Source organism: Periplaneta americana, chromosome 6 (genome assembly GCF_040183065.1).
Source record: "Periplaneta americana isolate PAMFEO1 chromosome 6, P.americana_PAMFEO1_priV1, whole genome shotgun sequence".
NCBI lineage: Eukaryota > Metazoa > Arthropoda > Insecta > Blattodea > Blattidae > Periplaneta > Periplaneta americana.
In genome coordinates this window covers 58,071,141-58,359,498 of record NC_091122.1, presented here as the reverse complement: position 1 = coordinate 58,359,498, position 288,358 = coordinate 58,071,141, and the positions used below count along the sequence as shown (strand labels likewise).

The 288,358-nt window shown below is 34.7% G+C and overlaps 4 protein-coding genes and 1 non-coding gene across 12 annotated transcripts in view; 4 read left to right on the top strand and 1 right to left on the bottom strand.

The window, feature by feature from the left end:
- The first annotated feature begins 68,507 nt into the window (after positions 1-68,507).
- Positions 68,508-95,500, top strand: LOC138701346 (protein regulator of cytokinesis 1-like). 2 transcript variants are annotated; one of them, XM_069828132.1, is made up of 8 exons: positions 68,508-68,704; positions 69,229-69,361; positions 77,749-77,969; positions 81,188-81,332; positions 82,651-82,809; positions 87,877-88,065; positions 94,703-94,787; positions 94,897-95,500. In XM_069828132.1, exons 1-8 carry the CDS (start codon positions 68,691-68,693, stop codon positions 94,899-94,901), a joined length of 951 nt encoding a protein of 316 aa, XP_069684233.1. In that variant the 5' UTR covers positions 68,508-68,690; the 3' UTR covers positions 94,902-95,500. The 2 variants fall into 2 exon arrangements, with proteins under 2 accessions (XP_069684233.1, XP_069684235.1); XM_069828134.1 differs by having other exon boundaries at positions 68,509-68,704; positions 94,699-94,787.
- TRNAC-GCA (transfer RNA cysteine (anticodon GCA)) lies at positions 84,045-84,120 on the top strand. Its single transcript has one exon. It is a non-coding gene; the product is annotated as a tRNA-Cys (tRNA).
- Positions 95,501-97,538: 2,038 nt separating the features above from the next.
- LOC138701351 (transmembrane protein 242) lies at positions 97,539-102,960 on the bottom strand. The gene is made up of 3 exons (XM_069828139.1): positions 102,792-102,960; positions 100,068-100,306; positions 97,539-97,797 (listed from the first exon to the last, which is right to left on the bottom strand). Exons 1-3 carry the CDS (start codon positions 102,877-102,879, stop codon positions 97,651-97,653), a joined length of 474 nt encoding a protein of 157 aa, XP_069684240.1. The 5' UTR covers positions 102,880-102,960; the 3' UTR covers positions 97,539-97,650.
- Positions 102,961-102,987: 27 nt separating this feature from the next.
- On the top strand, positions 102,988-208,796 carry app (Palmitoyltransferase app). 3 transcript variants are annotated; one of them, XM_069828131.1, is made up of 9 exons: positions 102,995-103,519; positions 103,608-103,768; positions 126,491-126,649; positions 135,036-135,173; positions 144,922-145,076; positions 149,244-149,361; positions 153,638-153,756; positions 160,953-161,151; positions 203,239-208,796. In XM_069828131.1, exons 1-9 carry the CDS (start codon positions 103,281-103,283, stop codon positions 203,586-203,588), a joined length of 1,638 nt encoding a protein of 545 aa, XP_069684232.1. In that variant the 5' UTR covers positions 102,995-103,280; the 3' UTR covers positions 203,589-208,796. The 3 variants fall into 3 exon arrangements, with proteins under 3 accessions (XP_069684231.1, XP_069684230.1, XP_069684232.1); XM_069828130.1 differs by lacking the exon at positions 203,239-208,796 and having other exon boundaries at positions 102,988-103,519; positions 126,494-126,649; positions 160,953-161,867; XM_069828129.1 differs by lacking the exon at positions 203,239-208,796 and having other exon boundaries at positions 102,988-103,519; positions 160,953-161,866.
- A 54,957-nt stretch (positions 208,797-263,753) lies between these two features.
- The window catches only part of LOC138701339 (protein qui-1), a 1,858,863-nt gene continuing 1,834,258 nt past the window's right edge, over positions 263,754-288,358 (top strand). For 3 of the 5 annotated variants that reach the window (XM_069828122.1, XM_069828123.1, XM_069828119.1), the window contains exon 1: positions 263,754-263,884. The gene's annotated coding sequence lies outside the window, so the exon portion shown is untranslated. The remainder of the gene's footprint in view (positions 263,885-288,358) is intronic. The other 2 variants (XM_069828124.1, XM_069828121.1) reach the window with 1 other exon arrangement.

Genomic DNA, 288,358 nt, shown 5'->3' with positions numbered 1-288,358 from the left:
ATTTGGGATCTCTCTGTGAAGGAAATACGTCAGAAGTACGTATGTTGCTGATCAGTTTACTCCCTTGCAGAATTATTGACGTCCAAAAAGGTTTGGGGCAGTACTTACCTGTCTCAATGGCGTGCACAGTGATATGTACTATAACATCGGTTATGTGTACTTTGAATACACTCTTCACCACTGGATTTCTCCGTTAAATTGTTATTCATGACCTGTAATATTCAATCAATGTTTTGGACAATCGCATGCTGTGCTATGCGATTACGTGCAGCAATGTCCAACCGCAACGCGCGGTCATTCTATAAGCGGGGATATCGAGACTGTTCATCGACTAGATGTCTTTTTCTGTAACGAAATCTTTCAGGCATCGACCAAACAGCGAAGAAGAATTATTATTGTTGTTTTTTCTCGTATTGATTTATTACTCAAGGTTGATTTATTCTAAGCCCCCTGAGGATCCTCAGATCATTTAATGTAAAGCACTAAGTACATATAAAGTGTTCCAATTTAATGGGGATCGTCAACAAAATCGTAATAATAATCTATACTAATAATAAATCTGTAGCCGAAATTTTTCTGGTAATTTTCGATTTTCCAAAAATAATTGGTCCTAACATATATAATTAACCACCCTGAAACCGAAAATCACTTTTTTGAAATCTTTGTTTGTATGTCTGTCTGTCTGTCTGTATGTTTGTTACCTTTTCACGCGATAATGGCTGAACGGATTTCGATGAAAATTGGAATATAAATTAAGTTCGTTGTAACTTAGATTTTAGGCTGTATGGCATTCAAAATACATTATTTAAAAGGGGGGTTATAAGGGGGCCTGAATTAAATAAATCGAAATATCTTGCTTATTATTGATTTTTGTGAAAAATATTACATAACAAACGTTTCTTTAAAAATAATTTCCGATAAGTTTTATTCCTTGAAAAATTTTGATAGGACTGATATTTAATGAGATAAATGATTTTTAAAATTAAAATAACTGCCATCTAAGGCCGTGTAATGAAATTAAAAAAAAATGACTTCGTCTATAAGGGGCCTTGGACATCAACAATCGAAAGCTATGAAAGATAGCCTACAGAGAATGTTTCTGTGTTTGTATGAAGTAATATCGGAAGCTAAATTAACCGATTTGTATAATTAATTATTATTTCACCATTGGAAAGTGTAGTTTCTCTAAATGGACATAATGCTATATTGTTATTACAGTAACTTCTGATATAATATAATATAATATAATATAATATAATATAATATAATATAATATAATATAATATCATATAATATGTAATATTATATAATATAATTTAAGTTATTTGAAGGGTTCACAACCATAGTGGCCAAACGCCATTTACTGAATACGTAGAAAACAAGGGTTAAAATTAAGTTATTATCATAATTCAATGGAAACCTATAACAAGTAAAATAAAATATAGTACACGTTAAATCTAAATGATGTCAATCTTCTTTAAACTATGGTTGCATGTAATAAAAATTAAGAAACAGTTTAAAGGAATTGTCATTGCACCAAATGAGTGTCTCTGGACCAAAATGATCGCATTTTAATTATTTGGATGCAATTTAAATTAAGTAACATATTAAACGATTTATCCTTCTATCAAACACGAATGTTCCCTGGATCAAACGTCCTATTTTAATAATGTAATTACTTTATATTTATTTCTAACGGGTGCAGCGGAGCGCATGGGTACGGCTAGTAATAATAATAATAATAATAATAATAATAATAATAATAATAATATAATAACAATAACAATAATACACTGCAATAATAACAATAATACACTGCAATAATGATAAGAATAATAATAATGATAATAATAATAATAATAATAATAATAATAATAATAATAATAATAATACTTCTTAAAAGCAGTTCTATGAAAATTAAGGGCCATATTCATAGACATTCTTAGCGCGGCTTCCGGTGGATGATCAGCGAACTAACGTTTTTCGTATTCATAAACCAGTGTTAGCGATATGATATGATATGAATCCTGTACAAGTAATCAGTCGAAAGCCGGGGCTAGTTTAGCACGCTCGTAGCCCGGGCTAGCGAAATGTCTATGCATAGCACCCTTAGTGATCAGGGGAAAATCAATGCTCAATATCATTATAGGGAGCCTTAGCTTCATTTTTAACGTTCAGCAAACTGATTATATCAGTGGTCGTCAGCACTCGCTGAAATGTGCAAAGGGTACGCGGTGCTGTCCCGTGTGCACTGTCGTGCAACAGGGAGAGATAGAGAGCATACCCTCTAGCAGCTACGGAGTGCACGCTAGTGCACTGCGTTTTCCGCGGGTAAGGGAGACTAGCCCCAGCGTGCTCTGTGCTGACGACCCCTGGATTATATGAAGCCCAAGTAAATATTTTTTTCTTGTTAGGAGGGAGGGAGGAAACATCCCACGCACTACGACCTGAGGTCTGTTGTACACCCCCCCCCCATTATATGGGATGAGTTGCGTGCCCACCGATCCTCTACGCTCACCGACCTAACCACTTGACCCCCCTTAACGACCGGGCCCTAGAGCCAACAGAGTCCATGTATCACTCCTGCTTCGGCAACCCCCCCCCCAAGGCTCCCTTAACGGTCCGAGGCGGAAGTCCTCCCTCGAGAAGGTCTGCCCCGGGTTCTGTTGAAGAAGCTATCCATCATCACTTGAATACAATCCACGAAGGCCGGTCGAGAGAGCCAGCAGCTTCGGAGGGCCGCCTGTAGAGCGATCTGAAAACCAGAAGAAGCAACGGAATGATGAATGAAAGGATGATAGGGAAGGAAAAGAAGTGGCGAACATGAGTGCGGTTCCAATCGCCTGATAAAGTTACCTGATATTCATCCATAGAAGCGAGGGAAAATCCCGAAAAAACCTCACCCAGGCATATTTAGTAAAAAAATAGAAATTATTTTAACAAACAATATAAAAAATGTCTGAGCATATTTTTTTTCAAAATTAAAATTTGAATACAATGTAAATGCTAGATATTACAAAAACTGGATAGCACTTCGCTTTAACACTATCCTAATGACCTACTGTAATCCTAATCCATTTAGACGGTTGTAATATTTTTGAAATCAAATTTTACAATACTATGTTCTACGGCTTTACGTTCTACACCTAAGGCAAAGGGACCACACTAAAGTAATGTGAGAGAAAAGGAGTCTCATCCAAAAGACTGAAAAACACTGGAGTAGAATGTATAATAGAGTAATACGAAATTCTGTGCCAATTTAAAAATAAAACAATAATTAAATTATGTCTTTATTTAATGCAAAATAGTTGTATGGTTAAAGGCCTACTTCATTAGTAAAAAGGAGTTACTCCGAACACTTTTGTTGGCTTTTTAACTTCACTGCCGGACATAAATATCACAGTTTTCTTAATGAATGCAGAATTTTATACACAGATCTGTTCTGAATAGTGATGAGCAGAAAATCACTGACCTGTGATTTTATCACGGTGATCGAAAAATTACGATCACACTTGTGATTAAAAGCTCTTTAAACAGTGATCAGAGTTCGAAGGCTAAACTGCTCACCAGCTGAACAGTTTTCACGTTCTTTACTCACTGCGTGAGCTGCGCTGCTGTGCTTATGCTACCTAGTGACAACATTGGGAACAACTACGCCCGCGAACAGGGTTGCCAGATTGGGCTACAAGTAGCCAATTGGGCTACTTAAAATTTTAATTGGCTATTGATTTTTACCATTGGGCTACTTGCGACTTTTTGGGCTACTCAAAAATTTTCGGGGCTATTTTTGGGCTATTTTTTTTTTCTGATTTGAATTTGTGGGAAATTAATAATAATAGGTGTAGTAACAGTCTTCATCTCTGTGAAAAAACCTGTTACAGTGTACGTCTCGCTTTATTCCACCACCACCTTAACCACGAGAAACGACGTACCTATGCGAAATATATATTTATTGTAAATGTCACATGACCAAGCCAGTGTAAGGGGATTTTCTCGTTTTACCATGACCAGTGCCAGCAGAAATGCAGTGGAGAAGTGCAGCCTGCAGGCACATAATAATCAGTTGTTTTTCCTCCAATTCAAGCGTCACTATTTTTGTGAATGCCGATGTAGTTTATTACAATAATCTTAAATTAGAAACTAGGATCTTTTGTAAAAGTCATATGCAGTTTTCAAGTTATATTAGAGAATTAATTTTTTTACCTTTTTGTATCCTAATTATAATGTAGGCTAATTATTGAGTTCTGAGTCCTATAGTGAAATAATTTTAAGAGAATTGTGTTTGTTATAGAAGTGATATACAGTAACATTTTTAAATTGTGATAGTGAATAACTTTTTTATATATATTTTGATATGTGATTATACTGAAAATTGAAATTATTATTATTTCGTTCTGTAATTGCTGAAAATGGGAAAGTGGGAGAAGTATACCAAAACGTTTAGAAGGCAGTGGTTAAACGCTACTTCATTCTCAAACTGGCTTCAGGATGTGAAAGACGACAGCAATAAAGAAGATTGTAAAGTTTATAAAGTTCAAATTAATGCTCATAAAGGAGACTTGAAAAAAAAAACATTCCGATTCAGTTAAACATACATAATCCGCGAAATATAAATTTGCCATTTATATTGGGCTACTTTTTCTGAATTTTGGCTACTTTTCCAGGGAGCTTTCGCTACTTTTAGTTATACCAATCTGGCAACCCTGCGCGAACTGTGAGCGCTCGATTTTAACAATACATTCAATGTAGCCAGTATGTAGATTTAAGGCTGATCCTGGCACATTTCAATTTTTTAAAGCCGGAAAATATACTATTGTCAGCCGACAGCCGAAAATCTGGCAGGATTTTACATTGCTTAATTGATTCCATTATTTAAGCAGCAACATTATTAATTGGCTACACTAATCAATTAGTAAAATTACAATAATAACAAAATTTTACCAAATATGACAATGATTTAAAAATAACAATGTTTCATTCATCTTCTGAGTGATGTGTGAATTCACACACACACGCACACACACACACACACACACACACAATGTCAAAATTACTAATTTTCCATTTTTTCCCTTATAATATTTCACTTCAGGAATAGTGGACAACAACAAATGGAAATCATTATATTGGGTAGCCAGACGACAAATGTTCAGTTTGTCCATAGCATTAGATTAAATATAAATAATTAGATAAATAAATGAATAAATTAAATGAATAAATAAATAAATAAATAAATTCTGACTTTTAAATCTTTAATCTGGTTTTAAAATTATGAAACGCCTGTGTTTACATCTCAGTATTGCGCTTACACTTGACTTCTGTGAAGTACAAACACATAACCTCAACATTTTCTCGCCCTCATCTACCACGTGCGAAATATCGAGAGCACTGAAACACCGTAGTGAGACGCTCTGATGAGCGGGGAAGAATGAACTGTTCAGTGTTCATATTGAATAAGTTCGAAGTTCAGTTAGAGATGGCCGATATTTCACAAACTGATATTTTGTCACAGGTATTTTTTTGTCACAGATAAACCTGTGACTGATGACGCGAAATATCTGTGACAAAATATCGCTATCGAAATCTTCTCCGTATTCAGTACTCTGTGACTGATATTTTCTCCTCTACGTCGTAGGTTTGCGCGTGCGCATGATACAATAACAGCAATCTGGCGGTAGTTTATCCATCTTATTATAAATGATGTAGTTATTATACGATTTAAATAATAACACCATTGGTTACCAGTAAGTTACTTAATCTTGTCTAAAATCCTGTCTGAACAACTGTTTTGTTTTGTAATTATTTTCTAATGTTTTTCCGAATACTTATGTTTTATTAATTTTTATTCTATGACTCAATATTATAATGTTAATGCATAACTTAAACTATTTTATCCATTATATTATATACAATAAAAAGGATCAAGTTTTAAAACGATTAGGATAATCATATAACCTCAATTTCTCCATACCCAACTACATATAAAATTATCAATTGGTTCAATATCTATAATATAACCTCTTGGTACATGAGGTTAACTTTTGACATGTTACTGTTCAGTTAGGTAAGTATTTATTTGTTAATGGTACATGTATGTAATTTCTTTGTTGCATTTTCCCATATAAATCACTGATGAGTGGTGTGTATAGAGAAATCGTATTCATATTTCACTCCTCTTCAATATTTCCTCCTAATTTTTATCGGTGTGACAAAATATCGGTGTAATTCATGCTACGTATCGATATAAAATATCGGTGTGACAAAATCACCGATAAAAGTCATAGATATTTAATTGTCACAGTCACAGTTGTCACAGATACTTGAAAATATCGTTTAAGCTCATCTCTAAGTTCAGTCACTGTTTATCACTGTTTCACTGTCTAAGAACACCGTGATCATAAATGAGAAATCACAGGTCGAACAGTGAACACAAAACAGCAGTTTATCTCATCACTAGTTCTGAATGTTTGCAAAGTTTCAAAACTATAGGCATTACCATCCAGGGTACATGTTTCGAAAGTAAAAATGTAACTGTGTGAACAGCACTTTAATGTTTCTTATATAGAATATAGCAACCACTTGTAGGTGGCAAACTGAATTTCTAACTTAGAAAAATGTATCGCGATGAATCATCACTACAGTGTTCCTCAAGAAACTGTAGATTTTTGACACCATTAAAAAATTAAGGAAATGACAAATATTGAGCAAAACTCATAATGGCACTTTGGTGATCGTTCCTTATACAGGGACATCATTTTATTTTTACTTCAATTTTTATTGTACCTAAGTTTTTGAATGTACTTCACTCCCACCCCTTCTACTAATGAAGTCCAACCGTCCTCCACACAGATCCAAGACCGCATATACAGTCATAGTAGCCTTACGGTCATAGTAAACAGTACGTTCCAAAAATATGTTCGCGTTTTCCAGTGACGAAAGAGCTTTCAATATTGAATCATTTTCGCACAAGTACTGTCGTCCATTTGCCTACGTCGTATCCCGGTTTCCCCCACCAGCTTTTATTCGCCAGCTAGTGGCTGGGCTGTCTTAGCCCTTTTCTGAGAACATTAATTTCTGTTAGGAATTTGACGTCTGCGTAATATTATACAACTGTTTAGAATTACTTAAATAAAAGGGCTTCGTTAAGTAATTAATTGTCACGTGATTTCCTCCCTTTCTATGACCCTACGACATAACCACTTGGACGGACATTAGATAGTATGTCTGAGTAATTTTATGTTTTCGGATCGGACAGAAGTGAAGATTGAATTTACAGTACGTAAGGTATTCTTTTATAGAGTAGATACAGAATTATTTCGACATGAGTTACTAGTACGAAGGACGAAACTGGTAATTGGGATTAGTTACAGTAGTCTATAGTGCGATAATGTGCACATTAGAACTGAAGCCTGTATCGAAATGAACGGCCACCATTTAAAAAAAATGTGTTTAAATATCCATATTATGATTATTTTTCAATTTAACTTCATTCTCTATATCGTATGCTAATGTGCTGTAGACAGTATAATACACACTGCATAATGAATACGTCCTCAAGGACAGCTCAGTTCGTGAGTAAAAACACTCATTGTTAATACTGTACTGTATTTTGATTAAACAAAAACCTAATGAAAATGATCAAACTCAAAAGCGCGACATTTCCTAGTTTACGTAAATGGATGAACTACTTTTTTTCCCTCCTATACCTAGTAAAGTGATTTGTTTGTATATTACGCCAGTATCATCGAACTCCAGTCGTGGAAGGGGGTAACAAACGGCGTTGTTCCAACGGTATAGCCAGGTTAATATTAAAAAAGTTAATAAAAATAAAATGATGTCTGTGTATATAATCTCGTAAGCAACGATGGTGATATAATACTGAAAAATTAAGAAAACCCACTCTTTTTGTTTTTATGATCATAATTATATTTAAGACTGTTTTGAATTATGTAACCATATAATCAAATGTGGTCAAACGTTCTGTGCATGAGTGAATTGACAGAACGTTTTTTAATAATGTTTTCTCGACTTTAAAATTTTAAACAGTTTATTGAATAGAGAAAGGTCCTTGTATAACAGTTATCTTTAGACAGATCTGAAAGGTCAATTAAATGTTGATAAATAAAATATAATTAGCATCTGTATGGAATATTAAGTTCCTTCGTGGCATATTCATATTGCACTTGGATTAAATATGTTGAATTGGTACATTCATGAAATTTAAAAATTTATTGTGACTATTTCGTTTATATGACGTCATTACATTCTCGGCTAATGAAGTGTAATGAAATTTTGAATTCCAATCAATTACAGTCCTACATCGCGATAATTTCTGCAGCTCGTTTTATCACTATCAATTTATCGCATGGTCGTTCTTTTGTTTAGTCAGTGCCGTCAACTGTTTCCACGTAAATCGATGAATCCTTTGCAGTGTTGCTATATTTAGCGATAAGTCACTAAATCTAGGGAATTTTGAATCAGTCTCGACTACAAATTTTGTAATATACGATTAGCGACTTTTCTGCTGATTTTTATATTCTTCCACTTTTTCCTTTCTTTTAAGTTAAAACAGTCAACTGAAATCATGCACTTCTTAGTTTTAGAGTCGTCTAATGATTCATACGTGAAAAAGTGATCTCATATATTTGTGATCAGTGATCAGGATTGAAAGATGCCGATTGAATGATTCTCACGGGTTAGGTCTCTCTCTCAATGCTACTGCTCCAACACCGATAAACTGTGGCAACTTTGATTGACACGTGACGGGTCGCAAGCTTCAACTATTTCTTGGTTCTTTCCCCGAACCGACCCGAGGGAATCGAGTTTTGGAATTCTGTGCCGATAGTTCGTGTGAAGCAAATAAGACTGTAGTTTTTACTGGTTTTAATATATTTTAATATATAAGATTTAAAAAGTGTTAGATTTCACAAAAAAAATTGTGGTCAAATGCTTGAATGAAAATTGCCACACTTACAACTTGCCAGAAAGTGTAGTGTCAATGATTGGATCAAGTGCAGTGTATTCACAATCAGCTGTTCCCACACCTTCCACCTCAACATCACAGCTGTCAACAATAGAAGCAGACTCCGCAGAAGAGGGTGACGACGAGGAAATCATAATTTTTCTTCACATATGAATGTTTTTCTTATTTTTATTTAGTGGTATTTATTATTAATTTTTAGCGACATTTCTGGGGATTTTTTAAACAAAATTTGGAGAGATTTAGCTACTTTTTGTTGAAAAGTTAGCGAGATTGTAGGGTGATATGTTGGCAACAATGATCCATTGTACTAAATGAAGTGCGAAATCTTACTTCCATATCTACATCTTCATCTTTTAATTCCATGTCCATTATATCTAAAGAAAATGACACTCCTTCACAACAATTGTCCATTTAAATTAATGTATTAATCAGGTTATTTTTAATTATACTATGAAATGTTTAAATTAAATTATATCAGCAGATAATGAAAATGTATTTCTGTTATAATAACAAGAGAAAAGCGAAGTACATGCAATTAATATTTTAAAACCTGTATTTCGCTTTTTCAATTGGCATTACTGAATAACATTCTATTTCTTTATTGCAGTAATCGTTATTTATCTATTTCGACTTCACAATGTCTGAATAGGTTAAGTATTCATTAATATACAATTATTAACATTTTGTGAGGAATTTTAGTGATATATTATTTACATTTTTATTTTAATCACGAAATAGTCCTAATAAATGTCACTCGAGGTCTGAGATTGCTATAGACTATTTATACCGAGCTAAAAGAGCTAATTAATTTTATTTTCATTGCCATGAACATGGGGAATATAAGAAGAACAAGGGAATACAAGGAGAAGATTGTAGATACAAGGAGAAGGGGAGTAAAAGGAGAACAAGGGGAATTACAAGGCGAACAAGATAAATCAAGGAGTACGAAGGGAAAATAAGCAGAGAAAGGGGAATACAATAAGAACAAAGGAATGCAGAAACAAGGGGAATACAAGGAGGACGAGGGAATGACAAAGACGAGGGAATGCAAGGAGAACAGGGGGAATACAAGAACAAAGGAAATAAAAAATAACATGAGGGATTGCATTTTTATGGACGGTTTATTCCCAAGGAAGCCCCCAGTACCTGGTGAGGAGAAAGACGTGGCTCTACATAAAAAACCCAACCAGGTAATCAGCCAAAGAGTAAAATAGATCCTACTTCCTGGCGCATCTCCTGACCGGCAGGCAAACGCGCCTGGCTCATGAGCTACACTGTGGTCTTGCTTGACTTTGATTTATAAATTGTATGTCTTTTGTTTCATATTGAGTTGTCATACATATAAATTGTACAGGGACATAATTTTATTTTTACTTCAATTTTTATTGTACCTGAGTTTTTGAATGTACTTCACTCCCACCCCTTCTACTAATGAAGTTCAACCGTCTTCCACACAGATCCAAAATCGCATATACAGTCATAGTAGCCTTACGGCCATAGTAAACAGTACGTCCCAAAAATATGTTCGCGTTTTTCGTGACGAACGAGCTTTCAATATTGAATCATTTTCGCACAGGTACTGTCGTCCATTTGCCTACGTCGCATCCCGGTTTCCCCCACCCGCTTCTATTCGCCAGCTAGTGGCTGGGCTGTCTTAGCTCTTTTCTGAGAACATTAATTTCTGTTAGGAATTGGATGTCTGCGTTATATTATACAACTGTTTAAAATGACTTAAATAAAAGGGCCTCGTTAAGTAATTAACTATCACGTGATTTCCCCACTTTCTACTACCCTGCGACATAATCACTTGGACGGACAGTAGATAGCATGTCTGAGTAATTTTATATTTTCGGATCGGGAAGAAGTGGAGATTGAATTTACAGTACGTAAGGTACTCTTTTATAGAGTAGGTAGGCCTACAGAATTATTTCAACATGAGTTACTAGTACGAAGGACGAAACTGGTAATTGGAATTAGGTACAATAGTCTATAGTGCGATAATATGCACATTAGAACTGAAGCCTGTATCAAAATGAACGGCCACCATTTTCAAAAATGTGTTTAAATATCCATATTATGATTATTTTTCAATTTAACTTTATTCTCTATATTGTACGCTAATGTGCTGTAGACAGTATAATATACACTACATAATGAATGCGTCCACATTGACAGCTCAGTTCGTGAGTAAAAGCACTCATTGTTAATACTGTACTGTATTTTGATTAAACAAAAACCTAATGAAAATTATCAAACTCAAAAGCGTGACATTTCCTAGTTTACGTAAATGGATGAACTACTTTTTTTCCCTCCTGCACCTAGTAAAGTGATTTGTTTGTATATTACGCCAGTATAATCGAACTCCAGTGGTGGAAGGTGGTAGCAAACGGTGTTTCCGGTTCTCCTGTTGATCCAAAGATATAGCCAGGTTAATATTAGAAATGTTAGTAAAAATAAAATGATGTTCCTGTACAATATAACACAAGGACTATTTTTTTTAACTCTGCTATTGTTTCTTGTTTATTTTGAGGTCTGTCTAAGAATAATGTATCTTTCTGTCCTCGTATTTCTGGTGCTGGTATCTGCTGCTGTTATTGCTGATGCATTTCATGCTGCGATAGTCCAGTTTTCGATGTTGTACAAGAGTTGGGACAACACCTGATATCTCATTTCAGCAACAATAAGATGCTAGTATTCAGACACTTGTAGATTTCCATTTCGTTCGGTGAAATTTTACGTACGAGTGCAAACTTTCTCTGACCACGCTTGCCTACGGCAGAGGACGGGGAATTGAAACAGTCTAGGTCAGGGCTGTCCAACCTTCCCCTACTCAATGAGATTGTACTGTATCAGAAGATATTCGTGATCCATTAAGTAATAACGAGCTAACGGATTTCCGTGTAAATACATATATACTGTATTTATGAAGCTAAAATTAATTGAGGCGTTCCGTAAGAGAAGGGCAAACCCGCCAAATGTACCTGTAGAGATAATCGATGTTCAAAGTATTTTACCTGTAAACGAGATAAGGGCGAATCCGCCAAGGAGACGTCTGTAAATAATGATAATTACTTTGTACACTGAAAAACGAATACCTTTATTGAAAATTATAATTAAATGTCCAATTTAATATCCCAACTTAATAGTGATCATAGATGACATTATGAATTTATCAATTTATGGGAATAATTTGAAAACAGCATATTAGAAAAAGCAAAGGACGTACTATGCTCCAACCACGAGAAAGTCTCTGCGGGATGAGGCGAAGCGGGGTAATGCCGTGAATGAATGTTGATGTCATAAGATGTCATAAGGTCACACACGTGGGTACTCCTATCTCTATTGGCTCGCTCTCACAGCACAAACAATAACATTGATACACACATGTTTATACTACCCTAGTTACAAAATTAGATCACTGTTAATCTCCTGGTCTTTTAATCTCTCCATACAGGAAATAACATATGCAGGAGAGCGCATGGTTTTTAAACAGACGTTATAACGATAATAGTATCTATCTACTTCGCTCCAATAGATGACGCAATAGTAAGCACATACCTTTCACGGTTGATCTCCTGGTTGGAGAACAGTAGAATGAACTTAGTAGTGTCAGACATTAATAACTAGACTTCGTGGAATTGCCACGAGAATCGTAAGGTTTACTGCGCACGCGGTATAGACTGTATGAGAAGGGGACGTGAAAAGGATGGAGTATGCCTCTGATGTAAACACTGAGCAGTATACTGCGGTTACAATAAACCCTGTATCCTGCATTCAAGAAATATAATGAATGATTATTGAAGTAGGAAATGTCTAAACATGTAAATACACAATTATTTTGTAGTGAGATATATTACCTCTTAAAATTTAATGTAAGATACTCACATCATCCTTGAATATGTGCAATGCAGTGAAGAGTTACGTACATTTTAAGCGACTGCAAAGTAACCACCTCCGATGGCCACTTAAACGGTTTTTATATTGGGAAAATGTACGTTCAACATCACACGATGTAATAGGTGCATATTTGAAGAACGGGAAGTCACTACTTTTTAGTACACCAACTTCAGACGTCTTATTGTGACCTGATAGTACATAATTTATAATACGAAGCTGTGAATAGGCAGAATTTTTAGCAATAATGTTTCTCAACTTACATTTCACTTTTTCTGAAATTAATGAATTGTTCCGTATTTTGGATAACGATTTGTGATATTTTATCCACTATATTAAGGGCTTGTGAGAGTGCACAGTAGTTTAGACGATTCTAACAGAACGATGTTTTTGGACACGATTTTAAAATTAGAATCAATGAACAGAATATCTTCCAATAGCTGTTCAGAAGGCAATGATTTTACAGCTGCAATAGCGAAACTGTCTATGCTATCCAATGCATCAATTACCTCCATTATTTTGCTGTAATGTTCTGCATAATAATTAACAGAATCCAATCACGTTCCCCAACGGGTCAAGACTGGCTGCGGAGGTAAGGGAATTCCAGGGGCAATTGTTTGGAACAGCAAAACTCTCATTGTAGTATGTTTGATTGAATTCTTGTCTGCACTGAACAAATGTTAAACTTTGATTATTACAACCACAGTAATGCAAAAATAAGTGCTTACATAGGTATACATTAGCTGTAGCTGTTCTATCTATTTCGACCGGTCACAATTCTTAACATGAACAGCTTATACTACGGGGCCGGGAGGTCGCTCACCTCTTCTATACTACCGTACATCGGCAACCTGATTGCATGCTGCGTGTGGCAATTCAACGAAGTCTATTAATAATAATAATAATAATAATAATAATAATAATAATAATAATAATAAATAAAAACGCTTAATCGCACTGTGATGTGACATTTACAAAGTGTCTGAAATTATTAATAAACAAAAAATAAGTAGATGCCTGTCATGCTATCAAAAGTGGTCTCACTTGTTCTGGGAACAGAGGCTCTAATAAATAATCCATTACATCATCTTCATGAAGATGTTCCTCCGAGTCGGTCACTGCTAGTTTTCGTACTAATGTACGATTCACTTTTGTTCCTTTTAATCTTAGATTGTTCGTTTTTCCATTTTTCAGCATGCCTCTAACGTTTCCTACAATAACCAGATATGCCTGGTTGATTATCACTGTCACCATTACTCATAATAAGCTATTACAGTGTCCAAAAATACACAGTACAGTTAAGCTGTTCAACGCTATACCGCATGCGTGACATCCGATCGCTCTGACTGCAGGCGACAGACTAACCTGAACATCCCTTGGCGTAACTTAATGGACTCGCCTGACCAGCCGCACATTGCCGGCGACTGTCAGGACTAAATAATCGTACTGTACCCTGTGGATTGTTAAAAGGTACACCGCTGACAGTAAGCCACTGTTGTATGTCACTTTTCGATGAGTTTCGTGTTGGAGATCTGTTGTCTGGTTTATTGTGATAAGGGGCATTATCTATAACTGCAGTATCTCCTCTGACAATCCTGGTCAACCATTTTACATAATTTTCTTTTGACCTATTCATTTCGTTATGATAATCATCACATTTTGATTTGCCCTGGAATATAAATATGCCCAACGAATGAAACTCATACCTGTATGGAGGACATTCACTCTTTGCCTTCCACTGTCATTCATTAGTAAACACACCAGATTCATTCGCATCTTGCCAACATTTGTGGACGCGGACTGTACAATGCGTTTCATCGATGTAGACGACAGGCTTTTGTTCGCCTGTAACATTCTTCCTCATGAAAAGAAGATATGAGGATCGTTTTTGCAAAACTTGCTAACTGAGAAAACTAAATTTTACAGGAGAGACAAAAACTGAATGGAGACAAGTAGGTTATAAGTGCAACCATCACACTTTGACACACTATAATGAAGAGAAATAATTCAGTTTTACTAAGATAACTTTAACATCGCGTAAGGAGGCGTGCTTTATGTTAACGAATCCACCAAAATCTCAATTTTGCAAATTTTGCAGTTAGCAAGTTTTGCAAAAACGATCCTCATATGCAGCACTTTTAGCTGTAATATCTGTGCTCGACTTTAGCAAGTATAATTTCTTTTTATATATATTTTTAATTTGAATCCCGCAGCTTTAGTGGGTCACTCCATTAAAAATGAAATTTTTTTTTTCTAATCATTTTTTTCAACCAAATTTTGAGAGCATGTTCACTGTGTAAAGCACTTATTAGTCCTTATTAATCAAAATTTTGAACTCCAATTGTTTTTGGCTTTTGATTTTTTACATTTTTTATAAATATTCTCAAACCCAAGTTTTTAGTAAATCTCAATTTTTAAGCCTCCTTTTTTTTATTACATTCACAAGACATAGAAACACATTTCTATGTATTCATTTTATGGAAAATCTCATTTATTCACTTTCAATTTTTTTTATTTTGAAATTGTTATTGTTTCTATAATTTATGAAAAAAATGTTAATAAATGACCTAGCAGCATTTCTTACAAAATAAATGCACAAAAATGCAGTTACCTCATAAATACTTGCAGCAAAATATTATCCAGATTGATTAATATTTGCCATAAGAAAGTTGGTGTTGAATCAAGAAAAATAAACTTACTGAAAAATGGATTTGAAAGTAAAATGAATATTTATGTAACACATACAGTATCTATTAAAATTTTTCTCCGCTACATTGTTCTAGTAACTTCAGGGAAGCAATTTTAGAACAAAAAGGAACTAGATTTGTAATCAGATTTTTGTAAAAAACAATTCTTTGAAGAAAAAATAATTTGACAGCTCTTTAAATACCACGCCCCCTTAGAGCCTTAATTAAAAATAAACATATTTGTAATCAGAATTGAAGGGCTCAGAACCATAGTGGGCCAAGCGCCATTTATTAAAAATGGAGAAAACAAGAGTTAAAATTAAGTGATTGCCATAATTTAACTAAACATATAGCAAGTACTACTGGGTGTTCATTTCAAAGTGTGTCATGACGTCACTGTTGATGAGTCAGCGATTTGAAGCGAATTTCAGCTTTTGTGTCAGAGGAGTTGCCTTTCAATCAAGGTTTTCAATCTGAACTTGAGAACGTGTACGGTATAACTTAAACGTCGTAGCAACAGATGGCGGTCTGTAAAGTCTGTGTGCTACCATAACCTTTTTCGAACTGTGTTTTGCGCGGGCAAGTCGTACGCAGAGTATTTGTTATCATCGGTTGCGTACGGCAATATTTCACAACATAAATCAAATGCTCCGTGTCCATGTTGACCGTCGAAGTTAATGTCAACAAATGCGTAAGTAATCGTCTTAACCTTCTCCCCATATCCCGACAGTAAGAAAAAACTCATTTCAGTACATCTTTCGAAACAGTTCACATTCCTGCCACTACCGGCGTTACCGTACGTATCAGTAAGTACTCTTCTGAATGAACGCCGTACTTGCTAGGCAACTTCTCTGGCACATAAGTAATACACCTCTGCGGAAGTATAGGAAGATTGGATTCTCTAGGCTCATCGTCTAGCCACATGACGGCATACAGCGAGCCATGACACACTTTGAACTGAACACCCAGTACCGGTATAAAGTATGCACATTGAAACTAAATGATATGTCAATCTTCACTAAGCTATAGTATTTACTTAACTTTAACCCTTGCTTCTCCGGTTTTAATAAATGGCGCTTGGCCCACTATGGCTCTGAACCCTTCAATTGAACTAAATCCGTTTTGGGTATGAAAATATACATTGTAAAGGAGTGAAATAGCTAATAATTTTTTTTTAATGTGTTCGTGATTTTCAGTGGAGTCTCCCCTTAAGAATTCTTCTTAGGCGTTTCCCCGCCACCTTTGAACCCTATCCCGTTCAGACACCATATATGCAACTTTCGTAATGTTGGGGTACTTCTTTATGATCACAGTGATATTTGCGAATCTGACAACTAATAACGCATTTATCCATATCGTCTACGTCAATTTTATTTACAGGAGCTGGTCGACATTTCTTCGGAGTTGTAACATTAGACCTTTGATTTTCAGCTAACTTACCTTCTTTACATATCTTATAAACAGTGGATTTATTTATACCCAGCCATGCAGCAGCACGTTTCGTTGCATTGGATGTAGATATGAATATAACCAGCTTCCTTCACTGAGTTACAAAATGCATGGCTATAAAACAGATTTGTCCCGCTTCACTACGCGTTACATTTCCTGACTTCGACATGTTGAGCTGCTCGAGTATTAACTGGAACTTAGGATACCAGAGAATAGGGATTAATCCTTATACACTGAGGATACTTGAGGTGTCTGGAAGCAAATTCAGCAATCTCCATTTTGGAAAACTTGACAGTAGGCCTATAAACAAAAAACTACTGTATTAGAAGTGTTCACGGGACGAAAATTTAACAATTACTATTTATATGGAGACTGTAAACGATATGAACTGCCAAAATGATACAGGTGATAGAGTATAAAGTACTGAACAAAAAAGTCTAATAAAATTTATATGTAACTTTTGTAGTTTCCCTAGAAAAAGAAATGTTATCTGTGAGTCTAATGTTTTTGGAAATGATAGTAGACCGCCATTATTTACTTCGGTCCGCCACGTACATTGCAACTGTGATGATTGCTTGTTTATAAATCAGGGTATTCTGTTGTCTTTCTGTTGTGGTGATGTTAGCGTGTGTTGGACGGAATGTCATTGACAATGACAATGACGTTTACATTTACTCGAACAGTAAATATTAGATTACTATCAATTCCAAGAACATGATATTTTTAGGAATTAAAAACAAATAAAAGGAAAAGAAACAAAATTTCACTATATAGTAGAGCGTCTCGTTTAGGCACAGTGAAAACGTAAGGAAAGTGCAGGTAATGTATGGGGGGAGGACGAGCCGTACGATAAACACGAAGGTTACAGAAGGTTTTAGTTACAACATTTATAGCGAATTTTTATGGTCATGAATTTCATTCTCTGTATGACTAACATAATATTACCGTCTTCTGTGGCCGAATTAACAAAACTACAGTAAGTTATATTGATCTGAAGTGACAACACTATTTCCTAAACATAATTACAGTACTGTGGTTTTGTTAATTCGGCCACAGAAGACGGTAATATTATGTTAGTCATACAGAGAATGAAATTCATGACCGTAAAAAATGCTCTTGAAAGCAACATAATATAAGTAGCAAAGTTTGATTTGTTATATTGAATTACGAGTATTTCAACGTTACAATTGCTTGTTTGTTAAAATGTGTATATGATAACATTATGCAATTTGTGTTCTTTTGTTTTGTGTGTTTTTGGAATATATAATTTCAATTAATGCTCCGCCATAAATGTTGTAACTAAAACCTTGTGCATCCCTCGTGTTTATCGTACGGCTCATCCTCCTCCCACACGTTACCTGCACTTTGTTTATGTTTTCATTGTGCCTAAACGAGACGCTCTACTGTACAGCTGTCAAAAAAAAAGTGGCCGCACTCGTGAACAGCGAATATTTTCAAAGTCCACTTCGGGTCGCGGCGATGTTACACGATGCATGTGCTTGTACAAGCAGTTCCCGAACTGTGAAAGTGTTCCATGTCTGCGCCTCGTAGGCCAGCGGTAGAGTGCGTGTTTAATGATTCAAAGGTTGTGGGTTCGGGCCTTCTTCAAGTTTTCATTTTATTTTTTAATCGTTCTTTAGCGATGTAAATGCTATTCAAATTATCATTTATATTCAGTTATCGTTCTTTGTGGACATCACGTTATTTATATTTTGTTATCGTTCTTTAGAGATATGAATAAAATTCAAGTCATCATTTGTATTCTGTTATCGATTTATAACGATATGAATAACAATTATTATTATTATTGCATCTCCAATGGTGGTAGCCCTATTTTACATATGTATGTTAGGGCTATAGTTTCATACACAAAAAAGATAAGCATAAAGGGAAATAGAAAAGAAAATTAAATTAGCTTACGCGATGTAAACAAAACATAAACAAACCGTAAATTAGGCATTGCGATTGCAAAATAAATATCAGGTATCAATTTGAAACATACAAAAACATTAACAACACACATACGTAACACTTCTATAACACAAATACGCAGCTTTCCGTACCATACATCATAAATTAATACACAATAGTCATACAAACACAATCAAACTATAATTACAAAATTGCGACGACATCAAGCATCACATAACTGACTCACATACATAACAAATCAAGCATCCGTTACAACACATACACTTCAACATAGTAACTACATTTTTAAAAGTTACAAATTTGGCTCCAAGAAGAATAAATAGGACACTGTTACTAATTACTATTCTTCTACAATTTCTTAAATACATCTGTAATAAATCTGTGAAATTCCGATATGAATAATATTCACGTTTTTTATATTGTTATCGTTCTTTAGCGATATAGATAATATTCAAGTTATCATTTATATTCTGTTTTCTTTCATTAGCATTATAAAATAATATTCAAGTTATTTATATTGTTATTGTTCTTTCGCAATATAAATAATCTGTATTTTATGTAAGTAATTATTATAACACAAATAACCATCTTTCTTTGCAAATAGGTTATTTTATTTAGATAATTAAATAAGTATTATATAATATCTTATATTAATTAAACAAACCGATATCTATCATTTATATTCTGTTATCGTAATTTAGTGATACTGTATAAATAATATTCAAGTTATTTATATTGTAATCGTTCTTTAGCGATATAAATAACATAAATTTAATATTAGGTTTGGAAAAATCCAGTTGAATAATACTGCTATTAGTTTTTCTTTTTGTATTATTACATTATACTATCTTGAACCACAATAAAATGAAAAGGAGTAACGAGGAATTGAACCTGAGACGTTGACATCTAAATTCCGACGTTCGTCCGCTGAGCTACGAGGGCAAAAGTGTGGAAACATTTTCGGAAAAATTGGCCCAATCACACTCTAAGATTTTCTGATGATTAGTAGAAGCTAGTCCAGGATGCGGGGGGCAAAGGCTAATTGAGATTTCCCGGATTCTGATCGGGTCAAACATCCTGATAGAATTAATATTTAACCCTTGCCGTGACTTTCGGTGAAGTCCGGAGGGCCCAATTAGTCAAATCCACTCTCCTCATATCCACGCTTGGGTCCCCTGGAATTTAATAAGATGCGAAAGAGATAGTGGTGTGCGGAAAGCAACGGGATGTTACCGCATTTAGGCCTATCCTTCCCAAGAAAAACTGCAAACATGAACAAAGGAAGCTTTTAATAGAAGAAGAAGGATCTTCTGCGGACCTCTGGTAAAAGAACTAAGAAAGAGACTAGTGAAGTGCTTTGTGTGGAGTGTGGCATTGTATGGGGAAGGAACATGGACATTACGACGAAATGAAGAGAAACGAATTGAAGCATTTGAAATGTGGATGTGGTGAAGAACGGTGCGTGTGAAGTGGACAGACAGAATAAGAAATAAAATTGTGTTTGAAAAAGTGAGTGAAGAAAGAATGATGCTGAAACTGATTAGAAAGAGAAAAAGGAATTTGTTGGGTCTCTGGTTGAAAAGAATAATAGACGACAATAGGATATGTGGATCATATGCGGAGACTAAGAGGAAGGCAGAAAATAGGAAAGATTGGAGATTGCTGGGTTTGCAATGAAAGACCTGCCCATGGACAGAACACTTATGTATGTGGGTATGTTCAGAATGCCTGGAATATCGTTTCTAAGAACAGTCGCTATTTGCAAAGACTAGTCGATTCCATGCCCACTCGACTGCAAGATGATCGAGATAAGAGGAAGATAGACTAAATATTGAATTGTGGCTTTTTGTTTTGTTTTTTTGAACGCTTAATTGTTTGAATGTTTTAAGGCCAACGCCAGTAAATTTGTTTTGTTTATGCCACGAAAGATATTTTTATTGAAAATAAAATCTTTTTTCTTTCCATTTGCAGCCACAATATAATAATGATAAAGTCATGGCATAATATATTAATGAACCTGATGTTAGTTACTAAAATAATCGTAAAAGAGAAAGGAGCCATTATATATAGTTTGTCTCTCTCAAAAACGGAACAAAAAAGAACATAAGAAGCACGAGGTTGTAGTCGAACGCAGGATCTCTCAAATAAGAGGCCTGAACGCTACCAGAATAACACACAAAATACTTCAATTATAACTGTAGATATCAGGCAACGTGGTCCAACAACATGTAACATCGCTGTCTCCGAATTGTAGCGAAGATACCCGAAGGGAACTTTGTTTCAGGAAAGCGGCCACTTTTTCTTTTGACAGCTGTACATCATGTTTAGTAGACTGAGTTGTAAGCTACAGTCTGTTTAATTTTGGCAATTTATATCATTTACACCCTGTTTATGTAAATTGACATCAGAAAAGCAATTTTAAATAACAATTTTACTTTGAAGGTACTGTGGAACAAGATTATAAAGTTTAAAATGTCATATTAAGACTGTGGAACAAGATTATAAAGTTTAAAATGTCATATTAAGAATTCAGATAAGTTCGTAAAGTATAATATCAATTTGTAATTGATGTAACAGAATTCATTTCTGCTTCCATACCTTGATAAGTGATAGACTGAAAATTAAACAAACTATTTGATATTATAAAGGTTATAAAGGTTTTCCTTTGAAGACTGCTGTTTTTGTATCTCAGGTGTGGATTATGCTATCTTTGCATATGAGATGAGGAAGATTGCCAAATTTGTACCAGAGTTATAAATTTATTTCTCGGCTTGCTATTTAAATTTGTATTACAAAAATAATAATATTGTCGAAACAATATATACTCAAGTTTTTTTCCATATATTCAACACTTTTAAAGTTGTTCTGTTCATCTTGCTGTAACAACGTAGAGATGAGAATGTAAGTTATTTTCTACACACACATTTCTGACTATTCTTCATTAATTCACACACACACAGTCGTCATTGTCTGCCTCACTAAGTAAATCGTATGCACGAATATTGTCAATCAGACACTTGTAAAATCCAATTTTGTGTTCTGACGCCAGTTCTCGCTAAAGTGGATTTCAAGCACTCATTTCACATCAGCTTCTTTCTTACGACGGACAAGGTTTGGTTGTGTTGGTTGAATGAGTTTAGGAAGCACTTGAGTAACATGTTTTTGTTTGTTATATATTAAAGCGAACCTATATCATGCGTGTTGAAGTTCTCACCTCTCACCAGGATATTGTGCCTCTTGTTGTTAGGTCCCTTGAGTAAGTATCTCTTGCAGGGAGCAAACTTGAAATGCCAACCATCTAATGGCTTCAGTATCTTTTCTGCTTCAGATTTCAATCAAATGTTTCGCACACTTCCGTTGCATTCTTCATTACTTTCGACTTTGGATTTTTGTTTTTTCATTTATATTTTGCCGAGCTTTATCAACAGTAATCTCAGTAGAGGTTTTGATTTATCTAGAGAAAATGAAAACTCGAGTGGGGTTTAATTGACTATTACACGATTAGAAGAAAGTATATGAAGATTAGAAGAAATAAAGTACTCTAATACAATAAAATATTAATTGACCTACTAAAATTCTATTTCACTAATGTTAGCTTCACCAAAATGTTTGAACGGGGCCGCCATTTCATTTGACTATTTATACCAGGCATGCCAGAAATGAGACACTAAGGGCCGTTATTCATAGACATTCTTAGCGCTGGCTTCCGGTGGATGATCATCGAACTAACGTTTTTCGTATTCATAAACCACTGTTAGCGATATGATATGATATGAATTCTGTACAAGTAACCAGTCGATAGCCGGGGCTAGTTTAGCACGCTCGTAGCGCGGGCTAGCGAAATGTCTATGAATAGCATCCTTAATGTGCAGTATATGTGCTTGGGATCGCCGCACCGGTCTGTGCAGGTTGCGTCATTCACGCGCTGCTTTTACCAGTTCTTAGCTGGTGGGTTGTACAAGAATCTATTCTGCGCTTCTAGTGTTGGATTAAATTGGCATTTGAACATTATAAAAACACTTAGCAGAAGGGAAAAAAACATTATTTTGTCAGTGTCTATATTTGAGAATTGTAACACGAGCAACATTGGGCTTAGTTATAATTCACAAAGGAGTGGTTTGTAAAGCATCATTTGAGCCGTTCAGAGGAAAAGTGGTGTAAGTCAAGAATGGTTAATGAAAGGTGAAGTAAACATTCTGTAAAATACAACGCAAAGTAGCAATTAATATTCAATTTATTTAAACTATTAGTAATCAGTGGATAGCAAGAACGACATATTAATTGCTACTTTGCCCTGTATTTTACAGAATTTTTACTTTAAACCTCATTATAAAATTTTCACTTACACCACTTTTGCTCTGAACGGCTCATTTATTAACATGATTTGTATACAGTATTTGAAGAAAATATAAATATTTCAGTAATTTCGAAACAACAAAAAACGAACACAGTATTTCATTTTACGTAGTAGATACTAATTATTTCAAAGTAATACCGCAGTCTAGTATATACAGTCACGAAGCTCAATATGTAGTAAATATGCATCCATAGATAGTTGCTAACCACTAGGATCGCTAATATCGCCTCATTACAGACAATGCGAAGTAGTACCTGCACAGTTTATTGTTCCTAGTACCCTCAAAACTCAAGCTTCGTGACTGTATATACTAGACTGTGATAATACTCTTTCATTGTTCGTCAAGCATTATTGGGACCATTGGTACACAAAATGTTAAAGAAAATATATTAGGTACTTCCAATTACATACAGTAGGACATTGTGAGGTTTTTACACTGAAATCATTTCCTTGCTGTATGTTAATATAAATTCAGATTAATATTAATAAATTGATAAGTTAAGTTTGAATTTAAATTTACATATAGTGTATTTGGAAAACGTTGAAAGCAAGTATCAGTCCGATTTTGAACTGGACGTCAGGTATTTGGAGCAACTACCCTGTGTCCGATACATGCTAAAACCTGGCATTTACATTAAATGTCAGGTATTTTTATTGAAGGTTTTTCAAGCTGACTCAAGAAAATATAAGCTGGCCACCTGTTACTATCTAAAAGAATTTGGCAACACTTACATCGCTTCGATTCTTGTTTGTTATTACGTTTGTGCTCACTCAGTTACTTACTGCCAGTCTCGCTTACATGGCCTGTTGCGTCGTGAATATCCATACCAGTCAGCAATGCCTTCCCAGGTGACTTTTCAGTTCAATGAATGCTTTATGGACAACATCAAGGAATCGTTTGGACTAAGTTTATTTAGAGCTGAACTCTATGTTAAGGTCAATTATGCAGTCTTCTGAATTCGTGACACGGGTGAAAACAAAACCTGAACTGCTGATGCTGCTCGTGGGAACCAGACATATGATTTTAAATTTAAATCTGGCCTAAGAAGGGAAGTACTCGAGTTGTCATAAAGAAATATTGGATATTTCTACATCATTAGAAAGAACTAGTGACGAATCTGAAAAGAAACATCTGATTTTATACTGCCGTTGTGCTGAAATCGTACTTACACTTCGGTACGTTTTGTATACAATTATGCTATGTAATTGTTGCAATAGTAAGACGTTAGGCCAATCCAAGGATCATCGTTCAGAAAATGCTCCAAACAGCCAGGAACATCGAATCGTGGCATGATAGTTATTGACCCTACACAGGGTGTAAGGGGTATACTGTAAATGCCGTCCTTTTAACAGTCGTCGGGGTTATAGGATCAAAAAATGTTCATACAACATAAGGTCAAAACTTGATTAGTTTTCCCAGAAAAAAATATATATATTTCTTTCCTTATTTCATTTCCGTTATACTGCTTATATCGTTACTAAAATTACGAAAACAATTACCTCAGTAGATATATCTAGCAAAGAGTTAATATTAGTTTAAATAAATATTTGTGCGTTCTATTACGTCAGTGATGTCAAAGCAAGCGCATTTTTCTGACCTTGACGTCGTGCGCGGGCATTAAGCGCTAAGTATGGAAAGAAGAAGGGTTGTGTGTATGAATAAGCAGCCTGTTGGATTAAGAAAACAGTGGTGCACAAACTTCAACCGGAACTTGAAATTTTATGTCCTTATTTTTATATGGCTTCTTTCTGTTTGATATTATCTATATTGTCTGTAAAACAAAAGTACTAACACCAATTTCTTAATATTGCAGTTGTGTTTCAAATGTTAATAACATAATAAAGATTAAGAAGGAATATTCACATAAATTCCATAGCAGTACAACTATACTGTACTAAATGGATGAAACACATCATTCATAAAGAGAGTGATATCCCCCCCTCCAAAAAAAAAGAGAATCAGTATGACATGATAAGTTGGAATTGATATTGATATAAGCCTTATAAAAGTAATCAATAAACTAATCAAAACAATATTACAGTACAAAGCAAAGTTACCTAGGTGTTGTATCTGTTTTAAGTGTAACTAATATTCCATAACAAAACTCTTATCGCGTTGTGCTTTTAAGGTGATATTGGTGAGCAACTTTCTATCATCAGAATATTAAATTATTTTCTCGAAATGTGCTGAAGCTATAGACTTGACATTTTTACAACACATGGGCACGTATCTTTTGCTTATGATGTAACAGTAGTTGCTTTGTTAATTCATTTCCTTACAAATAATTTCTATGTGAATATTTTCAAAATTTTCTAAACACCATCTTCAGTAATACGTAGGATTTACGGTATATTAGATTTATGAAAACATTCTGTAAGGCTACTAAATAAATAGGCCTATATCTGAAAATTTCACTTTTCTATAAAAATAAGTTGAGAAAATATTTCTTTTGAATTAAAAATCAAACTTGTGAAAAATGAGCATTAAAATGAAAACTTACATCCTTATAATGCACTTACACTTCTCAGACAAATCTAAAAATTAACATGGATACAGTTTTAATAAGTTTTCTTCCCTTTATCTATTAAATCAGTTCTGGCCATCCCTGTATATAGCTCGACCAAGCGGCATAGAATACCTCTTTCGTCTGTCTCTTTCCTTTCCGCTGTCAAGCCCTCAGGCTCTCCTGAGCTCTAAAGCGCGCGCTTGCTCCTATGGGCATCAATTGATATCACTGTATTACGTTTTCGTGAAACTAAATAAAAATGCATGCTTAAATTTGTTAATATTCTGCGGTAAGAGACGTGGCAACGTGTTAAGCAGGCAGTTCTCTGCACAGACGTACAGACCGATTATTTAGTCCTGATAGCTCAGCGACGCGAAAGAGGGGAAGTAATCGGAGGAATGGGGAGAGTTCCGGAGTAGAGATAAGGGTGAGCAGTCGGTAAAGGCAAGCGAGTGAATAAACCAAACACCCCTCGGCGTAACTAAATGGACTCGTCTGCCCCACGCGCACATCTCCGGCGACTGTGAGGACTAAGTAACCGTACTGTACAAGCTCCCTATCCATAGCTCTACTGCCGAGCGGATGGTAGTTTAGTACAAGTATTCGAGAAACAACTTATAATGTCATCCACAGTTTAGGAAAATCATATGTTATTAATTTATGGAGAAAGTCGTCGTAATTCAAGTGCGGCAAGAAGGATGTACCGTCAACGTTTTCCGCAAAGAAGGTTACCTAATCGGCGAACTTTTGTAACAGTTTCTCAACGATTATTAGAAACTGTGAGCCTTGAACGAGTCCGCAACAACTGGACTAGAAGACGTGATGCCTGCCTTCAGAACGATGGTGGACACGTGGAAAATCTGATATAAATCGGTATGTACAATTTCAAAATGTAATTTAACGAGTTCGTATTGATACGAAAATAAACTGAACTTAGACAACCAATTATGAATGATTTATCTGTAAGAAGTGATTTTTCATCAAGTGTCACGTTCTCAAATATGACAAACTGCAAACTTTAAGTTTCTTTAAACTGTTACTACTTTACGGAAGCGGGAGAGATTAATATTTTGCATTAGAAAAAAAAACGTTCGTATGATTTTGTGCAGTAAATGATTATTGTTTATTTTTTAGATGATAATGGTGATGATGATGATGGAGGAGAAAATTTTTGGGATGTTACAAAGGAAAATCCTATTTGCCTGGACCACGGGTTGCCTAATACAAGTTATAAATTCAGGATAGATCGAGATTTGAACTCGGTTCTACTAGCTTATAACTCCAGTCTACCAGCACTGGGCCATCGTAGCGGTATAATGACAGAGCTATTAAACATAAACAAAATTTATCGAGTTTCAATACTTCAGTAATAATAAACTGCGTTGCAACAAGGAGTACCGTAAGTTGACTATAGATGTACAGAGCGTTCAAAGTTTAGAAAATACCATTGGATATTAGGCATCTTCTTAGCGAACATTCCCCCTCATTGCTACATAACTAAGTTATTTACGTACTTTGTAACGTATATACAATAACATAAGTGAATATAGATACCGTAAATATTAATTGCTTCAAATATAAATGTTTTATATTGCTTATAGTAGTGATAGTGGTAGTGGTGGTAGTAGTAGTAGTATTGAGTGGCTAGGGGCGGGTTAGGAACGACCCTTCAACACGTCAGCTCGAAGTGGCCTATTGTGCACCCCCGAATTATAGGATGAAAGAGAATGAGGTGTACCAGCTCATCGGCCGCATGAGATTCCTCATCAATGTATACCCAATGGGCCCCCTACACCCCTCGCCTTAAGTTCATATCGCAAAGGTGACCAAGCAGCACAGGATCCATTCCGACAGCCCTTCTAAGGTGTCGAAGCGCCCTCGGAAGTGCTCTTAAGGAATGATTTCTGGCAGAGATATTGCGAAAGCCTCGGAACCCAAAGACGGTTTCGGAGAGGGCGCCCCTCCTGCAAGCGGAAGAAGACATACGTCATGATCTGAATATGCTTATGGAATGGAATGATGAAGATGAATGATATTAAATCTAAATTCTTTTTCTAAAGGGAAGAGGAAGGGAAATGGACCGTGGCAATGAAAATTCCAAATCGGTATTTGCCTAAGTAACTGTGGAAAACCACGGAAAAACCACACTTAGGTTCGTCGGTTCGGGGATTTGAACCGCGGACTTCCCGAATACGAGTCCTGTGTGGAATGCATGAACCACCTCGCTTGGTATATTGCTTATAGATACTTACTTACTCAATTACTTACTTACTTTCAAGGAACCCGGAGGTTCATTGCCGCCCTCACATAAGCCTGCCATTGGTCCCTATCCTGAGCAAGATTAATCCAGTCTCTATCATCATATCCCACCTCCTTCAAATCCATTTTAATATTATTTTCCCATCTACGTCTCGGCCTCCCCAAAGGTCTTTTTCCCTCCGGCCTCCCAACTAACACTCTATATGCATTTCTGGATTCGCCCATACGTGCTACATACCCTCCCCATCTCAAACGTCTGGATTTATTGTTCCTAATTATGTCAGGTGAAGAATACAATGCGTGTAGTTTTGTGTTGTGTAACTTTCTCCATTCTCCTGTAACTTCATTCCTCTTAGCCCCAAATATTTTCCTAAGCACCTTATTCCCAAACCCCAAGCCCCCTTAACCTATGTTCCTCTCTCAAGGTGAGAACCCAAGTTTCACAACCATAAAGGACAACCGGTAATATAACTGTTTTATAAATTCTAACTTTCAGATTTTTTGACAACAGACTGGATGATAAAAGCTTCTCAACCGAATAATAACAGGCATTTCCCATATTTATTCTTGTTTAATTTCCTCCCGAGTATCATTTATATTTGTTACTGTTGCTCCCAGGTATTTGAATTTTTCCACCTCTTCAAAGGATAAATTTCCAATTTTTATATTTCCATTTCGTACAATATTCTCGTCACGAGACATAATCATGTATTTTTTTTCTTTTCGGGTTTACTTCCAAACCTATTTCTTTACTTGCTTCAAGTAAAATTCCCATATTTTCCCTAATCGTTTGTGGATTTTCTCCTAACATATTCACGTCATCCGCAAATATTAGTTTATTTGTATTTACAGTAACATAATAAATGGAATAGTTTTATTCTGTTATTTCAATTAATATGTTAGATAATACGTAAATAACTTTTTGGAATATTCTAAGCTCCGAGCGCACTAGGCCTATAATAGAACTTAGCCTGAGAATTAGGCAGTCCAAACAGCGCAAATTCTGACAAGTGTTACGAGACTGGTAATGCAGCGCTGTTGAAATTGATGAACCGGAATTAGGCAGTCTACATCACATCCAGCTTGACTGCGTTGTGCAAGCACTCCAGGCGATGGAGTTTTCTTCCTAAATGTATGAAACGGGTCGTCTCGTCGTTGTGGCTATATGTGGATAGCGCGTGTTGTCCAGCTAAGCGGTCCGTGTTTCGATTCTCGGCGTGGGCAATGGAAGAGATTTATCTTTCACATGTTGTCCCAGTAATACACCAACATTTACCCCAGAAGCCAGAAGGAAGTAAGTCCAAAATCTTCATTTTGTGATACTACGATATGAATGTTCAACTTTGCGTACAGCTTTATGACTAGACTTCGAAGTTCAGGAACATGAACTTTGAAGTTACGTGCACACAAGATAAAGCAGTGTTTACATAACAGGTGACAAGGTAGTCCTTCCCCATAATACACATACCGTATCAGTTGTGGGTTTTTGTAATATAGGCCGAGCAAATTAAATAAAATAGATAGATAGATAGATAGATAGATAGATAGATAGATAGATAGATAGATAGATAGATAGATAGATAGATAGATAGATAGATAGATAGATAGATAGATAGATAGATAGATAGATAGATAGATAGATAGATAGATAGATAGATAGATAGATAGATAGATAGATAGATAGATAGATAGCTAGATAGCTAGCTAGATAGATAGATAGATAGATAGATAGATAGATAGATAGACAGACAGACAGACAGACAGACAGACAGACAGACAGACAGACAGACAGATAGACAGATAGACAGATAGATAGATAGATAGATAGATAGATAGATAGATAGATAGATAGATAGATAGATAGATAGATAGATAGATAGATAGATAGATAGATAGATAGATAGATAGATAGATAGATAGATAGATAGATAGATAGATAGATAGATAGATCTTGTCATAGGCCTAAATTATTATCAAACTTAAATATTCGATGTCCACCGTTGTGGCTGAAGGGTTAGCGAGTCTAACTCCAAACCCAGCGGGCCCGGGTTCGATTTCCGGTCGGCACGAGTTGCCTGAGTGAGGTTTTTTCGGGGTTTTTCCCTCACTCCTATGGATGAATATTAGGTAACTTTATTAGGAGATTGGAACCCCACTCATCTTCGCCACTTCCTTTCCTCCCCTATCATCCTTTCATTCATCATTCCGTTACTTCTTCTGGTTTTCAGATCGCTCTACAGGCGGCCCTCCGAAGCTGCTGGCTCTCTCGACCGGTCTGCGTGGATTGTATTCATGTGATGATGGATAGCTTCTGCAACGGCAGACCTTCTCGGAGGAGGACTTCCGCCTCGGACCGTTAAGGGAGCCTTGGGGGTGGGGGTTTGCCGAAGCAGGAGTGGTACATGGACTCTGTTGGGTGTAGGGACCGGTCGTTAAGTTGTCAAGTGATTAGGTCGGTGCGCGTAGAGGATCGGTGGGCATGCAACTCATTCCATATAGGGGGGAGTACAATATACCTCAGGTCGTAGTGCGTGGGATGTTCCTTCCCTCCCTCCTCACGAGAAAAAAATATCCGATAGCCCTGTAGACAATATAGATCTATTAGCGTGGATGCCTGTATGGCCTCCAAGGAAATTTGACAACTTGACATTTTCGTGGCATACTATTAATCTTTCAATCCTTCTTTAGCTTGTTCCTGGAGTTTACTATGTAACAGATCCTAAAAGTGATCAGTTAGGTTCAGGTCAGTGCTGACCGTAGGCCAGTCCATAACCACAATTTCATTCTCTTTTCGGAAATTTTTCGTCATTGCCGCAGAACGGCTTTAGCATTATCCTGAACAAACAAACTTTCGAGGACTACTTCAGTATCGCATTCCCCATTTTAAGGCAAGCTGTTTTATTGGCTGTCCGGATTAAGCGAAGTCCAGATTATCCGTTCCGATAAACGAGATTTTATTGTACCCACTGTCGTCCCATGGTCACTTCGATTAATTTTATCATCGCGTCATCAATAGAAAACTATTTTATGGATTATATTAAAGGAGAGCATTGAAGAAAGGGAACATTTAATTTTAAAAACATAGATTTAATTTCAAGCTGACTAGATATCATTGTTGATCGTTGAAAATAATCATGCTGTTGCTAGCAGTAGGCTAATTTAACATTGGGAGCTCATAAAATATTTGTAAAATTCTCAGTTTTCATATTATGAAAATAAAAAAGTATATATTATACAAAATTATGTCATTGTACCAAAATCAACTGTACGTGCCAGAGCACCGAATTCGTACAGTTGTGCCAAAGGTACAACACTTTATCTCCATGAAAGCGACGTGTAGACAGCGTATTGCGTTTGGTCGCGGTGTCTCTGTGTATTAAAGCAGATAAGATTAGTGAAAAAAAAGCCATTACGTGATCTTAATTGCAACTAATTATACACCTCATCAATTTCACGTAACGTTACGCAAGTTGTATATATATATATATATATATATATATATATATATATATATATATATAGTTATGTTTTTTTTATTTAACGACGCTCGCAACTGCAGAGGTTATATCAGCGTCGCCGGATGTGCCGGAATTTTGTCCCGCAGGAGTTCTTCTACATGCCAGTAAATCTACTGACATGAGCCTGTCGCATTTAAGCACACTTAAATGCCATCGACCTGGCCCGGAATCGAACCCGCAACCTTGGGCATAGAAGGCCAGCGCTTTACCAACTCGCCAACCAGGTCGACATATATATATATATATATGGTGTTTCAAAAATACGGGGCATAATTTCAGGTATGTTTTTCCCACATGTAGATAATCAAAATAGTTCATTACAACATGTGTCCGGAAATGCTTTATTTCCGAGTTATGGCCTTCACAACATTGAGATTCACAGGAACGTTTTTCTTTCCGCAGGTCGTTGCCGTCAAAGGAGACATTAAGAGGGCACTCTGACAGTTCATTCAGAGGCGAAGGTTACATTCAGTGTTGTGTAGGCGTTAGACTGTGCGACATGTATTCAAATCAAGAGCTGGCAGAGATACACTTCATGTACGGTAAGGCGGACGGCAATGCTGCGCTGGCTCGTCGTTTGTACCAGGAGAGGTACCCACAGCGACAATGTCCAGATCGGAAGACATTAAATTTGTACGTCTCCATTACCGTCTGTGCGAGTATGGAAAATTTAGCTCTCCTGGTTTGGGAAGGGGACGACCAAGATCTGCAACTCCAGAAGTACAGGAGGAGATTCTGGAGGCTGTGAACATGACTCCTTCTATCAGCACACGAAGGGTAGCGTTGCAAGTCAATGTTCCTCATACGACTGTCTGAAGACTGTCGAAAGAGTATCAATTGTATCCTTATCATTTGCAACGTGTACAGGCCCTGTCACCAGCAGATTACCCTGCACGAGTTAGGTTCTGTCAGTGGTTCTTGCAGCAGTGTGGCGTAAATCCGAACTTTCCTGCTTTAGTATTATTTACATATGAAGCACAGTTCACACGAGATGGCATAACAAATTTCCACAATCAGCATGTATGGGCGTATGAAAACCCACGTGCAACTGTTCCATCTCATCACCAGGTGCGGTTCTCACTCAACATGTGGGCCGGTATCATTGATGATCGATTAGTTGGACCCCATGTACTTGTAAACAGACTTACGGGGCAGGCGTACACAAACTTCCTGGAAAATACCATACCTCATGTTTTAGAAGACACTCCACTGATCAATCGTCAACACATTCACTTCTTGCATGATGGCGCTCCTGCACACTTCAGTCGTACGGTACTTGGATCGAAGGTTTCCTGATCGATGGATAGGTAGAGGTGGCCCAATTGCTTGGCCTCCACGCTCACCTGATCTGAACCCTCTCGATTTCTACTTGTGGGGTCATTTAAAATCATTCGTTTATTCGTCTCCGGTGCCTGATTTGGAATCTCTTCGGAATCGAATTGTGGCATGTTCTGAGGACATACGCAATACTCCTGGAGTTTGGGATCGTGTTCGTAGGTCAATGAGACATCGATGTGAGGTCTGTATTCAAGCAGGAGGTGGACATTTTGAACATCTTCTGTAATGACAACGACCTGCGGAAAGAAAAACGTTCCGGTGAATTTCAATGTTGTGAAGGCCATAACTCAGAAATGAAGCATTTCCGGACACATATTGTAATGAACTATTTTGATTGTCTACATGTGGGAAATACATACCTGAAATTATGTCCCGTATTTTTTAAACAGCCTGTATATATATATATATATATATATATATATATATATATATATATATATATATATATCATAGCTAGTGTTACACAATACAGTAACTTGAAGTATTGTAACGACATAGGTACCTATTAGCAAACTGAGATCACGGATTTGATTATGTCTTTATGTATGGACAGGGACAAATCAAGAACGGTATTGGCCCCTGGCAAAAGTAATAATAATAATAATAATAATAATAATATTAATAATAATAATAATAATAATAATAATAATAATAATAATAATAATAATAGCTAGGGTTGTCTTAATAATTCTGGATAAAAATATGGACTTCTTGTTTTGTTTTTTCCCCCCCAATTATTGGAAATATTATATGCATTAAGGAAGACTATTCACTATATTGTACCAGTAGTCTACCCTACATAAAAAATTAACAGCGAAACTGAATGTAATGTTATAATCTTACTATCGTAATATTAATATCCTGATAGTTAAAACCCTGGATAATATAGCCTATAGCCTACCCAGATTGCTCGGCGTTATAGGCTTTGACGGTAATAACTTTTGTCAGGTTTACTATGCTGCCATCTAGTTATTACATAAGGAGTCACGTCATAACTCCCATTTGAATTGCATTAGTGACTGTATTGCCATCTCGTGTTCCTTTACTGCGGACGGGTGGCGATCCTGGCGGTTGTTCTCTTCAACGTGCAACCGATTTTAACATAGGAATGAGCAATCTATATGTGACCTGGGTTTCAAACAGATGCTCTTTTCTGATTGATTTATAAACATACATAATATCTATTATTGTCATTCATTAGTCATTCTGATACCGTGGTTTTGGGAGGAATGTACTTACCTTAGAAAAGCAGTGTTTTCTTGATGAAGTCATAGAAATCCACGAATAGAGACCCTGAATTGACTTCAATTTGAAGCATTGCTTTTACGTATTTATTTGCAGTCTATTGCTTTCAGATGTCCAGATGGTTTTCATCAAAGAAAACTCTTTCTCCATACGTGCAGAAGTTTCTGGAGACAGTAAACAAATTCTAAAACTTTTTCAAATTATGATTATTATTATTAGTATCATTATTATTATTATCATTATTATTATTATTATTATTATTATTATTATTAGAATCATTATTATTATTATCATTATTATTATTATTATTATTATTATTATTATTATTATTATTATTACTATTCTTGTTGTTGTTTAGTCAACTGTCCAAACCCAAGTTTGAATCTCATAAGTAACACCAATAAGGCATCACTCATGAGGCAATTAGGCCAGGAGATAATGGGGGTAGGATGGCCAGTTCTTTTTCCCCTTCAATGCATACATCGCCGATTAGCAGCATATTTCATTAATCAGACTTAAGATACATAAAAACAATTAACAATTGTTTTTCCTCTGACATATATCGTCAAGTGAGATGTACTGCCTGATAATAGATAGGCCTATACATACCAGCAGAACCTCAATCAGAGGTAAAATTATTATTATTATTATTATTATTATTATTATTATTATTATTATTATTATTATTATTATTATTATTATTATTAAATTTCAATAAATAAATAATAAATAACTATTGTTACTATTATCATTGTTATTTTTATTATTATTACTATTATTAGTAGTACTATTATTATTATTATTGTTATTATTATTATTATTCTTATTATTATTATTAACAATAACAACTCAACTTTTTGATATTAAACAGAACTTTACTCACACTCTTACCACAGTCTAGTATATACAGCCGCGAAGCTCAATACGTAGTAATATGCAAACATTAGATAGTTGCTCACCACTAGGATCGCCAATATCGCCTCATTACAGGCAATGCAAAAATAGTATCGTCACAGTCTATTGTTTCTAGCACCCTCAAAACTCAAGCTTCGTGGCTGTATATAGTATACTGTGCTCTTATCTTAAATACTAGTCTTTAAAGAGGATCTTTCCGGCTCTTTGAAGAGGAAACATAGTGAATTGTGTCTTCAAAATTAATTTCCACCAAAATTTCACATTCAGTATTCAACAAACTTAAATTATTTAAGCGTAGTTGTGTCATGCAATTTCTTAATTCATCTTCTATTAATTTTAGTTTGGGAAATAAACGTTCTCCAGATACAAACGCATTCCATAAACAAATGGTCACAAACAAATTCCCATAGCAATTTCCATGGAAGAGAGATCTAGGATCTCGACAAGAACAGAGTCAGATGGAGGAGTTTTCTGAGAGCTCTATGTTCCACACTGGAATGATGGGAACATTGATTGATTGATTGAATTTCCATATTAAGGAATGCTGACAAAGTTATGAATATTAAGATCTTTTTAATTCTGATTATCTCCAGTATATTTTTGCATAGATTTCATATTCACGTTCCAGCAGAGTGATGATATTCCGATGCCAGCTCTGCAGAAAGGAGTTTCCATTATAAAAACTTGCAAGGTTTCCAAAATAATTCGAAATTTTTTAATATCCAATCCGTGCAGATTAAAAAAAACTCTAAAAATGTCTACACAAGCTTTCTTCTGAGTTATAACCTAGAAATCAGAGTATCTATTGTTGGAAGGAATAGCTCTATATTCTGAGCTTTTTCTTCTCCCACGCTCATGATTACCGGTACTACTTTCACCATCTGGAAAAGTGAGTATATCTCGTTCTCGAGAATGGCAGTGTTTAAAATACAATTCTCGAAACTATATTATTACAAGTGGCTTGTGCAGCAAATTCTGCCAACTAAGTTCATTAGACTTTCAAATAAAAAATTTTTCAGATTTCTTTTCAATGAAGAATACCAGACATTTTGAAAGTTATTTTCTTCCATAATAATGAAATATACTCCCAATGAATGTTTTTTATGTTAATACATTTTCTTGAATCTATCCACCTTCAGTTTTTGAGTTTCAACGCAAAAACGCAAGTAACAATGTCAGGACGATTAATGGGTTTTTCATGTGTGAGCAAAGCAATAGCTATTTCAGGTCATTGTGGATTGTAGGTGAAAGTTAAAAAAGTCAGCTTTGCTATGTTTTGTAACAATAGACATAGCATCCTGGTATAGCTGCTGTATGGAGAACTTGAAATGTAGAGGGTAAAATCATTTTATCCTGTTAAAAGATCTTACTGAAATGATCGGGAGACTATAAAATTTTGTATGCTTCTTATTTTATCAGTAAGTAATACATTTCGGTCTTTTCTTAGCAACTGTAATTTTTGCGCTCTCTCGAGCCAATACTGAAGAGAATGATGCATATAAATATCTACACCACACCGCCATTAAGTATATGAAAAAGACCCAACCCCACTTGATTAATAACTATAAAAATATTTGATTTTTAATAACAATATTATTATCTTACGTAAGTTTTGTAGTTTTATGTGTAAATAATAGTAGCCACTGAATAAATTATAGAAATGAAGATCTAATTTAAGATATTCTCTACATATACGTACATAACCCCAAAACATTTCACTTTCATATCATCAATATAGCATTAATATGTATAATTAATGAAAAATAGTCACATCATGGCATTAACTATAATAAAATTTAATTTCTAATGGTAATAATGTCAACAAATCACCTCAAGTTTGTAGATTTTAATATCCAATACACAGCTGTACTCAGAAAATTACACACCGCAGAATCAGACGTGTAGATTATTTTTAGTTAGTAAGTCTTGAAGTTTTTAATAACCAATTGAATTTGAACTCTAAATATGTCAGCAATCCTGCAGGTAATGGCCTTCGTGTAATAGCCTATTGTTTATTATAGTGTGTGCTTTGTTTTATTTTGAAATGCAATTAGTTCTCAAAACTGACGAAAGATGGATTTTGGAAAATAGGAAAATTATGTAGGAAAACTGACATTTCACTGAAAACTACTATTTTTCTGAAAAACTTTGGGTTCCAAGCTTCAAAATGACGGGTCATTTATTAAAATCCGTTCAGCCGTTGTCCCGTAATTTCCATTACCAGTTAAAATTATACACATAGATTATTATTATTATTATTATTATTATTATTATTATTATTATCATCATCATCATCATCATCATCATTATGTATGTATTTATTAACACTACAATTGATACACTTGGTGGCAGTGATATATAATATACAATAATAACATCACAATAATTATATTAATAAAATTTGCAATAATTACAGCAATAAAAATAAAATAAACGTAAATTTAATTCTAACTATAAATAAATGCAATAAACCTAGGACTTTAAATAAAAACTATGCTATAATAACGCTGCTATAATCAAAAGTAAAGCTAACTTATAAGTACTTCCATTAAACCCAACTATTATCAGCTTAATTAATTACATATCAACTTAATTACATATCACTTTAATTAATTACATATCAACTTAATTAATTACATGATACAACTTAGATAATTACACTGCACCTACAATTATATTTCAGTCTAATCTTAACATTTACTTAAAATCAATATCATACATGAAAACAGTTTCATTAATGTAGATTTGTTATATTTATTTGGCAGCATATTAAATATAGACAAAGCTGTTGTTCTCTAAAGGCTTATTTTGTAAATAATGACGTAATCCTGCTCAAATGGTTTTGGAACGAAGATATTTTAGTATTAAAATATTTATTTCATATTTTGGCGAAAGTTTTCTCATATTGTGTGGGTCTTTAACAATAAGTTTTACTAAAATATTGAGTATATATATATATATATATATATATTTATTTATTTATTTATTTATATATATATGTGTGTGTGTGTGTGTGTGTTGTGGGATTTAATCGATTAACCTAATCGATTAATCGATCAATTTCTTTTGTAAGATTAATCGATCAAAAATATTTAATCGAATAATCGAGTCGATTAAAATTAATTGGTTGTAGTTGATATTAATTATTATTTTGTTAATACAAACTCATACTAAAAATTCCGGCAATATTTCTCTTTCGGAAATTGCTTACTTAAAAGCATAATAGCACTATTTTCTAACGTAAACCAGGTAGCGTAGAGAAAATCTTTGCACAAACACTTCAGAGAGAGATAGAGGTATAAGGACAGTGACTAGTCTACCTCTATTGAAAGTTCAAACACAATGCGAAACCCTTATTAACATGATCCATGAGCTAGTGGGGGACATAACTGTTGAGCGAAAGAAAATGTTTCAAGATCTGTAGTGCGGTTCATAAGAGGCTATAGCTTTAATTCCTCCTCAGCATAGATATGGGCTATTCCATATGAAATCGATCAGTAAAAAACCTCGCATTTTTTTATACTCTAATTTTTCCCTATTTATACAAGGTGCTGAGGAGAGTTCATTTGCAAAAATATACTATCGAAAGTCAAACGGTTTTCGTATTGTTGAGCGACAAATTTAGCGTATTTTAGAAAAAACAAGCCTCTTTCAGCGCTCAGAACTCTAGAACCATTTGCTGCAGAACATTGAACGAGAGCTCATTTTGAAGCTGACATTTGGTAGGTTATGATAAGACGTAATCCTTATTTTTATTGTATACAGAGAGACAGATAATCTGATTTTACTTACTTTTAAGCTTTTTGCCCATTTGTAAAAATGTAAAAAAAAAAAAATTGAGAAAAAACCTTGCATTATTAAGAGGGATTCGGCATTGTTTGCTTAGTGTCACGGCAACAAGTTTCGTGGGTATTAAATAAATTATATTCACACGCCTAGACTTGAAAGGCGCAACACAGCAAGCACTGGCCGAGAGATGAAGATAAGCGAGCTTTTGGGCGTCATTTTACTCTTGTGTTTATGAAAACCTGTGATAAAGCTAGCCCAGCTATGCGCTACTAGACGAAACATCACGTGTTTGTCCCCTGGCCTTGCTTGCCTAGGCTAGCTCCCGCCTCACAGTCAACTGGTTAGCTCACGCGCGTACTATTTATTTTCTTTATTTGATTTTTCAATACTTTCTTATTAACGTTGCACCAGTAAAAAATACGTGTTTATTTGTGCTTTCAATGCGGAATCTAACCATATATTTTAAAAATATTTTTTCGTGGGCAAAGGTGTCTTAATTAAGAAAAATCTAAATTCCTCCATTTCCATAAAAAGTAAGAAAAACTGTTTACATGTCAATATAAACTTTAACTTTTCAGCATCAAAATAAACCATGATTTTGAGCATTGGGTGAAAGGGTTTCGGAGCCACAACAGTTTAAAGTTGCTAATTTTATGAAAATACGATAAATTAAAGTATTTTAAATTTAAACACTATGAAGTTCTGATGCCTCAAACTTTGCACAAAACATTGTATCATAGTTATCTACGGACAGAAAAAGTTTCATTGTATTTAAAAATTGCAAGGTCAATTTTCTCTATATTTCGGTCGATTTGAGATGGAATAGCCCATATGTAGGCTTCCAGGTCATAAGGTCCATAACAAAATGTCCACAAGTACAAAAGGTCCACATAAAAATGTCCAGAAACTAAATAATGCAACATTTAAAGTCCTACATATAATTTGTCCAAGAACTGAAATTGCCCAACATCTATGTGGTCCACCATATTATAAAGCCCATCATACGAAAAGGTCCATCACACGAAAGGTCCATACCAGAGCGCTGCATTGGAGTTCAATCGCTTGCTTGAACTCGGTCGAATGTCGCACGCTCGAGTGAGATAAGATCGGTCGTGATACGCTCGTAATAAATAGAAGCACAATACAAGGTCATCTCACCGACATGTTTTATCTTGTATGGAAGGCGACAGATAAGATACACATGTTTAGCTCACACGGTAAAAATAAGGCTTTATTTTCTGCGTTTATGACAAACGTCTAATGGAACGGACCAAAACAGTAACATGAAGTTATAAATAAAATAGTATGAGAAACTTCGATACACAATTATTATTCCTAATTAATAATTATTCAATATTCGATTTACCACATATATAATATGATAGGTCCATACATACTGTTCCGCCTATATATATATATATTTCTATAATGAGAATATTAATGTAATTGCCATTAGAGGTTTTGTAAATCTATTTAGAGAAATTAATGATGATGATGATGATGATAATAATAATAATAATAGTAATAATAATAGTAGTAATAATAATAATAATAATAATAATAATAGTAATAATAATAATAATAATAATAATAATAATAATAATAATAATAATAATGGACAGATGTTAGTTTCATTATAAGTAACAAATATTAATCAGCAATTAATCTGTTAAGTAAGAATTTATGTAATTTTGACCTAAATAAAGTATTTAGGCAACAAGTTTCGCAAGTCCGCAATTACAAAGACGCTCTTGTTTACTGCATATGTGCAATGCGTTGTAACCGGAGCTTTGTAAAATTAGGCGAGACCTTTTTTTCTGGAACTGTACATGCAGCAACAATTTGAGAATAGGAAACCAATTCAGAAGCTACTTCTTTGCAAGTTACAATCTGCAGTATAGACCGTGCAGCTCGTTTTCCCGGCCGGAAACACGCGCATCAGACATGCTTGAATGGCCGGCGTAGAATGCAACTTCCCGCGTTTTTTTTTTTATTCATAGACTATAACTGATTAATGATAGCCTGCACACAAATATATTTTTATTTCATAATGAGTACTAGTCTAACCTCTGTTACAGTAAGTTATTCAAAGTGGTGTCCGTCTGCATTCCTGGCATCTTTTGATGGAATTGTTATTCACATCTTAAGAAAATTGTATACTGGTATAACCCCTTACTACAGACGAAATTAGAGGCAATGTAAGCAGAGAAATTGCTAGAATTACAGAAATATGCAGAACTGTTGCTTGTGATTAACAATAATTTCACCAGGATGTCGGGAACGTGTGAATACAGACACCAGATGATAGACGAGATTAAGATATATGGATCATATGCGGAGACAAAGAGGAAAGCAGAAAATAGGAAAGATTGGAGAATGCTGGGTTTACAGTGAAAGGCCTGCCCTTATGCAGAAAACTATGAATGAAGTGATGATCACTTTGAACAACTATTCATAATTCTGGTTTTTCAATTAATGATGATTGCAAATATCCTGTTCTGAAGGAATCTACGCAAGTGAAGTACTTAGGAATTATTATTGACCAGCATTTAAGGTGCCATAAACATGTTTCTTCTTTATGTAACAGACTTCGTAAAACAATTTATAAATTTGCAATTCTCAGCTCTTACATCTCTACAAATATTCTGCGATTAGTTTCATCATCTATTTTTTCTTATATTGTTTTGTATGCTTTGTCTAATGGCAGTCTCTAATTTGAGGACGCTCAATAAAATAAAAAATAAAGAAATAGGTTTGGTTCAAATCTGTCATCCAATATGGTACTGAATAATCGAATGGGAGGAGCAACAAAATTTACTATTTCTTCGCTCATGTTGCTTCAAAAGTGGATAATTAAAATTTGCTTAAACAAATCAATTGATTATCCAACAAATTTGATTTATTCTGAGTTTAATGTTTTTCAAATTGAACAAATATATAAATATGTATTATTAAAATATTATAATAAAAATCGCCTGAAATACAGGGCTCCTACAAAAGACCTTTTCGGTTTCGAACACATGTAATTTAAGTTCTATGAATCTGAGGTGTATGAAAATAGCACAAATGGAAAGAGAAACTCAAAACGTTTAGTTGTGGCAACATTGTTTTCCTAGTTGGTAACACTGGTAAGGTATTGATAGCAAGAGGACTTTATATTACAGCAAATACCTTACTATAATAATACCGGACAGCTGTATACTAGCAGCATTGGCGTGAGTGCGAAAAATCGCGGACCTGACATCTAGCGCAGAGGGATGGAATTACATCCACATATACAAATATTAACATAGCGAGATTCGGACTATTGTTTAAAACGTGAGTTGGAATTATATATGAAACACTTAAGAAATGTTGAATAATATTTAATGTAAAATTATTATCTTATATCAAAGCTGCACAATATGAGAAATATTGCATACTTCATATTACTTTCCGTAATTAATTGTTACATATTTTTTCTTTGGTTTACCGAGACAAAATCAATCTGATATTAGGAATGAATTTACAGTAATGTTTTATATACGCATTGCTGACAACTGCAAAGATAAAATTGATAGTAATCTGATGCTTGTAATAATTAGTAAAGGCATGTGGACAACAATAAAACTTAATTTGATAAAACCTTAAAATCCAATACATTTTAACTTCTATTTATTTATTAGGTCTAAACAAAAAAACTAATTTGTATTTTTCTATCAACACAAAGACGAAGGAATTAGGCCTACTAAAGAATGTTGTTGACTTACGTTTTATAAACTGTCAGAAATCGAATGTACGATTTTGAGCAATTTGTAATGCTGCAATTGTCACAATTATAAACAGCACACATACACCCTGACATTTTAACACTAGTACTAATTCATAAAACTATTAACAAATTAACTAGCCCAGCAACAATATACATTGCAGTTGACGACGACGACGACCTTCTTCATTTGTAGTATTATTATTGTTCCGGCTTCATGTAAGCCTTGACAATTCTTCTTTTTCCAGAATATATAGTCAATTCACCATGAACAGCAACTCAAATATAAGTTACTGCTGTACTATTTTACATTAAAATATGTTTTGGAGTCCTGTGTTTGTGATACATTGCAGCATTACAATTTCCAAGATTTGAAATATGTTTGTTTTCATTTTCCTTAGCAGTATGGTAAAAAATTTTTGAAACTATTTTGATATATTCAGGTATAGTTGATATTTCAAGGTCATCATGCATTTGAACTTGAGTTATATAAAAATCATATCCACCGATAATTCGTAATGCCTTATTTTGAACAACCTGCAAGTGATGCATAATAGTTCGGGGAGCAAATTTCAGTTGATTACAGCTTGTTTCGCGAGTATCTCCATCCCGGCAGGCAGATAGCAGCACCATCGTCGTTCGCACGTAAAACTGCTAGCTGTCCGGTATTATTATAGTAAGGTATTTGATTACAATCCTCTTGTTTGATAGCGCACATAAACAAACTTGTTCATTGTTGAGGATAAATCGCTGTTATAGAGGACAGAAGAACTTTCTGTGTGATTGATTTTCATGTGAACAAATCGGTTATTAATGTGCAACGGCATTACCGAACAAAGTATGGTGCAGATCGACCCAGTGGGCTTACAATCCGTAAATGGTACACTGATTTTAAGGCAAGATTCTTCGCAAGCGGTTGCGATTTCATCCGTACCGACTACAGTTGCTGCAAGCCCTAAAACCAGAGGACAAAGTGCTACGAAGAAATTTCATGCATAAGTATGCAGATTTTAATTGAAAAGATGATGAATTTATTCGTTCCGTGATGTTTTCTGACGAAGCCACTTTTCATCTTTCTGGTAAGTTGAACAGACATAACCTCAGAATCTGGGGTCGGAAAATACGCGCACCTACGTGGAACTTGACTATAGGCTTGATGTGTGCCGTGTTACCAAGGGGGACACATTGAACATCTTTAAGATAAGGAACTAAACTTTTTGAGATTCTCTTTCCATTGGTACTATTTTCATGCACCTTACATTTGCACATTTAACCTTCATACTTACTTATAAATGGCTTTTAAGGAACCCGAAGGTTCATTGCCGCCCTCACATAAGCCTGCTATCGGTCCCTATCCTGTGAAAAATTAATCCACTCTATCATCATATCCCACCTCCCTGAAATCCATTTTAATATTATCCTCCCACCAACGTCTCGGCCTCCCGAAAGATCTTTTTCCCTTCGGTCTTCCAACTAACACTCTATATGCATTTCTGGATTCGCCCATATGTGCTACATGCCCTGCCCATCTCAAACGTCTGGATTTAATATTCCTAATTATGTCAGGTGAAGAATACAATGCGTGCAGTTCTGCGTTGTGTAACTTTCTCCATTCTCCTGTAACTTCATCCCTCTTAGACACAGATATTTTCCTAAGCACCTTATTCTCAAACACCCTTAACATATGTTCCTCTCTCAGAGTGAGAGTCCAAGTTTCACAACCATACAGAAGAACCGGTAATATAACTGTTTTATAAATTCTAACTTTCAGATTTTTGGACAGCAGACTGGATGATAAGAGCTTCTCAACCGAATAATACATAATCTATACTACTCCGAATAATAATAAAATTGTAACTAAATTTTTTTTTTTGTGATAATTTTCGCTTTTTAAAAAATAATTGGTGTAAACCTGTATAATTAACTGTCCCGAGACAGAAAATCGTATTTTTGAACATTTTTGTTTGTCTGTTTCACTTGATAATGGCTGAACAGATTTCTATGAAAATTGATATGTAAAATAAGTTAGTTCCAACTTAGATTTTAGGCTATATGGCATTCAAAATATTTTCTTTAAAATGTGGGTTATAAGGGGGCTGAAGTCATTAAATCGAAATATCACGCTTATTATTGATTTTTTTTAGAAAAATGTTACATTACAAAAGTTTTATTATGTCCAAAATTTTCATAGGACTGATATTTAACGAGATATGAGTTTTAAAATAGCAAGTTACCTGGTTAGATCAGCAAACACCCTTAATCACTGTGCCTCTCTCAAAGTGAGAGTCCAAGTTTCACAACCACACAGAACCGGTAATATAACTGTTTTATAAATTCTAACTTTCATATTTTTAACAGCAGACTGAATGACAGAAGCTTCTCAACCGAATAATAACACGCATTTTCCATATTTATTCTGCATTTAATTTCCTCCCGAGTGTCATTTATATTTGTTACTGTTGCTTCATAACCAGGAGAAAAACATAGGCTACACGGAATTGATCAAATGGACATTAGATTAATTAGTGAAATAAAAATAAATACGACCAAACGTACATGTATAATTTATTAAAATGCAATCTTATATAGTCAATTCTTATTATGATTGTTGTCTTTGTATTCAACATCGACTTTCACGATCCTACTGGCTAGTTACTAGCAACTTCAACTGTCAATGAATGCATATTCCCTATGTATTGTGCTTCGTGACTGTGTATACTAGACAATGGCATTAGGACAGTCTAGTATATACAGTCGCGAAGCTCAATACGTAGTAAATAAGCAAACATTTGATAGTTGCTCACCACTAGGATCGCTAATATCGCCTCATTACAGGCAATGCAAAATAGTACCGTCGCAGTCTATTGTTTCTAGCACCCTCAAAACTCAAGCTTCGTGACTGTATATAGTAGACTGTTGCATTAGTCTGATTGAGGCGGCAATGATATAAAACGCATTGTTATTTTAAAACTCATATATCTCGTTAAATATTGATCCTATCAAAATTTTGTATAGAATAACTTGGCGGAAACATTCTTACAACTTTTATAGTATATTTTTCAAAAAAATCAATAATAAGCGAGATATTTCGATTTTGATTCAGGCCCCCATATAACCTCCCTTTTAAAGAAAATATTTTAAATGCCATATAGCCTAAATTCTAAATGGGACCCAACATAAATTATGTACCAATTTTCATAGAAATCGGTTCAGCCATTATCGCGTGAAAAGGTAACAAACATCCAGACATGCAAACAACAATTTCAAAAATGGGATTTTTGGCCTCTGAATAGTTAATTATACATGCCAACACCAATTATTTTTGAAAAAGCGAAAGTTACTAGAGAAAGTTTAGTTACATTTTTATTATTACTATAGATAATCCGCCAAATTCGCAGTCGTAAATACACAGTTTACACGCTGTTCCTTGAAGAGAGTCTTGTCGCGGTTTATTGTAAAGTAATAATAATAATGATAATAATAATAATAATAATAATAATAATAATAATAATAATAATGTAGTCCACACCTGAGGAATAGCGGTTAGCGCGTCTGATCGCGAAACCAGGTGGCCCGGGTTCGAATCCCGGTCGAGGCAAGTTACCTGGTTAGATCAGAAACTAGATAAATAACGAGTACCGGGTACTAGGAAAATATCGAGGCTTTTCCGGGATTTTCCCTCAACCAATGCGAGCAAATGCTGGGTAACTTTCGGTGCTGGAATCCGGACTCATTTCACCGGCATTATCACCATTTCATTCAGACGCTAAATAACCTGAGTTGTTGATACACTGTCGTAAAATAACCCAAAAAATATTTTTTTTTTCACGATGCACCCTCCGGCAATATTTTATTTACGACTGCACCCCTGCTTTTACCTCTTCGTTGATATATTAATTCATGTTGTGCCGCTAAGCTATCCAGAAATGCTTCACTTACTTGATGATGTGTTCCATTTTCCTCAAGAAGATTCTTCTCAAAACCAGTAGTCTGCTTTGATCTATTTAACACATTAGCTGGTGGTGGAAAAGGCAAACCCTTTTCTATGCACTTTCTGTAAAAGTATGGTGCCTGATCATAGGTCGATATTTCCGAAAAAATGTTCCAACCGCATATTTAATAACCAGGCTTCGGTCCTGGGCACAAAAACGCATGAAGTTCAGAACACACGGACGATAGTGTTGTGTTCGTCGAGTGGAGTGGGAGATGGAGCGCGCCGTTACTTCGTGTCTCAACATGTAAACAGACCGTCACAGTACGGCACAAAATATATTTAATTCTGTACAGATGCAGTACATATAATACATTCCTAGAGTAGACAATAAATGTCTACCATTAAAGTATTAACGTGAGTTGTAACCTTCAATCAGGTGTCCCTACGCCGAAGCCTGTTACACGTACCGCAACCAAGCAGCAATAGGCCTACACACAATGGCAATGCACATTACGGACCCACCTGTGTTGTTGCAGTCGGGTAACTGCATACGGGTTATGACGTCATTTATACTCCATGTACTCTAAACCTCATACTGGTTACTCTGTGTCCCTAGGCCGATGTCTACAAATCTATGCTAATAATAAATCTGTAGCCGAAATTTTTCTGGTAATTTTCGATTTTCCAAAAATAATTGGTCCTAACATATATAATTAACCACCCTTAAACCGAAAATCGCTTTTTTGAAATTTTTGTATGTATGTCTGTCTGTCTGTCTGTATGTTTGTTACCTTTTCACGCGATAATGGCTGAACGGATTTCGATGAAAATTGGAATATAAATTAAGTTCGTTGTAACTTAGATTTTAGGCTATATGACATTCAAAATACATTATTTAAAAGGGGGGTTATAAGGGGGCCCGAATTAAATAAATCGAAATATCTCGCTTATTATTGATTTTTCTGAAAAATGTTACGTAACAAAAGTTTCTTTAAAATAGTTTGCGATAAGTTTTATTCCTTGAAAAATTTTGATAGGACTGATATTTGATGAGATAAATGAGTTTTAAAATAAAATAACTGCCATCTAAGGCCGTGTAATGAATTAAAAAACAAATAACTTCGTCTATAAGGGGCCTTGGACAGCAATAATCGAAAGCTATGAAAGATAGCCTACGGAGAATGTTTCTGTGTTTGTATGAGGTAATATCGGAAGCTAAATTAACCGATTTGTATAATTAATTATTATTTCACCATTGGAAAGTGTAGTTTCTCTAGATGGACATAATGCTATAATGTTATTACAGTAACTTCTGATATAATATAATATAATATAATATAATATAATATAATATAATATAATATAATATGTAATATTATATAATATAATTTAAGTTATTTGAAGGGTTCACAACCATAGTGAGCCAAGCGCCATTTACTGAATACGTAGAAAACAAGGGTTAAAATTAACTTATTACCATAATTCAATGAAAACCTTGGGCCCAACAAATAAAATAAAATATACACATTAAATCGAAATGATTTCAATCTTCATTAAACTATGGTTGCATGTAATAAAAATTAAGAAACAGGTTAAAGGAATTGTCATTGCACCAAATGAGTGTCTCTGAACCAAAATGATCGCATTTTAATTATTTGGATGCAATTTAAATTAGGGGAGAGTCGGGTAGTATCGGACATCGGGTAGTATCGGACAGTGCGTTTCTTTGATCTAGCACCATATGGTAGTACCTGAATGACATGGTTATGTTTCTCTATGCGACATCACAGAAACGTAACCATGTCAATCAGGTACTATCATCGTGTAGTAGATGAAAGAAACTCACTGTCCGATATTACCCGATGTCCGATACTACCCGACTCTCCCCTAAGTAACATATTAAACGATTTATCCTTCTATCAAACACGAATGTTCCCTGGATCAAATGTCCTATTTTAATTATGTAATTACTTTATATTTATTTCTAACGGGTGCAGCGGAGCGCACGGGTACGGCTAGTAACTAATAAGTCTGAAGTTAAAAAAAAAACTGCTACTAATAAAGCATGGAATAAAAACACTAAGCAGTGACAAACACTGTCAAAATTAATAATTGATTATGCGAGAAATTACATTCTTGTTCAAAGTTCACGGTTGCTATGCAACAAAATAATTATAAATTCGCTAGCGTCAGGTAGTGCTTTCTGGTTCAGCTCATAGGTGGCGTTACTAGCGTTACTTGTCAAAAATGTGACGAATGAAACATGTTCAGATTTCTGTCGAGCCACAGTTCTAATATTATGTTATATTTTAGTTATTATAACTGGCTAATTTTATTAATAATCCGGCACAGTAGCAATCACACTCACATTTATACAAATAATATTTTCAACACTCATAATGGCATTCCAAACAACGAATGCACGTTTCTCTGTTTGCAGCTTATATAGCGCAATCTTGCAATATCCTATTACCAGGGTGGGTCGGTGGACAAAGGCTGGACTACTGTCAGGACGTGATTTTCTCCGAATGATTTCGGTGGAATGGATTACCACTAGACGGGACACCCATGCTGTTTGACTACGCCACGGTGTAAGCTTGTTTGCGCTGTGGTCAAAGGCTGGACCACTGACAGGACGTGATTTCCCCTGATTTCGTCCGGAAGATTTCAGGGGAATGGATTCCCACTAGTCAGGGCACCCATGCTGTTTGACGTCACGGTGTAAACTTGCTTGCGCCAGCTCTGGATAAATTTTTCTTTTCAATTAAACCGAAATTGTCTTTCTATGACATAATTGGTCAGTGTTTGTGTTCGAATTTTTGTAAAATGCATGTATTTTTTTAAAATATAATATACAGTATTTTACATATATTTCAAAGAAGCAAGACGTGATAATCAAAGGAATTTGAAAATAAAGATTTCAAGATGCATATTAACCGCAAAATAATGGAATAATTGGTTTGAAAAACAACTTTCACATACGAACTCAAGCAATCAAATTCACATCGAAACGTCTCTGTACCGAAGTTTATTTTAAAGTTCTAATAAATAATGAAATTACTTCGAAATCCGTTTATCTATTGTATTGTGGCTTGCATTCATAATCTATACTTACTTACTTACAAATGGCTTTTAAGGAACCCGAAGGTTCATTGCCGCCCTCACATAAGCCCGCCAGCGGTCCCTATCCTGTGCAAGATTAATCCAGTCTCTATCATCATATCCCACCTCCCTCAAATCCATTTTAATGTTATCCTCCCATCTACGTCTCGGCCTCCCTAAAGGTCTTTTTCCCTCCGGTCTCCCAACTAACACTCTATATGCATTTCTGGATTCGCCCATACGTGCTACATGCCTTGCCCATCTCAAACGTCTGGATTTAATATTCCTAATTATGTCAGGTGAAGAATACAATGCGTGCAGTTCTGCGTTGTGTAACTTTCTCCATTCTCCTGTAACTTCATCCCTCTTAGACCCAGATATTTTCCTAAGAACCTTATTCTCAAACACCCTTAACATATGTTCCTCTCTCAGAGTGAGAGTCCAAGTTTCACAACCATACAGAAGAACCGGTAATATAACTGTTTTATAAATTCTAACTTTCAGATTTTTGGACAGCAGACTGGATGATAAGAGCTTCTCAACCGAATAATACATAATCTATACTACTCCGAATAATAATAAAATTGTAACTAAATTTTTTTTCTGATAATTTTCGCTTTTTAAAAAATAATTGGTGTAAACATGTATAATTAACTATCCCGAGACAGAAAATCGTATTTTTGAACATTTTTGTTTGTCTGTTTCACTTGATAATGGCTGAACCGATTTCTATGAAAATTGATATGTAAAATAAGTTAGTTCCAACTTAGATTTTAGGCTAAATGGCATACAAAATATTTTCTTTAAAATATGGGTTATAAGGGGACTGAAGTCATTAAATCGAAATATCACGCTTATTATTGAGTTTTTTTTAGAAAAAATGTTACATTACAAAAGTTTTATTGTGTCCAAAATTTTCATAGGACTGATATTTAACGAGATATGAGTTTTAAAATAGCAACGTGTTTTATGTCAGCTCAGGGCCCGCTTTCACTTGGCGGAATCGAACCGAATAGAAAAGTCTGCTGCCGCTCACATCTAGTGGAATCGAATCGAACAGTAGGCCTACTTTTGTGTTTTGTCATACAAAAGAGGATAATTCTGCACAAGATTTATTAATTTTTCTTCGTTCGTATTAAATTGTGATATTTTGTATATACTGTATACTATTTCAACAATAAATTTCTATAGTAAACAAATTAAGCCGCCGAGAATGAATATGGTTTATTTGCTTTTCGCGAAGGCTTCACGAGAACTTACGATCATACCTGAAACAAGAAATTCTGTTCCGGCAGTGGAATAAATTCTAGCTCCCAAATTATGTTCGTATTTGCTCCTATTGGGTTGAGGGAAAACCTCGGAAAAAACCTCAACCAGGTAACTTGCCCCGACCTGGATTCAAACCCGGGCCACCTAGTTTCGCGGCCGTTACTCCACAGGTGTGGACCGTTCTACCAAGTTTATCGCACAAGATAGGTACGTTGAGTCAGTTGAAATGATGAAACCTATTAATGCCATAATGATGCCTGCATAAACATACATTATATTTTATATACATTATAACTAGACTTCGGATATTTAGGCCATTAACCAACTTTTAGACACCTCAACTAGGCTCAATAATTATCGAAAGTACGCATTAAAATACAGGTTAAGGGCCTTAAAAAGCTACTGCAATTACAACTAATAGTACTAATAATAATAATAATAATAATAATAATAATAATAATAATAATAATAATAATAATAATAATTCATTCGTAGTGTTCTGCCCAAGGGCAAGTATTTCACTACAAATCCAGCGTTCTTCAGTCTTTCCTATTTTCTGCCTTCCTCTTAATCTCCTCATATGATCCACATATCTTAATGTCGTCTATCATCTGATATATTCTTCTGCCCCGAACTCTTCTCCCGTTCACCATTCCTTCCAGTGCATCCTTCAGTAGGCAGTTTCTTCTCAACCAGTGACCCAGCAAATTCCTTTTCCTCTTTCTAATCAGTTTTAGCATCATTCTTTCTTCATCCACTTTTTCCAACACAGCTTTGTTTCTTACTCTGTCCATTTCCCACGCTCCATCCTTCTCCGTATCCACATTCCAGATACTTCTATTAGCTTCTCTTCACTTCGTCATAATGTCCATATTTCTGCCCATAAAATGCTACATTCCACACAAAGTACTTCACTAGTCACTTCCTTAGTTCTTTCTCCAGAGGTCCTTTTTCTATTAAAAGCTTCGTTTGCCATTGCTTTTCTCCTTTTGACTTCTTGACAGCAGCTCATGTAACTGCTTATAGTACACCCCAAGTATTTGGATAATAATAATAATAATAATAATAATAATAATAATAATAATAATAATAATAATAATAATAGTAGTAGTAGTAGTAGTAGTAGTAGTAGTAGTAGTAGTAGTAGTAGTAGTAGTTTTGTTGTAGTGTTATTTCACTCATGTTGCCTTTAAAAACATAATTTAAAATAATTTTAGAGAAAAAGTGGCAAGGAATTTTGAAATTTCATTGTTTGCGTGACTACGTCGAAATGCTGGCTGTTATTTCTTACGTTTTTAAACACGCCCTTCGTACATGACATCTTGCTTCCTGTTACACATGCAATGTGACATATTTTTCCATTTGTATCTTCAATAAACTCTATTTAAGATAACGTCAAATGAAAACAACAGCTATTACTAATTTATAAAAAGCCAAGGTGAATCATGTTTAAAATAATCCAAAGTAAACCAAGAAGCGTTAGGTCCGGAAAAAAAAATAATAAACGTTATAATAAGAGGAAGGCCTAAGCCCATCAGATGTAAAACGTCTGGCGTAGCACCTAATAAGAGTATTGAAATATCTAGGTAAAGAGTATGAATAATAAGCAGATATCTATTTATTAAATACATTCATACATGCATGCATACATACATACATACACACATACATACATACATACATACATACATACATACATACATACATACATACATACATACATACCATACATACATTACATTACATAACATACATACATACATAAATACATACATACATACATACATACATACATACATACATACATACATACATACATACATACATACATACATACATACATACATACATACATACATACATACATACATACATAGTTCTACACTAGTGTCCAAAAGTTAAGCATAATTCGTAAAACAGAGAAATGAAAGGGAAAATTGTGAGCATTCGCTATAAAACTTTATCACAGTGTATGCCGCATCGTACTTGTGCATAGGGAGGAGGTACCTCAACCTCCGCCTCCCCTCCGAATAAACACGTGTTTAGAAGGTAAGCAAACAGACCCAGAGAGGCACATTCGTTCTTGTTCTCTCATTGTGAACAGAGAGTAGTTTCTTATCACACTGTATACAGGACAGCAGCAACATGCCACAGAGACGCCAACTGGACCCTGTTTTGAAGGGTAGAATAATCGGACGTCTGGAAAAAGGTCAGACACAGACCGAAGTCTCTCACATACAGATCTATACATCTTCGCAGCTGGTACTGTGAATGCCCCGAGATACAGAGACGAGGTATTGGAACGACATGTGTGACTTTTCTGAGGTGCAGTTGGTCCACACTTCATCTTTATGGACGACAATGCACGTCCGCATAGAGCCAACCTGATGGACGAGTATCTTGAGGGGGAAGATATCCAGCGCATGGACTGGCTAGCGATGTCCCAGGATTTGAACCCTATAGAGCAGCGGTTCCCAAAGCGTGCTCCGCGGAGCCCTTAGGGCTCCGCAAATGATTCTCAGGGGCTCCGTCCACGGAAGTTATGAAGATGACAAAAATTGCTGCTTCCATCTAGTCTCTAGCGGGAAACCGGAAACTACTTCAATCAAGCGAAAAATACTTTCTGAGAAAGTAGTTTGCGTTCTTCTTGCTACATGGAAGCATTAATATTAGATCTACTCGTCACTGGAACTATCTCGATCTTTCTTGCTTCCCAAGTACTCAGTGATTCTCGAAATGTATTTTATTTTTATATACTGGGCAACAGCGTTTGTTATTCGTGGTACGTGGAATCTACAATCTATTGACTTACGTTACCTCAAAAAATATATTATACTGCGTGTTAATTTGATGGCAGATGTGTTAGCTAAACTTTCGTTGAACCGGAACTGTGGCTTAAGACGGGCTCCCTAAGATCTAAGAGTAATTAGCCATCAACCAGTGCTCAGTCAAAGGGAGATAACAGCTATAACCTTACTTTCAAAGAAGATAGTGCGAATTCCTGGGAATTGAGTTCGGAATATGTTGAACATAATCCTGTCTCAGAGTCTACGATGCCTAGTGTAGAGGTATTGAAAGTAACAAACGAAAATATTGTGATTTATACTTGGACATGAGATTCACTGAGCTTGCTGATGAACGTCCACAGTGTGTAATATGTAACAAAGTTTTTCCCAATAGTTCTATGTTCCCTGCCAAGCTTAGACGGCATTTCTCAATTTAAAAATTCACAAATAAAACTGCAGACTACTTCGAAAGAGAAAGTGACGAACTCCATGAAGTTCAGACAAAATTTTACCTGGCAGACTTTTTTTCAAAAATGAATTCAGCACATACAGTACATACAAGGTAAACGGAAGACAGTATTCGATGCTGATGACGAAATTGTCGCACTGAAGAAAAAGATAGCGTTCTACATAGAAAGCGTCGACAATTAGGATCTTACGTTTCTCATTGACTTCAAACTTTATAGAAGAAAATAACATAACAATCAATGTCTCATTCATAGCAATAATGAAAGAACACCTTGACAATTTGCTTCAAAATATCAATTTATACTTTCCAAGGGACACTCAGGAATCGATTCTAAAGAAATATGAGTGGATTGTAGATCCATTTCCAGTGATGTCAAAACCAGCAGCCTTCACTGCTTCAGATTACGAGGTCCTTATAGACATGATTTCGAACAGCCACCGTCAGGCATAATTTAAAAGCAAACCATTTCCCGAATTTTGGGCTAAATTAGGGGAGGATCTTTTGATATTAAGTTCAAAAGTTAAATTTTTCTCACTGCCTTTTGGTAGCCTACTGTGTACCTCAGTGAAACGACCTTTTCGAGGTACACGGCTACAAAAACAAAATATCGAACTTTTTTGGACACAGAAGACGATATACGTCTTCAACTGACTTCTATGACACCGGACATTGACAAACTCTGTCGCAAGGAACATGCACATTCTTCACATTAACTTCGGGTGTACATGTAATATTGTAACTACTGTGTACCTCAGTGAAACGACCTTTTCGAGGTACACGGCTACAAAAACAAAATATGGAACTTGTTTGGACACAAAAGGCGATATACGTCTTCAACTGACTTCTATGACACCGACATTGACAAACTCTGTTGCAAGAAACAGGCACATTCTTCACATTAACTTCGGGTGTATATGTAATATTGTAACATTTTTTAAATATCTTAACTACATGTTAATATCATTTTGTAGATTTAAATAAATTATATCCAGTACTTGTTTACTATTGTTTCCTTTATTAATATATATATATATATATATATATATATATATATATATATACATATACATATTCATACTTCCGTCTATGTATCGTGTAAAATATGCTTCATAGAACGTAGACAGATAAAACTAAAAAGTAAACATTTCTTGGGGCTCCACGAGGAACTTTTGCTTCAAAAAGGGCTCCGTGGCTGAAAAAGTTTGGGAACCGCTGCTATAGAGCATGCCTGGTATGCATTAGGAAGACGAGTTGCAGCCCGCCAGCCTCCACCGAGGACACTTCCAGCCCTCCGTAATGCTCTTCGTCTGGAATGGGAACAGCTCCTGCAGAGCTCTTGAACCACCTGATAGAGGGCATGCCACGGCGCTGCGACGCCTGTGTAGCCATGAGGGGTAACCACACCCCATATTAACCGCTCAGTACCATCATTATTGTGGAAGTGACAGTCAGATTTGTACCGTAATTGTGTAAAATGTGTCCCTAGGCCACAATAAGATAAAATTTGCTGATATGTGTTACTCTGTTACATACCAGATCCTGTGTGATTCATTTGTACAAGTTTGGTGCCATTCTGATAGGTTGGGAACAAAATATTGAATTATGCTTAACTTTTGGACACTAGTGTAGAAAAAATGGCCCGAGTCTTGATGGGAGTTCACCTGTATTTAGGCAACAAGTTTCGCAAGTCCGCAAGTACAGTGAAAGCTCTTAAGTTCGACAGAAAACAAGTTCGACGTCCTATAGTTCGACTCGTAGGAGAATTAGACACGCACCTATACGGACACTAAGAAATGGGTTTGCCATTTGAATGGGAATTGGTTCTGTGTCTTGTAGTGATAATTTTGTTAAAGGGAAACAGGATATTTTATTGATTATGACATCCATATTTAATCACTGATTTTAAATTAATGAACTCTCCTTTTTCTACTTGAGAATTGTGCCGTTTGTAAGACGGAACTGTCGAAACCCACTGTGGTACTAGAAGACTATGCACAAGTCTCGGGGAGAGCAGGAAATGCAAGTACAGTACTGTATTCGTTGATGGATAACCAATAAGAATTTGTATTCATTGCACCTGCCACACCCACTACCCTTAGTGGACTGAAATTTCAATTCTGTTCAGTCGAACTTAGGAGAGTCCTCTGTATGAAGGCGCCCTTGTTTACTGCATATATGTCCACACCTGTAGAGTAACGGTCAGTGCGTCTGGCCGCGAAACCACGTGGCCCGGGTTCGAATCCCGGTCGGGACAAGTTACCTGGTTGAGGTTTTTTCATGGTTTTCCCTCAACCCAATACGAGCAAATGCTGGGTAACTTTCGGTGCTGGACCCTGGACTCATTTCACCGGCATTATCACCTTCATTTCAATCAAACACTAAATAGCCTTAGATGTTGATACAGCATCGTAAAATAACCCAGTAAAATAAAAAAAATTACCTACTGCATATGTGCAAAGCGTCGTAACCGGAACTTTGTAAAATTAGGCGGGACTTTTTTTTCTGGAACCGTACTTACAGCAACAATTTGAGATTAGGAAACCAATCCAGAAATTACTTCTTTGCAAGTTACAACCTGCAGTAGACCTCTATACTGTCGAAACTAATAATTAGCTATATGTACAGCAGGTAAATTTAATGCTATTTGGAGGTACCGTACTGAAATTTCATGTCTGATTTGCGTTGCGTTTTTTATGAAAGAATAAAAGCCAGAGATGGAATAATTTTACAAATATATACACGCGGCACATATTAAGTATTAATTATTCAGTAACATAACTACATGTAAAGGATGTAAATGATATTTTGTTATTGATGTGTTGTACCAGTGAAGAATTATGTCGTGTCAGTGAAGTGTGTTGTGTCAGTGAAATGTGTTGTGTCAGTGAAGTGTGTTGTGTCAGTGAAACGTGTTCCTGTCAGGGAAGCTTTATAGTTTATAGTGGCAGTGCAAAGTATTTGAACAGTGAAATGTTTTTGAAGTGTTAATGAAATCAGGATAGAATCAGTGAAATGTGTCGTAGTTCCAGTGCAGTGAGTGAGTTGACAGCGAAATGAGTGTAATGTGGAAAGGTACTTGTGCAGATATGAACATATCATACTCGTGGGTTTTACACTGGTGGCCATAATTCTGGAAACTTTTTGTTATTGTACTGAATTATTATAACATCTGCATTGATTCACAAATTTGTACAATTGAAAATGTTATTCGTGACTGATTCGTTAATTATGGGGTTGTGCTTTCCCCTCGCCGCCGTCCATTGACAGTTGTAAGGCCGTGATCGGCAGCCAGATATATAAGGCAGGCAACCGAGTCTGGAGCAAGGTCTCTCGCCATGGACTTGCAGCGGTGCGCGGTCGTGTTCTTTGCGTACGATAATAAAGGTATTATATTAAATCCTGAATATTTTAACAATAAATAATCATTACTATGTGGGAAATTATGTTCTTGTCGTTTAAGATCTAAATATTAATTTCAGATTTCATTATAGTTTCCCATTATTTAGTGTATTAAAAACTGGTCTATTGTTAAGTTTAGGATTATTGTTGATCAGTAGAAGCATTCTTGAGCACTGTTAGCATAACATATGGACATTATTAATTTGTTTCTATCATTAGTCTGACTTAAGATTTCGTTAGGTGAACACCTGATTGCTTTACAACAAACTTTATTGATCATTTTATCACAATGGCTCCTTGCAGAAATACTAAGTAAATTGCTGTGTAGAACTTCCTGTATCTCTTTAGAAGATTTCCTTCGATCTTTCAATGCTAATCGACAAATCTGCCTCATATCTCTTGGACTTACTTTAGGTTTTCTACCAGTCCTAAGTGTTGCTTTAAAAGATTTTTTGGATTTGTACTTCTGCCATACTTTCTGGACGCCAGATACTGTAGCACCATTACCAAGTTTTCTTGCAATTTTCTTGATTGTGTAGCCTTCTTCTCGAAGTGTGACTGCCCTAGAAGGTGTTCAGTCCTTTCGTGGATCCATTGTGATAAAATGATCAATGAAGTTTGTTGTAAAGCAATCAGGTGTTCACCTAACGAAATCTTAAGTCAGACTAATGATAGAAACACACTAATAATGTCCACATTTTATGCTAACAGTGCTCAAGAATGTTTCTACCGATCAAAAATGATCTTAAAATCAACAATGGACTAGTTTTTATTACAGTAAATACTGGAAAACTATAATGAAATCTGAAATTAATATTTAGATCTTAAACGACAAGAACATAATTTCCCACATAGTAATGATTATTTATTGTTAAAATATTCAGGATTTAATATAATACCTTTATTATAACCCCATAATTAAGGAATCAGTCACGAATAACATTTTCAATTGTACAAATTTGTGAATCAATGCAGATGTTATAATAATTCACTACAAAAATAAAAAGTTTCCAGAATTATGGCCACCAGTGTAGTTCGAACTTAGAATTAAGATACAAATTAGATTTATTTTAAATGTTATTTTAAGTGATCGTGCTTCATTTAATTTAGGATATTCCCTATTATTATTATTATTATTATTATTATTATTATTATTATTATTATTATTATTATTATTGTTAGTATTAATTATTTGTATTAATTATTGGTATTATTAACTGTATTTTTAATTAATAAGTTTAGTATTGTCATTATTGAGTGTAATTAGTTACCACTGCCACCGGGTATACACCCATTGCAGTGTGAATAAATACATACATACATACATACATACATACATACATACATACATACATACATACATACATACATACATACATACATACATACATACATACATACATACATACATACATACATATTTTTATTGCTTAATTACGTATTTGGATGAACTACGGTAATGTATAATTAATAGGTAACAGTTCTATATAGTGAACAATACTCCATATTGAATAATTAAAAAACCAACATCTTTAGCATGACTTGTGGCCTGAACTCTACCCCTTTGAGCGCAAGGTCTTATAATTATACTCGGTTTGTTGTGGCCGAATGTTACAATAAAAACAATTAAAAACATAGGTATCTCAATCATCACGTCATATAATACCAGATTAAACTATGAAGTAATTACATAATTAAAATACGACTATTTTGTCTAGGGGGCATCCGTTTTCGTTGCAAGAATAATTCGTTTAACATGTAAATTAATTAAAATGTGAAATGGTATTTCTTTCGATTACCCAAGTACATCTATCACACCAAGTATGTTATATTTTTTTGCACTTACCTGACTGTAATCTTGAACTGGGTGGCGCAGTCGGTATAGCGCTGCCCTTCTGTGCCCGAGGTTGCGGGTTTGATCCCGTCGCAGGCCGATGGCATTTAAGTGTGCTTAAATGCGACAGATTCATGTCAGCAGATTTACTGGCATGTAAAAGAACTCCTGCGGGACAAAATTCCGACACACCGGCGAACGCTGATATAACCTCGGCAGTTGCGAGCGTCGTTAAAAAAACATAATTTACAGTTTTCTTGAACTGAAACCACAACGCAACGCAACACATCAAATAACTATTAAGGCTGGTTCACAATAAACCGGGAACGGAAACGAGAACGAGAACAGAAATAATGTTAAAATAAATGTATTTAAATATGAGCATTCACAATAGTTATTTGTGAATGCTCACATTTAAGTTACATTTATTTTAACAATATTTCCGTTCACGTTCTCGTTGTCGTTTTCGTTCCCGGTTTATTGTGGACCAGCCTTTATGCATTAATATTAATACTGATTCTAATTAATTACTAGTATGTTCAAATTTCATTAGCTTGCAGTAATCGACTCAGAAATCTAGAACAATTTGAATTTTCATAATTTGCTGTATCGACAACTGCTGTCACTGCTGCCAACATAACAGTTAGGTCTAAAATTTTAAACGAAGTTGGCAAAAGAAAATTCAACCAGCAAACTAGAAAATCACCATAATCCACTGGCATATATGGGGAGAATGGTGATGTTTCACCGAAGCGGTATTAAGTAAGCTGATCCGGACTATATTAAGCGAAGAAAGTGAAAATTGCAGTGATGTAAATTAGTAACTTAGTCTTTATAAATGTTCTGGACTATTATACCGTGTGATAACTGATTTTTTAGTGTTCTAACAATATATAACAAACAATCAAAACTATTTAACACCTTAAAGACAAGAGAACAACACTATTTATATTATTTTGGTGCTTCGTCTAGAAACAAAGTCGAATGAATTTCTCTTATGATGGCCTTCGGAATCTCCTCGTATGTATTTAGTATTTAATATTTATTTATTTAACCTGGTAGAGATAAGGCCGTCAGGCCTTCTCTGCCCCTCTACCAGGGGATTACAACTATAATATGAACAATAAAATTACAATTAATATTAAATTTACAATTACAATTACAACAAAAATTAAAGTACGACAAGATTACCTGATTAATGAAAGCTAGACATTTTATCATAGAAGTTAAGAACAAAGAATATTTTTGTATTTACTGAATTACAAATTAAACCTACAATAACAAAATTCTATAGTGATGAAATTACCGGATATTGAAATATTTTGTGATAGATTAAGAGAACTATTTACAAGAAACCATGTCTGAACGAGTCTCAATTACTGACCAACTGCCTAGTAAGTTTGCGTTTGAATTCAATTTTATTTCGACAGTCCCTGATGCTAGCAGTTAACGAATTCCAGAGTCTTGGCAGGGCTATTGTGAAAGAGGATGAGTATGAGGAGGTGCGATGGGATGATATTGTTAGTGTTGTTTCATGGCGAGAGCGTGTGTTCAGATTGTGGTGGGAAGAAAGGTAAGTGAAGCGAGACGACAGGTACGAAGGAATGGAAGAGTTCAAGATTTCGAAGAGAAGAAGAAGTGAATGTAAATTTCTTTTCTTATCTAGTTTAAGCCAACCTATTGTTTCCAGGATGGGGTAATATGATCATATTTACGAACATTGCTTACAAAACGTACATACAAATTATGAGCACGTTGAAATTTCGTTTTGTTGTCGCTGGAAAGGTCAGTCAGTAAAATGTCAGCATAGTCAAAATAGGGAAATACAAGCGTCTGCACTGTGCATGTAAAGATTACAAGTGACATACAGGAGCCTATTTCATAATACTTGACATATTTGTAAATATGTCATTCTGACAAATAACAAATGACGACTTTACAAATTATCAAATTTGTGTTTCACAAAACATTCCTCCTGTCAGGAAAAATAGTGACAGACAACTTGTCAGATTCCTACTTCGTAAAAGTTTTACCATGACAGCCAAATTTTCCAATTTGTTATGACTCTTCTGCACGCCCATAGTTAGAGGGGGGGGCTTGATCCTCCCCCAAAGCACCTTGTGTGTCGCCCCCCCCCCAGATATGTTGAAGACTGCAATTAGGTTTATTTTTATTGTCCAAGAATTTGCAAGATTATAGTTTTTGTCGTAATCAAAGACGTTATAAAGTATTCTAACTCGTTGCTTGGTCGTAATGTAAATTCTTTATTCTAGGCATTTAGTATCCAGTGGGCAGTGAAATTTTCACGGCTTCCTAAACTGTACTTTTAAAAATTGCGATTAAGTCCTGACCCCGGTCCACTGCTGTGGAGTAACGGTCAGTGCGTCTGACAGTGAAATGAGTGGGCCCGGGTTCAAATCCTGGTTCGACAAGTTACCTGCTTGGAGTTTTTCCGGGGTTTTCCCACAACCAACTAAAGCAGGTTTGCTGCGTAACTTTTGACGTTTGACCTCAGACTTATTTCGCTATCATTAATTCACTTATCATCATCATCATTATCATCCATACCATAGCCCGGTTAAGTTCACATATATAGTCCTCTTGGTACGTATTGAGCTTCGTGACTGTATACTGTATACTAGACTGTGATGAATACTGTCTCTTCACGAAGTTCGCATTGCCATGTGTAGGTGCTTGTTTCAAAACCAGTATCGTGATTTTTAAGTAATATGTATTCAGATTTAAATGTTAATATGAATAAAACACGAGGGACTTTGCTTAATTTTGGTATTAAGAAGAAATTTCGTACTGAAAGTGTTTGTGACGCAACAACTAGTGATGCATTCACCTCAGAGTCCATAGAACGATCTCCAGGATAAACAAAAGGAGGGGAAAACTATCAGCACACAGAAGAAAAACTCTGCGTTCACATGTAAATATGGACAACTACTTAAAATTTGGTTTCATACAGTACTCTGACACTGACCAAATTGCCACGACCTCAATGTGTAATTTGTGCTACTCTTCTGGAAAATGAAGTTATGAAGCCATCGCAACTTTTTCGTCATCTCAACACAAAACATCCCGATATAGTCACCTGGACAACAAACCCATTCAATTCTTCATGCGTAAAAGAGATGCATATAAAATAGAAAAGAAAACTTATTTCAGTCGTACTCAGTTTCTATTATACAGGGACATCATTTTATTTTAACTTCAATTTTTATTGTACCTCAGTTTTTGAATGTACTTCACTCCCACTCCCTCTACTAGTAAACTTCCAACAGTTCTCCACACAGAACTAAGCGCATACAGCCAAAGTCGCTTTACGGTCATAGTCATGGGTGGGCAACTCGTGCTCTCAAAGTGTCAACACAATCTCAGTGCAGGTAGAACGGACTCTATACTAACTGTACTGTCTGTGTGCGGTTCTTTCAAGACACAAGTTCGATCGCGTCTGTAGTAAGTGGCGGCTAGTTTTAAGTGAAAAAAACAATATAATTCCCAGATCATTTCCCTTGTCGTGCGCCGGCCTCCTGCTGACGGTGGTCCCTCTGCTGAGGACTGCTGTCCCAGGTGTTGAGAGGGGAAACAGCAGTGACGTGACAAGGGGAGCTGAGGTGTGCGGGGAGGTTGATGTTATGATATAGGTGTTGTGCTTCGATCTGCGTTGACGTTCTTCTGCTGATGATGGGGTGAACCCAGGTGGAGAGAGGGGAAATGGGAGTGAATGATAGGTGAGGACGAAATTTGTGGTGGGGGTTTATACGATGATGTAGGAAGAAAATACGTTGATACATATATAGTAGTTTATTTGAAATAAGCAGTGTCCTTCTCCTATTCGTGGGCAGGGGAAACGGGAATGTCTTTGAGAAACTCTAGAATATTGCCGTTTTTGTCCCTGTGACTCTGGCTGAAGCTAACTTGAAGGCGTGCTGTTGTAATGACTGAGAATATTGGAGAGGGGTAACGGGAGTGCCTGGGGAGGAACGAAGAGAAGACGAGGGAGAGAGAGTAGCGAGGGGCTGATATGAAGGGAACGGGCTAGCAACGTAGAAAGGAGTAGAGAGGGGAAACGGGAGTACCTGGGGAAAACTGAAGAGAGAGTTTGCTCGAAAAAAGGGGTGCGAATACGGTGGGTAGGAGAACTGAGAGACGGGAAGCAGGGGTGGTGGAGGTTCTCGCCTATCGAAGCTCTGCCCCCAAAGGGTCCGCGATTCGACGACCGACGAGAAATGGAGGGGTTACTCTCTGCTAACGAGCTCCGCGGACAAATGGCCGGCGATGGGCGTCCACAGAGAGTTAATTCAAGGATAGAAAACACAATGTTTTCTAAAAGGGTTCGAGCACGGTGAAGTAAAGACCTCTCTGCTAACGAGCTCCGCTGACAAATGGCCGGCGATGGGCGTCCACAGAGAGGGAAGTGGAAGATAGAAAAGACAATGTTTTCTAAAAGGGTTAGAGCACAGTAAGGTAAAGCCCTCTCTGCTAACGAGCTCCGCTGACAAATGGCCGGCGATGGGCGTCCACAGAGAGGGAAGTCGAAGATAGAAAAGACAATGTTTTCTGAAAGGGTTAGAGCACGTGGAATCCAGACAAGGTGATAAACGGGGGGAAGGTAATCGAGAAGAGCGATACTAGGATAGCGTGGTTAGGGAGATTGGAGCGGGGCAGCGGAGACAGAGCCGGCGATGCGATTCTGTTCCGTGGGTAAGTGTCGGCCGTGAGAACCCGGTCCGACGAAGTACAGCACGCTGGATCAGAGAAATGTTGTCGGTGGCAGAGGGAGCATAGTGGCTGCCTCCCCTAGCCGGCGACGAATGTCCCTATGCCATTTTGGGCCCGCCTTATATACACCTCGGGCTTCGCGCCATTTCTCTCCTTGGCGTGGCTTGGAACGTTATGACGCTATGTGACGTCACAAATTACCGCCACAACATTGTGGCCTTTAGTGGGACTCTTCTCTCTCTTGGCTTGGTCACGTGGTCGGGGGGGGGGGCCTCGGCGCCGTGAGCAAGTTGCTAGAGGCAGGGGTGTGGGTGGACATCTGGCTCCTAATACGAGGGGAGAAAAAAAAATAGCGAGTCCCGTATTCTGAAAGAATGTGTCTTCCAGCGAGACCATCTCTCTCCGGGCCGTGCCGGGCCATGTGGTGAGGAGACCTGTCGGCACCGGGAGGGAGTTACTAGGGGCGGGGTGTGAGTGGACATCCGGCCCGTAATACGAGGGGACAATCGCACCAGCTCTCGTCTTCTGAAGGAACACGCAGGCAGTTATGTGAACTTTACAACACCCTTTAGTTACGAGTAAAAAGAGAATTTTTTTTAATAAGAAGAGCGGTAAAGCTTGTATTTTATTACACTTTCTTACGCATGACATTTTATGTTACAAATAAACAGTGGAGGTTTTAGTAAAGAAATACTGTCTGCACCTGCTTTAGAACAGCTAAAGGTAAAAATGAGATATCAACAAGGTGAGACTGATATCAAATATCATTAGCACGTTGTGCGTGCGAGTTATAGAATTGCACGACATATGATCGATTAGCTAAGAGCATTTATGGATAAATTTGAAATGTGGTAGTATCACGTAGAACATACAGTACACAGCTTCACTTTCTTTGACTATAAACTATCTTGAAGAGTGATAAGAAAATCTTCTTATCAAATATAAGACCCTATCTCAAGACCTACAGCAGAATTCACTGCTAAGTTTGGAGAAACAGTGACAATTGACAAGGAATCGAAATTTTTCTGAAATCTGTTTGGCTTACGCCGATAGAAAATCCTGAAAATTTATAGCTTGAGTTAATAAATCTACAGAACAGCACGCCACTCAGATTCCAGCAAAATCAGGAATCGAACTGTTCGTAATGTTGCCTAAGTCAGAATTTCCAAATATACTCTTTGCTTCCATATATACTGTATGTGCTTGAGGTAGAGTTTAATACAAGAAAGAAGTGTAAAAGCTCTCAAAGTAAAGAAAGAGCTCAGAAGTAAGCTCATCTGCCGTGACATGTAAAAATACTTCCTTGAATTTGTTATTGTTTGCGAATACAGACTATTACCTTTCTGAGAACAGAGGAATACTCTTTAATGTATAAAGACTTGTAAATTCTAGCGTTCTACGTTTCAAATAAGACATATAATAAGAAATATTAACAAATAGTGTAATAATAAATAAGTGTTGCAGCTATATTTGTTGTAGCTATCTTGAAAAGGTTGTATTCAGTTTGTATTTCCAGTTCTGAACTAATTTACAAAGCTAGAAAATAATATAATTTTGTTATGTGTTCAGGTACAGTCTGTCTAAAATTACTATAAATACTATACCATGCGTCATTCTGAAATTCAAATCATGGAGTAGATATCACGATCACCTGCATGAGCCGCTAGAGCGCATCGTGACTTTTGCAGCGAAACTACAAACAACTTGTAACTGCTGCGGCTGGCTCCGTCTGCCTTTCTCTCTTTCAAGGTTTTTTCGCACTTTTGGGAGCACGAGTTGCCCATCCATGGTCATAGTAAACACAAACAGTACTAAGTTAGTGAGTATAGTACGTTCCATAAATATGTTCCCTTTCAATATTGAATCATATTCTCGCACAGGTACTGTCGTCCATTTGCCTATGTCGCATCCCAGTTTCCCCCACCCGCTTCTGCCCGTCCCTCTGTAAAGTCTAGTGGCTGGGTTGTATTAGCTCTTTTCTGAAAACATTAATTTCTGTTAGGAATAGGGCGTCTACGTAATATTATATAACGGTTTGAAATAACTAAAAAAAGGGCATCGTTAATTAATTAACTGTCACGTGATTTCCCTCCTTTCTACAATCATGCTACAAAACCACTTGGACGCCCAGTAGATAGCATGTGTGAGTAATTTTATCTTTTCGGATCTGGCAGAAGTGAAGATTGAACTTACAGCACATAAGGTACTCTTTTATAAATAGGTATAGAATTGTTTCAACATGAATTACTAGTACGAAGTCCACACCAGTGGAGTAGCGGTTAGCGCGTCTGGCCACGAAACCAGGTGGCCCGGGTTCGATTCCCGGTCGGAACAAGTTACCTGGTTGAGGTTTTTTCCAGGGTTTTCCCTCAACCCAATATGAGCAAATGCTGGGTAACTTTCGGTGCTGGATCCGGGACTCATTTCACTAGCATTATCACGTTCATCTCATTCAGACGCTAAATAACCTAATATGTTGATAAACCGTCGTAAAATAACCTACTTAAAAAAACTAGTACGAAGGACGAAACTGGTATCGGTAATTGGAATTAGATACAATAGTCTATAGTGCGATAATATGCAAAAAAGAACTGAAGCCTGTATAGAAATGAAAGGCCACCATTTTCAAATATGTGTTTAAATATCCATATTATGATTATTTTTCAATGTAACTTCATATTCTATATTGCACGCTAATGTGCTGTAGACAGTACAATATACACTGCATAATGAGTACGTCCGAATGGACAGCTCAGTTCGAGAGTAAAAACACTTATTGTTAATATAGAACTGTATTTTGATTAACGAAAAACCTAATGAAAATTATCAAACTCAAAATCGCGATATTTCCTACTTTACGTAAATGGATGAACTACTTTTCTTCCCTCCTATACTAGTAAAGTGATCTGTTTGTATTTTACGCATCATTGAACTCCAATCGTGGTAGGGGGTAGCAATCGATGTTTCCAGTTGTCAACCTTAATCCAAAGGTATAGGCAGGTTAATATTAGAAATGTTAGTAAAAATAAAATGATGTCCCTGTAGAAACAGACGATTTCAATTAGAGGATTCAGTCTGAGACATTAATGCAGTTCACTTCAAGATGTTGTTATAGTTTGAAAAATTACTTCCCGGAAATGAGTATCCTGGAGGCAAAACATGTGGATTGTGTACCCTTTTGTTGAACACAGATAGTTCTTTGCCATATAGAAACCCTTCAATTCAATTAGATATCTTCTTTATTTTTCCACCACATTTCTTTGTGAAACTGCATTTTCTGCTATGACTGTGCCTAAAACGAAACAAAATAACCGCTTGCAACTTTCTGACTGTCTCTGTTTGGCTATCACTTCAATTCATCCCAGAATTAACAAGCTAACGAACACAGAAAAAAAAACAGAAGTCACACTAGCCTCGTTAAAACAAAAAAAAAATTATAAGGTGTACCGGTACCTAATAAAAAATTAAATAAATTAAGCACTGAAGTTAACTTTTTCAATAATTTATAATTATTACTGTAATGTCTTAATGTGCTGCGTTAGAATGCATAATAATCATTCCTCCATTACCATTTCTTTTTTTAAATCAACACCATTAAAATCAATTTAATAATAAAATAATCAATGTTATAAATTCTACAAATTTTTTTATGCTATGTCAATGAAAATTAGCATAAATTAATTAATGATGTTGACTTGAGGAAACTACAACATCCTAGAAAATTTCGTCAATCCAGTGATTGATAGAACTAACTAAATTATTTCTCAACATATTATTCCGGTTTAATAGTGTATTAATACTCTTTAAATCTTAGTATTATGGCATAATTATTAGTACTTATGTTAGTTAAAAATGTATGAACTTCAAAAATTGGAAAAGTATTTACGAGTAAATTTGTTGGGACCGGGCCCTCGTCTTTTATGGAAAAAGAATTTACAGGGCCACAGTCTCACAAAGGTTAAGAACAAGAGAAGGTTAAGAACAACGAGTTGGAAATCTATCTCGTTGGTTAAGAACCACTGTTCTATATCATCGAGTTGTATCGATGTTCTACACACATTCATTCTTTGTAGCTTTGCGAAAGTTGTCTTGGTAGTTAAGGTATTTGACACGAGGATGCGCTGTATGTTGAAGTGTTCACGAGCATTTGTTTAAGGTAATACCAATTGTTTGGGATAATACTATTTATAATTTAAACATGTAAAGAAAAAAATTAAAATAACGCAACATTGAGCTTGCATTTAAATTGAATTATTATGTTATAATAATTATATTTTACTGACTGACAATGTGATAATTATAATTCACATTCATCAATATGATGATTTGTATTCTTTGAAAGAGACTGTTGGTATCCTTTGATACACTTAGCCAATGAACATCTTGCCCGTTATTTTGTTTATGCTCAAGCTACTTGTGATGGATAAATTTGAATTTTAATGTCTTCGTTTATTACTAATTTATTGGTATTTTAAATTATATATTGAAGTAGATGCATATAAGTTACCTAGTCCATTCAACGCTTTCCGGATAAAATACAACAATACAATGTCACGACCGTGGTAAGCTTCGATGTTTGTAATTGAGTAAACATAATTATTAGTATGTAATCCAATTGTATATAGTAGATTTAGGTGGTGTAGTCTATATTCAGTAGTTTCAGATAAAAAATATTGGTTGGAATTTAATTGGTTTCCTTAGTGTTGGTAGACTGTAGCAAAAGTGGCAACTTGTTGAAGAGGTTCATGTTATACCGTATAAATTTTTGTTTCCAACTGCAATGATGGTAAATATTCATGCATTTTAATTTTCATTTGATTTATGGGTCTACTGTTATTGCTTTTGATGCCATCTACTTTGTGTGTGTACCTTCCAACAGGATCCTATATTAAACATTACAGGTGTTCACAAGTCTCTTTTGTTGACAGAGTCCTGTTATTAATCTCCTACAATTTCATACAATTTACCGTATTTTATTACCTTGCCATTTATTTATGTCTTCAATATATATATATATATATATATATATATATACATACATACATAGCGTTGTTTAAAGAGGATTACAACATTTTTCATTTTTCAGGATTCGGACAATTGAAGATATTTCAACAGTTGCAGAGAGGGCATTGAAGGAACTGTATTCCTACTGGAATGAAGAAGAGCTAACCCAAGAGGAAAGAACTAAGGAGATTGATGCGATTAATGACGAGCTGGTGGTAGGCAATTGATGGTTCTTCACCAAGTTAGTCTCTTGGGGATAACTTTGAAATTTCGATATCCTTCCACATCACACACGAGATTAATGTTTTATTTGCGTTGCATTATTTCATAATCAAATGAAAGTGAGAAATGGAATAACGGTGTACCGGAATAACTTTACAGATAGGTTAAACACGCAGCACATATTAAGTATTGGGAATATTTCAGTATACGAATACCTCACTGATAACAATTATCTTAAAATACTAAAAATAGCAGATTTGTCTGTATTTGTCGAATGCTCATCATTATGCTTACTAAAAGACACTTTTCAGCGCCAATAATTTATTTTGTGTGCACAAGGTTGAAATTTTGGAGTAAGAGGGAAAGGAAGGTATCCGTGATCTGAAATTTATCTATTTGATAAAAAAAAAATGTAACATTTTAAAATTCCTTTGCAGAACGAAAAGTTACATTTATTCGGATGAAATTTCTCCACAATTGATGGACAAAACTAAAATTCTTTCAATCATTAATTATCATAATACACTGCACTCTTAAATTTACTGAGCATAGGCCTATTTGGAATTAAATCAGTGACTTCCCCGAAACTTCCTATGAAATGTTTCATATAAAACAATTTTTTTCATGAAAAGAAAAAAAAAATCGAGCAAAATTGCATTTAACTTTTTTGTTTGAAATATCTCAAAGAATAACCTGGGAGCTTGGTTATTGCCAGCGATAGCAACTGTTGATAACTGAGCTCCCAGCACTGCGGCCGACAGCAACAGCGAAAGGCACTGTGCAAGGCTACATTCGGGCATGAGTCATAATCCCTCTTGGGCTGATTACCTGGTTGGGGTTTTTTCCGAGGTTTTCCTCAACTATAAGGCAAATGTCAGGTAATCCTATATCCTACCCTCGAACTCGTGTCACTAAATAATATCTTGCTAACAGTTCATCTATGTGGAACAACTGTTAGCATGTCTGACCATGAAACGAGTGGGCTGGCTTAATTTCGGCTGGGACACATTACGTCCTGGTTGTCGTTAGTTCCGAAGTTTTCTCCTACAATTGAAGTAGAATTGCTGGATAAGTTTCGGTGTTGGCCCTCGGACTCATTTTGTCTTAATTAATTTCATCTTCATCTGTATTTCAATAGTTTCAGATTGACCAAGGATGTAGTACCACAATCTAGTATATACAGTCACGAAGCTCAATTCTTGCTAAATATGCATCCATAGATAGTTGCTAACCACCAGGATCGCTACTATCGCCTCATCACAGACCCTTTCCCTAGCAGACGATAAAATATATTGTATTTTCGATATTGTGTTCTTTCGAAAAAGTAAACACCTTCCTTCCACTATTGAAATATGAAATACATAAGGTTTATATATTATTTTCATAAAGTATATATTATATTTTATAAACTCACCTTCCTGGATCTATCGGGAGAAGGATAACTCTGACCTCTTCTTCTTACAATTTATCATCATCATCATCATCATCTGTGGTCATACAGCCCTTTTAGTTTAGCCTTGACCTCCTTAAGAATTGCCGCCCAATCTTCCCTCTCTAGGGCTCTCCGTCTCCATCTCTTAATTCCTGCTTTAACTAGATCATCCTGAACATCATCCAACCATCGTAGTTTAGGTCTTCCTACTCCTCTTTTACCACTTTGCGTGGCATCTAGTAATCTTTTAGGAATATTATTATTGTCCATTCTGATAATGTGGACCAGCCACTCCAGCCGTCTAATTTTTATATCAGTGACAATACTTGGATCTTTATATAGTTTTTGTAGTTCTCGTACAATTTATAGTGCTACAAACGTCTCCTTGTCCCATATTATTATTCAAATTATTGTATTTTAGCCATTTACAGTTTTTACATTTCACAGTTTACACAACTTTTCACAACAATGCGAAATTTGGCACAGTTAATGCCTTTTTGATCTAGATCAGGCCGTAATGTAGGCTATGTTCGGGTATTCTATTTCAATGAAATATTATATAACTTTATTGCGTATCTTTGCTAAGTTTTATTTAGTGTAATGTGTCCATAAGTTCCATTTACTTCTTGTTGCATATGTTGCAGAAATAATTACAAAACTGTGTTAACTTATTTTAATGTGAAGAGAATTTTACACGTTAACATAATCTGTTCGCATCAACATTTTACATTTAGAATTGAAGCTATTTTGAAGTTTAATAAAAAAGAATTTGTATTGTGATTTTAATTTAGCACATCTACCTTCCTTAATTGTAGACAGAAAATTTACCATACCACTCCTACGAAATTAGTGTACGTACGATTGTGTTAGGCCCTACTTCGTCTCTTAGGTAGTAGATAAATACAATAATTCAGTACTCAATTGTAGTATTAAAATACAGACAAATTGAATGTGCGGGGTATCATACATGACATTATGTTTAATTATAATGTATAATTGCGAATATAGGAATATAAGTTAAATATAGTAAACATAACCTATAATTTCCTTGTGTAATGGCAAGGCATTGGAGACCACTAAAATTAGACAGAAAGGGTAAGTGGTACAGTAAACATCCGTGCGGTGCAACTGAAAATTATTGAATCGTGCATAAATGAATGTACAAGAATTTCGCAATATTTAATCGAAATAAAGGCAGGTATTACACATACGAACAACGTAATTTTCACACCAAATATAATATTACACTCTAACTCGCAAGTGAATTATGTCTGAAGTGTCTCATAATTTTTTTTTAAATTTTATTAGTGCAATTACACTGTATTTTAGAGAAATAAATGTTACTGTTTATGCATTCCAACTAATTTATACGGTTGAAACACTGCCCTTTGTGATCGGGTTAAGCGAGTCACATGGTCTGCCTTACGGCCTGTATTAGATTACGATGGCAGTGGCACAGTCTATTGTTCCTAGTACTCACAGCGCTCCAAGCAGTTAGCAACTATCGCGAGAAATGCAAAAATTCATTCCAAGCTTCGTGACTGTATATATTATACTGTGGTAGTACCATGATTTGCATACAGATACAATATCTGAGGAAGCTGCAGAAATCCCAGGGGGTCAGAGGGGCTCTTGTAGTGAACTCCTTCGGTCCTGGTGATATGTAGCTGAATCAATGACACCAAATAGGAAATCACGATATATACAAGGACGCAACCTTCAGGTCAATATAGGATATAGCAAGTTGTAGTACCATGAATTAAATATTGTTCACATCAATCTAAAGGTACAGTCACACGTCGCTACTTTTACAGTGCTACTTTTATACTGCAGCTGCAAAAGTTGCGTGTCGTGTTCACATGTAAGCCAAAAGTAGCGTGCTGCACGCTACTTTTCGTGCTGTGCAACCCGAGTGCTGCAAAAGTTGCAACTGGAGGTTGCGAGTCTGTTCACACAAGGCGCTACTTTTGCAGCCGCAGTCATGCTGCAGGTTTCCATCTCCGTATTGACTTCTCAATATACATTTTGTGGTTATGTTCGCATTATTAAGAAACTCATGCGAAAGCTTCCTTATCTATTATTTGCTTTTCTGTCGTATCTAGTATTCAGAAATTGACATTATTTTTACTATAAAGCTTTTAAAAACGCCTATATACTTAAATGATAACCAACAGTATATTCACGTAATCAATGTTGGCAACCCTCCTGTTTGGAACTACGCTACGGAAAATTTAAAAAATGAATTATATCGTCAGCAATTATGCTCAGACTGTGTTGTGTATTTAATAACTGTTACAAATAATTTATTTTCATCACATTTAACATTAAAATATATCCAAGCAATAAAAGTATCATTGGCACATTTGGGTGGTAACACTGGTTGCAACCGCAGCAAAAGTTTCAACAAAACCAATATCAAAAATGCTGCGGCTGCAACCCTGAGAACCCTGTTCACACGTCACTACTTTTAAGTTGCGCGCAGTATGGAAAAATAGTGGGCAGCAGGTTCGGCAGCCGCTACTTTTTGGGTTGCACCGTTGTTCACACGTCGCAGTACGAGAGTTGCGCAGTTTTTTGTACTGCAGCGCTGCAAAAGTAGCGACGTGTGATTGTACCTTAAGGAGGCTGCAGGATTCTCAGGGGGACAGAGAGGCATTCTTGTTTGTCCAAGCGGATTCTGTCGGGCCTGTATGTTGTGTAACAGAATCGATAGTAGGCACCAAACAGTGAATCATGATATTCACAGGAATGCAGTCCTGCGGACTTCAACAATCGTTCCTTTCTAAGGAAATCAGCTTAGCACAATAAGCCTCAGGTTATGATCCAAGCTTTTGGACCCTTCTCCATTAGAGGGGGCGGGGGGAATCTCGCTACAACAAATTCCACTGGTGCTATATAATTTGTCAGTTGTTACAGTGTTCTTAAATAATTTATTAAAATAAAAGGATAATTTCTGTCGTCAAAGAAGCACTTAAAATTGATAAAAGGGTAGGTATCTTCAACCATCCATAGCGTACACCAGTGGTTGCCAAACACTATGAAATGATGACGTATTAGAAGTGCAACCCGCACACCACTGTCGCAGAGAGTTGAGTGGAATGGGTATCGCTTCAGGTAATGCAGTGCAAAGACGGACTGTGATCGAAAAACAAAAACAAATAATTTTCTACTTATTAGTTACATAGGCCTACATGTAATCCATGTTAACTTTTTTTCCTCCTGTTCATCATTATTGTATAATTATCAAAACAAAATATATTTTCTTATTCGCCATGACAGAAAACACGTACTCTACACCAGCAGACGTTTGAAATCAGAAGTTTCATCGTAAGCAACCACCGTAATTTGTGCATGAAGACTCCCATCTGTTAAGCGAGATTTTTTACACGACTTTATAGTGTTCATTTTAGAAAATAATTGTCCACATATGTATGTGGAACCAAACATAGCTTCAGTTCTCACAGCGACTTTTCTGAGACATGAGAAGTTTGCCAGATCGATATTTTTATAAGTATCAAAACCAACTAAATCCAAATACTCTACAATGATAATACCGGAAAGTTCACGGTAAAAGTGGCGAATGACTCGCCAGTGCTATCTAGCGGCAGGGATTGTAGGCAGCGAGGATGATGTGACGATTAGCGTGTTGAACTGTGATATGAGCTTTATTCTTCAAAAAACGCATGATGTCCTAAGGATTATTCTCATAGTTGTAGCCTACACAATGTCAGTTAAATGTAGAAATGTTTGTACTATGTTTTGTAAAAACTATGCCTAGCAAAATATGCTAGAACTTTCTTCAGATTTCCAAAAGATAGAGATTGGGAGTAGTCATGTAAACATCAGTAGAATATTACTTTTCTGTTACAAGATGATGGTGATGATGACGATGATGATGATGATGATTATTATCATTATTATTATTATTATTATTATTATTATTATTATTATTATTATTATTATTACTGCTTCTACTACCGGCACTAGTTATTTGCTTTTGTCTTCTAGGTGTGCCATGCCCATATAGGTAAACAAACGCAGACAGACTTTAGTTAATGAGGTTTAATAGGGTGCGTCAGCTATCGCTATTTGCATCCTTATCTAAACTTCTTTAAAAAAACAAAACACAAACGATATCATAAGCAAAATGTGAGCACTAACTAAAAACGCTGTCAACAGTTCTAGACAAACGTTTAAAATTAGAGTGATAGAATATATTAATGTACAAAAATCACAAAATATATTCGGATTACTTTTGATTATCGGACGTCAATAACCATCATTCGAAAGAATAGGGGAAAGTAAAAATAGAGTGTAATAAATTGGAAAAGTATACTGAAGTTTTAAATCAGTCGTAGGACTTAATTTTTAATACTCTGGTTTTAATAACAGACTGAATATAATAGTTATTCCTTCACTGAATTTAACAGCTCCTTTTTTCCGAAAATATGAGTCAAAATAAAAGCACAATGAAAGAATCGCGAAGGTCCCAAATAAACATATTAGATTTTGCATCGAGGAAGCTGCGGGATTTCTGATATTAGACAGAAACGACAGACCATACTCCTCCATCGTGTAATTAGATAGCAATGACATATTCTCTATGTTAACTGAAACAGTTACTAAATTGCATAAATCTACTTTACATTGTTCATATAAAACACACTTTCTTTATAGCCTAGTTTCTCCGTATAAAAATTGAAAGTCTTTCCTTTTTTATCCAAATAGTGTGTCTTGGGATGCATAACATAAAAATGTGAATTGTTGTTTTTGTGAAGAAGGTGGACTCATGTTTTTCATAATATGTGATTCAGGTAGTTATTCGGACAAATAATTTGCCTACTCCTATATTTTAAAGGCATTATTAATATTTCACTAAATTAAGATCATTTTTTACGATGCAAGAAATCCTAAAAGATAAAAACTGGCTCAACCGGAGATGACAGCTCTAAACACAGCAAGTCCAAATGCCAATTAATTAAAATTGTTCAAGATGATGTATTTATTAGTCACAAGTGTGCTTAAAAGGAAGGAAATGGGGAAACGATATTCCAGTTACAATAAACTTTTGCTGCAACATTCCATTAATGTTCACCTCAAGACGGAAGATATCTAAGAAGAAAATTATGTTTACCAACAGTTAGATCTCTCAAAAATTGACTTCATGAATTTGATATAGTCCCGGTATAAATCGCACCATTCTACAATTAGTTATTAAAAATAAAATCTGATATTGCACCATTGAATGAAAAGGTTGTAACTATTATTGTTTAAGATGAAATGTCTTTGAAGAAAAACATAAATTATAATGCTAAAGCAGACACTTTGAGGGATTCATTGAATTAGGTATAGATAGCCATAATCAACAGACTTCAACTGACGTAAAAATTTCAGAAATACCATTTGCAAACCAAGCACTGGTTTTCATTATTCGAGGCATGTGCAAAATTTTAAAGCAAACTACGTATAACTTATTTTCTACCAAAAGATACAATGCCTGCAGAAATCTTAAAATCACATCTGCTAGATGTAAAAGATAAAATACAAGATACAGGCTTTATCCCTAAAGCAGCGACTGTGCCAGTATCTTCACTGATAAATATTTCAATGTGCTAGTAAATTGTTACATAAAAAATAAAATGGATAATCATTAGCCAAGGAACAAAAGTTTCTAAAGTCATGCACAACTTAATCATTATTACATTTGAAAATACGAGAGTTGTTCCATTTCATTTCTACTCCAATAACTTTGTAACTTCTTATTAATTTAAAATGTTGTGAACCTTGTGACTCTAAATAAAACTATTGATTTGCATCTCTTATTGACATCAAATGAACACTTCTCCTCACGTAACCTAGCATACCGCAAGAAGTGTGTAAACAATCCAAGCCGCTAGATAGCAGCACAGTCACTTTTCGCCGCTGCTTGCAATGCTAAACAGACAAGCTTTCCAGTATTATTGTTATAGAGTATTTGCTAAATCCTTACACTTACTCTTTATAAAAGTATCATTTTGAAGACCGGCAACTTCAAGTTGAAAATCGGGTCTTACATTCAGTAAGTCCATTGTGAAAGGGTTTGCAAAGAGGGAAAAATCAGTTTCTATGTGTTTGAAATCCCCAATTCGTCTATCTTTAAACTCTGTAATTACTATGTCTAGGATATCAGTGTATTTTTTCATCTTTTGTACCGAAATGTTTGAAAAAAAGACATTTCGAAACACAGTATCGACACACTTACAGTAGGCCTATTACAAGTGCACTGTACGTCCGCTGCTGATACCTGTCTGCTTACTTCTGAAGAAATGAAGGGAGTAGGAAGAGGGTGGGGGGTTGATGTCATCATTACGCTTGAGTAGAGGCAGGGGCAGCTTTTGGCAATCACTGGCGTACACAATGATTAGAGCACAATTTGGACATGGCATGGATGTCATGATCTTGAGTTTAAATTCCACAGCTGAAGTTGAAATGTTAGTCTGTTGCCAATGTGTTATGCTGTATATTTCTAAATAGCCTGTGATCTGTTATGACGTGACTCATGACAGGAGTCCCACTGTGTGTCCTATTGGTAGGTTAAAAATCCTAGAATGAGCATTAGAATAAACTTCTGAAAGAAATATTGGGCGTGCTTCCGAGCAGGGACAGCAGCATTTCCTCTAAGGTTAGAGCCCAGTTTAGGCGTGTGTGTATTAATTGGAAAAAAATCATATAAACATGCGCCCTATTTTCAATATTTTCTAGCCCCTAATTTTCGATTAATACACACACACACACCTAAACTGGACTCTAACCTTGGAGGAAATGCCACTACCCCTGTTCGGAAGTGCGCCTGAAATATTAAATGTATGCTGGAAAAACGGGAATTATATGCATTTTTTATTACTATGATTTCCTTTCTTTTATGTATGTCCTTTTGTTGAGAAATTTTAATGCAGTTGTTTGTTGCAGTGTTTCTGGGAAAAGAAAATAGCAGATAGAAAATATAGCGTATTGAAGCATAAGATACAAAAGCTACGAGCCGAAATTGAAATTTGGTGGGAGAAATGTTTTCTCTGTGAAGAGGAGAAAAAACAATTTGAAGATTACAGATCAGCAGAATATTCAGAACTCTTGTACGAATGCCATATAAATGAATTGGAGAGACTGAAGAGGAGATATGCCAGAGATGAGTAAGAGTGAAGAAATATATTATATTGACTGTTACACTTTTACTACGTCATATTACTTTTGACCAATAAAACTGTACAAAAGGAGTCTTTCAACCTATCATGGCTGTTTATCGCACAATTTTATCACTTCTCTAGCATTTGTTTCTTTGTTTACCAACATTTCAAACTGCAAATTCTTTACGGTATTATAAAACATGCGTCTACACCTGTGGAGTAACAGTCACCACGTCTGACTGCGAAACCAGGTGGCCCGGGTTCGATTCCCGGTCGGGTCAAGTTACCTGGTTGAGGTTTTTTTCTGGAGTTTTCCCTCAACCCAATATGAGCAAATGCTGGTAACTTTCGGTATTGGAACCCGGACTCATTTCACTGGCATTATCACCTTCATCTCATTCAGACGCTAAATAACCTTAGATGTTGATAAAGTGTCGTAAAATAACCTACTAAAAAAAATATAAAACATGCTTTCATCGATCGTCATTTGTTTCCTGCATAGATAGTCAACTGAAAATGGTGGCTCCGTTCAAACATTTTGGTGAAGGCAACATTAGTAAAATAGAATTTTAGTAAGTCAATTAATATTTTATTGTATTATATCTTTGTATACTTTCTTCTAATCCAGACCTGCAGAACTGTAGCTCCTCAAAGTGACTGCCTTCATACCCTTCTACTCACCACCCACCTTTTCTACCAAGTGTGGTCATAGGATTCTAGTTGTGCTCAGCTATATCAACATTCATCCTTGCAGCAACAGGTACACAATATGTGTACTGTAGTTTGAAGAGAACTGGAAATCTAAACCTGTGAAGAAATACTACTTTCAAAGGAAATCGGAATATGATTATTTTGTTGTTAAAGAAGACGAAAGAATTGTTTGTTTACTATGTCTCATCCAATTTATTTCTAACTCGTCATTTCAATATTAAACGACATTTTAATAAAGCCCATATTAAGAATTATGGAATAGACAAACTTTCGGGTAAGTTCACTATTACGAACTGTATATTGAGTACTTACTTACAAATGGCTTTTAAGAAACTCGGAGATTCATTGCCACCCTCACATAAGCTCGCCATTGGTCCCTATCCTGAGCAAGAGTAATCCAGTCTCTATCATCATATCCCACCTCTCTCAAATCCATTTTAATGTTATCCTCCCATCTACGTCTCGGCTCCCCAAAGGTATTTTTCTCTCCGGTCTCCCAACTAACACTCTATATGCATTTCTGGATTCGCCCATACGTGCTACATGCCCTGCCCATCTCAAACGTCTGGATTTAGAGTTCCTAATTATGTCAGGTGAAGAATACAATGCATGCAATTTTGCACTGTGTAACTTTCTCCACTCTCCTGTAACTTCATCCCTTTCAGATACAAATATTTTCCTAAGCACCTTATTCTCAAATGCCCATAAACTCTGTTCCTCTCTCAAAGTGAGAGTTTAAGTTTCACAACCATACAGAACAACCGATAATATAACTGTTTTATAAATTCTAACTTTCAGATTTTTTGAGAGCAGATTGTATGACAGAAGCTTTTCAACCGAATAGTAACACACATTTCCCATATTTATTCTTCATTTAATTTTCTCCCAAGTATCATTTGTACAAATTTTGTTACTATTCCTCCAAGATATTTGAATTTTCCCACCTCTTCAAAGAAAAAATTTGCAATTTCTATATTTCTGTTTCGTACAATATTGTGGTCGCAAGACGTCATATACTTTGTCTTTTCAGGATTTACTAAGAAACTTATCTCTTGTATATTGAATATTTATTTATATACTGTTAAATTAAGGACATCACTCGTTCATCTTTTACTGAAATGAATAGTGACATTTATATTAACTTTCAAGCTTCATTACTTAAATGCTACAAATTTATGTTTTTCGTAGGTAATAAGAGGAGAAGAGTTTTGAAAATTCTAAAGCAGTCTAGGTGCAAAGAAATCTCCAAGAAACTACCGACAGAAAATCTAGCATAATCATAAACCTTGAAACTATATAACGCATTGTAAATACAATAACTTTATTACATTCCTTTTTGAAAATTACAGTGCTGCCACTGATAGACCTTCCACATGCAAAGAATGTCAACAACTCTATGTAGAAGTCGATCATCCCAATAGAAGAGGAGTGAGGCTGACATCGCATTTTCCCTTCTTACAGGTTCTGCAGGCCTGTTCTAATTGTTTAATAGTCAATTAAATCCCACTCGAGTTTTGATTTTCTCAACAGTAATCTCACTAGAGATTTTGATTTATCTAGAAAAAATCAAAACTCCAGTGGGATTTAATTGACTATTACACGATTAGAAGAAATAAAATACTCTAATACAATAAAATATTAATTGGCTTACTAAAATTCTATTTCACTAATGTTAGCTTCATCAAAACATTTGAACGGAGCCGTCATTTTCAGTTGACTGTCTATGCGGTGAACAAATGACGATCACAAGGCATGTTTTATAGTATCATAAAGAATTTGCAGTTTGAAATGTTGGCAAACAAAGAAACAAATGGTAGAGGGGTAATAAAATAGATACTGATTGACTTAACTAAAATTCTATTTCACTAATGTTACCTTCAAACATTTGAACAGAGCTGCCATTTTCAGTCGACTATATCTATGCGGGAAACAAATGACGATCGCAAAGCATGTTTTATAATACCATAAAGAATTTGGAATGTTGGCAAACAAAGAAACAAATGCTAGGGAATTTTCATATTGAAAAGGTGGTGAATATAGGTTAAATGGGCCCGTCTTCTTGCTTATCAAGTAATGTATAGTCTTAATTATTAACTTTGTCACATTTATTGAATTAGATTAACGTTTTCGGCAATTATTTGCCATCGTCAGAAGAAATAAAAATAAACAAATGCTAGGGAAGTGATAAAATTGTGCTATAAGCAGCCATGATTGGTTGAAAGACGTCCTTTCATACCGTTCTATTGGTCAAACGTAGTATGACATAGTAAAAGTATAATAGCCTAGCTAAATCAAAACCTCTAGTGAGATTATTGTTGATAAAACTTAGTTGATGTTATGTTGTAATAATTATATGATAATATCTTTGAAAAATATTGGAGTGCAAGAGATCAAATGACTTTATTGTCAAACGCCTGGCATTAGAAAGCAACAACAACATTTTACTTTTGTGTTATAAATATTATCAATAGTGTAAAATTATAAATAATTATATTCTGTATGTTTCATTATAGGTCCTTATATCTTCTTATTAAAAAACATCAGGATATGTGGAAACGCATAGTAAATGCAGATAAACAAGTGTCGAATCCCGATAGATTCCAAAATAGAGGTGCACAGTTACTACAAGAAGAGCGAGACAGAAAGGCAGCTCAGAAGGTAAACTTTTTTGGTAATCAAATAGAACGCAATTTGTGTCTTCAAAGCTAGCTGTATTAAAACTGGAGCAAATTAATACACATTCCTGTGATATTGTTACAAACTTCTCAGTGTGTTTCCTATTTATTATACCAGGTCTTTCACGAGTACTTAATCACTCTGAAAATTGGCTGATTGGGATGATTTTTAATATATTATACATTCCGCGCCTGTGACGTCGTGGTCTAAGGCATCCTGCCTAGGACCCACATTATGGAATTCGTGCTGGTTCGAGTCCTCATAGGGGAAGAAATTTTCTCATGAAATTACAGCCACCCAACATCATGATGCACTTGAACTACGATAGGTAGCAAAATCCGGTTGCGAAAACTAACTATAATGGCTGGGGGGATCATTGTGCTAACCACACGTTAATCTTCATTTTGGTTGGATGATCATGCACCTCTGCATCGCCCTCGGTAGCGTAGTTGGTATAGCGCTGGCCTTCTATGCTTGAAGTTGTGGGTTTGATCCCGGCCGAGGTTGATGACATTTAAGTGTGTTTAAATGCGACAGGCTCATGTCAGTAGATTTACTGGCATGTAAAAGAACTCCTGCGGGGAAAAGTTCCGGCACACCAGCAACACTGATATAACCTCTCCAGTTGTGAGCGTCATTAAATAAACCATAGTTTTTTTTCTACCTCTGCTTCAGCGTGTAAACGTGAGGCCAGCAGCCGGCTGGTCAGTCTGGGCCCTTCAAAGGATTATTATTATTATTATCATCATCATCATAATCATCATTATGATCATTATTATTATTATTATAATCATCAACATTATGATCATTATTATTATTATTATTATTATTATTATTATTATTATTATTATTATTATTATTATTATTGAACTGGTTGTTGCTGGAAATTCTACACATCCAACAAAAAAGCCAGAAACTAAACACACTAGAACAATACGAAATATACAGACACACAGAAACACATCCAAATGAAATTCTCAACACACAACTCAATTTCAGAACACACACAGTCTTTGACTTCACATTACACTACACAAACACACCCGGACAGGAAGTAAAACAAAAAGCGCCAAGACCAGCAGCAATCAGTTCTGAAGATGGCCAATAGCAGGCTGAAACATGTTAACAAGATAATATAAAATTTAACACGTGAAAGACAAATAATACGTTTTTCGAAGTTATTATTATTATTATTATTATTATTATTATTATTATTATTATTGCCGTATTATATCAGTTGATGGAGGTTTTCGTTAGCCACTATAGATTTTAAATAGCTTCTAATTATTTATTGTTCTAGGAGTTGCCGCAGCTTGAAGAACAGGTAATCAAGCAGACACGAATGTTTGAAAACGAGAATGGAAGACCATTTTTAATATACGGTGAACGGTTTTCTGATATGGTCGCACATCAAAAAGAACAACATAAAGAAAATCAAAAGTCACTTAAAAGTTGTAAGGTATGTTTACACAAATTTTTATGAAATGTCTAGAAGATTTAATTATTTTTTATATATACATATAAATTTATTGTGTGCGCTCAGTTGGTACAGCAACTGGGTATGGACTGGAAGGTCTTGGGTTAATCCTGAGTGATGACAGGATTTTTCTCAGGCAGGGTCTACTCAGTTTCCTATAAAGCTAACTATCAGGTCTTTCCTGAGGGTAAAAGGTAGTTGGTGGTGCCAGTCATACTATTTCATTGTAGCACTGAGGTCTTGAAAGCATAGAGCTCCACCTTCATGCTTCCCATGTGCCATTATGGTGTGTAAAGAAGATACATTTACCTATTGTATTGAGGAAGGTTACAGTACAACAGTTTTGAAAGACCAATCATATCCATATTAAGGCATACGTTCTTCATATTATAATGAAAATTCTTGTTACACTCCATTACAAGATGTCTCTTTTTCCTGTTTCTTTCTCTTTCTTCTTGAAACATACTTGGATTTTGCGTACCTAACTTAGTGTCATATGGATTATTGTATATGGATTACAAAATGTCGTAAACTTTCTTGCGTCAAAATGCATATACTCTCATATCCTCCAGCAAATAGTGACACAAAGTTTCTGACTGTGTATGTTTGCTGATATGGTTGGATGGTAGCCAATGCTTTGGTATCATGGCAAATGAAGCCATCAGCTGTCTTGCGGTCCAGTATTTTTCTGTAATGTTGAGATGAGCAGGCAAAGCTTCGCAATTTTCCAGGTGGAGTTACTATTTAATACGAGAAAAATTCGTACCGGCACCAGGAATCGAACTCAGGACCTCTCAGCTCTGCGTGCTGAGCGCTCTTTCCAACTGAGCTATGCCGGGACACGATCCACGGTGCCGGCTGAACCCCTCTCGTAATGCTTTTTACGGCCTTACTACCTGTATTTGAGACGATTCACGTCATATATGCAGGAGCGCATATTTAAATGACTTTGTGGCCATATTCAACATCAGTTTATGAAAACTGCTAACAGTTAATACATCACATATTCATTTGTATGAGGTCTCGCCCACCTCATTGAATATTACACGACTACTCTGAAGTAGCCAATATGTATTATTACTATTTAATACGAGAAAAATTCGTACCGGCACCGTCACTTAAATATGCGCTCCTGCATATATGACGTGAATTGTCTCAAATGCAGGTAGTAAGGCTATGCATTACGAGAGGGGTTCGGCCGGCGCCATTGATCATGTCCCGGCATAGCTCAGTTGGAAAGAGCGCTCAGCGTGCAGAGCTGAGAGGTCCTGGGTTCGATTCCCGGTGCCGGTACGAATTTTTCTCGTATTAAATAGTAATAATACATATTAGCTACTTCAGAGTAGTCGTGTAATATTCAATGAGTTGGGCGAGACTTCATACAAATGAATATGTGATGTATTTCCAGGTGGAGCTTATACAGTAGCGTGCAAATTAATCCAAACACGACATATTTTTACATTTTCTGTCATTGTTGGCCTCACAGCTGCTCATACCGCTTTAATTGACATCTGTAGTACGTGTAATTCCATTGTTGAAGGTCTGTCAGTATTTTTTTTATAATATGTGACATTTTGCCTGTCGTTTTGTACTTATAAGCATTTCAGTTGTGTTGAAGACTTAATACTGCAATCCTGTGTACATTCTGTCGTCTTCACAAATGGATACAACTCCAAGAAAACGGTCTAAAATTATAACATTAGCAGAGCATTCTTCTATGACACAGAGGCAAATTGCTCCAGAATGTCACATCGGTTTGGCTACTGTTAATTCGATCATAAAATGATACAGGGAGACTGGATCCATCACACCCCAGAAAAAAGGAAACTGTGGCCGGAAAAGGAAGACTTCACCTGCAGATGATCGTTTAATTGTCAGGAAAAGTAAATTAAATCCTAGACTAACTGCTGTCGACTTAACCTGCGAGTTAATGGCTACCACTGAGGCGAATATTCACGTCACAACAGTGCGGCATAGGCTTTTGGAAGCTGGACGAAGGGCTCGTAAGCCTATTAAGAAGGAACTGCTAACCCCTGTTATGTGCAAAAAACGCTTAATGTGGGCAAAATTACATCAACACTGGACAGTGAATGACTGGAAGAATGTACTTTTTTCCGATGAGTCTCATTTCGAGGTCCACGGCCACTGTGTTTCTTACGTACGGAAAGGATCCGAAAAAGTAACAACAGCTCATCTCCAACAAGCACCCAAATACCCCCCTAAAGTAATGTTTTGGGGTTGTTTTACACATGAAGGGCCTGTAGCATTAATACCTATCAAGGGAATGATGAATTCTGACAAATATATTCACTTATTGGAAACCAGAATCGTACCCCAGCTGCAAAAATCATTTCCGGATGGCAGAGGTGTGTTCCAACAAGACCTGGGACCATGCCATACGCCTCGAAAAACTACAGAATTCTTCAACAAGAAGAATATTCAGGTACTCCCCTGGCCAGGCAACTCACCCGACATCAACCCCATTGAGAACTTATGGTCAATTTGCAAAAGAAGAATGCAAAAAATTGGATTGTTCTACAAAGGAGAAGATGATTTCTGCCCTCATTGGTGTATGGTTTCGCAATGAAGAAATGAAGAATATTTGTGGGAAATTAGTGGAATCCATGCCAAATCGTCTCAGAGCTGTTATTAGGAACAAGGGAGGGCACATAGATTACTGAGGTATGTCTTACATCCTTTTTTTATCCCGTTTGAGTGTTTTTGCATAAGTAATTACGTTGTTTGGATTAATTTGCACGCTACTGTACAGTAAAACCTCTATTATCCGTGGTAATGAAGGGGGTAGGCTAAACGGTTAATCAAAAAAATCGGATAATCCATACCATAAACTATTTTCTTAAATTTAGTGAATAAAGTTTACACTTTCGGACTATTGACAAATCATGACTGTCTAGCAACTCATCTCTACAGAATAGGTATCTCAGCTTCACCCATATGTGTCCTGTGTAACGATCCAGCAGAAATGAATGAAGACCACTTGAAGACCTGTGAAGCATTAAGATCAGAAGAAACTACAGTTCAAAAGTATTGGAAAGCACGACTGCTAATGGCTTCATTGCCAGATACAAGGCACTAGACAACAACAACAACAGTTTACACTTTCGCAATTTCCTCAATGATCTTGTATTAAACACGCTAAGTGGTGGATCAGAAGTTCACTAATGTAAGTCTCGTAGTTAACAACTGGTTCTGGTGGCAAGGGAACTCCTTATATTGGCTGTCTGTGGAAAGATAGGGATAGTGGCGGTCTCATGTTGCAGATTTACATAGTTTGTACAATTTATTCTTGAATTTTATTAAATTGCACACAGTTGTGACTCCAATCTCGTATTCTGAGATGAACCACAGTTTAATGTTCCCCCAACCACTCAGTTATTTGCACTCTTTTATATTTAGAATAACATGATTTCTTTTGATACCCTGAAGACATTTTATATAGAACTTATATAGTACAACACAAACAGTAGGCCATACTATGTAAGGACAAAGTTTTGTAAGATCTCTCTTTAGAAAAAAATAACGTGCTAATATAATGTGCAGTACTTTATATATTTCTGTAGCAAAAAAAAAAAAAAAAAAAAAAAAAAAAAAAAAAAAAAAAGAAAGAAAAGAAAAAAAAAAGAAGTGAGAGAAAGACAGTTGGATAATCTGCCATTCGGTTAATAAGGAGACAGATAATCGGAGTTCTACTGTATAGAATGCCGGGTAGCTCAGTTGGTAGAGCAGCTGGCTACGGACTGGAAGGTCCGGGGTTCGATCCCAGGTGATGACAGGATTTTTTCTCGTTGCCATCTTTGCCAAACTTTCAGAACGGCCCCGAGGTTCACTCAGCCTCCTATAAAATTGAGTACCGGGTCTTTCCCGTGGGTAAAAGGCGGTCAGAGCGTGGTGCTGACCACACCACCTCATTCTTGTGCCGAGGTCATGGAAAGCATGGAGCTCTACCTCCATGCCCCCCAAATGCCTTCATGGCATGTTACGGGGATACCTTTACCTTACCTTACTGTATAGAATATATAATATATAATAATAGAATAGAATTAGAGAAATATGTTCAAAGCATAAGTTTGCATTTATGATGTATGGCTGCAAAAGGGTCTTCCAACAAATAGGGATTATAAAGAATGGACACTTCGTGTCGGTACCTTTATTGTAGCCGGACCGATTTCAATGACCTTCAAGCCAGCTAGAGCGTCAGATTCTGCTTTCTCCCTAGAGTTGGCGCTGACATCACACCAGCTAGCAGTCGATACAGTGGAAATATAACACATATAATTAATACATCTAGGTACATTATGTACTCAAATAAAATAAATTGGATCCATAAAATAATAAATCCTTCATTAACTGTAATGTCTAGACTCTAGAGTTCCTTTATAATGAGAGTTCAGACGTTGACCCCAACAACAATTAAAATGTAATGATTTGATAGCGCTGAAAATGGAAAAACAAAACTCTTACGAGAAGTAAAACCATATACCTATATTATATTATTATACAAATATTAAACGAATTCGATACTTAATTTTATAATGTATTATATTATTTTATAATATAATTTATGATATCTGAAATATAAAATATTATTATTACAACTAGTTTGTCACTGAGAAATAAGGAAAAGCTGTTAACTTGAATTTATTTGAAGCAAAGCGTTACTGGATTATGCAATAAGGTAGGCGGTTTGGATCCTGTGCCTTAATTCTATTCTCAATTGTTATCTTAGCATATGCTCGATTACACTACCTCTAGCGCTTGAAAGTGGAACTAGCCGCTGGCGCACGGAGAAACAAAACACAGGAAAATTCGCTCAGTGTCCATTCTTTATAATCCCTATTCGCTGGGTCTTCCTTCCTACTAGTTAACCGGTCAGGCTACCAACTACCAACCAGGCTCTGTCTTGCACGCACCTAAATTCTGTAAGCATTACAATTAAATACTTCTGTGTAGACAGTATTATATGTTATGGAGTACTGTTTTGTTTCCAATGTAAACCATTATAAAATTTTTATATGATATTTCTTGCAGAAAAAATGTGATAATTGTCCTTCACTTTCGAATGGCTCTACTGTGCACAAATCTTCCTCAGTCTACAAGTTGAAAAGGAAGCTCGATACCATCAGTCCAGCAGCTTCGAAGTCTAAACTGGCACGAGTAACTTCATGTGAAAAACTTTCTCACCCCTCTTCTCGACCCTTAAATCGGAAAATTGGATTGGTAATGTTTGATTTTTCGTGCTGGTATTTTGCTTCACAAGAATTTCAGAGTTTCATTTTCGACAAGTACAGCTGCAAATAAACTTAGATATTTGCATGAATATATTGCATGGCTTGATTATGGTTTTATTTATTTTGAAACTTAATGCAATGTTTTTGGAGATTTATCCTTCGAAGAGGTGGAAAAATTCAGATATCTCGGAGTAACAGTAACAAATATAAATGACACTCGGGAGGAAATTAAATGCAGTATAAATGTGGGAAATGCCTGTTATTATTCAGTTGAGAAGCTTTTGTCATCTAGTCTGCTGTCAAAAAATCTTAAAGAATTTATAAAGCAGTTATATTACCAGTAGTTCTTTATGGTTGTGAAACTTGGACTCTCACTTTGAGAGAGGAACAGAGGTTAAGGGTGTTTGAGAATAAGGTTCTTAGGAAAATATTTGGGGCTAAGTCTGGTGGTAATGTTAAGAAAATATTAATGTTTCTAATATGTGAGTACTATAGCATGGATGAATATACAATAGGATGTGAAACTGTGGTCAGCACCATCTGACGGAAGGGGGCTCAAATAAGATGATCAGCATCCGACGTCGTGGGTGGTGAACGTTAGAATTACGTGTTGGGTAAATTACCCAGAATTCTCTATTTGTTCGTTCGAAACGAACAGACAATGCTTGAGAAGACAAGATGGCAGCCAGAAACTTGCTAATGAGTGGACATAAAGTGATATGTGGTGTGTGTATAAGCAGTGTATGTTAAACAGTGATGTTTATGGATGTTGTAAAAATAGTGTTGTTGAATATATTGTAAAGTAATAGTAATATAATAAATTGAATTATCTAAGTAGTTTTTGCAAACTTTTCCATTGCGCTGTGTACTAAATACCCAAAGAATACAATCCCAATTATCTAACCTTTTGCTTTATTTTCTGTCTCTGTCTGGTTATATTTTAATTGAGTAGTGTAAAATAGATCGTCTCTTTTATCTTCCTGTTGGCTCCAGTAAGAATTTTCAGTGGAAAATTGTGTGAGAAATAAACATGTAAATGTTTTATTTTAAATTGGGTTAGTTGAGAATATGGTTGAGGGTGGGAGGGAAGGAATATTTTCTGCATGGTTTAACATTTTCGTCACCAGGTGTGCTGCTAAATGCATGGAGTAATTAGTTTTTGTTTTCGCTACTTGGTGCGCTGCTATATGTAATAAGTCCCTTATTTACACTTGCTATTTGTCGCGCAACATCAAGTGCTTTCTGTTGGCTATATGTAGCATCACCATTTACACTTGGCAGATTTCTTGTCCACAAGTCGACGCAAGTTGTCGAGCAACATCCTATATCAAGCGCTTTCTGTCAGATAAATGTGGTATCACCGTTCCCTCTTGGCAGATTTCTCGTCTGCTACTCGAAGCTAGTTGTTGAGCTCGAGCAACATATGAGTGATATAGTGAGCCTTTTAAATGAACAGAATGGATTAGAACAATATAAAAGCAGCTGTTTAAGCTTCTGCAGCTTCAAGTGTTTTGTTAGCTTGCACTAATGAGAAGCAAAAAAAAACCACAAAGAGAGACTGGGAAAGGAAATGGATATCCAGAAGGCAGGAGAAAGGGTTATTCCATGTTCTCAGTAAAGATTTCAAACTGCAACAAATTGTCCAATATATATTTATTGTATTAAAATGAATTGAAAGTTTAATTTTTTTCTTGCATATTGACTGCTGATGTTCTTTATTTTTGTTTTGATGTCGGAGGGAATAGTATTGGGACGAACAGACTCCAAATTTTTACAAATAAACTTCAGTGCATTTTCCCTCAGAGTCCTATTGTGATAGTCCTTACTTCTGATGTCATATAAGCATGGACATTGCTCGTAAAGCTCGATTAATTTCATTACTTGGTTTTTGTTCCACTCTGACATGATGCTACGAAGCGCGAGGAAACAGAGAAACAGCTGATTAAAAGTTGTCTGCTACTGCTTTTCCGAACCATGTTCGGGTCCTGTCGCGTGAATTCGGCTGGCCCACCTACGGAAATGTCGCACAGAAATAGAAACAGCTTCTACCCAGCAGATGTCGAAAGGGAAGGAACGAAATCCGTACTGTGCATGCGCCCGCGCTATAAGTCGAACGACATTAAGCTAGTGTAAATAGAGACTAAGTTCTCACCATCCAACAGATGGCAGCAAGATGAGTTTCTACATTAGCGCCTCTAGCAAGTGTTATGGGAAACTCAGTAAGTTTTGCATCCTGTTATATATTCATCCATGGCTATATTTTCAAAATGTGTCTTATACATTTTTGATATTTTTAACAAATCAAGAAAGTAATTTTTCCCAGTTCTTTTTTCTTAAAGTAAGAATTGTTTCACCCTTTAAAATAAATATTTTATAGTATAGAGATCAGGAATAGAAGTTCATTAGGTTACTTTGTTCGGTGAGTTTTTATTTAAATGTTCAAATTGGTGAAGGCAAGTTTTGCAAACAACATAGTTGAATAAGGCAGGATTTGGAAAAACACAAAAATCTTCAATGTAATTTAATTTTGTATTACAAGACTTCAAGTCAAAAGTTATACATTTTTAATGAAGTAGTTTAAAAGTCAATGATTAGTAAAAAAAACTGACAGCTTACTAAAAATATTCAAAATACTCTGATAATGAAAAAGTTTTCCAATGTTCTTAAGCACAATAAACTGATTCAGAGTCTGGTTCACTACAACAGGCAACATCTGATTCAACATTCTGGGCTTCATCAGCACGATTTGTATTCAGGATGTTCATGTAGAAAGATAATCCGCCTGATTTTTCCATCCATCACCGAAATGTTTTGTTAGAAGGTTGTTAACATCATTTAATTTTGCTTCTTTAATGATGTTCCCTTTGTGAATAACTTGAGGCTCAATATGAAAAATACGCCCTATGAAGTATGGAGTAGGCAAGTTATGGAACACATTTTCAGAGAATAAGAACATTTTGGAACATCAACCATATTTCTCCTATTAAATTGATTGGGAGGAAATTTTTTTTTTTTTTGGAACATTTTGTGATCACAGAGTGCAGTGTTCTGCAACTTTTTTCTAATCACGGCAGACCCTAGAAGGGGCTCGACTCAACATGGCATACCAAAATGTTAATCCCCTCAAAAACCTATGATGTGACTCTCTTAATATAATTAAGTAATGTAATCAAATTTATTATTATTGTCATTATCATTATTCAATCAATCTTTATGTATCCAGCTGTTTGCTGACAACTTAAAGTCCACTGTAGTCTATTCAGTTGTTGTTTTCACGAGAAAAGAGGCTATTTTGATCGGTGTTCATTATAAATGCTGTTGCTAATAGCCAGAGGTGGGGTGTAGTCAATATATACTGCAGGGCTGTGTCTTCTGCAACTGATACTGATGATTTTAATTTACTTCTTTTGTGGTTTATGGATTGACAGTATAGAAGAATGTGTTCCAGATCTTCATCATGTTTATTACACCACAGACAAGTAGGATTATCAGAAAGGTGAAATCAGTGTAGATACAATTGTGTGACAATGTGACTTGTTCTGACTCTTGATAAAAATGTTTGAATATGTCTGGGCAATTGTACATTTCCAGGTCATTTGGTTTCTTTTGTACAGACTGTAACATTTTTCTTTTGTCAGAAGAGAGCCAATTGTTGATCCATAGGTTTAAAAAAATGAGACTTTACTGAAGCAAAAGCACTGGATAGAGATATTACTTGAACAGTTCATGGTTGCAAATATGTTGCCTGTTTTGCAATATTATCGAGTTTCTCGTTTCCAGGTATACCACAATGACTAGGTATTCATTATCATTATTATAAAATAGAAATCAACTCTTGCATTTATTGACTATTTATGAACTTTAGTTCACTGTAGAAAATACACATTTCTATTATTAGCAAAGTAAATAACTTTACTCATACTTGGGCTGATACATATCAGAATCATTGACATTTCTTCATCGATGGATTTGAGTCTCTCCCTCTTTGATGTTTTAATTTCAGTTAACATGGAGAAGCCCAGTTCACACATACAATAACATATTAACTGCCATCTCGGAGAAATAGCCAGGTATTCACTCCTTATTGGCAACCGAAATTTTTCCAAAGGCACTTCGAGAAGTTTTAATTTCAATGTTCTGTCTGCTTTTAAATCTGCCAGTTCCTCTTGTACGAGTATATTATTTGGAAGATGTTTTGAATCCACAATGAATGGATCACGAATTCAGTCGAAATCTTGAACTTCTGCTGCAAGATTACTAAATGTTCTTTAATTAAGTCCAACAATTTATTACCATCAGCAAGGAGCCATACAATTAGGAACATCTCAAACGACCCATTTTCAATAATACATATCCACAAATTCAGCTTATTCACAAATTCTTGAATCTTGTCCATATCAGTCAGAATATTTTCGTTCCTATCTTGCATTTTTCTGTTAAGCTCATTAAAATGTACGAAAATATTGAAAATATACACCAACTTAGATATCCATTCATCATCTGTAAATACATAAATCCGTGTACTCATGCCCTTGAATAGTAAAAAATGCAGAACCTCCTCTTTAAGTTCAAACATTCGCGCTAACACTTCACCTCATAGTAACCATCGTACTTCTGTATGTAGCAGGAGTGTAGTAGATGCTCTGATCCCATTTCCCGACACAAAACGTAAAAGCCACGTATTTTGGGGCTGGGATTTGACGAAGTTCACGACTTTTATTACTTCGTCCATCACAATTTTCAGAGGAAATGGCAAGACTGGGCAACAATGGCTTTGCAATGAATGAGACAATGGTCGCTTCGTATGTTAGGATTTACTTCACGTACTTTAGCCACGAATTCTTCACTCGGCCTGTCATAGAAGCAGCTCCGTCTGTACAAACACTAATGCAATCCTCCCATGTTAATTCATTACGGACCACATATTCATTAGATCTACGAACTATTTCTTCACTGGTTGCTTGCTTGAGCATTCTTTGCAAAAAAAAAATTGCAGTTACATCCCCATCAATATACCGAATGTAGGAAAGAAGTTGTGTGTGACTGCTAATATCGATGGACTCATTGATCTGAAATAAGAACTTCTTACTGCTCTTTATTTTCTCTTCATAATGTCTTGGATGTCACTAACTAGGCGGCTGATTGTGTCAGCAGAGAGGAATTTAAATTTAATTTTCAATAATTTTACTAATTTCTTACAATAATAGGTAAAAGTTCATGTCACACCTTTCATCTTGTGGAGGCACACCGGTTGCGGAACACTGTAGTATTGTACTTATCTGAATTTTCGATTTTTCGGGATAAAGCCTCGTTCACACTTTTCAAGTAACTTGAATTCAAGTCACTTGAAAGACGAACTTGAAAAGTGTGAACTGTATTTCAAGTTGACTTGAAATCAATTAACGGCTTGAATTCACGTTTCAAGCGAAGTTGGATCCCTTTCTACTTTTTACTTGACGTGAAAGGGTACTTGAAAAGTGTGAACGTCACTTGATAACTTGAATTCAAGGAGAAAAGCGGGGGAATTCAAATTAACAACTGTTTTAAGAGCATTAAATTAACAGCTGATTGTTTTTCTGTTCTACTGGGAATTTAACAATTATAGGGAACAGTAGTAAGTGAAATAATGACCAAGTATTTGAGTTTCTGAAGTTGTATAAAATTCACGAAGGCCTGCGGATTATAGAAACAGAAAAGTTTCGTAATAAAAATGCAAAGGAAGCTGCCAAGGAAGGAAGAGTTCATTGTAGAACTGAACAGCAGAGATTTTAACGTGAACACACGAGATAGCCTATGAAAGGCAATAATAAAAACCATTAAACTGTAGATAGAGAAGAAGTGAGGAAGAAAAGAGATTAAGAAAAAAAGAGCGTTGCTTGAAGGGATGACATTTATCGCCGAAACTGGCACGGTTCAGTGTGGTTGATAGATTTTTTTTTTGGGAACTCTAACAGCTTCAAGATGATCATTTTCAATTATGGTAAATCAGACTTGCTAATGTTTTATTACATTTGCGATAAGAATTATCAAATCTGCTTGAAGATTTCACTTATTCTATTTGTAATGGTCAATGGTTGTGTATTTCTCTTACTAAGCTAATTCCTAACCCATACTGAACAACCCATACTTCAATATATTTATCATTTCCCTGGCATGGAGGTTTGCTACTACAGAACTTCCTAACTGCACAACATCCATCGATGCCATTTTATCCTACTTGAAAACAAAATAACTTGAATATGTCTGAACTGAGACTTGAATTCAGGTTACTTGAAATCACGTGACTTGAATTGAAGTTACTTGAAAAGTGTGAACTAGGCTTAAGACACGTTTTGGAACTGTAGGACTCGTGTATAAACACAGTGTGTTGCTTCTTTTATTTCAAGCTGTGAATTAAAAAAAAAACAGGACAATACTTCATTACCTAATGTTTCTTCCATTTAGACACTTTCTTGAATTAGTGTCTTAATATGTGAAATGAGTTTGAGCTTGAAATTGACTATTATGCATAACCAGTAAAATCGATAAAAATGAATGTGATGCAGTTTTTTTAATATTACTGTATGTATAAATGCATCTACAAATTGACTTAATTGTAATTACACTACTTTTATTATTTCAGCCAGTCCGCAGGCAGCTTATTGAAGGGACAAAAGTTCCTGCTGTGCATTCATGATATCCTGTTTTCCTTTGTCGGTGTAGTACATACAGGTATGTTGGTAAAGTTCAGTATAATTGAAGTAAACAGTGCATGCAAATAGGTTAATTTTTATAACACATTTCTGGAGTGGTTACTATATTTTAATATTTTGCCCTGCAGGGTGAAGAGCGATAACACCTGCTGAATATGACTGAAGAGGAATGAATTCATGTTTCAAGTTCCGTCTTATCACTTGAATTTTATATTTTGATGTAGAGTTTTATATTATTTTAAATACATGTCTAAAAAAGTGAATTTGAAATGAAGTGTTGTATATGAATCACTATTTTATGAAGATTCAATTTTAATACAATATCTAGGAATCTCCAGACTTTCAAGTTACATTTTATATGATAGAACTTCGAGAAACTATCTTATGTGACAATATGGCAGTTACCAATAAAATATAAATAATTTGGTTAAGATAACATCTATTTTCATATATCATTACCATGAGAAGAATTTTAAGTCCATCTTCCTCCAATTAAAAAGCCAAAAAGTTAAAAAAATTAGACTTTGTGTGTTCATAATAAAATACACGTAGTACGTGAATTACAAAGAATAAAATACACATATATCAACAAGCCACCAGAATGACGTAGGAATTTAACCATAAAAACTTTAAACTGGTTATGTTTTCCACGGACTTATTATATATACTAAAGTGACTGTAGCATAATTTTTGAGTGTTTTAAGAGAAATTATTAAAATTATTTCATATGTGCATTACATTTTTGTTTTCCTTACATGAATAAGCACATAATTGGAACTAGACCAAAATTTTTAAATCATTGTTAAATGCACTGAATATCTACATTGATTTCTTATACAAATTCATGAAATTTTACATTCTTGACCACGTAATGATTAAGATGTTGGATAAAATGTTAGTATTTACTGGTACAGTAGAGCATCGATTATCTGAATACCAATCAACCGAAAGCGTTCCAGTCGGAAAATTTGAATTTGCACACTGTTTGCGAGATTTAGCAGCAAAAAAAAAAAAAAAAAAAGTCTCAGATCTGAAGCAAACAAAAAAAAGTTTGGACTTCTTTTCCTAAACTGTAGGCCTACTTTAATGGCCGTTTTGAACTTGTCAAACTAGGCTATGCATTTTTCTGTATTATTTTATAAGACATGTGATACAAAATATATACTGTATGTACAGTTTTGTGTTTAATATCAGTGTTTCTTTGTTTCATACTGCTCCTATATCACCGGCACAATTTGTTTTCGTAAATGATCAATTATCTGAACACACACGTCCCCAATTGTTTCGGATAATCGATGCTCTATTATATTACCAATTGAGATGTTTGGTGAAAGTGGGTCCATATGCCAATATGGTGTTTTGAGAAAAATACGAAATAAATATTTGATTTCATGTCACCTAAAAACAAGTACTTACAGTAAAACCCCTATTTAACATTTTTTCAGGTAACGATTTTTTTTTTTTTACCTTAAATGGGAGTTTGCACTAAATTGAGATTTCATTTACAGCAAAGTCCAGGGAGTAGAAATGTATGTCTGTTTATCTATATCTGTGTTTGGTCATGGGATTTGATTCCTATTTAAACATCCCAGTTTTTCTGAGGTCTTCTCCAACTGTAAGGTGAATGTCAGGTAATTACATACAAAATCTCAATCTTTCTCGCTACCACTAATTCAACCAATGCTAGATAACTTATGGTCTGTCCAAAACTACTTCCGACCTGACAAATGGTGCCTTTAGCATGTTACCATGGCAACCATTCAAATTAACCAATCATGAGAGAAGTGTAACCATGGTAACGGGATGGTGTTGCACGTGAATACCACAGCCTAGTGGTGAATACAGTGCCCGGAATGACTTTGAGTTGCTGGTTAACGGGTGCTTTGTGTGAATTAAAAATATTATTTAGTCGTATTATTGTTTTAGTGTATTGATAATTATTGTGTTTAAATTATATTAGATGTATTATCTTCGTTGTCATTGGTGAAGTGTGTGACTAGTATGTGTTTTCTAGTTTCTGCGAGAGTTTCTAAACAGGTGACTTGTGCAATTTCGGAAGGAAAGGCAGGCGGAGAATAAAGAATATTGTACGAGTGCAAGGTGCCCTGTTAAAGAGTCAAGCGTGAGAGATGGTGTGTAGTGTAAGAGAGTATTTTGAGAGGGAAAAAGATAATGGCGGGCCTCTTTTACCTTTGGCGCAAGTTGTAATGAGAACTGCTGCTTGTGTTAAAATTAATAAGAGGACTGTTATCGATATTGGAAAAGAAAAAGGCTGTGTAGATTTTTAGTCATAAATATTTTTACAATTTTTTCAATGCCTTACTAACAATATTACATTGAAGAATATCGGCACTCATAAAAGTAAAGGCTTCATAATAAATTTAAACTTGTTTTTACAATCTACAATTCTTTTGGCACTTTTCTAACAGTATTACATTGAAGAATACTACTACTACTACTACTACTACTAATTATAATAGACTAATAAAAAATAATGTACACAAATTTTAATGCCTAGTGTTCAACAAATTTGTTAGAAATGTATGTGTTCATGTCAGCCATTCATTACTGCACTCTATCGGCAGTGCGCTCGCTTACATGAAAGATGGGCAACATGACAACACTGCTCCCCCTTCTCTGTAAGCTGTCAAGTCAGAAGTAGTTTTGGTCAAGGTATAGTTATAAAATTGTTACAGTATCATTAAATAACTGACTAAAAAATTCTTGTACAGTCATACTGAAAGATAGGTTTAAAAAGTTATATTCTACATGTGTTTCATTTTATTTATTTGAATTGGTTTGTACATTAAAAAAAATTATATACAAAATAAGCCTAGCTTCTAATACACTATCACACACATACACACACACACAAAAAAGAATCACTTTTCTGAAGTCTTTGTTCTGTCATCAGAAGAAATATAAGTCAAAAGATCAGTAAGTCCTGCAAATTCTGTTCTTCCCTGAGCTGGATCATTCTTTGGTATCCTAGGCAATGCTGACCCAACCTTCAGTCTGAATTCTTTCATCTGAAATTAAATGAACAACTCAATGATTTTGTAACATTTGCAACATAATAAAATACGAATCTGCTTATCATTATTAAGTGAAATATGATAAAAGTCGTGCTGTATTTTTCAACTATTTCTTGCTATGGAGTCTATAAAGTGAACAAATGACATAATTTTGCATTAATTGCAAGCAGTAAAAATGAATTTAATTTTCCATACAACACTAGAGCTGAGAAAAATACGGTTAAATTTAAAAGTTCTTGCCCTTGACAGCCAGTTCCCCACATTGTTCATAGCAAATGCCTTTACAAAAGTCATTCAATTCTGCACAAAAAGTGAGGTCCTAGAAAATTAATAATAAACAAATTGAGATATGGTGGCTGTTTTTTTTTTAATGTAAAGGGTTGGTTCCTCCTCTTAAAATTGTGAGCATTTAACATAAAGAACTATATTTGACACATCTTCCAGCTTTTTCTTAATGAGAAAAAGAAAACTGCCTTCTATATTAATTTCATTATGGACCAATATGAACAGCTATAAATTCCAAACCTGAGCACTTGAAACCATCATTACAGTTATTGCTGGTACTCTGTAGCCATTTTAAGGAACCTTAAAATAATATAATAAAATCATAAAAAAGAAAATAAAAGAGTGCCTATTTTATAACCTTACCACTTCATTTCAACTGTACAGTATGATTATTTAGTCCTGACAGTTGCCGGCAATGTGCACCTGGATAAGGCGAGTCCATTAAGTTATGCCAAGGGATGTTCAGGTTAGTCTGTCGCCTGCAGTCAGAGCGATCGGATGTCACGCATGCGGTATAGTGTTGTGTTTCAAGTACAGTTAAGCTGTACTGCATTCCTTTACCAGCCCTCACCCTTATAGGTGAATGAGGACCCAGGTGAAAGTCTTTCACCAAACCTAGACAATAGCAGTTACCAACCTTCATGTAGATTTGCTCAATGTTTCTCCTGACTAGGTCTGAATGACCTGCTAACCAATGGCAGGTGTGGCCCTCATTTCACATTGAGGGTTGTCTGTGGCTGATGTAGCCACCCACTTTAAATGGCTATAGGCTAATCATGCTCAATATGATCGATTTCCTCAGTAAAATATTCTGGAGGAGAAAATAGTCCCTCAATCGCATCTCTGGGTGGAGACTACTTTGGGTACCCAACACAAGAAGAGAAATTCCAGATATGGCTTTCTGTCATTCCTTCATTACTGTGTGTAGGTGCAGGAGGGAGCTAGTTTGAATAACAATACTCAAGAATGTTTATATATGGAATCTGGAATTATTCCCCCCCCCCCCCTGCTTTAATCGTTTTTCAGTTCCCACACTGTGTAGTGTATACCAAGGTAATTGTAAACACTTTTCACTGATTTCAAATATATTTCAACATTACACAACCCTCAGAAACGATAAGCATGATAAAGAAACATTGTGTTATTTTTAGATCTTTCTTTTCCCTGAAAATGCATTTAAAATAATAAAGTTGACTTTTTTCATCTTTTAATTGCTAGTTTACATTTATCCCTTTGAGAGGGGGGTAATTGTAAACACCAATTTTCGCACGGGCTATCAGATGCTGAACATTTTTTGTTTTGTTTCAGAAAAAAAAAACTGTATTCCTTCCAACTCCAATTTTGGTCACTGGTACATTTCATCCCTTTAACCTATGATATATGACGGATATAGGAACTCAGTACCTCTCCCGAGCTTCACAATAACTGTAGTTACTATTTTTCACATATGTGACAACCCTTTCTAAATCCTCTACAGTGTAGTTGGGCGGGAGTCTCTAATATAATTTCTTGGCATTTTAATTCCTGAAAAGTACGAAATGTAACCATAGTAAAACATGTTTACAATTACCCTCAAGCAATTAAAACTATGGGGCAAATGTAAACACGTCATAATTTAATGAACTGAGGTTATGGGAGATCTCAAAACCATTGTAATAAATGTTAACTACTATACATTACTCATAAAAACAACATATTCTTAAATATTAGTGCTGTACATTTACTTACGATGCCAAAAATGAAGGTGAATAAAAATTCTTTCTCAACTTTTTTTTGAAGACTCTTACAAAATATTCGTTCACAACTAAGCAGTTACTCCTATTTGGCGCAAACTGCTTTGTAGGTTAGCCAACATGTTAATTTAAGTATTCCCTGAATTAAAATTTTTATGACAGTTTTGTATTTCTCACAGCATTCGTTACCCCCTGTTTACAATTGCCCTGGTCTACCCTATAGGTTGTTTAATGCGTTGTACTTACGTCTTTCACTCCTGAAATTTTCCATATGGAATAGAAGAGAACACTGCATCCTACAACAGCATAAAGAGTGCCCCAGCCTAAAGCTCTCATTGCAAGAGAAGCTCCTGTCTCAGTCATTTCTCTAGTTCCAGCCATGCCTTTGTTAAAGAATGCTGGATCTTTCTTCTTTACTGAAGCCAGAGTGGAGCCAAAACCGACTAATGCTGATATCCCCGTGACAGAAGCAAGGAAGATACCAGCTGAAAGAATTGTCATCAATTAATATTGTGTATTCATACAATTTTCTTTCACTTCCAGATTCTTTTAGTCATTTCAGTCCAATTTCGACAAGATTGTGTATAAACATTATACACTTAGGCCTATCGAGGTTTTACGAGATTGTGTACAAACATTATACACTTATCGAGTTTTTACGAGATTGTGTACAAACATTATACACTTATCGAGGTTTTGTTTACCTATATGGATAAAGAAAATGTACAAATCCTCTCTGAGACAACAAGGAACGACATAAATGCAATCTCAACAGCACGTAGAATTAAATATTCCTCGTCCATCTCTGGGACTGGAATATGGAGCTACAGCACTATATGGATATTAATTCTGTCGTTTATACTACAGATGATATACTGTGGGTCTTACTGCCACTGAAAAAAATCCCTTTGTAAGTGCATTCTTTTCTCTGCAGGCATGATAAAAAAAAATTAACGCATAGGATGAGAGAACAAAGTGGTAGGCCTAAATACTGCAAATATGATTTTATTTCACTTGCATAGACTATATTTTGGGGTCCAGAATTCCGTGGTATAATGTATATCTCCAATAGTACTACTGTGTAATGTTGACGTAAGTATAGTTTGTGGTCTAGACACCTAACACCATATATAAATTCTTGTTTCAGTGAATTTCAGGTCATTTTCAAGAAATAGTTGCTATCCCTTCCTCTGCACTAAACGTATCCTCAAAGAAAGAGACTGGGATAGATGGATAAAAGTACAGTATAGGAGAAAGGGGGTCCCACGCTGTGGCGTTGCAGTCTAAGGCATCCTGCCTAGGACTCGCATTATGGAATGCGTGCTGGTTCGAGTCCTCATGGGGGAAGAAATTTTCTCATGAAATTTCGGCCAGTGTATGGGAACGGTGCCCTCCCAGCATCGTGATGCACTTGGGGAGCTACGATAGGTAGCGAAATCCAGTTGCAAATGCCAGCTATAACTGCTCGGGGGATCATCGTGCTAACCACACGATACCTCCATTCTGGTTGGATGATCATCCACTTCTGCTTCGACATGTGAGCGTGAGGCCAGCAGCCGGCTGGTCAGTCTAGGCCCTTCACGGGCTGTAGCGCCATGGATTATTATTATTATTATTATTATTATTATTATTATTATAGGAGAAAGGGGACAACAAATTTTAATCAAAAGAAGAGTTCATTATTTCATTTATCTTAGATGAAATTTGAATCGGCACTGTAAAAAAAAAAAAAAAAAAAAAACACGATTTAAATTTAATTAACTTATCAGGAGTTAAAATGGGTTGCACATTGCAGGTCTTTACAGAAATATTTCGGTTTAGTGATAAATTCTGAGAGTGACATCTAGGATTTCCAAACAACTCTGTCATCGCCAAGGTAAGCTTGGGGCCCTCTCCCAGGAGGATTTATATAAAATTTGGCTCCTATAGATTGACAAATTGAACTGAAACCCTGACCGAGTTACTACGTGAGCGCTGCCTGTCTTGGGGAGGAGCAAATGGGAAAGCACGGGGGGGAAGGGACAGAGCACTATGCAATGTATTTGCAGGTCCAGTCACAGTTTGTCAAACCTGCTAACAAAAGCATTAAAATGTTGACTAGTTGCCTGCAATGCTAGCTTAATGGAACCTTCCTAGCCGACAGTCGAGGCAAAAATGAAGAATCCGTTATTGTGGTAATACTGGAGAGTGGTTCTCCTATTGGTCGCGATGTCCACACACACCCTCTCAGATATTTATTTGGTGATTGGTGACTGAATGACGAGGAGCGAGGGAGAAAAAAGAAAGAAAGAGAGAGATTCCAGAAGTTGGCATGTTTTACGGGGTTTCACTTGAAGTTGTCAAACTATAGACTAGCTCTGCCATTATTCATTATTAACAAACAGCCCCTTACCACCTCACTTTTGTGTTGCTCCTAGGCTATAGTCTAGGATAGCCAAGTAATAAATCGCTCAGGATAAATATTAACAAAAGGAAATCCAAGTTACACATTATTACAAGTATTCATCTTGGCTTTTCTGCCATAACTTTTTGGACTGAACCTCAACATGAATCTGCCATTTATTGAATGTACGGAAGAATTACACAGTTTTGTTATTAACAAAGATAGGCCTAGGTATCTAAAAATTGAATTGAAAATATACTAGGAAAAATATTTCACAATCCCATCTCAGAAACAATGCATAGCTGGTGTTTCTGAATTCCATTATCTAGGTAGCAGGCCTGTACAGGTTAGGTTATGTTTGTTTATAGAACGGTTATAGATTTCAGGAAATTAAGGGTACGTTGTAGTTCTATTTCATTATGCACCGCTATAATATAGCATGTCATTTATTGCCCCTTTTTAATATTTTCTGAGAATGTATAGCATTAAATTACTTATACCAGGTTCTTATGAAATCCTGATTTCATTTGCTTGCTGGTATATCGCATAAATTAGCAAATACACATCAGATGACATTAACATAATACCTTTTATCTTAAAACTCTTGTCATTATCTTCATCTTTTATCTGATAATCTATTTTATCGATATTTAATAAATTTCCATCAGACCCCATTCCACGTAAGTTTACATAACCTGCTATCGATAAAATCGACACTTCCCGCGATTTCCGCTTCGGTTTATCCGCACGGCGTTTTCATACTTTTTCTAGTTCAGCGAATCACCATTCGGCCTTCGCTGTTGGTGGCGCTGCTAGATTTGTTACGTGATGAGCTTACTGCTTTATGAGTTTAATGGGAAGTATACGTTTAGAAATTTGTTAATGTTAGTTGATTGTCATTATGTTAGGAATTAAAATGGCTTTCGGGTGTACAGATTTTGTGAAAATGAAAAAAGAATTGACATGAGACAATAGCAATATTTATATGTAGAAATACTATTTAAAAAAGTGTGCCAAACTAACTTCATGTGCAGTGTCACTGAAAGAACTTTGTTCAAGATCCTAATGCAAAACTAATGGTCAAAGACCCTGATTACCTCTATCACCCTGTCCATACGGAATCCCCCCCAGGAAGGTCTGCTCAGGGCTTAGAAGATTTTGAAAAAATGCCGCATGTCACACGGAAATGGGAATTATTTCCTGGAAGAAATCGCTTTTGTTGTGATGGGCGTATAATGATGGCCCCACAAACTGGTGTGTTTTACGTGACTCTTGGCCTCATAGTGGGAACGAGTGGTCTTTTCTTTGCATTTGAGTAAGTAAGAATTGTGTAGTTTTATTAGAATGAGTTACATTGTGATCTTGTTGGTTCTTCAAGATCTAATGTAAATTTTCTTTTACAGCTGCCCATTCCTAGCTGTACGTATAACACCAGCCATTCCAGTAATTGGGGGATTACTGTTTCTGTTCGTAATGTCAGCATTATTAAGAACCAGCTTCAGTGATCCTGGTGTCATTCCTAGGGCTACACCAGACGAAGCTGCATATACAGAAAAACAAATAGGTAGGAGCTTTGTGTTATGTTGACAGCTCAGTGTTGCAATTCAGATATGGCAGACACTACAAGATGTACTGTAAAATATTGTGGTATTATGATTAATGATATTATATATTTTCATTAGAAAACTTTTCTTCATATGTGTTTAAGGAACAAAGTCAATATTGACAGCCTAACAAAATTGTGTTGCCAAAATGTTTTAAAATAGTCTGGTTTGAACTTAACTAAATTTGTGTTGATAAAATACCACTATGATGTACAAAACGCACGGGTTTAATCGAAAATTACCCCACTGATATAACATAATGCAGTGGGAGTGAGTATACATATACATAGTAGCCTACAAATAGGTAGTTCTAATGACATAACGAATGTTGTTGTTGTTTTCTAATGCCAGGCGTTTGACAATTAGTCATTTGACCTCTTGCACTCCAATATTTTTCAAAGATATTATCATGACCAGCCATTGAAGCACAGATTTTGAGGTGTTCCGAATCCATTTCTTGGTTTGAGTTGCACAATGGGCAGTTAGGGGACTGATATATTCCAATTCTACGCAGGTGTTTGGCCAAACAATCATGGCCTGTTGCCAATCTAAATGCAGCTACAGACGATTTTCGTGGTAAATCGGGAATTAACTGTGGATTATGATGCAGAGAGTTCCATTTGTTCCCTTGGGATTGAGTTATCAAATTTTGTTTGTTGAAGTCTAAGTATGTAGATTTAATAAATCTCTTCACAGAGTAATACGTAGATTTAGTAACAGGTCTGTAAGTAGCAGTGCTGCCCTTCTTTGCTAAAGCATCCGCATTCTCGTTTCCCAGGATTCCACAATACATAACGAATGTATCCAGTAGCCACGAATAAGTAACTTAATTAAATCTATATAGATTGAAGATAAGATATTTGTTTCATTCTATGGGCCATATGAAGGTAGTAATCAAAGTTAGCCTAGTTAGGTCTAACAAAGTTAGTGTTGACAACCTAATTCTAGTGCGAAATATTGTAAATTTGTTTAGTTTCAACCATAACTATTACTTGTGTTGATGAAATACCACTATGCACATAATTCACTCATTTAATTGAAAATTATATTAGGTCTACTTATAATGTATAGTGTTAGTTAGGAGGCCGGAGGGAAAAAGACCTTTGGGGAGGCCGAGACGTAGATGGGAAGATAATATTAAAATGGATTTGAGAGAGGTGGGATATGATGATAGAGACTGGATTAATCTTGCTCAGGATAGGGACCAATGGTGGGCTTATGTGAGGGTGGCAATGAACCGCCGGGTTCCTTAAAAGCCAGTAAGTAAGAAGAATGTGTAGTGAAGATGTGGATAGCCATACAAGTATGTAAACCTAGACCTAATCCTGCAACCATGGATTAAGTAATTAAAGCTGTATAGATTGAATATAAAATAGAGGATTGTTTTTCCAAGATGTAGAATTCGTTCAATTGAAAATCGTCCGAATTAGTTTCAGTAGTTATAGAAATCTCCTATTTTGATGCTTTTTCTTTAGGCCTACACAGTCTGTTTTTAAGTTTAGAATGACTACTCCAAATGCTGAAAAAATACACTAGCAGAGGAAACCTTAGCTGTTAATAACTGTTTGATTGCAATAAACACTTTGTCATCAAATTTAACCAACTACGGTACTTTTTAAGGCTCTTGACGACTCATATGCTTTCACTCCTGTTGGTTCTGGTGCAAAAGAGAACTTCTTGGAATGGTGTTGATTTAGCATCAGGTTTTACAGTTAGTGTCAAGAGAAGTTTGTGGATATGCCGTAGTGTTGTCTTAAAAAATTCAGAGCAATACATTTTTCTTCTGCAATAAGATCCATTTCTGTATTTTTTTTCCTGGGTAATAACATAGGCTATTATCTGAAAGAAGATTTGACTACTGGAGCTATGGCAATTTCGTATCTTTTTTTTTTTTATTTTTATTTTTCCTAGATGCCTGATCAATAATTAAAGGTGATAGACTCCATAACTCTTTCCTTGAAGTAATTGATTCTGAGATGGTGCAATATTGTTCTGTTGCACTTACAAGGGAACATTCAACACTGCAAGGTTAGATTAGGGCCTCCAAATTTTGTACACTGAAAGGTCGCATGTATAACAAATTTTCTACGAAATTTTTTTTTTTCGAAATCGACCTTTAAGACGGTTAAATGGTACTTGGAATATTAGTAGTAGTTTGGTAGTTCGGAAGTCTTGATTCTGTCGCTTGGAAGAAGGCAAGCTGTGTGTAGTACCTGTGTTTCTAGGCAGTGACTGGCAAGTCTGCAATCTGATATCGAATATAACAGTGTACTATAGCTATAGAGTTATAGGTTTAATTTGAGAGAAACTGAATAGTGTAGCTACCATACTAGTCTAATTGTTGCGTGATGGAATCTTTCAACATGTTCTCATATAGCCTACACGAGCAAGTAGTAACTTGAATTAAATTATGTTAATCAATTAAAGAAAATCTCAAGTTACTATTGGAAATACTACTTACTTGTTAGTTACTTATTTTTGTGTTTCAAAGAGAGAGGGTTACATTGATCCATAATTTCTAAAATAAAGGCAAGTTATCAATTTACGTAGTTAGTAATGCAGTAGAAAATTCACTTTTTACAATACTTAAAATAATTTTGAGGTTTGAAGGTAACTTCACATATGTAGCTAAATATATTGAAAATTATGTTAGTTTTTTTTTAAAGAAAGTGTTTATTTTATTTTTATGATGATTAAATGTATTTTACGTTGAGCACAAGAGACATGATATGAAAAATATGAATGAATGAATAACCGATTTGTCCCTGAAGGGCTAAGACCTCCTCTTGCGAGGGGTAGTTCAGCAAGACACCGCCGGGAGCTAGTCCACATAAGTGGTTTGCTTCGTTGGGATTTTCTCAATTCTTGGCGCTTACTGGATCATTTCTGCACTTCACTTCTTTATTCCTCTCTCACTTCTTTGCAATTGGGCACTGTGTGATCGTGATCATCACTCTGCACTTCGCGCACTTCCTCTCTTTTTTCCTGTCGGGCACTAGACTATCGTGTTTAGCACTTCCTGCGTCCTTGTTCTGATGTCTCTCCAGCCGCTGCAGTCTTGCAGTCCTAGTCCAGTGTGCTCCTGCTTCCTTCTTGAAGGCGTTGTTCCATCTTGTTCCTGGTTTGCCTCATGCGGGGGTCCACATTGTAGAAATATACTTCCATCTGGCAGTGTTGCCATACCTACTGATTTAGCAGGAGATTTCCTGTTTTTCCATTGAATCTACTGCTCTACTGATTTTTTTGTCACAAGTCCGAATTTCTCCTGCCTTTTTGGCAAGCTGCAGTCATCTAGTTCTATGCCCGGATTTTCAGTTCATTAGTTTAATACACATATAATTATTATGTCACCATGTCTTATTTTTGTATCTTATACACAAGTCAAACAATGTTTTCATTTGTCTCCGTGCTCCTAACTCGTTAGTGTCACCACAATGATACTTACAAGAAGCAAGGTGTCGCTTCTCGGTTGGAGTCAAGCGGCAGATTATATCACCACACAGCACACTGCAGATAAAGACCATGTTTTATACACTTAGCTCAGAGTTATGTCCCTCTCCAATCCACTCGATAGTCTAAACATAATTACAAAATTATATTAGAGAACGAATGTTTGAAACCTTACCACAAAAGGATGCACACCCTCCTCCAAACATACACACTCAGGTATATAATCTTCATGTAACATAAGCATGTGATATAAGTTATTTCATTATTGTTTTGGGGACCTGGGGAACAGAGGAAAACCGAAACTTATTCAGTAGTGAAGTTTGTTTCTGATTGTGTGCACGTGAAACAGTGAGAGAGTGAAGTGTAGCTAATTGTGTTACATATCTTGCACAGTGATCTTTTAAAATGAGTGAAAGTGTCCCAGCAAGAAAGAAAAGTAAATACTCCCAGAATATTATGCATCAGAGTGGGAAAATGATGAACAGTTTAAAGGGTAGTTATGCAAAAGCAAGAAAAAGGATAATTTTTTGTCTGTTACAGTTGCAGCTAATGCAGTACTGTATTTAATATCACTTTTAAAATAAATCTTGTTCTATCGAAAATTGTTTCTGAATATACGAAAAACTCCTGATTAATACATTTTAATGTGAAACACTGTCAATAAGATATTGCTATGTAAAAACAAAATTGCACACACTGAGTAGAGATGACAGTAACTAGGCCTATATTTAGCAAAATTGTTCCATTTCATTGGTTAGGGATGTGCTATATAGTAATACAACATATCATCTTTATTATAGTACACTGTTTTGTAATAAATAATATAATACAAAGAGGAAATTCATGTTTATTAATCTACTGTAATCTCCTGTTTTTTTTCTATGATTTTCTCCTGATTTTCGTGAGTAGGTCGTGGCAACACTGCCATTTGGTGTTCTGGAGCCTCGCCACATGGCCTCCCCATTTCCATTTCAAGTTGGCGGCTCACTGGGATACATCTTCCAGTTTGGTTGTTTCCCTTATCCTGGTGTTTGGTACTTTGTCTTTAAGGAATAATCCTAACATCCTAACACTTTCCTTGGCAGACTTGAATGAGTTTCTTTTGTGTTTCCGTCAAGTTCCATTTTTAGCATCCTTAAAGTAGTGATGGAAAAATACAGGTGTCTAGTATTTTGATCTTGATTTTTCGGCTTTTTTGTCTTAACAGAACGAATTTTAGGGCTCAGAAAGCTTTCCATGCTATCGCTACTCTGCATTTTAGTTCTTTGTCCATGTTGTTCTGTATTCCTATCAGTTGTCCGAGGTATATGTATTCTGTACATACTGTAGTACTTTGGAGTCAATTATGATTAGTAAGCCTTGGCTATTTGTCATTACCTGTGATTTATTCGTGTTCATCGATAGGCCGGCTTTTTTGCTGCTGTTGTTTAGTCCTTGGATCATATCTTGTAGCTCATTTGCATTACTGGCGAATAGTACCATGTCATCAGCAAACCTTAACTTTCTGAGCCTGTATCCATTAATTGTGATTCTGTACTTCTTTCCTCAGTTCAGTTCTCGGAATATCTCTTCCAACAAGCTTGTAAATAACTTTGAGGAGATTGGGTCTCCTTGCCACAGTCCCCTCACGATTTTAAATTTTTGTCCCTCTCGTTCTGTGATTACTTTGACATGCGAAGCGCTGTAGAGTTTAGCGAGTATCCTGGTATATTTTGGTTCGACTCCTTGTCTTTCTGTTGCCTGAATTACACTTGTGAGTTCTACCGCATCAAAGGCCTTTGTGTAGTTTATGAATACTAGCTAAGGGATTGATTAAATTCCTCTGATTTTTCAATGATTTGTTTCACCATCTGTAGATGGTTTACCGTACTGTAGTCTGTGCAGAAGCCTGCTTGATCGGGCGGTTGACTCTCGTCTGAAATCCTTGTTATTCTTCTCGTGAAAAATATAACACATGGTAATTGTTGAGTCATAGCATAATTATTTACTACAAGTTTATCATCTAACATTATTTCTCCTGAACTTCGTACCACCCTAAGTATGTTCTTATTATTATTAAATATCCGCAGAAATGAACCCTGATTCACCAAGCGGTATGCTAGGGTTTTAATTTTAATTTTGTTATATGGTATACTACTTATTTTTACACAGATAATGGTGAACTATGTATCTACAGTCTTTTAAAGATAAAGTTTAGCAAGTCTATAAATTGTCTGTAGCAACAAGGTTTTTTGATTACTTCACATAGTGGAGTCCAGTATTCGATGTCGCAGTCCAGAAGATGTGTCTTTATTTGAAATCTCTTTGCTTCAATAATAGGACAGTCAAATAGAAGGTGTTTCACACTGTGAAGGTCTTCGTGGCAGGAGCATGTAGAGTCGATGTCTGCTGGAATGTTGAATCTGTCGAAGTAAGTACCAAATTTCCCATGTCCAAAGAGAAACTGCATTGTTACGAAAGTAGGTTTGAAGTGATGGCTTTTGAGTTGGTCGTGGATTGTTGGGAAGTAGGTGTCTCTTGTTAGTGATCCGGTTGTGCATATCGTCCATCTAGTATTCCAGTTTTGATGAGTCTGTTGTCGTATTTCTTTCTTGATATATGATATCGGTTGTAAACTGTATGTCGGAGTTTCGTTGCTGGATGCTGCAGCTTTCGCTAGCTCCTCAGCTCTTTCATTTCCTCTTACACCATTGTGTCCATGACCCAAGTGAGGCATATGTGCTGTGCATACTTTTCAAGTAATTCCCTTGCCTCTATCGCTAATGGGTGACAGTTGTACTTGTCAGCGATGTAGTGAACAACAGTTGCATTTGCTGTCTGTGGTACTGTAAGATTATGTGCTTTCATCACTTCATTAACAATTCACAATTTTGTTCTGCTTATGTTTAGTGAGACTAGTGGAAGGGTTGAAAGGACAGAATAAGAGAAATGAAGAAGAGATAGGGACAGATTCTAAGAAAGACAAATCTGTGTCAGTGGACTATATATTGTATTTGTGTAGGCCTACTTATTGTAAAATATACTATTATAGGTTTAATTTGTGACATAAATAAACATACCTTACCAATTTAATATACTATGAGTCTGTTTAATTTCATGATATCAGTTCAAAATTTGTTCGTAATGATGGACTCTATTTAACTCTGCGTTTACAAAGGTTGAGTTGGAGCCTTGTTTCTCCCACATCTCTCCCACAAGTAGGCCTAAATAATATTTTACGAAACTTGAAACGATTAGTTAATCACTCATTTAAGAATGAGTTTCTCTCAGGTCTTCAAATAAAGACTGATGACAAGAAATGGGCTGGTCTTGTTGACAAGTCAGAGATACTTCCTGATTACCCCATCAAGAGACTGTAGCTGCCATAAGGATTGCCACAGGACACAACTGCCTGGCGGAATATTTATATAAATTGGGTATTTTACCATCACCTCAGTATGTCATTTGTAATGAAGAAAATTCTATTATGAATTGGGAACATTTAAATTTTTGTAAAAAACTTTTAAATTTTAAATCCTCTATGGGGACTTTGTACTGGTCTGTCAGAAACCAAATGATGTTGAATGAATCTGGTTGAGCATTAAATACATACATACATACATACACACACACACATATATATATATATATATATTTTTTACGAAAATATTCATTAAATTGTGTAAAATTTGGTAGTAAAAAAGTAATGAACTTGTGATATAGATTAGTTTGCAATAGTTACAAGTATTGTATTTAGATTTTTTATTCATTATTAGTTAGGTATTGTTTACGAAAGAGTGAAAGGATATTTAACTCTTCTGACTTACGTAGGTCTATGCTACTGTTGACATCTGACCATGTAAACATTTCTTAACTGTTGATCATATTAAGATCTGAAAGGAAAAGGTTAAGTCTAAAGCTTTATTCATTTTTTTTTTTTTTTAAGTTTTCGATTTCATACGTGTTTTGTAGATAATATTTGTTGCCCTGAACGAAGAATTGTTATCACTATACGAAATAACAATACAAATTAAAACTATAAAAATTAATGAAAGAAAAATGTATCATACATTTTATATTGTTTTATTCTTCGTTATATTTCATAAAAACTAAAAATTACTGATCCTTTTGGGGGGGGGGGTAAATCGATATTTTGTGGTATTTTGCTTTAATGGTTGAACTTTGAACTACAATTATTCGTGGAATAAGAATTAAAAATTTTATTGATGATATCCTCAGATGAATTAATGTAATATAATTCAATATAAGCTATATTAAATTCGTTCAGTAGTATATGAGCTAAATAAAATGGGTGTGTAGGTTGTTAAAAATGATATGCCAGAAATAATTTTTGTTCATTATGCAGTAATACCAAAATATTTTACAGTTGCTTTTTTAAATTTTTAAGACTGTGTGATGAATAAGGACTAGATTGCAATTGGCATGTGAGACAGCTCCACACATGTTCAATTGGACTCAAGTCTGAGATTCATTATAAGGATGTCAACTGGATATGGATAGTTGTTTGTGGTGGTCATTGTTTTGATAAAATATAGTAAATTGTATACTGAATTGGAGTATCATATTTATGTCTAAAATTTCAGTCATAATTATTAGCAGGAAAGACTCAAAGGTGATGGTTCCTGATATCATGACATTGCTTGTTCTGATACTGTATTGCTCAGTGACTCTGTCTGAATTGTACAGTTACGAACTTTTGTTTGAATTGTACAGTTACGTGCTTTGTTTCTGTAGGTTATTACGATAGTTATATGTTCTGTGATAAACATAGGATTCATCACTGAAGACCATAGGACTGCAATATGTGGCTGTCTACTGCCAACAGAGCACAGTAATGATCTGCAATTAAGGCAGACGTCATAGTAGACGAAGTGAGTCATATAATGTTTCTGTTAAATGTCCGATGTTACAGAGTGATTTATAGAGGGTGTCCCATATCTGTGGATGGGGAAAAACATTGATGTTGGAGTTAGTCAGACTTTTCGAATGATCTAGTGATCTTTTCATGCGCTGTTTTCTGTCTGTATTTTTCCACATACTTCCCATCGTGTTTGTGTGCTATTACCCAACCATAAAACAAAACTAAAACTACTAATTAATTATTTCACCATTAGACCTAAGTATATTATATTATGGGTATATTCAAAAAGATGCGTGTGAAAGACCAAATTTTGAAATTAAAATTGAGAAAAAATAATATATAAAAATGTAAGGTGAGTTGGGGTAAGTGCAACTTCAGTCCATATCTCTGTAGTTCATTTGAGATTCATGCTGCCATCTCAGGGAGTGTTAATCTTTCTCCCTGAACACTGTTTATTGCAGAAATACATAACATCAGAAAAAATTACAAAATAAAATTTGAAACGTGTATATGTAGTTCAAAGAACAGAGAATATGCACTTGCCCCTTGATTATGTTCTATCCATTACCATGGACAGTTACAGCCTGGAGATGCTCTTACCCCATATCATGGGGCAACTGCATGCCTTCAACATTATAATTGTAGGCCTATTTATTTGTTTCATAAAACATGCTTCGACCATTTGAATCACCCCATGTAGAAAGGGCTTCAGTCCATTAGACCTAGTTTCGAGAAAACTAAAATAGCAATATGCGTTACAAGAGTGGTATGTTGAAGTTTTCATGTTCGAGGAAAAGGTTGAAAAAGCGAAAAGTAGTTGAGCTTTTTTAATTTCCGAGAAAACATACCGCTCGTGTATCGTACATTATTTTGTGCGAAGATCATTTATTACATACCTGAAAGAGGAATTTCTAATTAGTTGCAATGAAATCTCCATCTTGGTTTTTGTTCAATGACGGCAAATTTGCAAAACAAAAATGTCTATCTTCAACATTGTTGCTTTAAAATGTTTTCTGTGTTTACTATACTCCAGCAGGCCGTGATATACGTCTGTCTTTTTTTTTCCCCCCAGTCTATGATGAGTCTGGAATCTTGATGATTTTTTCACGGCTTCCTTAATGTTACTTGCATCACGAATGCAGTAACTTTAGTGGAGTTGTAGAATTTACTTAATTTTTGCAAATATTTAAAAACAATAATTAACAGTGCAATTTAGGTGAAATTGCAGTGGTAAGTTTCCAATTTATAATTATTACTATAAAAATAATATGTTAAAAGCCTAAAGCAGTAAAATCAATATGTCACTTAAGCGGTAAGAAGAGGGAAATTATGTGTGTTAGGTTGGGAATACTGAATGTGGAATTTTAGATTTTCCGCGGATTGGTTTTGTGCGGAAACCAAGCAAATATGCACGATCTCGCACAAAAAACATTCTCTACACTATATTCCTTTCTGCATAGAGCTCTGAGCCTGACGCTTCAGTTTCTATCTTCCCAAGCACTGGACTGAATATCTTTCTGCACAGACCGATGGAGCCACCCATAAAGATATGATTTCCGTCGATATCTCGTTTTTTCAAAATTTGTGACTGAAGCTCTTTCTGCATGGAGCGATTCATTTACGCAATTGACGAGATGGAAATACACAGAATTAACCACTTAAAATACCAATAAAATCTTATTTTAAAATTACAAAGGGCTCTGGTATTACTATGCACCTAAGTTGAACTTTCATATTTAGGGGATGCACTTACCCCAACTTACTTTACAAAGTGTTTCAGAATAAGTATTCCTCATTTTCAAACGAAATATAGGTATGTAATTAAACATTTTTTCATAATAAAGTAGTGTTCTAAATGATCTATTGAGGTAATATGATAGAAGTCAAAACTCTTCATTGACTTTAATATTGTCCATGGCTGCCTTCAGCTGTGTTTCAGCTATTCTCATTATCATGAAAACAATAAAACTGTAGTTGATTTATTTTCGTTGTATTTCACAAAATAACTTCTCCTGGACCCACATTCGGGAGACCCCAAGTGTCGATCAATCTGGTCGACGTTTTTCTGTAGTTTTCCTCGACTGACTAACTTTCAATTAGGTCTAAATAATAATAATAATAATAATAATAATAATAATAATAATAATAATAATACTTTATTGCCAGAACAAAGATACATTGAATTTTTTTTATACAAGAATTCTCTAGCACCCCCAGAAAGAGTAAGTTACATACTCGTGCTCAGGGGGCATTCCACATAAGTTAATGTTAAGACATTTTATTGAATAACAGAGTAAAAAGTAATAAAAGGAAAAAAGAAGAAGAAAAAACACATATCAAAATAAGTGAACTTTAAATTTTCTCTGTTAACAGCAATTTTTTAATAGATTTTTTCAAATAAAGAGCTTAGTAAATTATATGTTTGGGAATTTATCTATTATCATGTTATAAAGCCTTGGACCGAAGTTGCTACTGTGATTATATGCTATAGTTGTAGTACATTTAGGAACTGTCAAGCATATGTTGTCTGATCTTTTGGTTTTATATTAATGTGAATATAAATTATATATATATATATATATATATATATATATATATATATATATATATATATATATATATATATATATATAAAGGCGAATGATGTATTGGACCCCAATTACCACGGAATAATAGGCAGTACAACAGCCACAAGCATTCCCTATAGTAAACTACAGACATTATGACGTACAAATTAAAGTGACTATAAATAAATACAAAAAAAATTAATTCTGTCAGATCTATTTATGAATTTCTAATCATTATATATATATATATATATATATGTTGAATTAGCAGACGTACATATGTAGAGTTTAGAGCAGTGCCAATGAGGTGTGGTGAATTTATGTTGAACAACATCCTCAGCGTAATATTCCCTGCCATACAACGTTTTCATGGCTGAATAAACGTCTTGGAGATAGTGGTCAGTAACTTTTCACGTTGAGATTCTTTGGAATCCTCTTTTATTTATTTAAACAAATGACAGACATTGTGTCACCAGTCATTAGCCCAAAAGTCGACTTCTAGCTTCCTAGTATCTGTGTGTTACATTGGTCTTATGCGGTGCTGGACATTACATCAAGTGTTCTTGGCCATTTCCTCATTCTGTCACACAGAGGGCAGGATGGTTGAGGGTATACTCCTATCCTGTGCAGGCAGTTGTGCTACAGTCTAGTATATAGTCACGAAGCTCAATATGTAGGAAATATGCATCCATAGATAGTTGCTAACCACTAGGATCGCTACTGTCGCCCCATTACAGACAATGCGAAATAGTACTGGCACAGTCTATTATTCATAGTACCCTCAACAACTCACTCTTTCGTGACTGTATACACTAGACTGTGGTTGTGCCCAGTACACCACTTAAACTCCACAACAGCTCTGCTCCTCTGCCAATCGGAAATATTAATGATGGTCGCAGTCCACTGGTTCCCCATTGTTCGTATTTGAAATTCTAATTTATTTCTTATCATTTTATCTCGATATGGAAGCATTTATGGACACTATTTTATTACAAAAAAAAATGTTTCATTATGTGCCTCTATCACATCTGAAAATTAGGAATAGTTATTCTGAAACACACTGTATAATATTTCAACTAAAATTGGTTAGTAGTTAACAGCTAGGGTTGGAAAAAGGTGACATTGCTATGTAGGGCTATTGCAATGCTTATCCCATAATCTACTAGCTCTGCACAGCTTGACAGTAATAATAATAATAATAATAATAATAATAATAATAATAATAATAATAATAATATTTATTTGTCAGAAACCAGTGTACAAGACCTGGATATGACATCATCAGGTTTGATAATATACACACGCACACATACACTCACACATGCACAAATAAGTATATAATTATTGCTATCCATTCGAAAAATTAACCTCACATCGAAACAATATGAAAATGAACATACAAAGGCGCGAAAATAGTTAATGACGAGAGATGCAAGTGTATATTGTTCATGCACATAGTAGCGCAATATTCAAAATTTATCCAAAGCCTTAAAAAGTTGTCACCAATATATTTAAAGTATGGGTATTAAGGAAGGTTTGGGTAGGTATATTTTAACTGTAATAGTGATAAAGGTTTAATGATAGAAAACTGGTGACTAAATACATAAAACGTCACGCAACTCATGTATGGCAGGATATATGTCTGGAAGTTCATGTTACCAATTTATTACGAAACATTTTGCACGAGGAACTCCAGTGAACTGTTCTCCCTCTATGTGTCAGTGCTGTATTGCTTACCCCCCTCTAGCCTGTGCTCTACTCTCACCAAATACTCGTATTTGCTCTCACCCACAAAAAATTATTCCTCTTTTCCTTAAATTCAAAATATGGAAAAGAGTATAGACAAGGATGTAACAAATACCTTACTATAAGTATGTATTTGGATGTAAGTTATCACAAATACATTTTAAATATTTGTTTAGGATAGACAATCAAAACACAGAGAAGCGATTTAGTTTGGGTATTAAATTAAAACAAAGGTGTAATATCATTAATATAATCAGTACGTATTATATGCCATTTAATTTTTAACACTATTCTGATACTGTATTTTTAAATCGAGAGCGTTACTTTCTTTTCCATCTTGAAGTACTTCCCTTCTCAGAGGGTAGTTTATGATATCCTTAAACCCAGTAGACATCTTAGAATGTTTTGTGCAATAAAAGTTATCCTTCAAGCAATAATGTTTATGGCTTGCTGATGATTTCGTTCTTAACCCTAGCCATATCCATCATAATTTTGGTCAGTTTGAAACTGAATTTTGTCGCATAACTTGCTTTCAAGTCCAGACAAAACTGCAGGGGAAATTTCTGTTGTGAAGTTTGGATGAATGGTGAAGTAGACATTATGTTGGTTGGATGCGTGGTTTCAATGTTTTTACTAGAGATGAACAAAACCAACTGCCACTCTCATTGCATTTGTCTTTCGAGTCTCGTCTCGTTATTCTCGTGCCTTCGAGTCTCGCTCATCATTCTCGAAATAGCATTTGGTCGGCATGGAAAGATTTAGTAACTTTGAATAACATACATAATTGAAATGAATAACATTATAAATGTTTAAATGAGACAAAAAGACAAACAGAACAGTATCTTAGTTATCAAAATGTTCTCGTTCTATTATATGATATTACCTATGGTTATATAAATAGAAAAAAAAACAATTCTCGAATAAATTTGCATTTCTAAGAAACATAAAACATAACGTTAATATCTTTTTACTTGAGATTGCACACTTGATCTCAAACATATTAGCCTTCAAATAAGGGCCTAGTAATTAAATAAAGATTGGGGAATGAATTATTATACACTGAAAGGTAGAGATGATGTTTCAAATAGGCTACTTGATTGTTTAAACATATATAACAGTGCCAAAGTAGATAAAAGTTCAGTCAGATATAAACAACTGTGGCGATTCAAGGCTGCTTGACATTCAGGACTTCGGGAGTGATCAATCTCGGCATCTCGAAACACTAACAAGCAGGCTTTACATCAACGACGTGACATATACAACATTGTCGTGCGGGTTTTCTGTTTTGCGGTTGCTGTTATACTGTATTTTATTTCATGGAGTGCAGTTTCATAGAAAGGACTTTGCCGACAGACCTTCTACTGCCCCCCTACTAATTGGTTGTCATAAATAAATGTCTTCATTACTGTGACGGAAATCTTGTCTCCTCCTGTCAATAATCAATCACAACCCTCGTTCAGAAGAATTGACAGGCTCCCGTCAAATCCACATGGAGGCAGAGTTGTCGCATCTTTTCCGAATTCCAAGAATCCCGTCAGTCTCACTGTCTCATTTCGAGGGTCACCAGGATTGTGGCAACTGTGCAATGTTCAGACGAGGGTACAGGATGGAATTGTCAGAGGTGTTTGTTTAGGAAGTCGTAAATCTGTAAGTGGGCGTTCAAAGGAGCCACCGAACTGCACTCCTTGAAATAAAATGGAGTATACTGTAATCTTGCTTTCTCAATCATTGTTCATCTCCAGTTTTTACTGTCCACGAGAATATTCCCAAAATGTAGAGAACTTAACACTTCCTGTAGAAGCCTGTAACAAACAACAGAAGAGAAATTATCTGACAGGACGATCAGTATCTGTGACTGAAAATTTGATAAAATCATCTCTAAAAGGCAATGGAGGGTCTGTAATCAGCGAGAGAACATTAAGAAGAAGACTGGCAGAGGCAAGTCTGATCTCTGTAAGATGAGACAAGTTGATACTTTTGATAGCCAAGTCCTATTTAATGATTTAGAGCATAGGCATATGCAGATGATTTGTGGGTGCCTCAAGACAGTTTATAAAGTGCTGTTAATCGTGAGTTCCATACTAGCATGTTATGAATTCTCATATTTCAAAGTACCTACTCTTCTGGGTGACAAATATTTTGAAATATTTATGTAGGTATGTGCGTGTGTGTGTGTTTTTTTTTTAATTTCATGTATTTCGAGACTATATTCTCAGTCACCTGTAACATACTTACTGTCCCAGTTCGAATTCCGATCTCCTCTTGACCACTGTTTAACCGGGGCAGTCGGTACTAATCCATGCCAATGATTTTCCACCTTTTCATTATTTTCTAGCCTAAAAAAATAAATAAAAGGTTACAAGCCATACTGATGTATTGTTCACCATACTCTTGTCTCTGAAGCACCAATACATGCAGAAATTCTTCATGTGCTTGTTCTAACGACTGAAGAATGCCTTCTACTTCACAGTTTGTTCATTTGCACGTTCAGAAGAAATACAACTGCTGAGAACTGTACCAATCTCACACAGTTTGTTTTAATAGTAAACACTCCTGAATTGGATACTCTGTGATTAATAAACTGCCGACGGTATTCTGTATGAGCATCTACAACATTTCCATCACAAAACCCATAAACAAATACCATATCAGCATATTTAGCATGCATATAGATGCTTGGCATTATTAGAGACACAACTGTAGTGTCTGACTTGAGAGACTTTGATGATTCACATTTGTGTTCTTTCATACTGTTAGTTGTTTGCTCTGACATGTTACTTGGACATGTTATATTTTCACGCTCTGTTTATTTTCGTTTACTTATTATCTTAATCACAAACTGATCCATAATTCATTGGTCATTAGCCATTGAAAGAATAAAAGGAATTACCAAAGTTACTGAACTTTCCTGTGCAAGTCACTGAAGAAAATAAAAGAAACATATCACACAAAGTGGAAAACTATAATTAGTTGAGAGTGTACCATACCACAGTCTACTATATACAGTCACGAAGCTTGAGTTTTGAGGGTGCTAGAAAATATAGACTGTGACGGTACTATTTTGCATTGCCTGTAATGAGGCGATATTAGCGATCCTAGTGGTGAGCAACTACCTAATGTTTGCATATTTACTATGTATTGAGCTTCGCGACTGTATATACTAGACTGTGACCATACCATGCCAAAACTAATTCTCTGCCTGTCGTGTAAAGCAACAACTGTTTGTTCAGTGTTGCTGTTTGTTATAAAAAAATATGACAATGTGTGTATGTGTGTGGCAATAATCCCAATCCAATTGAAATTAAATCTGTTTTAATATATAGCGTATTTCGAAAGTCAGTTCAAACATTAAACCGCTATAAAAATTATAATAATTGAGATAGGAAAAGAACAAAAACATCACAGTGTTGGGCAAACAACGGGGTTTACAAAACATTGGGAAGATGTCCGCCGTTCTCTTGTTGAACATACAGCATTCTGTCTGCGACACCATGCACAGCATTTTGCAGAGAATGCCTTGGAATATTGGCAATTTCTTGCGAGATGGCATCTTTCAGTTGCAGTAGGGTTGTTCGTTAAGGTAAACTCGTTCTTTAAGGTAACCCCACAACCAAAAGTCTGCGGGATTGAAATTTTTAGATCGCGGAGGCCACATTGTTGGAAAGTGCCTACTGATGATACGATCGCCAAACATCTGCGTAATTGATTGTTTTGTAGGGATAAAGATGTGAGGTGGAGTGCCATCTTGCATAAAGATTCTGTTTTCTAATAATGACGAAGTTCTGTAACATGTTGTAGTAACCCTCCCTGTTTAATGTAACAGTCTGTCTTATTCCATTATTGTCCACACCTTTGGAGTAATGGTTAGTGCGCCTGGCCGGGAAACCAGGTGGCCCAGGTTCGATTCCCGGTTGAGGCAAGCTACCTGGTTGAGGTTTTTTCGTGGTTTTCCTTCAACCCAATATGAGCAAATGGTGGGTAACTTTCGGTGCTGGACCCCGGACTCATTTCACCGGCATTATCACCTTCACCTAATTCAGACGCTAAATAACCTAAGATGTTGATAAAGCGTCGTAAAATAACCTATTAAAAAAGTTAATAGTGGAGTTAACACGTGTGATTGAGGTTCGTTTTGCGACCAAAGTCATCAGTAGGCACTTTCCAACAATATGGCCTCCGCGATCACCAGATTTCAATCCAGCCGACTTTTGGTTGTGGGGTTACTTAAAGAACGAGTTTTCCTGACATATCTAACAACCTTACTGCAACTGAAAGATGATATCTCGCACGAAATTGCCAATATTCCAAGACATTATGTGCAAAATGCTGTGGATGGTGTCGCAGACATTGCTGTACGCTGAACAAGAGAATGGCATACATTTTCCCAATGTTTTGTAAACCCCGGTGTTTGCCCAACACTGTGATATCTTTGTTTTTTCCCTATCTCAAATATATATTTATAGCGGTTAAATGTTTGAACTGACTTTTGAAATACCCTATAGATTATATGTTTATTATATTTTCATTTTTATAATGGACTAAGATTCATTAGGAGGTCCCACTGTACACATGCCTATGCCTTAGAAGAGAATCTTTCAGTCATTCCGTTAATGTGTATCAGCATCCAAGCATTGCTGCCAATCCTATTGTATATCTGCATGATGAAGACATATGTTAGTTCATCTTCATTACTAGCTTGTTCCTTGTAGCCCACTTTGGAAGCTTACTTAGATTATTGAGTTGTTGGTATGACCTTTGAAACTGACGCAACATTCTCGCTTGGTTTGAAGACATCACAACTGCCAAAACAGCTCCATTGTTTACCATTGACCAGCATTACAGTGATGGGCAGAATCGAATAACTTTAAGAATCAAATAATCTGTTCTCGAATAATATTAAGAATCGAAACATTTATTCGAATAAAAGTTCTCGAATACTTTTATCATTTGAATAATGATTTGATTACTCACTGGCAGGTTCTCGCTTCTCGGTTCTCTTATCCAACATCCAGTATGAGAGCGATAATGACAAGCAATGTGTTGTGCAAGCACTGGAGTTTATATTTTTTTATTTTTCTTATCACATGCTGTAGCTATCTGAAACTTTATTCCTGCATTCTGTTATTAGATGAGAGGAAGAAATAGGAGAGAGGTGAGACAGAGAGAGACAATCTAGAGCAAGTCTTTATTGCATGCAACTGCCTCATGTTTGAAGGCGAGGTTAGCCGAATGTATACGATTGACAAGCAATCAGTGTTCTCGAGAACTTCCTTCTCTATACTGTTTCTTTCTGTTCCCATTCTTCTTCACTTATCGCAGCATCTACCATCTCAGCAAAGTATTCGAATACTTTACAAATGTGGCTTTTTCAGACATAACTCACTGTAAAGCTGACTTGAATAATTCCAAGGAAAAAATTGTTCCAGGGTCGGGTATCGAACCCGGGAACTTTGGCTGAGCACGCCAATGCTCTAGCGACCGAGCTATCCAGAAACTATACCAGACCCTAACAGAAAACCACAAATTTTAGTCACACGGTAAAAGTAAGTGTTCACTACATTATATCGCACTCCTCGTACGAATTGCACACAACGGATATTTTAAGTGCAGTGCGTTCACTATAACAGCTCTACCTCATCACCTCACTGGATTCCCTATCAGCTGTTTAAAACATGATGTCATACAATATTGACATTGCTGAAAACAGAGAAGTTTGAGGTTAGGTCTATTAATCATGAGTGTTAGCGAATAAGAATTTGTAATTGCTTCATGCGTCTTGATTGAAGAGGAAGAAACGAAAGAGATATGGGTTACATAATATACTCGTATATGTAAGAAACAACTTGGTTACTGTAATGAGAACGCCTCAAATTATATAAATCTTTGCAATTTTCTACAAGTGAAATAAGTTTTCCATCTGCCATTTTGGCGCGACACTCAACATGACACAGCATAATAGTAACAGTTGAGCAATTGAAATTGATTTATTAAAGAAGGCCATGATCACACACATCGGAAAAGTTGCTCATCTGAGAAATGTGGACGGATTTGCCGAGAGCTGATGTGTACGATACGATGTAGTGAATGCAGTTACATAACAATGACAGCAAAGAATGTCTTTTTCCGATCTGTGCTGTTTGTCCGATGAGTGCGATATGATGTAGTGAATGCTTACCTTAAATGTGCACTCAGTGCTGGGCTCTGGCATTTTGTCAACCCACTTGAGGTATGTGGATATAAGGGAAAAATTGAGCCAGGGTCTGGTTTAGTTCCTGGATAGCTCAGTCGGTGGAGTGTTGGCTCGTTCAGCCAAAGTTCCTGAGTTCGATACCTGGCCGTGGAACAATTTTTTCCTTGAAATTATTTGAAATGTTAAATGTTATGTTTTATTTAACGACGCTCGCAACTGCAGAGGTTATATCAGCGTCGCCGGATGTGCCGGAATTTTGTCCCACAGGAGTTCTTTTACATACCAGTAAATCTACTGACATGAGCCTGTTGCATTTAAGCACACTTACATGCCATCGAACCCGCAACCTTGGGCATAGAAGGCCAGCGCTATACCAACTCGCTAACCAGGTCGACAATTATTTGAATACTTGTTCACGATTCGAAATATATCTCGAGAACTTACAAGAATCGAATAATTCGTATTTTTTCATTCGAATACTCCCATCACTAATCACAGTAGTGTGCAGGATGCATTGGTTGTAGTGTCCCCTTTTGAGAAAAATATATATTTTTTCTGTGTGGATTGTATCAGTTTTTGTGGCTAATATGTTTATTCCTTGTGGGTACAAAACTGTTTCTATGTTAATATGTTTGTTAATGTTGTGAGGTAGGTTTTGAGTTTTATAACCATGTAAGATGTAGTTACTTGACGTTTGGAACTAACTTACAAGTCTATTTTCAGGTTCGTATTGCTCGAGACCTAGAAGGGTTGACTGATCTGTTGGGTCCATTATGCTTGGCTACTTCAAGGCCAGTTCTTTGGGCTAGCTGCACATAATGGATCTCGCAGATTAGATTATCTTTTTGGTTCTAGGTTGGTACAGCTCTGAGAATTAAAGTTATAAATAGTTTAGAAACGTCACAGAAATGAAATCTTACATGATATCGTAACCCAAAACATACTGTACAACCCAATCACCATGGAAACCTCAACTCTCATAATTGTAATTAAATATTTAAAATCAGAGTTTTATGTGTTATTGACATTTATAAATCACATTCGAATTATTTGTATGATGAATTATTGTCAAGAAATTTAGCAGTGGAAGGTACCATGTATTGTGGATAGTTTCCATGTATGAAGTGAGCGAAAAGTTCAACTACACCTGTTTATTTTCCTGTAAAACAAATCAGTGCATGAAAAATATATTGGAAATACTCGTTTGACATCTGGCTGATGTATTTTGAGATCTGATCCTGGCGAGAGACATCTGACGAACTTGAGGGAAACCATAACACATGGAAATTCCCAGCCATTCTAGGAGTGCAAGATGGCAAAGTGAATACGAGAGTTTTCAATGTGGAGGGGAGACTTGTGGCTTCTCTGTAGGTCTATGAGCGTCTACATACCGCAAAAACTATGAGTAACATCATGCAGGATTTCAGGGCTAGTTTTAGAAAGGCACCATTGAGCAGAGATAACTTGTTGAGGGAAGTGGAAGAGAAAAGCTTTCAGCACGTTAAAGACCCTCCACTTGGCGAGAAATTTGGTTACTATAGCCATGCCAGTGGATTGATCACTGATAAATCTACAAGAAAGCATGCTGTTGAGTTATGTGATCACATGAAGAAAGACTTTGAAATATGACTGTCAAAGAATTAAGGAGTTAGGTACAGCTTACAGCAGTAAAATTTTAGAAATATTCAACATTTTTTTCCTCCAGTACTGTATTTTGTACAATAATGAAAATTAGTATGTAAAAAACGCTGTCCTGCTATATGAAAAAAATATATATATATTTTTAAGATTTAAAAAAAATATTTACATTTTTTTTTTTTTTCAAAATTCAGTTCACTGTGCAGTGATGATGCCTTTTCCACTTAACTCAAAATATCCAACATTCTGTGATGAAATTTTTTGTGTGTATTTATGCATGTCATATCTACAATATGATGCAAGATCACTTCTCCATCTTTGATAGATTGTCTGATAAAAAAATAAATTCATTTAAAAAATGGTTAAAAATATTATTTATTATGGAATGTAGTTAAAAGAGCATGATACTGTAAATATGAGTTTCAGCAATAAAATAAAAGAGAGAGAACATGAAAAAGTTAACAAGTTTTTTAGTTATGGGGGAAACGCTTCATCACTGTACAGTGAACTGCCAACATTTTGAATTTTGAAAAAAATATTTATATAAATATTTTTTTTAAATCGTAAAAATATTTTTTTTCATATAGCAGAAGGGCAGTGTTGTATACATACCAATTTTCATTATTGTACAAGACACAGTAGTGGAGGAAAAAAATGTTGAATGTTTCCAAACATTTTACTGCTCTAAGCTGTACCTAATCCCTTAACAGACAGGGATTTGGACAGGCCCATGACATATGACTGCATGATTTGTTTTATATGGAGGAGGGGTCTGAAGACTTGCACTGCAGCCTGAGCCCTATTGTGCTTACCACTCCTGTTGTGTGAATGATATTGTCATCAAATGACTATGCTCTTGTACGAATACAGTGTACTACACCGTTAACTTAATCTGGTCTGTGATAAAGATGACAATGGCATTTGAATAAATGATGGCGAAATGAGCCTGAGGTCCAACACTGAAAGCTATTCAGCAATTCTGCTTCAGTTAATTGAGGGAAAACCTCGGAAAAAACCCCAACCAGGTAACTTGTCCTGAGCAGGATTTGAACCTGAGCCCGCTCATTTCATAGTCAGACATGCTAACTGTTATTCCACAGCAGTGGACCACTGCATGATGACACTCATGGTTTTTCCAGTATGTGGCCGCTTGTGAAATCACACAGAAACCACAAGTCTCTCCTTCACACTGAAAACTCTCGTATTCCCCCTGCCATCTTGCACTTTCGGAAAATGAATGGAATTTTCATATGTTTTGTTTTCCCGCAGATGCCTCCCACCGTGATTACATCTCGAAATATATTCACCAATGTCATACAAGTATTACTGACATTTTTCATGTACAGATACGTTTTGCAGGAATAATAAACAGCCATAGTGGGACTTATCATCCACTCTGTATTTAGATATGGTCATTTAAGACCTTTTGAACTCAGCTAGTCAGACATTGTGCAAAACTGTTTCTGAAGTAAGGACATCTGGAAAGTGGAATTCTTTACCTCTATGATGTACCAGTTGTGATGATTACGGTTCAGATAGAGTAGCTATGTCAGGATAGGCATCCTTGGTTCGTGCGTTTTGTTTACAAACATTAACTAGGGCTATACTGTCCATTCACTGATATTATAGGTAGGGGGTGGGGAGCACTCTTCCCAGCAGTTCATGTTTGTAAATAAAACACATGGACCAGGGATGCCTGTCCTGATATATCTACTTTATCTGAATCATAATGGTAGTGATTATGATGATTAATTGTAGTGACTAGCAGAGTTGAATTTTGATGTTGATTTGAAACAGCTAGTAGATTTTGTTTGTAATTCTCCAATAAAGGAATTTAATTTCTTTGTATATTTGCAAATGTGCGATCTCCAAAGCAGTGATAAAATTTTTTTATTGATCTTGAAAATACTCAACTCAAGAACCTCAATTGCAATTATGACTAACCTTTATTTCATTGGGAATGATTTGTTTCTTTAAGCATCATCTGTCAGATTTATATGAAATCTTGATTGTAGATAACTAATGTATGGAGAACGAAAAAGAATAATCAAGTGGAATTTTGGGGGAGAGAGGGTAAGACTGAGAAGTTTGAGTGAAATGAGGAATATTATGTAATAAAGTGAACAATAATAACAAAGAATATTTCGAAATTAATATAGATGCACTGTCTGTAATATTTTATTTTATATTACATATATCTCAGTACTAACATTGGGTTTCTCCCTGTCAGAAGTTCCGAACAGTGCCAATTCGCCTACATATCGCCCACCGCCACGGACAAAGGAGATCTTGGTTCGTGGTCAACCAGTCAAGCTCAAGTATTGCTTCACATGTAAGATATTCCGACCGCCAAGAGCATCGCACTGTAGTCTATGTGATAACTGTGTAGGTAAGTTTGAATGCAAGTATTTTCTCATTATGTTTTAAAATGCATGAAATGGTAGAATGGCAGTATTAATCTAAAGGCAGATTGAGTTATTCCTGAGCAGTTCAGCTTCAATTGGGATGATGGGTGAAATTCTGGTGATTTTCATTAAAAAATTTCGTTTTCGTTTTCTTGTAAAAAATGAATCAGTAATCTCTTATTTATATGTTGAGCAAGTTTAAATGCTCTGCTGCGCTCAAAAGCATAAAAATTACGCGATATATAAATGACTGCACCCTTCAACTTTAATTTCATGCAAATTTTGCAAGCTGTTTTCTCACACTTTTTTTCAGCATATTTCGTCAGATTCGAAGTGTAAAGGCTGTTACAATTTTGATGCTAGGAATATGAAACTTTTACTACATGTTCTGTACACTGTGATTAACAAAACAGTGCATGAGTTTTATGATTTAATTAATACTTTTTGAAATAAAAATGAAATATTTCTAGTGGAAATGGAAAATTTCTATTTTTAAGTATGCAGTGGTTATAAAAACTTTTCTCCCCTTTTGTAGTAGAGATATAAGAAAACTAATGCGTGATGTTTTTCTAAATATGCCACTGGTTTTGCAAAAAAAAAAAAAAAAAAAAAAAAAAATTCTAAATATTTTACTGAAAAATTGAGCGACACATTTCATTTTGGAATATGCGAATTTTTCAAAATATCTTTTTTTTTATTGGGTTATTTTACGACGCTGTATCAACATCTAGATTATTTAGCATCTGAATGATATGAAGGTGATAATGCCAGTGAAATGAGTCCAGGGTCCAGCACCGAAAGTTACCCAGCATTTGCTCGTATTGGGTTGAGGGAAAACCCCGGAAAAAGCCTCAACCAAGTAACTTGCCCTGACTGGGATTCGAACCCGGGCCACCTGGTTTTGCAGCCAGACGCTCTGACCATTACTCCACAGGTGTGGACCAATATTTCTGTTAATATCTCAGAAACTAATTGACTCACAGAAATAAAACTTCGCCACATTATTATCTATCACACCATGATTATGTGTACAAAAAATCTAGAAAATAGAAATTTTATCCATTACCCCCCTTAATATTGAATACCTGAATCTTTAACAGAGTTCCATTCTTTTCCACAAGTTTCAACGACTTTGTGAAAGGCTTCAGAAAATGTTTTTTTTTTGGCATGCTAGCTGTGTAAAGTGACTTTTTATTTATTGTGTTTCCTCAAATTAAAGGCTGCCAACTTTTTTTTTATTGTGCTTCCTCAAATTAGAGGCTGCCATTAGACAAAGCATACAAAACAATATACATGATGAAAGATAACAGAGTAAGGAAAAAAGTAAACAAGTACACAAACAATGGCAATTTACAGAATAAAAAAAGTTATAAGTAAAGAAGCAATGAAAGCTAATAAGAGAAAGAAAAAAGATAATGTTGCGTTAGTTTTTTCAGTACACTGAATCAGAGTCCATATAGGTGGTTTCGTAAAATTTTGACTGACTCTCTAATTATGAGGAGGGCCAGTTCATTCAGAAACGATAAACTATTGGACAGACCTTGTCCATGTTCACTATCTGGGAGCTAGTTTACCTGGAAATGTACATGAAATATAGGCTAATTTAATAAAATATTACTACGTCTTTATTTTAAACAATGCAGTGCAATTCACTCCAATTTAAATCAGATTGTTTCCTTCATGAACTTTTCGTATTACAGAGAATAAACTAACAGTGTTTGTTAAATTTGAATTCATAAAATTTTAGTTAACATTTCTCAAAGCTTTGTTTGAATATCAACATACTGCATTTTAAACAAATAAAGCATCACATTGATAAGTTATAAATTAATTCTGAATACTTTTTACGTTTCGTATGATGATGATGATGATGATGACGACGACGACGACAATGATGATAATAAGTAGAAGTCATTTTAATGTATTACTAAAGACGGGAAACAAACTCATAATTTAAAAAGAATATCTGTTTTATGATGTAACCTGGAAGGCAGCTGTTTATGTTGCTTGCATGTCATAATGAATAATAGCTGACTGTTCAGCTTTATGAGTCTTGAAGCAACTACTCACAATATTTGATGTGTGAGGTCATTCTAGAACCATTTTATCTGCAAATAATTATATGCAATACTTGTGTATGTGTTGACTACTCTTTGCAGACTTGTGATAAAAATATAACATTCCATTGTAATCTTTTCCTGATATACAGGGTGTCCCAGAACTAGGAAATCTATTTTAATTAAGAACAAATATCGGAATTATCTATTTACGTGCTTATGTAAGTTGTTGCTGTGGTTTTGGAGTTTCTAATACATATAGGTGAAATAAACAAGAACATGCTTCCATTATTGCATTGAACTTGACCAACAGAGACATCGTTGTGTGAGCCTATAGGGCATAGACAAGAAATTTTAATTTTCGCAATGTTCCCTCATTGTATAAGATGTGTTCATAAATTTAATTTCTTTACAAGCAAAACAGAACACATTAAGGGGTCCGGAAAGGTCCTGTCTCACTAATGTTAAAAATGCATACTTATAATTTTCTTTTTCTCAGAGACTGTTAGGATTATAATCTTTAAAAAAATATGAATTATACAATTCATTCATTTAGTGTTCTGCCCAAGGGCAAGTCTTTCACTGCAAACCCAGCTTTCTGCAATCTTTTCTATTTTCTGTCTTCCTCTTTGTCTCCGCATATGATTCATATATCTTAATGTCTTCTATCATCTGATATCTTCCTCTGCCCCGAACTCTTCTCCCATTCACCATTGCTTTCAGTGCATCGTTTAGTAGGCAGTTTCTTCTCAGCCAGTGACCCAGTCAATTCCTTTTCCTCTTCCTAATAAGTTTCAGCATCATTCTTTCCAACACAGCTTCGTTTCTTATTCCGTCTGTCCATTTGACACACTCCATTCTTATCCATACCCACATTTCAAATGCTTCCTAGTCGCTTCTCTTCACTTCATTGTAATTCCATGATTGATTTCTTCCCAAGTGTCATTTATATTTGTTACTGTTACTCCAAGATATTTGAATTTTTTCACCTCTTCGAAGGATAAATCTCCAATTTTTATATTCCCATTTCGTACAATATTCTGGCCATGAGACATAATCATATACTTTGTCTTTTCGGGATTTACTTCCAAACCTATCGCTTTACTTGCTTCAAGCAGAATTTCCGTGTTTCCCCTAATCATTTGTGGATTTTCTCCTAACATATTCACGTCATCCGCATAGATAAGAAGCTGATGTAACCCTCTTAAGTTTATAGAAGTAAAACGTGAAATTATTTTAATTACATTAGTCCCGTGAATGCTTCTAAATAATCACCGAAACTTAAAAAAAATGAAAATACACGTTTAAAATGAAAAAAATATACGTGTATATTAAAATTATATAATTATAATTTGTTATTTATCCAACGCCTTAGATACCATTCTTCACTATTCATAGCCTCCTACATCATGACCTACCTAGTACACGTATCGACTCTAAAATCCATGCCATGATATCTGAATATGAGGACTTATGTTCAACATATTTTCTTTTATAAAACAAAATTTTTTGTTATGGTCATGGATAAAATTACATATGGTACTTGTGAGCTTGATCTTCATTGCGCTTGTGTAATTTAAGCACTTGGCTGATGCCTCATGCTTAAATTTTTCCACATGCGCAATAAAGATACACTTACCTCACAAGTACTATAAATAGGCCTAACTATTTTACATCTACATCATATATTTCAAGAATCTGATGTCACATTCTTTTTCTGGGGAGGTCTTCAATTGTTAATCTTTTTTTATTGTGTAATAATGATTATGCGAATTGTGGATAACAAAAAAAAAAAAGTTCATGTACAGATTGCACACTGATTTGTTTAGTGTTTCAGTTGACACTTCTTTCAGTAATAGGTATATACTGGTGATCAGCGAGCAGATTAAAGAACTTTAACTGTTTAATGCCTATATGTAAAAGGTAAAAGGTAAAGGTATCCCCGTAACATGCCATGAAGGCACTTGGGGGGCATGGGGGTAGAGCCCCATGCTTTCCATGACCTCGGCACTAGAATGAGATGGTGTGGTCGGCACCACGCTCTGACCGCCTTTTACCCCCGGGAAAGACCCGGTACTCAATTTTATAGGAGGCTGAGTGAACCTCGGGGCCGTTCTGAAAGTTTGGCAACGAGAAAAAATCCTGTCACCACCTGGGATCGAACCCCGGACCTTCCAGTCCGTAGTCAGCTGCTCTACCAACTGAGCTAGCAAAAAAAATCTCTTAATTGTTTAGTCTCCATCCTTACTGAGACAAGTCAATGACAGTGATTGAAAAACTCGTAAATTCTTAATGTATATGCCTTTTGTTGGAGAATAGATCTACCTCTGAACATTAACAGAGTACATTAGTCATCTGTTTACTTTGTTCAGTTTACTTGCAGCTTTGTTCATTGTATTGCAGAGCCTGTATGTAGGTTTGCACAGATGTACAATAATTAAATATAGTCTGTTTCAGGATCTAATACTTGAATTGTTAAGACCTGTTTATCCTTTTAATCAGAAGTAACTGAGATGTTCGTAAAAAAAGCAATATAATTTGAATTACACGTTCTCCCACATATTTTATATAGTAAACCATAAGACTGTTACCTATTTTATGTAACTTTACGTAACCTTGTGTCAAATGAATTGTGCACAAGTCTTAATACATCACTCTGTTTTCAAATGATTGAACTAAAAGAAATAAAATTGTACGTTTTATGCATTTTGAAATAATTTAGTTTCAATCAAATCGCAAATTCAGTGTAACATTTTACATCTTGATTACACAACTTTTAACACTATATCACTTCGGAAAATGTATTATGTGTCTTTCACGTGTTAAATTTTATATTACCTTGTTAACATGTTTCGGCCTGCTATTGGCCATCTTCAGAACTGGTTGTTGCTGGTCTTGGCGCCTTTTGTTTTATTTCCTGTGGGGGTGTGTTTGTGTAGTTTAGTGTAGTGTAGTGTAATTCTACACGTCCAACCAAAAAGCCAGAAATTAAACACACTAGAACAATACGAAATATACAGACATACAAAAACACATCCAAATGAAATTCTCAATACACAACTCAATTTCAGAACACACACACTCTTTGACTCCACATTACACTACACAGACCCACTGGAAACAAAACAAAAGGCGCCAAGACCAGCAACAACCAGTTCTGGAGATGGCCTATAGCAGGACGAAACATGGTAACAAGGTAATATAAAATTTAACACGTGAAAGACACATAATACGTTTTCCGAAGTAACATTTTAGCTCGAAGACCTGAAGTTTGTAGGTTTTGAAATAATTTATATCTTCAAACAGATTGAAAAGCAGCTGTCCTTACAATTACATGATGTAACTGCAAAGAATCTCAATATGGTACCTATTCTAGAGTGTTACACAATTTTAAGACAGCTGTCAAATGAAATAAGTGATTAGTACTTCAGCAGATTGCTGCACATTGTGGAATTGGAGGTAATGAGACAGCTGATTTCTTGACCAAGAAAGGTAGCAAAATCATTCCAAAGATGTCTATAACTCTGTCTTACCACTTTGTTAAAGGAATAATAAGATCAGAATATAAGAATTTAATAAAAAATTGCAATGGTTCTAAAGCAAATGGAAAGGAAAAGGAATATGTTATCCAGTATATTAAATTTAATAACAGAACTTCTACGAAAATTTGTGGTGGCGATATCCGGATTACTTACAGGTCATGATGATTGGATCAGTGAAAATTTACACAGAATTGATATTACATAATCTTCTACATAGCTGTACTATGTTACGGAAGTGAAGTATAGACAATGAGAAGCACAGATATTAGCAGAATAATGGCTTGTGAAATGAAATTTATGAGAGCAACACTAGGATATAGTTGCTTGGACCGCACAAAAAAATGAGGATATCATGCAAGATCTTCAATTACAACCAGTCTCACAGTTCATAAACAATTACCAGCTGCAGTGGAAAAACCATGTCCAATGAATGAACCAGAATAGACTTCCAAAAGCCATGCTACAATACCGTCCACAAGGGAAGAGATCTTTAGGCTGTCCAAAAAAAGGTGGGCCGAGAATGACTCACTGAGACTGTAATGGTCCTTGAGCCTTGTACTTGTTTGGATGATGATGATGATGATTATTATTATTATGATGATGATGATTATGATGATGATGATTATGATGATGATCATCTTCTACATGCCTTTTCTGTAATCTTAATGAAAATGTGGATCAAGAATGTTCACGTCCAGCTTTTACTCGGTTTTTCAGTATTCCTGCTAAATACTGTAGTGCAAGAGAGAATGACATCATCAACTCTGAACATTAGATACAAACCAGCCATACTTACTAATATATAAACTATCAGAAAATTAAAATATTTAACTTAAAATTAATTCATTTTTCTATTCTTTTCTTCATTGATGTCCTGTTGTTAGTAGCTTTTTCTTAATGAAATTGTTTTTGATCTCGTCTGCCTAAATAAATTAATATTTAATTACTTGAAGTGTTCTGTTTCATGTAATTTAAAAAAAAAAAAATGTGGTAAAACTGTATCTGAAACACTTGAGCTCCATGTGCCAAGGTTGTCTATAGCCTACTGAATGAATTAGTTGAATGATCATTGTAAGGTGGATAAATGAAATAAACATATATTATTTAGGAAGTTTGCAAAATTATCAGACCTCTTTACACAGCTAAAATAGCTTGGGGCGTATACTAGGCTGACCAGCGGGGACAGTCCCTGGTTTTGAGTTGCTGTCCCTGGGGAGCAAATGTCCCTGTTTTTGTCCCTGGAAATCAATTTCGTCCCCAGAAGTTTCGATTTTGTTTCAATAACATTTTACACATAAATATTTAAGTATCGTGATGAAACTGCTGCAATTCATGCACAATTCTGAACAGTTCTCAGTATGAGACAGAAGAACCAGCGAGCACAGTATGAGATATTCTACACACTTTGAGAACAACATAGCATCTTTGTCTTTATTTGCGTTGTATGGAAGTGTTAGAACTGCCGCAGTGCCTATTTTTAAGTAGTTAAAAAAATTAGGAGTTTTGTGACAAACCAACAGGTGAAAAGTGGTCTAATGTTTTTCAACATTAAAAAAAAATCCATTCCATTTGAAAATCTTCTGAAAATAGTGTCATTAATCATGTGTCTTTCAGTCAGTAATTCATCATATCCCTAGTACTTTACACTCGAAAAAATATCGACAATTACTCATTAGTGACCAATATACATGATCATGAAATTAGAAATAGTGAACAAATTAATATTCCATATTGTAGATTACACAAGAACAACACAAACTTTTTAATTATGGGGATGAAATTATGTAATAAGCTCCCCAGTCAATATTATAAATTACCAATCAATAGCTTCAAAACTAGATTTTAGAATTGGTTATTAAATAATCCTTTTTATTCTGTTGCTGAGTTTTTCAACACAAATTGTATGAAATTGCATTTTAATAAATAAGTTTAATTCCAATTTAGTTAGTTTTCTTTAATCTAAAAGTTTCAAATTACTTAAGGTTTTCATTGTATTATTTAAATTTTACTGTGTCTTTTATTAGTGTTTTTTAAAATGTATTTATATGTTTTTCAATTTATTCTGACAAAGCCTAAAACTGTATGTCTAATGGCCAAATAAATTGAATTTGAAAGATTTTTTTTTCTGCACAATGAACTCAATCTGGACTGATGAAAAGTCAAGAATAAAAATTGAAACAATTAAAGTTTTGTTACAAGTGAAAACAAACTTTCATTTCTCATGTGAAGAACTTAGTGTGAAGCTGTATGGGAATGAACAGATCGTTAATAAGATATATTCTTCAGACAAGTACTTGTAAAATGTGTGTTAGAGTTCAGTGTGTACAATATTATGCGAAAGATTTCCATGCATGCATCAGTACTGAAACTGAATTCTTAGTGGCTATAATTATGTATAGGAGTTACGTGTGTTTATGCTTTTAATTCAAAAAGTTAAGATACTCTACAAATTTAGTGCATGAAGTTCTATTATTGTGTCTACTGTTACTTGTATTTTGTGCAATATTTCAATGGAGAATGACTAGATAAGCGTTTGTGGTTTTTCTTGAAATTGCCGATGTCCCCTGCTGGACCATAAAAAATCTGGTCAGCCTAGAGTATACAGTATGTTAAACTGGGAATATTGTGTATTAGATTGGCGAGTAGTCGTAAATTTAAACATGCTTACAGAAGTTATTTAATTTATGTCGTCTTCATTCTCCATATTACATATTTGTTTGTGTGTACTGAAGTACAACAGTGAGCTGATTTTGGTATTTGTATTTTTGCAGAACGATTTGACCATCACTGCCCCTGGGTAGGCAATTGTGTTGGCAAGAGAAATTACCGATATTTCTACATGTTCATTGTATCTTTAGCATTCTTGTGTGTGTTCATTTTCGCCTGCGCAGTCACACATCTTATTCTTCGTAAGTATTTACTCATATATTGATATTAGTTTGTTAATTTTTACTCATGGATTTCTTCTTTCTCATAGAAGTAAATATATAGAATTGTAATTTAAATTATTACCACAGTCTAGTATATAGTCACGAAGCTTGAGTTGTGAGAGTGCTAGGAACAATAGACTGTGCCGGTACTATTTCGCATTGTCTGTAATGAGGCGATATTAGCAATCCTAATGGTTAGCAACTATCTACAGATGCATATTTACTACGTATTGAGCTTCGTGACTGTATATACTAGACTGTGTTATTACCTACTTAGCAAAGAGAAACATTTTTTAAATCTATCATTGCTTAAAATTTCAGTTATTTTTCAGTAATGTATTTCTTTCTTCACCCTCCTCTTTATAAGTTGGATTATTGCATTGCAGTGTTTAAAAAATATATATATATATATATATATATATATGAAATTTAATTCTATGTCAATTGTTTGTGTTCCACGCATTGATTAGTATTACTCATCACCTTGCCTATAATGAGCTATTTGGAGTAATGTTTCTAAACCATTTATTTTAGTAAACATAGCCCCTTAGGCTTTCAATATTTTTTTGGTACCCTCATAGTAATTATCGTAATTATAAGAAAATAATTTTAATCGTAACAACCATTATGAAACTTACTATTATATAGTCATCAACATACTCGTGTAGTAATGCTGGGATTTATGCAATGAATACTAACATATGAAATTTAAAATTCACAGAGAGATTTTACTTATTTCAAAATATAGTAAAAGTGCTTCAGTAATAATTTTATTTTTTATTTAAAAACTACAAACTAGGGAAAACACGGGAAATTTATTTGAAGTAAGTAAAGAGATAGGTTTGGAAGTAAATCCCGAAAAGACAAAGTATGTGATTGTGTCTCGTGACCAGAACATAATACGAAATGGAAATATAAAAATTGGAAATTTATCCTTTGAAGAGATGGGAATATGCAAATATCTTGGAACAACAGTAACAGTTGTTAATGACACTTGGGAGAAAATTAAACACAGAATAAATATGGGAAATGCCTACTATTATTTGGTTGAGAAGCTTTTGTCATGTAGTATGCTTTCAAAAAACCTGAAAGCTACAATTTATAAAACAGTTATATTACCGGTTGTTCTATATTGTTGTGAAACTTGAAATCTCACTTTGTGAGAGGAACAGAGGTTAAAGATGTTCAAGAATGAGGGTTTAGGAAAGTATTTGGGACTAAGAAGGATGAAGTTATGGGAGAATGGAGAAAGTTACATAATGAAGAACTGCACACTTTGTATTCTTCACCTAACATAATTAGGAACATTAAATCCAGATGTTTGAGATGGGCAGGTCATGTAGCATATCTGGCCGAATCCAGAAATGAGACCTGAGGGTAAAAGACCTTTTGGGAGACCGAGACGTAGATGGGAGGATGGATTTGAGGGATTTTGGATATGATGCTAGGGATTGGATTACTCTTGCTCAGGATAGAGAGTAATGGCAGCAATGAACCTCCAGTTTTCTGAAAGCCATTTATAAGTATGTATTTAAAAACTACAACATAAAACTGTTCAGAGCTTTGCTGAAACACTGTACAGTGTTAAAAATTGAGGCATGAAGAAAATGTAAGGATGCCTATGAATGGCTTAACTGTACTTAAAGCTGCAAGTAAATTATTTTTTTGGGTTTAAACGGTTTCGTACCTTACTTTTAATTTCACCTAGTTATGCTAACTGGACTCATACATATATTGTATGCAGAAACAAAGGGAATAAGTTCCATCAACGCAATGCACTGGCAGTACATTTTTAAATCTTAAAGAATGTACTACATAAGCAATATTTGGACAAAAAAAGTTGTACTCTTTCAATACTACTACTGGTTGAGAAACACTGATTTATAATCTTCAGGAAGTTATCTGTTTTATATTATATTTATGTGTTCATTTAGTATTGTGTATTTAATGTTGATAAGAAATGAAAGGATGATTGTTAAGAATTTGAAAGGCTGAGATTATGGTCTGTACTAATAATATACTACACTTCAAATATCTAGAAGATCTAAGACATATCTTGAACACTAGAATAATTCATAGATTTCCCTAATACAGTGAGACTTTTGTCTTACTTGAGAAGCAGACATTTTTTCGGAAAAAATACTGTTAATAAAGGTGGCCACTAAATTGTGATTAAATTTTGGAAATTGCGACCTGATCTTATTTTTATCAGATGGTTAACCTATTACATTAATTCACTGTGGTAGTAGATGAAAATGCAAAAAAGTTTTGTGAAATAAGTTTTTTGATACATCCAGTAGTTTTGAGAATAGGAAATTTAACATGTTGCAACACTTCTTGAGGTCATTGCTCCGCAGTGGGGGTGAGTGTAACTGCAATCATCCACTCCGCAAGACTTGCGAGAGGAGAATGTAAACAAAAACGTCTTATCAAATACATTTAGATCAAATTTATGTACTCTCTTTCCAGCTAAAGATTGAAGTAAATGTAAATAAATGCACGTGGCTTAATGGTTCCTGATTGGCTATTGGACGCACAACGCCTCCAAACTCATGCTAGTCATCTTCTTCCTCATATTAAAATAGTTCCTTCTAAAATAATAAATGTAAAATATACATGGAATACGAGTGAATTAAACATGCTTATAAGAACACTTTCTTACGATTGAAACAACATGTTTATATTAGTGGTTTCAGACATTGCGCGTTAAATCATTGTAACGTGTATTATGGCAACACGCATGCGTAATAGGCATTAAATCCCTCCCAAGGTGACCTGCAGCTTCACAGAGCACATCAGCGCGGCTGGTATAACACAGTGCGAGATTCAGTGTTGTCAACCTCAAATAAATTTCTGTAGAATTAAAGAAATTTCCACTCTTCAAAGAATAACATTTAATCACGAATCTACAGGAAATTAAAATCCACTGTTCCCAGTAGAGAAATAATAAATATTAACCCTCCGTGAGCATTTTACGGGTTAGTTCAATGAATGTGTTGAAATGTCTGCAATATATCAGACGGTGGCTGCCCTGTGCTCATTTGCTGAAAATAATGCGCCCTGGTGGCTGCTTTGGTAGCTAGCTTGCGATTGCGGAGTAATACATTTCGGTTTTGTTTATGTCTACTTCAATCTTTAGTTGGAAATAGTTTAGATGAAAACATAAAATATTGAATCAGTTAATTACGCAAATTGTTAAGTTCTTAACATTCTTTATTACACTGTAACCGCATTAACTCTAGATTTAATACCATGAAACTTTTTTAACATTCACAGTATCTTTTGGTTTCTTTGCTTTCTGTGTAATTACAAAATAGTAAAGAATGTACATTCTTATAAAACAAAACTATTTCCATTAAAGATTCCTTTACATTTCATCTAAGCTCAAACTAACATTATTACGACTACACATTCTGTGATTCAATCTCCATTTATTATCTTTGAAGAAATGAAAAATAATTTAATTTTAAAAGAAATTAAGTTTACAGTAATGTTAAGTAATGTGCCCTAATTTTTATACTTTTTACTAAGTTTTCATGGCTGCAGATGGCATTAAAGAGAAAAAATTTTGCTGAAGTTTCACTAGCTTCAAAAATAATAGACTCATCTTCTGAAATATTTAAGAAAATTAATGAAGTTTTGGAGAAAAAACAAAACTATATGAAAATCCAGTATCAGCTGGATTTTATATCATTGCTAATAATTCTTGTTTATTTTTGCCATAGATGTCCATTATATGCATTTTAAGTTGTTATATTTTTCTTGTAATTTGTGAGATTGTTTTAGTTCTTGAAATTGTAAAAATATTAAGGTAAATATTTAAGGATTAACATTTTTTATAATTAAACTGAACATTACTGACAGAATTAACTTCAATATTGTTACTTGCATAGCAAGGGCACCCACAGGATCCAGTCTCAGTGGTAGCAAGATGGTTAGAAAATTAGAGGAAATGGATGGATGAGAAGAGAGAAAATCGAACATAAAAAATAGCCAGTTCTGAAATATAAATTACCCTTCCCACACATTCATAGTTTGAAGGACTCACTTTTGTTGAATTGTTTACTGAGGGTTTGAGAAAACATGTATCGAACTCATAAAGAAAAATAAAATTAAGAGAAAAAATCTCGTAAAACATAAAAGTCTCAGTGGTAGCAATTGTTACCACTGGCTACCCCTGCAGGCGCCCTTGTTGCATACTAATAAATGAATGACGTAGGCTTCTGTGGCTGCTATTCATAGGTTGTGAGTTTTCGGGCTTGTGCCATGTTGTCTCAGTTGCTAGAGCTAGTGTTTCGACTATCCTGCTGTGATCGTCCTCAGAGCTGTGGATAGCAATGGATGCAGCCATGATCTCTCCCTACTCAACAAGATGTTTTGCTGGAACTCCACAGAGACACCGACGCAGAACATCATAGCTGGATTGAAGCCACCATCCTCGACAATTACCCAGGAGTTTTTGCCGGAACTCCACAGAGGCGCCAACACAGAAAATCATAGCTGGATTGAAGGTACCATCCTCGATAATTACCCAAGGGACTGGCTGAGACTTCAGACGTGAGACGAGCTTATAAGGGACAACTTCCCAAGTCATATGGCCTTTATGAAGAAAATCAGCCATCACATAACATTCACAGACGTCAAAATAATGACAGAGAAGAATACTACAGACTAATAAAGAAGCGAACGAGATTCAGCGGACATCAGAGGGAAGACTCAAGCAACTGCTACTGCCAACCAACCCACTTGCGTTTGTCATATTGACTATGCACTAGATCTTATTGCAATAGAAAATAAACAGGAAGAATGCAGTGAAGTACCCGTCTTTCTGCCTTAGAAACATTACAAATCCACTACCCACAAGACAAATGGCTGCATGTGTACAGCTGTCAAAAGAAAAAGTGGCCGCTCTCCTCAAACAAAGTTCCCTTCGGGTATCTTCGCTACAATTCGGAGCCAGGCGATGTTACATGTTGTTGGACCACGTTGCCTGATATCTACAGTTATAATTGAAGTATACTGTGTGTTATTCGATAGCATAATGGTAGCGTTCAGGCCTCTTATTCATGAGGTCCTGCGTTCGACTACAACCTCGTGCTTTTTATGTCCTTTTTTGTTCTGTTTTTGAGAGAGACAAACTAGACATAATGGCTCCTTTCTCTTTTATGATTATTTTAGTAATTAACATCAGGTTCATTAATATATTACGCCATGACTTTATCATTATCATTATGATATTGTGGCTGCAAATGGAAAGAAAAAAGATTTTATTCTCAATAAAATATCTTTCGTGGCATAAACATAACAAATTTACTGGCGTCGGCCTTAAAACATTCAAACAATTAAGCGTTCAAAAAACAAAACAAAAAGCCACAATTCAATATTTAGTCTATCTTCCTCTTATCTCGATCATCTTGCAGTCTAGTGGGCATAGAATTGACTAGTCTTTGCAAATAGCGACTGTTCTTAGACACGATATTCCAGGCATTCTGAACATACACACATAAATGTTCTGTCCATGGGCAGGTCTTTCATTGCAAACCCAGCAATCTCCAATCTTTCCTATTTTCTGCCTTCCTCTTAGTCTCCGCATATGATCCATGTATCCTAATGTCGTCTATTATTCTTTTCAACCAGAGACCCAACCAATTTCTTTTTCTCTTTCTAATCAGTTTCAGCATCATTCTTTCTTCACTCACTTTTTCAAACACAATTTTATTTCTTATTCTGTCTGTCCACTTTACACGCACCGTTCTTCTCCACATCCACATTTCAAATGCTTCAATTCGTTTCTCTTCATTTCGTCGTAATGTCCATGTTCCTTCCCCATACAATGCCACACTCCACACAAAGCACTTCACTAGTCTCTTCCTTAGTTCTTTTTCCAGAGGTCCGCAGAAGATCCTTCTTCTTCTATTAAAAGCTTCCTTTGTTCATGTTTGCAGTTTTCTTGGGAAGGATAGGCCTAAATGCAGTAACATCCCGTTGCTTTCCGCACACCACTATCTCTTTCGCATCTTATTAAATTCCAGGGGGCCCAAGCGTGGAGATGAGGAGAGTGGATTTGACTAATTGGGCCCTCCGGACTTCACCGAAAGTCATGGCAAGGGTTAAATATTAATTCTATCAGGATGTTTGACCCGGTCAGAGACCGGGAAATCTCAATTAGCCTTTGTCCCCCGCATCCTGGACTAGCTTCTAGGAATCATCAGAAAATCTTAGAGTGTGATTGGGCCAATTTTTCCGAAAATGTTTCCACACTTTTGCTCTCGTAGCTCAGCGGACGAACGTCGGAATTTAGACGTCAACATCTCAGGTTCAATTCCTCGTTACTCCTTTTCATTTTATTGTGGTTCAAGATAGTATAATGTAATAATACAAAAAGAAAAACTAATACCAGTATTATGCAACTGGATTTTTCAAAACCTAATATTAAATTTATGTTATTTATATCGCTAAAGAACGATTACAATATAAATAAGTTGAATATTATTTATACAGTATCACTAAAGAATGATAACAGAATATAAATGATAAATATCGGTTTGTTTAATTAATATATTGCGAATGAACAATAACAATATAAATAACTTGAATATTGTTTTATAATGCTAATGAAGGAAAACAATATAAATGATAACTTGAATATTATTTAAATCGCTAAAGAACGATAACAATATAAAAAACGTGAATATTATTCATATCGGAATTTCACAGATTTATTACAGATGTATTTAAGAAATTGTAGAAGAATAGTAATTAGTAACAGTGTCCTATTTATTCTTCTTGGAGCCAAATTTGTAACTTTTAAAAGTGTGGTTACTATGTTGAAGTGTATGAGTTGTAACGGATGCTTGATTTGTTATGTATGTGAGTCAGTTATGGGATGCTTGATGTCGTCGCAATGTCGTAATTATGGTTTGATTGTGTTTGTGTGACTATTGTGTATTAATTTATGAAGTATGGTACGGAAAGCTGCATATTTGTGTTATAGAAGTGTTACGTATGTGTGTTGTTAATGTTTTTGTATGTTTCAAATTGATACCTGATATTTGTTTTGCAATCGCAATGCCTAATTTACGGATTGCTTATGTTTTGTTTACATCGCGTAAGCTAATTTAATTTTCTTTTCCATTTCTCTTTATGCTTATCTTTTTTGTGTATAAAACTATAGCCCTAACATACATATGTAAAATAGGGCTAACCCCCATTGGAGATACAATAATAATTATTATTCATATCGTTATAATACGATAACAGAATACAAATGATGGCCTGAATTTTATTCATATCTCTAAAGAACGATAACAAAATATAAATAACGTGATATCCATAAAGAACGATAACTGGATATAAATGATAATTTGAATATCATTTACATCGCTAAAAAACGATTAAAAAATAAAATGAAAACTTGAAGAAGGCCCGAACCCACGACCTTTGAATCATTAAACAAGCACTCTACCGCTGGTCTACGAGGCGCAGATATGGAACACTTTCATAGTTCCGGAACTCCTTGTACAAGCACATGCATCGTGTAACATCACCGCGACCCAAAGTGGACTTTGAAAATATTCGCTGTTCATGAGTGCGGCCACTTTTTTTTTTGACAGCTGTACACTGATGGCTCCCAAATACAAAAACACGGGCCCATTGGAGCCGGAATTCATTGCCAACTGTTCTCTACCTATCTCACTCTAGGCAACAACCATACACCTTTTGATGGAGAAGTAAGAGCCATATGTACTGCTGTGAAACAACTGTTGTGCAGGTCCTTCCCATTTCCAAACATTGTCCTCCTCAGTGACTCCAAAGCAGCGATATCTGCAATTGGAAACTACTTATTACAACCAACTAATGATGACATTCAACAATGCAGAGAAGACATCAAGAAATTATACATCTGCAATGGATACCTTCTCACTGCGGTATTGCCGGGAATGAAGCAGCAGACTTTCTGGCAAAGAAAGGAACAACTATCCCCCTTTCATATCCTAACAAGCTGCCATTCCATAGAGCATCTACAAATATAAGAAGTCGAGTGAGACATTGTTTCCATAAGAGTTTGGAGGAACAAATTAAGGATAAACACTGGAAGGATGCACTAAACTCCACTCTCCCCAAATGGCCCAGAAGAGAAGCTGTTGCGACGTTTCACACCGCAGTAGGTCATGACTGTCTGGCTAATCACCTCTACCGCCTGGGTATACTATCCAGCCCCAATTGCATGCTCTGTGGATGTTCAGACAACATGGACTTAAGTCACATTAAGACTTGTCCAGCGCTTTTATCTGTCAGCTTTGTGGATAGATACTGGGAGGCCAGAGAAAGAGTGCAACAGTGCTGACATCCCTCCTTCGTAGTTTCACTTCGAACATTGTTCGCTTTATTTTGTTTTCTATCTTTCATTTTGGTTTTAATCGCCATTGTATGGCCAATGACTCCAGTCAAATGCTACTGCATTGAATAAAAGAAAAAAAAAACATCAGAGGGAAGACGAACTTATGAGGGTCATACTCCTTTTTTCAAGATCATCACTCTTTGCACATCTGTCAGCAAACAAGATCAACATCTACAAGGATGATGCTTCAAAACTCGATGTCACACATAGAAGCCAGCCCCAATCCCATACATATGTGATGAACCATAAACAGAGATCGGGCGACCTAAGGGCTAATCACAAGAGAGATAATAAACTATCCAATGACGGACAGGAACCCAAGAGCCACTACATAAATACCTCTGCCAACTGACAATTCTTATCAACAGCTCTGAGGGTGACTACAGCAGGATGGTCAAAACATTAGCTCTAGCAACTGAGACAATGCGTCAAAAGCCCAGAAACTCACAACCCAATAACTTTTTTACTTTTGTATTAAACAAAGAGCGGGAATACACATGCAATTGATACCCATTAATGTCTAAACAACTAAATAAACTTAAATCATTACGTATAGTCGCTTCGCTCTTATTTCCGGCAGCCAATCATGTTGCAGGTCGGCTGCATTTAAACTTGTGCATCTTGTCATTCGCTGCTGATGATGTTATGCACTCCCTAAGGCTCGATAAATAATGAATATAATCGCCCGCCATTTTGGTTTTTTCGTTGGTGTTAAAAGAAAGCACATGAGGACACTATTTGCTGTACCATTATACATTATCATATCATAGCTCCTGTGAGAGTCGATTTATTATCAAAGGAGCTACGACATGATAATGTTTAAAGGTGTGGCAAATAGATTCCTCGTCTGGTAGCTCGGCAACGAAAGAACAAAAATGGCAAACGATAATACCTACCTATATTTCATAGAGCCTTCACTTTCTAAAGTGTAAGCAAAGAAGAGGAGTCACACTGGAAATAACAGCAAAACGACTGTAGTATTTCTTCTAATGGCATTAGACTCATTTTGCAGTTGCTTCTTATAGTGCTGATTGAATCGCCTGTTGGGGGAAGGGGGTCCTGTGAGGCTTTAAATAAATATATTATAATGAAATATTGCCCATATTGTTTTGTTAAAAGTCCTACTTTTCTCTTCAAAATTGTCCTACTTTTTCTTCTTGAGTCGTTGGGAGCCATGTAAATACTGTTCCTCTCTAGATACTATAGAAAGATGTATGCACCCTAATTTGTAAATAAATCTGTTATTTATATATTTTTGAAATACCAGTATTGTTTTATATTCCATGAAATACTTTGTATATATGTTACATGTTGCATTCGTCACAGTTACGAAAGAAGATCACCCATTTCTGGAAGCTGTGAAAGATTCTCCGCCAAGTGTGATTGTTGGAGTTGTATGTTTCTTCAGTGTATGGAGTGTGTTGGGGCTTGCTGGTTTCCACACATACCTTACCACTTCTAACCAAACTACTAATGAAGATGTGAGTATTGTAAATATTATTTGCAAACGAAATGGATTGACACTTCTTTCCATTTCCTGCTTGAGACAGGAAGTGGAGTTAATTAATGATGACTTGCAAATTAATATTAACAAGTATTAAATTCGCATGCTGCAAAAATAACATAACTTAACATAATGGGATTGGTAGCTGTACATGTACAATCTAACTGCATTCACCAGGCAGTTGGAGATTTTGCATAAATGATGTCAGAATTAGAAAAATTGCAGAAGAACTATTTGCGGTATTGTTATGAATTCTTCACTTGTTGGAAGCTGATGCATGCATCTTCTAGAATACTCTTACAGTACATAATGACTTCTTGGTACATGTGTTCATTTATTTCTTAGGATTTAATACTTCATTGTGTTCATCACAGAAGATAATTTTTGTGTTTTTTTACCGTATCACAATTGTATGAATATCCACTGTTTCAGAGCTATGCAATGACTGAAGAAAGGCAACGAAAGGGAAACATATCTGAATCCTGGAGAATAACTCTTCTAATAGATTGAACAGATAGATTTATCTTTTCTTGCATTCTGTGATGATGGAACTAGTACTATATGACAAATGAATCTGAAACCCTTACCCAAATAGCTTAGTGGTAGTGTTGCTCCCTGTCTTTGCAAACCTACCCCACACCACTCACAATCCACCCTATCTCAGCTCATTAAAGAGATCTAAAGCTCTTGCCAAGGGAAAAGACAAGAACACCAAAGAACTAGATGTTGCCACATTTCATAACTTCAAATATTCAAAGTTATTCTGAGCAATTCTTAAATAAAATTAATTTTTTAATCTGTAATTATTATGTATTTTATTAATATTATATCCAGATGCTCACACCATGGATTCATAAGTGACAAGAAAAGCGAAAGATTTAGCAAATCAACAACTATGGACTTTCACTAGGTAGTATCTCAATTTGTGAGCGAAGCAGATGGTCAGGCTCAGGGAGAAGGGGGAGGTGGTTCGGAATGAGGACAGAATCAGGAGAGGAAATGGTTGCAGACAAGGAAGCGGAATCAAGCAGTTTCATTCACATATTTCCCAGAGTTTCAGACATGCTTGTCATATAGTACTAGAACTCCATGAAAGTGGTTTTATTTTTAAGTAAAATTCGTTTTAAAATTTCAAGATTTCTGTGTAATTACTAATTTAGCAGTATTATTTTAAAATTATCAATATACAAGTTTTATAAACCTGGCTTAAGATATTAAACACAATAAGAGTGGTACATGCGGTATTTTTAGCATCAGTTTTCAGTTTTTACCATTTATATGGTGGCCGGATAGCTCAATTGGTAGAGTAACCTGACTACAGATTGAAAAGTCCTGGGTTCAATCCCATGTGGTGACAGGATTTTCTCGTTGCCGAAACTTCCAGAACTGCCCTGAGGTGTGAAATTGAGTACCGGGTTGTTTTTGGGGGTAAAAAAAAAACATTTGGAACATGGTGCTGGCACAGCACCTCATTTAGTGCTAAGTTCAAGAAAAAGCCTGGAACTTTACCTCCATGCTTCCCCCCCCTCCCCACTCCCATGTGTGTGTGTGTGTTTTTTTATTATTAACTGCATGCCCCATTACATAGTAATACTACATGCTTTGTAATTTCAGTACACCAGTTTACAGTACCTAACATATTTACAATATAGCAGAACTTTAAAAAATATGAATTTCTGAATATTCTACTGAATATACAAACGTTTTTCTGACATTTTGGCAATTTTAAAATTCGTCGTTTTATAATAATAATGGCTAATGTTTCAACTTATTTACTACCTACCTATGATTATAATAAATCCACCTACTAAAGTTACAATACTCTCTACTGTGAGTACCTCGATGTTAACTTAAGTTAATTTTAAATTTATACAAATATTATTTAAATTGAAATCTGTCTTAATGTTGAAATGTTATTTATCTTAATCCTAGCCTACCTATTACAATATATGTTGCATAAATTAGAGTCTATCTTAATGTTGATACATTATAATATAAGTAGCCACCAAAACGTTAAAATATGGTGTTCACTTAAATCGGCTACAACTTGCCATTTTTCACTCCAATATGGTGCTGGTGCAGGTGTCACGTGCTGTCTCTTCTCACTTTATAGATCTCTTGGGTATGGAACAACAAGTTTTGATGGAGAAATCGTTGCAATAAGTGAAAGTCTCAGGTATCTTCTATGCCACATCAGTAAATTTAAAAATGCAGTTATATTGTCCGACTCCAAAGCAGCTATTCTATCAATAGGGTCTAAACACACACCATCTCAAACAGCAGAAATAACTAAAATGCTCTGTCAATTAATATCACTCAATAAAAGAATTGTATTCCAATGGATACCATCCCACTGTGGAATCCTGGGAAACGAGAATGCGGATGCTTTAGCAAAGAAGGGCAGCACTGCTACTTACAGACCTGTTACTAAATCTACATATTACCCTGTGAAAAGATTTATTAAATCTACATACTTAGACTTCAACAAACAAAATTTGATAACACAATCCCATGGGAAAAAATGGAACTCTCTGCATCAAAATCCACAGTTAATTCCCGATTTACCACGAAAATCGTCTGTAGCTGCATTTAGATTGGCAACAGGCCATGATTGTTTGACCAAACACCTGCATAGAATTGGAATATATCAGTTCCCTAACTGTCCATTGTGTAACTCAAACCAAGAAATGGATTCGGAACACCTCAAAATCTGTGCTTCAGTGGCTGGTCATGATAATATCTTTGAAAAATATTGGAGTGCAAGAGGTCAAATGACTTTATTGTCAAACGCCTGGCATTAGAAAACAACAACAACATACATTATAATATACACATGTTTAGCTGTAATCTTCATACATATGGTATATGAACATTGCAGCGAAACACGTGTATATTATAATGTATTGGGGGGGGGGGGGTGCGTGTGTGCATGCACGCGCACGGTTTTTTTCGTCAGTAAGAATAATGTCTTGTAGACTAGAGTATTGAGTAGGTCAGAAATTATCGATAATTTGTACCTGAATCCCTCTCACTCAGAATCAAAGTTCTTTTATTTGCAATAAATAAATTTGCAACATTCTAGCATTTGTCTTCAAGTTTCTCATGAAGGAAACTATGTTAAGAAGGTTTTATTGTCGTTAAAATGTATCACCTTTGGCTGGATTTTAAACTCAGGGCAAGTATGGTAATTAACTTGAACACTAAGGACACACTCCCAAGGGAACTATTAGTGAGCTTAATGTCGAAACCTCCCCTCAAACTGTGTATAGTTAGATATCTCCACAGCAAATAGACAAATATTAAAATAGACTACCCATACTAACTTTAAGGTTGCTAAATTGAAGCTTGGAGTGAAAAGATTATCATAAATTCAGTAGCCATAGCTGTGAATAGATAGTGCTCATATATCTCTGTGTTTGACCATGCTTTACATATCACGTGACAGAGTGGAAATTTATAGAAGATGATGACCCAGGTACTCATTGTGCGCGCCATTGTTTCCTAATGCAAAATTCCAAGTTAGTTTTCATACTCCAATAGTTGGTATGGGCAGCTGATTTCGTATATTTTTCTATCTTCCGTGGGGACTTGTATGCACAATTTTGAGTGCCCTTGTGAGCAGGCATTCCCACAAAGCTACTTTGGTTTGAATTATAGCTTTGTATTTTGTTCTCATAACGTTAATATTCAGACAAACCGTGGTAACACTGACGAGAGTTGAACCAAATAGTGACTTTTGTGCTCATGGAACAAGAATTTACAGGTCTCGTGTGTAAAGCTAAACATTTCTGGTCATATCCGCCATGTATGATTCTGTTCCATCAGGGGAATAGATTAATAGTCTTTTAATGTGTGTTTAGTTGTTATTTATTTATATACTTACTTACTTCTTGGTACTACAGTTCTTGGAGAACTCGAAGTTTTAAAAAATAATCATAATTATTGTGATTTTATAATGTCGTTGACGTATTCCAGTTCCCAACAATCAAGCTGAGTAGTCCATTCTTTGACCCATGCCAAGTTCTCTTTCTTGAATTGCTTTGTTTATTCTTTTCATCTTTGATTTTCTTGCATTATTATTATTATTATTATTAGTAGTAGTAGTATTATTATTGTTATTAATTTATGCTTCTTTTTTTTTCAGATCAAAGGTTCATTCAGCAGTAAACGGGGTCAAGAAAGTTTTAATCCATATAGTCAAGGAAATGTGTGCGCCAATTGTTTTTATGTATTATGTGGACCTACACCTCCAAGTCTTATTGGTGAGTAAATACTTATTTGTGTTAGTATTGATCTTTTAAAACCAAAACTTGTACAGGAAATTTGTTGGTGAACAACTTTATTAATATACATCTTGATTACACAACTTTTAACACTGTATCACTTCGGAATATGTATGATAAGAACTTTCTTGTGTTAAATTTTAACGTACCTTGTTAACATGTTTCGACCTATTTTGGGTCATCTTCAGAATTGGTCATTGTTGGTCTTGGCGCCTCTTGTTTCCTGTGTCGGTGCATTCGTAGTGTAGAGTCAAAGAGTGTATGTGTTTTGAAATTGAGTTGTGTGTTGAGAATATCGTTGGGGTGTGTTTTCGTGTATCTGTATATTTCATATTGTTCTAGTGTATTGAGTTTCTGGCTTTTTGGTTGAATGTGCAGTATTTCCATGTCTGTGTTGATGTCTCTGTAGGTGTGGTTGGCATTTGTGATGTGTTCTGCATATGTGGAGGTTTTTTGTAATTTTGTTATGGCTGTGATGTGTTCTTTGTAACGTGTTTGAAATGATCTGCCTTTCTGTCCTATGTAGAAGTTGTTGCAGGTGTTACATTTGAGTTTGTATACGCCTGTGTGGTTGTATTTGTTTGTTTGTGTTGTTTGTGTGTTGAGATGTTTTTGTAGAGTGTTATTTGTTCTGTATGCGATGTTGTAATTTAATTTCTTGAATGAGGTTGCAATTTTATGTGTGTTTTTGTTTTCGTATGTTAGTGTGATGTATTTTTTGTTTTCTTGTGTTTGTGTTGTATTCTTCTGTTTTTTGTGGTTTTTTTTTGTCTTACGTGTTATGTTGTCTATTATGTTGGGGTTGTATCTGTTTTCTTGTGCTATGTATTTGATTGTGTTTAGTTCTTCGTTGTAATCCTGTTGGTTCATTGGTATGTTGAGTAGTCTGTGTACCATTGTTTGGAATGAAGCTTGTTTGTGTTGTGTGGGATGGTTGGATGTATTGTGTGTGTTGTTGTGGGTTTTCTGTATACTTTGAATGTGTGTTTGTTTATTAATATCCTAAATCGTGAGTATGAATTTCTTAAAGCATGAATGGATTTTTGCCATCTTTCACATTATTTCCAACAAATGAAAGCCAGGAACAAACGATGTGAAGCATTTAAAATATAAAACTAAACAGAAATATTAAACTACATTGTTGTGATTTGCGAAACAAAATCGAAACTATTAAAATGTATTGACCGAATACTTTGTATTTATTTAACAATTGGCAAAGAAATGTCAGTAATATAGGGTTGGACACTGAGTACAGTTAGTTTTGAAAGTATTTTTATAATGACATAGTAATGCATGCAAAGTAAACTATATGGGTAAAGCAAACTTTAAACTGTGTGATTTAGTTACGATGTTAATTGCATGCTTTTGAGGAGGAAAGAGTGGAATTTTGATGTAATTACATGTATTGCTTAAGAGGGTTCCATTGGGAGGTTGATATACTGTACTCATATATTTAAGTAATGCACAAGAAGGAATATTTTATATCCAACTGTAAGATTTGAACAGGGACACTATCAAGCCATAGACATACACTCGAAGAAGAAATCAATATGAGCTTACCTTACCATTCCTGAGAGAAAAATATGAATTACAGAGTAAAGCTATTGGTAATATAGGTCTTCTAAATAGTTCAAAGGAAATAATACCCAATTTTTTAAATGTAATTTAAAATTATAAGCTGCAAATCATACTGATGGAAGATATTACAAAATTTATTTTGAAAAGATCCTTTCAAATTTTTAATAACCATCTACACAATAGAATTTACGAAAATCTCGTCTGCTTTTTTGTTTTTTTTTTTTTTGTTTTTTAATTTGAGCATTTGTATACTCAATCCTTTGGGCTATCTTCAGTGGAAGGCACTTTTGATAATAAATATGTTTGCTTTTAGAAAATAATATGTGTCAAATGGCCCCCATCACATAAGTTGACCAAATGGATATGGGTAGATTTTCGTAGACTGTTGAATGAAAATGCAGCAATTGATGAATTTCATCTCGGTAAGAATTTATTTCCTTTGTTATACAATTTGATGAACCATCGCATATTTTTTGATAAATCAATGGACATTTTCAATGGAAATGTTTTTCAAAACTGGAAGCACTGTTCTGACTCAAAAAGAATTCAGAACTGAGTTTCAAATTCCAAGACATGGAATGGTATCTGAAAGGTACACGTTTTTAAAATGGCATTATTGTGTTCAGTGCTCCAACCAGGCATGCACAGGGATTTATCGCTCACAGGTGGATTCTAGATTGTGATTGGCAGTGGATAAGACGAGCCTGTCACCTATATCATACTTGAAAACATTACCCTTGTACTGTTGCATTAAGATTTAGTACCTACCTGTTCGTTGCTTTCTTAGTGAGTAGTAGCATAGTATGATGTCACATCTTGCTCTTATGTCTTGTTCAGACATGTTTTCGTGGTTGGAGCACAGTAATCCCGACCGACTGGTGGGACTAGCAGTAGTTGTCAGTGTGATAAAATGGCATTGAAGCAAGTATCCGACACATGGAAATTCTTTCATTCAGTTTAAAGTACCAGGATTTTGTGAAGTGGGGGGTTTTTATTAAAATTGTTTACAGTTTACATGATCAGTATTTTATTATTATTATTATTATTATTATTATTATTATTATTATTATTATTATTATTATTATTATTGTTACACAATGCAGAACTTCACGCATTGTATTCTTCACCTGACATAATTAGGAACTTTAAATCCAGACATTTGAGATGGGCAGGGCATGTAGCATGGATACGAGGGAGTTTATTTATTTATTTATTTATTTATTTATTTATTTATTTATTTATTTATTTATTTATTTATTTATTCTGGTGTAGTTAAGGCCATCAGGCCTTCTCTTCCACAACACCAGGAATACAAATACAATAATTGAAATAAACAGAAAAAAAATACACTATATATAAAATAAAGCTACACAAAAAATAAAGAGAGAGAGAAAAAAACACTATAAACAAAGTAAAGCCACACAAAAATATACACAGGTTGCAGTCACACAAACTTTAAATGAGTGATTAAGTATCATAATTTATTGTATCCTAACTAATTAACTAACATAAACAAGAAACTTGAAATTTTAATGTAGATTAAAAAAAGAAAAAGAAAAAAAACACAAATCAATACTTCTAGCAATACCTAAAAACATTAACTAAGAGAAAATTTCCAATTTAATTTTGAATTGTGATAAGGTCCTGATGTCATTAGGTAATGAATTCCAGAGGCGAGGTATTTCTACAGTATAGGAAGATGAGTATAAAGATGTTCTATGATGAGGGATAGAAAGAAGTGCTTGATGTCGGTTTTGAAGAGTTGTAAGAATTTTACGGTATAATATTAGTATAACAATGGAAACATTTGTTTTAGCACAGAATAACTACGGTATATCCATTTTTCAATCATTCCATAGTCACTTAGTTCATCTTGATTATCCAATTTATTTAGATATTATATGAATAAGCAATAACATGATCTGCCCAGAAAGTGAAAAGGAGGATAGCAATGGCCAAGGAATATTTTAATAGAAAAAGGTGCATTTTTTTGCGGGCCTCTGTAAAAAGAACTAAGGAAGAGACTAGTGAAATACTTTGTATAGAGTGTGGCATTACATGGGGCAGAAATATGATCATTACGACGAAGTGAACAGAAGTGACTAGAAGCATTTGAAAGGTGGATCTGGAGAAGAATGAAATGTGTGAAGTGGACAGACAGAAGCTGTGTTGGAAAGAGTGGGTGAAGAAAGAATGATGCTGAAACTGATCAGGAAAAGGAATTGGTTGGGTCACTGGGTGAGATGAAACTGCCTACTGAAGAATGCATTGGAAGGAATGGTGAATGGGAGAAGAGCTTGGGCAGAAAAAGATATCAGATGATAGACGACATTAAGATATATGGATCATATGAGGAGACAAAGAGGAAGGCATAAAATAGAAAAGATTGTAGAAAGCTGGGTTTGCAGTGAAAGACCTGTTCTTGGGCAGAACACTGAGTGAATGAATGAATGAATGAATGAATGAATGAATGACTGTGAATTTCAACAATGTTAGTGACTTTATAATAACCCTGTATATTGATTGATTATGTTTTCCTGTTGTAGAATAATAGTATCGAATTAATTTTAACATCCACTCTTTTCCATTATACTAACATAGGCTTATATGGACAGCTGATGGTTAAGAATATAATGTAATGTACATAGCTTATAATGCTCTTTCTTTTGTTTTCCAGACCGACGAGGTATTGTGACTCCTGAATTTGCTGCTGAGCAAGCCAGAGCTGCCGAAGACAGGGATGCAGTTATAACAAATAATAAGACATACGGCACTGTCAAAACAGTGCAGCCAGTGGTAAGTTCATTTTTCCTCGATGGTATAGCTTATAGATGAAGGAATAAGCGTCAAACTAGAGATGGTACATTTTAGCAACTCAAAATTAAAAATTCTAGCATTTTAAAAATCAGATTTAGTATTTTATTGCACTTTCAGTGTCACAATTTAGCATTTTGTAGCGTTTTCGAATGAAACATTTTTTGGAAAGTTTGGCAATAGAAATTCAGTGCTATCAATGTGTTAATGGGTGCATTTTCTAGATTTTTCCAATTAAAACTCTAAAAATAATAAATAAGTAACGAAACATATAAAATTACAGTGAAATTGTGTGCATAAAGAAATATGCCAAAAGATGTGGTGTGATTTTATTTCGATCCATCTTATTATACAGTCAGAATCACCTGTTACCACAAACAACTTTGTTGTGAGTGGACACTAAATTGACGAGATCGCACAGGCAGCCTATATTCTATCACCAGAGAGATTACTTGAAATCTCGAAATAATGGTACAGATAACAACAAAGAGGGTATCAGGTATTCATACTGTAAAATCTGTCATGGAGGGGTGACTAAAGTATTTGAAAAAAAAATGTAAGAATCTGTATGTGGCAAGGTCTTTAGATAGATTCTGATTTTTTTTTTTTTTACAAAACATAAAAGTATCTCATAACATGTAATTTCGCTCATATTGTGCAGAAACATGTACATTTTGTGCTCAATTTCACAGTTTATCGCAGATGAAAGAAGATGGTAAAGAAGTGTGAGGTGAAAGGAAATGCAAGTATTGTGTTAAATCACATAATTATCTCCCTTTTTTCTTAAAAAATTACAGGCCAAAATCGAGGGGGGGGGGGGATTACGTGATGACTACTACAAAAAAAAAAGTGGGAATAAACTAGTGTTAAAGAACGTTGAACATTTCTTTTAATTAATAAAAATTAATATTAGGTACCCTCCATAAAACTGGCTTCATTTATACACCGACGGATCCTTGATCTCCAGAGAACAAGGTACCGGTGCAGGTGTTACGTGCTGTCTCTTCTCACTTTATAGATCACTTGGATATGGAACAACAAGTTTTGATAGTGAAATCATTGCAATAAGTGAATGTCTCAGGAATCTTCTATGCCACATCAATAAATTTAGGAATGCAGTTATATTGTCAGACTCCAAAGCAGCTATTCTATCAATCGTCTCTAAACACACACCTTCATCTCAAACAGTAGAAATAACTAAAATGCCCTCTCAATTAATATCACTCAATAAAAGAATTGTATTCCAATGGATACCATCCCACTGTGGAATCCTGGGAAACGAGAATGCAGATGCTTTAGCAAAGAAGGGCAGCACTGCTACTTACAGACCTGTTACTAAATCTATGTATTACTCTGTGAAGAGATTTATTAAATCTACATACTTAGACTTCAACAAACAAAATTTGATAACACAATCCCAAGGGAAAAAATGGAACTCTCTTCATCAAAATCCACAGTTAATTCCCGATTTACCACGAAAATCGTCTGTAGCTGCATTTAGATTGTCAACAGGCCATGATTGTTTGGCTAAACACCTGCATAGAATTGGAATATATCAGTCCCCTAACTGTCCATTGTGCAACTCAAACCAAGAAATGGATTCGGAACACCTCAAAATCTGTGCTTCATTGGCTGGTCATGATAATATCTTTGAAAAATATTGGAGTGCAAGAGGTCAAATGACTTTATTGTCAAACGCCTGGCATTAGAAAACAACAACAACAACATTTCTTTTAATACCTCTGATTGAAGTTCTGGCTGATATGTACAACTATTATCAGGCAGTAATCTCAATTGACGTTATATGTCAAAAGAAGAAGAATTGTTTGTATACATCTGAAGTTTGACTAGTGTAATATGTAGCTAATCGGCAATGTATGCAATAGAGGGGGAAAAACTGGCCACCCTACCCCATTATCTCCTGGATTAGTTGCTTCAAGAGTGATGCCTTATGAGGTTCCAACCTGTCTTCGGACAGTTGACTAAACAACTTTCCTTACTAATAAAGTTAATATTCAATACCAAATAACTAAAATAATGCACAATTTGATCAGTTTTGAGTCTTTTCTTCATATTTCGTGCTGTGTTCAAGTTCTAAAGCAGCAGCAATACTGATTAATCAATTGTTATTTTCTTACCTCTGGTCCTGCCCAGAGCGAGGGAGGGGGTAGCAGGTAATGGGAAGGGATGGTTAATGACCTTGGTTTTGCTATGCATAATGGTATTTGTACAGTTCTTGCAGTTCACGAAAAATGGTCTTGAAGTGCAAGGGTTGGCCATTTTCTTCATGTAAGATGCAGGGGCGTATTTTGCGGACTACCGGGGCTACCGGCGGTAGCCCAAGCAAATTACAAAAGAAAAAGTTTATAATATAACATAATGTAATAATTTTGTATTATTAGTTTTACCACAGTAATTAAAATTAAAGTAATTGTTAGATTTATATGTGCTCTCTGCTCTCGAAAAGAAACAAGTTGTGAAGGCGGCATCGCTGGAGAAACTGCTGCTACGAGGGGTAGCCTGTGACCGTACCACGCATGCTGTCCTGTCCTGTCGCACAACTGCCCGTCCCCCGTTCCCTTCTGTTTCTATCGTCCAGTGTAGGCCGGGTGAGTTGCCGCTCTCGTGATCGGTTTCTTCGAAGGCGCAAAGCAACAATACGCTTAGTACGCTAGCTCTGAATGTGATTGTGTTCTTGCAGTTCAGTATTTTAAATTTGTGATTTGTTCGAGTGTCTAAGAGTTATATTAATTGTGAATTATTAAGTTTTTAATTTCCCAATTAAGTGATATTGTGAAAAATATGGCAGAACAAGTTTCTGGAGAGGTTTGTGTTGAAAATGACTGTGTAATAGAAGGTTTATTAAAAGTGTCTTTTAACTGTCATACATACAACGAGAAAGTTGAAATTGTGAAAATGAAAAGACCAACTCCTGAGTTAAATTTGTCCATGAACGTAAAAGAAAAACACTTCAACATCATATGGTAAGTGGAATTGGTTGTGTGGTAGTTCTAAACTGTCTAAACTATTTTGCTGGCCATGTTTGTTATTTAGCCGCGAAACTAATGTGTGGTCAAAAGAGAGGTTTTCTAATATGAACTCCCTTCGAACGGCAGTCCTAAAACACGACAAATCAAAAGCTCATATTTATAGTAGCATGAACTTTGCAAACTTTGGGAAGACAAGAATTGATTTACAGCTAGATAAGCAAAAAGCTCTACACATCAACCAACACAATGCTCTTGTGAAAAAAAATTGGGAGATTTTACTGCGTCTTATTAACGCAGTCTGCTTTCTAGGAAAACAAGAATTGGCTTTTCGGGGTCATAATGAGAGTGTGGAATCAGACAATAGAGGAAATTGTATTGAATATTTAAGTTCCTTAAGTGAATTTGATCATTTACTGGCCAATCATCTTGAGAGTTCAAGAGTATTCCGTGGTACTTCTCCCGCAATTCAGAATGACTTAATATTTGCTATAAGTGGGGTTATGATAAAGAACATAAAATCTGAAATAGAAGAAGCACCTTTTGTGGCCATTGTTGTTGATGAAACAAGTGACTGCTCTAATCAGAGTCAATTGTCCACTGTTTTAAGATACGTCGACAGTACTGCCAATGTTCAAGAACGGTTTATAGGATTCACAAATGTCAGTTCGGCCAAAACTGCTGCTGCTTTGTTTCAGCATGTGGAAGGTGTTATAGCAGAATACAATGTCGGCAATAAGTTAATTGCACAGACATACGATGGTGCTTCAGTTATGGCGGGAAATATTAATGGCTTAAAAACAAAAGTTCAAGAAAAGTATCCTCAAGCACTATTTGTCCATTGTTACAGCCATGTTCTCAATTTAGTTTTGCAACAAACTACTTCATCCATTCCAGAATGCCGCATTTTTTTTCAAAACACTGTCGGGTTTAGCTGCATTTTTCTCATAATCTCCTAAAAGATCAGAAAAACTCAAGGAATTTATGAAAAAGAAACTCCCAAAAATAGCACCAACTAGGTGGAATTTTACATCTCGGCTTGTAAATACAGTAAAGGAATACAGAGAATAACTGACTGCTTTCTTTGAAAATATCATTTGTAATGACTCTGAAGAAAACTGGGATGATGATGTAATTGTGCAGGCTCAAGGATATTTGTATTTTTTCACACAGTTTCAGAATATATTTCTTCTTGAAGTCTATGCTAGAGTGTTCGCACATACAGATGTGCTCTACAATATTCTTCAGACAAAAAGTCTAGACATTGCATACTGCTTGCGAGAGGTATCAAAGTTAAAAAATACTATATCCGAGTTCAGACGTAGTGGGTTTCCGTCCATATGGAGTAATATGGAAAATGAAAATTCTTCAGCCAATACAATGGAACCACCATTAAAGCGAAGAAAAAGAGATGATGAATTGAAATACAGGCAGCTGTACTACAGCATACTAGATCGTATGCACATGGAAATTACTGACAGATTTTCTGATTATGGAAAGCTTCAGTTCACACATCTTGTAGATTCTCAAAAATTTTTTGCTTATAGAGAAAACTTCCCGAATGAGGCACTAAAACAAATTATTTCAGTCCTATAACAGTCACTTTGATCAAGTACGTTTGAAAAATAAATTAAGCGTAATATATTCAGCAGAGGCCTTTGATTTTTCGAACAAACCTATCCATGAAATATTATCTGCCATATATGAAAACCAGCTGAACCAAGTTATTCCTGAAGTCCTTAAATTGGCAACATTAATTGTGACAATACCAGCTACGTCAGCATCGGTAGAAAGAACATTTTGTGCGTTGAAGCGAATAAAATCCTACTGCAGATCAACTCATACACAAGAACGTTTATCCGGCTTGGCACTGATGTCCATTGAAAAGTCATTTCTACAGAAACTTCGCAAGCGGCCCAACTGTAATTTCAATGACGAAGTTATCAAAGTATTTTCGTCCCAATCAAGACGTCTGGGATTCACATATAAATAGGTAAGGAATTTTATTATAGGGATTTTAAAATATATTTTGTGTAATAATAGGGTCAGTGGTAGCCCAGACCTTTAAACCAGTATACGCCACTGGTAAGATGCGAGAAAAATAAAATTCAGAAAGTATGTCCTAAAAATCTTGTGGTGTGTAATTACGCAAAAGAGGAACTTACGCATTTTTTTTTTACCGAAAGTACGGAAAAACAATCTGGTGCGTGTTATATGCAAAGATTTTCGTGTGTGAAAGATTTTGTTGAAAAACAAATAATTTAAGACACATTATGCTTATTTATTCTTACATCCGCATACAGCTAACAAATCTAATATGGAGACTGGCGTCCTCATCTTATTCATCGTCACTGTTGTCACTGCTGCCAAACTGCAAACTACTCTTGCCCTCTCATGCATCATGTTCATTGTCGTCAGTCCGTACAGCATCATCTCAACTCCCATCTAGCACTTTTGCTATCTCTGTTTTCTCAGAAACTTTTGACAATGACTCTGTCGATAGTATAGCCACGCCTGTGTAATCCAATCGCACATGAATTCAACTGACAGTCTCTTTATTTTGCCCACAAACATCAACTCATGTCCACCATTCGCCATCTAATTAGTGTACAATTTTTGTATGTTGTCCTTAAAGAGCTTGTTCACAGAAACATCTAGACAATGTGTGAGTCCACCAGGAATCGTAACTAAGTCCGTTTTTATTCCTTCAAGGCACTTCTTCGTGTCTTCTGCTAAGTGCCTGTGGAAACTATCTCAAACTAGCATTGCCAAGAAATTAATGCAAGATGTATGAGGGGATTGTTTTCCCTTAATTTCACACTTAGAAAATAGGATGCGAGATATACGCAAGGGCGAGTTAAACGCGAGTAAATACAGTCTATAAATATCTCGTCCAGGTATCGCTGTGTACTCTGCATGGGCAAAGGCACACTGTCCACCAAAACCGATCAGAAAATGAGGCCAATTCAGATTATGTAGAGGATACTTTACAGTTATACAGTCAGCTCTGGATGTATTGAACTCGGTTATAGGGAACATTCGGCTATAGTGAACCTAAATTGTTCGTCCCGACCCGCATGCATTAAAAAGTACATTAATATTTCCATTTATAGTGAACCCTCACTTCGGTTATAGTGAACCTAAAACTAGAACGTCCCCAAGAACATGTGATTTCAAAAATGGCCAAAATGGTAATTTAGGAAACCCTTTCTCCTATAAACTTACAAGAATATGTTCCGAACAAAATCTCAAACCTTCTACTCCTTAAGTCCATTGAAATACAAAGGATTTGTTCATCTTCCTGGACAGCTTGAAACATGTTAAAGGGAATAGTGTACGCAGTGAGGGATAAAGGAAGGATTAGTCCTGACTCCTTTAAAAGAGGTTATTAGAAGAATAGGAAGAAAAAGTGTTTTGTTTTGTAAAATGGAGTAGAGTGATGACCAATGGGTAAATACAAGAAGGATTAGAGTATAATGGTCTTCAACTCTTCCTCCCGCATCTTTGTAAAGGTGAACCCTGGGAACTTCCAAGGCCGAGTACACAGTAGCATACCTCTAGTGGGAAGAAGTGCGAAATCCGTAGTGCCTCCTACCTACATGGCTAGATTAGATCCAAGTTTCGATAGTGAACCTAAAACTAGACTGTCCCCAAGAAAATGTAATTTTAAAATGGCCAAAATGGTAATTTAGGAAACCCTTCCTCCTATAAACTTTCAAGAATATGTTCAGAACAAAATCTCAAACCTTCTACTCCTTAAGTCCATTGAAAGACAAAGGATTTGTTCAGCTTCCTGGACAGCTTGAAACATGTTAAAGAGAATAGTGTACGCAGTGAGGGGTAAAGGAAGGATTAGTTCTAACTCTTTTAAAAGAGGTTATTAGAAGAATAGGAAGAAAAAGTGTTTTGTTTTGTAAAATGGAGTAGAGTGATGACCAATGGGTAAATACAAGAAGGATTAGAGTATATTAATTACTACCATTATAGGCTCGTTGCATAATGTACTATTGTATAGCAACGTCAGTAGTATAAAAACAGACACTTCAGTTTAGTGAACCTCGGATATAGTGAATGAAATATGCTGGTCCGCAGAGGTTCACTATAACCGGAGTTGACTGTATTTAGCTTTCTCATCTAGTCAGTATGAGTTAAGGTGTGAAAGTTTAGCCATTGCCTGTTTTTATTCTTCAGAATGGTATAAGTCAGACAGGGAGTCTGGTGAGCGAAGCATCAGGCTCCACACACAACTTAGTCCCTGTGCACCTTCAGCAGCAACAGCAGCAGCAGGCGCAGCAGCAGGTGACACAACCGCAGTCACAGCCACCTCGCAGCAGCCACAGCAACAGCAACCTGCTGCTAGGCCAGGCAGCAGCCTCCCCATCGCTTGACGGTGCGTATAGAGAGCCTCAGCGAGGTATTGGTGCTTACCGAGACATTGTATCTGCTTTGCCTCTAGCCGGAAGTGGAATTGTTAGCATGGGGGGTGACGGACTGGGGAGGCACATAGTTAACAGAGCATGTGGGTATGGTAACGAGAGCCGGCAGTGCTCCAGACACGTTAACGAGTCTGCGGGCCAGGGCTGGGTCAAGCCAGAGCAGTATAGAAATTACGGTGTAGGGACCAGAGGCCCTAGTGCTGTGGATGGTGGTGGTGCACGAGGGGACAATGACAAAGCTAAAAGAATGAGTCGTTCCTTTAGTGGGAATGATCTGGGAGTGGTGCTTCAGTGTCAGTCGCATGGATATCGTCACAGTGCTAGAGGTGGCTTTAAGGGATTGAGTAGTCTGGTTGGTGGTTTCGGTGATGGTCGGTCGTACCAGAATTCCAGTGGTAGAGGTGATGATGGAGAGCATTTACACAGGCACCTCGTTATAAGTAATCCTAACAGTGAAGACGATGATATCTGATGATTGTGCAGTTATTGATGGGAAATTTAGAAGACTGTATTAGTATTAAATGCTTATTTCATTACATTGGGTAGGTCTATGTTAAAACAGAAGATGAAATGTTATTTTGTCTGGTGCTTAGACTCTGCATTTAGATAGATTTCATATTATATTTTATTCATAACTCTCATTCATATTTTTTAAACCATATGTACTCAATTGTAAAGATAAATTATTTTGAAGAATACTTCAGGAACACACATAACTCTTTTTTTTTTCGTAAGTTTCACTGAGACTAAACCAAAGAGATTTTAACTGTTAACATAGAGATATCAGCATCCATAATAATTTCAAGACACAAGAGCAAATGAAAATTACCTTTGGAATGGGTGACCTAGAAATTATCAGTCTATATTCATGGTACAGTTATCAAAATCAGTATTTCTCAACCTTTGCAATTTCACAGGCCTGAAAATTCTTCATTATTAATCATTACATAAGGGAATGTTTTAATCTTTTGCCAATGGCAGGCATTTAAATTTGGCGGTAAGTGCAGGAACAGTGAGAACTTAAATGCGTGAGTGAGAAAGATGCGATAGTTTATTAAAATGGCTCTAACTCGAAAAAAAATTACGAAGTTTTGAAAATTTCACGAAATACTATTTTTCCTACATTATTGTACAGCTTCCAAATATGGACTCTTGACAGCTCAACAAAAGAAATTAGTAGGAACGGTAGAATTCAAATTACAAAACAAATGAAGAAATAAAAACTGAAAGTGGAAAATGTAATTACCGGTATTTTAAAAAATAAGTAATAATTAGTAAACCTATCATCGTATCACAATCTCTACACATGCACGCAAGACAGCCTCATACCAGCCATACCAACACATCTGACATCATCGTATTCATCACCATTCACTGTCTCGCTATTACGCTTGTGGAATACCCTGCCCAATGACATAGAGACTATCGGAATTTAACAGTATTCAAAAACAAACTTATTAAGCATCTTACTGCGTAGAGTGCAATGCGATAAACTGAGTGTTGTAAATGTTTCGAAATTGTTACTGTTTTAGTTTCCAAATTAGTACCATTTTCATGTTAATTAGAGTCGACAGCAATTCGGAAGGCGGTAGTCTGCTAGCGTTTGCGTCGAGAGAGACAGATAGAGAGAGCAAGGCAGCGTACAACATTGCCACATTGTACTTCACGTGCGCGTGCAATACAATTAGCGAAGGAGAGAATTTAAATTATCAAAAGACAGTAATGACCTTAGCCGTTGATTACTGTAAGCATGACACCAAACAAACCCTGTTTCCTTCACTAACAATATTCTTTGCACGTTTCTCAATCCCACACCGCATGCTTCTGCAATCGTTTCTTGCTCGTTGGCAACATTGCAGCCAGCATCAAGATGGCCGGCAGCGTTGTGCTCATCAACGTTTTTAAAATAATTATACGCCTTAAACACTATTTTCTGCGCCTGCCTGTGCAATGCTTGTCTTTTTACAGTCTCTTCTTCCATTTATTTATCATATACACACAGTAAATGTTAGTTTTACTTATTCAATGTATTGAAACACTCACACATGAACAAACGACCTCGGGAAGTATGTTACAGACTGATTCTGGTTGGTTCTACTGTACAAGCTTATGATGTCACATACAGAAATGCTACAGCACATATAGCAGCTGACCGCCTTCCGAAATGCCGTCTAGTGTAGTTACATTAAATTCTTGTGTTGTACTGTAATATGGATCTGAATGGTCACCTGGTTTGTCAGGCAGATGTCGCCCTTTCTTTGTGAGAAGTTATTAGTATCAGGAAAACTTGGCTAAGTCATGTAATGAGAATGAGTCCCAACACAATACCTAAAGAAATACAGAATTTATAGTTATAATGGTAGAATTATTGGACGACCATTGAAATGCTGGAAAGACTAATTTCTCTCATAAAAATCTTAGAGAAAGTGGCACCTTGCGATGGAATACATTAATTGTCTCTTTCTTTTGTTTACCTTCACATTTTAGTAAGAACGGCAGAAGAGTAGTAGTAGTAGTTGATAACCTAAGAGTTGATACAGTGTACCCGCTGTAGGCGCTGTCTCTGCGAGATTGAAACTCTTTCCCATATCCTTGGCTTCTGCCCCTATAGTGAGGCCCTTCGCAACATCCATCACCATGCTATCTGTCCTATGCTGGCCGGGGCGCTGAAGGAAGTAGGGTTTACAGTCCATCAAGAGGTGCAGGGACTAACCACACAAGGAAGTGTTCGGTGAATTGATATCATTGCCATTAAGAACAACTCGGCATACATTCTCGATCCCACCATCAGATTTGAGACACACGCAGATCAACCGCATGATGTGGACAGTGAAAAGAAACGGATCTATGAACCAACAATCCCATTCTATAAAGATAAATATAGCCTGTCCCACATTGATGTGATAGGTCTGATGGTGGGAGCACGAGGTACCATACCCTCCTTCTTTGCCAACAAATGTAAAAACCTGGGCCTAACACACAGCATTGTGAAGGAAATAGCCATTAGTGCCCTCAAAGGATCGGTTCAGATATTGAGAAATCATTTGTATGGGCGTGATAATGGAAATTTCAAGTTATCTTAACCGATGACTGTTGATTGGTTTAGATATCAATGCCAGTCAATCCGTACTATTATTTTTCTCGCGGTATATGACATTCAAATCATTCTAACCTATCTGATATTTCCCCCCCCCCCTTTCTTAACTGTAAATGAGCACAAACGCTACTTAGGTGTAAATTTTTCTGACATTTTGCATATTCGATTCCCTAACTGTTTCAAATGTATATCATTTTACCTTTTAGGTGTGTTTCCAAATTATATGTAATACGCTGTGTCAAATCTGGCAACCTTTTCATAAGGGAAGCTAAATTTATTATTATTATAAATAACTGATTAAAAGAATGAACAGCCTTTCTTGGCTTGGTAGGAGTGAACATAGTGTTCAGTGGTTGAGAAATATTGGTCTAGATGACTAATGATAACTACTATATTTGTAATTTGAAATATGGCTGAGAAAAATAAATTTTGAAACACAAATTTTTAATTTTTAAAAGCATAAAAATTCTGTTACTTGCTACACAAAAGACTTACTTTTAACGATCCCTAACCTTTAAAGTGGTGGAAACAGACTTGTGCTCATATATGACAAACTCTTAACTGAGATAGCTACTCATGTAGATTTCACTCAATAAATTGTTTAAACCGGCTTGAGATGAGACTCAACTAAGTAAATAGGTCTAATATTGAAAGTAATAGTAATGATGGTGATAATGTTCGTAATACTAGGTGCAGAAATCTGAAAACAATTTTAAATTAATATTTTGCCTCTGTTGAAGTAATTTATTTATTCGTGTTCAGAATGATCTTGTAGTAGTGTAATAACTGAGATTTATAATTTAAAGAGAATAATATGAAACTGAGATTCAAGTTCCTCCAATGTAGTTAGAGTTTTACTTCAGAGTAGAAAATGTTAGCCATTATTGAAGTGCCAAAATGGAACATAATTACTTTATTAATATTTTTGCTCAAGTCATAATGATAAGGTGATATTTCACATATTCATTTGTTATATTGATACAGGGTCCTAGAAATTAACGTCATATCATATATATTACATAAATAAAGTAGTGGACAAGTCATTCTTTAAAATCATGTGTATATTATGTACATAAAATTCATAAACGATAGAAAATAATTTAAAAAAGGAAGCTTATCCATTAGTATTCACATATTTTATCTTTTAAAGTGTATGCAATGCCGTCCAATCAGTTCACTACAGTTTTCATATTTCCTTGAATTATTTGTCTTGCATAACATGTATGAAATGCATTTTAAGTTTTTAAAAATGAGATCAGAAATTATCAAATAATAATTTACTCGGAAGTTAGATTGTGTTAAGCTTCCCTTAAACTACGCACATTGTTAGATCTCCATAGCAGATAGACAAATACAAGATTAGGATGCGTATTTTCCGGGCTAAGGGGCCGTGGTCTTTCGTTGTTACAACCAAATGTTTCGTCCATTACTCCAGTGGACATCTTCAGAGTAGTGGATGAAACATTTGGTTGTAACACCGACAGACCATGGCCCTCTAGCCTGGAAAATACGAATCCTATCAACGCCGGCCGTGAAAGCCTACATTCTAAAATACATAATTAGCTGTTCATACTAATTGTATGTCCCGTGCCATAGTGTCGCGGTCTAAGACATCTTGCCTAGGACCCGCGTTACAGAATGCGTGCTGGTTCGAGTCCTCGTGAGGGAAGAAATTTTGTCATGAAATTTCGGCCAGTGTATGGGACCGGTGCCCACCCAGCATCATGATGCTGATGCGCAGTTTTTTGTACTGCAGCGCTGCAAAAGTAGCGACGTGTGACCGTACCTTAAGACAAAACAGTTCGTCATTGTATGCTATGTAACGAAGTTGGCAGTCATCACTTTGAACATTTATTATAAATGTGAAAGTCAGTGAAGTTGTTCAAACTACTCTGATGTTCTATTTAGTCTACTGAATGCGTAGAAAGTTCGCCATCTCAAGAACAGGAAAAGCAACATCTCACAGTGCTGTAGATACTCCAGTTCTCATTTCTGGTAATGGGTTCCTTGGTGAAAAATCTTCACCGTATCACCCTCCATATCCCCCCAAATTTTGAAAAAATCATTCAGTTACACTTTGTACAACTTATCTTAAAAAAAAAACACTATTTTTTAAATTCTTAATTTAATTGATTTAATAAATTAGAGTGCATTAAAATTGAGTATATATGGTTTATTTCACATACTAATTGAGATTAGAAGTGTAGCTTTAATGTATTCACTGTGCTTGCTTGAATATTTAATTGCTTATATGAATGACATCATTGAGTTTCATTGAAATTTTGTGAAGTATGGTATGTATGTGCTGTCGGACTGCTTCGTTTGCTCTCCATTATTGCCTTCTGATATAAAAGAGGTAATAGTTCATTCTGTAAAATATACCTCAGCTCGAGATTATTAAAAACACTGAGAAGTAATGTGTTATTGTTTGTTGTTCTTGCATTATCAGAATATATAAAATTTACGTCTACTTTTTAATCTGAAAGGTTCTGTTTTATTTAAAATTCATGATTTCAGCTGTGTTTTGTCAAAAGCTTTTCTTGATAAATGCTGTTTCATATACCAAACAAATATAGTAATGGTATACATTTAAATTTGAACTTGAATTTTAAAAAATTGTGTTGGTAAAATCGTATACTGTATGAAATTTGTGTTTATCTCCTTTAGTTGCTTGTTCCTGGTTTTTGTGACTTTCTCTGGGACATTTATTTGAAATATAGGTTATGATTATTCCCCCTGAAATACGTTATTATAGACCTCGGATTTTAGGATGAATGCCTATTTTTTTTAAATGAGTAAGCAAAAACCATTAATGTATTTTCACGTTTCAAGTAAAATCAGTACTGCTGTAAACAGTTTTATTGTGACTTTCTCTGGGACATTTATTTGAAATATAGGTTATGATTATTCCCCCTAAAATACGTTATTATAGATCTCGGATTTTAAGATGAATGCTTTTTTTTTTTCTAAATGAGAAGCAAAATCCATTAATTTATTTTCACGTTTCAAGTAAAATCAGAACTGTGTAAACAGTTTTATTGTGACTTTCTCTGAGACATTTATTTGAAATACCGGTACAGGTTATGATTATTCCCCCTGAAATACGTTATTATAGACCTCGGATTTTAGGATGATTGCCTATTTTTTTTTCTAAATGAGTAAGCAAAAACCATTAATGTATTTTCACGTTTCAAGTAAAATCAGTACTGCTGTAAACAGTTTTATTGTGACTTTCTCTGGGTCATTTATTTGAAATACAGGTTATGATTATTCCCCCTGAAATACGTTTATACATCTTGGATTTTAGGATGAATGCCTATTTTTTTTTCTAAATGAGTAAGGAAAAACCATTAATGTATTTTCACGTTTAAAGTAAAATCAATACTGCTGTAAACAGTTTTATTGTGCCTAAAAATGCCTATCTTATTCATTACAATGTATTTTGATTTTGGAACATAAAATCGCGTATTTTATGAAAATAATTGCAAGTAAAAAATAATTTACGGAACTTTAGCTGATTAAATATGTAAAGAAGCTTGAACATTAATAATGTTACATTCTTCAAGAGTATTTGAGTGTTTGACATGAGGAGCAAGTTATTTATTGCCTTGAACCACGAATAGAAGTTGCTGCCCTTGTTATTCAGTTGATGCAAGTTTGTCCATATGAGTAAGTGGTAGGTGAAGAGAGTATTTTGTAAATCTCCATTTAGGATAGCAATGTTCTAACAAGCCCTTCCTTCAATTGGTCTTCCCCCACAACCAATAGGCACTTGCTTGAGTACCTAGATTCTTGCATATTATGCCGAATGATTAGAAGAGGTAGCTAGTGTAGTTCTAATTTTTCCTTTCTGTGTCAGTACATAACCAGACTTGAAGCAAATGGAAAACACTTTCCAAAACAAATTTCTCTAATTAAGAAAACAGAAGTTAGAAATAGTTTGTGAAAAAAGGTAAGGACAAGTGGAATAATGTGCTATAAAAGATAGATCCATCCACATCTGTGGAGTAAGCTTAATGGTCAGCGCTTCTGGCCGCGAAACCGGGTGGCCCGGGTTCGAATCCCAGTTGGGGCAAGTTACCTGGTTGAGGTTTTTTCCGGGGGTTTCCCTCAATCCAATACGAGCAAATGCTGGGTAACTTTCGGTGCTGGACCCCAGATTCATTTCATCGGCATTATCACCTTCATTTCATTCAGACGCTAAATAACCTAGATGTTGATACAGCTTCGTAAAATAACCCAATAAAAAAAAAAAGATAGATCGTGACTGCAATTCAATGCAGAGTCTCAGATGTTATGAATGGAGAGGATAATATTGTACATAAGTTTAAATTTGCACATAAGTGTCTGTTGAGAGACCTATTTCAGCATACGAGATTATTTATTCTTTCAAATAAACGACAAACATTAAATCCCGAAAATTAAAAAAAAATTAATAATAATAATAATAATAATAATAATAATAATAGTAATAATAATAATGTACTGCAATCCGAGCTATTAAAAGAGAAGAAAAGAGTTGGAAAATTTAAACAGTTGCTTTCAAGGAAAAAATTAAAATACATATGTAGTGTCGGTTAATAGTTCATTTTAGAGGAAATAAATAATGATTTGGAAGTAATTTAATATTACTTTCCAGAATTTATGCTCTTCATATTATTCACCACCAAACTGTGGAAAAATTATCATAGGCATCATTAAGGTTGCCAGCTTTTTTTGAAGGAAATATGGGAGACTAAGAAATCGACAAAATTTTATATAGAAAATCAGCAAATTATTCCGTTCAGTTACTAAAAACGACTTTATTCTACATTTCGGCAGCTAGGCTTAAATTAAATATATTTTGAGACAGATTTTGTCTTGTGTAATAGTTGAAGTCGACTGCAGTTTGCAGCTCTGATTTTAATAGATGTGTTGTGTTCCTGTTTTGAATATATGTCCAATTGTTGTTCATCAGATAAAACATCCTCCATGTATGAGCATTACTACTTGATAAGATTACAACAAACTAGCCAGTTTTTCCAAATTTATAATATTAATATTGTTTGATTTTAAAACAGGTGAGCACTAAAATCCATTTCTGGCAAGCATTACCTTCTACAAAGACTGCACATTTTAAAGCATATCTTAAACAACAAAGTTCATCAAATAAACAATCATCATTCACGGCAAAATCAAATGTTTAGAATAATGATTTTTACCTTATGCAAAAATAAGGGAGAAAAGTACTCAAAGAGAAGAAAAATATGGGAGCAGGAGAATGTTAAAAATTAGGGGAAAATACGGCCTAAAAGTCCGAGGTCTACTTAATACACAACTTTTATAGTAAGCTGAAACCTGCAAAACACTTTAATTTTCTAATAATATTTGTAAATGTTCTAAAGAAGAAATTGCTGGAATAATAGTTGTTCATGTTCACTCATAATATAAAACTGACATACGATGTAAATATTACAAAACTCTTTAAAAGTCCATGACTGTTCATATTGGCAACAACTTTACTTTGTAAAATAGCCGTGTTTAAGTTTCTTTGACTTAACTTTACAATTGATGTGCCTATTTTTTGCGTAACTGTATAGAAGTTTAAAATACATACACTATACATGCATATTAAAAAGAGATTACATAATTTCAGTAAACTCTTTGATGTCATATACATTGAATATTTGATATGACATTGATAGCTCAAGGGGCACCAGTAAAGGCAGCAGCAAATATGCCCTCTTTTACATGATTATTACAACTTTTTTATGCCACTTTAGTGAAAAAATGCCACTAATACTGTGTAGCAAGTACTCATATGCTATTTGCACCAGGTATGGAAATAAAATGTTTAAATACCTGTATAAAATGTTTTAATAATACATATTTTACGTTATTTTATGATTAGGTATGATGTTTTTATCTGTGCTTGGGATTTGAGATAATAGCTCTTTTGTAATGTGTGTGCAGCAATTTTTTTTTCGAAGTTGCTTTTATAGAGCTGAGAATTATTTTTCCTTTTATCTTCGTCAATGAACTGTGTATTTAAAATGGTCGATTATTCATAAGAAGATATTAAGATAAACCAGTTTTGCTTTTATGGTCTGATCCTTCTTTCTGCTAAGTTTAACTGATATAGCTTTCGCAATTAATTTTCCATAAATTTGATATTGTATGTTTTATGAGTAGGACCTTCAGATCTATTTTCTTGCAGTATTACCAATACCATTATTAAAAACATACAAGTGAAAACCTCAGGAGTAATAAAAGAAGAGTTACTTGATTAATTTACAAAAGTAACTTATTTTATTTTTTATATAGATCAGAGTATAAATTTTATCTGCAATCTAGGAAAAATATGCGTAACAGTTTATAGTGATAGAATGACTCTGAATTTTAACTTGAATTTTGAAAACAGTATTTATGGCTGTGTTAAACATTTAATGAAAGCCTGGTAAGGTAATTTGAATGGACAATAGTTTTAATGATATTTGACTTGCACACATTCATAAAATAAATACTCACATGTTCTTACTCAATCAAAGGAATATGACTTAGAAAAAGAAATTGTTTCATGTATGCATGACAAATGAAAAGACTATCTTATTTAGATGTATTCTGTTAAAATGTGTTCGTTTCTTCATTCTGATGATGCAGAGTAAAACATACAGTTGCAAGCTTTTGTGCTCATCTGTATTATCATGTTGTTTTGCTATGTAAATCAAACCACAGTGAATGACCAGCTTCACGATGTTGCTGTGTTTAATTTTTTTAATCTCCTCAGGAGACGTGTTTTTCGAGATATCAAAGCCTGATATGGCTTAAACCTGGACAAACCAACAGAATATTAAGTTATGACTTATCATTCATCCCACATTTCCTACAAGTTGGGTCCTCGTTGAGGCTCAATATACAGGGTGGGCCAAAAGTCACTACTCATTTTTCCATCTGCAGTTCACTTAAAGGCTGGTTCACAATAAACCGGAAACGAGAATCGGAACGAAAACGAAAACGGTAAAATTGTTAAAATGTGTACATTTAAATGTGAGCATTCACAATTAACGAAAAGTTTGCCGGAGCCCGGGATCAGGAACGGAGAGTTGGCCAAGTTTCAACTTTGGCGTTCACGTTTCTGATCACAGCCCACTAGATTCATTCTATTGCCATCTAAAAGCTATTTTGTCATCGTATATTTTGTAGCAAGAAGACCGTGACATAACCTATGCATTATTTTGTTCTGTGCTGTGCATCATGGAGCAAGTTTTATTTGATGAGATTCCAATTTTGAGGGTTGAGGAAAACCCTCATGTTTATGATAAGCAGCGCGCCTCGTATAAAAATGAAAAAATGAAGGAGAATACGTGGCTTTCAATAGCTGCGTCTTTGAACACCGATCGTAAGTGAATCATATTTTATTACTGTATTGGTTGTATTACACACTACATATTCATGCTTCAATTCAATAACTACTATTGTGTTCATTTTTGTTCTATTACAAATGTTTCTTCTCTAATTATTTTATGTTATGGTAGACTTAAAATAGGTTGTGCTAATAAAGATGCAGGGACATATTTATAGTACCGTACCTAATGAAATGTTTCAGTTGAAATTTCGAAGTTGGTTAACCTGTGTTTATGTTGGCTGCCTTGTACTCATGAGAGAACGCCATTGGTCAATTATACACAAATAACACCAGAATGCGTAATATCGACTTTACAAATATCATTATTGACATGCATATCGATATGCATAGTCGTCTGCATTCTCAGTTTATTGTGAATCAAAAATTTTCACATTCACGTCCTCTGCTTCTCGTTTTCATTCTGGTTCTCATTCCTGGTTTATTGTGAACCAGCCTTAATTAATGATTATTTACTATAGAAAGTTTTTTCAAATTGTTTTCCCTCTGCGTCAACACATCTCTGAAGACGATCTTGGACACTTAAGCACACTTTTTCGCACAGTTGTGGCATGGAATCAATGTTGTGAAAAGCAGTATCAATGGCTGATGTTGAGTCCTCTAATGTGGTAGACCATATCTTTAACCAATCCCCAAAATGAAAAATCCATTGGAGTGAGGTCTGATGATCTAGGTGGCATTCTATTGCCCCTTGTCGTCCAATATTCTTCCACCAAATACAATAGCTTGTAACACGTTAAGTTTTGTCTCCTCACTTACTGACGATGTACCTGACCTAGGGCAGTTCATCACTGATCTATTTTCTTCAAAATGTTTCCGTAAAAATTGAAGACCACCTTCTGTGTTGGTGAAACAGTGTCGAAATATTCATTCCATTCTTGAATTACTAACTGATAACCACCTTTCACCTCTGATTGAGGTTCTGACTGATATGTACATCTATTATCAGGCAGTACATCTCACTTGACGATATGTGTCAGAGGAAGAACAGTTGTTTGTGTGCACCTGAAATCTGACTAGTGTAATATGTAGCTAATCGGTGATGTATGCAATAGAGGGGGGGAAAGGAACTGGCCACCCTATTCCATTATCTCCTGGCCTGGTTGCCTCATGAGTGATGTCTTGTTGGTGTTACTTGTGGGGTCCAGACCTTTCTTCGGACAGTTGACTAAACAACAACAACAATCACATTTGTACCGTGTTTTAACTAGAGATGGGATAAACTGTTTTTCTTTTTAAGAAACGCTTTCGACTATAACTGTTTCATGAACGAAGCTATTCCAAAATAACAATTTCAAAGAAACAGTTTCATAAAAATATGTTTACAACATCAGTGCCGACTGTTCCAAGTGTTCCAACTGTTTCAACTTCTCATCTGCTTGAGGAACATGTTTCAAAGCACTTGAATCGCCTTTAAATAAGCTATTCAGTGTATTATGACGACGAAAGTCATTTTTCATAGGTTACTGTTTACTACAATTCAAAATGAATTGATTTTAAGGATCATGCCCTTGATTTCCAAGGTTTTGGTCAGTTTTCCGGGATACTAAAGATATTGTGATGACTTTCTGACTAACAAGCAAACTGTTAATGCAGATCAGTATTGGAAAAGTTTCAAAACGCTTCATTGAGCACTGCATCCACCACCAGTATGGAACCATTTTCAAAGTAACCTGCAAGGATTCCAGAGAACCAATAATTCCATAGAAGGATTCCATTCCAAATTTCAGCATATTGTTTCAGCCCACCATGTTAGCATTTGGCGATTTTTGGGTAATATAAAATCAGAACAGTATGACAATGAAAATTTAATCATTCAAGTGATGGCTGGTCATCAAAACATCAGGGTGCAACAAATCAGAGGAATATTGAAAAAAATACAGTGAAACCTGTTCAAATCAGAACCTGAATAATCCGGAATCCTGTCTATTTCGGAACAATTTATTGGTCCCGGCGAAATTTGTATGTATTATGTGTAATTTTTCCTGAATAAAACAGAACTGTCCAACACGGAAATGGAAACTGTCTGCTACTGTTCAAAACGGAAACAATATTTTGGACACACTATATTTTGTAACTATATTTTGAAACAACGTGTAATTTCAAGGAATATACGAAATATGTAGGTCACTGAGATAAAAACTAGTTTTCTTTGCAAAATTTTAGGTACAAGGGTGTGTTGGCCTGTCGGTCATAAATTTTATTACCCTGTTGACTAGGCAGACGAGTCCCTTCAAAGATTTTCAATGCTTCACACCCGTATACTGTCATAGCTAAATAGAGCACAAGTGTAGTGATTTCCATGTAAAAAAAAAAAAGTTGAATAAAATGTGGCATTAACATTAAGTGATGAAGTAAAAGTTATCGAGATAAAGGAAAATTAGGAACAAAGTCTATGTGAATTAATGTTGAAGTTCAGTTGTGGAAAACTCAGGTGTGACACTTAAATTAAAGATCATAATGAGTGAGTGGCTTGCGGCTGATTTTGCTGACACAAAAGGAACCATAAAGGCACTGTTTATGTGAAAATAAATGAACTGTTGTGAGAGTGAGTTCTTCATGACCTTTCAAAGAACAAGCCAATTTCTGGATCTATTCTGCAAAGCAAGCTATTGGAATGGGAAAGAAATTAAATAAACCAGAATTCAAGGCTTCTAATAGATGGCTCTTAGTCCAATTAATTAATAATGTGCAGTGATATGCAGTACAGTATTAGAGTATAGTGTTAGATATTAAATTGAATGAGATTAGTAAACTTTAGTAATGTTTAATGACTAATGAGTGAGTTACGATAATATTTATACAGAAAATGAAATTTTAATCAAGATGATTCACCAACATAATAAGCGACAGAAAGCTGATTTAATGTGATTAGTGTTAAATGGAATATTTTGTACTTCTTGCAATTTGCGGCTTGCCATTTTGTTTTTCATATATATGAATGACAAAATATTCCATTTTAATGTCACACCTGACTAATACGGAAACCTGTCCACAACGGAAAAAAAATTAGGACCATGTCACTTCTGTCTTGAACAGGTTTCACTGTAGTTAGAAGATATGGTCAGTGCAAAGAAAACAACAATATTCAACAATATATAAGAGCCATATCTTACCATCTGAAAATGCACAGGAAATTTGTTGAACCACAAAATTGACAAATTTTAATAAAATGTAATTTTGTATATTTTCTGGACATTTATGTATTTTGGGCATATAATTGCTGGATATTAAATCCTGGTGGACATTTTCTTGTGGACTTTTATTTCATATGGACGTCATGACAAAGTGGACATTATAGTTTATGGACATTTGTGCTGTGGACATTTTACAATGGACATATTAACTGTTAACCCATAACCAGATTTTGGATTACCTAATGGCAAAGAATTTGTAAGAAGGTTGTCATAGATTACCCAATACAGCTTTAGATGGTCTGATTCAAAACATTCGGTAAAAGCCTTGGGAAGTGTGCATTGTTTTGAATAGGAATTTATGTCACTTGGTATTAAATGCAAGTCTGTGGACCTGTAAACAATGCCATATTGTTATTTGAAGTTACTTTTGTGTTGGTTGACTTAGTTGTTCATTCAGTAGTAATGTACAGTACTGAATTTTCTTGCTTTGTTATCGTTTTCATATTTTTATTCTTTGAACAAATCGGAGATTGCATTCAGAATACAAGAATGTTTCAAGTATTCAAGTAAAGATGCATCTGCAGAATGTTTGATAGTAATAATCATTTCAAGTTACCTTACATGGCTTCTTTTCAGTTTAAAAATGTATTAAGTAACGGTATCTCTATTTTTATGAAACAAACTCTCCAGTTTTTTTTAAAGAAAATGACAGTCCAGTGATTATGGTTACAGTAGCCACATTTTTTTTTTTTTTTTTTCCCCCCCCCCCCGTGTGTGTGGATTTTGCCCTAAAAGATCTAGTTTCCTTCCTGAAGTATTTTGTATTATGTTACAATACATATATATATATATATATATATATATATATATATATATATATATATATATATATACATACATATATAAAATGCATATTTGATTTGTAAGTATCCTTGTTGCAAAATTTTCGGCTAGTATACTGAATTACTATGATGTACCGAAGTACACAGATTTCCGTGCAGGAATTCTGCATTACCATGTGGTGAAGAATGAGTATAACGGGGAAAAATTCTCTCTGGCACCCAGGTTTTCAGCTTTATGTGCTGATGCTTTACCGATGTGGCTTAGTGGATAAAGCATCAGCACATAGAGCTGAAAACTCGATTTCCGGTGCCCGAGAGAATTTTTCTTCACCTTATAGTATACTGATGTTCTAATGTATCCACTTTCAGGCATTGACATTACTTAAGACTTGTGTTTATTTTTAGTTTCTTTTTAATCGATATTTTTAACTTCCAGAGTGAACTATTTTCTTTATTGCTTTTGTGTGTTGATATATTTTGTCTATGAATTTTAAGTATTTTGTATTATAAAGTGCATACATAATATATTATAAGATATATAATAACATCCATCTTTTGGAGTTTATATTCATAATATTTATTTTTAGTATTGATATTACCTCCAGTTCCTTACCATAGAATATACACTGACAGGCATAAAAAACGCAATACCGTAAAACAGGGTGACTTGACATGCTGGGGGAACTTCATACGTTTTGTAGGTTGATGTTTCAGAATGAAACAAAACATATTAAGTCCCTCCAGTGTATCAAGTCACCCTGTTTTACGGTACTTAAATTTTTTTTAAAAATTAAGATTTATTTTATTTTTCTGAATATTATCTTACTCTTTTATGGTGCAGTATTAAGTTATTGTCGGATTTAAAATTCTGTTTATGGGAAAAAGTTTATTTTTATAACACTTTAATTGAATTTTTGCTAGAAGGACTTAAGTAATACAAAATGTTTACACTGTTTTGTTTCGAAAACTCATTCATTACTCGCTCTAACTCTTCACTTTTTGTTTACTGCACTTCACTGAAACTTTCTTCTTACCTTTAGAAGTGTGTATTGCCACCTCTCGCATTAATGACGTCATGCAACCTCTCAGGAATGCTTCTGATATAAGTTGCAATATCCTCCTGAGGAGTGAGTTCTGACTCTTCTTCAAGAGCCTCCCACAAGGTGTTGTAATGTGTCTGGGTAATGTTGGCGGATCCTTCTTCCCAGACTACCCCACAGCTGCTCGATAGGATTCAAATCCGAACTTCGAGCAGGCCATTCCATGACATGAATCCCCATGTTGCATACATTGGGCTACTTGCCGGTGTGCAGTGTCATGGATCAGCAGAAAACCATCACCGGTAAATGGTGCAAATGGCACAACATGATCCTGAAGGATTTTCTGCATGTATCAATGTGCTATAAGGCAGGACTGATGAAAGATATTATATTAAATTGTTATAAAAAAAAATTTTTTTTCATAAACAGCATTTTAAATTTGACTATAACCTAATTCTGCATCATAAAAGAATAGGATAATATTCAGAAATATGTAATAAATCATAATTAAAAAAAATTGAAGTGTTGCGCTTTTTGTGCCTGTCAGTGTACTAGCACTCCTTGTTTTTTATAAAATATGCGTCATTGATTATACTAGTAAAGTTAATAGCTCAAGAATTCTACATTTGGTTATCAGTAACGAGGAAACACAAGGTAAATCAACTGTAGAAGAAATGCATGTTATGATTAACAACAAATACATTATTATTAATATTATTATTTTTTTACTTATAATTATAGGATATTTATGAACATTACGTAATTGTTTATTATTAAGAACACCTTTTTTCCCTTCAAAAATACACTCATTAATAACGATATTTGATTTGCAAATTACTAAGTAATCTTGTAAATTATTTGCTGGCATATACTTTAAACACTTCATTCTTAATTGCATTCAATAATATTGCTGCGAATTTGTGCTCATAAATTTATACTCATAGTGATTGTTGTATGAAATAAACCTTTATATCAGAGCATGTGTTCCTTGTCGTTTTGTAATGAATGATACAGTTAATTTTTTTCTAAGAATTACAATCTGCCCACTTTCATTTGAAGTGAAATTATTTCACATTCTACACTGTACTATATGTTGATAAGAATTGCATGATTTTATATTTATTTAATTTTCTTCATAACAACGGCCAAACCAATTGCCTTAAACTATAAGTTAATAGTAACAGTTCCATTCAGTGAAAACTTTATCAAATTTGATTTACTGGTACCTTTTTCTTTACACAAACCTTTAAAGGCAGTCGTATAACATCTGTAGGCACTGTCCAGGTAGATGGTAACATGTTGGAAAAAACATAATTTACCCATTGCTATGGAATTGTAAAATAAACAGTTTTTTGGATTATGAAATAAACTGTTTTATATGGCATTCATGATTAGGGGAGGGTCGGGTAATATCGGACAGTGCGTTTCTTTCATTTACCACCATATGGCAGTACCTGAATGACATGGTTACGTTTCTCTATGCGACATCACAGAAACGTAACCATGTCAATCAGGTACTATCATTGTGTGGTAGATGAAAGAAACTCACTGTTCGATATTACCCGATGTCCGATACTACCCGACTCTTCCCTATGTCTTTCCAACCCTAAGAGAACAGCATGTGCTAAATGTAATATCTCTTCATACAGGGTGAACTGTAAGTAATGGTGGATGATTCCTTTCGTAAAGAGCAACAAGAAAGTTAAATACCATTTTGCTGTGTTCTGAATAGTTTTTCAAAAAAATGTGCATTTTGAAATACATGAATTATAGGATCTTGCAATGCTGTGTAATCAGTAAGGAGTGTAGATAAGACTGTGTTGCTCTGAACAACACCTTTGCCTGGCTTGTTTTGAACAGGGAAGTTGAAGGTCAATGCTACGTTTATTGTTTTTAAACTCATAAGAAAAATACAAATGATATACCATTTAATTTTTGTGTCTAAACTGTATTAGAGAGCAGAGAATAAACACTGCTCATTTCACGTTAAATAAAATCTTGGAAAAATTAAAATAAACTCTACAATCTGATTTTAATTAAATGTTCAGAAAACACAGACAATAAGATATACTTATTTCAAACTAAATTGAAAAGATTAAGACATATTTCTACTCTCCCATTTCAATTTATTGAATATTCTATAGAACATAAACAATAATGTTGCTTATGTCACATTATAAAAACAAAATTTTAAGGGTATATGTACGTGAACGACCACAAATATTATTGCAGGCTCTAAATTTCTAAAATTTTATAAGAAAATGAACCACAATTGGACAAAAATTACAAGGCACCACAACAAGACTTATTAGAACTTAAATATCTGATAAAAGTATAAAAAGGGTTACTAATATTTTTCAAACCAGTTTTATCAGAGTATGAAAAAAAGAACAACAAAATTTTCTGCAGTTACATCATTTGGTAACCATAACATTGTTATGGTCTTTCTGACATCTTTAATATTTTTCCTGCATGTAATAAATACTTATTTCTGAAAAGTAGACTACTCTCAGACATGTAGAGTTGTTTATTTTAATACAATTAATTTTTTATTTGTCCTATATAAAATATATTAAAATTTACATAATGTTTTGTGACCTAATTTTTCTATTTTCAAAGAAATGGGCATTATTGTAGTCTAGTTTTTGCATAAATTCGTGTTAAATCAAGGTACAAAATTTCAGAATTCTATCTCTAATGGTTGTGGAATTATGAAATAATATGTGTGAAAATTTTTAAATTTTGGAAAATTTAATTTAAAGTAAAAAGTGAATTCTTAAAAATGTTATTAGTATTAGTCCAATTGTGAATTCATTTCCTTATAAAATTTTAGAAATTTAGAGTCTGCATTTTCTGATAATAATTGTGGTCATTCACGTACATATACCCTTAAAACATTAAAACTCCAAAGAAAAAAAATTAAAATGCAATATGCTTATTTTACGTTAAATGAACTAAATTAAAAATAAATTTAATTTTAGTTAAGTATTCGGTGACCACAGACAAAGCTTCCAAAAGGAAAAGGTCATCAAAAAATGTCTCCACTAACATAATGTCCAACCAAGAAGGACCCAAACCAAATAGTCCCACATTTAATGTCCCACACATAATAGGGTCAACATAATGAAAAGGACTACAACAAAAATTCTCTACATAAAATTGGTCAAACCATTAAGAAGTCTTTCAACTAAATGCCCCACACAATTACATCGCATGTAATATTGTTTTCAATAATAATCGTTTATTGTTAACATAGCATTGAAATATGGACTGTCAAATTCAAATATAGACTTTCAGAATGGCTCAATTTATCTCTAGTCAAAGTTACAAACCAATGTTATTACACCACGATAATCTGTACCATTACCATCAAGACAACCAAAAAGGTGACAGAAAATATTGGAGATGTTTTGATCGGAAAAACTGTAATGCAAGATGTACGACTAATTATTAGATTTGGGAAATCTTAGAGTCATAAATATGGCACAGAAAACCATTTGCATCCTCCAAAAGTCAGAGAGGGAGGTTCTGAATAACATACGAAGGACAGCAAGAGGTAACTGTAGGACATTTAAAACCTGACATAATTGAATACTGACTTCTCCGAAAAAGAACATTTTATGAAAGTGGTCCTTATAAAATGCAGGTCATTTTAGTATGTTGGACCTTGTAGGCCGGGAACATATAACTGTAGGACCTTTTGAACAATGGACATTTTTTTAACGTGGACATTACCAAAAGTGGGACCTTTTTGCACATTGACCCTTGTAGGAATGGACCATATCTCTGATAATCCAGACAACAAGATACAGATTTACTTAATGATTAAAAAAATCTCTGTTTGTCGTACTACAAGCATTTTCTTCAGCCAGTTAGAAATAGTTACTTCCCACTTTAATTTTTTTAAGTAGTAACCGGTAAATCTACATACTAGAAATCAAATTTCCGTTAAAAGTAATTGTGTGTGTTATGTTTACATTTCTCGTTGTTTCATCCATCTCTCGCATTACACGAGCAACATCTCTCCAGCAAGCAGTAACCTTATAGGGTTGTCAGAGTGCATCAAGTTTTAAAATTCCTTTGCAGAACGAAAACTTACATTTGTTGAGGTAAAATTTCTGCACATTTAAAGGACAAAACTACAATTTTTTTTCAATCATTTATCATCATAATACACTGCTCTCTTAAATTGACTGAACATATCGGGAATTAATTCAATAGTTTTTCCAAAATGCACTATGAAATGTTTCATATAAAATAATTTTTTTCTCGAAAAGGAAGTAAAAACGAGCAAAATGGTATTGAATTTTTTGGTTTGAGATATCTCATAGAATAACCCCTTGAAATTAATAACATTACTTATGGTTCATCATGTATACTAAAATAGCTAGTTTGGAAATTTGGAATAACACTGTTTTTATTTACTACTAGAGACTGATTAAGATAAACATTTATGAAAAATTTATAATTCATAGTTTCAATTGAGATTTATTATTATCATCTTTCTTAAACTGTAGTATTTTATACGATTATCAAAATCTCTTCTGGTTATATGTCTGCCTGGTCTTTAAAAGAAGTAAAAGAGATTCACACATATGCCTTATATTGAAAGTTCCCTTAAGCAATGTTTGTTTAACATTATAATATTCTAATATTTGTAAATTTCTATCTCTGCACTGCTGTACTAGTACTTTCTGAGATAACAGAGTTTCAATATATGGTAGTGCAAAAGGAATTTTATACATTCAGTAAACAAGTACTGCTGGTACTTAACTGATAAACAATTAAGCAAATCTTCAGTTATAAGAAATTAAAGTCTGAAATGTAATGTCACAGTCTGTAGGTTGAACTGTTGTTAGCCGAATAATTTAATTGATTCCTTAAGTTTGGGTTAAAAAACAAAAGAAAAAGAGAGAAAGAATTTGTAATATTTGTGTAAAACCCTTTCCTGAGTATCACATATTATTTTATTAACACAATTACGAATTTTTCCTTAAATAAAACATATATGTTATTAAATTTAGAAAAGTATTAGTAATAACAAGAAAATTACAGTTGGACATTTTGGGAGCAGTATTCAAAAGAGATTCTTATGTTTGCGTGAGGGAATGTATAATAATAAATGTTACTGTTTATTTTAATATTAGTAACGGATAATATTATTAATGAATAGATAATTTTTCTGAACTTTCTGATAATTGGAGTGTTTGTCCTACCAGACTGTGACTTATAAATTTATAACAGATGACCTGCTGAGTTGCAGCATCATTTTTTACTGTAGATTTTAATACGTAATTTTTGTGCACATGAAGGTAAGAATATCGCATTTCTAGTAATTGAGGTTGCCCGAAGGAAAACAAGGTATCAGTTTATTCTTCTTTTCTGTATACAGTCATTTCATTGAATTAACAATATATCCCTATGATGATCATACGTGTTCAGTGATTTATTCTTAAATTCTTATTTCTGCTGTTTAATATTGCTTATTGATTAAAATTCTCGATAACACTTTGTTAAAACCATAAAATTTACTTAGTCTTACGTTAAAAAAGTGTAAAATTGTTAAAAAAAAAAAGGCATATACCTTCGACAATGACAACTACACTGAAGAATTAAACACAATAAAATATATAGCACAAGACAATGGATACAACCCTAACATAATAGACACACTAATAAAAAAGACAAAACAAAAATAGAACAAACCAACACAAACACCACACGAGAATAAATACATAACATTAACATATCACGATACCAATACTCACAAAATTGCAACTTCTTTCAGAAAACTAAAGTACAAGATAGCATACAAAACAAATAATACAACACAGAAATACCTAAATAATCACATTAAATATTCAAATAAATATAATTCAACTGGAGTTTACAAATTAAAATGCAATAGTTGCCCACATTTTTACATAGGACAGACAGGAAGATCCTTTCACACAAGATATAATGAGCATATTAAAGCTATAACCAAACCCTACATCACATCAAATTATGCAGACAACATTATCAACAATAATCATGACTACAATAATATAGAAACAGATATGGAAATTTTACACATCACACCAAAAAGTTCACAATTAAACATCCTAGAACAGTACGAAATATATAAGAATACAATAGCATACCCACAATATATACTTAACACACAATTGCAGTTCAATACACACACATTATTCGACGTCATAATACATCATAACACACAAACAGAGCAGCCCCCACCATAGGAAAAACACACCCCCACCCCTACCATCGACAACTGCACATAGCACAGAGTCAAGATCACCAGTGGTTCAAGAGACACTGAGGATGACGTGACATAGCGTTGAAACAGGCCGTCTGTCAAAGGTATATGCCTTTTTTTTTAACAATTTTACACTTTTTTAACGTAAGACTAAATAAATTTTATGGTTTAATATTGCGAAGTTGTAAATTTGGTGCAGTGTCGATATTTTAAGAATATCCTATGACTGCATGTCTGGTTTTCGCACACTATTAAATCATCAAGCTATAAGCAGTTTATGTTAATATGTTATACAAATGAAGCTTTAGGGCTATAAATAGATTGAGTGACCAACAAACATTTTGTACTAACATTTATGAAGTTGTTTTCTGAATCACTAATATCCCCTTTGTTCGGTTACATCACTTTTAAATTTGTAAAAATTAATGTACATAATAGTAGAAGAGATTAAAGAGGAAGGTCTTCTTTTGGTGAAAGGTGCGCGTGGGCTAAAAAAAAATTCTACATTCCCTGTTCCTCCCTGTCTAGTCATCATGTTAACAGAAATTTAATCTACAGGATCTTTCATAAGTAACGAGTCTATCGAAAAATCAACTATTTTGGATAATTTTTTTAAATGATGTTCATCCTCACAAGAAAGAACCCTTCCCTGTGCCATACAGTCGATTTGGAAACAAACACCCCCTCCCCTCACCGCCAGAGCTATTCAACGGAAGAATGGTTAGTGTTTTAAACATTTATTAAAACACATAAATGTAAAAACAGTTTCAGTTATTGACAAATTATGTTGTACAGTTTTCAAAATGTCTTCCGTTTCTGTTGAATGCACAAATGTAAGTGATGAACGTATCAACTCTTCATCAACTCTGGTGAGCATGTCAGGTGTAACCATGTGTGTTCAGTTTGTTCCACTAATTCAGGAATGGTGCATGGCTTAGTCGCATAGACAAGATCCTTGATGAATCCCCAGAAAAAGGAAGTCCAGGGGAATCAAATCAGGTGATCGTGGAGGCCTACAAATTGGGCCTGTGCGACCTATCCACCTGCCTGGAAACACTTCGTCTACGAAATAAATGCTTAATTTGAGCGACACTGTTTCCAAATTCAAACCAGGCAGCAATTTTTTTCTTCTGCAATAACGTTAAGCAGCTGCATGGCATTTCATCATTCCTGTCTATCACAACAATGTGTATAGGCATGGCCGTGTGCCATTATCCTTGGCGTACAGAAGGCCATGCTCCAGGTCATTTTAACTTGGCATCAAATGCACATTACACATGGATAAGTAGCTTCCTCTGGCGGCAGGGGGAGGGGGTGTTTGTTTCCAAATCGACTGTACGGCACCGGGAAGGGTTCTTTCTCGTGGGGATGAACATCATTTTAAAAAATTATCCAAAATAGTTGATTTTTCGATAGACTCGTTACTTATGAAAGACTCTGTATTGACTAATTTTGTCCTCTAGAATATATTTCAATTCAAGTACATTACAAGAAAATAACAGTTCACTGTAATATTATCCATAATAAAAATTACAATTTTATATTGTTTTCAGAAAATTAAACTTAGTACCATCATAACTATGTAATAGCAACTACAACTTTTAAAATCATGTCATGTTTGTTACAGTGGCATTTTGTTAATGATAGTGATGGAATAGATACATTATAGAACCCACCAGTCTATGTGATAGTATCTCAATGTAATCGATAATCATATAATTCTGTTAGGATTGTTTGAATATATTGATATATTTCCCTGGACCACTAAACTCATTACCGGATATGCTTGAACTAAAATACAGAATAATGCAGCAGTTAAGTCAGTAAAATGTACTCCACCATTTAATAACAGCAATATACATAGATGATTTCATTAATCAAGTCACTACTTATGTTGACCTGTTTTTGCGGTATTGTGTATATATATACATGAGATGAGTCCTAAAATGTATCTGTTCCATGATGACTTATGTATGCAAAAATTATTATAACTTTGTTTTTATGTTTTATGTTCTGCCTGAGTATCCTTGGATTAGTTTCGAATTGAAAGATGGCCCTGCTTTTGATATTAAATTTTAATATATTTGGGAACTGCTATATGTGGCTCATCAATTAATTTTTCAACTTACGTAATTTTAATTCTCAAAATAATGTATAAATTTTATCTTCAGCATATTTGCAGTACAAGGCAACTCAGTGGGTCAGCTAGTTTTTATAAACATGAATTTAACCATTAACTTAAAAAAAACTGCAACTGAGATTGGCCTTGTAGAATAGGTATAATGATCCCTCCCTGAATGTTTGACTATTATCCCTATTGATTAAAAAACAGTTGTCACATTTTAACTAGTGTATGTAATGCATTAAATGTTACCACTATAACTGCAATTTAGCAGAGTTTATCCTTTTCTCTTATTGAGCAGTATTGTGTATGTGCAAGGTTGGTGTCTGCCTGCCTACATGTTTGATATGCATTGCCATGACCCTGCTATATCTGTAGACATGTGGAACTGTTCTGGATCTGTTACTGGGTGATTGGTGACAAACATTTTTATACTCTTAAATGCTGTAGAGTGGGACAGGTGGTACATAATTTGAGACTTTCTATTTAAGAAATCTGATTTCAGACAAAGAAATGAATACAATGTCAGTTCACTGAAAAATTGCATTTTTTAAGCATATACAGGTAATTTGTGTACTTTATTATGTAAGTTATTTAATATTATTCTTTCCTTCGAGTAATACTTCGGTATTATATGTGCCAGAAGAATTTCATACAGTTGATTAATAATAACTAGACATACGTACCAACAAGAAAGAAATATCACTGTTTGAAACTACATAATTCCAGAAAATCCTTTAAGGGGTTAGGTACAGCTTATAGCAGTAAAATTTTGGAAAGATTCAACATTCTTTTCCTCCATTACTGTATTTTGTACAATAATGAAAATTAGTATGTGTAAAACACTGTCCTTCTGCTATATGAAAAAAATATCTTTACGATTAAAAAAAAAAAAATTATTTACAGTTTTGTTTTCAGTCCGCCAAGTTAACTCTGTGGTAGCGTGTCTGCCTCCAGAATAGCCGGCCTGGGTTCGATTCCCGGTGGGATCAGAAATTTTAATATATAAAATTTCTACCTCGGGACTAGGAGAGATGGAGGTGCAGAACTTCTAATCACTAGATTGTGCACCAATATGCCTGGGTTATATCCCAAATCTCTCTGCAGTGCATATGAAGGGAAGGCATATGTCACTGTTGATAGTGATTCGTTCATCGGATGGGAACGTTAAGACTGGAGGCCCCCTTGGTGCTATTCGACAGGAGTAGGCTATGTGCTGGCACCGGGTTTCCTCTTCTCCCTTCCTCACCTTCATCATCCTCACTCATTCCCTACACTACACTTACACGAACACTTAACATACACTCATCCTAGTACAATACCTATCACAGATACACATCATGCATAATGTGGCCCGCCGAAGTGGTGTGCAATTTGAAAATGGGTCACAGTCCTGCCATCTATCCGCAGTATGCAGAACCAGAATCATGTAAAGTGAAGTGGGTAGACATTAGACACACACACATTTTTGTTTTCAAAATTCAGTTCACTGTGCAGTGATGAAGCATTTCCTACGTAACTCAAAAACTGTCCAACATTCTGTGATGAAATATTTTGTGTGCATAACACAAAATAAAAAAAATATATTATTTATTGAGGAATGTAGTTGAAAGAGCATGATACTGTAAACATGAGTTTCAGAAATAAAATAAAAGAGAGAGAACATGAAAAAGTTAACAAGTTTATGAGTTATGAGGGAAATGCTTCATCACTACACAGTAAACTGCCACCATTATGAATTTTGAAAAAAAAAAAAAAATATATATATATATATATATATATATATATATATATATAATTTTTTTAAATCGTAAAAATATTTTTTTTTCATATAGTAGAAGGATAGTGTTTTACCCATACCAATTTTCATTATTGTACAATATACAGTAATGGAAGAAAAAATTGTTGAATACTTCCAGAAGTTTTACTGTTGCAAACTATATCTAACCGCTTAATCATCTTCCCTCTTTTTTAAATGTTTATTTATACTAAATTAATTATACAAAACATAAAAAATCGGAAACAATCTGATCTTCATGTTTACTTTATAGCTGTAAAATTTATGATTTCGTTTTCTATAGCTATATGAGTGGGTTACAACATTTATAGGAATACCAGGTTCATATAGAATAAGAGAGATTAAAACAGTGATTCTCATCCGGGACCACTTGGCTCCCTTAAGAGTATGATTTTCAAGTTGAAGAAGAAAAATTTGACCAAGGGAGAAGTTAGAGAGTATTTCTGATAATAAATTCTTTGGTGTGAATAATTTCATAGGGCATTAGTGCTTTAATGATACTGAGCCTATCCATTTAAATTGATGATACTATGCATCACTGAATTCATAAAATGTTTTATTTTCCTTCCAAAACTCAAATATTGCATAATTATTTTTAACCATGTAGGAATTGTGGTATTACTAAGGGAGGAATTCTGCATTGCTGGTTGAGAAATATTGGCTTATGTAGATTACTTATATTTTTAAGTAATTCTTTCTTTAAACTACATTTTTAGGAAATAAAAAGTCCTGAAATTGAATTCTTGTAATAAATCTGAACCCTTTAAAATTTGTAAATTACTAAAGTATTATGATGACGTTTTATGAAAATGTTCGTTGTTGAATGTATTTAGGTACCTACTTCTTACCCCTCTCCTTTGTTTCACATATTCCTTTCCTGTCTGTTTATGGAATTATACAGTGTGCCAGATTTAGAGTGTTACTGATAAGCAGCACTTTTACTGCCCACAGCTGTGCTACCAGCTTCTGTCATGAGGTCTGCAAATTAGTTACAAAAGCATTTCTTCGACAGTCACTCATCACTACTACTAATTGTTAAGTTAAAAATAAATGTATAGCTTTTTTTGAAAACATAATATATGAAATCTTGTATAATTTAGTATATCATATGTGGAAACATTAAGTTTCCCAAATGCTTCTTGTATTGTACAGATCCAGAAACAAAATTTGGGTCACCTGAATTTTCCAAGTGCTTACTGAGCATGCACAGTATGTTATAACTGAAACTTCGAAAATTCAGGTGGCCCAAATTTTGTTTCTGGGTCTGTACAATTCAACAAAAGCAAGACCATGCACTGTAGATTGTCTAGGAACTTTGACACGTGGAAAATTCTTTGGAAACCTTCTTTGCATTTGTTGGGCAGTTAGTGAGTAAATAAGAATAATAAATAAATACTTACATTTGCGTAATAAACTGCGAAATTTTCATGCCAGTCACAAGACCAACACAAAATAAATTCTCTCCCATAGGTCTACTGCCAGTAATAAACTTAACTCTCTTCCATATCTTAGAAGAATCCAGTTGTCATATGTTTGTCCTGTATCGTAAACTGGGGTTACTTTGAACACAGAGGAAACTTTGAACATTTTTTCAGAAAATCATATTTAGGTTTCTACATAGGTACTGCATTTGTTATAGATGAAGGCAAATTATTATAAAATCATTTTCATACCAAATTTACCTCCATTTGTAACGAGAGCAGTATGTAGAAACCTAAATATGATTTTCTGAAAAAATGATCAAAGTTCCCTCTTTGTTCAAAGTAACCTCAGTTTACGGTATTATCTTATTGTCATCTCAAACTCTGACCTAACTAGCATATAAAGTGCTGGGTACAAACCAGAAACTCATAGAACACAGTTGCAGGCAGTAAAATAATGCTTAGAGGTAAAGTTATGAAACAGACACACTGTAGTAGGACCAGTATTGTTTAATTGTTGTTAATAGTAAAATCTGTTCCAATTAGTGTCTCAGTTGTAGTCCAGTCAACTGACAGCTTTTTATGAACGCTACCAATTTGATCTTCAATACATATTCTAAATCTTGTGACTTGTCCTAGTACTTTGCTTTGATTTTTCTCTTTTACTATGAATGTACTATTATTTCATTATCTCCAAACCATTTCACCATCTCTGAACCGTGTCTCTAAGAGTGACATTAAATTGACGTAGTTGCAGACATATTTGTTAATGACAGTGATGTTACAATACCAGAGGCACAATTGTAACATTTTCTTGATAATTGATTGGTATTATGCCAATAAAATAACAATTTTATGTAAATATCATTCAGAAGCTGATTAGGATTAATAAATATTTGTACACAGATAATACGTTGTGTATTTAATTTGTTGATTTATTTCGTCAATTCTCTAAAGATACCTACTTATAATTGATAATTTTATAAGTTAATTTCCATACAGTCAAACCAACTATTCTTTCCTATTATATAATTTGTTATGGCAACAAAATGTATTTAAAACAGTTTAATATAACAACTTAAAGGAAGGAAGGAAGAAAGAAAGAAAGAAAGAAAGAAAGAGTAACGTATTTCATAGTCTTATATACTGTAGGGTGTGGCAGTGGGATATGATGGGTTTTATAGTCTTGCTGTGAGACACTCAGGACGAATTAAAAAAAAACACACATATACTGGAAGTAACCCAGTACAATGCAATTTATTAATGTCTGATTACTTTTTAAAAACTACATTTCGTAAGTAGCCTCCACAGCAACGAATACATTCCTACAATCTGCTACGAAAGTTTTGCATAACTTGCCCCAACAAAACAGGTTCGATGGCAGTAATTTCGTTCCATACGTTTTGTTTGAGCTGGATGATGGTGCGAGGCTTTGTTGTGATACACCCTACTTTTGAGATAAACCCATAGGAAGTAATCAGCGCACACTGCTCATGGTTCAACGAACTGTCTGCGAAAAATGTTTCCAGGATGAATAATTTCACGATTTGGAGACATTGCCTGGCCACCAAGATCTCCTGACCTGACTGCAGCTGATTACTTCTTATAGGGTTATCTCAAAAGTAGGGTGTATCGCAACAAGCCTTGCTCCATCATCCAGCTGGAATGAAATTAGTGCCATCGAACCTGTTTTGTTGGGTCAAGTTATGCAGAACTTTCGTAGCAGATGTATTTGTTGCCAGGAGGCTACTTACAAAATGTAGTTTTTAAAAAGTAATCAGACATTAATAAATTGCATTGCACTAGATTACTTCCAGTATACGTGTTTTCTTTTAATTCATCCTGAGTGAATCACAACAGGGCTATAAAACCCGTCATATCCCACTGCCACACCCTATGCAATAGGATAGCTCATCTGAAAGGAAATGGCACTATTATATTTACATCATATATCGAGTTCTTTGTTAGAGAGTTGGTGAATAAAATCATTTTATTATATAAAATTATATTTTATGACAAGAGATTTCAGAACAGTCCCATTCCATACATTAATCATGTAAGAATTTGTTTAAACCATTCTTGTAATTGAGAATTGCAGTTCCTTAATGTATTTTTGAGTGAATTGTCGCATATCTTGCAACAATAAAATACTCGTATACCTTTTTGGAGAATGTAATTATCACCTACATTTTCTAAGTGTTTGTAATATACTTTTTATTTGTAGAACTTTTTACCAACAGATTTGCCATCTTCATTCAAATTATTTCATTTCTTGTTCCATAACTTTCAAAAGGGCAGTCAAAAGCTAGGTAAGTCTCTGGGGTGTGCTGCAATAGTTCTAGTTGCACTCTATTGCCTTATTTGTTTTCACCAACAGTATGATTTAGCTTGTTATGTTAAGTGTGTGTGTGTATAGCATGCTTTGTGTAACATTTTACCAAATTTTTCTGGAAATGAAATACAAATCATATGAATCATGAACTGCAGTGCATGAAATTTTCGTGTAGGCCTATTGTTAAGTGATATTTATTTTGTAGTATACACTAACAGAATTTTATTTCTCAAAATATTAAAATTCTCATGGAGAATCATATTTACATAATGATGTGCCTATGCAGAATTAGTGGTGTTCTATGTAACATCTACTATTGATTTACTCATTTCCAGGAGTTTTTTGAAATGTTAAAAATTACTAATCTTCATCATTTTTGTAATGGGAAATGTAACAGACATTTCTCTATATTATTGAAACATATTGTGCCAGTTTTTTTCGCAGCTATTTTCATATTGGTATACCTGTGTCACTGTAATAATGGCGATTTCTCTCATGTGGTTTGATTATTTATACTGTGATACAGTCCAGAGTTTGAATTATTTGAAAATATTTTTCATGTTGGCATTAATAAATAATTTCGTAGTTTTAGTTTTCCTATTTAAAGCGAATATTCGAAATATCAAAAAGACAGTACCGTACTCATTCTAAAATTTGGTTCTAGTTTGAGTTTCTTAAGTTTGTTTATGTTAGGAAGCAAAAAGGCAAAGTGAGCATTTGGTATAATTGATGTATTTTGTCTTCAGGATTTTTTCATGTGAACTAAAATTCATAAATATTTCTCATATTTTTTCACTGTTCCAATATTATACTGTACTACAAAGATTAAGGAATTTAGGTTAGGTTACCGTGGCTACGGGCGGGTTAGGACAACCCTTTGCATGTCGGCCATACTGAGGCCTATTGTGCACTCTGAAGTGTATGGATGAATGAGGATGAGAGTGTACCAGCCCACTGGCCGCATGTGACGCCTCATCTGCTCACCCAATGGGGGCCTTCTACCGTCCCCCGCCTTAAGTTTACACCGCCAAGATGACCAAGCAGCACGGATCCATTCCAACGGCTCTTTCAAAGTGTTGAAGTCCCCTTGGAAGTGCTCTTAAGGAATTAATCCTGGGAGAAATATTTTGGAAGGCTGGGAACTCAGGAATGGTTGTAGAGAGGACGCCCCTTCCTGTAAACGGGTGAAGAAATGCGTCTTGACCTGAATATGGCTATTGAATGAGATGAGAAAGATGAATTATATGATACGAAAATATAAATTCTTTTTCTACATGGGAGGGGAAGGGAAAATGGACCATGGCAATGAAAATTACAACCTGGCATTTGCCTAAGTAACTGTGGAAAACCACGGAAAAACCATAGTCGGGTTAGTCGGTCTGGGAATCGTACCATGGACCTCCCAAATGTGAGTCGCATGCAATACGCATGAGCCAACTCACTTGGTTTAAGAAATTTAAGTATACCTAATGTGTTTATGACCAAGCTTCAAAGTCTGCGATAATGTGTAGAAAATTATATTTCAGAAGTTTTTCACTTTGAAGGAAATAACCGTTTTTATAAAATAAGCCGTGGAAAAAAAAAAAAAGAATGTTTGAAGCAGTTTTATATAATTAAGTTCCCATAATTACATGAAATGGTAAAGAAGTGCTAATTATAGCAAATACTTCGATAATTGTATACTGAAATATTTCATACAGCTATTGTGATATTTTGAAACAAATTGTTTAGACTATTTTATTGTGTGTTTGCACTTCAGTTAATATATGTTTTTATTTTGCAGTACATTCTTGTTTTTTAATTTGTTCTATTTTCATTTCCAGAAGTTCGCTAAGTATATGTGTGCATTAAATCGTGAATGTATTAAAAGTAATATTACGAACTGAATTATTAATGAAAACTTTCTAAACATGAAAGCTGCTAGTTGTTATTGTTGGTTTATGTTCAATCATTTTTTTTTACCAGCATGAGCTCAGTTGTGTTCACATTTATTTTAATACATTTATGCTCAACAAATAACCAACCATGCAGCGAAAGCATTGATTAAGATAAAACTTTGACGTTGCATAGAAGGTAAAATCTTGGGTTCGAATCCCGTCTGCAACATGGGTGTTTTCCTCTTGGAATTGTGATTGTCTGTCTGTTAGAATTGTGATTGGTCTATGTTGTCTCAAGTAAAGGGATGTCGTCATGTCACCTACATTTTGGAGAGTTTTCATTATGTGTGTGTCATTTGTTAAAGTAAGAAAGCTCTGAATTGGAGAATATAATAGAAGTTAAAAAAAAAATCTTTTTATAAATAAATATTTAAATATCATACACTGAGAGCTAATCACCTAGAAATGTTATATTTAAATGGTACCCCTATCAGGTTATAAAATTTGTAGAGTGTACATCAACATACTTAGGTTATCGATGTATATGACCAGCCATTTTTACAAAAAAAATTGTCATGAAAATGACACATACTTTCTCATATGTTTTACGCGTTTTTTAACATTGAAGTTCTTTTATCTTATTGGAGTTTATATTACTATTTGTTGTTTATTTTCTTGAATTATAGTTTCAAAGATATACATAAATGACATCAATCAATATGCATCGAAATAAGGAAATAGACTTTCGTTTTCTAGGTTATACACGAAAGGTAGCCTATTCTTTTATACTCCCAATGGTAAGACACATAACTTTTTAATATTTCGTACAGTTTAAATAGGTATATCTAAATTAATTTTGCACAAATTTACGTAACCATCAATACACAATGCAATCATTTAGGATTTGTATTTTTATTCACTATTGGAGGCTCAACAGAAATAGTATTAGCAAATTCATTAGTTGATAGATACTTATTATTGGTATCTCCACACAAATCTGGAGGCGAAACCTCATGTTGTTTAAAACACGGATCATATAGACACGTAATATGGTGCAACACTCATCCTCGATCCTTTGGTGTAGGTCTTCCGTATCTCCACTCTTGTCCACTCTTGAAGCTGTAGACCCATGACTTAACTTCTCCAGAAAGCAAAATCCAGGGGATTCAAGCCAGCGAGCATAGAGTCCAATTGACGAGACTTCTGCGATCAATTCAATGGAGAAAGTTATCATTCAAGCATAAATAAAATTTGTACTGTGTTTTGTTCTATGGTGCGAAACTTTATGCACACTTTGTACTTCAACGGCGTATTTAATCTAATTCAGTAGTTAGCACCAAACAATATCTGACATGAAAGTTTAAACATTGTCATAAATAAACTATTCTTCTGTTATGAGAATATGGCTGATATGTGTAATTGCAGTTTATTAATATAAATTTGTGATTTTCTGCACTTTGTTCAATTCTTTTCCATGCCGGGTAGCTCAGTTGGTAGAGCAGCTGGGTATGGACTGGAAGGTCCGGGGTTCGATCCCAGGTGATGATAGGATTTTTTTTCGTTGCCAAACTTTCAGAACGGCCCCGAGGTTCACTCAGCCTCCTATAAAATTGAGTACCGGGTCTTTCCCGGGGGTAAAAGGCGGTCAGAGTGTGGTGCCGACCACACACCACCTCATTCTAGTGCCGAGGTCATGGAAAGCATGGGGCTCTACCTCCATGCCCCACAAGTGCCTTCATGGCGTGTTACGGGGATACCTTTACCTTTTTTTACCTTTACTATCTTAGTTTGGTAAAGCAAGACTTCCTCCACACTTGATCAATTTGAAGATTTCTTTTAAAAGAAACATAATTTCTGACAATGCTCATGTTCCATAATTTAATTTTTTATGTTATTTTCAGTGAGCTTGGTTATGAATGACAGATATGATTCTTTTGTGTTTCATTTTCTCTGACTTGTGAACTTTTAAATTATATTAAAATCGAAGGTAATTTGATAGTCTGATATCCATGATCATATTTATGATTTATTTCAGAATATTTTAATATTTTTAGAAACAAAGCACAAAATTCTGGTTTATTTGAGCTTAAATATTGTAAATAGTATGAGAAAATTGTCATATTTCATGTCTTTTTATATCTGCTCTAAAACTGTCTTACAAAATCTCTGCTGCTTCTTTTCTGTGCTAAGAGATAAAGTGGTTAGATGTAAATATTCTCCTTTCTCTTAAATTTTCTAATGACATTAACAGAATTTATCTAATGGTATTGAGAGATTTATTATCCATATTTCACAATCACTTGTATAGCACTATATAATATTATTTACTTCATTTTAATTATTCTTCATTGCAATTTCATCTCATTTTTCTCCGAAATCAAATTGTACATTATTTTTAAGTTAACCTCTGCTTTGTATTCTGGATCCTAGAGGTCAGCCGTAGATGTTGGCCAGATGTTCCAATTGTGAAATTAGAAGTTATCGAAGTTTGGTGAAATAGGATTACTGCTATTTGTTGTGCAGCCAGTACAATGTTTGAGAGAAAACATCAAAGGATGTTACCATGTTTAAGACAAAGTCATCTCAATATTGGATTCAAAATTTACTTGCTGTTGTATATGTTTGTGATAAATAATGATGTTGACTTAGGAGGAATATAAGTTGTTCATTTTGTTGCTTTTTTATCTCCCAAATTCAGTGCTTTAGTCCCTTTTCCTTTGTTCTATGAATATAAAGGGATCCAAAATTCTATGAACAAAGTTATTATAATATGTACACTTTTATCTGTAAAATGCATATACAGAAAAGAAAAAATATTGTAAGAAATTCGATAAATTAACACATTGTTATAGATGCAGTTACTTACTTATGGCTTTTAAGGAACCTAGAAGTTCATTGCCTCCCTCACATAAGTCTGCCATCGGTCCCTATCCTGTGCAAGATTAATCCAGTCTCTATCATCATATCCCACCTCCCGCAAATCCATTTTAATGTTATCCTCCCATCTATTTCTCGGCCTCCCCACAGGTTTTTTTCTCTCCAGCCTTCCAATTAACACTCTATATGCATTTCTGGATTCGCCCATACGTGCTACATGCCCTGCCCATCTCAAACGTCTGGATTTAATGTTCCTAATTGCATCAGGTGAAGAATACAATGTGTGCAGTTCTGCGTTGTGAAACTTTCTGCATTCTCCTGTATCTTCATCCCTGTTAGCCCCAAATATTTTCCTAAGAACCTCATTCTCAAACACCCTTAATCTCTGTTCCTCTCTCAAAGTGAAAGTCTAAGTTTCACAACCATACAGAACAACTGGTAATGTAACTGTTTTATAAATTCTAACTTTCAGATTTTTTGAGAGCAGACTTGATGACAAAAGCTTCTCAACTGAATAATAACAGGCATTCCCCATATTTATTCTGTGTTTAATTTCTTACCGAGTGTCATTTATATTTATTACTGTTGCTCGAAGATATTAGAATTTTTCCACTTCAAAGATCACAAGACGTAATCGTATACTTTATCTTTTTGGGATTTATTTTCCAACCTATTGCTTTACTTGCTTCAAGTAAAATTTCCGTGTTTTCCCTAATCGTTTGTGCATTTTCTCCTAATATATTCATGTCATCTATATAGACAAGAAGCTGATGTAACCCATTCAATTCCAAACCCTCTAAAAAGGGAATAAAGCACTGAATTTGGGGGGGGGGGGGAGAAGCAACATAAAGAACAACTTCTATACCTCCTCAGGAAGATGCAATTACTAAATCAAATTTTGTTGCTTATATTCTGTTGAGCAATTTACCCATTTGACATGGAAAAACTGAAGAATCAAGAGGAAAGAAGAAAATTTCAAGCAAATTTTCAAGAGAAAGCTGCTACAATAGAATCCACACCTGAGAATAGTGATGAGTACTGAACTCGTCTAAAAAGCTGTATAAAGACAACAGCAGAAGAAACAATAGGATATAGAGAAGGTGTGAGAATTAAAAGATCTTGGGTCACAGGAAAAATGTTGGAGAAGATGGAGGAAAGGAGAAAATGGAAAAACATCAACACAGGAGGTATAAGAAATTACAGGAAACTTGACGAACTAAGAAGAGAAACTGATAAGGCGAAGGCAGACTGAATGAAAGAGAAATGTAAAGAAATAGAGGATCTAGAGAGAAAAATTTCACAAATATAAAAAAAAAAGCAAATCCATGTGGTTGTTAGAGGACGAAATCGAAAATGAAATAACAGACATACCAGAAATACTGAACAGATGGACGAAATATGTAGAAGAGTTACATGAGACAGGAAATTTAAAAAAATTTCATTTTACAAACGCTGATATTTTCCCTTTTAGCACTATACTTTTAGAGTACAGGTTAAAAAATTGAGATATATTAAATAAAATAACAATTGCAGCAGTCATCAGAGGATACTGGAGCATCAAATAATGCAATAAGGAACTTTAGAGTGTTAATTGAGTTCATTCGTGTTGCATGGAGTTTGTGTGTAGACATTAGATGTGTTTTGCATTTGGTATTTTATGCACAATGGATGGTTGAAATGTGTTTCGTAACAGTATCATAGTAACTAGTAAAATAAGACAGGTGTATAGTTAATACATTTTAAAAGTGTTTTAATAATTACTGTTGATGATGCGTAGTAGTTATATAGTGATTTAGTTTTTAATTAAATATGTATATTAAGTAGGTAGATAAAGCATGATACCAAGTATTCCTAGAAAGAAGTACTGTACCTTTTGTAAAATATTTAGAATAGAAAGTTTTGCATTTGTGTTTCATTTACGTTTAAGTTTTCTACCTATTGGTTTTTTTAACCTAAAGCAGAATTTGTCCTGTATACTTTTTGAAAGCTGTGTTGTAACCAAATCAGACATAAAGGATGGATACTGTATCTGTCGTTAAAGCATAACATTTTTAAACATTTTAAACATATATTGCAAATTTTTAAAAGAATCATTATAAACACATTTTGACACTCTAGTATTTAAAAAAACGATAAAACCCCTGATATTAAAGAAATTAACAAGATATTATAATAACTAATAACAGTTACTAATATGGTACACAGACATGCTTACAAACAGCATTCCAAAAATCTGTTTTTCAAATTTTTTTACGATAGGAATAACTTGAATTAAATTAGACATAACCTGTTTTTTATACAGTTCAAGAATGGGCTAACTAGCATGTTATGGTACTACTCTTAATTTTTTATATTGTTTCTTTATCTCGTATTATGGTTTCCTTGACATTTCAGGACTTCATCAGTTGCCTGCTGCCTTGCTATTTCTGTCAAATATATTGTCCACCACCAGAACTTATTTTCTTGTTATTTATCTTTCATAATCTTCATTACTTATGTGAACGAATTATACATATCCTTCATGTTCGTTAAAACTCTCTCTCTCTCTCTCTCTCTCTCTCTATATATATATATATATATATATATATATATATATATATATATATATATATTGTAATTTCGATATACAGTAACTTGGGACTGCAGTAGTTTTTTTAAATTATTCCAGGTGGAATTTACGATGGTCAAAGATAATATTTGGAATAGGTTTTCGTTTGGCAGCACCATCCTTGGTACATTGTGACTCATTTAATAATAATAATAATAATAATAATAATAATCAATAAATATGAAATATTACTAATAATTTCTCAAATTTTAATTTTACAAAAAAAAAAAAAAAAAAAGTAATTTATACAAAAGCTGTTGGAGATAAACCATGCAATATGATACCAGGGTTCGAAAAAAAATAGTTATTCAGGTATATAGGATGTGACAGTAAACTTTATTTTTTTTTAAATGACACTCTATGTTAAAATTTACATTATTTCGAATCTCCATTAAATTTTACGTATGAATGTGTAGAAGTTTTTACCCATTTCATGTCTTTTAACTATTTAGTAAACTTGTTTCCTGTACTTCAAACTTGAGACATATAAGTTGAGTAGGCCATAAAACTAAGCAAAACACTATCACTAACCAAATTTGACAACAGATTCTCAAAATAAGAACCATTCATAGCTAAACAATGTCCCAGTCCATTACGAAAACAGTCCATTGTGGATATGAGATGTAACAGATCAGTCATGTAACTGTGAGAAAGACAGTGGACTGTTTCCGTGATAGACTAGGACATTATTTGGTTGTGAATGGTTCTCATTTTGAGCATCTATTGTGAAGTTTGGTGAGTGATAGTGTTTTAATTAGTTTTATGGCGTACTCATCATAATCTTACATACTTATTTTTCTCAAGTTTGAAGTCCACGAAACAAGTTTAAAAAATAGTTGAAAGACATGAAACAGGTGAAAGGATAACGCATTCATATGTAAAATTTAATGGAGATTCGGATTATGCAAATTTTAATATAGGCTGCCATTTAAAAACCGTCACACTGTAAGCCTGAATAACTAACTTTTTTCGAACCCTGGTATCATATTGTATGGTTTATCTCCAACAGCTTTTGTATAAAACTTTTTTTTGGTAAAATTAAAATTTAAGACGTTATTAGCAATATTCCATACCGTGTATAAACATTATTGCAGAAAATAATAAATGTTGAATATTGCCATATACGATTATATTAGTTGGATACATCTTACACAAAAGGGTTATAATACACTATCTACCAAAAAGTAATTGGGCACTGTTTTTGCCCCTTTAGAATCTCGTGGTACCACCTCTTGTTGCTATAACAGCAGCCACCCTGTCAGGCATGCTCTCCACTAGTTTGTGTAGGATATCCCCTGGAATGCATCGCCATTCTTCTTGCAATGTGGCACTCAGTTGGACAATGGAAGTTGATTACATCTCCCGAGACCTCAATCACCAGTCCATTTCGTCCCAAAGATGCTCATTGGGATTGATATCAGGACTCTGTGCAGGCCAGTCCAACCAGTGAACATTACTGTCTGCACACCACTGCACAGTAGCCGCTGAAACATGGGGCCAACTTCCATTGTCCAACTGAGTGGCGTGTTGCAAGAGGAATGTAGACGCATTCCAGTGGATATCCTATACAAATTAGTGGAGAGCATGCCTGACAGGGTGGCTGCTGTCATAGCAACAAGAGGTGGTACCACAAGGTTCTAAAGGGACAAAAACAGTGCCCAATTACTTTTTGGTTGATAGTGTATTATGTTCTTTTTAAATAAATTTGCTGTATTGAGTAAGTTATTCGCTATATACCTTATATTAAATTCTTTTGTAGTGCTGTTAAAAATTTGCAGGTCTCTTTTCAAGTTGAAGCTCTTCATGCCACACCTTGGGTATTAAAATCTCATTATGGTGAATTGATTGTTTAAAATTATTTTGGAGTTGGCCTTCGTTTTGAAAGGTGAAATATTGCTATATATTTTTCGTCATGAATTGCAGCTTTTGGAATTACTGTTTAAGTCTATCTGTGTTTACTATATTGCGTAAGCTACAGTATAATGCGTTAAGAGACAGAAAACTTATCATTACCATAATTAATTACGCATATTTTGTATTTTTTTAGTCATAAAATATAAATACAGAGAGTTTATTTGGTTTATTATCTATTTACTATACTTAGATCAATTTACTGTCATAGTCATGCAATGGTAACTAAATAAGAGAAATACATAAAACGGTTTTTTTTAATCATCTGAAATTGTACTTTGCATGCATTTGAGTTGGATTTTGTTGCCACTTTCAATTTGATAATGCCCTACCTCTCTTTCTAACGTAGATATTCACAAGAAGATTTGATAAATTTAGGGAAGATTGTGAATGTAACATAAAAAAGAAGATAAAAATAAAGTTCGTGATTGAAGACATTCACCATCAAGTTATTTACCTGGTTCGTTGTGTTATTTAGCTTGTGGTACAATTTTGGTTTTGCAAGTTATAGAATCAGGATATTCAGGAACTGATCTCAAGTGTTTGTAACATCTATTAGCATGAGGAAATTGAAATACTGATAATTCATTTTATTCGAATAGTTAAACATACTTTCACATACAGTCATTATTTATTTCATTTGTTGTATTAAATTTGTAACTTACAAATGTGTGAAGCAACTCAAGTGAATGAAATTAAAATTTTCATTTATTTAATAATACATTAATGTGTGTGCATTTAAAAAGTTAATGGGAAATGTCACTCGCTTTTCAAAACCGATGTCCATTAATTTTCTGTTGATTGGTTAGTTGTTTACATCTACAGATATGGTCGACAGAGACTTTCTGGACTCTTCTACTTCGGCAGTGTGAAAAATTCCACTTGGAAACTATTAAAGTAAAATTTATTACCCACTAGGATAGGATGGTGACTACCAGATTTGAATTTTGATGAGGGCAATAATAATTAATCTGTAAATTTTGCTTAGAGCAACATTCATCAGAATAGTACACCCTCGAGCTAGCATCTCTTACAAGCAAGCATGGTAGTGCATTCATGGCTGCAGATGGGTAAGCAGTATTGCAGTGGTGGCTTTTCGTTCATTCCATAAATTACATTACTCGTTAGTAGAATTCAGCAATAATAGTTTAACGTTTACATATGTATTTAAATAAGAATATTTAAAACATAAAATTGTTTAGTCACACGTTAAAAAGTGTTAAAATTTTTAAAAAAGGTATATACCTTGGACAGACGGCCTGTTTCGACGTGATGTTACGTCTTCATCAGTGTCAGAGTAGTTCAGGAGACACTGATGAAGACGTAACATCACGTCGAAACGGGCCGTCTGTCCAAGGTATATACCTTTTTTAAAAATTTTAACACTTTTTAATGTGTGACTAAACAATTTTATGTTTTTAACAAACAAAGTGTTAACGTGAACTATAATCAATGAAGAATATTTAATATAATTAATAAATACTCAGTACCGGTATTTTCGTTTATGATGCCAATAACTAAAGAATATGTGTCCCCTCTAAAACTGTGTTAGTCCTTTATGCAAAGCAATAATAAATTAATAAAGGAACATAAACACCATGAAATAAAACTACAAAAAGTGTATATGTATTCAAAATTAATGCAAATATGAATATTGTGAAAATAGTCTCTACTTGTGATAGGTTTTTTCTTTAGTGTCAAATTACAAAAATTGGTCGAAAATAAAAAACTTCAAGAAAAGGCCAAAATTGCATCATCTGGCAGCACGCATTTGAGGATGTTTGGATCAACATATGTTTGTGAGAGGCTATTTTCTATGATTAAGGTGGCTAAACCATGCCAGCATAACAGACTCGTGGATGGGATGAGACCTTAAAATCATCACTTAGGCTCAGCTATGCTTCTCCACCATCGCCTTTTAATTTTTCATAATTATTAGCATGACACTTGTTGTAGTGACGCTGCAGGTTACATTTTCTCACCACATTGAAGATCTTATTGAGAATTAAATATCTCGCAACATTTTAAAACTCTGTAAAAAAAATGCCTCCTCGTGTAAAGGGTTAAACAACATAGGGGTAGAAGACCTACATAAACCACTATCTGATCTTTCAATCATCGAGAACATATACCACTTACAAGCATCTACTGACTACTCCACTGATCGCCCAAATTAAGTACTTGTAAGGCAGCTTTTTCCCTCTCTAGCACTGTGGTGCATGCTCTGATACACTGCATACCTAATATCCTCTGTAGTGAATGCTGACGACCATGGCTTAAAGCCTTCTCATGATACGGACTCTTGGCTTTGTTCCCCATCCAAAAGAAGTTATTATAAGCATTTTATTCCCCTGTGAGGTTTGTTCCCCTGAGCTGGATTTGCAGACCTTGAATGTATTGGCAAGCTTGTTAACCACTCGACCAGAAAGACATACAGAGTGAGTCAGGAGGAAAGGTACATGGTTTGAGAATTGATAATATTGGTGATCCTGAACAAAAAAAGTTTATATATACCTATATCCTGTTCTTAACAGTTTCGGAGAAAACTAATGGAAACAATGAGGAACAGAAAAGGTGCAGGTGATAGTAAATTAAAACATTGTTACCTTATGTTCTGTTTAATTGTGTACTTTTTTTTACAGAACATGTTCAAACAGTCCACCATCAACTTCAAAGGACTTTGCAGTTCTTGTAGACAGCTGTTATGTTGCTGATCTGGGCTGATTTGGACATTCCTTTACTTGAGCACAAGCATGTAAAATTCGAGCAAGAAGTTCCTCCCTTGTTTCCACTTTGCGCTTGTAGACTTCGCTCTTAAGCCAATCCCACACACATTAATCCAATGGAGTAAGGTCGGGTGACCTCGGTGGCCAAGAAATGACTCCACCGCAACTGATCCAATGCCCAGGATACTTTCATTGATCGTATTACAACCTAATGTCGTTTGTTTGCTTTTGCATGTGAATGCTGATGAAGGACATGAGACTGACGCTCATAATTTTCAAACAGCTGTATGTCAAATAATGTTAAGAATAGGGCATATTTTCATATAAACTTTTTGTTCAGAATTATCAATATTATCACATCTCACACCATGTACCTTTCCTCCTGACTCACCCTGTATTTCTTGTGTCAATGACTGAAGCCTTCAATCATTTACTTTATTTAGATTAATACACACAACTTTCAAAAGATTTAAGTATTTAACAAAAGAGTGAAGTGTTGGAAGTATTAATGATATTCATGGAACAACTTAAATTTCAGGATGAATTTTTTGCTCAGTTTATGTAGACTCATTGTGATTGTATTTCTTTACAGGGAGCAATTCAAGTAGTATATCACAACTTGTAATGAATGGGGCCACCATTTCCAATATTGGCACTAATACTACAGCTCCACCAGATGTCGACGATGTCATTTTAACTGTGACGGGTGTCAGTGGTGACGGTGGTGGTGGCGAGGGTTGCTCGCCGACTGAGATGACAGATTTGGATCTGACTGAAGTAGTGATGTGTGACACAAACGTTGTAGTGCCTCTGAGTGCTAGCAGATTGCGCCTACTGCAAGACACAACAATGATAGAATCTGCTTTGGACTTGGATTCTTTAGAAGAATCCTCAGTGGGAGCAGGCAGTCAGGCAGGACTGCTGAAACTTAGTGCTGTGTGACGGCGGAGTGGTGTGTGGGTGTGAAATGGCAGCAGGTCGGTATTGGCTTAGTCGGTAAAGTGAATGAATGTTTAGCAACTAACATGTCTATGAATTCTTGTTTGTGATTGATGACTATCCATATCATGCAATTTTACACAAAGGTAATAGAGCTGAACATAGACTTCCCATACCAGATGATTTTAATGTGCATATTTTGTATTGCAGTCAAGTTCTTTTTATTTGAGATTGAGCATAATACTACAGTTTGGGAGAGTTCTATTCGAACAAAGTACTACAATTTGGGAGAGTTCTATTCAAGCAAAATACTACAGTTTGTGAGAGTTCTATTCAAACAAAATACTATAGTTTGGGAGAGTTCTATTCGAGCAAATACTAGCTTGGGAGAGTTCTATTCGAACAAAATACTACAGTTTGGGAGAGTTCTATTCGAGCAAAATACTACAGTTTGGGAGAGTTCTATTCGAGCAAAATACTACAGTTTGGGAGAGTTCTATTCGAGCAAAATACTACAGTTCGGGAGAGTTCTATTCGAGCAAAATACTACAGTTTGGAAGAGTTCTATTCATCTTCTTTGTCTTGCAATTAATTTTATTCAAGTGTTTGAAAATTCTATTTCAATATTGAATGTGTGCTACGTGACAACAGTTGATGTTTCTTAGTTTCGAGAAAGAGAGAGAAAAATGAAATTTAAGATATGCTTTGAGTTATTTAAAGGGTAATTTTACCATAATAAGAGTAATAGGAGCTGATGCTGTATTATGTTCACTCATCAACACCAACTGATTAACCATAGAGATTAGACTTTGGAAAAGTAAAGTTATTCCTTTCGTTTAAGAAGCATTATGCGGGATAATATACATTTTCATATTAATGAAATACGTGCTATACTTTTTTGCTGGTAAATAATCTTATGTAAGTAATTAATGGAAATAGGAAAATTATTAATTACACTGGCCTACAAAGTAAAACTTTTTTTCTTTCACAAGTACTAAACTAACTGAATCTAAGTGTCTTTGTCATGCTGAGTTCAAATATGCTTTCATATTTGTTCCATCAGGTAGGGTTTTTTTTGGACGCACATTTTAATTTTTATAGAATTATAACTTAAATAACACTAAATGATAAATAAACACATCATTTTGGTTTACTTAAAATGTTTTATATGATGATTTTCGGGCATATTTTGACTTTGGAATGTCTCTCTTCATCATGCAGCAGTGGTTTTCCAGCATACTGGAACTCCAGTTGCCTTGATACTTCCTTTTTATTTTTTTTTATAGGTTATTTTACGACGCTTTATCAACATCTTAGGTTATTTAGCGTCTGAATGAGTTGAAGGTGATAATGCCGGTGAAATGAGTCCGGGGTCCAGCACCGAAAGTTACCCAGTATTACTTCCTTTCCATCGTAGAAATGTACTATTAAAATTGCTCACCATGTTCATCACTGACAGCCCCAAGATTTTCTGGGAAGAAGTCTAGGTGTCCAAGAAGTGAATTTTTAAAGACAAGTTGCGCTCCATAGCTTTGTTTGAATTTACAAGATCACTCACTATTTCACATTAATTTTCTACCTTATGATTTCCAAGAAAACCACAAGAAATATTTTTTAATGATTTCCAGGCAGCTTTCTCCAGTGAATTTAACAGCTTCTCTCAAAATTTTTATTAACCAATATTGGTGATCTTTTCTGTGGCCCTATAAAAATTCCTCCCTTCAGTTTTACGTAATTAACTTCGGGAAATTTAGATTTTAAATACATAAATGCAGCAGAATTTTTATCAATCGCTTTCTCAAAATTTTTCGTTAAGTCCAAGTTTTATAAGTATGGCAGGTGAATATACTTTTTCAGGATTCACTGATGGGGTATTTGACACATGTTTATGGTCAGGAATAAAATATTAACGTTCAGGTCATTGTTTCCTGATGTAGTGAGCCTTCCTATCCCTGCTGTCCCATTCACACAAAAAACAGCATAATTTAATGTATCCAAGTTGCACACTCAGAAATTAAGCTATCACCTTCAAATCTCCACATATATTCTAGTTACATTTTGTATACCGGGTTTTTTCTAACAGCAATTTCAAATTCTAATGTGTCTCTTTCATATCAGTGGTATGAGCCACAGATCATAATGCCATAATGCAATACAGCCTTCAAACTAACTTTCAATTAATTTATTAACAATCGCTACTCGTCTGGCTGGAGTTGATGTCCCGAGAGTCTCCATTACTGCACAAACTTTATGGACGAATTTAAATCCCGAATAAGACATGAAGATCTTTTGCGGGGGGGGGGGAGGGGGGGGATTTCACAATGAAGTCATTCTCCTTCATGCTTCCCATTATTTCGATGTGATGTCTTGAGCTCTTTGAAGGGCTGAGATCTTGAATTAAAAAGGGTGTTTTCTGATGGACAATTTGCTTTGAATGTAGAATACATTCTCTCGTCTCTTTCTTCTATAGTATGATTTGGGTCGAAGTCCGAGTTGGAGTTACTACAAAATCTGGACCTTTGGTACAGATACTTTTCACTATGTAATGTAGACCTCATTACAAATGGAAAATTGAGATAGTTAACTGTATAGCTATTTTATTTTTAGATGTAATTCATCTCATGTTAATTAAACAGAACTAGGAATCAATTGAATGGTCGTTCTGTTTTCACCCAACCATAGCAATTGCAAATTGTTCAATTTTTCCTTCCAGTGAGAATCACACCAATCCAATTGGAATAAAATTTCCACATTTGACCAAAAATTCTTACTTCTTATAACTTACAAAAATTATAACAAAGAAAGCCTGATATATAGAAGTATTTTATACAAAAAGTGACTGTCACTAAAAAACCATGCCTGATGGAAAAATTCTGATTACATATTTGAATTTAGCATAAAAAACTGCACTAGAATCTGTATTGAGTTCCTGTGAAAAGAATCATGTTGACCAGTGTTATTTGACAATTACAGTTTTTCGTCTTATTTACTAAATTTGAGAATACAGTCTGAAGATAAAAGATAAGAGTATGTACCTCTTTGAGCTTAAAACTCTTTATTTGTACTAATCATTTTTATGAAGGTCATTGGACGTATATTAAACAATTTTTTATAGAAGGATGCAGTTACTATTGGTAGACTTTGGAGATATTTATGTCCACTAATATTTTTTATGTTAATAGTTTATTTTTTAATATATTTTAGTTAAAATATCAATATTTTTAGTTCATTTATTAATATAATCACAGTTTATAAACATGTTACATAATGTGAGGCCTGTGTTCCGTATTGGTGTATTAAACATTTGATTTCTGATCACAGCCTACTAGATTGTTTTTGTTGTCATCATAAAGCTATTTGGTCGTCGTATATTTTGTACCAAGGAGGTCGTGTCATAATTTCTTCTTCTAACTATCTCCGAAATTCAGTAGAATCACTTTGAATATATCCTACATGTATATGTGACCAGATTACCACGTGAATTGAATTCTGAAATATTTTGTGTCATAAATTTTGAAGTTGGGTAGTCTGTGTTTATGTTGGCTGGCTTGTACTGATGAGAGAACGCCATCGGTCAATTATACACAAATAGCATCAGAATGCGTATATTGACTGTACCGGTACATATCATTATTGACATGCATATCGATATGCATAGTCATTTCCATTTTCGGTTTATTGTGTATCAAAAATGTTCATGTTCACGTCCTCTGCTTTCCGTTCTCGTTCCCGGTTTATTGTGGACCAGCCTTTAGCAGTATTATTTCATATTTGGCGTATGCAGTGAATTACAATTGAAGAGGTGGATTCGAAACTGGCCTAAATCCAAATGACAAGTTATGAGAAAAACGACAAAAAAACTGATAAAATAAATTTGACGTCCTTAGTTTCTGCATATGTTTTTTCAAACACATCAAAGTCAAGATTTAGGAGAGTCTGTTAAATAAACTTACACAGTTGAAAAGAATAAATTTAAAATTTGAATAAAACAAGTTAAAAACTTTAAAAAAAGGACGTAGGACAATTTGGAATGTACCTCTTCAATTTTGTTAGGAACATACATCACGTGAAGTGTAAAACATTTTTCTCTTTCAAAACAATTGCAAGAAAATTCGTCTACGCATTGATTCCAAAAGCTTTTCACTGCCGTCTTCCTCACCACCACTACTATTTTTGCCACCATAGACATCACCATTGCAACTACCATTACCTCCACAACAATTATCACTGTTATCAACTCATTTGAAAGTTCAGGGAATGTTTTACTAATAAAGTGATCACACTATATTTGAGCCTTTCAGAGCAAAAGTGGTGTAAGTCAAAATTGAATAATGATGTTTAAAGTAAAAATTCTGTAAAATACAGCGCAAAGTAACAATTAATATGTCGTTCTTGCTATCCACTGAGTACTAGCAGTTTAAATAAAGTGAATATTAATTGCTATTTTGTGCTGTATTTTATAGAATGTGTACTTCAATCCTCATTACCCATTCTTGACTTACACCACTTCTGCTCTGAACGGCTCATTAAAAACAGAGATTTGGTTGAAGGTAACTTTTGTAATTCAGATTACAAAACATATTTGGGATTTGCATGCCATGGATTTGTTGTTTGTGTAGTACCGTATATAGGTTAGTTGCTAAACAGTCATTCAGATTCGAGGTAAAGATAATGAATAATAGAAAGGCCTGTAGTTGAGTTGATCTCAACAATGTTACAAAAGGACCTAGTACTGGCCTGATTGAGCTTCCGTTTTTACAAAGGCTTTAAGTTAAATGTAGATTTTTGTATATTGCAAATTTTTAAAGCTTACTGTGTTATATAAAGATTTTCATGCTTCCATTATGTTTTCATAAGTTGAAATTATTTCAACGAATCGTATTAAGGTTATGAAAACTACTTTATGTGATTTTCTTTTTTAATTAACCCATCGGCTTACACATTAACACACGAATAAGAGTTGCTGATTCACTTTTGAGACATAAATTATATTGCCAACTTACAAAGTAATGAATTGAATGTGTTCATTAGATTGTTTATTGATTTAATATGTACCTTTACGAAATTTGTCTCAATGAAAGGGACTTTGTTTTTAATTCGTAAGTGGATGGGTTAAAGAGATCAGTGTGTAAGCTTGCTTGGTTTGTAGAAAGGTGACAAGAATTATAAATTTATAAAAAAAAAACAGGATAACCTAAGGCTAGATGGGAAGATGCAGTGATAGAGTATGCTGAAACCTGTATTAAAGGTTAAGGATTGGAAAACATAAGCCAAAAAAAAAAGAGATTTCTGAAGGTAAGACCAAAGGACGCCAAAGCTCAATTTCGGCTGTAGAACTATAGCAGAAGAAAAAAATATAATATACAGTGAATTTATGTAAATATGACCTGGAAAAAAAAAAACCACAATTTTGAAACTTTGTAATAGAGTCAATTTTGTGGACTGTGGTTACTGTAAACATTGATTGCATAGTTGTGGCTCCTTACTCAAATGCACATTTTAAGTAACCTCTCTCAGCTACGAAATACTTGTCAGTATTGGTACAATTGTTAGAAACAGTCTTGAAGAAGTTTTTTTGTTTCCAAAATATGACGAAGGGTTTGCTTTGTAGCTGTGATAATTTTCCATATTGAAGAGAATTTACATTGGTCTTTCACGCATGGAAATAGTAAAAACTCACATGATGCTATCTCAGGGAAATGTGGAGAATATGGCAATACTGTGATGTTCTCAGACTAAAATTCAGGGATCTCTCGATTTTGGCAAAATTTGATATTTGCATGCTCTTTGGTTACTGACATGATGGACTTGGTTCCTAACTTCACATAAACTAACGCTACTCACACAGTTGCATGTGTAGATTAAACTCCTGTCGTTTCTGAATACTATAGTGACATTGTGATTGACCCTGCAACCACCAGGTTTCCAGATTCTCTCATCAGGAATCCAGGAAAGGTGGTGATACTGCATTTATACCTTAAAGTTACTACAAATTTGAACTAATTTAATTTGCTGTACAACTGATTTTATTCGTTTTATGTGTTTCAATTAATTATATAGGGCCTAAACTTTTAATTTTGTTACGTTTTTGCTAGGTTATGAAATTTCCCTTGAATTATTGATGTAGCCTGGAAAAATAATACCATATTACAGCCTGATCTATACAGAAAAAATGCAGGATATAGTATTCAAATCCTAATAATAATAAATCAACTTCGAAAGAGAGTAAAGAATATACTGTATACTATCTAGTACATACTATAGTATTATAGTTTATACAACGCTTTCAACTTAAGACTCGCTGACAGGCAGGCAGTACTCTCAAACAGTAACACCCAGTGGCATTGTGGGGTAATTGAACTGCTAAGGGGCCCAAAATGCATCCTTTCTACCCGTATTTAGTGTTAGTTTATCTTCTGTAAAATTAATTTAATGGTGTTTATTTCCTTACCTTGAAACATAAGATGTTCAAAATGACCTCCACCAGCTTCAATGCAACGCTCACATCGGCGAAGAAGATGCTGAAATACGCGATCCAATTCCTGCCTTGAAATATTATAGATCACAGCCCGAATATTTTCTTGAAGTTCCTCTAATGTATGAGGATTGTTCACATACATTTTATGTTTTAACATACCCTAAAGATAAAAGTCACATAGATTAAGATCCGGAGAACGCGGGGGCCAATTAACGATCACTTGTTCACCAAAAACACGCCTTAATTTCTGCATAGATCGCTCGGCCATTGCATTGTCTTTCATAAACCATCCATAATTTTTTTTATCCTCGTTCATTTGTTCAAAAAATTGAGATGGTACGTCATTGACATAACGATGAGAATCTACTGTCTCATAATGGAAGATTGGCCCGATTATTCTCCTGGAAGTGAATGCGATTATTCTGTGAATTTACATATCCTCTTAAATGCAACCATACTTCATCGGTAAGAACAACAGTTTGGGATTGATTATGCCATCGTGAATGGAATTTAAAAGCCAGTTTACGGAAATTCATTCTAATATTATGATTAGGGATGTTCAATTTGTGAGCTTTTTTTAAATTTTATAAGGTTTTAAATGTAACAATTTCGTGGCTTTATGGGCCGATCCTACAGACACACCCGCCTGTGCAGCTACACACAAGATAGATTTTTTCGGACTCACCTGTAAGAGTGCCCCAATACCATGAAGCTTTCCTCTGTTAGTACAGTGCATCTCTTGTTTTTCTTCCTATCTAAAATTGAGCCAGTGGTACAAAATTTTCTGCATAGTTTTGAAATCGTGGTCTTATTTGGGACAGTTGCATCAGGGAATTGACGACGAAATTTACGGCTACAACTTTTTTAGGATATCTTCTTCGAATACGTCAAAAGTAAAAACACCCTCTGTTCAGTGGTAAACACCATAATAAATTTAAACTCAAACAGAGCACAGTTCATCAAACACTTTAAATGAAAACTAAAACTGACCAAACACGTTCACACCTTACAGAAGACAAACTAACATTAATTGCATGCTGGGTCGCACAAACCGCTGGGTTTTCCTGCTTGAAATACTGGCCTATCTGCCTGCCGCCACATAACATCGCTTGGTTTTCCTGCTACAGAGAATGGCCTATCGTCGACCGGCCTGGCGTGACCAGGGTCGCATCTTAAGTTGAAGGCTCTGTATTTCAATACAACTCAATAGGAGATGCCAGGCAGCATTGATGACAACGTTGACCATAGCTTGGATAGGGTCTTGAAAAAATGAATGAGGAATTTTACAGTAAAAATAATTTTATGGAAATGAGAAAAAAATTGTATTTTTCCAATTCTTTTGAAATTTCTAGACAAATGTAACTCAATTCAGCACACAGGATACAACATTAAAATCCAGAACAATTCTGGGAAATCCAGGACATCTGGCAACCACTGTGAGGCAAGAGAGGCTTTATAGAAGTGCTCAAAAAGTCTGACATTTTTTAATTTAATTTTTATTTACTTCTCACTCTCTCTTATATTCTGGAACTATACTAGCCAAGAATTGGCTACAAAGCGATCCCTGAATTTTACATTATGCTGATGCATTTCTTGTGCATACTCTGAAAAGAAATGCAGAAGTCGCTGCGCCACAAAATTGATTCTCTTCTCTCACGTTTTTTTAAGAGATTTTTGACCAAGGACATGGATTGTTAAGTCGCAATTTGACAATTTCGATGATGTTATCATGTCTTGTTACCTTAACTACATTCCCAAACATGACAAACTGAATCTTTTGCTTCAAGATCGGTGCTATGAATTTTATGTTTCTGTAACAAGTTACAAAGGTTGTGATGATTGAACTGTTGTGAACATAGTGGCTCTTGGATGAACTGCCCAGAAGTAAGAATGGAATTGCTGCTGCAGGTGACATCCACACACTTGTGCAAACATATTGACATGAATTTCATGAACATCTTATAAACTGCGTTCTCAAGAATACTATGCTGTGTTACATATGTATTAAGTGTTCATTTTCTTATTCCGAAGTTTCTCGAGAACAGAAGAAGTAATACACATTTTGAAGTAGTTTCCTTGGATCAAGCTGCCATGGTAGTTATTATTTACTCAGTACTGATATTGACCTAATCACCATTTACAAATGAATTGTATTTTCGTGGATTGATTAACAAAAGAATGCGAGAATATGGAAGCTGCTTTTAAGTGGTTTCTTTACCTGCAATAGGCCTATGCTTATCTGTAAGCATGCCTTGTAGATTTTGTAAAATAAACTGCATGCATAGTTTTATTAGGAAATTCTCTCTCTCTCTTTTTTTATTTCGCGATGACTCATTTATTGATGTTGGGGTATTTAGAAATCTTATACCATATCAGTTTTTTCATTCAAAGTGTTCTGCCCAAGGGCAGGTCTTTTACTGCAAACCCAGCATTCTCCAATCTTTCCTATTTTCTGCCTTCCTCTTAGTCTCTGGATATGATCTGTACCATATATCTTAATGTCTATAATCTGATATCTTCTTCTGCCCCAAATTCTTCTCCCATTCACCATCCTTTCCAGTGCATCCTGCAGTAGGCCAGTTTGTTCTCAGCCAGTGACCCAACCAATTCCTTTTTCTCTTCATGATCAGTTTCAGCATCATTCTTTCTTCACCCATTCTTTCCAACACAACTTCATTTCTTATTCTATCTGTCTATTTTACATGTTCCTTTCTTCTCCATATCTACATTTCAAATGCTTCTATTTGCTTCTTTTCATTTCGTAATATCAATATTTCTGACCCATACTACAATGCCACACTCAACAAAAAGCACTTCATTAGTCTCTTCCTTAGTTCTTTTTCCATAGGTCCGCAGAAGATGCTCCTTTTTCTATTAAAAGCTTCCTTTGCCATTGTTGTCCTTCTTTTGACTTCTTAGCATCAGCTCATGTTACTGCTTATAGTACATCCCAAGTATTTGAAGCTGTTCACTTATTCTTCTGCTTTGTTTGGAATTCGCATTTTTACCTTCTTTATTTCTCTTCCGATAACCATGGTCTTCATCTTGTTTGAATTTATCTTCATCCTATACTGCTCACAGCTGTCATTTAGCTCCAATAGCATATCCCTTAGTATCATCTCCTCTTCTGCTAACAACGCCATATCATCAGCAAATCTTATATCAGTTATGATATATTTAAATTTATGGGCATATTCTGAGCGTGAAATTACTAAGGGTCACTTCGAAAGTAATTCAAAGCATTAAAAATAACCAGTTTTATTCTACAACTTTGTTCCTTTAAATATAATTTCCGTATCTCTCAACACCCATACTTCACTGAGAAATAAGGACATGTATTTTCATCTGGTAAAACTTCCAAATTTTATTTTGCAAATGCAGTCTTTCAATTCATTAAGCAGATAGTAAAAATATGGTTACAGATTGGAGGTATAAGACAAGTGTAGCATCACAGTCTATACTGATTTTGTGACTGCTATACTGTTTGTGAACTGACACATGTCGAAACATCACAGTACAACAGCACAAAACTATGCATAATCCAGATTTTGTAGATGAATAAAATAAACTATTAATATGTAAATTCATCTCTGATTGAGATTCTGGCTGATATGTACAATTGTACATCTATTATCAGGCAGTAAATATGACTTGACAATATGTGTCAGAGGAAGAACAAATGTTTGTATGCATCTAAAGTCTGACTAGTGCAGTATGTAGCTAATCGGTGATGTATGCAATGGAGGGGGAAAGGAACTGGCCACTCTATCCCATCATCTCCTGGCCTAGTTGCCTCATAAGTGGAGCCTTGTTCGTATCACTTGTGAGGTTCAGACCTGTCTTCGAACAGTTGACTAAACAACAATATGTACATTACTCTCCAATTTCATTTAATTGTTTCGTCAAAATTTGTAATTTTTAAGGCTTCGATAATACTGCAATAGATTTAAATAATTTAGTAATTTGTAGGTGTTTGTCAACTTTAAAAAAGTCAATATTTTATGTAGTTTTGTGGCTGCAAAATGTATGTACAGTAACAGTCTTTGCTAAAAGTGAAAGACAATGAAAAAATGAAACGTGAAATTTTATTTGAGTTACTTATTACAATTTTAAATGGTGGCAATGTGATGTGAAGAGCAGTGTAGCCAACGTCGCAATTATGAAGATGATGGAAGTAGCACTCGATGATTTGAACCTCTTTAACATATCTCTAATGTCTGCTTGTTTATATATACTGTCTATTACTCGAATGAAACTTTTACGAGCTACATCATAACAGAGAATTTCACACTTTCCTATTTAGACTTATCGAACACCCTTTCGAAATGGGCGAGTTCAAGTGGTAAATTTAAAGATGTCGCCTCTGCACATTGTTTGCAAGACCCAAGTGACAGCTTACCAATGCTACCCGATCTACTACAGGACATAACGGGGTTTTCTATCTATGTTTTTACGCGTGAACAATGTAAAGAGTAAACACAATATGCGGCATGTGTGGTCCACGAAAACCATTCACATCTTCGTCCGATTCTTCCCTTTCGCATGAATGACATTTTTTTTTGGCCTAGCCAAAAGTGCCATTGTTTTGGTAGTGCCGGTTATTTGAGTACCAGATATGAGGGATTTTACTGTATCTATCGGAAAACTCAAAATGTTGACGAATTAGGCTACTAAGACTGTTATATTCAAATTTAGTACTACATATTTTTTATATATTTCGCACAATCCTACTACTACATATTTTTACATAAAGTTTACACCCATGCCAAATGTCGGTTCAATTAAATGCCTTGTAAAGAAAATGAAGCTTGTCGAAATTATAAAAATATATCTATACAATTTCAAACCCAAAGTAGTCGCTACATATTGGGATACATATTTCAGCATTCAGAACAGGACAACCACTCAGATATAACCTAGTACTTCCCTACCGATCCTACTTGGTTCTCAAAAAAGTCGTATGTGATTGACAGGTCTTGCTACATCACACCTCTGTCATTCCACCACCTGAGCCAGATCCTCAGTGGAGAAATGCAAAACCCTCCACAAGACAGTGTTGTCAGCTACATCCATTTATTTAATTATGCACCAATAATGTCGAAAAGTCGTTTTTGGTGTATAAGAATTAGGCAGCGCATTTTCATTCCCAAAGAAGTTAGGAAAACTATTGGTTAGCATATCCTGGAGTTTCAGGATTCAAGCTCTAACCTTAAATGCTTATGTCAGGACGCTACGGAAGGTAGAACCTAGTTCGGTACATAATAATGATGATAATAATAATGATAATAATAATAATAATAACAATAACAAAAACAGCAACAACAGAGCTTGACAACTGTAAGTGGGATTTCTACTAAATTGAAATGGTCTGTCCAGCTACTTTTTAACCACATAAACGCACTAATATTGCGAAACTAGCGCTCTACAAAATATTAGTGCTACATATGACAGGAAATATAATTAGATCGATGTTAATACTGAACTAGTATATATAATATATATTATTGAACATAATAGTAAACATGATACACATTAACTGTATATTATACTCTATAAATACAATATATGCAATTAATTCACTTAACAAAATCAGCTCCATTATGGTAAACAAAAATATATATTCTGAGATTATGAAATTCATATCTTTTACCATAACTGTCAAACAAAAATCAATATACAAATTAACAATATTTATATTTTACACAATATATACAAAATACAGATCAAAATTAAATACAGTATAACATAGATTGATAAATTAAAATAATATTACTACAAAAGTATGAATGAAAATGCAACTTAGTATTAGAATCAGATCACAATGTAATCGTAACTTGGTGTTTTACATATACATTGACGATGGAGCATCTGTATTGTAATATGATTCATAGTCTATGCATACCTGCTTACAGTACTACCCTGCTTATGCATCCAGGACTAATGAGCCACGTTATGCATTGACGTGACATAATAGATGTACCAGAAGGAACTATACAATCCGCTGTACATTTGGGATCAAAAATGTGCTGCCTGATAACATACTGTACAATTGCCGACGGAACTTAACTCTTGAAAATACGAAGAAATATCTTGTGGCACATTGTGCTTCATGCCTAACTTTAGAATTGCACCAAAAACTATATTGTGACACATATAAATGTGTTAATTATATGAAATTAATCGTCTTATTTACCTTTATTTAAAATAAAATTACTTTAATGACAATTTTTAGCACCCTGCGCAATTTTTATATTACATATTAATAGTACATATTTTGTGGTTTTGAGTTACATATTTATGTACATATTTTTAGGATCAATATTACATAAAAATCCGGACTCTTCTCATTTGTCTTGACTCTCTTAAGAGTACGGATCTGCTCCTGTGAAGTATGGTTTATTCGAGATAGTTAATATAGCATTATTCCATTCATACTACATTAGCCTTTTTTAAGGTAATCATCAGGTATAAAATGGTCTACTTCTCTGGCACGCCACGTGTTATCAGTTAGTGGATGTGAAAAATGTCATCATGCAGGATGCAATAATGAAATAATTATTTTTTGTCTGCTGGCACACTGTAGCACAAGTCTTGTTAGGCTACACGAGATTGGCATCCTAACCCACGAAGCATGCAGTTAGTATAGAGTGACCAGATTCCCAAAATAAAAAAAAAAAAAAAACGGGACACTTGTTAATGTTGACGTGAATCAACATTTTATCTGAACATTCATTATTACTTGTGTTTATATAATGTCAGTGAGCAATAAGGTCCAGTTTTATTTATTTTAAAGTAATAAATACTACACTGTTTACAATAACTAGGCTATAGGCCTAATAATTATACATAATAGAATAGTATATACTTGGCTTGAGTCATTGTTAACCATTTATTTTATATTGCAACTAATCTGGAAAAATTAGGTTAGATCTGTTTAAAAATACTTCAGGTTAATTGAATCTTACAATATATCCATGTCACTGAATTCTGAAATTGTTTCATAACAAATTTTTTTGCCTCATATTACCTTTTAACTATTTTAACATTTTCCATGAAGATGAACTGTACAATCAGCATCATATTTCTTTGATGAGTGAATTTGCTCTAGAAGTGTTGGCCTTTCCTTCAGGAAACTATAGAAGTCCATGCAAGACACATTATTGAAATTACATTTTGTTATTAACATGGCATTAACATTCATTTCGGTGACATCTGATGGAAACAATATAGACTTCAATCAATGTTTTACGTGATTATTAAATAAAATAAAAGAAAAAGAAATATTTCAACAATAATTTAGGGAAATGGGACGCCATTAAAAAAAAAAACAGGATGTTTGATGTCCCGAGCATACTTTTCTCGGGACAGGGGACAAGAGACTGAAAAAAGGGACAATTCTGTTAAAAACGGGACATCTGGTCACCCTAAGTTAGTAATAACTAAATGTAGAAACTACCTTTCTCTCAAAGTCGTGAACAGTCAGTACAGTCCGGAAAATTTTCGATAGCACTTCATATTCTTTCTCAGAGAATTATTCACATGATGTCATTTCATCAATTGCAGATGGATTGAAAATACAGAAATCAAAGACTGCATTTGTGTAATAAAATTAGATGATAGTAACTCTCTTGTAGTAGCTGTGAGAAATTAGATGAGATGCACCAATTCCCAGCATTTATTCTGAGGTAACAAACGAGTGTTGAGAGAAATGAATATTATGTGGAAAAATAGCGTTTTGTATCTACATAATTATAGTGTAGCTAACAAACCTGTAGAGTAAAACATATTAAACAACTGGGAATGACCCTCGTATTTCTGAACATGTGAATTACTTGAAGGAAAATCATTTATTTTTACCTAAGCCATTTTGTTATACCAGTAATGGTTCTATTAGCTTGATTAGATAATAAAATTTGTAGTCAAAAATAGTATCGTGAATTAGGTTAAGGGTACAATATTTTTAAAATGCCCTCCAAAATATATTTAATTAATTAGTGTAAGTCTCTGAAGAGATCATCTTTCAGGTGTGTTGATTAATGTAGTAAAGAATACTCTATTTGAATACTACTTATACTATGCTCAAATCCAAAGCTATTTTATCATAATCCTATTTTTTAAATGCCATATGTCTTTTCACAAAATTATATTCTAGAATTAATATCTCGTTGCAGCTGTTTCCTAAAGCATGATCAACAAATTAATACATCATTTTATATATATACTTCTTGAAGAAAAAATAATTACATCTGTGATTTTAAACTTTTTTGAATTCATTGTTTATAATACCAAGAGATGTATTGTTTTATGTACTGTACCTGTAAGAATATGTTTGTAAAGTTCATATCGAAATATTAATATTTGCGAAATTGAGTTCTTCATAAAATCGTATATCAAATCTAAGATAGATATTTTAAGATAAAGTAACTAGACTTATGTCTTCCTTTGTGAGATGTTTTACAGCCATTTTATTCTTCAGATAGTAAAATGGAATATTGCAAATGCATTATTTTAAATTTTATTGTGATTTTCATGATTATAGTAGGATTATTTCTAAAATTATGTTTTGCAGATTTACATTCATAAAGAACTTTGTTATTAAGGAATTGCAACGTATTTAACGTTATTCTGTATGTACAGTACGTATGGATAATATTCTTACAATATTGGATTCTCTTTTTTGTTTTAAATGTGGATTAATTATGCCATTATTTAGAAAAGTGCCAATATTTATCATTCGAAACTCGAGCACCAATCATTTTAAATTTCACCTTCGTTACATTTTCTGATTACATTGTCTTCAAATCAAAATTATTAGTGATATTTTTTTTTTTTATTGTGTGGTACTAGTTATTGGTAGAAGACGGAAAGACATCACCAGGGATTACATAAAACTATATATTTTTTAAAATTCTGTGATATAATTTAAAATATTTTGTTCTCAAGAAAATACATACTTTTAAAGTATGTAAGAGTATACTACTGCTATAGTAAATACTAATCCGCGAAAGAATACATTTTTTCTGCCATGTAACTTAATGTGGAGTCATCTGATCAGTACTTAAAATTTGTTATTCGTTATTTGTTATTTTATTTGGCCTGCGAAATTAAATCTTTCAATTGCTCACTTTATTTTTTTATACATTGTTCCTGTAAATTTTATTATTGTTATAGCCTAGCAGGGAGATTTTTTTCTTTTTACATTTGGTTGCTTCTGTAAATTTTAGGACTACAGATTTTAGTTTTTGGTAATATGTATGGTCTGAAATCATTGTAAATCATGAAGAATTACTGTTCCCAATATACTGATAAATTTCTTCATGTACATTACTGCTCTTTTACTGTGGCAGCTTGTAAAGTAAAACAATCTTCATTTTGTGAACATTTTATATGAACAGAAATAATAATGATGGAAAAACATATCGTTTCCTGCAAGGCAGAGTATCTTAAGCACCATTTTGCTAACTTTACAGAAGAGGCAGTTATGATACTCATTCAACATGGTGGTGAATACGATAGTCAAAGTTTAAACCAACTTTTCAGAGAGAAAAAAATTGTTAGGCTCACAAAACTTTTACAGTCGATGCGAAATGCTGCACAACTTATTCTAAGCACCATAACTCATTTTCGGTAAACGTGGCGCTTTTGATACTTTGCCTTGCAGGGGACAATATGCAAAGGATGGTGAACATTTGTAGAAAATGATTAATAATGGTGCCGCGCACATACTCTTGTCTGTCTCAGACGTTTATGTTCGTCTGATTGATAACTACAGATGTTTCTCTTACATTCACGAAATATTGTATTTACTCATAAAACTTTTCCCTTTTTTTGAGTGTTTCTGTTTTGACTTTTGATTGGTCGAAATGTAAATGATTGAATATTGTAATTATTTCATTGTCGCCAATGAACTTGACTACTTAAAAGTTTTAACAGAATCGTTCATTGGTTAATAATATTTTCATAATTGATTCCAACCTGTGAAATTGTCAGTGTTTAAGAACGTATACTTCATATCCATAATGTTTGGAATTTTCGTAGTGTAAATGGCGCTGATTATTATTATCAGAGCTGTTAGGATATATTTGATTTCTTCAAACATTAATAAACACATCATAAACTTCATTTTTATTTTCTTCTAGAAATTCTGTATTTTTATAATTGTTTTTTTACTAAGGTTGGTGCAGAGTATATGCATTTCTTACAGTCTAAATAAGTCCCCTCCATTGGTGCGGATTGATTATAATATGTAAATAGAATGGTACAAATAGAAATACCTATGTATTATACTGTCATAATGTTATAGCTGGCATGCCTCACAGATGATGTACAAAGTGTGGTAAATATAAATTACTGTTGTAAAATTATTCAGATTATTGGGGAGGTGGAGGCCAAAGGTTGCTATTCAAGAATGTTATAATGCTCTTAGTTTCAAATATCAGTTACTTCATGAAAATGTTATTTAATCCCTTTACATCCTGCAAGTAAATAACTATGATCATTGTTAATCTCATGCACTCTTCTGAGTGATGCTTTGTGGGTTCGATTCCTAATGGATCATGACTTTTCTCCATTGAATAATCTTTGTAGCCACATTGTGACCCAGCCTTCAACAGAAATTAATATCAGGGGTATTTCCTTGAGGGCAAATGCAGCAAGCACATAGAACGGACATCCTTACTGTTATTAATACCTCCTGCTGCTAAAAGATACTTTCACCTTTTCAGTAAAACTTCAGTTTGATTCTAAGCATAAATATATATATATATTTTTTCTTTTCCTTTGCTCGTGAAATTATATTTAACATATTAAGAAATACCGTTGGGGAGACTGTTGTAGCTTGAATCACTTTTCACATTTTATTTTTTTTAGTTTCGGGAAATGAAATCTTTTAAATGAAAAAATGCTTGAAATAATTATTGAAGATTCCTTTACAACTTCGTGCAGGTATTTTCCTGTATTACAGATCTATTAAGGATGAAAAAAATAAAGTGGAGGAATATGTAAAGTGTTTCATGGTATAACAGGTTCGTGTACCTTGGAACATATTCTTCTTGTGTATTGAAATATAGGGAATCTCACAATTATTTAAAAAAAAAGTATTTGCCATCATTTGCAGGCTTCTCTGATTGAGATTTTATTTCCTGGAGGAGCCATAACTGCTTCAACAGCTTTCTTCAAGGCATATGAATCAATTGGAGTCCTCTTAACTCCAGACTTACTTCGTGACATGATCTTAAAATAAATTAAAAACAAAAACCGATAGAATCATGTATCTTGGAATATGTTCCATGGTACAATATGTTTTGTGTTCCAAGGTACAAGAGGGTACACGTTTAAATAAGTATGGCTGCCTAAACTAAAGATGAGGATAAATCATGGAAATTAACATATTTATTTACTCACCAGATGATAGGGAATATACCGTACTTGATTGATAGTTATAAATACAGTTTGCTTCCTTGTTAGAAAACATGTAACAATGAACGAAATGTTTACTTTTGGTACAAAAAAAATTGTTTTGTCTACAGAACTCACACCAGCTGCTCACACTTTGTAATAAATAAAACTGGAACTGTGACCAGAGAGCCACCTAGAGGCTCTCTCTGCAATCAAATTCAGTTTGAGTCGGCTAGATAGCAGCAAAAATCAGAAACGAAACAATGTTTCAAGGTACACTATGCCCAAGGTACAACAGTCTCCCCAAAATATGAAGGGCTTGGGGCAACATAGTGACAAGCCACACTCAGATTGTACAGGAAAACAACTCTTAAAGATTTAAGACTTAAGGGCTGTTTTCCTGTAAAATTTGAGTGTGGCTTGTCACTTTGTTGCCCCAAGCCCTTCATATGTGAAATTAAATTAATAAAGTAAAAAATAATATTGTGAAGGGATTAGATATGTCAAATATGAAAAATCAGTACATTTAAAAAATTTAATTATGGGGTAAAATATGTGAATATATACATTTCAGATTCATTTCTTATCGCATAAAGTAATATATATTAATATTAAGGACATTTTTTATGAATTATTGTAATTGTAACTTTACCGGAAGGAGATGTTGTGGTTGCTGAGGTTGATTTTCTGTATAATATTATTGTTAACTAAAAAGAGGCTTTATAATGTGTAATGGGGATGAATGAACAACAGATTTTATTCAGGAAAAATGGTCCGAGATCTCAACCCAGAACACTTTCAAGGAAATCATACTTCTTGCGTTATGAGTGCTGTTGAATACTGTATGCTTCCTTTCATTGTAATTATATTGATAAGACCGAGGGAGTTATAATCAGGGATTGTATAATTTTACGTAATTGTTGCAGTGAATTTTATTTTAATTTTCAAAGTTGAAGTATGCTCTCTTCCTTGTTTAAGCACAAGCATAGGACGTAAGTGATAAAAGATTTTCATTGTGATCCTCAGTGTGTTATATATGTTGAGAGTGTCATCACATTATGTTGGAAGAAGGCTACAATGTCACCAGAAAATAGGAGAAAAGATTTATTTAAATTAGCTAAAAAGTGAGGATAAATAATGCAATGACTTTAGCTTCGAATGTAAACATTCTCTTAATTTAATTTGTGTAGACCTGATGTCTTCCTTCATATGAATGAATTGCTCCAATGAATAATCATTTTAGGTAATGGCACTATACAATGTAATGATTGTACTTAGTTCTTCCTTCAGGGCCGAATTCATAGTCAACACTTATTGTAAGGAAACCCTTAAGCAGTTGCTTATAATAATTTCCAATTCATAAATCCCACTGAAGTGAACACTTATGCAAATAAGGTAGCTTGTCAGCTTACTCAAGTGTTTCTTCATATTATACATTGTAATTAGTTGATTCAGTATACAGTGGTTGATGATTATGATTTTGATGAATTTATTGAGTTCTATAATAAAAATAAAAATGAAAATGTGTTTCGGCAAAACGAAAGATAAGTTACATCAGAGATTTAGAAAACCCTTTAGAGATGTACAATGACCAACAATTTAAGAGGCAATACTGTTTCAACTAGAGTTGGGCAACACGATTCTTTTTCAGAAGTCTATTCCAACAATTCAATCATACATTACGAATTGATTCTAACTGTTCGTTCACAATTCTTCCCTGTCTGCAATTCCAACTATTCTTTTCAATCGTCAATGCACGACTCACAGGACACTTTCCTTTGCAAACCACGGGTAGAACAAAAACATACTATATCTCTCGCATAGATGGTATAAGAGGTGAGACAATGGATTGTCACTTTCTCATTGGCTGGAACTATTCATCATGACATCCATTAGTGTACAAAATTATCCAAGATAATGTTTCGTAATTATAATTTATAAACTGAACCTTATTATCAAGTACATTTTTTGCATTACATCTCTATTTAACCATGCAAATTTCAGGTTGTGTCCATTATTTTTCACACTTAACAAATACAGTATTTTGATTTCATTCTTGCTTGGGAGCATTCGGCATGGTTCGGAAATGTCCGCTGACAGGTTACACCAAACAAGTAAATAGAATCGTGGGTCACGATACCATGCCGATTCTTTACTATTCTTTTGAACGATGATTCGTTCATACCACGAATCGATTCTTACGATTTTTTATTATTAGTTGTTCGAATGAACGACTCTGGTTTCAACAAGAATACTATTGTGGATATTCTGGTGTGTCTCATTGAAATTCACAATACAGTCATAGGCTTGCCGATTTCATCACTGTTGAAAGTACTGATTGCTTTGAGATTTTATGCTACAGCATCATTTCAGGTAGATTTAAGTGGTATTTGTTCGAAAAGTATTCACATCCCAGCAAAGTGTTATATGCAGTTTCGTTTGTATTCTACCCAAGGAATAAGCTGTTAAAATTTGCGTAATTATAGCACTTCCACTTTGTTTACCATAAAAATTACTGAAAAATAAATTAAAGTGATTTACATACAGGAATATTTCCGGGGTTTGCATTAAACTCAACTGCAATTTTGTCCCATGTCAATTTCTTCTTTTGGAGAGAACAATTGTCAGATTTTTTACTTTCGACGATCTATATTTCATAACTATTTCTCTTAGCTCACGCCTTTCTTCTCCTATAAAACACTTTTTGGACATTTTGTATAATTTTTAGGTCTATAATATTTACTTCTGTATTTGTGTACGATAATAATTTGGATTTAACAATTTGAAGGCGCTAAAAAACAACTGAATGTACAAAAGCGCTCATGTTTAGCCATGTTGCCATATTTCTTTCGATATCAGAGAAATGCTCAGTGCATATGAAAGTGTAGCGTCTCTGCAATATGATCGATCTAAAATAAGTGCTAAGGAAATGCTCATTACTTAAGTATTTCCTCATTTTATAAGTGATGACTATGAATTAGACCCTTAAAAACTTAAGACTAATAGTATATTTATGTGGGGAAGTTACCTGTTTTTCGCACAACTTCCAACCTAGAGAGGAACCAGAAGATTAGAATTAGTAGTCCCAGAGTTTTTGTATGGTTCAGATAATTGGTAGAGAAAAAATAAATAAATGATTTTTTACTTTCCCGCATACATGGTCTTGTGTGGCAGTGATCTATTCAAATTGTCCTTATTTTCTTTTAAAGACAGTCTTTTCATTCCATTCCTTTCATTTCTTCCCCACTTCATGGACTGTGCGTTACCTCTAAGTATTCACAGCATTGAAAATTATGAAATTTGGCAACTAATGGTGGTACCTTAGTTCACACTTTATTTAAAATTGATGGACCAGTGCAAATATTTGAAAATAACTGAGTGTTGTGATTTGTTGTAAAATTACATATACAGTGGACTGTACTTAATATGATTGAATTAATCCAATGGAATCTTAATTTTGACTCTTTTGGACATAATTTTTTCACCTATGAGCTGAAATTAACAGATAAAAAATATTTATCAGAAGTTTCTTCCAAAAGTCATTCTTGGCAATGTAGTGATTATTATGTTTGCCTCTGTCCCAAGTATTGCAGGTTCAAACCTCGAGAGTGGTGAATTTTTAGAAGTTTCTTCCAAAAGCCATTCATGGCAATGTAGTGATTATTATGTTTGCCTCTGTCCCAAGTATTGCAGGTTCAAACCTCGAGAGTGGTGAATTTTTAGAAGTTTCTTCCAAAAGCCATTCATGGCAATGTAGTGATTATTATGTTTGCCTCTGTCCCAAGTATTGCGGGTTCAGACCTCGAAAGTAGTGAATTTTTAGGCGGAAGAATCCTAAATGTGGCTTACTAAAATCTGTTTTAATTAATTCACGATGGTGATTAATACAAATCACATAAAAACTGTACTGAAAAACACTTGTGCTTTGTACTACAGAACATTTAGAGTACTACTGGCTCACTAAAAGTGTGGAGACATGTGGATCACAGATCCATATAACAACTGTACGAATTTCCCCCACCCTTGTCCATTCTCTTTTCAAGGATCTTAAGAACTTCACTCACTGCTACTTCATCACGCCCATGCATGCTAAAAACGTACTACATTTTCTACTATCTAAACTGAAAATATATTGCACTTTTATGTATTTTCTATAAAATGGTTTTAAAATTCATGAGATTAATATTAATTTTAATGTTTAAAACTTTTCAGGGAGCGCATGCCTTCGTTCCCTTATGACGAGCCACACCTAGTGATAGATATATTGCATGTTTAAGATCTCTTTGTCTATGAGCAAAGAATGAATTAAGAGAAAATTCTGTGTCCGGTTCTGCCATTACACCATCTTGATTCTTGTGTTACTATAGAGCTATTATTATCATATGTCCCAGAAAAGAGCAACCGACCGGCCAACTGCACCCTGTGTGGTTTCCGCTGCCCGCTCACTGTTTCTCCTGCGCAGTCGAACTCCAGTAGCCATATGGCATTCAGTGTGCTTAGAAGTCGTGTAATGAAGTTCTTGATTCTTCAAGTGTACAACGTCAGTGTATAAAGTTTAGTGATTATTGTATATTTAGATAATGCCTAGCAACAAATTCTCACTGTGTGAATGTATGTATATGTACAATACGTACATAAAAGGCAGAATGTCGTGTGCGAAAACAAGACGAAAATTTCGAATAAAGTTTCCAAACAGACCTGTGCCTTCTGCCAAAACAATTAGACGACTTGCTAAAAGATTTAAAGAAACAGGTTCAGTGAAGAATGGAAAATCAAGTAGAAAACGTAGTGTTCTTATGTGAAACGATTGTCAGTTTATTTCCGACAAGATTCCACCACTGCTCATACAGCTGTCATGTCAATGAGGGAATTGAGGTGTATTTTGGTACGGGACTAATCAGTAATAATTTGAGGCCTCCACGAAGCCCAGATATAACACCCTGTGACTTTTATTTATGGGGAACACTAAAAGGTAGGGTTTATAGGATATATCCTCATTCTATAGATGGACTAAAAGACTATATACGAGAAGAAATTCAAGCTATCAATGATGTGGAACTTCAGAGTGTTGTTCATTAGTTTATCAGGAGATGTCACTTGTATGTGGCGGCAAACGGAGGCCATTTTCAGCAATGACTGTGAGCATGGTAAGTCAAAGTTATTGAACATTTATTGTTAGTACTGTGATATATTGGAGAAGCGCCAGAGAAATGGTTATGCGCTCAGCGGAAACCACGCAGGGCGCGGCCGACCGGCCAGCCGCTCTTTTCTGGGACATATGATGATAATAGCTCTGTACAATGACAACTGTATAGATCAAGAGAGAGGGAATATGTTAATTCAAGATCTCATAGTCTTTTATGTGTAACAGTACCCATACCCACTGATGTATATGTACAACACGAAAATTGGCAACAAATAATCAAAAACCAGCATTAAACCAACCAACTTGTTTCTTCCAACATATATGATGTGAACTCAACTAACATACAAATCATAACATGTTTATTTATGATACAACTGTGTCCTCCTGCTGTTAATAATAGACTAGCTTTGAATTGTGATATGCCATAAGCCTATGACATGCTTGTAAAAAATTAAAAGCCTACTGGTACTGATGATCTATTGTTGTGGCTACATTGCAAGTATATTGTAATACGAAGGAAAATAGTTTGATTTGTTATTGCATTGAAGAAAAGTAATGCGTTCTGTTATTAATTTTGTCATTACACTTCTTAATAACACGTTTTGTGAGATTTATACATACATCGTATTATTTATGTAACTTCATCTTACAATATGCTTCCCATTGAACCCAGTCCGATTTACAGTTTTATTACTTATTTTTTCAACTAAATTTAAAATTTTTCTCTCAGTCCTGTATATTTATCTACTGTGTTCTACCCACTACTCAGACTTTGTGTACCGTCAGCTGGGGTAACATTAGCCCATTTTTTTACCCTTCTAAAAAACTTCTGTAATTGATGTGTTTGTTAATTTATTTTAATGAAATATTTTAGAAAGAGTATTGTACAATGTAATAATAGCTCCTAAAGCATTGCAAACACGTTGCTTTATGTTTATCTGAGTGCATAATATTTTTTATGCTCGACCATGCCGAAATGTAGTGATTATACACCTAGTAGCAGCCCTGTAATGGACTTCATTAAAGTACACCTATTCATTAAAGTTCAGGTGTTCCGCCAATCAGAAAGCAATATGAAAGTGCAAGTATCGATTATTCTCGGATATGCAATCGAAAGACAACTAGCGAAACATCATGGAGGCTGGAAATCCAATACTGTTGCAGAAGATTATGTTCTGTTACTATAATAATTAGCGTTAATTGTAAATAATATTCAAATAAATTCAATTTGTCATCTCGTTTTTCAATGTCTAAATCAATTTACAGGTTATATCAAGATTAATGTTCATTTTACTTTCTAGATTATATCAAGGTCAATGATATTTGTTCCTCGGAAAAAATCAATACTTTCGCTTCTGCGCACATCTCACAATTTACGAGATTGCACAAGGTCACTTCCGCTCCCAGTGAGATAAGAATAATATGAATACTTATGAATAATTTCAAGTTAGAAATATGGTCGAGCATAAAATGTTGTATGCAACTGACGCTCGTATGAAAATTATGAAACTCGCTTGCGCTCGTTTCATAAACATACTCGCTCTTAATTACTACCATTATAGGCTCGTTGCATAATGTACTATTAATTTTGGGGTAATGTTACCTTGACATGGGTAACTTTGCCCCAACTTTCCAATTTGCGTAGTATACTATATTTAGGATCATCTTTGGCCACTTTAACTCCAAAATGAGTGCTGATTTACCCAACTGATAAAATGCACTGAATGTAAACATTCTCGCATGACAATTTAATTAAGAACAGTAAATATTTTATTAGGAAAACAAGCAAATTGAAGGTCATAATGGAAATTATGTATTTTATATTATATTATTACATTCATTCATAATCTCTTCATAATTGGTTGCGTGATCCTTTTCAGTATTGCTGCATAACCTGATTGTTAAGTTAGGATGACATTTTAGAAAAAGTTTTGCCCACTCGTAACCAGGCATATTGTTCTTGAAATTACTCACTGTGTCCTGTCTTGTCAAGATAGTGCTTTATTGTCATTCGCAGATCATCTTCGCCCAATGGGAATCTAAATTCTGCCTTCTTTTCGAGATCTTTTGCAAATACATTCTCTTCTTCATTTGTGAATATTGTTGGCTGCCCCGGTTTTGCATTAAGGTTTGAGTTTATTTTTTTATGGTGCTATGCAGCTGCTCCCCTATATGTTTTCACACCATTCCTGATGTCGTCTAAGCATTGGTTTAGTTTTCCTCTGAATAATTTGCATATGGCCTCGTTTCTGGTACATCTATATGTGCTCAGTCTTTCTTATTTTTCAAAATATAATCAATACAGTAAATACCGGTAATGCATTAAATTTCAAGTTTAAATGACTTTGTCAATCATATTTACCAACTTTCTTGGTACATGCCAAATTTTTACTGCTGAAAAACTTTTCTTTATATAAAAGTTTCAGAATATTTTGACACTACCAAAGAGTTGATTCATTTACGTAAAATAGTGCTGCTGCCTACGAGTAAGTTCTGAAAGTACTTGGTTAAACTGTTTTACTGGCTGAAGTTGCGATTTACATTGTACATTTAAAACTACCTAGATATACCACGTGGGAGATATAAAAATTCAAATAGGTATTCTCTTTTGGGCCAAAGTTACACTCAATGGGCTGATGTTACCTCCATTGACAGTATCTCATTTGTCTTTATATTATTGTAGAGCTGATTTGGAGATGTAGATTTTCATCCACAATTCGAAGATATTTCAATAATTCTCACTATTGACGTTTATCTTTTAATTTACGAAAATTATGATCCAATTAATAAATTATGAAATCTAACATTATTGAATTTTTCTGCACGTTGTAGAAGGTAATGTATTTCATTATCTTGTCCCTCTTTTTCTTTTCTTATTGTAAATATATCTACGCACTCTTCATAATATTAGAAGGAATATTGATCACAATTGTTTTCCCCAGACATTTAGTCATGATAGTAGCTTGGAATCGAAATTATTTAGAATCTTTATGAAAATGGCGTGTTTGCCTTTGAACACAAAGTTGCCCTGCTGCATCGAATGATCTGACAGAAAACAGTGTTCTGCATGAAACCACAGTCTGGTATATAGTCACGAAGCTTGAGTTTATGAGGGTACTGGGAACAATAGACTGTGCCGGTACTATTTCGCATTGTCTGTGATGAGATGATAGTAGCGATCCTAATGGTTAGCAACTATCTATGGATGCGTATTTACTATGTATTGAGCTTCGTGACTGTATATACTAGACTGTGATGAAACTATGTTCTTGCAATGTGGTCTGAGTTAACAACATTAGGAAAATATTTGTTTGGTTTATATTTAATTGAATTTGTAATCTCTTGTTTGAAATGTAACACCTTTAAAAGTTTCATAGCCTAAGCTCATTCATATTTTACGATATGTTATACATAAATGCATCAGGAATTCGCAATGGAAAGTTAAGTTTAAGAAATGCTTTCTCTGCAGGTATGGTGTGATATATAATGCAAAATTTGCTTATTTTAATAAAATGAATTTCAGTGAATAAATACGCTTTGGAGCTAACACTGTACAGAATGATTCAAAATGTTTGGTCAGAACTTTTGGAGCATGCATAGGTTCCAATTGGAACAAATTTTGACTAGGAACCCATGTTCTTGGATTCAGTTTGTGACTTTTGTACCAGGCACTGCCAAATCTAAGCCATTTAGTGTGTTTAATAATGATCATAATGAGCTGAAATAATTATTCATTGTTTCTCTGTCATCTTATTTAGCATCAGAGGTATTCATCATGGCGACCTCCAACATCAATGCATACTTGTTCTTTAATGACAGTAGCTGGAACCTGTCATGAACGTCTTGCAAAATATAAATAGAAACTATTTCTTTCTATTCTGTGGTGCACTTTTTCTAAAATTCCTTTGCCAATATTTAGTTTGCACTATCATTGGAGTTCCTACAGTTCTTTTTTTTTACTTGGTTATTTAACGACGTTGTATCAACTACGAGGTTATTTAGCATTGATGGAATTGGTGATAGCGAGATGATATTTGGCGAAATGAGGCCGAGGATTCGCCATAGATTACCTGACATTTGCCTTAGGGTTGAGGAAAACCTCGGAAAAAACCCAACCAGGTAATCAGTCCAGCGGGAATCGAACCCATGCCTGAGCACATCTCCTGATCGGCAGGCAAGCACCTTAACCGACCGAGCTACGTTAGTGGCCTCCTACAGTTTCAACAGTTCGTTTTTATTTTAAGTAAGTTGCCATTTAACAATAATAACAACAAATATTGATTCATATTCAAAAGATCTCGGCCCTGGAGCCCTATGCATATTCAGAACTTCTGACCAATTTGAATCACTCTGATTTGCTATTGCTTAATTGGTTACTAGGCATGGTTATAAAATTGGAAACTCTTCCCCCCCCCCCCTCATACAGTAATGACAATGATTAGAATAAATTTATTGCTTTAATTCTGGATAATTAGTAATTATTGAAAGATGTGAACTAATATGTGTAAGAACATATTTATACTGTTGAATACTTGTGTGAGCAATCTTCAGAATAATACAAAATATTTAAGACAGTATGTATGCTGATTAAAAGAAAATGAATGAATATCAAACTCTGTTACGGTATTTTGAATGCATATTTATAAATAATTTGTTACCAAATAAATATGTATATATTATGTAAATCTAAACAAACAAATTTGGTGCTTTTATTCAAGTTGGTATCTTATAGAACTTTACTCATTCTGTTTTCTTCCCACAACACTTTTATACCATGCAATATAAATAACTTCTGTGGATTTTTTTTTTTTGGAAAATACGTTTATGACGAAGTCTGTTTATCCATATTTACAATATTATTCAGGGTTTTTAACTTTTTTGTGATGAGTAACATTCCAAAAGCTCTTCAGCGTGCATAGTTTTAAACATGTTTCACACTGTTGGTAGTTTCATAAGATTTAATCGATCAGTTCATTTTAATTTGTCCATAACTATGCCAATCATCATTATCTGTAGGATTATATATTTTTTTCTCATAGTGCCATTTTTCTTGTGCATCTGACAAATAATTTTTGGAATTACAGTTGAAAAGTACCTCGAAATAACATTCCATATGCTATACTTGGTGAATAGATTGCAGAGAAATCACAATGCGGCAACCTGACTCTTGGCCAAGCCACTCACAGACCCTGGTTATGCAGAGAGCTTGCTATCTGTGATATGCTGGGCATTATTGCAATTCGACATACCACAGACTACTGATGTAAAAGTGCAAGCAGTCGAAACATCATTTACTCATCAAAATTAAGAAAAGAGAAACTATCTGTCCTCCTGTAGAAAACATTTGTTGCACCTTTTTAAGAAATAATAGATCATTAATTTCAGTATCCATTGAGAAATGGAGGCACTGTTAATCCATATGCTATTTTTCAGTTCTTCCAGAGTATGTTCACCGTACATGTAATGAGAAAGTAAAAATAAGTCTTTATGAATAGTGTAACAATTGGATGTTTTAATCACTGTTTTATTACTTACTTACAAATGGCTTTTAAGGAACCCGAAGGTTCATTGGCGCCCTCACATAAGCCCACCTCCCTAAAACCCACTTTAATATTATCCTCCCATCTACGTCTTGGCCTCTCCAAAGGTCTATTTCTCTCCAGTCTCCCAATTAACACTCTATATGCATTTCTGGATTCGCCCATATGTGCTACATGCCCTGCCCCATCTCAAACGTCTGGATTTAGTTTTGTTCTAATTATGTCAGGTGAAGAATACAATGCATGCAGTTCTACTTTGTGTAACTTTCTTCATTCTCCTGTAACTTCCTCCCTCTTAGCCCCAAATATTTTCCTAAGAACCTTATTCTCAAACACCCTTAATCTGTGTTCCTCTCTCAAAGTGAGAGTCCAAGTTTCACAACCATAGAGAACAACCGGTAATATAACTGTTAATCACTGTTTTATAGTTATACTAAATCAATACTGACGAATTTTAATACATTTCTCCCTCTGCCACAGTCATTGATACAGTACCATTAAGATATTTTCAATGAATTTTTTTATTTATCTTTATTCAGTGATGACTGACAATTTTATTTTATTTTATTTTTTTTATGTATAGAGTGTACTTCTGGAATTATGATGATATATTGAAACTTTTTCACAGCAAACATACCTAGTGCTTCTGTCAGCTGACTGTTGGCAGGTTCCCCTCACTACCACCCAGGGTTGCCAGATGTCCTGGATTTCTCAGGATTGTTCTGGATTTGAATGGTGTGTTCTGTGTCCTGGATTGAGTTATATTTGTTTCAGAATGGTAAAAAAAAATGGAAAAATACCGTTTTTTGCTCATTTCCACAAAATTGTTTTTAAAATTCCTTATTCATTTTTTTCAAGATCCTGTCCAACCTATGTTGAATGTCGTCATCATCACCTAGTCCTTCCTATCGAGCTCTATTGAAATAAAAACAATAGTACTATAGTATGTACTAGGTATTATACATTATCTTTATTCTTTTCTCTCTTTCGAAGTTGGTTTATTATTGAAATGATTTTAAAAAAGTATAATCACTCATTTTTTTCTGTATAGATCAGGCTGAAATATGACATTATTTTTCCAGGCTTTATCAATAATTCAAACGAAATTTCATAATCTAGCAAAAATGTAACAAAATTAAAACCTTAGGCTCTATATAATTAGTTGAAATACATAAAATCAGTTGTATTGCAAATTTAATTAATTCAAATGTTTAGTAACATTAAGGTACACAATACCATCATCTGTCCTGGATTCCTGATGAGAGAATCTTGCAATCCTGCTACCACCACTGCTTGCATCCATGAACTCATGGTGCCTTGCCAGATTAAAACTTACGTATTGTGTTATGTTAATAACCTTCGGCTCTCACCCTCCTCACAGTAGCTGCTGGAAGTGTAATCAATTTTGTGTGATACATAATAATATTCACATCGTCACAAATTATCATTCACACATATCAGTTCCTCTGCACTTACTTACTTACCGGCTTTTAAGGAACCCGGAGGTTCATTGCCACCCTCACATAAGCCCGCCATTGGTCCCTGTCCTGAGCAAGATTAATCCAGTCTCTATCATCATATCCCACCTCCCTCAAATCCATTTTAATTGAACAAATTTCTGTTCGAATGTTTCCTTTAAGGGGTTAGGTACAGCTTACAACGTAAAATTTTGGAAATATTCAACATTTTTTTCCTCCATTACTGTATCTTGTACAATCATGAAAATTAGTATGTGTAAAACACTGTCCTCCTGCTATATGAAAAAATTATGAATTTAAATACTATTATAGTCACAATCATGCCATGGTATGAAAGAAAAATTTCACAACCTCGAGCGGGATTCGAACCTGCGACTTCCTGTACTCCGGTCAGGCGCTCTACCACTGAGCTATCGAGTTCGTCTTACGCCAAATTCTTGGAATTATCCTTTCATACTGGCGACTCTGTTATAGAGTACTGTCCATAGCGTCTGATCTAGTCAGCACTGCTTATGGGTGTGAAGAAACTTTACAAATGTAATCTTCATCTTACGATTTAAAAAAATTATATATATATATATATATATATATATATATATATATATATATATATATATATATATATTTTCAAAATTCAAAATGGTGGCAGTTCACTGTGCAGTGATGAAACGTTTCCCTCATAACTCAGAAACTATCCAACATTCTGTGATGAATTTTTTTGTATGTATTTATGCATTTCATATCTACAATATGATGCAAAATCACTTCTCTACCTTTGATAGATTGTCTGATAAAAAATAAATTAATTAAAAAAATTGTCAATATCAGTATTCTCTTCTAACACAAAATAAAAAAAAATATTATTTATTTAGGAATGTAGTTGAAAGAGCATAATATTGTAAAGATGAGTTTCAGCAATAAAATAAAAAAGAGAGAACATGAAAAAGTTAACAAGTTTATGAGTTATGAGGGAAACACTTCATCACTGCTCAGTGAACTGCCATTTTGAATTTTGAAAAAAATATATATATAAATAATTTTTTTAAATCGTAAAAATATTTTTTTCATATAGCAGAAGGACAGCGTTTTACACATACCAATTTTCATTAATGTACATGATACAGTAATGGAGGAAAAAATGTTGAATATTTCCAAAAATTTTACTTCTGTAAACTGTATCTAACCCCTTAAGTCCCTCCAGCATATGAGGATTAGTTGCATATACTTTATTTTTCAGTTTTACCCAGAAATAAAAGTTACCTGATGATAGATTTAGAGAACGAATGGGCCATAACCCCCTGCAAATAATTCTGTGGCCAAATATATGAATGTTACTAATGTACAACTCCCATTTTCTTAAGTACTTCACTCCTTGCCATTGCTCAATCATTAAATGTGAGTATGGCATCAGACACTCCTACTCTAAGGATCTGAACATCAACAAAAACATTCTTGGGGATGCGCTCCCAAATGCAGTTGTTCAGACTCTCGTTAACATTTTGAGTTTTGCCATGGATGCATTTTTTTTCAGTAGACTTGGCTGGCTAAGATCTTTATATACCATATGTGCTTAATGGCTAGTATTATAGCCAATGGTAGGGCGTGTTTATGATTGTAGGTTCCACCAGTTGCAACAGCTTTCTGGTATTTATACCAGCTCCCTTCGGACAAAGCTGGTGCATTGGCTTTTCATTTATGGAACATTTGTGAAAAAAAGTTGCCCATACAGCTTCATGCGTGGCTTTCACATCATTCATATTGTTCCGGATAGCCAGTCCATAATACTGTTGCAACTTGTCCATTTCAGCATCCATCAGGGAACCAGGACCACCAACACCTTTACCATCACTAAGCTTCACAACTTTCATTTCTCTTTTGCACTCTCTTGGAGACTTCAAATATTATTTTATTGCAATACATCATATATCAAATTAATCCTAGAGAAATGTTTTTTTTTTTTTTTGGGGAGGGAGGTTAAGACAATATAAAAATACATTAATCAAAAACTTCATAAAATGATCTAAATTTTAAAACAGATTTTTATGAAAATCAAGCTTTCAGTTATAACTCCCTGTAAAGTTGATTTGAATAATTTCGAGGGAAAAATTGTTCCGGGGTCAGATATCGAACCCGGGACCTTTGGTTAAACGTACCAACGCTCTCCCAACTGAGCTACTCGGGAACTCTACCAGGACATCGATCCAATTTTTCCCTTTGCATCCACAGACCTCAAAGTACGTTAACAGAAAATCACAATTTAAGTCACACAGAGTTAGTTTGCATTCAATGTTGGTTGCTTGGCAGTTGTCAGCCCATTTTGAGGTCTGTGGATATAGAGGGAAAAATTGGATCGATGTCTGGTAGAGTTCCCGGGTAGCTCAGTTGGGAGAGCATTGGTACGTTTAGCAAAGGTCCCGGATTCGATACCTGGCCCCCGAACAATTTTTCCCTCGAAATTATTCAGATTTTTATGAATTTACGTTAAGGTGAGTAAGGTAAAGTTTGAACTAGAATAAGAAATGGTGAATGATTTTTTAACTTTTGTACGGTTAATCTACCCAATAGAAGAGGTACTTTATTGTTAGTGTATCCTACTAGATGACATATTCACAGAATTTATTTAATGCACATTTGTATAAAATGACTTTATTTGAAATATATTGATGCAGAGTTAATTGTTTCTGCTTCATTTTAGCTACATGTACTGTGTTGCGCTCTTAAGATACAGGATTTCTTGTTCTTTTTTATGTCTTTAAAATTATCTTGCTACTCGATTAGAGGAATTTGAAAAGGGATAGGCATTACTAGAATTCTAGATTAGTCGAATTGTTTCAACTGGGGTGGTTTTGAATTTGCAAATAGAAATATTTCTGCGAAAATTAGTCACAGACATTTCTTTGTAAAATATTTTTTTAAATTACTGCACAAGATACATTATGAGAAAGTATGCTCATTTTCATAGTAGGGATCGTTTATTTTGAATTATATATAAGTGAAATTAATCAGGATTCAAGACTGACAGTATAAAATTGTTGTGATTCTTTTATATCATAATAAGCTTCTTGTAATATATACAGCAGTAAGGTTGGAAAAAGAAATACATTTTATAAATGTACCTATTTAGTTACAATTTTTAAAAAATAGATTAATAGTATTCTTTGGTTATTGACTTGATTACACTAATAGTGAAATTAATTATAACCTGTAATCATTATTGTACATTTTGGGTTCCTGCACAGTGATTGTGAAGAAATGAAATATACTTATTAGTTATAATTAAAATCGACAGTTCAGTAAAAAAAAAAAGCAATGGGAAGACATTGTGGAAAAATGATTTCTCACGTAATCATGGTAATGGAGAATTATCTAAAATTCATTAGCGTGATATGTGAAATTACTTTTATATTTTACTTGAATATCTATTTAAAAAAGAATTACATAACGTTATTTTATAAAATCACAATTTAAAAAATGCTAAAAATGAGACTTAACGGCTATATAAATAAATTTATTTTTAATAGCAAAATTTACTTTTGTATTAACACAATAAAATGTGATACGTCTAATTGTTTATTTTGTTACTGTGTTTAAATTAATTAATTAATTAAGTTCACATGGAACATTTTTGTCATTGAAAACATTTTCAAAGTGTTAAAATATCAAATTACAAACTAAGAAAAATGATTTAATGGACGACCAACTTGGAATCTGTGAAATTTCTTAGGATCTATCTTTTGATTAAGGTTAATAAAATTAATCGTTAACTGTGGTTAGGAACTTGGAACGGAAACTTTAAAAAAGCATATCATTTTTACGTACTGCAAGGTACCAGCCTCTTATTGCTAAACAAAAGAAAGAGAGGAAAAATAATGTGTCAGATCAGTTATTTATAATCATGTCATTCAGTAGAACTTGCAAGTTCCTGAAATGAGATGCAAATTTCCTGCCATAACTGTACAAGACAGTTGAAGACTATACCTGATAATGGAAATCTTAATTAGACTTCAACCATGTTGCACATATTTTTATTTTGTTATAAATTGACACGATGTTTACTAACAAGTAGTCAAATTTAACACTTTGGTACGTTATTAAACACTAATAACCTTTCTATATTTGAATCTTTTTGTGAATTTGTGAAAATAGAAACATATTTTGTTTTACTTAACCAAAACAAACTTTATTCTTCATTACACATACAATATATTCTTTATAACTTTTCTTTTTAACTTTGAATATAATTACATTACATAGAGATGATTATAAAATTTTATAAACATGCTTCCATACTTTATATAGGTTATATTATTGAATAACACTTAAGGGGACATTCCACTAAAAATAGTAACTTTTTTTCCTAATCATTTTTTTCCAACCAAATATTGAGAGCATGTTTACTATGTAAAGGACTAACAAAATCCAAATTTTGAACTCCCAAATGTTTTGGCTTTTGATTTTTTTAAAATTCTTTTTAGAAATATTTTCAAACCCAAGATTTTAGTAGAAAATCTCAATTTTTAAGCTGTTTTTTTTTTTTGTTACATTCACAAGACATAGAGAAACATTTCTATGCATTCATTTTATGAAATATCTCATTTATTCACTTTCAAAATTTTGAAAATGTTATTTTTTCTGTAATAATTAATGAAAATAAATATTAATAAAATGAACTGACAGCATTTCTTGCAAAATAAATACACAGAAACATGCAGCTATCTAATAAATACTTAAAGTAAAAATTTTACCCAGATGGATTAATATTTGCCATAAGAAAGTTCGTGTTGAATCAAGAAAAATAAACTCACGAAAAAATAGATTTGAAAGTAAGTTGAATATATATGTAACACATACCTATTAAAATTCTTCTCCACTACATTCATCTAGTAAATTCAGGGAGCCAACTTTAGAACAAAAAGTTGTTAGATTTGCAATCAGAAATTTGTAAAAAAGAATTCTTCAAAGAAAAAATAATTTTGACAGCTCTTTAAATGCACGCCCCCTCATAGCCTTAATTTAAAAAAAATAAACATATTTTTAATCAGAATTGAACTAAATCCATTTTGGGTGTGAAAATATACATTATAAAGGAGTGAAATAGCCAGTAAAAAGTTTTTTTAAAATTTTCAAAATTTTCAGTGGAGTCTCCCTTTAAGATTAAAAATGTTTTTGTTGATGTTGTATGTATTCATTTTTGCTTCTTTTACATGAACTCAGATGGTAACAGAAGGCTGATGATTTAATATTTAACATTCGATTGATGTGGAAAGAAGTGTCCATTTTGTAGCATTGTACAATCACATGTAAGTAAAATCTTAATGAAAATATGTCTCTTGCTCTGCCCTGATTATTAGTGTTGTGAATTTGTGTTATTTATATAAGTAAGAATTCACAGGGATATAGCCTAAAAACAGCAATATATTTCAGCCTCAATCATAGCTTCAGCATATGCAAGTGTTGAACATTCATTATTGAAAACAAGTCATATTTTGGGAGACTTTTTCGTTTCAAACAGAGTTGTTAGAGCCTAGTCTGGAAACACTGACTAAAATCTGTGGCTTCTCTGGGTTTTTTAAGCATCGTTACAATAATAATTACTAATCTAAAAGTGCATCATTGAATCTGAGTGTGCTAGAAGACCCAACAATGGCAGTTACAAGTAGGTAATTGTTACAAATGAATGTTGTTGCAATTGAGTTGTTGGTGACAGCAGTAGGCCCCCACAGAACAGGAAAGGACTTTATTTAACCCTAGAATGCTATTGTCATCGAGTAGTACTGTGTTGCTATTGATATGTAAAAATGATGTAATAGGCAAAAAAAAGTAGTTTTGAACTCTATATTCGTTTCGGGATATAGTTTTTATTTATTTTTTTGTAGTTTTCTTTGTTGAGACTCTTTTCTGTTTCTAATTTTTATTTTCATGAAAATAAAATCATATAGATCTAACTACAAGCAAATATATCTCAATATAATTTTTATTTCTATTAATTAGTTTTATTTGTATTGTGATTCTAATTTATATTTACAGGGTCTTTCATAAGTAACAAGTCTATCGATAAATTAACTATTTTGGATAATTTTTTGAAATGATATCCATCCTCACAAGAAAGAATCTTTCCAGGTGCCGTACAGTCGATTTGGAAACAAACACCCCCCTCCCCTCGCTGTCAGAGTTATTAAACGAAAGAATGGTTAGTGTTTTAAACCTTTTTTAAAACACATAAATGTAAAAACAGTTTCAATTGTTGACAAATTATGGTGTACAATTTTCAAAATGTCTTCCGTTCTGCTGAATGCATAAATGAAAGCACGTATGAACTCTTCATGGATTCTAGTGAGCATGTCAGGTGTAACCATTTGTATCGTGTGTTCAATTCGTTCCACTAATTCAGGAATGGTGCATGGCTTAGTCTCATAGACACGATCCTTGATGAGTTCCCAGAAAAAGAAATCCAGGGGAGTCAAATCAGGTGATTGTGGAGGCCAATGAATTGGGCCTGTGATCCACCTGCCTGCAAACATTTCGTCTACAGAATAAATGCTTAATTTGAGCGACACTGTTTCCAAGTTCAAACCAGGCAGCAATTTTTCTCTTCTGCAATAACGTTAAGCATCTATGTGGCATTTTAACATTCAGTCTGTAACAACAATGTGTATAGACATGGCTGTGTGCCATTATTCTTGGCATATAGAAGGCCATGCTCCAGGTCATTTTAAATCCTTGGTGTATAGAAGGCCATGCTTTGATTCATCTTAAGTTGGCATCAAATGCACATTACACATGGATAAGTAGCTTCCTCTGGTGGCGGGGGGAGGGGTGTTTGTTTCGAAATCGACTGTACAGCACCGGGAAGGATTCTTTCTCGTGAGGATGAATATAATTTCAAAAAATTATCCAAAATAGTTGATTTTTTGGTGGACTCGTTACTTACGGAAGACTGTATATCAAAGTAAATTTACAGGAAACAGAAAACCATATACATCTAACTAGAAGAAAATACTATACAATAAAATTACATTGTTTTCTTTAGTTTTATTTACTTGATTTGTTTTGTGAGTAATTTTTATTTACATGAGAATCAACAGATTGTTACAATGGTACTAGCGGCAGCCATAGAAATCACCCACCTATCTTTGATACAACATGGGCCTATTTTGGTGAGTGTTATCGTACTACTATGTCTAACTCATCAACTTCATTTGGTTTGATGATAGAGATACGCGAGAGCAGTGCTGGCAGGTAGACAAACTTTCTCCCATATGAAAAGTCTGGAAAATTTGGTTTCAAAATTCGATTGGAGTTATATTACTAGATTTTCAGTATATATATTCTCCTCAGCTTCAACTGGAGGTGTTTTGGTTGAATTTTGTACACTTTTTTTTTCCTTTTCTTTTCTATAGTAGCTGAATATGTGGTGAGTTTTCCGTTTCCTTGCTTTTTTTCCTTCTTTCTCGATTTGCTTGTTTCTTATAATAAAATTATTCTAAATCTCTCCTACTGTATCTTCGATTAATTTTTTTTCCTTGAGCTGCTACTTCATCCCAGTATGTATTCTGGATCCTTGTCACTATTACAAACTTCATCATTAAACTCTACATTCTCTTCAGCACCATCATCTGAACTTAATCTATAATTTGCATAATACTGTCAGAATCATGTTTTCATGCAGTGTTAGTTTGTTAGATAAAACACACTTATAAGAAAATTAATCAATTGCACTCACAGAAAATTTTCTATTAATACTATTGATACTATTACGAGTATAATGGAATTGATTTATTATTAATATTCTTCGTTTTTACTAATATTCATTTGAAGTTGGTTTTAGATGTCATCTTATGTATTTTCTTGCATTCCAGTAGACCTGTGGATAGTTGATTTACTGTTTTGTTCTTTGTTCTATTTTATGGTTGGACATTGAAGGAGATAGTCCTTGTCTTTCGCTGTCAGGAGTTGCTGCAAATGGCGCATTGTTGGGAATGTTTTGCATTGAATTTATGGAAATGTGTTGCTAAACATTGTATTTAGTTTATTCTTGGCTATTGCTTCGTTTCTCTATGACGTTGTTTTCAAGTTCTTGTATTTTTACAAAGTTTATTGTCTTTTACCGTTATATTTTCATGTGTCGTTTTGATGGGGAGTGATATAGTTTCCATTGTATGAAAATTGCGTGTCTTTTTGTTGCAGAATTGTTATTTTCTTTCCAGTTGGTTTGGATAATAATTCTCTTAAAATTTAATATTTGATGTTCATTTTAAATTTGTCTTGTACTGAGCTGTTAGATTACTAATTAGTTTTCTAATTTATATTATGTGTCTGTTATTTTATTTCGTAGTATTGCTAGGACTAAGTTTTTGTTTATTGGATTCTCTTGTTCCATTTTTGTAGTTTATTTTGCTTTGTCCAGACAACATCCAGTGGAGGTCATCTGTGTATTACACACAGATCTTAGCTCGTTCAATTTGGACTAAAAGAGTTATAGCAATTGCAAAATTAAAATCGACATATTTGATAAATTATCTTATTGTAATTTTCTAGCTGTTACTAATCTCTTAGCTGAACTCAGGCTACGCGATATCACTGCTGGAAGACTAGATGTATTGTACGATATTGTTTATTTTACATCAGTTTAAAAAGTAACAGGTTGTTTTGGAACTTGAACATATCATTCTTTACTGTGGATCTGGGTTCAATCCCCGGTGTATCCCAATTTATAACTTGTGTTGAGCAAACCTGTGGCCCAGGTAACACAGGGATTTTCTCTGGGAGCTCCGGTTCTCCTGTGGCATTCCAACATATCTCCATCATCATCTCATCTCGGGTATAGCGTAGACCAGCCTCCTATAGCGCACCCTGGGCAACGACTTTGTTGGTAAATTGGCCAACACAACTGGCGTCATATGGGTGAATGACGAACAGTTAAGTACCCACCATTAATAAAAATAATATATTGTAGTATTGGTAACTGTTAAGTGGAAACAACATATGATTAATTCGATATTTGATTTATATAAAAGTTGAACAAAATTAACTGGGAAATTAACAGTGGAAAGCATATGGCTGAGGTTTATGGTGTAGGTTGAATTATTGTGCAGATAACAGGAGCTGTTGATTTTATATTCGAACTCGCCTACTTTATATTATGTAAACAGACATATTACCATCTGTTATCTTTACTGTTGAGTCTCAGTAATGAAAATATGGTTATTGCACAGATTTTCTTAGAATATCATCATCTAACCAAATATTAAGTTCTTAAATTAAAATGGCTGTATTTATTGGCATCTGGATCTTATTCCAAAGAGGATCGGTAAAGAGTTAATACTCTATATAAAATAATTGGCAGGGAATTAAATTTTTAAAGTGACAGAAGAGATAACTGAATCTGTTTTATACCACGGATTCTTCCATTTGACCTGAAGTTTGTTGTTGTTCTGTTGTTTTTATTTTGTAATTCCAATACTTCTATATTTTAAATATCATAATCTTTATTGCAATGATTATCAGTTTTTTAATATTTTATTTCGGCTTATCGCACTACTAGCGAATTACTTTTTAGTTATGAAATTTGATTCAGAGAATCTGATTAACTGATTATTGAGACTCCACTGATTATGAGATGATAGGTAATAGGGGTATAGTAAGCCTTCGTATTGTATTTTATCACTTGTGAATTTAGCACTTGGCACTAAAACTGTCACCGCTTCCTCTTCCTAAACTAAATTGCAAATATTTAACAGATGATTCATAATTTCTAAAATCAAAATATTGTCTGATATATTTTTCATCACTAATCCTATAATGTGTGTATTTATTTAAGACTTGGATTGGTGATTTGTAAACATACAAATATTACAGCGATGTTTTGATCTCTTGACTTTTACTTTGTGTAAAATATTATTGTGACTAAATGTGCCTGCAATAATTATTATTTTAAGAATAATAATTGTGTATATTTTTCTTCTACTGCCTTTGTATTTTTACGACACTAATATGTATATATATCCATGATTCTGAGCATGTGTGTGTATATGTATGTTTATTGTACATATTGTACATTGTATAAAATATTTGAAAGATATATTTGTGTTTTTTATGTCTTTAACCTTGAAACAGAAATGTTTTCAGTGGCATGATTCAAGTAATTCAGTAATCCTTAAATTAAGATATGGTAAATATGAGAACCTTAAATTTTCTAGCTTTATTTTACAAGAGAACTATTAATGAACTCACATCGAAACTTCCGCCCAAATTGCGTACACAGATCTCCACAGCAGATAAATAAATGTAAAACTTATTTTCCCATAGTAACTAAATGGATGGAAAAACTTGTTTTGAATGTTTTATCAAGAAACCACCGATGTAAATGTCTATTCTGTTACGTAACATGCAAATTAATTCCGTGTACACAATGCACCTCGCTAGCTGAGTGAGCACTATTTATTGAGGCCGAAAGCTACTCAAATTTTCGATAATCTTTTAATCAATCTGCATTTAATTTGAGCAGCTAGTTTGTTTTTATTTGTCTGTCTGCTGTGGAGAGTTAACAATATGCCCAGAGGAAAGGTTCCGATATAAACACATTAACACTTCCCTTATTGGTCTTCTTGTTTTTCTTTTCCCAGGTATTCATTCATTCATAGTTTTCTGCCTAAAGGCAGGACTTTCACTGCAAACCAAGCATTCTCCACGCTTCCCTATTTTCCGCCTTCCTCTTAGTCTCTGCATACAATCCATGTATCTTAATGGTCTACTGCCCTGAACCTTTTTCCGTTCACTATTCCTTCCAGAGCATCCTTCAGTAGCCAGCTTCTTCTTTTTTTTACTTGTTAGGAGGGAGGGAGGGAAATTCCACGCACTACGACCTGAGGTCTATTGTACACCCCCCCCCCCATATGGGATGAGTTGCGTGCCCACTGATCCTCTACGCACACTGACCTAACCACTTGACCCCCTTAACGATCGGTCCCTACAGCCAACAGAGTCCATGTATCACTTCTGCTTCGGCAACCTCCCCAAGGCTTAACCAGTGACCCAGCCAATTCCTTTTTCTCTCCTTGATCAGTTTCAGCATTATTCTCTCTTCACCCACTCTTTTTAGCACAGCTTCGTTTCTTATCCCATCTTCTCATTTCACATGCTCCATTCTTCTCCACACCCACCTTTCAAATGCTTCTTATCGTTTCTCTTCACTTCGTTATAATGTCCATGTTTCTGCCCCGTACAGCACACAATTTTTGCTACAACAAGCTTTACTATTTTCATTTTTTCGAGGCACAATTTTTTTAAATGGCTGCTCTAGAGCACAAGCTGATCCCCACCACTATGCACAGTACCGATAAGTGTACCTATAACAAAATTTTGGAATCTTTAAATAAAATATTCAGGAGCTCAATATGAATATACAAGGTGGAAGTGAAATAGCCTTGCAGATTTTCAGAGTTAATAGCTTATATTGTATGTAACAAAAAAACTATAATAATGATATTATCATATTAGTGGAAAGTTTATAGTTTTTTCATAAAAATGTCCCCCTCCCCCAAATTTTTAACAACCCCTTATTCAGTAACTGTTGCGAGTAGGATCGTGATTTTGTCCATATCGATAGGACATCTAAAAAGCAATAATTTATCCCTCTGGCATATTTTAATAGCATGGACGGTTTTCGTGTGAATTTAATTTTAAAAACCCCTAATTTGAAGCCACTACATGATTCGAACTGGTGGCACCGTTGACGCAGAGAGCAGCTCACCTACCGAGACACAGAGTTCGTTGACCTCTTACATCTGTGTCACGAGTAGAGTGTGTTAGCGTCGATGTTGCTGGACTGCTAACACTTTAAACTTAATTTTCTAAACCGTGCATTTAATCACAAAACGTAATATAGGTTGTCTGTTCATTAGAGTGTACCCTATCGTCCCTTTCAATCTGCAAGGTTATTTCACTTCCATCCTGTATTCATCGTTAATAGGAAATCTTTTTATATACACTGTATATGTTTTTTCCGTGATAATTTTGCTTTTCTGAAATAATTTTCTCTTTGGTCATAATGCCGCTATAATCGAGGGAAATCCGTAATAATTTCGGGCAATCCGTAATAGTTGGCACTTCTGTTAATGTTTTTTTTTTGTCATTAAACCTTAAATCACACCCTAATTCGTTTGTGAAAAGCAGTATTTGCTCTGTTAACAGAGGTTATTTGTGATACTAATTTGAAAATGATAATAATGACAATTTGTTTTCCATTTTTTAAGTTTATTTGTTTAAATAAAAACCAGGGATGTAGTCGTGCCAGGACATGTCAGAGTGCCAACCCAGTACTTTTTTCCTGCAACCTGGGAGAACCCTACTTATTTATTTTTACCTTTTTTTTTTAAATATTAGTCTTACTTGAATCTTACTCAATGTTTTATTTTATAAATATGGATTAGTATTACGATTCCGGGACCCTTTGCTTAGCGCACGAATGCTCTCCCGACTGAGCTACCCCAGGAACTATACACGACATCGTCACAATTTTTCCTTTATATCCACACAACTCAAATGGGCTGACAAGACGCCAGAACTCAACTTTGAGTGCACACAATACTGTGTGACTTAATTTGTGGCGTTGAGTTCTGGCGTCTTGTCAGCCCATTTGAGTTGTGTGGATATAAAGGAACAATTGTGACGATGTCGTATATAGTTCCTGGGGTAGCTCAGTCGGGAGAGCATTAGTTTAATGATTGTTCCTTTTAAATGTGAAATATCTCTAAATCTCTTTAAAATTTTGTAGGGCTTATCATGTATATATTATTAAATATCCTTAGACCATTTGGTTGCGTGTATTTTATAAATGGGAATAACAATTATTCCACGATATTATGTAAATAAATTGTTGGAGAACAGATTTCCTTCGTCTCTGTTTCAAAAATGTATGTGTCACTTTTTAATAATATTGTACGTCAAAATCCACTTGAAAATACTGGAAGTTATGTTGGTATTACTCGACCGAGGCGAGTGGAGCCGCGGGCGTAATGTGAACTATCGCGATGCGGTATTAAGAACGCAGAAGCAGTAGCGCCACGGTTCCGGGCTGCAGGACTCCACTGGCCTTGGTCGAGTAATACTAGTACTTGCAACAGGGTCAATAACAAATGCGGACGCAGAGCAATAGGACTACTGTTTACATTCTTTTACGGTCAAAACCAAATGTCAGACATTATGACGTCTCTTTTGGTGAAGTGCTGATGTTAGCAGTGGACAAAATCATGTGTATTTTATTGGTGCGTGTGTTTTGTTAGTTACATTTACAAGCCAGTAACTTCATTTTAACGGCTTATTAGTAATGTAGACATACATATAAAGTTACATAATTGTGCTTGATTTTCAACTAAGATATACATAAACGTTAAAATTCGGATCGTATTGGTTGAATAAAGTAAACCTAACCTAATCCAACCCGTGGAAGTTAGATTCTGGGATTCGTTTCAGTAAATAGCGGACGTCGGCAGTGGATATAGGCCTAATAAATTCTACTTTCTAGTAACTTTATACATTTGTGATAGTTATTTGTTATTAATTGTATACTTAAGTGCATTCGTAATATTGAATGATATGTTATATAGATAACGCGTTTTCACTTTAACATGAATTAAAAAAGAAGTTAAAATTCGAATCTGATTGGTTGAATAGAACGTCGGTAAGTACTAAATTAAAACCAACCAACCTAGACATGGAAATTGTAGGATAAAGGATGAATCTAAAAAGTGACTTCCTTGTTAAAGACGCATATGCAGACAGCTGCAATCGAAGGCAATGCACAAGTAAACCCTATAAGTGCGAAAATAGCTACTCAAGATAGCGGAGGAGAATGAAGAGGATAGCCACAGTTGTGGAACCAACGAAAGAAGTGTAATGCATCAAATACTGTAGTTCGCGCGTCGTGTCCAAGAAGTGCTATCGAAGTCTCTATTTACACTTGCTATTTGTCGCGCAACATCAAGCGCTTTCTGTCGGCTATATGTAGCATCACCGTTTACACTTGGCAGATTTTTCGTCCACAAGTCGACGCAAGTTGTTGCGCTTTCTGTCTGCTAAATGTAGTATCACGTTCACTCTTGGCAGATTTCTCGTCTGCTACTCGAGGCTAGTTGTTGAGCTCGAGCAACGTGTGAATGATGTGGTGAGCCTTTTAAATGAACAGAATGGATTTTAACAATAAAAAGTAGCTGTTTTAGCTTCTGCAGCTTCAAGTGTTTTGTTAGCTTGCACTAATGAGAAAAAAAAAAGAGAGAGAGACTGGGAAAGGAGATGGAGGTCCAGAAGGCAGGAGAAAGGGTTATTCCATGTTCTCAGTCAAGATTTCAAACTGGAACAAAATTGTCCAATAGATATTTATTATATTAAAATGAATTGAAAGTTAAATTTTTTTCTTGCATATTGACTTCTGATGTTCTTTATTTTTGTTTTGATGTCGGAGGGAATAGTATTGGGACGAACAGACTCCAAATTTTTACAAATAAACTCCAGTGCATTTTCCCTCCGAATCCTATTGTGATAGTCCTTATTTCTGATGTCATAAAAGTATGGAAATTCCTCGTAAAGCTTGATTAATTTCATTACTTGGTTTTTGTTCCACTCTGACATGATGCTACAAAGCTCGCGGAAAGAGAGAAACAGCTGATTAAAAGTTATCTGCTACTGCTTTTCCGAACCATGTTCGGGTCCTGTCGCGTCAATTCGGCTGGCCCACCTAGGAAATGTCGCACAGAAATAGAAACAGCTTCTACTCAGCAGATGTCGAAAGGAAAGGAAAGGAAAGAAATCCGTACTGCGCATGCGCCCGCGCTGTAAGTCGAACGACAAATAGCAAGTGTAAATAGGGACGAAGAGTTCCACGAAAGACCTTTGCAAATTATTTCTAAAACTGTTAACGAGGATAGAATAAGAAGTTCGGCAACACTACATTTATCAGATAAAAAAAAAGCCCTTGCGTGAGGCTGTATACAGAAAGAGGCGACACATTCTTTCACCTTTACCAACAATTAGGCCTACGTCAGAGGTGCACGAAAGTGTTTCTACTTTACAATATATTAACTGCCTCAATGAATGATTTGTTTGTGCTAATCAATGATTGAAAATAATGTTACAGTTTTTCAATGTGAAAATAATTTGAAATATTTTTCTGGAATTCATGTTATATAGACTACATGGATGAAGCATATAGGGCCCAACTATTCCGTGAAATATTTTGGACAAGTGTTTACCGTCTGTTTACTAGATAACGGTCACAATATACCTTTCGTATTTTGTTTCTTACAAGACAAACTGAAAGAATCATATAAACTGCTATTTGAAGTTTTAATTTATTAGTAAGTGTGAGCAACTAAGTTTAAGTTTCAGCCTAAATCGTAGTTGTGAACTTCGAAATATTCATTCGTCATGCTAGCAAATCTTCGGCTGGAGACTTCATCTTGGACAAACGTGGTGAAGCAAGATTCAAAATATTGGTCTAGCTGAAGCCTACAAAGATGCAACATCTGTGGAAGGTAAGTAGCTACCGATACATAATTAGATCAATGTTACTTGTGTCCCGCCCACTATAGAGACATATGCCAATTTTACACATATTTAGTATAACTTGTTGCTTCTTTGACAGGTTAGGTTTGGTTAGTTTAGGTTTTTGTTATAGCCTGCCTTGCATATACGATTATAGCGCAACATTGGCAGTGATAAAAGTGAAATATTCGTTCAGTGGGCGTTAGATACTCTACATTCACCCATAATTATTTTGTCTCGTATCTGCACCCAGAAGAAGTTAGCGATTGCTTCGTGTTTGATTTTCGTGAAAATGGCGAAAGAATGGTTTCTACACAAGTTAAGGAACTGTGCAATTATCTTATAGACTGATTATATTTCAGAGCAGGCAATGTTTGCATCCCTCAGTCACTTGGCTTAACTGAAATCAAATTTTGTGTTTTTATATTAGTTATTTGAATGAAGCATATATCGCTGTAGAAGCATTTGAAAACTTTGTGATGTATATAGACCTGTTTTGCAGTAAAATTTGTTCCTGAGGTCAGGATTGCGCGTGCCGGGTCTGGTTTCTGCATTTCATATATTTTCGCGGGCTTTGAGGTCGCACTTGAAACGCTGTAGCTGAGGCACAATTCGTCTGGCCTCATGGCCTGGTCAGCTTTCACTCCTCCCATCCATAGACCGGTCTCAAGAGTAGAATGGGGTGGGAATAGCAGTAGTGACTTGTCTTCCTAAATAGGCCATAAACAACGTAAAAATTCCCGCTCTTTGACAGGCAGCGACCCACATTGTTCTCTCCCCTTATGTCTCAGTTTATGACTTAAGCGAGGGTGTTGTACTATTGTACTTCGTAGTACAGTAGTGATTCTGGGCCAATGTTACGTGTTTCGAGAAAATATAAACAGAAACAAATGCGAGAAATAATGATTATGTAGTTAATTCATCGTTAGAGTGACCTTTTTCGAGAAGAAATAATATTGAAAGAAAGGAAGTTTTAAATAAAGAGATAGCCTACCGAGATACCTACAACGTCGCTGATAATTTTTCTGTCAGGTAATCTTAAAACTTGAATTTCTATTGCATCCTGGTATGGGCAACATAAATGGTTAACTGGTAATGTGGTGCAAAGAAAACTTTTCTGTTGGCCTTGTTTGTTGCTATCAATGGAAAAAAAAATAAAAAGAGAAAAAAGAAAAAAAGAAAGGGAATTTCAACACATGATATGGGTTGCTTCATCACATTCAAATAATCACTGAAACTCACAGCATAACAACTTATTTGGTGAATGACATTATTTTTCATTAATAGTAATAATAATAATAATAATAATAATAATAATAATAATAATAATAATAATAATAATATAATGATATTAATGTAATACAATAATAATTAATATAATGAATAAACATTTCCTATCGGAGGCACTTACACTAGTTGCATCTGGCCTGATTAAAAGTACATCTGTATGATGACTGAACAAATCTGTAAAATGAAATTTAATATACAAATAACTACCAGCGTCTTAAGAAAAAGTATATTTCTGGATATATTCAGAATTGAGATGATCAAGACACTTGTACCATAATCTAGGAAAGAGCTGAAAATTTGGCAGAAAATGTGGAATTGAATATCGTACGCAGAAATTGAAAGAATATAATCTTTGCTGAATTGGAAGCATTGGGTGGAAATATTAAAAACGGATAATGACATGTTTGTCTTCATACGTTTTTCACAATGTCTACTTTATTTCCCATTTGTTTAGGGTATTTCTACAGTAGAAAGAGAGGACCATCAATAATTATTAAAAAATCGATAGAGATGAAAAGAAAGGAACGAAAGGATAAAGAACAGAAACAAAGGAATAATAGTCACTAAATTCATGACTAAAATTATTACGAATTGTGCTAAAAAAGCTCACACCAAGGAAAAGAAATGATGACAGAAGAAAGGAAACGAAATGGAACCAATTTCTTGTTGCACTGGAATGCAATGGTGATATATAGACCTATTAGACTGTAAACTAATGTGATTTGTATAAATTGAGACAAAGAGATATGAAATGGAATGATGATAATATACGCATGTGACAAATAGATAGCAATTCATGTCAAAGAGTATTATTAAAAATAATAGAAATTGACAAAATAAATAATGCAATGCCATTGCCCACATTTTTTAGTACCGGTATTTAGTATTAATTTATTTAACCTGGTAGAGATAAGGCATAATTAGGAACGTTAAATCCAGACGTTTGAGATGGGCTAGGCATGTAGCACGTATGGGCGAATCCAGAAATGCATATAGAGTGTTAGTTGGGAGGCCAGAGGGGAAAAGACCTTTGGGAAGGCCGAGACGCAGATGGGAAGATAATATTAAAATGGATTTGAGGGAGGTGGGATATGATGGTAGGGACTGGATTAATCTTGCTCAGGATAGGGACCAATGGCGGGCTTATGTGAGGGCGGCAATGAACCTCCGGGTTCCTTAAAAACCAATAAGTAATTAAGAGATAAGGCCATCAGGCCTTCTCTGCCCCTTTACCAGGGGATTACAACGATAATATGAAGAATAAAATTACAGTTAATATTAAATTTACAATTATAATTACAATAAAAATTAAAGTACGACAAGATTACCTGATTAATGAAAGCTAGACAATTTATCATAGAAGTTAAGAACAAAGAATATTTGTGCGAGATCGTGCGTATTTGCTTGCTTTCCGCACAAAACCAATACGCGGTAAGTGTGAAATACCACATTCAGTATTCCCAACGTAACACATATAACAATTTCCCTCTTCTTACCACTTAAGCGCCATATTAATTTTACTGCTTTAGACTTTTAACATATTATTTTTAGAGACGTTTAACATAGTAATAATTATAAATTGGAAACTTACCACTGCAATTTCACCTAAATTTCATTGTTAATTATTGTTTTTAAATATTTGCAAAAATTAAGTAAACTCTACAACACCACAAAAGTTACTGCATTTGTAATGCAAGTAACATTAAGGAAGCCGTGAAAAAATCAACAAGATTCCAGGTGCCGATGTTATTACTGCAATATGTTATATAAATAATATTGTTAAAATATTAAAATGAAAAATAAATCATTACATAACCTTACCGTTTGTTTTAAGTTCGCATTTATAGACTGGGGGAAAAAAAAGACAGACGTATATCACGGCCTGCTGTAATATAGCAAACATTTTATAGCGACAATTTGAAGATAGATATTTTTGTTTTTAAAAGTTGCCGTCATTGAACAGAAACCAAGATGGAGATTTCATTGCAACTAATTAGAAATTCCTTTTTCAGGTATGTAATAAACGATCTTCGCACAAAATAATGTACGATACACGAGCGGTATGTTGATGTTTTCATGTTCTCGGAAATTAAAAAAGCTCAACTACGTTTCGCTTTTTCAACCTTTTTCTCGAACATGAAAACATCAACATACCGCTCTTGTAACGCATATTACTATTTTGTATTTACTGAATTACAAATCAAACCTAGAATAACAAAATTCTATAGTGATGAAATTACCATATATTGAGGTATTTTGTGATAGATTAAGAGAACTATTTACAAGAAACCATGTCTGAACGAGTCTCAATTACTGACCAACTGCCTAGTAAGTTTGCGTTTGAATTCAATTTTATTTCGACAGTCCCTGATGCTAGCAGGTAACGAATTCCAGAGTCTTGGCAGGGCTATTGTGAAAGAGGATGAGTATGAGGAGGTGCGATGGGATGGTATTGTTAGTATTGTTTCATGGCGAGAGCGTGTGTTCAGATTGTGGTGGGAAGAAAGGTAAGTGAAGCGAGACGACAGGTACGAAGGAATAGAAGAGTTCAAGATTTCGAAGAGAAGGAGAAGTGAATGTAAATTTCTTTTCTTATCTAGTTTAAGCCAACCTATTGTTTCCAGGGATGGAGTAATATGATCATATTTACGAACATTGCTTACAAAACGTACACACAAATTATGAGCACGTTGAAGTTTCGTTTTGTTGTCGCTGGAAAGGTCAGTCAGTAAAATGTCAGCACAGTCAAACTAGGGAAATACAAGCGTCTGCACAAGAGACTTTTTTAAGCAAGAGGGAAGATGAACATTTATCCTTTTTAGCACATGGATAATAGAATATACTTTTCTGCAGGTTTCTGTGATTTGCATGTCCCAGTTGAGATTATTATCCATGTGAATGCCAAGATTTTTTTACCTAAGAACTGAAAGGAATATGCTTGTTAAAAATGTTATGTTTTATTTAACGACGCTCGCAACTGCACAGGTTATATCAGCGTCGCCGGATGTGCCGGAATTTTGTCCCGCAAGAGTTCTTTTACATGTCAGTAAATCTACTGACATGAGCTTGTCGCATTTAAGCACACTTGAAAGGGATATGCACTGTACTTACTTTAACGGGGGAAATGTCGAGGTGCTTTACAGCGTCGGTTTGCCGTTTTTGTCCTGATATAATTGCTTGTGTCTTTCCAGGATTGATATTAAGATGGAATTTCTTTGCCCATGTCACAATCGAGTCAATATCTTCATTCAGTTTGTCTATAGCGTCGTGTCCACACCTGTGGAGTAACGGTCAGCGCGTCTGGCCGCGAAACCAGGAGGCCCGGGTTCGAATCCCGGTCGGGGCAAGTTACCTGGTTGAGGTTTTTTCCGGGGTTTTCCCTCAACCCAATAGGAGCAAATGCTAGGTAACTTTCGGTGCTGGACCCCGGACTCATTTCATCGGCATTATCACCTTCATATCATTCAGACGCTAAATAACCTAGATGTTGATACAGCGTCGTAAAATAACCAAATAAAATAACAATAAAAAAATCTAAAGCGTCGTTTACTCGGTCTAAGCGGGAAGAGATGTAGCATTGAAGGTAGTCAGCATACAAGTGATAGTAACAATGCCTTACAAGATATGTAATATCATTGACATTTATTGTGAACAACAATGGTCCGAGTACCGACCCCTGTGGTATACCCGATGTTATGTAGTAGGGAGGTTGGGATGGGCAGGGCGGAACTCGACATGCAGCTACCTCCTCGTGGTGAGTTCTGGGTTGTTTCAGTTCATAATGAATGAAACAAGCAAAGAGCTGCATTCTTTCTGTGAAGCGTGTCTTTACAAAGCATCAGGCGGAGGGGATGGTCTGTGGAGAGAGTTAAGGAGGCTTTGAGTGCAGTGGCCCTTCGGAGCCATTTTTCTTCATGGTTGCATTATAGGATCAAAACAGCCCATGGATCCTATATCCCTGATTTATTGATGATGATGATGATGATGATGATGATGATGATGAAGAAAATATTATCCCGTAATCTGAATGATTGCCTGCTGTGTTAAGTTCGTCGTGTCTCGCTATCTAGGTAGATCAGTGGCGTATACTGGTTTAAGGGTCTGGGCTACCACTGACCCTATTATTACACAAAATATATTTTAATATCCCTATAATAAAATTCCTTACCTATTTATATGTGAATTCCAGACGTCTTGATTGGGACGAAAATACCTTGATGACTTCGTCATTGAAATTACAGTTGGGCCGCTTGCGAAGTTTCTGTAGAAATGACTTTTCAATGGACATCAGTGCCAAGCCGGATAAACGTTCTTGTGTATGAGTTGATCTACAGTAGGATTTTATTCTCTTCAACGCAGAAAATGTTCTTTCTACCGATGCTGACGTAGCTGGTATTGTCACAATTAATGTTGCCAATTTAAGGACTTCAGGAATAACTTGGTTCAGCTGGTTTTCATATATGGCAGATAATATTTCATGGATAGGTTTGTTCGAAAAATTAAAGATGAATATATTACACTTAATTCATTTTTCAAACGTACTTGATCAAAGTGACTGTTATAGGACTGAAATAATTTTTTTAGTGCCTCATTCGGGAAGTTATCTCTATAATCAGAAAATTTTTGAGAATCTAGAAGATGTGTGAACTGAAGCTTTCCATAATCAGAAAATCTGTCAGTAATTTCCATGTGCATACGATCTAGTATGCTGTAGTACAGCTGCTTGTATTTAAATTCATCATCTCCTTTTCTTCGCTTTAATGGTGGTTCCATTGTATTGTCTGAAGAATTTTCATTTTCCATATTATTTCATATGGACGGAAACCCACTACGTCTGAACTCGGATATAGTATTTTTTTAACTTTGATACCTCTTGCAAGCAGTATGCTATGTCTAGACATTTCGTCTGAAGAATATTGTAGAGCCATCTGTACGTGCGAACACTCTAGCATAGACTTCAAGAAGAAATACATTCTGAAACTGTGTGAAAAAATACAAATATCCTTGAGCCTGCACAATTACATCATCATCCCAGTTTTCTTCAGAGTCATTACAAATGATATTTTCAAAGAAAGCAGTCAGTTGTTCTCTGTATTTCTTTACTGTATTTACAAGCCGAGATGTAAAATTCCGTGTAGTTGGTGCTACTTTTGGGAGTTTCTTTTTCATAAATTCCTCGAGTTTTTCTGATCTTTTAGGAGATTATGAGAAAAATGCAGCTAAGCCCGACAGTGTTTTGAAAAAAATGCGGCATTCTGGAATGGTTGAAGTAGTTTGTTGCAAAACTAAATTGAGAACATGGCTGTAACAATGGACAAATAGTGCTTGAGGATACTTTTCTTGAACTTTTGTTTTTAAGCCATTAATATTTCCCGCCATAACTGAAGCACCATCGTATGTCTTTGCAATTAACTTATTGCCGACATTGTATTCTGCTATAACACCTTCCACATGCCGAAACAAAGCAGCAGCAGTTTTGGCCGAACTGACATTTGTGAATCCTATAAACCGTTCTTGAACATTGGCAGTACTGTCAACGTATCTTAAAACAGTGGACAGTTGACTCTGATTAGAGCAGTCACTTGTTTCATCAACAACAATGGCCACAAAAGGTGCTTCTTCTATTTCAGATTTTATGTTCTTTATCATAACCCCACTTATAGCAAATATTGTCATTCTGAATTGCGGGAGAAGTACCACGGAATACTGTTGGACTCTCAAGATGATTGGCCAGTAAATGGTCAAATTCACTTAAGGAACTTAAATATTCAATATAATTTCCTCTATTGTCCGATTCCACACTCTCATTAAGACCCCGAAAATCCAATTCTTGTTTTCCTAGAAAGCATACTGCGTTAATAAGACGCAGTAAAATCTCCCGATTTTTTTTCACAAGAGCATTGTGTTGGTTGATGTGTAGAGCTTTTTGCTTATCTAGCTGTAAATCAATTCTTGTCTTCCCAAAGTTTGCAAAGTTCATGCTACTATAAATATGAGCTTTTGATTTGTCGTGTTTTAGGACTGCCGTTCGAAGGGCGTTCATATTAGAAAACCCCTCTTTTGAGCACACATTAGTTTCGCGGCTAAATAACAAACATGGCCAGCAAAATAGTTTAGACAGTTTAGAACTACCACACAACCGATTCCACTTACCATATGATGTTGAAGAGAAATGGCGTGTGTACTCACGCTGTTTTTCTTTTACGTCCATGGACAAATTTAACTCAGGAGTTGGTCTTTCCATTTTCACAATTTCAACTTTCTCGTTGTATGTACGACGGTTAAATGACACTTTTAATAAACCTTCTATTACACAGTCATTTTCAACACAAACCTTTCCAGAAACTTGTTCTGCCATATTTTTCACAATATCACTTAATTGGGAAATTAAAAACTTAATAATTCACAATTAATATAACTCTTAGACACTTGAACAAATCACAAATTTAAAATACTGCACTGCAAGAACACAATCACATTCATGAGCTAGCGTACTAAGCGTAATGTTGCTTCGCGCCTGCGAAGAAACCGATCACGAGAGTGGTAACTCACCCCGCCTACACTGCACGATGGAAACAGAGGGGAGCGGGGGATGGGCAGTTGTGAGACAGTTGTGCGTGAGCGGAACGGTCACAGGCTACCCCTTGTAGCAGCGGTTTCTCCAGTGATGCCGCCTTGACAACTTGTTTCTTTTCGAGAGCAGAGAGCGCATATAAATCTAACAATTACTTTAATTTTAATTACTGTGGTAAAACTAATACGGTAATACAAAATTATTACATTATGTTGTATTATAAACTTTTTCTTTTGTAATTTCCTTGGGCTACCGCCGGTAGCCCTGGTAGTCCGCAAAATACGCCCCTGAGGTAGATCGAAAAGCTTGGGCTAGCCATATGTAACGAATCTCAGAGATTAGGCGATCTTTGAATTCTTGGGGACAAATTTTTGATGCTACGACCTAAAATTAATTTTAAATCCAGGACACTCTTAGGACCGGAAAGTAATTCTGAATTCATCCGAGATATTAAGTCGCGTTTACGGATGTCGCGTCAGTGCTGGTCTTCCGTCCAGGCTGTCGGACTCGAAATTCATCCAGGTCGCGATGGAATTTCTGATGGACAAAACAGACATTGTAGGGGAGGTTTCTCGGGGTGCTCCCGTTTCCATATATCATTCCACCAACACTCTTCACCTCCCCCTAATTTCATCTATCATCTGCAATAGTTAAAATTAACCTGGGGTAAATTTTTGAGACAGTACGGATTTCCGATGCTGATATATAGAAGAGCTTGGGTCAACGATCGCTAGGTCTTATCAGGCTATTCATCTGAGGATTGGATGATGTCCCACCATCAGCGTCGGATTCATAAATGTCACCTGGCCCACTTGTCGGACTTGGACAATCGTCGCATATACAGGATGATTCAAGAGAATTTACCGTCCTTTACGGAGCTTATTTCCGAAGTCATTCTGAGCAAAAAATGTCATATAAACATGGGCCCTATTCTCAATATTTACAGAGTTACGTTTCGTTATTGGAACGCATTGCTGTGAACGCGTGATCTTGGTCAGCGTGCAGTCAGCAGCCAGCGCGAGCGCTACGGAAATCAAAGATAGCCGTATGCAGTTACGTAGCGCGACGAGTGCCGTTCACAAGCGTGCGACCAAGTGTACTCTAGCGGACGGCGACATTTTTTAAAATATGTTGCAAACTCTCCAAGACTGTAAATTAGGATGCAAAATTGAACTGCAAATAATTAAGTCGGTGGAAGTGGTGTGATTTGTAATAATTGTTGTGATAAGTGCGTAAGAATAATGTAATTTTCTAGTTAAAAATAGAAAAAAGATGTCTGTAGGAAGCAACTAAGGAGTTCAAAGCACATTTTTACCAATTAAAGAAATGATACTTCTGAATGGTCCATTCTCTATTTGTATTATTCTTTTACCTTCAAACTAAAGAAAAAACGTATTTTACAAATAACTTTAAATTAGTATAACTCTGAAAATATTGAGAATAGGAACTATGTTTATATGACATTTTTTGCTCAAAATGTGTTCGGAAATAGCTCCGTAAAGGACGGTAAATGCTCGTGAATTATCCTGTATAGGAAGCACAATGTGCTACAAAGTACCTAATTGTAAGAGGATCCGTTCTGTTCATGCGCACTGCATCCAGAACTTTACGAAGTAGCCTATATGTGCGACAAAACATTTTTCTAAGATTGTTCGTGCACATTAACGCTTGTGAGTTGAGTGTATTAGTCTTGTTTAATCTCACATAATTTGGAGCATTAGTGAAAATCATTTCTGTGTACGTATAGTAAAGAGTCCGTTTATACACCATTGAGGCCTGTAGAAGCAGCTGAAGTTAGTGTTCTCATTCCTTCGGACCTCGCATTAAACGAGCTGTGTTCATCGCCACACTCTAGCAGTTTTTTAAAATCCAATTTCTCATTTTATAGACCCTGAAGCAATTCTGGAAATTATTATTTTTGGGTTTTTTTAAGACTCTTTCACCCTGTAGTCAGTCACACTAAGTACAGACAGAGTAACTATGTTGCATTGTATCCCTCATGAAATTGTTGGTAGTTATGGGCTTCATCCTTTCCCTGTCAGTTCAGAGTGTACGAATTTTACCATGCTTCTCTTGTTGACAGTTGATATACGTCGGAGTAGCAATACTGTCAATCCGCGCACTCTGAGGGGGGGGGGGCTACTGTGGCGGGAATCTTGACAGCTATCGATATCTGCAGTTGTTACATCGAGTGTATCAGCTATCACTCTTATTCTTGAGATGTGCTAATATTCCATTGGTCATTCCTTCCTTTCTAAGGAAGAGACTGGTGAAGTGCTTTGTGTGGAGTGTAGCATTGTATGGGACAGAAACAGACTTTACGAAGAAATGAAGAGAAACGAATAGAAGCATTTGAAATGTGGCTATGGAGAAGAATGGAGCGTGTGAAGTGGACAGATAAAATAAGAAATGAACCTGTGTTGGAAAGAGTGGATGCAGAAAGAATAATGCTGAAACTGATCAGAAAGAGGAAGAGGAATTAGTTGGGTCAGTGACTGAGAAGAAACTGCGTACTGAAGGGTACACTGGAAGGAATGGTGAACTTGAGAAGAGTTCGGGATAGAAGAAGATATCAGATCATAAACGACATTAAGATACATGGATCATATGAGGAGATGAAGACATACATACTTAAGTGTATGTACATACATACATATATATACATACATACATACATACATACATACATACATACATACATACATACATTACGTCCACACCTGTGGAGTAACGGTCAGCGCGTCTGGCCGTGAAATCAGGTGGCCCGGGTTCGAATCCCGGTTGGGGCAAGTTACCTGGTTGAGGTTTTTTCCGGGGTTTTCCCTCAACCCAATGGTGATTTTGGGTATCCTGTATCGAGCCCATACGGATCATGATATTTTTATAAGGGACATTCTGAACAATTTGGAGTCTATACCTAATAACCTTAATCGCAACGATTAATCTAAACCTGGTTGACGATTTCTTTATCACAGCAATTAAAGAAAGGACAGTCACAGTTTTCAGCTATTAGTCGGTTCCCAATAACACTACAAACTGTATTCTGTAACGTGTAAAACGATAATTCTTTGACACTACGGTGAGCGCGCAGTATATCCTAGCTGAAACACTGTTATAGTAGAGGATAGGAAATATATTAAAGCTTAATTATTTACATCAGCGGTCATCAGCACAGTGCACCCTCGGGCTAGCGTCTCTTACCCGCGGAGAAGAGACTGCACTATGGTGCATTCGTAGCAGCTGGCGGCTATGCTCTCTCCCTCTTCCTGCTGCACGACGGGGCATATTACGTTGCACTGCTTACCCTTTACCCATTTCAGCGAGTACTGACGACCACTGATCTACAGCCTTTCCAAAAAAAAAAAAAACTTTCACTTAGCAATGATTTAACAAATTACATGTAATAAGACACCAAATTATTTTATTAATGTAAAACTTTTATTAATGCTAAATGTATAACAATTTAAGCAAGAAATCAGAATGGCTGAAACTCCGCTGTGAAACTATCACTGTTATAAATACGGGGTGAACAGAAAGTCTTTCCGTCATTATAAATATTTATAAACAAATATTTATTTAATGACGCTCGCAACTGCCGAGGTTATATCAGCGTGGCCTGTGTGCCGGAATTTTGTCTCGCAGGAGTTCTTTTACATGCCAGTAAATCTACTGACATTGGCCTGTCGAATTTAAACACACTTAAATGCCATCGACCTGGGCCGAACCCGCAACCTCGAGCATAGGAGGCCAACTATAGAGGCCGACTATATAATATAAACATTTTTACAGAAAAACTAAGCTAGATATGAGGATAGGTTTACAGCAAATGATACCTCTACTTACAAGGTTTTCATGCATACACTTCAACATGTGCTTCGTTTGTTGCCCGGAGAATGTCTAATCGATACCAGATTTCATGCCAACATCCCGCTTTTCCAACCCCCAAACCGAAGATTGTGTCATTGACTTTTGACTTTTCCGTAGGTGTGAAAGATTGCCTCATCAGCAAAACAAACTTGCTTGAGGTAGTCGCTGTGTTGTTCAATTTGTTTCAGAATGTCCGCAGCAAAATAATGTAGCACTTCGGGGAAGGTCCTCTGGCAACAAAGCTTGCATGTTTTGCACTTTTTACACGTGGAATTGCAGCCGTTTGTGCAAAATTTTAACCACAGTAGCCTATTCTGAGGTACGTGAAGTTCATTTAAGGCACGACGCGTCGATTTTTTTCGGACAGCGTTCAAAAACTGTGCGCACAGCATCAGTGGTCTCCAACGGTGTCGGCTTTTTTAAACTTTACATGCCACCCTTTGATTGTCTTCCCATATGGTGGATTTCGACCGTACTCCCACTGGAAGTGTCGCTGCTACTTCTTTTTACTACAAGACACACTGCGGTTTTTCCAGTATAGGCACCATTTTGCTGCTAAACTGTACTTACTGCAGTGTTATATGTAAGGAAAAAACAACTTTATGAATCGGGCAACACAATTCCGCAACTTTAATTTTTTTTTACCTAAGATAGTTTTCTAGTTACAATTGTTCACAATAAGGGAAAGACTTTGTATTCACCCATATAGCACGAGATCTTTTACTATATCTACGAATTATATGTATCACAAATGAATATTTGCTGTTGTAATATGTACTGCATTACTACAAACTAAATGTCAGAATATTCTGGTACACACTATCCTTTACAGTTCCCCACAGGAAGAAGTCGAGTGGTGACAGGTCCGGAGAACGTGCAGGCCACTGTACGTGGATTGTGGTATCGACAGTTGTTGTGGTTTGTTTACATGTTAAGAGAACAAACACACACTACACGACGTATACGGACGTCAGTCGTCTTTCGTCTCGTGTCAGTTAATGCACAAGATGAATGGGACACCACAACAAACGGCACATTCTGATGGCATTCATTTTGAATTTTGTTGTTGTTATTGATTGGAAAGGTGACATTCTGATACATTTTTGAACTCGTCTTAATGTGTGTAATAAATGTAACACGATTAAAGTATGTAGTGCTATTTGAAAAATTGATGACGTCACAAGTATCTTGTACCATAATGTAGTTACATGCACCAAATCTCTACACTCATGTTAGCCCCTCGTTCTAACATAACTCTCAGAAACAAAAGTTCCAACACCTATCCAAACAAAAAAGTTATAATAGGTGCACAAGTTAAATGGGACAACCTGTATATAAATTGTAAGGCCTTCATATTTGGTAAAAGATCTATAAGCTTGTGGGCACAATAATTTCAATATGTAATCCTCACAAATCTTCTTTGTATCTATGTCCTTGGATTAGGTCCTATGGACCGTTTGTTTTTAATCTTTCACAATTATGAATAATTCCTGCTCACTTGGTCAACATTGAACACCGCTTTAGATACCATTACGCAAATTAAAAATAAGAGACGGAATGGAATTGAATTTTCGGGGGGGGGGCACTATGACCCTGCACTGCGATCTTTTACGGTCTATTTCGCTAACCCTCAAGCTAAGTCCACCGCTGTGGAGTAATGGTTAGCACGTCTGACCATATAAAGAGTGGGTTCGGCTTCAAATCCTGGTTGGGACAAGTTACCTGGTTGGGATTTTTTCCGGGGTTTTTCCTCAACCAATTGAATCAGAATTGCCGGGTAACTTCCGGTGTTGGACCTCGAACACATTTCACCATCATTAATTCACACAATAGCCCGGTTTAAGTTCACGGTGCGGCGTGCTGTACTTGTACAAGAGCGCTGCCGTTCGGCTACCCAATCATTCACAGAATAGGAATGGTAAGCACAGTAAACCCCAGGCTGTAGTGTAAGCCTTCGGGACCCTCCTCCGTACAAAAAAGAGAGAGAGAGAGAGAAACACCCTCAAGCTAGGCGCATTCCTCAACCCACACCGGCTGGCTATACTAAGGTTCGTTGCGTACCCAGATTTTGTTCCTCGGCCACCCCCCTTCGTTGCCAGCTATTCGGGGAATACTATGGAATGGTGACGAAATAGAGAAATGTTTACTGAATAGTGTAGATGCCTAATATCGGAAACGAGAGAATCCCGAGAAAAACTCCAAATGCGACACAAGTGTCAATGAAAAATCCCAAACCTGACCGGGACTCGAACTCGGACCGCCTGCGTTGACAGACTGAAGATCTGACCACTCAGCCACCGCAGGGGACAAAATAAGTGGTAAGTTTGTAATTTCCTGCCCAGATTCGAACCCGGTTACGTTGGACAATTGTAATAGAAGTCTTGAAATTAAATATTCGAAAATCAAAATAGTGATGGAGAATTATTTAATATTTTGTAAACTTTGGTGCAATCTAAGTTGTGTTATTTATAAAAATCTGTAAACTTATGATTACGATAATTAGACACGATGAATAATTTCTTGAAAAAGTTTATTTGCTGTCTTTTTTAAACACTTGTGTCCCTGAACTCTTGCATGGTATTTATAGCCACAAGAAGCCAGTAAGGAAGTACTTTTCAATTAGAACGCTACGCACTTCCTCTACATTACGATCAACACTAGATCAGATGTCAACTTCATACATCTGGGCTTCAAACAGCCACAGCTAGTTCAAGGCCGCCTTAATAGTCTTTTTTTTTACTAAGCGATGTAATAAACAAAATATAAGGAGCCTTTTTCGACAAACTGTTGACTATATGATGGGGCTGCGGTCGAACATTTTAGATTTGCTGGAAGTACTCACTTTGTCCGTTGCATGGCGCCATCGTCGGTCCTAGTCTCTAAATGTGTGTTAGTCGTGTTAGTTGTGTTTGCACCAGAAAGGGGATCGTACGTGATATCTGTAGGCTCCTTTGGTGACAGCTACTGGAAGTAATAAAACAAGTGACACGTGAGTCAATAAATAAACACAATATTCTTGCATGATAATTAATATGTTAGATTTGCTTCTTCGTTAAAATAATAGTGTAGCATTACTTGTGTTAGTAATAATCTAGTTTTGTAGGAAATGGGGGGGGGGGGAAGCTGCTACCTGTAGAGTAAGTCCAAAACAAACCTGGATTATATGACAAAACAAATATTTGTCATTTTGTTAAAGTTCGAGGAATATTTGTTGTAGTTAATGAATAAACTTATTTTACATGCATGTTTTCGATTATAAAGTTCAGTTTATAAGTTTTCATATAATTTGTATTTCATGAATGATTTATACATAATGTGTCGTCTTCGTTTTGTAAACATCTTGTTTGTACAGGCTCTAAGCGAGTGTACGGTTGTTCTATTTCATATTATAATATGTTTACAAACGTGACATTGGAGACTGTTCCGCCCGACAGGCTGAAACCGCGTATCGTATGTCAGCTGTGTACAGGTGTGAGTGATAAGTTAGGCAGGGTAGATTATGCACTTAAGCAAATTAAAACCCATTAATCTGAGTCTATGATAATTACAATAACGTGATAGTGTAATGCGCTATTAACAGACATCGCAGGCGTGACATATCAAGCAGAAATTGTGGTTTTCTGGTTTAGGTCAACTGTGCTGTGCTCTGTTCGAATTTTGAACTTTACACTTAAGTAGGTTACATTTGTGCCATGTGTATCTCAACCCTGTTACACAGTGTGTGGGGAATGTTTTGGTTGTTCTGCTTTAAACGAATGTAGAATTTCCATCTATGCTGCTTACATCGTGAGACTACGCTAATATTTAGGTGATAAAGATTATTAAAATGAAAGGACATGTGAATGAGTGTAATGTAATGATATCTTAATGTGTGAGTATTGGATTAAGAGTTTCATAGCTGCCAGGTATGTTATAATTAAAAGATGTGAGGGGAGTGATTTTTGTTCTAGGCCAGTGGTTCCCAAGGTGGGGGTCGTGTAAAGAGCTGAAAGGGTTGCGAGGTGATTTACAAAATAATACAAAAATTCCTTATTAACATAACATGTCTTACTTTGTACGACATTTAGAAATATAAACAACGTTGAACATAAAAAAAGTTTCAGTAGTTATAAAAGAAAAGAATAATGTGGTAAGTGTGCCGATTTTTTTTTCTTACAGAAAGTAGCCTCTCAAATCTTGACCAAGTATTCAATATACATACAGTGATATTTTCAAGTTCAAGAAGATTTATCTCTTTGGTTTGATGGCAATCATAGGCGAGAAAGTTATTTTGTATGAATATGAGGTTGCAAATGTTACAGAACATTTAATAGATTGTTTTGAAGACTAAAAATATTTTTTGATGCAAAACTGGTCAATGCTTTGGGCAGGAAAGGTCTAGTGTTAACGTTCCAACAGTAGTTGTACATGATTGAGTTTTTCCTTCATAATTTTTGGAATTTTAGCCACTTGAACATAATGGATTCAGTATCCACCTGTGACTCGAAATTGTGTTTCTTCTGTAAAATATTAAAAACTGTGGTAATTATGGAGATTGACTACTGCGCGGATTTTTAATTAAGGACGCTTGATTATAGAGTAGTTTTATGAGGTGAAAGCAGTGTTTTTATTTTTATTTGTTGGAAATGACGGAACATGTTTTTTGTGTTTTTTATTATTAATTTATTACGATTTATACGGTTGAATTCGGCGGGCTTTGCAGTGATTGGTGGCTAGGTTTGAATGAGGGTTGTTCTGATTGGCTGCTGGGTGGGGAGTTCGATTTGTCGATCGATTGAAGTATTTGTGTTTTGTGTGGATTTCAATCGAAGTGGATCGTGTCTTGTGCGCGGGATGTAGAACGAGTGAGGTAGAGTTTATTAGATTGAGGGAAGAAGAATTGCGTGCGTTCTTAGTTAATCATGATTTCGATCGATTGGAGATTTATTAGATTGAGGGAAGAAGAATTGCATGATTTCTTAATTAATCATGGTGTCGATTGATTGGAGATTTATTAGATTGAGGGAAGAAGAATTGCATGATTTCTTAATTAATCATGGTGTCGATTGATTGGAGATTTATTAGATTGAGGGAAGAAGAATTGCATGATTTCTTAATTAATCATGGTGTCGATTGATTGGAGATTTATTAGATTGAGGGAAGAAGAATTGCGTGATTTCTTAATTAATCATGGTGTCGATTGATTGGAGATTTATTAGATTGAGGGAAGAAGAATTGCATGATTTCTTAATTAATCATTGTGTCGATCGATTGGAGATTTATTAGATTGAGGGAAGAAGAATTGCATGATTTCTTAATTAATCATGGTGTCGATTGATTGGAGATTTATTAGATTGAGGGAAGAAGAATTGCATGATTTCTTAATTAATCATGGTGTCGATCGATTGGAGATTTATTAGATTGAGGGAAGAAGAATTGCATGATTTCTTAATTAATCATGGTGTCGATCGATTGGAGATTTATTAGATTGAGGGAAGAAGAATTGCATGATTTCTTAATTAATCATGGTGTCGATTGATTGGAGATTTATTAGATTGAGGGAAGAAGAATTGCATGATTTCTTAATTAATCATGGTGTCGATTGATTGGAGATTTATTAGATTGAGGGAAGAAGAATTGCGTGATTTCTTAATTAATCATGGTGTCGATTGATTGGAGATTTATTAGATTGAGGGAAGAAGAATTGCGTGATTTCTTAATTAATCATGGTGTCGATTGATTGGAGATTTATTAGATTGAGGGAAGAAGAATTGCGTGATTTCTTAATTAATCATTGTGTCGATTGATTGGAGATTTATTAGATTGAGGGAAGAAGAATTGCGTGATTTCTTAATTAATCATTGTGTCGATCGATTGGAGATTTATTAGATTGAGGGAAGAAGAATTGCATGATTTCTTAATTAATCATGGTGTCGATTGATTGGAGATTTATTAGATTGAGGGAAGAAGAATTGCATGATTTCTTAATTAATCATGGTGTCGATTGATTGGAGATTTATTAGATTGAGGGAAGAAGAATTGCATGATTTCTTAATTAATCATGGTGTCGATTGATTGGAGATTTATTAGATTGAGGGAAGAAGAATTGCGTGATTTCTTAATTAATCATGGTGTCGATTGATTGGAGATTTATTAGATTGAGGGAAGAAGAATTGCATGATTTCTTAATTAATCATGGTGTCGATTGATTGGAGATTTATTAGATTGAGGGAAGAAGAATTGCGTGATTTCTTAATTAATCATTGTGTCGATTGATTGGAGATTTATTAGATTGAGGGAAGAAGAATTGCGTGATTTCTTAATTAATCATTGTGTCGATCGATTGGAGATTTATTAGATTGAGGGAAGAAGAATTGCATGATTTCTTAATTAATCATGGTGTCGATTGATTGGAGATTTATTAGATTGAGGGAAGAAGAATTGCATGATTTCTTAATTAATCATGGTGTCGATTGATTGGAGATTTATTAGATTGAGGGAAGAAGAATTGCATGATTTCTTAATTAATCATGGTGTCGATTGATTGGAGATTTATTAGATTGAGGGAAGAAGAATTGCGTGATTTCTTAATTAATCATGGTGTCGATTGATTGGAGATTTATTAGATTGAGGGAAGAAGAATTGCGTGATTTCTTAATTAATCATGGTGTCGATTGATTGGAGATTTATTAGATTGAGGGAAGAAGAATTGCGTGATTTCTTAATTAATCATGGTGTCGATTGATTGGAGATTTATTAGATTGAGGGAAGAAGAATTGCGTGATTTCTTAATTAATCATTGTGTCGATTGATTGGAGATTTATTAGATTGAGGGAAGAAGAATTGCGTGATTTCTTAATTAATCATTGTGTCGATCGATTGGAGATTTATTAGATTGAGGGAAGAAGAATTGCGCGAGTTCTTAATTAATCATGGTGTCGATTGATTGGAGATTTATTAGATTGAGGGAAGAAGAATTGCGTGATTTCTTAATTAATCATTGTGTCGATTGATTGGAGATTTATTAGATTGAGGGAAGAAGAATTGCGTGATTTCTTAATTAATCATTGTGTCGATCGATTGGAGATTTATTAGATTGAGGGAAGAAGAATTGCATGATTTCTTAATTAATCATGGTGTCGATTGATTGGAGATTTATTAGATTGAGGGAAGAAGAATTGCATGATTTCTTAATTAATCATGGTGTCGATTGATTGGAGATTTATTAGATTGAGGGAAGAAGAATTGCATGATTTCTTAATTAATCATGGTGTCGATTGATTGGAGATTTATTAGATTGAGGGAAGAAGAATTGCGTGATTTCTTAATTAATCATGGTGTCGATTGATTGGAGATTTATTAGATTGAGGGAAGAAGAATTGCGTGATTTCTTAATTAATCATTGTGTCGATTGATTGGAGATTTATTAGATTGAGGGAAGAAGAATTGCGTGATTTCTTAATTAATCATTGTGTCGATCGATTGGAGATTTATTAGATTGAGGGAAGAAGAATTGCGCGAGTTCTTAATTAATCATGGTGTCGATTGATTGGAGATTTATTAGATTGAGGGAAGAAGAATTGCGTGATTTCTTAATTAATCATGGTGTCGATTGATTGGAGATTTATTAGATTGAGGGAAGAAGAATTGCGTGATTTCTTAATTAATCATGGTGTCGATTGATTGGAGATTTATTAGATTGAGGGAAGAAGAATTGCGTGATTTCTTAATTAATCATTGTGTCGATTGATTGGAGATTTATTAGATTGAGGGAAGAAGAATTGCGTGATTTCTTAATTAATCATTGTGTCGATCGATTGGAGATTTATTAGATTGAGGGAAGAAGAATTGCGCGAGTTCTTAATTAATCATGGTGTCGATTGATTGGAGATTTATTAGATTGAGGGAAGAAGAATTGCGTGATTTCTTAATTAATCATTGTGTCGATCGATTGGAGATTTATTAGATTGAGGGAAGAAGAATTGCGCGAGTTCTTAATTAATCATGGTGTTATATGATTGTCGCGCGTGTGGAATTTGTGGAGATATTTTGAAAGCAAATTGGGAGAGGAAGTGTTTTAGGTGTCAAAGAAGAGTTAGTGGTTTGAATGGGGGGGGGTTGTGTTTGGTGGAGTTCAATTGATCGATCGATTGCACTATTCGAGGCTCTGTATTTTTTTTTTATTTGGACCTTGGATGGCAGTGGATGGACGTCTGATGTAGTGGCAGCGTGGTTGTAAATCTTACATATACGAAGGTTAGGTTTGGTTAGTTTAGGTTTTTATTAACTAAGTCGTACCAAGAATAATCATGGTTTGTTATCTGTTAGTTGTGCGTGTTGGAATAGTGTGGATATTTTGAAAGCAGATTGGGAGACCCTATATTCACTACTTCATGTCTAATTGGTAAGTTGCAGAACTTAATATATTCGCTGGTAATTATGGATTTTGGACTATTTTTTTCAAACTTCCATTATCGCCTTATTTTACCATCGTAAAACGATAGAAATACTTTCAATTGTCGGAAATGACCTATATTAACGTGAATAATTTCGAGGGAAAAATTGTTCCGGAGCCGGGTATCGAACCCGGGACCTTTGGTTTAACGTACCAACGCTCTACCACTGAGCTACTCGGGAACTCTAACCGACACCGATGCAATTTTTCCCTCTATATCCACAGACCTCAAAGTGGGCTGACAACCGTCAAGCAACCAACTTCGAGTGCACACTAACTCCGTGTGACTTAAATTGTGGTTTTCTGTTAACGAACAGTGACGTGTATTATGCAAATCAAGATTTCAGGTATAACTCCCTGTAAGGTTGATTTGAATAATTTCGAGGGAAATTATTCAAATCAACCTTACAGGGAGTTATACCTGAAATCTTGATTTGCTATATTAACGTGTTCTTAGGTTAGGTTAGGTTAGTTTGTAGTTCATTTCCGACAAATGAAAATATTTCTAGATCGTTTTTGAGACGGTAAAATACGGTGAAAATGGAAGTTTGGAAAAAATTGTCCAAAAGTAGTCAGTCTCCATAATTACCCAAACTGTTGTTTAAAATAGTACTTGGAGTGGTATCCACTGGTTTTGGGTAAAATTGTAGTTGTTTGCGATTTTACAGGGATTTGTATATTTCGAATGGAGTCGAGAAGCGGTACGGTAGTGAGGGAGGTCGTAAACTGAAGTCGCTTCCTCAAAAAGTTTGGAAACCACTGTTCTAAGCATTCAGTAGTTCAGGTTTGTCGAAGATAGCTGTCATGATACCTATTACATGATTTATAATCGGAACGGAAACTTCAGGAAACATTTTTATATTAATGCATACTATTATTCAAATCCCCTAGGATAAATTTCAGAACACGGATTCCTTCCTTTCCCTCTTATTTCAAAATTCCAACCCTGTGCACACAAAATAAATTATTGGCACTGAAAAGTGCCTTTTTGTAAGCATGATGATGCGCATTCGACAAACGCAGACAAATCTACTCTTTTTAGTATTTAAAGATATAATTGTTATTGAGGAATCCGTATACTGAAATTTTCCCATCCTCTATTCAACAAGACAACTTACATTTGACAATTGAGTATTCTGATTAGCTATAGATTATTCGGTATAGAAGATAGATCAAGGTTAGATCTTCTATAAAGACTTGGGTAGCTTTCAACTAATTTTCGAATTAGCATAGAATTTATAGCTGTTATCTTTCCTATCTTCTAGTTAAGAACGGTAATATCTTGAGGTAATAAAATAGCATCGCCATTCAGTTATTTGTCTTGTACAATAACATTATTGGTGACCCTCAGCTAAGAAGAATTAAGAAATGAACTGCGTTACAAAAAGACTGTCACGATGTGCTATATTATGTCATAAATACTTTGATTCAAAATGTTAGAAAGCCCTCTTTAAACATCAAATACATAGGACAATAACGTTATCCGTCGTGATAACACCGATAAAATATAAAAATAATATTTTCGAAGTTGATAATGATTTAAGCGCATTTATTTATGCTTGAGAAACGGCGGTGAAACAATGAATTTATTTTTGTGTTCATTTCATTTTTGTGATTTCATCTGTTTCGTAGTAGAATATGGCCACAGTCTAGTATATACAGTCACAAAGTTTGAGTTTATGAGAGTACTAGGAACAATAGACTGTTCAGATAGGCCTACTATTTCGCGTCGTCTGTGATGAGGCGATAATAGCGACCCTAGTGGTTAGCAACTATCTATGGATGCATATTTACTACATATTGAGCTTCGTGACTGTATATATTAGACTGTGATATGGCTCTGTGGTAAGAACCTTATGGTGGAGGGGATGTGAGCTAGCTAGCTGCAAGTGGAAGCATAGAGAGGGAGTGAATCTTCTCAGTAGGCCTACACTTTCTTAATCTTACGTGCAAGTAGATTTCACGAGATAACGAATGCCCAATAACTATGAAATAGGCAGGTTTAAGGTGAAGGATCAGTAAAAGGTTAGATTTGGTTTGTTTGGCCGGTTGCTATGCCTTGCAAATTAGTTTTTTTTTTTTGGTAGATAGGTAGATAGAAAGCAAGTTTTCTTAAGGTCTAGAATCAGTGACATTAGTTTTGGCAGGACTGGTTTTGGTTTATTCAGGCTTTTGGTATACCTTGCGTGTACGTTTTTTGGTGCGAAATTACGAAAGAAAGGAGAAGAAAAGAAGTATAATTGTGTTAGGTTTGTGAAAAGGAAGTTATTATTTTAATATTCAAGTACTTGACATATTGCCATTCACCTTCTTGCTTCCCCAAATACAATGTCGTTAAGTTATGACCGCAATCACTTAATCTTCTGCATTTGGTTAAATGTTCTTTGTTCATGATAGAGTCACTTTCACGACGCAGAGGGCACTTCAGATGGGAGGATAGAAATTCTGTGTAAATGGCCAGCCAAACAGTCATGTCCAGTAGGAAGTTATTTTATTTTTTCGTATCCTTTCTTATAGACCTTTGAAATTCGGAATTTGTATCGTTTAATTTGGTTTTGGTGTTTTCCGCCCTTTTTCAGTAATTTATTTCTTGATAAAAATGTAATATAATAATTTCTTGCCACCGGCGTAGCTCAGTCGGCTAAGGCGCTTTTCTGTCGATCCGGAGTTGCTCTCGAGCGCGGGTTCGATTCCCACTTGGGCCGATTACCTGATTGGGCTTTTTCGGGGGTTTCCCCAACCGTAAGGCAAATGTCAGATAATCTATGGCGAATCCTCGGCCTCATCTCGCTATCATCAATTCCATCGACGCTAAATAACCCGTAGTTGATACAGCGTCGTTAAATAACAAAGTAAAGAAATAATTTCTTAAGGAAAAATAAAAGAAAAGCTATCATGACGGGCTACAGTTTAATAGCAACTCATTGAATTCGACAGAGCTACTTTGTGACATAATGTCTGATTAGTATATTGAGATCAGAGATTGATGGCCGGCGTCGATACTTTATCTTTAATGCTTATTGGGCTTAAGCATGGATGGGCAACTCGTGCTCCCAAAGTGCTAAAAAAACCTTGAAAGAGAGAAAGGCAGACGGAGCCAGCCGCAGCAGTTACAAGTTGTTTGTAGTATCGTTGCAAAAGCCACGGTGCGCTCTGGCGGCTCATGCAGGTGATCGTGATATCTACTCCATGATTTGAATTTCAGAATAACGCATGGTACAATAATTAAGTATAGTAATTTTAGACAGACTATACCTGAACACATAACAAAATTATATTATTTTCTAGCTTTGTAAATTAGTTCAGTACTGGAAACAAAAACTGAATACAGCCTTTTCAAGATACAACAAATATAGCTCCAACACTTATTTATTATTACATTATTTGTTAATATTTCTCATTATGTGTCTTATTTGAAACGTAGAACGCTAGAATTTACAAGTCTTTATAAATTAAAAAGTATTCCTCTGTTCTCAGAAATGTAATAGTCTGTATTCGCAAACAATAGCGAATTCAAGGAAGTATTTTTTACATGTCACAGCAGATGAAATAAGCTTACTTCTGAGCTATTTCTTTACTTTGAGAGCTTTTACACTGCTTTCCTGTATTAAACTCTACCTCAAGCACATACAGTATATATGAAAGCAAAGAGTATATTTGGAAATTCTACTTGGGCAACATTAAGAACAGTTCGATTCCTGATTTTGCTGGAATCTGAGTGGCGTGCTGTTCTGTAGATTTATCAATTCAAGCTATAAATTTTCAGGATTTTCTATCGGCGTAAGCCAAAAAGATTTCAGAAAAATTTCGATTCCTTGTCAATTGTCACTGTTTCTCCAAACTTAGCAGTGAATTCTGCTGTAGGTCTTGAAGTAGGGTCTTATATTTGATAAGAAGATTTTCTTATCACTCTTCAAGATAGTTTATAGTCAAAGAAAGTGAAGATGTCTATGTTCTACGTGATACTACCACATTTAAAATTTATCTATAAATGCTCTTAGCTAGTCGATCATATGTCGTGCAATTCTGTAACTCGCACGCACAACGTGCTAACGATGTTTGATATCAGTCTCACCTTGTTGACATTTCATTTTTACCTTTAGCTATTCTAAAGCAGATGCAGACAGTATTTCTTTACTAAAACCTTCACTGTTTATTTGTAACATAAAATGTCATGCTTAAGAAAGTGTAATGGAATACAAGCTTTACTTTTCTTCTTAATAAAAAAATTCTCTTTTTACTCGAAACTGAAGGGAAATGATCTGGGAATTATATTGTTTTTCAATTAAAACGAGCCGCCACTTACTGCGGACGCGATCGAACTTGTGTCTTGAAAGAACCGCACACAGAGAGTACAGCTAGTACAGAGTCCGTTCTACCTGCACTAAGATTATGTTGACACTTTGAGAGCACGAGTTGCCCACCCATAGGCTTAAGTTAACTTGTTTCGTGCATTTCCACTGAAATAAGTCATAGCTAGAGTTACGGGGCAAAGTTATATACGAGTAACTCAATTTTGATAATAAATCCTGATCTAGGTTGTTTTGAGTTTAATAAATTTAAGAGAAAAAAAATAAGCAAATTATTTCATATTCATGTCCACTTTTCCTTCTTTCTTTTTCTTAATTTCAATATACTCTTTATTCATTCCAACTTATATTCTGTTCTTGACTTTATTCTCTACTTTTATCTTGGTAATTATTCGTTTGGTAATAATTGTATTGTTTTTTTTTAGTTTTATTGAATCTTTATTAATTTCTTTAGGACAAAATAGTTATTTATAGAACCGACCTCCGAATACGAGCTTGCTCAAACGGGTGTGCGCTACGTCAATAGTACAGGGTCTTTCGTAAGTAACGAGTCTATCGAAAAATCAACTATTTTGGATAAATTTTAAAAATATGTTCATCCTCACGAGAAAGAATACTTCCCGGTGCCATACAGTCGATTTGGAAACAAACACCTCCTCCCCTCGCCGACAGAACTATTCAACGAAAGAATGGTTAGTGTTTTGAACATTTATTAAATCACATAAATGTAAGAACAGTTTCAATTGTTGACAAATTATGGTGTACAATTTTCAAAATGTCTTCCGTTCTGTTGAATGTACAAATGTAAGCGACATATCAACTCTTCATGGACTCTGGTGAGCATGTCAGGCGTAACCATTTGTATCGTGTGTTCAATTCGTTCCACTAATTCAGGAATGATGCATGGCTTAGTCGCATAGACACGATCCTTGGTGAAAAAAAAAAGAAGTCCAGGGAAGTCAAATCAGGTGATCGCGGAGGCCAACAAATTGGGCCTGCCTGGAAGCACTTCGTCTGTGGAATAAACACTTTGAGTGACACTATTTCCAAGTTCAAACCAGGCAGAAATTTTTATCTTCTGCAATAACGTTAAGCGGCTGCGTGGCATTTTATCATTTCAGTCTATCACAACAATGTGTATGGACATGGCCGTGTGCCATTATCCTCCAGGTTATTTTAATTCCTTGGTGTATAGAAGGCCATGCTCCAGGTCATTTTAAGTTGGCATCAAATGCACATTACACATGGATAAGGAGCTTCCTCTGGTGGCGGCGGAAGGGGTGTCTGTTTCCAAATCGACTGTATGGCACCGGGAAGGGTTGTTTTTCGTGGAGATGAACATCATTTTAAAAAATTATCCAAAATCGTTGATTTTTGGATAGACTCGTTACTTATGAAAGACTCCGTATGTTTTTATTTTGTATTGTATGTAGCAATAAATATTAAATTTCCGTTAAAACTTAACTGTATTTAAATACAATTTGCTTCGTTCATTGTTTTCTTGCCTAAATGAGCATTAAATATTTGGGTCTTGATGTGTTATGATTGTTATATTTTTTCACTGGCGGCCCCCTTGGTGCTATTCGACAGGAGTAGGCTACGTGGCGACACCGGGTTTCCCCTTCTCCCTTCCTCACCTTTGTCAGTCTCGCCCATTCCCTACACTGCACTTACATGAACACTGACAGATACACTCTCCCTAGTGCACGATATAAATTTTCCCAAATACACATCGTGCATAACGTGGTCCGCCGAAGTGGTGCGCAACTTGAAAAAATGGGTCACAGTCCTGCCATCTGTCCACAGTATGCGGAACCCGAATCACCCAAGTGAAGTGGGTAGGCATTAGATACACACACAATTTAAAACTAGGCTTAAACCATTTTTGCTCAGATTTTTCGCCACTTCTTTCATTACGCTTATAATATGAGGCATTCAGTGAGAGAGTGATCTATGTTACCTTAAAGAACGAGTTTTTCTGACACATCCAACAATCCTACTGCAACTGAAAGATGCCATCTCGCAAGAAATTGCCAATATTCCAAGACATTATCTGCAAAATGCTGTGCATGGTGTCGCAGACAGAATGCTGTGCGTTGAACAAGAGAACGGCGGACATCTCCCCATGTTTTGTAAACCCCGTTGTTTGCCCAACACTGTGATGTTTTTTTCCACCCTATCTCAAATATTATATATATATATATATATATATATATATATATATATATATATATATAAAACCAAGCGCTATCCCTACCTCTAATATTTTATATATATATATATATATATATATATATATATATATATAACCAAACGCTATCCGAAGCTGGAATTAGACAAATTCACGCTAGAGGAGATCGGTTATTTTTTGTGTCTAAAACTGTACACACATGCATATCAAATAAAATACACTTCAGCACAGTGTTACAGAAAGTACTCCTTTGTATTTTATTAGGTACTTAATCCGACTACAAAAGTTTCATGCAATTCGGATATCGTTAAATTATTTCCCCGTCTCTCTTTTTTTTTTTTTTTAGTTCCCAAAAATGTTAAATGTTAAATTTTTTAATTCAAAATGTTTAATTTAAAAATTCTATGAAATGAACATGTGATGTGGTGATTATGATTATAGAGGCAATTGTGATTCTAATGATAGTGGTGGTGATCATAATACGTAGTTATGTGATAGGGCAATATGGTGGTAGTTGTGATTACTGATTAAGATGGTGATGCTGAAACTGTTGGTTTGGTTGAATTATCACACTAAAACTTACATTTTAAAAACATAAACTAAGTTTCTAGATCTAGTACAAGTGGAGTGAAAGTGCATTAGATTCCCGGAAGTAGGTGAAAATTTATATCCCTTCCAACAGAGGATGATTATCTTCCGTCTTTGTTTTGTTTTAAGAGGTATTTTCATGCCATGCTGACCACGTTTTCCAAGGAGTCCCGTCACTTATGAATGCAAATTTGGTTCACAATCCCCACAAGGTCAGACAGACAGACAGACAGACAGATAGATAGATAGATAGATAGATAGATAGATAGATAGATAGATAGATAGATAGATAGATAGATAGATAGATAGATAGATAGATAGATAGATAGATAGATAGATAGGTAGATGCATTTTTTGATGCATAATAAATTATACAAACTCATGTACACAAGATCCTTCGCACGAACCCGTACGGCCATTCGTGCTATAACTATGCACAGTTTGAATCTTCAAAGAAAACAAAAATAATACTACTAATAATAAAATAGTAAAACAACAGTTATTATTATTACTACCGTTATCATTGTTTACCACTATTATAACTAATCTAACTTTATACCAAATTTCACAAAAATAATACAAATAAAATAAAAGGGAGATATGAAAAACACGCACGCACACACACACATACACACACACACACACACACACACACATATATATATATATATATATATATATATATATATATACAGTATAAACAATTCAATTTCTTGTTGAAGCTGCACCAAATAATCCAAATAATAAATATAAAGGTAATACAGTATATAAATAAAAACATACACACGCAATAAAATACAAAAGACACAGTAAATACAAAAAAAAAGAACATTATCCCCTAATTATATCATTCGCTCAATGTTAATATTACTCATTGCAACACTAATAAATCTTTCCCTTATCCATCGGCTTCCTCCCCCTCGGCCAATCGACTAACAGTTCAGTCCAAAAAAGTAGCTGATAATTACCACTTTATTAGTAGTATTACTGCCATTACCACACAGAATAATAAAATTATGTCCATGTTTTAATCGCTAAAGCTGTGTTAAAAGTAGGGTTGTCGATGCGTTCTTTGTATTATGTAGGTGAAATATTTGTTAAGAAGTTAGATACAGCTTACAGGATTAAAATTTTGGAAATATTAAACATTTTTTCCTCCATTACTGTATCTTGTACAATAATGAAAATTAGTATGTGACTATGTGTAAAACACAGTCCTTCTGCTATATCAGGGCTGGGTAGCAAGTCCGGATTCTACTCTCTCACGGGGAGCCATATGATTTCTCTTCATCCCCTTTCTTCTCCGCCGAACACCGCGTGGCGTTGATTCCGTGACTGATGAATATTAAGCGTCCCCGTTTCGAGACTGGATGCGCTTCCGATGCCCAGCCCTGTGCTATATAAAAATACTTTTACGATTAAAAAATATTATTTACATTTTTTTTTAATGTTCACTGTGCAGTGATGAAGAGTTTCCCACATAATTAAAAAACTATCCAACATTCTGTGATGACATTTTTTGTGTATATCTATGCATGTCATATCTACAATATGATGCAAGATCACTTCTTTATCTTTGATAGATTGTCTGACTAAAAATGAATTCAGTTAAGAAAATTGCCAAATCTCAGTATTTTTTTCTAACACAAAAAATATATTATTTATTAAGGAATGTAGTTGAAAGAGCATGATGTTGCAAGTATGAGTTTCAGCAGTAAAATAAAAGAGAAAGAACATGAAAAAGTTAACAAGTTTATGCGTTATGAAGGAAACGCTTCATCACTGCACAGTGAACTGCGACCATTTTGAATTAATATATATATATATATCTATATATATATATATATACACACATTATTTTTTAAATCGTAACAATATTTTTTTTTCATATAGCAGAAGGATAGTGTTTTACATTATACCAATTTTCATTATTGTACAAGATACAGTAATGGAGGAAAAAAAAAATGTTGAATTCTAAAAATGTCACTGCTGTAAGCTGTACCTAACCGCTTAAATAGTAATTTTGTATTGAAATTTATCATTTATATTTTTATAATTTCCTGCTGTTTAACCTACATTTAATAATATTCGACATTCTCCGGAAAGTCACAAAAATCATCTCGAGGGCTTAAGTTGTCCCTTATCGGATTTAAAATTACGTATATAATGCAATTATTTATCGATTATGTCCGCTATTCCTGTATGATGCCAAATACGTGTATTTTTAACAACACGCAGCTAAATAATAATCCCATTTGATGCTAGTATTTCAAGCTTTAAACAGTATTACGTCCGAGCTTACATTTGGCTTTAATAAACTAACCATATTGAAATTCGTTTTGCTCTCTTTAACAAGACCAAATCAGCGTTAATCAACTTAACACAAGACTGTGAAGTTATAAACGGAAACCAACATAACACATCACTTGTTGCATGCCTAATTATAATCCACGCCTGTTCATTTGCACGTTATAAAACAATATAACTTCGAATAACTAGGCCTATGCCCCATGTTTTAACATTTCAGAGTTAACACAATTAGCCATTATAATGTTGTATCTACTGTTAATGTTGTGTGTACATATGAAAATCAACTTCCAACCAAATGAAACAGAAACAGTAATTGGGGCACAATTTTGTGGACTTATCTCGGCATTCAACAGTACATACAGAATAAATACCTTCAACAATAATTTAATTCGATAATGCTAGCGTTAAATGCGCCCGTGAAGGAGTAAACTAGATTTATTACTAACTTCGTCTTTGAATGCTGTAGCGATCGATGCTCAAGTTTTAATATCCCCACAGGATTATTTTTTCCTTCAACTTCTCAACTGTTTCACTTAAATTGTGACACATTTTTTAAAGTACTTTTTATGAACATTTATTTAATGTTCAAATGTTCAATACATTTCAGAAATTCGAAACCATATTAGCAATTTATATTAAAATCACAGAATTAATATAGCCTACTTAGAATAATAAATTTTGCAAAACCTTATACAGGGTGTAAGGGGTATAAGTGTCATTATTTTAACTGATGATTATTCATGTTATAAGGAAGAAAAAATGTCCTTACAATTTTTTTCTAATTGCAATATTTAACTAATTATTAAAGTTTACAATATTAGACTTTTGCAACGTTGCTGGATGGGGAGTTTACAAGTACACAGTACAGCTCAAGCGGGTGTAGACATACCGGTACAAAACAAATGCTCTGTTCTAATGCAGGAGTACTGTTCTTTACATAAAACGAGCAGCAAATACAAACTTTCAACCTCATTAATAGAACATTATGGTAAATTTAGATTTTATGTAACAATATTGCTCCATTTTTTTAATTGTACGTCTAATGGTTTTCTGCACAAAATCACACGAACTTTTTTTCTAATGCAACATTTTAATCTCTCCCGTTTCCGTAAAGCAATTATCATTTTTAAACAAATCTCTGGTAGTGTGATTGTCGAAACGGGGTAAGAGACTTCTAGTTTGTAATAGTCGTTGAGAAACTGCTACAAAAGTTCGCCGAAAACGTTGACGGTACATCCTTCTTGCCTCACTTGATATTCCTAAACTGTAAATGACATTGTAAGTTGTTTATCGAATACCTTGTACTGAACTGCCATCCGTTCGGCAGTAGAGTTATGGACAGGAGAGCTTGAACTCAGCTGACTCGTACTTACGTACTGTATGTGCAGAGTACTGCCCGCTGAACGTTCCCAAGTCTCTTACACCAGAATATTAACAAATTTAAGCATGCATTTTTATTTAATTTCACGAAAACGTAATAGAACACACAAAAATTTATTTAAAATAATATTAACTCTTTGCTAGATATACCTACTGGTGTAATTGTTTTCGTAATTTTATTAACGATATAAGCAATATAACGCAAATAAAATAACAAAATAATTTTTTTTTCTGAGAAAATTCTCGAGTTTTACCCTATGTTGTGTGGACTTTTTTGATCCTGTAGACCGCCCTCGACGACTGTGAAAAGGACGGCACTTGTACCCCTTACACCTTGTGTACAAAAATACTTTACTAAGAATGGATACAATTTCATAAAAATAATCATTAGGTGTTTCATTCTAAAACTTAGATTCTGCATAAAGAGAGCAAAAGAAAAAACGAGAACATCCAAAAAATGAAAATAAATTTCTTAACAACATTGGCTACTTTTATAAGAATGAAGAAAGTTGGAAATACGAGTAAATTTGTAAGCAAGAATAACTGAAAGTCACTATTATTCAAAACATGTACTGTAATATTAATTTCATAAATGACAGTTGAATTACTACGAGTATGTATATTTCAACAATAGGTCTGCCGGCGTAGACGGCAGCTTCAGAATATTGCTTTCTGCCTGACATAGATATACAACAGGAGGAAATTACGAAAATTAACTTTTTAAAACTAACGGGGAAAGATCCCTCAAAAGCTGCTAATATTATGTGTAGAAAGACAAGACTATATGTACTGCATAAAAGTACCAATAACTCAGTGCACTGAGAAGATTCAGCACTCTAAATGGATTGAAGTTTGTCATTGTTATGGAAGCTTGTGAAAACATTGAAGGTATTCTGCAAATTTTTTTCTAAATGTTCCTTTCCCAGAAGAGAGACTATTAAGATTACAGGAGATAAATGGCGACTATAATATATCTGAATATTTTGAAATTGGTTTATATCAGAATAAATGCCATTCTTTTATCAACAAAAGCCTGTTATTATTTATATATAGGTATACAAACTTCTGAACAAGGAGAAGTTTCAAATATTTATTTACTTCTGAGTAACCCTGTACATTACTAAACTTGTAATAGTGAGTTGATATAGAAGACCGTTCTATTATTTTCCAGGTGTTAAAACAAGGCTTGTTGGTATCTAAAACCCATACGATAGATATGATCGGCGAAAGCCAATGGTAGAAATTCATTTTTATAATAGGTCTGTGTAATGAAAAACTTATTACCAGTTAAGGATGACGATTATCGGAGATTAGCTTGTAAATTTTACTTATAAAAATACAAAGTTATTTTACGCGCCTCAAATTTCTGATAAGATACACTCTACTTTACTTCACTATCGGAAGGACGTCGTTGTAACATTTTCATCGCCCTTAAAAGTGTTCACTCTAGACCGGCTTTGAATCTACTAAACTGAGACTTAGTCACATGATAATAATAACAGTTATCAAAATATAGACTTTACAAAATTTGTATCCTTTTCTAGCAACCAGGTATGTACAAGATTTCGGAATCTTATGTTTCGTCAACCTTCATAACAAAAGTTCGAACGATCAGATGCTGCTACAAACGGAAAGTGCTTCAAGCATGGATGATGATGATGATGATGATTTGGTACACGAATGTAAGCTTAAAATGAACTTATCGAAGGCTGTTTATTCTACTTTTTCAAAGAAAGAACCTTTGGATGAAAGTTGTTTATATTTCAATGATACACAGTACAAACATAGTTGCAGAAGTTTACATTGAATATGACGCCCAGTCTCTGAAAGTTACAAGTCTATCTTTCTAAAAACCAGTGGAAGGAGAGGCTTACGTTGAACGGGTTTAGATTGAGTTTGAAAAATCATGAATATTAAATAAACATTAACTGCTTTCGTCAAATTGATACAAGAATATTTCTTTAAAATACATCTTTTAAAGTGAAGTAAATGTTAAAAAAAAAATCTGACAGATTCGTTTACAAATACATTTTTGCGGCGCTTTTAAGTTACTGGTGTACGTCTGGAAACAGGTTTCATTTAGTACGGCGCCTTTATGACAGTGGCAAGGGCAAGTAACAGCTTGCTTAGCCGTGATTCAATGTGTCAGCTTTCAGCGATAAAATCTCGGGTCTTAAACATTATATTAGGGCCTACAGATGTAATTTGTTGGTTTATCTTATAACCAAAGCTCGGAACTTGGGGACTTGTGTCTTTGCAAGTGGCTAAGCGACCGGACTTCAATGTCAACAAACTCCCGCTTCCAGCTCGGAGGTACTGTCAGATCTGCTACAAAAGTGGTTTCTGGCTCCGACAACATATTGATAATATTATGGTAGGTTGAAACACGTAATTTCATAGCATATATATATATATATATATATATAATAAAAATAAACATGAAAAATATATCAAATTTACACGTAATTTCATAGCATATATATAATAAAAATAAACATGAAAAATATATCAAATTTACTGTTCTGCTGTGTACATTTTATTACAGTGTATGACTACCTACATTCGAAGATTTTTTGGTAGTAGACTTAAAATACTGAATTTTTTCACTGTTACTGTTTTCTGTTCGATTTTCAGCAGTTGCTAGCCGATCTCGTATCTGAGAAAGATAAGTATATCCTAAATTTTTCTCGAAAATAGTTTTCAATTAGTGTGTCACTACTAGGGCAAGCCCCTCTACGTCTCGATCCATGGCTATGAACAGATTTTTCTCCAATTTGAGGGACTGCAATGCCTTTCAATGAATTCCATTTCCAGCCTCTAGTTTGTGTGTGGTACAACTTACAAAATATAAACTCTCCATTCGAAAAAAAAAATAATGTATCTCCTCCGAATTCTCCACGAAATTCTGTATCTTAAATTTAAAACAAAATGTATTTTCAAACTTCTATAATACCCATTCGAAATAACACGTATTTTATATTGCCTCAAACAGACCGTTTACCTTTAATTCTCTGAATGTCATTGGCTTCGACATAACAGTTTCTTCGTCCGTCTTCCTGTCATTAGTTGTGACCACTTTCTTAGTACACACGACTGTCCCTGAGCACTTGCAGCGTGAGCTTTGTGTACGTTGTACCTGTAACCTTACTCATGCACACGACACAAGTCCCCAAGTTCCGAGCTTTGCTTATAACACGTGCTGGAATGTCGATCATCCTCTCTAATGCACATTTCAGATCTTTCGAAAGGATTCCTAGAATTTGTCTGTATCGATAGAATTTAACCTAGGCACGTGGTTCATTTCATTCAATTTATGATCGGCTTTTGTGTTACAGGTAGAGTCCTGCGTTTGGTTACTTTGAGTACAAGTTAAGTGTACATGGATCATGAACAATGAAAGTAATATTTATAAAATATAATGTTACGTGAATTTAATAACAAACTAAATACAATTTTATTTAAAGCCACTTATAGGCAACATAACATTATTTTCACAAGAAATAAAACGCATCTAGATTCTAGAGCTTAGATACTTACTATCTCAGAATATATTTTTCATCCTAAAAGTAAAAGTAAATTATTTTTTTTCTCCTGTTTACACAGTTTTGAATATTTAAATTGCACTTTATTTTATCAAAGTGAAAATGAGCTTAGAAGTCGGCTAAATAATATGTTATTGAAAGGATTGAAGTTTGAATATTGACAATTGAATATGAGTTGATATTGAAATCTTAATATATAAAATTGAATGTGGGTATGTATGTATATATATGTATGTATGTGTGTATGTTCTCTATACAAATCTACACGCTTTGACCGATATGTGCCAAAGTTTGCACATTTAACCTTCATAACCAGGAGAAGAACATAGGCTACATTAAAATTGTGCAAATGGAAGTTAAATTAAAATTATAGAAAATAAAAATAAATACATCAGATATTCATGTATAATATTGTAAATTTATTTCAACTCAACAATAATAATTCCTTTCTACAATTCACCTTAAACGCTCTCGGCAACAATGGGATTTGCTCTCCACTGACGACAATGACAATTTACTTGGACTATTACGAACAACAATGAACTGTTAATTTTAACTAATATTTACAAAGCACTATTTACAAATCAGAACTGTCAGTTCTCAGTTCACAGTTCTTCTAGCTCGGTCACTCGAGTTCACAGTATCTCGAACCACAGACCTTCAGAGACAGTCCACTGTACTGGAACTCAGGTCCCTCCAACTGCGGTCCACTGCACTCGAACTCAGGTCCCTCCAACTGCGGTCCACTGCACTCGAACTCAGGCCTTCGGATGCTGACACAGTTGCGGACGCACACTCGCGTCGAACTCCGGTACACAAGACTGGCTTGCTCTGTTCACTGGCTTACTGACTGAACTAATCATGAATGACACACACACTCCTTCGCGTCCGTAATTTATAACCACAGCAACGTAACCGAGAACCTTCGAATTCGCGATTTTTCCACTTCGACGGGCTTCTGGAAGAGTCGGGAGGGTCCGTTCCCCCTTTACTCCGTAAGTAGCAGCTGCGCGCGCAGCCTCCCCTCGCGCGTAGGCCCTTTCCCCTCTCTTCTCTCCGCCGCGCGCCGTCCCACAGTGCTTCGTGAAGCCCGCGCGATCTGCTCTCTTGCGGGACGCTGGTCGTGAGTTCGAATCTCACGTCGCTGTCACAATATTAAAATGCAAAATCTTCTACAGTCAATTGTTTTTTATTATTGTCTGTTGTATTCAACATCGATTTTCACGAGGCCATGGAAATTTTAACACGAAATTAAATTACATTGTTGTTGTTACAGATCATGAAGGCTAAAACTAGATAATTCATGCAATAAGTATCTTTACGCAGTCCAGGACGGTATTATGAATTCCTCGATGCAGTTTTGTAGATAGTGAGCAAACTGTTTTATACAACTGAATTCTAGAATTCTTTGAAACTACAGGGTTTGCTACCACATAATTTACTTAATATTGAATAACCAATAGTACTATTGCGAAATATTGATCCACCAAAATTATGCACGAATAAGAATTGGTGTGAAAAATTCATACGAAACGTAATAGAATTGGCAATATTAACTGCTAGGATACTCGTATTGCTAGAATACTCATTCAATTTTAAGCAACTGCAATTTCAATGCCACTAGCATTAGTAATGACCATATTAAAATGAAGCTCAAGGGCAGTCGCTCAAAGTTGCAGACATTAACTTAAAAACTGCGTGTTTTTCACATCCTCAACTATATTTTATACAAAGAATTAAAAAAAAAAAAGATTTTACTCATATCAATAAGCAATTCAATCATACTTTTGTCATGTTGCTAATGTAGTATGTGAATGTACATAATCCCACTGAAAATAACATTGTATTAATTCTCAAAATATTGTTGTTCACGTCCGAAAATGTGTTGCTGCGAAATTATATCTGTATAATCACGTTGCAAATTTAGTATTTTAAGCATTGTGGAAATAAAAATCTCTTAATTTCTAAAATAGCGGTAGGCCTATACGTTTCTCAGAATATTAGTCTTTACGTTAAAAAATGACTTATTGCGAGTTTATATTGTATCTGTATTCTGTGAATAAAATTAGAATTAATATAATACGAGTATGTTCTGAATTTATGAGATATAGTTTCAAGTTTTATTAAAAAAGACTGGGTATGATATGTGGGTGTACAGCGGTCAAGAGGTAAAAAAATCTTCCAATATAAATTGAATTTTATTATATATGTATATATTGATTCGATGCTGAAACTGATCAGAAAGAGGAGAAGGAATTATATTTTCGTTGGGTTTTACTTTGTTTATAGTTTGATTTTTCTGTTACTTTATTTGTATTTCAGGCGGTGTGGAAGAGAAGGCCTAATGGCTTTAACTACACCAGAATAAATAAATAAATAAATAAATAAATAAATAAATAAATAAATAAATAAAAACAAATGAATAAAAACAAATAAATAAATATAAAACAACAGTTTAACGTCAGGCACATGATGAAATGTTTTCTTTTCGGTGCCTGATTTACAACTGTTTTCAATTGAGTTAACCCTGGCAGGTATTTGGCTAAGGAGTTCATAAATTCATGTAAATGACGTTAAGTAAAGATTCATCTTTATGGGCGAGGAAAGCTTAGTAAAGAGAATTCGTTTTGGTTGTGTATAGTTAGGTTTCCGAGATTTCGGAAAATATAATAACCAGTTTAATTGAAAATAGAAGCAGAAAGGAAAACCCGGGCAACGCCGGGTGCTTTCAGCTAGTATTATATAAAATATATTTCGGCCCTGATGCTTCAACTTTTGTTCATTTAGAAATGTTTGTAAATTTTTTATCTCCGTGTATTACCGTCTCTAATGTCATACTTATAGAAATTAATTACATATACTTCTATTACAGTGAACGTTGCAGTTGGACACCGCCTATGAAATAAATAAATAAATAAATAAATAAATAAATAAATAAATAAATAAATAAATAAATAAATAAATAAATAAATAAATAAATACAGAGATGGATGAATAAATAAATATATAATTAAATAAATATATAAGTAAATAATTAAATAAATAGAGAGATGGATGAAAAAATAAAAAAAAATAGTAATTAAATATATAATTAAATAAGTAGATAAGTAATTAAATACAGAGATGGATGGATGAATAAACAATTAAATAAATAAATCATTAAATAAGTATATAAGTAAATAAATAATCAAATACAGAGATGAATGAATGAATAAATCATTAAATAAGTAATTAAATAAGTATATAAGTAAATAAATAATTTAATACAGAGATGAATGAATGAATAAATCATTAAATAAATAATTAAATAAGTACATAAGTAAATAAATAATTAAATACAGAGATGAATGAATGAGTAAATAAATAATTAAATACAGAGATGAATGAATGAATAAATCATTAAATAAGTAATTAAATAAGTATATAAGTAAATAAATAATTAAATACAGAGATGAATGAATGAATAGATCATTAAATAAGTATATAAGTAAATAAATAATTAAATACAGAGATGAATGAATGAATAAATCATTAAATAAGTATATAAGTAAATAAATCATTAAATACAGAGATGAATGAATGAATAAATCATTAAATAAGTATATAAGTAAATAAATAATTAAATACAGAGATGAATGAATGAATAAATCATTAAATAAGTAATTAAATAAGTATATAAGTAAATAAATAATTAAATACAGAGATGAATGAATGAGTAAATAGTTAAATACAGAGATGAATGAATGAATAAATAAATCATTAAATAAGTAATTAAATAATTATATAAGTAAATAAATAAATACAGAGATGAATGAATGAATAAATCATTAAATAAGTAATTAAATAAGTATATAAGTAAATAAATAATTAAATACAGAAATGAATGAATGAGTAAATAGTTAAATACAGAGATGAATGAATGAATAAATAAATAATTAAATAAGTAATTAAATAATTATATAAGTAAATAAATAAATACAGAGATGAATGAATGAATAAATCATTAAATAAGTAATTAAATAAGTATATAAGTAAATAAATAATTAAATACAGAGATGAATGAATGAGTAAATAAATAGTTAAATACAGAGATGAATGAATGAATAAATCATTAAATAAGTAATTAAATAATTATATAAGTAAATAAATAAATACAGAGATGAATGAATGAATAAATCATTAAATAAGTAATTAAATAAGTATATAAGTAAATAATTAAATACATAGATGAATGAATAAATCATTAAATAAGTAATTAAATAAGTATATAAGTAAATAATTAAATACAGAGATGAATGAATGAATAAATCATTAAATAAGTAATTAAATAAGTATATAAGTAAATAAATAATTAAATACAGAGATGAATGAATGAATAAATCATTAAATAAGTAATTAAATAAGTATATAAGTAAATAATTAAATACAGAGATGAATTAATGAATAAATCATTAAATAAGTATATAAGTAAATAAATAATTAAATACAGAAATGAATGAATGAATAAATCATTAAATAAGTAATTAAATAAGTATATAAGTAAGTAATTAAATACAGTGATGAATGAATGAATGAATAAATCATTAAATAAGTAATTAAATAAGTATATAAGTAAATAATTAAATACAGAGATGAATGAATGAGTAAATAAATAATTAAATAAGTATATAAGTTAATAAATAAGTACAGAGATGAACGAATGAATAAA

Bases quoted from the DNA above. Each gene is read 5' to 3' on its own strand.
- LOC138701346 (XM_069828132.1), top strand. The intron at 69,362-77,748 runs GTAGGCAATTGA...TGTTTGTTGCAG, and splicing joins CGATTAATGACGAGCTGGTG to TGTTTCTGGGAAAAGAAAAT. The intron at 82,810-87,876 runs GTATGTTTACAC...TATTTCTTGCAG, and splicing joins AGTCACTTAAAAGTTGTAAG to AAAAAATGTGATAATTGTCC.
- app (XM_069828129.1), top strand. From the start codon at position 103,281: ATGGTCAAAGACCCTGATTACCTCTATCACCCTGTCCATACGGAATCC. The intron at 103,520-103,607 runs GTAAGTAAGAAT...TTTCTTTTACAG, and splicing joins GGTCTTTTCTTTGCATTTGA to CTGCCCATTCCTAGCTGTAC. The intron at 135,174-144,921 runs GTAAGTATTTAC...CATTCGTCACAG, and splicing joins AGTCACACATCTTATTCTTC to TTACGAAAGAAGATCACCCA.
- LOC138701351 (XM_069828139.1), bottom strand. From the start codon at position 102,879: ATGGGGTCTGATGGAAATTTATTAAATATCGATAAAATAGATTATCAG. The intron at 100,307-102,791 runs GTATTATGTTAA...CAATTCTTTCAG, and splicing joins CAAGAGTTTTAAGATAAAAG to CTGGTATCTTCCTTGCTTCT. The intron at 97,798-100,067 runs GTAAGTACAACG...ATTTAATTTCAG, and splicing joins AAATTTCAGGAGTGAAAGAC to ATGAAAGAATTCAGACTGAA.